Source organism: Drosophila sechellia, chromosome X, assembly GCF_004382195.2.
Source record: "Drosophila sechellia strain sech25 chromosome X, ASM438219v1, whole genome shotgun sequence".
NCBI lineage: Eukaryota > Metazoa > Arthropoda > Insecta > Diptera > Drosophilidae > Drosophila > Drosophila sechellia.
In genome coordinates, this window is record NC_045954.1 from 18,461,488 (window position 1) to 18,739,538 (window position 278,051).

General features: G+C 46.0%; 33 protein-coding genes, 3 long non-coding RNA genes and 1 other non-coding gene across 65 annotated transcripts; 16 read left to right on the forward strand and 21 right to left on the reverse strand.

Annotated features, from left to right (window-relative positions):
* Positions 1-2,343: 2,343 nt before the first annotated feature.
* LOC6614848 lies at positions 2,344-8,782 on the reverse strand. Of its 2 annotated transcripts, none has more exons than XM_032725920.1 (3): positions 3,790-4,190; positions 3,235-3,554; positions 2,344-3,164 (listed from the first exon to the last, which is right to left on the reverse strand). In XM_032725920.1, exons 1-3 carry the CDS (start codon positions 3,923-3,925, stop codon positions 2,718-2,720), a joined length of 903 nt encoding a protein of 300 aa, XP_032581811.1. In that variant the 5' UTR covers positions 3,926-4,190; the 3' UTR covers positions 2,344-2,717. The 2 variants fall into 2 exon arrangements, 1 of the variants encoding a protein (XP_032581811.1); XR_004362575.1 differs by lacking the exons at positions 2,344-3,164; positions 3,790-4,190 and adding exons at positions 7,474-7,518; positions 8,499-8,782 and having other exon boundaries at positions 3,467-3,554.
* Positions 8,783-10,304: 1,522 nt separating this feature from the next.
* LOC6614849 (pneumococcal serine-rich repeat protein) lies at positions 10,305-44,106 on the reverse strand. The gene is made up of 6 exons (XM_002039231.2): positions 43,653-44,106; positions 42,551-42,673; positions 17,972-18,098; positions 16,477-17,008; positions 14,720-16,095; positions 10,305-14,292 (listed from the first exon to the last, which is right to left on the reverse strand). Exons 3-5 carry the CDS (start codon positions 17,973-17,975, stop codon positions 14,781-14,783), a joined length of 1,851 nt encoding a protein of 616 aa, XP_002039267.1. The 5' UTR covers positions 17,976-18,098; positions 42,551-42,673; positions 43,653-44,106; the 3' UTR covers positions 10,305-14,292; positions 14,720-14,780.
* A 1,735-nt stretch (positions 44,107-45,841) lies between these two features.
* Positions 45,842-49,346, forward strand: LOC6614851 (allantoinase). The gene is made up of 4 exons (XM_002039233.2): positions 45,842-46,594; positions 46,660-47,150; positions 47,301-47,823; positions 48,619-49,346. The coding sequence occupies exons 1-4, from the start codon at positions 46,489-46,491 to the stop codon at positions 48,954-48,956; spliced, it is 1,458 nt and encodes a 485-aa protein (XP_002039269.1). The 5' UTR covers positions 45,842-46,488; the 3' UTR covers positions 48,957-49,346.
* Positions 49,347-52,706: 3,360 nt separating this feature from the next.
* LOC6614852 (cyclic AMP response element-binding protein B) lies at positions 52,707-62,734 on the forward strand. 6 transcript variants are annotated; one of them, XM_032726461.1, is made up of 6 exons: positions 52,707-52,826; positions 57,506-57,907; positions 58,504-58,689; positions 58,763-58,931; positions 60,692-60,829; positions 61,272-62,734. In XM_032726461.1, the coding sequence occupies exons 2-6, from the start codon at positions 57,608-57,610 to the stop codon at positions 61,478-61,480; spliced, it is 1,002 nt and encodes a 333-aa protein (XP_032582352.1). In that variant the 5' UTR covers positions 52,707-52,826; positions 57,506-57,607; the 3' UTR covers positions 61,481-62,734. The 6 variants fall into 6 exon arrangements, with proteins under 6 accessions (XP_032582352.1, XP_002039270.2, XP_032582348.1 ...); XM_002039234.2 differs by lacking the exon at positions 52,707-52,826 and adding an exon at positions 56,444-56,639 and having other exon boundaries at positions 58,504-58,677; XM_032726457.1 differs by lacking the exon at positions 52,707-52,826 and adding an exon at positions 56,445-56,639.
* Positions 62,735-63,431: 697 nt separating this feature from the next.
* On the reverse strand, positions 63,432-65,274 carry LOC6614853 (protein-serine O-palmitoleoyltransferase porcupine). The gene has a single exon (XM_002039235.2). The coding sequence runs from the start codon at positions 65,175-65,177 to the stop codon at positions 63,600-63,602; it is 1,578 nt and encodes a 525-aa protein (XP_002039271.1). The 5' UTR covers positions 65,178-65,274; the 3' UTR covers positions 63,432-63,599.
* A 236-nt stretch (positions 65,275-65,510) lies between these two features.
* LOC6614854 (nitric oxide synthase-interacting protein homolog) lies at positions 65,511-67,017 on the forward strand. The gene is made up of 3 exons (XM_002039236.2): positions 65,511-66,346; positions 66,406-66,514; positions 66,577-67,017. The coding sequence occupies exons 1-3, from the start codon at positions 65,604-65,606 to the stop codon at positions 66,646-66,648; spliced, it is 924 nt and encodes a 307-aa protein (XP_002039272.1). The 5' UTR covers positions 65,511-65,603; the 3' UTR covers positions 66,649-67,017.
* On the reverse strand, positions 66,980-70,699 carry LOC6614855 (coatomer subunit beta). The gene is made up of 6 exons (XM_002039237.2): positions 68,940-70,699; positions 68,036-68,691; positions 67,814-67,975; positions 67,470-67,743; positions 67,299-67,404; positions 66,980-67,207 (listed from the first exon to the last, which is right to left on the reverse strand). The coding sequence occupies exons 1-6, from the start codon at positions 70,568-70,570 to the stop codon at positions 67,142-67,144; spliced, it is 2,895 nt and encodes a 964-aa protein (XP_002039273.1). The 5' UTR covers positions 70,571-70,699; the 3' UTR covers positions 66,980-67,141.
* Positions 70,700-73,364: 2,665 nt separating this feature from the next.
* On the forward strand, positions 73,365-75,672 carry LOC6614856 (transferrin). Its single transcript, XM_002039238.2, has 5 exons — positions 73,365-73,491; positions 73,554-73,796; positions 73,906-75,001; positions 75,061-75,445; positions 75,508-75,672. Exons 1-5 carry the CDS (start codon positions 73,392-73,394, stop codon positions 75,607-75,609), a joined length of 1,926 nt encoding a protein of 641 aa, XP_002039274.1. The 5' UTR covers positions 73,365-73,391; the 3' UTR covers positions 75,610-75,672.
* A 194-nt stretch (positions 75,673-75,866) lies between these two features.
* On the reverse strand, positions 75,867-96,030 carry LOC6614857 (cytosolic purine 5'-nucleotidase). Of its 7 annotated transcripts, XM_032724224.1 has the most exons (10): positions 95,814-95,896; positions 95,018-95,091; positions 94,500-94,841; positions 93,807-93,895; positions 78,142-78,215; positions 77,857-78,070; positions 77,647-77,793; positions 77,358-77,478; positions 76,327-77,292; positions 75,867-76,261 (listed from the first exon to the last, which is right to left on the reverse strand). In XM_032724224.1, the coding sequence occupies exons 3-10, from the start codon at positions 94,584-94,586 to the stop codon at positions 76,124-76,126; spliced, it is 1,836 nt and encodes a 611-aa protein (XP_032580115.1). In that variant the 5' UTR covers positions 94,587-94,841; positions 95,018-95,091; positions 95,814-95,896; the 3' UTR covers positions 75,867-76,123. The 7 variants fall into 7 exon arrangements, with proteins under 7 accessions (XP_032580115.1, XP_032580112.1, XP_032580116.1 ...); XM_032724221.1 differs by lacking the exon at positions 94,500-94,841 and having other exon boundaries at positions 95,814-96,030; XM_032724225.1 differs by lacking the exon at positions 95,018-95,091 and having other exon boundaries at positions 95,814-95,921.
* Positions 79,757-86,995, reverse strand: LOC116801956. Its single transcript, XM_032724230.1, has one exon. It carries the CDS (start codon positions 85,336-85,338, stop codon positions 84,967-84,969), a length of 372 nt encoding a protein of 123 aa, XP_032580121.1. The 5' UTR covers positions 85,339-86,995; the 3' UTR covers positions 79,757-84,966.
* Positions 96,031-101,145: 5,115 nt separating the features above from the next.
* LOC116801955 lies at positions 101,146-102,593 on the forward strand. Its single transcript, XM_032724226.1, has 2 exons — positions 101,146-101,304; positions 101,375-102,593. Exons 1-2 carry the CDS (start codon positions 101,294-101,296, stop codon positions 102,549-102,551), a joined length of 1,188 nt encoding a protein of 395 aa, XP_032580117.1. The 5' UTR covers positions 101,146-101,293; the 3' UTR covers positions 102,552-102,593.
* Positions 102,594-107,572: 4,979 nt separating this feature from the next.
* On the forward strand, positions 107,573-112,568 carry LOC6614858 (cuticle protein 21.3). Of its 2 annotated transcripts, XM_032724228.1 has the most exons (5): positions 107,573-108,080; positions 109,071-109,338; positions 109,805-110,128; positions 111,850-111,955; positions 112,027-112,568. In XM_032724228.1, exons 1-5 carry the CDS (start codon positions 108,069-108,071, stop codon positions 112,094-112,096), a joined length of 780 nt encoding a protein of 259 aa, XP_032580119.1. In that variant the 5' UTR covers positions 107,573-108,068; the 3' UTR covers positions 112,097-112,568. The 2 variants fall into 2 exon arrangements, with proteins under 2 accessions (XP_032580119.1, XP_032580120.1); XM_032724229.1 differs by lacking the exon at positions 109,805-110,128.
* Positions 112,569-115,835: 3,267 nt separating this feature from the next.
* On the reverse strand, positions 115,836-120,634 carry LOC6614860 (neurogenic protein mastermind). 2 transcript variants are annotated; one of them, XM_032725911.1, is made up of 2 exons: positions 120,264-120,634; positions 115,836-116,883 (listed from the first exon to the last, which is right to left on the reverse strand). In XM_032725911.1, exons 1-2 carry the CDS (start codon positions 120,492-120,494, stop codon positions 115,984-115,986), a joined length of 1,131 nt encoding a protein of 376 aa, XP_032581802.1. In that variant the 5' UTR covers positions 120,495-120,634; the 3' UTR covers positions 115,836-115,983. The 2 variants fall into 2 exon arrangements, with proteins under 2 accessions (XP_032581802.1, XP_002039278.1); XM_002039242.2 differs by lacking the exon at positions 120,264-120,634 and adding an exon at positions 117,093-117,404.
* Positions 117,590-118,319, forward strand: LOC6614861. The gene has a single exon (XM_002039243.2). The coding sequence runs from the start codon at positions 117,590-117,592 to the stop codon at positions 118,235-118,237; it is 648 nt and encodes a 215-aa protein (XP_002039279.2). The 3' UTR covers positions 118,238-118,319.
* LOC6614862 lies at positions 118,931-119,328 on the forward strand. Its single transcript, XM_032725912.1, has one exon. It carries the CDS (start codon positions 118,966-118,968, stop codon positions 119,278-119,280), a length of 315 nt encoding a protein of 104 aa, XP_032581803.1. The 5' UTR covers positions 118,931-118,965; the 3' UTR covers positions 119,281-119,328.
* On the forward strand, positions 119,714-120,143 carry LOC116800184. Of its 2 annotated transcripts, none has more exons than XM_032725913.1 (2): positions 119,714-119,817; positions 119,876-120,143. In XM_032725913.1, the coding sequence occupies exons 1-2, from the start codon at positions 119,749-119,751 to the stop codon at positions 120,044-120,046; spliced, it is 240 nt and encodes a 79-aa protein (XP_032581804.1). In that variant the 5' UTR covers positions 119,714-119,748; the 3' UTR covers positions 120,047-120,143. The 2 variants fall into 2 exon arrangements, with proteins under 2 accessions (XP_032581804.1, XP_032581805.1); XM_032725914.1 differs by having other exon boundaries at positions 119,888-120,143.
* Positions 120,635-122,884: 2,250 nt separating the features above from the next.
* Positions 122,885-159,684, reverse strand: LOC6614864. Of its 2 annotated transcripts, XM_032725487.1 has the most exons (7): positions 159,378-159,684; positions 142,060-142,602; positions 138,388-138,567; positions 126,961-127,052; positions 126,773-126,898; positions 125,861-126,199; positions 124,011-125,748 (listed from the first exon to the last, which is right to left on the reverse strand). In XM_032725487.1, exons 2-7 carry the CDS (start codon positions 142,591-142,593, stop codon positions 124,011-124,013), a joined length of 3,009 nt encoding a protein of 1,002 aa, XP_032581378.1. In that variant the 5' UTR covers positions 142,594-142,602; positions 159,378-159,684. The 2 variants fall into 2 exon arrangements, with proteins under 2 accessions (XP_032581379.1, XP_032581378.1); XM_032725488.1 differs by lacking the exon at positions 159,378-159,684 and having other exon boundaries at positions 122,885-125,748; positions 142,060-142,593.
* LOC116802153 lies at positions 138,595-140,656 on the reverse strand. The gene is made up of 2 exons (XM_032725489.1): positions 140,419-140,656; positions 138,595-140,361 (listed from the first exon to the last, which is right to left on the reverse strand). The coding sequence occupies exons 1-2, from the start codon at positions 140,419-140,421 to the stop codon at positions 138,847-138,849; spliced, it is 1,518 nt and encodes a 505-aa protein (XP_032581380.1). The 5' UTR covers positions 140,422-140,656; the 3' UTR covers positions 138,595-138,846.
* Positions 159,685-160,201: 517 nt separating the features above from the next.
* LOC6614865 (serine protease Hayan) lies at positions 160,202-164,116 on the reverse strand. 5 transcript variants are annotated; one of them, XM_032725826.1, is made up of 8 exons: positions 163,761-164,111; positions 162,884-162,972; positions 162,638-162,818; positions 161,670-162,464; positions 161,474-161,541; positions 161,135-161,406; positions 160,885-161,071; positions 160,202-160,829 (listed from the first exon to the last, which is right to left on the reverse strand). In XM_032725826.1, exons 2-8 carry the CDS (start codon positions 162,963-162,965, stop codon positions 160,483-160,485), a joined length of 1,932 nt encoding a protein of 643 aa, XP_032581717.1. In that variant the 5' UTR covers positions 162,966-162,972; positions 163,761-164,111; the 3' UTR covers positions 160,202-160,482. The 5 variants fall into 5 exon arrangements, 4 of the variants coding, with proteins under 4 accessions (XP_032581717.1, XP_002039283.1, XP_032581718.1 ...); XM_002039247.2 differs by having other exon boundaries at positions 161,670-162,467; XM_032725827.1 differs by lacking the exon at positions 161,670-162,464 and having other exon boundaries at positions 163,761-164,107.
* Positions 164,117-164,833: 717 nt separating this feature from the next.
* On the reverse strand, positions 164,834-167,262 carry LOC6614866 (serine protease persephone). 4 transcript variants are annotated; one of them, XM_032725831.1, is made up of 8 exons: positions 166,860-167,262; positions 166,716-166,797; positions 166,420-166,504; positions 166,170-166,353; positions 165,984-166,111; positions 165,635-165,918; positions 165,393-165,576; positions 164,988-165,334 (listed from the first exon to the last, which is right to left on the reverse strand). In XM_032725831.1, exons 3-8 carry the CDS (start codon positions 166,493-166,495, stop codon positions 164,988-164,990), a joined length of 1,203 nt encoding a protein of 400 aa, XP_032581722.1. In that variant the 5' UTR covers positions 166,496-166,504; positions 166,716-166,797; positions 166,860-167,262. The 4 variants fall into 4 exon arrangements, with proteins under 4 accessions (XP_002039284.1, XP_032581722.1, XP_032581721.1 ...); XM_032725830.1 differs by lacking the exon at positions 166,716-166,797 and having other exon boundaries at positions 166,964-167,262; XM_032725832.1 differs by lacking the exon at positions 166,716-166,797.
* A 503-nt stretch (positions 167,263-167,765) lies between these two features.
* On the reverse strand, positions 167,766-169,968 carry LOC6614867. The gene is made up of 4 exons (XM_032725829.1): positions 169,763-169,968; positions 168,654-169,510; positions 168,426-168,597; positions 167,766-168,368 (listed from the first exon to the last, which is right to left on the reverse strand). Exons 1-4 carry the CDS (start codon positions 169,851-169,853, stop codon positions 168,028-168,030), a joined length of 1,461 nt encoding a protein of 486 aa, XP_032581720.1. The 5' UTR covers positions 169,854-169,968; the 3' UTR covers positions 167,766-168,027.
* Positions 169,969-171,897: 1,929 nt separating this feature from the next.
* Positions 171,898-173,171, reverse strand: LOC6614870. The gene is made up of 2 exons (XM_032725134.1): positions 173,139-173,171; positions 171,898-172,654 (listed from the first exon to the last, which is right to left on the reverse strand). The coding sequence occupies exons 1-2, from the start codon at positions 173,169-173,171 to the stop codon at positions 172,049-172,051; spliced, it is 639 nt and encodes a 212-aa protein (XP_032581025.1). The 3' UTR covers positions 171,898-172,048.
* Positions 173,172-174,049: 878 nt separating this feature from the next.
* Positions 174,050-174,828, reverse strand: LOC6614871. Its single transcript, XM_002039253.2, has 2 exons — positions 174,507-174,828; positions 174,050-174,433 (listed from the first exon to the last, which is right to left on the reverse strand). Exons 1-2 carry the CDS (start codon positions 174,739-174,741, stop codon positions 174,177-174,179), a joined length of 492 nt encoding a protein of 163 aa, XP_002039289.1. The 5' UTR covers positions 174,742-174,828; the 3' UTR covers positions 174,050-174,176.
* Positions 174,829-174,834: 6 nt separating this feature from the next.
* Positions 174,835-175,489, forward strand: LOC116802196. The gene is made up of 3 exons (XR_004362563.1): positions 174,835-175,012; positions 175,080-175,275; positions 175,340-175,489. It is a non-coding gene; the product is annotated as an uncharacterized LOC116802196 (long non-coding RNA).
* A 266-nt stretch (positions 175,490-175,755) lies between these two features.
* On the reverse strand, positions 175,756-180,396 carry LOC6614872 (N-acetylgalactosaminyltransferase 7). Its single transcript, XM_002039254.2, has 3 exons — positions 179,781-180,396; positions 178,472-178,948; positions 175,756-178,059 (listed from the first exon to the last, which is right to left on the reverse strand). The coding sequence occupies exons 1-3, from the start codon at positions 179,983-179,985 to the stop codon at positions 176,966-176,968; spliced, it is 1,776 nt and encodes a 591-aa protein (XP_002039290.1). The 5' UTR covers positions 179,986-180,396; the 3' UTR covers positions 175,756-176,965.
* A 197-nt stretch (positions 180,397-180,593) lies between these two features.
* LOC6614873 lies at positions 180,594-181,775 on the forward strand. Its single transcript, XM_002039255.2, has one exon. It carries the CDS (start codon positions 180,728-180,730, stop codon positions 181,454-181,456), a length of 729 nt encoding a protein of 242 aa, XP_002039291.1. The 5' UTR covers positions 180,594-180,727; the 3' UTR covers positions 181,457-181,775.
* A 79-nt stretch (positions 181,776-181,854) lies between these two features.
* On the reverse strand, positions 181,855-185,886 carry LOC6614874 (protein Wnt-5). Its single transcript, XM_032725825.1, has one exon. The coding sequence runs from the start codon at positions 185,342-185,344 to the stop codon at positions 182,336-182,338; it is 3,009 nt and encodes a 1,002-aa protein (XP_032581716.1). The 5' UTR covers positions 185,345-185,886; the 3' UTR covers positions 181,855-182,335.
* Positions 185,887-186,353: 467 nt separating this feature from the next.
* LOC6614876 (glutathione hydrolase 1 proenzyme) lies at positions 186,354-192,732 on the reverse strand. The gene is made up of 4 exons (XM_002039258.2): positions 192,456-192,732; positions 187,925-189,130; positions 186,883-187,123; positions 186,354-186,828 (listed from the first exon to the last, which is right to left on the reverse strand). Exons 1-4 carry the CDS (start codon positions 192,458-192,460, stop codon positions 186,541-186,543), a joined length of 1,740 nt encoding a protein of 579 aa, XP_002039294.1. The 5' UTR covers positions 192,461-192,732; the 3' UTR covers positions 186,354-186,540.
* A 122-nt stretch (positions 192,733-192,854) lies between these two features.
* Positions 192,855-193,690, forward strand: LOC116802195. Its single transcript, XR_004362562.1, has 3 exons — positions 192,855-193,135; positions 193,430-193,497; positions 193,600-193,690. It is a non-coding gene; the product is annotated as an uncharacterized LOC116802195 (long non-coding RNA).
* Positions 193,465-195,319, reverse strand: LOC6614877. The gene is made up of 2 exons (XM_002039259.2): positions 194,876-195,319; positions 193,465-194,359 (listed from the first exon to the last, which is right to left on the reverse strand). The coding sequence occupies exons 1-2, from the start codon at positions 195,234-195,236 to the stop codon at positions 193,725-193,727; spliced, it is 996 nt and encodes a 331-aa protein (XP_002039295.1). The 5' UTR covers positions 195,237-195,319; the 3' UTR covers positions 193,465-193,724.
* A 617-nt stretch (positions 195,320-195,936) lies between these two features.
* On the forward strand, positions 195,937-200,916 carry LOC6614878 (histidine--tRNA ligase, cytoplasmic). Of its 3 annotated transcripts, none has more exons than XM_032726741.1 (6): positions 195,937-196,197; positions 198,108-198,230; positions 198,302-198,517; positions 199,284-199,712; positions 199,778-200,398; positions 200,452-200,916. In XM_032726741.1, exons 1-6 carry the CDS (start codon positions 196,105-196,107, stop codon positions 200,659-200,661), a joined length of 1,692 nt encoding a protein of 563 aa, XP_032582632.1. In that variant the 5' UTR covers positions 195,937-196,104; the 3' UTR covers positions 200,662-200,916. The 3 variants fall into 3 exon arrangements, with proteins under 3 accessions (XP_032582632.1, XP_032582631.1, XP_032582630.1); XM_032726739.1 differs by having other exon boundaries at positions 196,110-196,197; positions 197,967-198,230; XM_032726740.1 differs by lacking the exon at positions 198,108-198,230 and having other exon boundaries at positions 195,939-196,197.
* A 587-nt stretch (positions 200,917-201,503) lies between these two features.
* On the reverse strand, positions 201,504-202,797 carry LOC6614880. The gene has a single exon (XM_002039262.2). The coding sequence runs from the start codon at positions 202,739-202,741 to the stop codon at positions 201,779-201,781; it is 963 nt and encodes a 320-aa protein (XP_002039298.1). The 5' UTR covers positions 202,742-202,797; the 3' UTR covers positions 201,504-201,778.
* A 1,124-nt stretch (positions 202,798-203,921) lies between these two features.
* Positions 203,922-207,019, reverse strand: LOC116802346. Of its 4 annotated transcripts, XR_004362703.1 has the most exons (4): positions 206,374-207,019; positions 205,081-205,336; positions 204,857-204,968; positions 203,922-204,798 (listed from the first exon to the last, which is right to left on the reverse strand). It is a non-coding gene; the product is annotated as an uncharacterized LOC116802346 (long non-coding RNA). The 4 variants fall into 4 exon arrangements; XR_004362702.1 differs by having other exon boundaries at positions 203,922-204,968; positions 205,081-205,330; XR_004362700.1 differs by having other exon boundaries at positions 203,922-204,968.
* Positions 207,020-207,074: 55 nt separating this feature from the next.
* LOC6614881 lies at positions 207,075-208,944 on the reverse strand. The gene has a single exon (XM_002039263.2). The coding sequence runs from the start codon at positions 208,533-208,535 to the stop codon at positions 207,216-207,218; it is 1,320 nt and encodes a 439-aa protein (XP_002039299.1). The 5' UTR covers positions 208,536-208,944; the 3' UTR covers positions 207,075-207,215.
* Positions 208,945-209,090: 146 nt separating this feature from the next.
* LOC6614882 lies at positions 209,091-210,037 on the forward strand. The gene has a single exon (XM_002039264.2). It carries the CDS (start codon positions 209,160-209,162, stop codon positions 209,682-209,684), a length of 525 nt encoding a protein of 174 aa, XP_002039300.1. The 5' UTR covers positions 209,091-209,159; the 3' UTR covers positions 209,685-210,037.
* Positions 210,038-244,515: 34,478 nt separating this feature from the next.
* Trnap-cgg lies at positions 244,516-244,587 on the forward strand. Its single transcript has one exon. It is a non-coding gene; the product is annotated as a tRNA-Pro (tRNA).
* A 262-nt stretch (positions 244,588-244,849) lies between these two features.
* On the forward strand, positions 244,850-250,870 carry LOC6614884. The gene is given in 4 exon segments (XM_002039265.2): positions 244,850-245,164; positions 245,244-245,680; positions 246,074-246,199; positions 249,113-250,870. Coding segments are annotated over 4 exon segments (1,479 nt in total). The 5' UTR covers positions 244,850-244,951; the 3' UTR covers positions 249,816-250,870.
* The last annotated feature ends 27,181 nt before the right edge of the window (positions 250,871-278,051 follow it).

Genomic DNA, 278,051 nt, shown 5'->3' on the forward strand with positions numbered 1-278,051 from the left:
GATTTGCTTGTCCGTTTATATCTTGTTTGTTTGTTTGCTTGCCTGTCTATTTTCCGCCGCTTATCCGATCCTCAATTGCCGTTGCAATTCGGATTCGCCATGGATTTCATCCGGCACCTTAGGCATTTATTGAGTATTCAGCATTCAGTCGGCTTTAACTCTTTGATGTTGATTATCGCCTCGAATTGGTTCATCGTTATGCCTTAATCATTGGTTAGTTGTTCAGTATAGGAATTGCAAATTTGTTTGTATTTAAGCTTACATTTTTCTATCCACCTATAAATAAATATATCTTACGTATATGAACTGGCCAGCTTAGAATTTAGAGAAAAATCTAATAAAAGTTGGCATTCTCTTTGAATTATACAAACATTTTTCTCATATTCCAATTTTGTTTAACGTGTGGCGTATTTAAATTGTCAATAAATTATTTGTGCATTATCACCTATTTAATATTCAATTTATTAAGTAAATGTGTCTTACACTACCGTTAAATATATCTATCTATATTACCTGTATTCCGAATACGTACAAATTAAACATGTTTTATAGTGCAGTTGCAAGAATGTACAATTTGCAACATTTTTCATTTTTCATTTTTCATTTCATCATTACCATACTTTCCTTTTTACACTTGAAAGAGTCAGATGTTGGTCCAATAAGCTCCTCTGCAGTCGTACATATTACACATGTCATCTAATCCTTTTACGCCCATCATATGCTCACAGGAAAATGTACCGTTTGTTAATTGATTTGCTGGAGTTGTGTGCGTGGGCGATGGCACGTAGGCCCATCGGTGAACCTGTGAGTGTGTGCCAGTGGCCCGCCGCTGATTGGTCCGCTGCCCCCTGAGCGTCACTCCGAAGACGAGCGGTTCCGAAGCGCTCTGGCCAATCGGCGAGCCGCCAAGAAGCTCCAAGCGAGCGGCGCGGAGAGCGCCGATTCGAGTGGAAGAGCAGAGCGCAACAGGTTGCCGCTCTCCACAGAGAACGAGTGAGAGAGAGGGAGAGGGCGAGGGCGAGAGACAGAGAGGGAGAGAGTGCGGCCAGCGACGAGAAGAGGAAGATGAAGAACAGGTTGTCGAGCGGAACATTGTGTGGACTTGGATTTTCATTCATAACCTCAGCTCGCTGCAGCAGAGCAAATGCTGCTGCTGCGGCGGCCTCTGCCGCTGACTCAATTCGCTGCGGCGGCATCTTACAGCTATCGGTTTTCGAGGCGACTGACGCCATTGCCACGCGAACGGCTCTGCGCAGCCCCAACCCAATCCCTAGCTGAATCCGAATATGAGTCCCCATCCCACGCACCACCATCTTTGATCGCTCCTGACCATCCGATCCGATTACCCCCAAAGAATCGGGAAGCCAGTCAAGTGGCAACGGTAAAATTGGTCCTTTGGTGCCCCCTCGAAGGCAACACAATACCCCAAACGATATATATACGTACGCATGCACTTAAAGGAAGAAATGATAGAACCCTTTTTCTTGGGGAAAATTCTCCCTTCCCCCTACTATGCAGCTTTTCGATTCTTTTATGCAGGAAGCAGAACTACCATGCAGGAACTACCACTACAGATAGGAATAATCATAAAACATTTCCGATAAGCCGCCACCGAGGAGATATCACACTTTCTTACCGTGTACAAACCGCTTTGTCACAGGCAGAGATCACACGACGATTGCCCGACTTTTTTGCCTAATGGTCCATGAGTCACAGCCAGGCGACGGACGGTACGGTACTTGGGGTTTTCTTAACAGCCGCGCTGTGGAAAACCTCGAACCGATATACACACATCTATCTATGTATCTATATATCTATCTATCGGAACGTGCCCCGGGCACGAGCTATAAACGACGATGGGGTGGGTCAGGGCAGGTGACTAGTCGGGCCGAAAACGGAATCTCGCGCATATTTCCCCAGTATTTCCGATTTGGGGGAGTGGTAATTCGGTTGCCAACTTCAAGCATTGGAGGTCATAAACCCGCGATTCCCTCAAAAAAAAGTGAAAAATCAAAAAACCTAATATATTAAGTGATAGTGATGCTAACTATGCAAAGAATTAATTAATTTTCTGAGCACAACCCTTTGCCATTTGAGAGTGCAAATTGCACTTTGAACTCTACCTTTGATTTGTTCCATTTCCACTTGTTCCAATTCATGGAAACATCTTAGAAGTATGAGCCATGCTTTTTTAATCGATGTTGTAGACCTTCGAAAGGTTGTCAGAATTCCCACCGTTGAGTAAGCCGCCAATTCGATGTAACTAGATTTGCATCGGAATGATGAAATATTTCGATAAGCTGGAACTGATACTGGTCCACCAGAAAAGAAAAGCACTTTGCGTATGCGCCTATCGGTATAATTTATTAATAGTCATTGTAATATTGTAAATATATAAATATAAAAAAATACACTTAAGTCATAGTTTTCATAAGTTATCGAGCCTGCGATGCGGTGAATGTGTTCAGTGAGTATGTACGAGTATGTATATAAATAGGATGCGAAGGCGATATAAATACGTATGGGGTCAATGGGGGTTTAATAAGTTATAATAAATAATAGGGTCTAAGGCAAATGAGGGTGTCTAGTAGACGAATACGGATCTGGATACTCGCGGGCATAGCCTATTAGCTTGAGATTGCAGTGGGTCATCGGAGGTGATTATTTTTGGTATGGCTTTTACCGCTCCTGTGGAGCGTCCAACTCTGTCCAGCGGATTACTGGTAGAGCTTGATCAGCTGCTCGTACTTGTGCTCGATGATGGTCAGTACCTTGATGGTCTCCACGGCGGCGCCGAGCGTCGGCCATATGTGATCGGCATTGTACTCGGTGTTCCTCGGATTGCAGGCATCGTTGAGGCCGGCGACCTTGAGAGCCTCGTGCATGTTGTGATGGAAGAAGTGCAGGAAGTTGTTGAAGAAGCAGTTCCAGGACTTGTGGTCGAACTCTATGGTCTCGTACAGATGCTCCAGGACCAGTAGTGACTCGATAATGGCCGGCATCTCCTCCTCCAGCGTCGTCACCTTGCCACTGTACACGAAGTCACCCAGCTCGTTCTGGAACTTGACTTCCTCGACCTCCGACTGGAGCGGATGCTTCAGTGCCAGGGAATGCAGCGAGTAGGCGTGAACGTCTTGGGACAGGCTGTGGCTCTGATTCCTCAGCTGTTTTTGAATGGAAAATGGGAAACTTAGTGCCTCTGCTGCCGCATGACCATCGTTCTAGCTAACTTACCCATTCTTTGGTCAGACAGACGACCGCCTCCCGCGTATTCTTGGCCACCTCGTGCGCCACTTGCAGGTGTTCGATGTTGGGAGTCATTTTCAGGTCCGTGCACTGCTCCCTGCCTTCAGTCTGATTGGTGAACAGGGGCACAATCTTCGTTTTTATTGACCTGGTGTGCTGGTGGTGGTGGTGTGGTCGTGGGTGATTGCGGTGCGGCAGTATCAGGCTCAATCCTCGAGCGCGACGCGGTGCGGCGGTTATCCCCGTTGGCCAACTGGTGGCGACTGTGAGAAGCAGCAGGATGCCCAGGAGCCAGCACTTGGAGGTAGCTGCAATGCGAGAAGATGGAAGATGGTCAGTAAATAGGATTCATACAAATAAGTTCAATAGGTCTCCCTAATCCTGATGCATGGGCCATGTTTGGACAATAAGATAATGATAATTGGAAGCTTTAATGCCCAAGATCCCTATCATTTGATGCACACTTTCCTGTTTGCCCAGCGATGACACAGTTATAGATACAAAGATAGATAGAGCGACATGATTCAGAGGCGCGAGACTTACAAATGCGACCGATGATGTTGGATTGCTGCTGGCAGGACGTTTCTGTCGCCGCCGGAGCCTTCTGCTCCTGCTGCTGCTGTAGTCGCTCACAGGATCGGATCTCAAAGGATTCACTGGCACTGCTGTTGGCGGTCATATTTTGATTTGATTTGTGATGTTAGGCACTCGCGGTTCAGAGAGTATCTTTTATTGGTTTTCGATATTTGGCCAAGATACAGATTGAAAGCGCGCTAAAGAGCTGGATAGCTGGAGAGCTGGGGCTGGCGTGTGGGCTCTGCGAGACCTTACGGTTAATGAGGAGTTGGGGCACACGCCGGCGATTTAAATACAAACCGGACCGCCATCCGGCGATATCAGTAGCCGAAGCCGCACGAGCGGCGCAGCGCGTGGCCGAGCTTACTTTTTTTACGCACACACACACACACACGCGCACGCGGGCGGCGGGTACTCACACTTTTTGTGCTCGTTGTAGCGACAAGTGAACAAAAACAACAGCAAGCAGCAACGGCAGCATCAGCGGCCGATGGTCGATGACGATAATGAAAAAAAACAACGGTTCGCAAAGGGAGTTCGAATTTTCGTTTTCTCGATTATCGGAGGTGGGGGTGAGTGGGTGGCTTGGCTTGGCTTGGCTTGGATGGGCTTCCTGACTCAGCCGGGGATTAGCTACTCCCTGGTCAGTAGTTCATGCCGATGTTGCAGCGCTGCACATGACGTTTTGTTTTCTTCCTGTCTTGCGGCAAGTGAATTGCCAGCCGACGTAATTTATGCACACACGCTTCATGGCCCAAAACGGATGTCACATTGCATTCTTGCACCCTACACCAAGTAATCGGGCTTCTTGGTTGCCAACTGGCTTTGGGCTGAACTTAGAATCGCCACATGAGAATCCTTATTTCAAATTGCCTGCCCGGAGGACGACGACTGCAAACATTTTAGTTTAGTTTTGTCTGTGAGTGGCTTTTAGTCACTGTTTGGCCGACACATGCCAATTGCTCTGTTTGTTAGCTGATTAATACTTATTTGATTGATTCTTGGAATTTGTTTGGCATATATATATATATATATATATATATATATTCAAATCCCAGTGTTCAAGCTAACAGAGTAACACTCAAAGCAAAAAGCTCAAAGCAATATTTTGACACCAAACACATTTTTAAATGGGAATTTCGCTGTTCTTGTACGAAATTTGATAAGCCTGATGCCTGAATACTGAGCTTTCCGGAAATTGTAATGGCTATATGTAAATTCAACTTTGGTCCCAAAGCCCATCGGGCTCAAAGAGTCAGGTATTAGCCAAAGTGGAAACGCGTTTACTTTGATAAATTTGCGAATATCTCGTGTCTCTTAGCTGCTGTGGCGGCGACGGCGTCACTTCGGATTCTTCAGATACTCGATTTACTGTATTTACTTTAGCTAACTGGCGATTTATGATGCGGGTGCCACTTGCCTGGCAAATGACGCGTCGTTCCGTAGGCATTTCCGATCGATTGCTTGGCACGTGCGCGTTTTGCATGCAACTGACTGGAAACAGCCACTTGGCCGCTGGCCGCTGGACTTGGCCAAGCGATCGAGCACTGGGTATAAGAGACACCGGCAGCCGGCAGACAGTGTGTCTGTCTCTTCTATGGCCAGTGCACAGTGCACTGAGTGCACTAACTCATAACCTAGCACAACATGACACACACACACACTTCGACAGGGCAGTTACTCATAAAGACGCACGCAGTTGGACCCACATTGGCCACAAAGCTCCTGGGAGTCGTATTCCCTTGTCGAGTTCTCTGCGTAGTATTTCATAAGTTGGGCAAATTTTTCGAATTTTGTTTTTACCCAATTGCTTTGGGCAGATCCATAATTGCAGCATTTCCGGAATTCGAGTTCCAAGGGTTTTCCAATGCTGTTTGCCCGCTGCCAGTCCAGAATTGCATTTGTTGGGCGGTGGGTAGGTGGGTAGGTGGGTGGGTGCCTTCTCCTTCTGATTCGATGTGTATGGATTTCCTCCTCCTCTTTATTTTCTTTTTTTTTTTTTGCGCCCAACCAGGCATTGTTGACCGTTAATTATCGCACTCGAGGAGGTGCTAACTCTGGCCACGCACTAATCTCGGCCTGAACTCGCTAAACCTGCAACGTCATCCGGTTTGAGGGAGATCCGCTATCTATCGCTCGTTCCTGTTTGCCATTCCCTTTTTAGAAATGACCATTCCATTGATGAGCTCTTCCAGAGTGACGTACGACAGTGCTCAGTACTCAGCGTAGTAAAAAGCTGCAAACATTCCCCACTTACAGCGACGGAAATATAGCTCAGACTTATCGCCGCAGCCAGCCACATATTTAAATATAGCAAATATACCAACAAGATTGCACACATCAGTAACAGCATGCATCTAATGCACACGAGACCGTCAAAGTTACCAGGCTATGTTAACATTAAACGGATACGGATGCAACTCGGATATGACCAATATATCAATCAGTTTCTAGATCTATGCAGGCTTTTTCAGATTGTATGGCATTGAAACTGAATATTTAATATTATCTTAAGTACCGGAAAATCATATATAAAAGGAGGTTGCATCCTCTGAGGGATCATTTCTGCCATCTCCCTTCTGCTGTTCTAATGTGCCACACTCAATGTGGTTGATGTGTGTGAAATACCAAGGTTAATCATTGGATTATTGGGATATTACCATTCGATTTGCATTGGTTTTATTATAATCCAGAATTCGCCGTTACTGATCTTTCTTGTTCTGTGCGCATCGACTTAAATACTTAATGTTTTATCGCTTGGAATGGAATTTAATTTACTCTATTCAAATAGAATTCCCCCTGTGCTAACTTCCACATAAATGGTGTATGGAAATACTCTGGTGGAAAGACCGCACCTCAGTTAAGATGTAAGTGAATCAGGGCGTTTAAAACTAAGTCCTCGATGGCACCCAATCCCAGTTGCCATCGGCTACCCTTGACCGAATAAAACGGTCGGTGACGTGAATGTAGAATCTAGAATCGCCATGAGGAAATACCCCAATTCGATGGCCGTCACCTGTCTGTCATCTGGGAGTGGGCCGAACTGACCACAGACACTCTGGCCGACTTGATCATACATATGGCTATAGCTGGATGGGTAAATCACCGAGCGACGTTGCTCCGTATTTGCGTTTGTGTTTAGAAGCTGCCCCGATCCGGCTCTCTCTCCCTTTCCAGCAACCCAGCTTTCCGGATTGCCGCGTCACCTCCCATTCAGGCCGGATCGGAGTGTCGACTAGCTCTCGGATCACGTATCTTGGAGGCATGGGCACAGACCGGCTGAGCGACCGAGTTTCCGACCACGTTACCAACCGAGAGAGGGGCGCACACTCACTTATTTGCCCAGCACATTATATTATGAATGGAGCGCTGTGGGAAGCACTTGGGCAGAGTCTTACCGCCTAGCAAAGGCAAAGGCAAATTCAAAGGCAAAGGCGGTACGAAAACAAGGGGCTCGGACAGGTGAGAGAAGTGTCTATTTTTGGCACTGGCCATCTTCCACAAGTCATCGAGGTGCGAGCTGTGACGCACTGGGGTTCCCTGAGCCAGGTTCCTGTTACCTTGTTTTGCACGCCATATTAAGTATACGTCATATTAAGTATACGCCGCGTTGGAACTTAAGTTTAACTACCAACTTAACTTAGAACTCACCTCAGTTTTGTCACGCGACGTGTTTTATTTCGGTGCGGTGATTAGCTGCAAAAATAAACAAATAGGGATATCATTAGTTCAAGGTCGAGCGTCGAGTGAACTGGGACCCTGAAAGTTGACCCTGAAAGTAGGCAGCGTTTGAATGGAAAGCTTTCACCCAAAGCTCTCGAAAAACGGAAAAATTTCCGCGGCCTGCTTTCTAGCGTCTTTACTAACAGTCGCGTCCCAGAAAGTGTCACCACTGAATCAGCTGAAAGGTCTTGAAGAATTTAGCCACAAAATGCTGCCATTTCACATTTCTGTCTCTGTCCCTTTCCTTTTCTCCGGCATTTTTCTGTTGGCTTGATTTATTTGTGGTACTTTGCTCAAAGTGACATGGCAACAAGCCCACTGATCTGAGGGGCATTCCGGATAGCGTTCATCTTTCTTTCGGTCGGATGGCGCAGTTAAGAACTATTTAACTTTATTTAATTAGTAGAAAGTTTACTATCCAAGGTATTAAAAATATTTTTCAATATTAAAAATATTAAAAAAAAAAATAATATAAAATCCCTATTTTTCAAACTATTCTTCATTTTCAACCGATCTTAAACAATTAAAAGTTTACAGGTAACGTTCTACTTATACTTTATAATTTCAAAAACCCTTGAGAACTTCTATTTTACGTGCATTTCTATTTTGATGATCTAGAAACGGGTATAAATTTCTGTTCAGTTCTGATTCACTATTTAAATATATTTATCAATAAAATATATTTTTCGCCATAATGTTTCCCCACGTTAATGTACATAAACAATTATAGGGACATGTCGCAATTTGTATATAAATCGCATGCAAAGAAAGCAATCAAGCTGCAATCCGAATCACGTTCGGCTGGCTAAATTAAACTAGAATGCCCCCCACAAACGCGCTCCTCTCTCTTTCGCTCCGATGTTTGCGGCTCTCTCTCCTCGTCTAACACCCGTGTACAGGTACAGTGACCGTCTGCGATCTTCGAAGCGGTCCCACTCGCATTGTTTACTCACCTTTTTGATGGCGGACAGCTGTGTTGACGGGCGTCACGCTATTAATGCTTTTGCCGCGGGCGGCCAGGTAAACCCACGTTAATTACGGGCCGCAAGAAATTCACGAAAAATCCCCGAACTTGCGTTGGATCTGTACACTTTTGAGCTACGCAACGCACATGTAAGGGGTTAATTAAAAAAAATAAACGGACGCAACAGAACCGGCGAGGTCGAATGATGAAAGTAAACTGAGCCAAATCGTACAGAATCGACAGCTGGAGGAGCTATTCGAAAAGCCAACGGTGGTCGCAGCAGAGATTAGATTATTAGACTAATGTAAGCGCATGTGCATCGCATCCCAAAAAGTTCGCTCTGCGCTCACATTCCATTGTTTTTGAAGTTCCCATGCATCACGTGGTTCTAATTGTACTAAAGTTCTAGTTACTTAGGGCATGCCAAGGGTCATGCTCTGTGCAAATGATATATTTATTGTTTTACAACGAATAGATTTCTCCATCTACACGCTTCAATCCAACTAGTGTACCAACTCGCTCGGGACGCGACTGTGACAGGGTGTGTGCCTGCGCTACTTGCCTGGTTTATAACTCGACTAACAAGCGCGTGGCTCGTGAATAAGCTACGTTTACCAAAACAGTTATTTCAATAAGCCTTGCTAGCAAAAAAAAAAAACACAATTATGGACAGAAGGCCAAGGACCAAAGACCAACAACCAGTAAACCACCTTATCGGCAGCACGAATGCTTCGAAATACCTTTTCGGTATGCACACTATGGGTAATTAGGCAAGTGGGAGGATGCGCCCCTGTGCATAATCTATTGCATGTCACCTATGGCAACAATGCGATGACAATGGAAGCTGTATAGCTGATCGGGCGGTAACAGTTGTGGCGGTGCCTTTGTTGCCCGCTTTGCATCCGCATACCTCATCCTGACTGCCCCCGCCCCTCCGCCATTGGGGCCAACGTATGCAGCTTTCGAATTTCACGCTTGACATGAGGACAACCTTGACTGGTAGACTTCTGCAGCTCACAGCCATTACCCACTAGCCACCAAATTACGCCCACCTCCCACCGAGAGTGTATACCTTCGATGTGGCAGCCTTGCAAAAGGGATTTACATTTGTCTTTAACTTGCCAAAGATTCCTTAGCCAGCAACTTTACTAAATCAAATTGAAATACTTACCATTGGAAATCAATGAAGCAACATTTAAGAATTGAATTAAAAATCAAAAATGGTTTTATAAAAAATTTGAAATTGGAAATTAAAATGTAATGACATCCAAAACAGCTGCAACCATTTGCAGGGTATTTCGCTGTTCAATGGTCCATCGTGCCGGATTGCCGGTCCACTTGGCTGTCGAGCAGAAGCAGAAGCTGATGTGAGCCCCGCTGGCTGTTTGGCCAGTCAAGCGTTGCATAAAGCGCATTAACATTTAATGCCTGTTGCCGGTCCTTCTTGGTCCTTCGCCCTATTCCGCCCACATTCCGTTCATAGCCACTTGGCGCACCTGGCCACGTAGATATCCATCCAGCGAGCCGAATTTGCGTTGCATACTTCGAGGCGCCGACCGAAACAGAACTGCGGTGGATTGGCCAAATGGATGTTTGATTTATGACCGACCGGCTGCCGCTGGGCGGGTCTTGGTGGATCGTTGGACTAGAGGATAGATATTGTGTTGAGTTGGTGGCTCGCCAGGTGGGTGCATTTGGCAGATTTGCCGCGATGCCCCGCAGGCGTCCATCAATCATGGCCTGAAACCTGTGGCAAGCCCATACCCATACAACCGAAATGAAAGCGCATGCAATCTGTACACATAAACTATTTATTTACGTATATATATATATATATATATATATATAAGTATATATATATATATGCCATATGTATATATAGATGTATATGGGTGTATATTTAGCTGTATATTGGGTATTGTATGTGTGGTAAAGTACACTCGCCTGGTGCACATTCTTCAACGTCCTCACATTTCCTCGGCTTCTCTTTGAAGTCCCGGCTTATAAAGAGCACGCATACATAAATATGTATGTATGTACATGGATGTACATATGTGCATAACCGACCGATTTATCGTTCCCTCAATCGCCATTTAATTAGCTGTATTGTTTTTTTTATTTTTGTTTTCTTTTACATTATGTGTCATCAATTGATTGTTTTACATTCGGTTGCATTTGGATTTTGGCTTTTACAAAAAAAAACTCCACTTGCCTCGCTATCTCCCCTTGCTAGCGTACGCATAATTATGTACAAACGTATTCCCAACGCTCCTTTCGTTATTTACACAGATATATATCTTAGCTATATATGCATGTCAGGTATTTCGTGCCATTCTGCCGCTGATCCGCCATCGCTCCTCCCCCTTGCCTCGTTACTCCCTAGATTATGCGTAGTTTTGCCCACTTTCCCCCTCCCCCTCCCCCCCTGGGTGCTGTGAACCCAGAAAAAGCCCGAAAAAAATAAAACGTACCGCCTAACATCGAAATCATAGATCGCTCGAATCGAAGTGCACACACATTGCATATATGTATCCGTATCGCTATCATCCCGAATACCGCACACCAAGAGAGTTGCGGGTATTGAATATAATAATTGCGTTGGGCGCCAGTTGCCAGTTAACACTACTAAAGTACTGTAGTCGGTGGTAACCGCTTGTTCGTATGTAGTCTTAGGTCTTACACACACACACACACACACACAAACAGACATGTGGATAAACATTAACAACAATTGAACAACGGTAATTACAATTGCACGACATCAACAACAAAGTCAACAACAAAGACAATGACATCCCGTGAAAATAATCAGTGGCGAATTAAGTTCCATCTGTGGGAAATTCAATAGTTTGCGATTTCGCGACTGATTATTCATGGGGTGTATTCCTCGGATGCATTATTATCATCTTGATAGGGTCACATACACATACGCATATGTTTGTAGTCATAAATCTATGCACATTCAATGCTAAATCAATCGAAAAAAATTGCATCCATATTAGTATTCGTGTATGTATGGTATTACACGTATTGTATATGCGGTACATACATATATGTAGTATATATATATATGTATATATACAACTATCAAAAATAGGACAAATAGAACTTGAGAGTTTCTTTGGCCTGTGTTACACGGCACCTGCCTGGAGCTGGTGCCTCTGCGTTCCATCCAGATCCTCCCCAGATCCTCCCCAGATCCTCCCCAGATCCTCGCCCTTCTAGTCCCCCGCCCGTTTTTTGTACACATTTATTGTTACATAGTGTAGATCGGTAATAGCAACGATATAGAACAACAGTTAGGATGATGAGCAAAACGTGGACAACTTTGGTTAGCTGCGACCAAGAAGGATCGCACTTGTAAATAGTTGAAATATATATATATGTACGGTATGTATATATTTATAGGTATTGTATATGCATATGCTTGTATAGATATAGATCAGTATCTAGGTAAATCTGCGGCTCTTAAGCACTATATAACACACTGAAAGTGAAAGTTAACTTTAGGTTACCTCCTTGAGACACGCACATGGAAATCGAAGTCTAAAACACATTTGTCGGGCACATTGAGATACAATTCTGGATAGATGGATAATATATACGAGTATTGTGTGTTTGTTATATTGAGTAGTTTCGTCACTACACTGCTGCAGTACAATCTCCTGACCTCCGCACCACCATCTGCCCGTCCGCATTAGTGCCACCTCTTGATCAAATTGACAAAGCCAAATGCCGCATATAGAAAGAAGCACACTTGATTGATTGCAATATTGACTGATTGTTTGTTGGTTTGTTTGTTTGCTTGCTTGTTTGTCCTACTCTACTCTATCTCTCCCGCTCTCTCTCTCCCTTTCTCTTTCTCTTTGGCTGTCTCTGTTTGCCAATACTGCAATTGCGAATTTCCAATTTGAATTTCTTCGTTAATTGATTTTCAAACTTCTTCATGGGAAACTTCCTCCCCCACTGGCACTTTTCAGCTTTTCTGCTGCCGCTGCCTGCGTATTATTTTACGTTTAACATTAAATATTCAACGCGAACATTAATTTATATTCGATTTTCAATTCAATTCAATTCAATTCAGCTCGACTCGATTTAGTTTGGCATTTGCTGTTTGTGTTGTGATTTGAGATTTTGCGATTTTGCGAATTGCGAATTGTGATTTCAGATTTTTGCCTCGAGTAAGCTCCGATTGTACATACAAATTACATTTATTGTGTGGTTTACATTGATTAAAACTCTTGAGTCTGTAGACATTTACTTCTTATTCACCGTAGATAAATATGTATATTCGTATATTGTAACGTGTTTATATGCACGTAGTCGTGCTGATTTCATTGTGTTCATATGTATTTATTGTGAAATGGTTGTGGCAACCGATGGAGCATCGTATTTTGCACTGATTCGCCCGATTGTTTGCTACACGATATACAAAGACCGATTTGTGCATCTGCCACGGTTGCCTCATAAATACATTCAATATGTCTGTGTATTCCTTCGATGTGCATGCATGAACATGCATGGCCACCAAAAAAAAAAAAAAAAAAAACTCTCAACATATGTATGTATGTAGACATGTATGCTACATGGTTCCATTGCCATATTGGCAATGCATCAACAAGTTCTCCTTTACTTCTTTATCCCGGGAATTACTCCCTCAGTGGGACCCGCTTAAATTGCTCTGCACGTAGAAAAATATGTGTATATTCTCTGCCCTCCGAACTCCCCGAGTTTTGTACTCCTTCTTCTCGTCCCCCTCTTCGATTACAAATGGTATGCAAATGTATGAGAATATATACATATATATATATATCTATGAGTGTATATATATGTATTTATCTTTTATCTGTATCTTTAGCTATAAGAGGTCTATCCCGTCGACCTTGTTGCTTAGGTAAAATGGGATGAGATGTTGTGTCCACCGATTCCTGATATCTGATTCCATTTCCCTGACTCCCCTGCAGCGTTGCCTTATACTCTATCGGTTATCGCTTAACTATCTGCCTATCGATCACTGCATATCGCTTATCGTTTCGTCTTCGCTTCATCTCACTTACCATTACCGTTATGCGTAAAGTTACTTGTACCGTTAAAAGTTGCTCTCTTGTACTCTTATTGTTCACCGTTAATCGGATTTCAGTGCTATCTGTTATCGGTGCTTCGATTGCGGTTCTGCGTTGTGGTTAGGGGTATTTTGAATATGGAATAGGGATATGTATGTCATTGCGCATTGCTGATAAGTTCTATTTTCTCCATTTGATCCTTCATGTTGTGCTCGTGTACTGTTTGTTGTACACGCAACCTGATTAACCGTCAGGTATCGATAGCTCCTGCAGTTGTATTGTTTCATTACCAGGTATACGATTTCCTTTGTAGTTCTTATATCTCATACAGTTACCATGTCCCGGTACCGACAGATCAATCTTACTGTCGCCCTTTGCATGCAATGTTCTCAGTGTTTGATTCAATGGACGTGTTTCGTGTGAAGTCTGTGCTGTCAATTATTATTATATTGTTTGTGAGTTATGTAAGTGCTGTGATTATATTATTGATTTCGGTGAATTATGTGCATGTCCTTTCGCCCGAAAGACAGACGTTGCTATGCTTTTAATCTGTCATTAAGCCTCTGCTGCTGTGTTATGTGATGAATTCAATGGTGATTACTGCTGCTGCGCTTATTGTTCACTCGTTTGTGTAAGCCTTCTACTTCAACTTCAACTTCGTTCGATTTATTTCGTTTTCGGTTTTTGATAAGGATTTTCGGATCTCAGAGGTGCAAGTAGCTGGATAAAAGTGCACACAGAACGTGATATAACAATGTTAGTATTAGGCTATTTGGATTTGCTGCGAACGAGGCATTCGAGGCATTTATTCATGGAACCCGAGATGGTTAGGTGGGTAACTCTGCGTTCTTAGAATAATCAATATACCATTCCAAGAAATTCATTAATTGGTTTAATAACAGCTAGCAAGACATGGTTGGTCAATTCTATATTTAAGTTTGTTATCTCGAAAAGCTCTAATTTGCCAGTAGTTTCGTTTCTTGGAATCGAATTGCATCACAAAAACTTGAATACAAAAGATATTTTGGGGGGTATATTGAATGCTCTAAGGAAACAGGAGGCATAGGGAGTAGTCATAGGCTGTGCTCTAACTTGTATGTTTTTTTTTTTTGAGTGCATAAAATAGTTCGAAGGATTCGCAACTTACCGGTGTGCTGCTCTAGCCGGGGACTCGGCCCAGTGCTTTACTTGCCTCTGCGCCCCCCGACCTATTTGACGAAGAGGTCCTTGAGCGTGGCGCAGAGCGAGGCGTCGCACGTGTCCTTGGAGTCGTCCTCGTCGGCCTTGCCGAACCAATTGAGCGTGGAGCGGACTGCCCGGCCGGCCTGCGATTGAGCAGAGCTGCTGGCGGAGGGTCGACTGCGCCGGGCGCCGTGGGCGGGACTGCCACTGGCGCTGCCCGAATCCTTGGACGCCTTGGGCGTGGCACCGCGAGCCGCTGCCGATGTGGAGGCACCGCCGCCGGACGACCCAGCTCCTGATCCGCCCATGCTGGCGTTGGAGCTCTTTCGCAGGAAACCCTCGATGGCCGTGCCCAGAATGGTGGCATCCACCGTCGCCTTGGTGGACTCCGCCCAGGTCTTCTGTTTGCTCCTTGGCTTCAATTTCGGCTTGCCAGAGTCACCGCCTAGCGGATCCTTTTTCTGCAGCCGCTCCAGCACATCCTTAGACAGCGCCACCGCCGAACTCTTGCTACGCACGCTCTTCTTGCGCGCCAACGGCGTGTGCCGCTTGGCAAACCAACCGGACAGCGTGGCCGATCCATTGTCCTGGACATCGCTCACCAGCTGCTTGGCGTTGTTCAGCAGGGACACATCGAAGCTGTTGGATCGCGTCGACCTACCGGCATTGGGATCGAGTAGGCCGCCAGTTGTTCCAGATCCTCCACCCCCTCCGCCTCCTCCTCCGCCCACCGCTAGTGATCCGCTGTGGGTTGTCGGTGTGGGCGTGGCGCTGGTGGCACGCCCACGAGCGGCCGCCTGAAAGGTCTGGCTGAGAAACGGGCTACTGGCCGTGGCCGTTGCCGAAGAACTAGCACTTGAGCTGCCATCCCGGCCTTCCGGTTCCGGCCGGTGCATATCCATGGCCGAGCTGGTCAACGAGCTAAATATGCCGCCGATGTCCGTACGACTGCCCAGTAGTCCAGTTCCACTGCCCGACTTCTTGCGACGCGTTGAGGCCCGAGTCGAGCTCTGCGACTGAGCCTGCTGCTGCTGCTGCTGCTGCTGCGACGGCGGCAGCTCGGAGGCGCGGCGAAAGGAGCTGGCCAATCCTGGCTGGGGGCATTCCGAGTAGCGACGGTTGGTGAATCGTCGGCCCGGCTGGCCGGAGCCGGCCTCGTCGACGGTCTGCACCTCGCACACCTTCTCGTTGGAGGATGTCCAGAGCTTCAAGCGGGCCTTGCGCGACTGCAAGTAGATGTCGTCCATGATGTCCAGCTGCAGATTGTGGATGCTGCCGATGGGGTCTGTCGATGGGGGTCCTGTGTTGCTCTCCCGGCGGGAATTCAGCACCCGACTGCTCCTGCGGTGATAATAACGAACAACAGATGGTCGATTGCTTAGTACTCTCGGATGAGTCGGAAGTGCATAACTCAAATTACCGTCGGCTCACGAAACGACTATGCAAATGCAAATTGAATTTCGAAAAGACTTCAAAGCGCTTCAATGCAGCTCAATTATAAGAGTGTCAACAAGTGTGCAACTACATGTGTATGTATATATTTTGAGTGCATTAAAGCTGTCTGTTTTTTATAGCATGCTTTTAGACATTTGTGTGGTTTCAAAAGCCGAGGGATTTGTGTTCAAGCCAACGAAACTAGTTTGACCCCAATCCTCTTGTGCAAACTTAGTTACAATTCAATATGAGTTATATATTGCGATTCGACTACCGAGTGCCACTTACCCATTGCTGTTGGGATACGCGGCCACGGATTCGCGGCGCGAGCGCCCAAAGAGTGTGGTGGGCACCTTCGAGATGGTCACCACCGAGTGGCGACGTCCGGTCGGCGCCGGAGCCTGCGACAGAGTGGCCAGAAAGGCGGCCTCCTTCGGTGTGGGACCCGATCCCTCGCCGCCTCGCTCCGAGAGCCGGCGCACCTGGCTGGCCGTGATGCCGTCGGTCACCTGCTGTGAGGGCAGCGAATGCTTTCTGGCCTCGCGTGGATCCCGCCATGGCGAGAGCAGATACGGATTCACGGGCGAGTCGATGTCCAGGCTGCCGCGATTTGAGACCGTCGGCTCAGAGCTGTCCTCCTGCTCCTCCGGCAGATTGGACTCCTCCACCACGATCAGCGGCTCCGGGGCACTGATGCCATGTGTTCCCGTCGCCTGTGGGCGTTGCGGATGCTGTGGGTGTGGCGGCGGACGGGGATGGCCCGGTCCAGTCGACTGGCCCGTAAAGCGGGCGAATGGTGAACCACGGAAGCGTAGCGCATCTACGGAACAGAGTAGTTAGTATTGCCTAACTTGCTAGTAAAATCAGGCAACTTAACTTTATTATTAAGGCAATATGGATTAAAAATGCAAAATTATGATGATCTGATCTACTTATGAAAATTTGAACTATTCTTCTCTATTCATTTAGGAAAAAGTTCCCTGTGAATATTATGAATATTTGAAATATTCTTCTCTATTCATTTTGGAAAAGTTACCTTAATGATGTTCACCGGATGGGTGTTTGATTTGTGGGGTCTTCAGGATTATTTAACAAATATTAAACTAAGCTCCTTACTTTTTTAAGCCGGAAAATCACATTATATAAAACTGTTGTAATGTGTGTTATGTTATGTGAAAATCGTTCGGAGACTAAATATAAATTATTCGGGATTCGTCGTAGTTGTTAAAACTGTTTGTTTCAGCTAAAATGTTTTCGAAATTAATCTCATTTTTAAACTATAAATAGTTTTATAAAACAAATGCTTTTCTGGGGATTCTATATTGTTCATATATATTTTAACTAGTTTTTGGAAAAACAATATAAGCCGAAATTATTGAGGACTCGTAGTAGTTAGTTAAACCTTTTTGTTCCAGCTTAAATTGCTTTCGAATCGAATCTATTTAAGTTTTATTAAAGATTGAACAGGACTCACAAATTTCAAGCACATATTGTTTTCTGAAACAAAGTATTTTCTGGGGATTTCATATTGTTAGTTTTTTGAATAAATAGAAAAGATTTGATCTATGGTTTCGGTTACCATACATCGACATAAGTGATTGCATCGATGTTTATGCAGCGTCCATATACTGTAAGGCCTGCACTTTGTGGCGCTATCTGGTTGCCACCAACGAATCCTGGCAATTGGTGCAACATCAGGTGCGAAATGCCTGTTCTGCGATAGCCCACGAGGTGTCCGGTTTGCTCGAGTGGTTCATTAGTGGCTCGTCTGGCTGTCACTTACCCATTTTGCACAATTGCTCAATTGCTCGCCAGTGGGGAATTCGCTACTGACTGTCTTCGGGGTCTGGACAGTCTGCTCCCGACTCTCCTCTCCGCTCCGGTGTTCTCTCTCCTTTGAAGTGTCCTTGCTGGAAAGAAGAGCAGGCCAGATAAAGCGACAAGAGAACACAATAGCAGCAACTGCCGCGGCATCAAGGCACATTTAGTTTACCTTTAGTGGTAAATGTTTAATGTTTAATAGGTTCAGCAAGTATAAACTTTAGTTTGGGGAAAAACCCCGCTGCTAGACAGCATTTTGAATTTGGTCAAAAGGTGAAAGCTGGCGGGTTGTGTTATAAGCAATGCGATATGCCAAAATCCCAAGGACTATGAACGCGCCAACTTAATTGCTTCATCTCCAACAGTCTGTGAATAAAATTGTGAGCACTTTTTCGCGTTGTGCACTCAAATTTCGATATCCGTGCACCGCATGTGTCCCTCTGAAATGGTGAAGCTCGTGAAGCCCCGAAACCCGGCTGTAATACAGCCGGTACAGCCAGCTCATGTGTGAATCCTTTACGTGTGCCCCCCTCGATCCACTCGGTGTGTCCGTGTGGCAGGTTAAATAAAGCCGGGGCAAGTTTCGCTCTTCCTGCTCATTATCCCCGGCTACAAATTGCAAATGGCAGCAAAATCATGCATCAAAGTAATTAAAGCCACTGTCCAGGGACTTTTCGCTTCGCTGGAGATGAGTCCCCATTCCCGTTTGCTGTTTGCTCCCCTCTTTTCCTGTTAGGGACAGCGACAGTCTGACAATCCGACATCCCGACAGCCCGACATCCCGGCCATAATAAGCATAAAATTATGCAAAAGTTGAAATGAAATTTCGCGATAACTCAGATGCCACAGGAGGAGTTTCTATTTCGCTCGATGGCTGTGCATCAGCGGGCTAATGGCGATGGAGTTAAAGCCGCAACCTCAACTTTTGCCAGGAGTAATAGGGAATCCAGCGACTAATGATGGCGTTGTGGTAGCGCCATCGTAAACGCGTCCACATGGATACGTAATAATGGCCATCGGATGGGATCAGTGGGCTATTTTTATTAGATCAACGCAACCAGTGGGCAACGGCTTTGATTTGATTTGATGCGATTCGATTTGATTTAGAGCACTTGCACAGTCACCAGACATCCTGTATCCTGTATCCAGCAGCCAGTATCCTCATCCGCCGACCGCTGCAACTTGGGCAACTCAAAGTCGCAAGCCGCAAATCACAGGTCCCCAAGTCCAAAGTCCCCAGTCGCAAGTCGCAAGTTCATTAAGCTTGTAAATTGGCAATCAACACCAAAGTTGCGGCTTTGTGTGGTAGCTAATTAGCCTGTCTATGCCACTGACAGAACTCTCGCGCGCTCCCCCTCTTTCTCTTTTCCTCGCTTCCTCTCACCCGATGTCCTGCGCTCCTTTCCCCGGCAATTATCCTTCCGGGAAATGCTTCACGCCTTCATTGTCCGCCCGCCGAGGTGACTGAAAAGCACCGAGCCAGTCCAACTAAATAAACGAGCACGTTACTAAACCAATGCTTGCACGTTAACATCGTCCGACGAACAAATAAACGCTTCTCTGCATTTAAATTAAGCCTAGTATTCGACTATCGGTGCCAACTGTTTTCAGGGATTTTCAATGGATGGAGCACAGGTCCGTCCACTGCATGTCCTGTGGTTTCGAAAGTAGGGAAAACCTTTCTGAGGTTAATTTTGTGCACCATGCAGTTAGTGTGTTGCCCCTTTGTTGCATGTCCTTTTTGGTCCTGCCTGGTGACCCCACCAACCGTCCATATTATGTATTGTGGCACCACCCATGCCCAACCCAATTGTGGCGTTAATAGGACCACGTGCTAAAGTGGCCCACAGTATGGTAACTATCAGAAATGTCACCAGTTAAGTACTCCTTTCATACGGACTATGTTCTTTTGAGGAATCAGGGCGGGTTCGGATTTGATCAAATTATCCGGGTCAAGCGCAAACATAATGGCTGTGATTGAGCATAATTTGGTGTGAAATTGATAACCGCATCGCCTTCTTATTCAATCTAGCTCAACGTTCATTAATTACATTCGGAATTTGTCAATGTTACTAATAGAGATTTATCCACCATATTTGATACACACGTGGTGCAATTTTTACATCGATTTAAGGAAAATAAAATGTCACTTCAATTGATTCTCAGGCACCGACTCGATTTCCCTTGGCCAGTGATGTGTGTATTTGGTTAGTTGATTTGAGTTGCCACACATTTTCAACGCCACTCGACCAGTCCACCCAATTTTGTGGGTGATTGATTGACTCGGGCACCGCCAGCCAGACAGTGGGACAGTGAGAGAGGGTCGGTCAGGAGGGGAACAGTCGGGGGACGCAGTCAGCCCAGATCGAGAGCAGAGACCGACCGATTGACAGATGGACGCACCGACAGTGTCCCACTGTCCACCACATCGGGGTCCCTGCTCGGGCGCCACGCTCAATTTCAGCTTAGCTTTGTTTAATGGACTTGCACAAAAAAGTTTACAAAGCACTTTAGCCTGGAACTGTTGGAGATGGGTAAAAAGGATATCAATCAGCATCGTCAGCACTCATACACGCCCAATGCAACACTGCATATTAATGGGCATTAACATTTAGCATTGAAGGGCACAACTCACTGGGGTCTTGTCCTGCAAATTGCTCCTAATTGTCCTGGGATATGTTTATCCTTGAGGTGCTGAAGGTAATTTACTCTTATTTTTATCGCCGCCACTTTACCTGCCTTCCGTTTTTTACCCTTAAGTTGGTTTTCGGGTCGGTTGAGAGGCATCGAGTGGTTGGGGCGTAAGTGCTCATACCAGGAACAGCCTTTGTAAGCCCTCTGATTTTCCATTTTCTGGAGAGACATTTTTAGATAGCCCCCACCCCACACATATCGGCTTTGACTGGGGTGGACATTTGAAAAGCCAAAGGTTAGGGGTTAAACCGCATATGGCCACTGGCAACGTCGCTTCCACGTTCACATTCACATTCAGCATCCAGCGTCCACATCACCATAAGTTCCAGATTCAGTGGCACATTCGTATTCGCATTCGCATCGAGATTCAAATGCTCGGGGAAAAATGTTTGTTCTCCGTGCGTGCAACTTTCACCATTTTTTCCCATCGAACTATCATCAAACTTAGGGTATATCAGATAGGTCATAAAGTTAAAAGTTGATAAGTACTATTTGCTCTTGACTAAGTCTAATCTTTTTAATAGACCTATAGGGTAGTCGAGCAGATAACCCACATATAACTGCTCATCAATATATTGTGGGAAAAGGGTATTCAATAGTACATCAGCATATGCGATGAGCTGCTGAAGTAGTCAAAGAACTCCTTGTGCAGGCTTATGTGGAGTGCGGATGCGATTCCGTAGAGGAACAGCATGATTGCGGCTTTCTTGGCTGACTTTGACATGCTGTCTTGCATCTAGCAGCAGTTGCACCTGGCAACGGAAGTGAGCACACCTGGTTACCCCACATCGTCTCATTCGAAAATACGTTGTGGTTGCAGCGGTGCCACTTTAACTTCGTACAGTATGTATGCTATCGGAATGCCTACCGAGATGCGGATGCGGATGCGGAAAGGTCAGTTGGACTGGACTGCGGTTTGGGGCAATTAGGTGGTCAGGGAAGTTGTAATGAATTGCGTCCATAAATTCAGGCATTTCATACGAAGCCTTTGACTTTGGTTTCGTTTATTCGTTAGGTTGCTCAACCACTTTTTGACCGGGACTTTCATCTTTTTAGGGTATGCATGGTGGTGAACAATGAGTCCATTTCCTATGTGCAATTTAAAATGTTCTCGAAACTCCCTAGCTTCCGCTTCCTTCCACTCTCCTCCTCTTCCTGCCCCTTCTGTTGCCTTTCGCTTGTGGATATCTGCTTGACAAGCTTGTTTATGACATGCAACAACGAAAATGAGGCCAGGATATAGAAGAGGCCATGGACAAGGACTCAACCTCAGAATCAGAATCAGAATGGGGATCGGTCATGGTCATGGTCATGGTCGTGCCCCCTTCCGCACTAAGGATATCGGACTCCCTGAGATGCGTTTGTGCAACGGTTCCTTGGAACTTCCGCTTTTGGTTTCGATTTTGTCGCCCCTTTGGGGCTTTGATAACATTGTTATCGCCACTCCCTTTGTGTGCACCATTTGTTGTGGTTTATTTTTATGTTTTTCTTTTTGTTATTCGGCAATTTACAACTAAAAAGTTGCAAGAGGATGTGTGTGTGTGTGTGCCTGTTGCATAATACATTAACGCGGCAAGCGGAAACGGAAATGTCACACATTTGCTGCCGCTGGCAACATTGTGGCAGCAGGCGAGCTGCGGGCCAGGAAGCGAAGCGAAAATAGCAATCAAAACTTAACTGAATTGCAGCACATGACGGCAGAGGAGGCACACCATCCCCATAACCCAGCCCCATCCCCATAACCCAGCCCCATCCCCATAACCCAGCCCCATTCCCAGCCTCATCCTCGTCCTTGTCGGCGTCCCAATGCCGACGCCTTCACCTACAAAGTTGGTTGAGCGAATTAAAACATAAATGCATTTGCTGCAGAGGCCAGCAGGGATCCAAGATGATTCCAAGTGGGCGGGCGTTTACTCCTAATCGAATCGAACCAAAGTGGACCAAGTGGAAATGCCAGAAAATTTGCGTTGCTCTGGAAAATGTGCAAAAAACAGTGGAGCAAAAAAAAACAAGAAATAAATGGCGAGGAGGCAAGAAAAAAGCGAGCTGTAAAACTGTAAACTGTTACGCCCACTGCCCATTACCGCCCCCTTTGTCTGTGTGTGGCTGTCAGCGTGTGTGTGTGTGTGTGTGTCGTCTTCCTCTTTTATGGAAGACCATACAAAGCGATTCCTGCCAGCCAGCTTTTCCTCCTCCTGCTCCTGCTCCTGCTCCAGCTCCAGCTCCTGTCTATCCCACTTGGTCCTCCTTGGCTGTTCGGCTCTGTCTGCTCTTGCTTTGAAATTGAATTCAATTGAATTCGCATGTTGCTCATTGAATTGCACAGATTATGGCTAAAATACAATTTTAATTTCACAGAAAAAAGTATTACGAAATGCTCGGTCGCTTTTTTGCTTTCACGCAGTCCCTCTTGCTCTTCCATTCACTTTTAATACCCTGTAGCTGTGTACTTTGTTTGCTTATCAGAGTAAAGCTGTGGCAAAATATAACTTTATGGATATTAACCACGTAATTACACAGAAACGCAAAGGAAATCCTAATATACTTTATTTGTATGCTTACACAACACCACATTTATGATATTTTCTAATATATTTACTTATTATTATCCCTCCCCTGTTTGACTTTTAAAATAACAGAAATCAAAAGAACTTAAAATCACTGCAAAAAAGTGTCTAAAAGTAAGCAATGAAATAAATCCGTACTTTCAGTTGGTATTTAAACTGCTGCATACTATAAACATTTCACAAACATGGATTTTGTGAAGACTGTTTTATTTAAACGTCAAGTTTTTTTTCACTTTTTGAAGTTCCGATGGGTACTGCCAACTTCGCATCCCGAGGCTGTGCCATCTTTCGTGCTGTTAATTAAATGTTGTCAGGTAATTAAAATGCAGCTGGAACGAACTGCTGGAGTGGCGGAGGAGTGTAAGCTGCTTACTGGCCTCCAACAAAGCCACCAACGATTCTGGAACTAAGCCGTATTTGGTACTCCCGGAACCGGTTGCTAAACTGGCAATGGGTTTAGGATTGCTGGTACTGGGATTGGGATTGAGGCACTGGGATTGGGATTGGGACTGGGGAACTGGGAGAATTGGACCTGGCTGCAAGGCGAATCCAAGGATCCTCGCTCGAGTTGCATCAAGGCATTGTGTTCCAAGCAAAGGGGAACTGCTGTGGGAACAAAGGCTCAAGGTAATATTTTCCCCGAGCTAATCCCAGAGAGCTTTGGCAGTTTGCTTTTGTTTTACAACGCACACAATGCACCTGGAGGATTGGGCTTGGAAAGTCGGATTTGACATCAAGTTTTTGATCGAATGGAATTTCGCATTTAATTGAATTTGGTTTCGATGCGACGACTGCCAGTTACTGCTATATGGCACATAGCTGGTAAGGTGTATATCTAACCACAACCACATGATTATCCGCAAAACCTCCACCACACGTCTGTGCCATTTGTCCAGTTTTTTTTCAATTTTTTTTTTTAACCAACCCCTCAAATTCCCCCCTTCGATGCGAAATATCAGCGAAATGTGCAAAACTAATTAGCTTAGATAACATGGCGTACAACAAAACATCGTGCCAGTGTCAAAAAAGAGCAAGCGAGACGCACAGCGCGGAGGGAAAGAGAGGTAGGTAGGAGTGGTGGCGAAAATGTTGCATAAAACTGGGCGCAAGCGAAAGTGCAGTGCAAACTTCTGACAAGTAAGAGAAAGTTATTGAGAACAGTACTTACTCCACAGCCAAGTAAGTTATGGCAACTGAGGAGTTATTTGTAATTTGCAAACTTTTGAAAATACAATTTATATTTGGAAATTCGAAAAGGAAAGAGTATCACACATCTGGCATCCCGGCTAAAAATAAGTGGCATCTTCCATCTGGCATCCCGGCTAAAAATAGGTGCTTGCATACTCTTAGGCACCTAGTGATATCTATAGAGCTCTTGCTTAGCAACTTTTTCACCACGAGATCCATAACCATAGTGATAAAGTAAGTGATATTCATCAAGTAGCGACGATTATCAGATATTTGGTACCCAGTATAAATAATTCGCGCTGCGAACACGAGAATCCTTATGTAAGGGCTGCCATTTGTTAATTCATTTTGCATATATCTATCTATATATATATGTACATGATTTTTTCAACTGGCACAGTGCGACAGCGTTGTACAAATGAAATGACACGAAACGCAATTACCCTGGAGGCGGAACAAAGGGCTGAGGACGCACACATACACGAGGGGAGATTAAATATTCATAGAATCATTGGGAAATAATCAGCAGAGCAACATGCATGATTTATCATTCATAATGCTCGGTCACTCCCCACAGCCATTAATTAATTGTTTATTTAACGGAGTTGGTGGTGACGCAATTAATGCATCTACATACATCCATACGATGCCATCACCTGGTACGCAACCGAATACGGATCCGGATGCGGATACAGATGCGGATACGGATACGGATGCGTATGCGTATGCGAACCACATGGCTTCCGGTTCGTCGGGGCGGCGGATGTGCGTGCTCCGCCGCGTCAGATTTAATTTGTTTATCTAATTAAAAATTTACTGGGAAAAGCCCCTTAATGCCGGAGCGGATTATCATCGCGCAGCTGCTTTGATCAAAGTTGAAAGCAGAGAACTGCATCCCGCCACTGGCACTCTACGTCCACCCGATAAACACTCGGTACTCTAGGCACCCCTGTCTTTTTTGACACCCTACTTACGGCAACACAAAATACTCGAGTGTTTTACAAACGTGGTGTTATTGTTACGAGTAAAAAAACCACCCGAGGCCTGCTGCACAATAACCGTTTGGGTGAGTGGACGCACAGTCAACGATCGGCCGCACGTCATTTTTTGTACGCGGGCTGCAGTTCTCTGGTCATTTTTTGTACGCCTAAAATTTGTATGGGTGGAAGCGTGACGGGTATAAGAAATGAAGGGTAAAAGGGAATACCCAAGAAAATTTTCGTGCTCATGTCTTTGCTCTTTGATGGACTCAATGTGTGCCACCCGTTTTTATTGCCTTGTAATTTTTCACACGTCGCTAGCTGAATACTCTAATGAAAAATATTCTTACATAAAGTCATTTTTGAAATGAATTTTGTGACTTTATGTACATAGATTCGGCTATTAGCATTATTACTATTACTATTATTTTTACTGTAATCTATATTTAAATTATTAATAATAATATTTATTATTATTATTATTAATTAATTAATTTTATTATTTATTATTAATAATTAAGTTATATATATATATATATTAATAATATATTATATAATAATATATAATATAATATATATAATTATAATAATATATAATAATAAGATGAAGGGCATATTATACAACGTATTTGACAAAGTCTAGAGCCACACCGAAAGAATAGTGTGTAAACGTATGAAGTGTAAAACGTATGGAGTTACGCATCTTGTCTTTGACTCGACTATCTACGAGACCACCCGAGTATTTTTGGAAACACCCGAGTATTTTTGGAAACACCCATGTGTTTAACGGTAATGTGACCGAGTGTGATCGGCACCCGCGACGCAGAGCACCGTATTGATTCGGGTGCGCGCACAACGGGGTGTCTTGTCTGCATGTTCAGATTTATACTGTGTGTTTGTAAGTACCCGCGATGTGCGTGGCGGGTAGCACCCGCACACAAAATTGTAGGGTGTGAGTCGAGTGGCAAAAAATGCCACCCTTGCAGTTCTCTGGTTGAAAGTTCCAGTGAAAACTTGAGACTCGCAGAGGCGGGCAATCAATACAATTATTTTTGTGCAAATACCCACATAAAATCGCATAATTAAGTCTCTGCTTGTCGTTTTGTGGCATCGGTACGTTTTTTCAGCTTTTAAAGTGGACCTTGTTAGCCTTAAATTCGATTCGATATGTTGTTTGCATCATCCCCCCCTAGAATGTTTCCACCATATTGTGCTGCAAAAGTAATATAATTAAATCCAGTTCAAAGGCCATGTACATATGTACATATCTGTATTTGTGGCTACGGCCTGCACTCCATCAAATTGAAATATTTAATATGGCAAACATGTATAATATTTGTATAATATTGACCCCTGTGTCGCATAAACTTTTTCTGTGTAAGCAAAACAAATAAATAATAATAGAAAACATCCTCTGTCCCCGAGCGAAGACATCCCTCTAAACCATTTTGCCCCTGACCAACTGAAGCGGCCACGAGGAGAAGGCCAAGCGGAGCAAGAGCGGAGGAAAGGCGGAGGAAAAGCGGAGCAAGAGCGGTGGCAAGGAGAAAGCGCTTTCCAGCACACTCTCAATTGTTTGTGGTGCGTAAACATAAATAAATTGTTGAATATTGCTTGACTTGGTCCTTGGAGAGGCTCCCTCCCACATCCCACTTGCCACTTGCCTCTTCCCACTCCCATTTCACCATGGCCATGGCCTTCACCGCTCAACCACCCCACACTACCCACCCCTCCCTATTCCCATACATCCTGCCACCGCCCCCGCTCCGCCCGCTCGACTCCTACTTGATGTGCTTTTAATGATTTATGGCAGAATGCAAAGAACTAAACGGAGTGGGGCAGAAACGCAGAAAAAATTCTAAAAAATCCAGCTACAAAGTGAAAGCAAAGTCTATACATTCTGTGGTTTTTCCACCATACTCAGCACCCCATCCCCATTACCATTACCATTTCCGTTTCCATTTTCCACCCAAACCCAGCCCCCTGAGACCGCAAGTTTACTCAATTTGATTTGCTGCCCTTGCCGGCCAACGCTCACGATTATTGTTATTAATTTTGCGAAAGAATTTGGGCTCTGCGGATTAATAAGAAATGAGAGGAGCCCAATCGATAGTTGGATGCTGGGCCAAAAAAGGCACAAAGTTTGGCCCAAAGGGACAGCCAAAAGATCGCTTTAATTTCACAGAGCATAAGCACTTCATTTTCCCGTGCAGAGTGATAAGTTTGGACCCACAAAAAAGAAAAAATGAAACAATATCCCGAAAAAAGCAATAACGACTAGACTTGTAAGTTGATTTTGTAGATTTAAGTTCTTAGTGCATAACATGAAGCTGGAAATGAAAATATTTCATTAAAATTAATATCCAGCACAAAACTTTGCTTTGCTAAAAAAACTTTACCAAATTAAATGTTTTAACGAGCTATTGCTATGTGATGTTGCTGTGCTATTATTTTAAGAACAACAAAATTCACACAAAATGTATTGTCTTTACGGAATATTTATTCTATCCGCTTTTCGGGATTTTCTTGTTTCAGGAAATATTTCTTTTTTTTTTTTTCTTTTTTTGCGAAAGCAAAAATTGTTGCGACAAAAGTTATGCCAACGAGAAATACTTTGCGAATGTTTGTTCGCCTGCATTTCGTAATTAAAACAAAAATGCGAAACGATTGTCGGACATTATAAAAGTGCCCCTACTTTCCACTTGCCACTGCCGCTCTCCACTCTCCACTTTCCACTGGACCCTCTGAACTGAACTGAAGTGAACTGGCACTGGCCCCAAGTGGACATAAATTCCACTTGAACTCATTCCTCGTCTCGCTTGCTTTCATTAGCTTGGAGCCTTGGGGCTGCCCAGAGGCATTCCCCATCCTGGTATCCTCCCTCCCCCATGCCACACCCCCCTTATGGAAGCCATCCCCCAGAGGAGGCACGCCCCTGGTGGCCCCCACTTGAAAAAAGTAAGGCGGGGGAGGGGGAGGAGTGTGCAGAAATGAAACATTATGATGACAGTCGCTCGTGTGTATACGCATGTGTGTGCAAAAATTGAAATTGAGAATGGCAAAATAATGAATTGTAAATTGCTTCGAACGCGCACATGTAAGTATATTAATTTATTTATTATGCTGCGCAATAAAATCAAATAAAATGGGTCTCCCCTCCCCGCATTTTCCATTCCCCCTCCTGGCACTCGGCGCAAAATTGAAAAACTAAAATCGATTTCCGCTTGACAAATAACTTAAGTGGCAGTTTATATGTACATACATGCACACACGAGTGGCGAGTGGGTAAAATCGAGCAGCGAGTTAAAAAAAAAAAATATATATATATATATGCAGTTATATAAAAAGAGAACGAGAGAAGCAAGAATATTCCACCCGATTAATTTTTGCGATCCATTAAAAAGATTTACTCAAATTGACAGAATCATCGTTGGGAGGCTGCCGAAAAGCCAGGAGCAGCAGGAGCAGCAGTAGCAAGTGAATGTCCTTGTGCGCACATAGCATGGCCCACGGCCTTCTGGGCGGAAAAGCCACCACCCACCCCCCAAAAAAAAAGGCGGCGAGTGTCTCAATTTGCATGCCATAAGCTTTGGGCGGCCATAAAAGGGGCGCCAGCTGGGCTAGTGGAGCTGTGGGGGGCGTGGCACGCTGGGGAATAGTGGGGGGTGGGGGCCACATTAAATGCATGTAATCATAAATTCACACTCATTAAGAGATTTGGCGAGCATTCAGCCAACAATGAAGAGCAACAGCGACAACGACGTTCCGAGTAATCGCAAATTGAATTTATCCGGAATGGAATCACAGCGATTTGCATACCCTGTTTACCCTGCCCGTCGCAAAGTGATGGGCACTCTCGACTAAGCAAATCGAATAATTCGATTTAACATATTCATTTATTATAGATACTTCTTTTATCATAGTTTTTTAACCTTAAAAATGCTTAAGTTTGCTAGAAGTAAAGCTTATACTTCACTTCTAAGACATTTCAAGAGCAGCACTGAAAGGTTATGCAACATTACAGGGTATCACTCACGGTCGACTTAACACTCAGACGGGCTTTGGACCATTTCTCTGTCCCTTTCTATTTTGGGGGTGTGTGGATTCGTTTTAAATTTTCCTGTGTGTGTGTGTGTGCCAAAAGCAGACCCACACGATATGTGGAAAGACCACAAAAGCTCCTCTCACACACACACACATGCACACAGGCGGACCGACACGTATGCTTTACCCTTTCATCGTACACCCTCTCCCACTTTCGACCACCCCACTTTACTCGCGCCGCATTTGTATAAAATGTAAATTAAGTTAATGGTAATAAAGTGTCTATTATGTAAGCAAAACTCACTCAGACACGCACACACACACATGCTCGCTTTCCCTGGCTCTGTCGCTCTCGCGCGCTCGCTCTTTCTCTCCATCTCTGTCTCATCGCCCACTATATCTGTCTCCATCTCTTTCCAACTGCATTGGTATAAGCGCAATGAAAATATTTTAAGTGATTTTGAATTAGAGCCACTCTAAAGTGAAAGCGTGGGCGAGTGGGAGCGAGACAAAGGAAATAGTAAAATAGTTATTGATAGTTAATTATGCACTTATCGATAAATGATAACGATTAGGCCGGGCATCGATGCAAATAAAGGGCGTGGAAAGTGGGCGTGTACGCAGGGCGTTTGAAGAGCACACAATTAACGTTTCATTTAAGCAATTGAATAACTGAGCCTTTGATTGGCGTGGCAACTTGAGCATCTGTTTGTTTGCCGACTTGTGGCCACCGGGAAAGCGATGGAAATGCTGTTTGGAAATGCGTTTGGAAAATAAGGGCTCTCTAGGCCGCAATCTTTAATTAATCAGACACTAGAGGCGTCCCAATGGCATCTCAAAGATCAGCTGACAAGGATTTCTGATGGCTCAAACAAGGAATTATGGCCACATTAAGCATGTAAAGCCGGTTAAGCCCAGGAAATAAAAATGACACTGATAACATCCACAAGAACAACGAATTAAATACACTTAAAGACCTAAAAGGGATGAGCCTAATTAAGACGACCTAAATTTGCAATGTACATAAGCAACTTATTTAGGGAAAATCATTGTGCTAAATGGATTCAGTAAATGTAGAATTTTCCTGAAGCAACAGCTTAAAGATGTATTAAAGGTGATTACAGTATACCGACCAAGAAAATAGTTGGCATAACCAAAGTTCTAATCGGCATTTGGGCCAACCTTGACAGGCGAATGGCCAAAAGCGCCAGCAGGATTTCGGCACAACTGACAGCCTGACAAATTGACAAACTAATGGGCGGGGCGGTTGATGATAATAGGGGGCAGGGAGAGGCATAACTTTTAAGCACCCCACAAAAACACGGCCATTACATGTGGCCACCATTGGCGAGGCGAGGCGAGGCCCGAAGCCATCAATAAAAGCACAGCACAACTGCCAGATGCCCAACTGGTACGCTTTAGGCCACATTAAAAAGCGTTGGTCGACATAAACTGGCCAAAAATCACACAATTAACCGTGCCAAGAGCTCCGCGCTTGGCCATTAAACGGCCATTAAGAGAAGTTTCTGTGGCAGCGAATGCCCGTCCGTCCGGATAGAAGTGGGTAGCAGGTGTGTATATACAAATGTATGTTAGGCTACGGGAAGGGGCAGATGAGGAGCAGAAGGATGCGGTGTCCTGGAGATGTAGATATGTATAAGGGTGATGACTGGTTGCCGACAGATAAGCCGCCTCGTGTCTAAGCCCTCGAAATAAATTGGGAAATTTAGTAGGGGTTAGGAAGGACTAAGGCGAAATGCTTATAATTTCGCCTGTTAAGCTTTCAGCTCCTCCACCACACGCACGCCCCACCACTAAAAGCGACCTTGATCTTGATGCCAATTTGATGTTTGGCATTGGTTGGAAAATGGCACAGAATGCTGCTGCAGCCGAGCCCTTGACCCAGATGCGTGAGGGTTGAAACAAGGACATCAGGGACCGTTGCAATGTCGATACGAAGCGCAAGAGCGAAAACGTTGCCAGTGCCATGTTTTTCAGCACTTTCGCTTTGCCGATTTTTCCCAGCTTCGCCGAGGATAATTACGTAAATCTTTGTAAGCTTATTAACACGCATACGCCCCGTGGCCCAGCGCATAAACACGCCCCTTTCGCAGGATGGCAGGATTGCAGGCTGAATGCCAAGGAGCACAGACAATCAGCTGCACAGGAATCCCCCATGGAGTGCAGTGCAATATTTTGCTGCCACTTGTTGGGCGCCAAGAGGCAAACAGAGCTGGCGGATGCCAACCCTTCGGTTCTCAAGTGACTTGCCAAGTCGCCAGGACCAAAGGACTAGGACACCAGGATACCGTGATATCAGGATGCCGGGACACAAACATAATTGGAAACGCCACCATCCCCTCACGTGTACAAATATTGATGGATAGTTGCACACCAGCATCACAACTGGAGGGCAAAACTCTCGTATAAGTCATCAACTTTCAGCGCCGATAAGTAGGCAATGTATTGTGCCAAGCGGAAGGCAAGGAAGCGTTCTAGGTGATGCACCAACTTGTTTTGCTCTCACACAGCCACTCGCCTCCATCTCCATCTCCATTTCCATATCCACACTGGCTCACACATCACGCATACGCTCCGGATGCCAGGTGAACCGAAAATAGTGCAAACAAATCGATACTTCAATCGCTGAAATCCTGAGCACGAGCGTACGACTCACAGCGAAGGATTCTTCGTGGGCATTAACCAAACGAAAATGTAAATAAAATGGAGCACTAAAAAGTGCAAAGGATGTTACTTAAAATTAATCTTATTACCAGATAATAGTGTTATTATAAGAGTTACTCGTCTGAAGGTGAAAAACATGCTACTTTAAGTCTACAGAACAGCTTATCTTTAAATGTATTCCGTACTAACAAAGTTTCTATCACCAAATGATTTATAAACATATGTAGATATTTGCAAACGAACATATTTTGTGAAACCTCCCATAAAGGATTAATATTTGATCGAAGTTTATAAAAATTCCGATATATAGCTGAATGATTTTTACTGCCAATCTATTCTGTGTGATTGCCTTTCAATTTCTTGTGGTCTAGTAGTTGCCATAAAATTTGAAATAATGTGCACGTTATAAAGAAATTTATACACCCATTTGGCCGAGATTAGGTGCTTGACTCTTTGAGCGCAGAGGAACTCCACATCAGATCGGCTGGCTGTCTGGCAAACTTTCCATTTCCCTACCGTTCAACATTCTCGCAATTTTCCATGCCGTTGCCCAGAGCTCTCGGCCGCGTCCTTCGACCTCCTTCACTCCTCTCCAGCTTATTGATATTGCAATTTAGCCAACATAAATTTGACAGACCAAACAAATCCCCCAAAATGGGGCGGGGCAGGAGGGGCAAGCGGCCTCTTCAAGTGCCACTTGTGCATGTGGCTGTGTATGTGTGTGTGTGTGTGTGGAGCGGCGGTTAACAAAAGGGAGACGGCCAACGAGTCGGCTACGTAATGCGCTGCTGGCCACCGCAGAAGCCAAAAACTGGGCTCGTCTTTGTGCTGCTCCTGCGGCTGTTTATCTTGCGTGTGTTTTGTTGATTTTACCGATTTCTCTCGCTTACCCACCGCCTACCCCCTCCCCCCTTTGTTAACATTTTTTTTTTATTTCAAGTTGACGGCCATGGAAAATTGTATTTCATTTTATTTCGTTTTTCGGTTTTTGCTCTTCGCTCTTTGGCGGCCAGGAACTTGAACTGAAACTGGGCGGAAAAAAAAGCGAGAATAAAAGTTAATTTTCGCTTGTCGCTCTAAGCCAATTAGTGCGGTTCCCCTTCCCCCCTCTGGAAAATATCCTCAACGAACCAGCAAATAAGGCCAAAAGCAATCCAAAAAAAAAAGGGAAAACAGCAACAACAAACTAATTGAGTAAACAAAGTTCGGCTAAAGTTGCCAGCATTTTTTTAACGTTACTTCTTTGCTGATTTCCAGATACAGTGCGTCTGCAGCCTCTGCCATTTCCATCGAGTGGGCTATTTTTAAACTTGTTTTATTGATCCCTTAAAATAATTGCAAGGGCAGACAACAACAGCCCAAACAAATCTGCTCAAAGAATTTTAGTTTAGTTTCGTGCCGGGGGGATGAGCTCGTTCCATCATCGTCGCTGCTCTCAGCAATATCATCATCGTGATTCTGGGTTCGGGGTTCTGGGTTCTGGGTTTTGGGTTCTGGGCCATAATAAAGCAACCGCAGCATCGAAGTCTGTTAGTCCGAAAAGCATTTGCAACCACCTTGGCCTCAGTCTCAGTTTCAACCTCAGGCATCCGTACCACCATCATCATAGCTTCATCATCAGCATCATCATTGCGATTATCATCATCGGGAATCAACGAGACGCGGCCGCCTCTTGAGTTGATTTAGTTTTCGGGCGGCTCTTTCGAGGGGCGGTAAACTTTTCAAAAATATTTGCCTTTACCATTTGCTTTGGGTCTACCCCGTACACCCCACCCACCGTAGCACGTTCCCCTGCTCCCAGGACTACCAAACTTTGCTTATAAATTTCGATGATTGCACGAGAGCGAGGCAAAGTGGAGAAGAACTGCCAAAGACATGCCCCCGAAAAACCCAATTCCCTTTAAAAGAAAAAAAAAATAAATAAAAAGGGGTAAGAGAATTTGAATTTGAAATGGTGACTTGAACTTGAATGGAAGCCTGGGCCAGTGGGACTGACAGTCTGATTGAGAATAGAGGTATTCGGTACTTTGTGCAGGCCCCCGAATTCCATTTATAGGGCCAATTCAGCAAATGCGGCTAAGGAAGCGAAATGAATAATGTGTAATTTTGCAGGGGAACCTTTAAGTGATTGCCTTAAGACAGCCTTAAGTATCTTTAAGCTTGTCTGCCTGGACTGACCAATTTATCAGCTTCAGTTTCAGTTAGTATACCCTTGAAATCCAAGATTCTAGCTCCTGGATCTTGCTACCTTAATATTTATATTTCATCTTAGCACTAAATTCTTTCCTTAGATCAGTGGATTTAACTTGATGTACCGCCCTGAAAATCTTCCGATAACTATGCTACTACATTTACATCCAACTTGCCTAACTTAAATATGCATACATCCTAATAGTGAGATAAAGTGGAATATAGTGAGCCGACTTAATCGATTCTTGTTCATGCCAAATTTCTCTATTACATTTCTGTGCAATTTCTCAAAAGATTTGTTTTAAAACTCACTTGCCATAAAGCGAATCCCGGCTGATACCATCAAATTTAGGATGCCTCGGCGTGTCCTTGCTCGTTCTTTTCGCCATGCCATTGTCCCGCACTATACCGTGTATCTTGTATCTTTTTCTGCGCGTTGTATGCAAACTTTTCAGATAACAGAAGTGTAAGAGGTTCATTTCAAGGGGTTAGAGCGGCGGCGGGCGGCGGGGGGCCAGCGAAATGGGGGTGAGTGTACCCCGGGAAACGTGGAATGTTACTTAAGTAGGAACGCCACTGAAGTCGCATCATGATAATGGAGAAGCCTGCCTCTTTTACACCACCCACCTGCCCCCCGTTTCGATATGCCGACCCGCCTTTCTCCGGAAAACCCCCCTGGAAAACTCACCCCTTGCGCCGCAATTTCCGTCTTCACTTGTGTTACACTTGCGTTCTTTTCTCTTACAATTTTTTTAAGCTTGCAGCTGACTGCTGTTGCTGCTTCTTCTTCTTTCAATCTTTACCACCCCCACCCCCCCACCCCCAAGCCCCAACCCAGCCCCTCCACTTCTTCTTCCTGCCTTCTTTGTATTGCTTACACACTCAGTTACAGTTAAGTTGAGTTTGGTTGAGTTTGTGTATCTGTTACGCGAGTTTCTATTTCTCATTGCCTGTGTATCTGTTCATCTAACTGTATGGGTAACTAGGTGTACGAGTTTGCGTGCGTGTGTGTGTGTGTGCGGAGCCAGCGACATTGCCAAAGTTATTTCATAAATTGTTGCCACAGCAGCAAACACGAGCACACAGCGAAAGAGACAGTGTTTTTGCGAGGGTCTACTCATTTTCCATTTTGCCCCTCATTTCTTTCTTTTTTGTTGCATGATAAAATGTGACTGGAGGGTAAAACACACAAAAAGGTGTGTGTGTGTGTGGGGGGGACGGGCTGAGGAAAAGCGGCGTCAGTTGCCTTGTTAAAAAGGCAGAACGAGACATTTTGGCATGCCCATTGTTGATTGAGCGGGGAGAAGCCAAAGAGAAAGTGGGCCAAGTTGGAGGGTAGAGAGAAAGTACCAACTGTTAGCACACGCAAAAGACGCAACAGGCCGCTGTCGTCCAAGGAAGCTGGCAAGCAGCAGCAGCAGCAAAAAAAGAAAATCGAAGCGAAGGAAAGGAAAAAAATCTCCACACAAAAGAGACAGACCAGAAAAAAGGGCCACAGGGCGGATGAGTGATGCGGATGGTATTTCTATGTGCAGATGTGTGTGTGTGTGCCTGTGTGAGTGTCCCTCTCATCGTCGCCATCGCAGCTTGTTGCTTTGCCAACTTTTCTGTGTCTGCTTCCACCTCCTCCACCCTTGCCACACCCCCCGTTTCCTTTTTTTTTTTGCGAAACTTTTTTCGACTTTGCTTCACTTTCGTATGACAGTTGGAACGAAGCGTTAGTTGATACACTGCTCGCAATGGAACGAAAAAAACAGGAGAAATGCAAATAAAAAAAATAAAGAAAAAATGTGGAAAAAAAATAAAACAACCGGAAAGACAAAGGAATTTTTGATGGATTGCCCAAATGGAGAATGACAGAGAATGGCACATGTGGAATGTAATTGCCAGAGTATCGGATTAACGTTGTGTGCGTGTGAGCGGCAGTATGTATATGTGTGTGTGTCAAGGTCACTGGCAACGAGTGTGTCCTTGTCTAACCTCAAGCGGCAAACTATCAGATGCTGCAGTTTCTCATTTAGCAACTCAACTCCCCCGCTTTTCCGCTTTTCCGCTTTTCACTTTCCGCATTTCCGCTTTCGGCCCTCGCTCAACTGTCCAATAACTGTCAGATTCTAGCTCAAATTAAACGGAAGGCGGTCGAGTTACGTGGCAAAGAGTGTTTGGGCAATTATCATACTTCAGTGGGGTAAAAATGCCGAATAAACTGCTGCATTTCGAAAGCGGCCAGAGAGCCTAGCGAAACTAAACTGACATGCAGTTTGTAAAATGCATTAAATATTCAACTGCGGTCCTTGTGTCACAACGAACAAGCTGATTTCGAGTGGTAGTTTTGCAACACTACAAGTTTCAACAGGCGCAGTGTGTAAACTGTTATCAAGGGTTTTTTCGTTCAAATTATTTTGATGATATACATATTAATTCCGAACTAGTTACGTTTAGTACGTAGAGTAGAGTAGATAACGTTGTCAAAGGCTCCTTTTTGTCACTTAAAAACGCGGCATTGACAAAAGTCATTAAATCATTTTTTAGACGTTTACATCACTTTAATTAGAGCTTAAGAGTAAGTCTGTTAATTAAAGTTCCCACTTGAAATATTTAGATGCATACTTTTAGACACTTTTGTTAGTAATTTGGTTCTTCGCAGATTTGTTCAATTTATTTAGCAGGTATCAGGCGTTCGAGCATTGCCACCTCTATGGCAATCGCGGCTTCTTGCATCAAAGTTGTGGCGCTACTCTTCTGCCACTTAATCGCATTAGGCTGCCTCAACTGGCCGTAAACTGTTTTTAAACGTGTGCATTGGACCATTAGTGCTGGGCGCGGCTATGTGCATGTGTGCGTAATTAGAAGGCGACAAATATGAGCGCTGCAGTTTTCCCGCATTTTCCACCGCCGCTCATCCACCGCGCCCTTGTGGGTAATTTGTGAATTTTCTTTTTTCTGCAAGTGCACGGCGACGGCGTCTTGTTGTCTGCCAGGCGAAAGGAAAAGGAACCAGAAGGAAAGCGAAGCCGAGTGCGCAACAAGTCGGAATGGCATGGAATGGAATGGAAATGAGTGGAGCCCCCGATGGCAATGTTGTGCGGGTGGGTCTGGGCAAATGGTGCAGACGGGGGAAATGGGGGGAAATGGGGGCGGGCTGCGATGGAGGAGCTTGGATGGCTGCCAACTGTGTGTGCTAATGTCCATGCGTATGTGGCCTTCGCTTAACGCGATTTCTTTTAATGCGGCAGCACCGCGTCCAATGACATCGAGGGTTGTCGCAGAAAATATTGTACGTAAGTGATTCATTTAATAAAAACGTCGCGCTAAGCTGTGCGATTTAGCGTATACGTAATGTTGAAAAGATTAGCGCGAAAATATTACTAATACGCAGTGTTGTCTTCTATTTTGCTTAGTAACTTAGTATCTTAACTTAAAAATTAAGGTAAGCTCCGATTATTAGAGTTACATTATGTTAGCCAACACTGCGTATGAGCAACACTGACTAAATACCAAGTGCACTTTGTATGCATGTTAGAGTATACACTTTAAAAGCCCTCCAGCTTTCAAAGAATATTATGTAATATGGATTCATTGAACCGCAGCACATAACAATTTGACCCTAAGTCAATGTACGTTTCGCTCGATAGACACGAAAAGCCATTTTGTATAATATTTTCCGTCTGTTTGAGGCACTTTCCCGGCACTTCTCTATCCATCCGCCAAAGGCAACCCCCCCTGTCTAACGTATTTTACGCATTTCAACATTTATGTGCAATTTTTATGCGCCACCTGCCAAGCCCTCGCCAGCACAGAAATAATTGCAACATATTAATAATGTCTGCGAGCAAAACCCCCTCTGCCGGCTCCACCCCCCTTTTATGGCTTTCAGTTTGATGCGAGAGCAGTTAATAGCCCAAACACAAAGCCAAAGGAAGTTGGCTGTGGATTGGGAGTGGGATTGGCAGCGAGGTTGGCGCAGGAAATTGCATGAAATTTAACAAATTTCTCTTGACTTCGCGGGAAGACAAGGATATCAACCCCCCCTCCCACTTCCAGCCTCCTCCTCCCTAAGCCCCGCCGCTGGCAACTTTAATATGAGCTTATTGGCTTTTGGTGGATGTCACCCAAAAAAAAAACACAGGAAAAAGCGGGGCACAACTCTTGGCTACAATTTTTGACGAGCTCAGCTATCTGTACACGCATGTGGCAGATGCTCCAGAGGAGCGCGGGCAGGGCAGTGGCGCCCCAATGGGGGGGATGGCCGGTACTGAAAACACGTAGCTGGGCCATCGTCGCCCGTCACGTTATACGTAACGTAATGAGATTTTGCGGCAGCTTTGTGCATTGCGGCAAACGCACCATGTTTCACTTTCGGGCCGATGCCATGTCCCTGCCCATGTCCATGTCCATGTCCTGGCACCTATCTTCTCGTTACATTCCCTTCTTACTATCCAGCTGGTTGTCGAAGGTGTTCAAAGGTCCTGTCAATATTCCCAATTATGGACCGACTTACGTGGGCATCACCATGCACTGCGTTTGCATGGCAATCGATGGGGCATAATAGCAATGCCAAATGGTACGAAACGTGTCCAAGCAGTTGCTAATGGGTGCTCCGATTAGACTCTTCCACGGAAAAACATTGCTCCATGCTCACCCGAAGCTATAGAAAAATTCACATGAATCCGTTAAACGGTCGTCTTTGCTGCCTCGAATTGGGTTTGAAAACGCAATAGCTGGTTTTTGAAACACACTAATTAAACATCTTAAACATGTATTATTTGTGACCTTGTCCCTTGTCCAACTTATTTACCAAAACACCAAGATAAGCCCAAAAGCGAAGCTCACAACAATATCATTTGCCGAATCACATCTCGCATCTGTGGATGATGTTTGTGTTGAAGCAACTCATTTGCCAAATGATATAAGCATTATTTTTCATCATCGCGCGTACATCCGCATGACATGACAATTACCGAACAAAATTCAAGCCACAATTAGGGTCGCCGAAAATGCATCTTCAACTGCGAGGCGTTCCATTTCCATTTGGCCGCCATCATAAATGCCGGGAAATTTACTTAACGCTAATGCGCTCAGCGCCCCTAAGTTAAAGCCTAATTACGTTAAAGCCAAGGGACGTCAACTAACGCAACTAAGGAGCTCAGTGGCAGACGGACAAGCGAGGCGGCGACAGAATCTCCTGGCCATCTTCAGCCAGACACCTTGTCCAACTACGCAGACCACCGACAGACATTCACACCCGGCCACGGAGGAGGAAGTGGTGGCAGTGGTGTCAGTGGTAGTGCTGTCACCAGGACTGAGGATTGAGGTTGCCAAGCTCTGGCAGTCCATAAATATCTATCTGTCGGCAAATCTTGGTCCGACTACAACTTGGCCAGCTGAACGCATCTGTTTATGCCGTGGCATGCCTGGCCTTGCTACCCTGGAGAAGGTATGATGGCTGCAGCGAAGCGCTTGGCAGCTAAACGAGTTTGAGATTTCAATCCACTCAAGTTTATGATCAGGAAGTTTTGAACTCTAAGAGCATTTTTTATTGATCTGCCATATGGAAAGCCAGATCTTTCAGGACTAAATACACTTTGTTTCGAAATACTTTAGCATGCTTTTAGGCAGCTCAATATATAACTTAAAGCACTCATACTAGGATATATACTATATAGTATATAGAGAAGTTCTAACGATCAATTTTCTACCAAATGGTGTTTCTAGAAAGTATGCTACAATATATTTTGAATGTTTTACTGCAATTGCCAAATGGTCATGGTTTTATAGCCCCTTTTGAATTGGTTTCAAGCCCACCGGAGGCAGTTGTGTCATCCTCCACAAATTCCATTTGCCTAATAGATTCCCTAGTTTAGTTAACCGAAACTTGTATTTTATGGGAATATTCTGCGCCCTCAAGGGTATTGGAGGCATTGTTACCCCGGCCATTCGAATCCGTTAGCCTTCGTTTTCATTTTCAGTTCGGTTGCTGTTTCGCCAGTTGTTGTTGGCCATTGTTTGCATTAGTTGCTTTTGGTGGTGCTGTTGTTGTTGTTGGTGGTGCGATGCCATCGGTGGTGCGATGCTGCTGTCGCCTTGGCATTGTTCTTGGATTGGCATTGTCATTGTCATCTGGGCGGCGTCCTTGTTGGTCCAGCACGTTAATTGTTTCACGTTCGGATTGGCCTCAACTCGGATTGGATTGGATTGGACGGAATGGGATGGGATGGGATGGCATGGGATGCCATGGGATGCCATGGTGTTGCAGAGGCGAGGAGACGACCAGGAACTCTATTAGTTTTAATTAAACAGCTGAGCGTCTTGGGCAACTAATTATAGTGAATGCCAGGGACGGCGAGCGAAAGGGATGCCCAGTCCGCTCTTTTAATCATTGTAATTAATGTGCGCTTGTTAATAACAATTAAGTGCGTTCTTTTTTTTTTTTTGTTCACCCACCGCCGCCTCGCTGCTTACCGCCAATTTTCAAGCCGATTTCCCGGCTATATACGTGTGTATATATCCCCTTTTTTTATGCCCAAGTCTTGGGACTTGAGCCCACGGCTTGGCTTTGGCTTTGTCTCGAGCATTGCCTGGCAACACAATTAAGCATTTAATCAATACAATTAAAGCCTTGGGCTCAAGCGAGCATCATTAAGCGAAAGGAGCCGAGCGGAGCGGAGCAACAAAAGCAAACGGTCATATAAAAATAAACATAAAACAAAACAACAATTCGAGCGGGCCCAAAAGAAAATAGAAAAGCAACAGCCCCAAAGATTGAACTCCGCAAGGATGCGATGGAGAGTCGACCCCAGGACACCCTAGTTGACCTGCCAACTTTAAACTGAGTTGACCCACTAGAAAAGCAAAACTTGGCAAAACTTTTGAAATGTACGTAATGTTTTTTTAAGTAATGTATTCAGATTCCAGACCATCTCGCAAATCGCATGGGCTGGAAAACTATTGATAGGTGTGCCCAAAAGTATGCTGCAATAGATACTAGATGGCATACTAACTATTTTTAAAGCATACTTTTAGACACCTTCAGGGAAACGCATAACAAGGATTTCGCGAAACCCTGAACCCTTCTTTTTCGAACTCTTAAAATTCTTAAATTTCCTGGTTTTCCTCTCACGCCTCAAGGATCCTTATGCATGGGTCTTTGGGCCATTCCACTGGACTGCCTGTCTTCCAGGTATTTCGAATGTCTATTTTCAGCTTTTGACTCCCCTTTCTGGGAGTCCCAATCAGGCAGCTCCTAATCTTACCAGTGCATTTCGTGCATCCACTGGGTTATTGACGACGCTGCGATCGATGCGTGGGTGTACGAGTGCATCGGTGTTTTGGATTATATTGCCAAGCGACCCCGAGAACGCGACCGAGAAGTGGGAGCACGGCAGATGGTGGAGCAGGAGCAGGAGGAGCAGGAGGTGGAGGGCAGTACGAAAGCTGGATTAAAACTTTTTCTAGGAACCAAATTTAATTCGCACACAAGGATGCCCGAGCGATGGATGGAGCTGGATGCGGGTATTCCGAGCCGGAGTCCGAGTCCCAGCTCCACCAGCACTGCCTTTATCCTTTGCCAACTAAATCCCCAGTGCGCGCGATGCCTTTTATGACTTGGTGCAAATGGGTGGCGGGCTGAAAATCGGCAAGGAAAAGCGGCAGAAAAAACAGTGCAAGTTTTTACGCAAATAAACGCACGTATTTCACAACTTTGCGCCACTTTCGTTTTCATTTCGGCATTTCGTCGTTTTTGTCTTTGTCCTTTTACCTTTTTTTTTTCTTTTGTTTTTTTTTTTTTTGTACCTTTTTTTACGATTTTATTCTTGTGGTGGGTGGGTGAAAAAGAAAAATGCCGAAAATTCGCTGCTAATGGAAAATAGTAATTACAATAATTTGCCCGCTCGTTTGCCTTTTCTTTGGCCCGCGGTCGCTCGCCTTTTTCATTCATTCGTTTTTTTTTTATTTTTTTTTTCTTGTCTCGGCTTTTCCTCTTTTGCATTATTCATTTGATAGCTGCAGGTGGCAACGGCCAACGGTAAAAATAATAACCAGCATTAAGCCGTCAAGTGGGTGGGCCAACCATGCCCGCCATCCAGCCACACAGGACACCACCCAGCAGAATCCCGCCCAGAATCGCGCTATCTGTTGCTCCGTGTGGGCGTGTGGAAATTAATAATAAATCAAAATTAAATGTTCGCTTACTTGACACTTTGGCTTCCTCCTCCGGGTTTTTCGTGGAACGCGTCCGCTCTTATTTTATTACTTTCCGCTGAGTTTTACGTTTTATTTATTTATTTTCGCTGCGCTTCGCTTTGCGTTCGATTGCTGGCACCGGAAAAAAAAGATTAAAAAAATTTTTCATTTGGTTTCAGAGGCAATTAATTTCGCCGAATCGAAGGGTAAAGTCAAATGGGGGGAGTGGGGTTGATGGAAATGGGTTTGAAGTCGCTTCCTCTATTTTCCACTGACTTGCAAATGCATTGTTCGGCTATTTATGGTTTTTGCTCTCATTTCAAAACTTCTTACACAACTAGAAACTATGCATTGCACAAATATGGCCGAAGTTTTCAATTCCGGGAAAGCGAGATGTTTGCTAAGATCTTTGCTTGGTAATTTTCGAAATTCGTATTAAGCCCGCATGTTTTTGTTCAAGCATTCAAGCATTACATTTCTGGGGCTTACGAGCTCGAAACTAATAATGCCCCAACAATATGCATTATGCCACCACACACACACACACACACAGTGGGAGTATCAAAGGCGGACTGGCATTAAGATGCCCCAACTCGATTATCGCCCCATTGCCTAACAATGGGCATCAATCAGGATCCGGTCGCTGGGGGCTTATATTCTTTTCAATTAACAGCCCCATTGGTTGGATGCGATGCATCCAGCCATCGCTCGTAAAAATTGACAAATTCCCCCACACACTCACACACACACACGTTCGCCGCCCCAATCGCCAATCGAATTTATGATTTTCCAGCACTTTGTTTTCCTTTTGCGCTGCCACTTTCAAAATAAAAAAAATATAAAAAATTCGATACATATATAAATAAATAAATTCGAAAAACCGGGGTAAACAGACTACATGACTTTTACACGATTTTAATGCGCTCTCGTCACCATCAAAAATGTAAATTCGGCAACAACTTTTAACAGCATTTTATGCTCACTTTCATGAACCGTAAAAAAAAGAAGTGCAGAACACAACAAACAAATTTGCCCAAATGTACTGCGGGGTGAGGGGTTTTGTGAGTGTGAAGGGCCCCCCCTTTGGTCAGTCTGTTCACTTTCGATTTACCGTTAATGCTGGAAATTCACTCGATTCGAAGTGATCGCAATCGCAATCGCAATCGGAATTGGTTATGTTTTCGACTGTCGTGTTTATAGCGACGGATTAGCGCCAGGTGCTTTTGGCCAGTTGATGATGGTCGTTGGTAGCTGCGCTCGAGCCGAGTTCAACTTGTTGTCGCGTTGCTGCCCAAAGAGCAGTGAATCCTGGCTCGCAGAGGCTGAGGACTCGCAGGACTCACAGGACTCGCAGGACACGACTCGATTCGATGCGAGGATGTGTGCGGCCAGCAGCAACGACGATGAGCACGAGAATGAACGCGACTCCGCCAGCCGAGCGGCGGCAGCGACGGCGGCCGACAGCAGCCGAGGCGACCCGAACGCACGAGTCCTTCCTCCCCAAACTTCGGCAGCACGCTGCAGGAGCGCCAGGAGGAGCGGCGGGGGGCAGGTGCGGTGCAGCCTCATCATCGCTCCGTTTGTGTGCGTGTTAAGTGTACGTGTGTATCTGCCAGCAGCGGCAGACGCAGCAGCAGCAACAGCGTCCGGCCAGCTGCACTGCAAGAAATCAGTGAAAGCAGTCTTGAAAAAATATAATTTATAAATAAATATTTTTTTGTTTGAAAATAGTATATAAGCAACAAATAATTTCGGCTTGCTTTCTTGTATAAAATCTTTTTTTTTGTTATACCCATTACTCGTGGAGTGAAAGGGTATACTACATTCGTTGATAAGTATGTAACAGGCAGAAGGAAGCGTTTCCGACCATATAAAGTATATATATTCTTGATCTTGTCCGTATGAACGCCTCTATATCAGGAACTTTAAAAGATAGTATGATTAGATTAGGCATGCAGTTTCTAGAGACATAAACGCAGCGCAAGTTTGTTTCCAAATTTTGCCACGCCCACTCTGACGCCGTCCAAAACTACCACCACACTTTTGAAATATGTTTTCATTTTTCTTCGTTTTATTGTTTTTCTAGCCAATTTCTATCGGTATATCACAAAAAGCACTTTGGCCACAAACCTTCTTACACATACAAAACGGTCATGCCCACACTTTTGAACAATTTTAAAAAAATATTCTCATTTTAATCCCTAATTTCATCGATGTTCCAGAAAAATTATGAAATTTCGTGTTTGCATTTCGACTAGCTGAGTAACGGGTATTTGATAGTCGGGAAACTCGACTATAACATTCACTCTTGTTTTTATCTTATTTTAAGTTATAAGTAACTTGACTTTTTGAATCACATGTCCAAAAGTATACTGTAAGAATAGAATAGAACCATTTCTCTTTAGAATTATGTATCCTTAATGTCCTCGGAATCCTTTGGTGAAAAAGATTATTCATATTCGGATTATGTTAACGAAAAAATGTAAGTTTATGCGACTTTTTAGGGAAAGCTAAATTTATCAAGGAATTAGACATTAGTTAAAACTAAATTGTGATAATTATTTAACAAACAACAATGAAATTTAATGCATTACAAATGACTTAAAACCGCATGCATTTTCGAAGTTTTAATCAATAATTTAACCACAAAAACCAAAGGATACAAACTTTCCGCAGAATGACAAGAAATGAAAGGCATATGTGGAAGGGTTTTTTTTATTAAATTTAAAGAATGAGATTATTGAAAAAAAATCTGTTTCTGAAAAATTTTTGGAATCTAAAAGTTGTAATTACATCTCGAAAACAGCTAAATATTGGAAGAGGCTTTGACAAACCCACAACAATAGCACAATTATCAATCCTTTGTGTAAATACCGAACGTGATTACCATATCTTAGCATTCCAATTAAACGGACAGTAAAAATTAGTCAGACTCCGTAATCTAATGAACTCTACTTTAAGTGGTTCATTCAATTACACAGGATTTTCTCCCCGTGCAGCAGCAACAACAAGTGGAGCTCTTTTATTTCGGCACTCGGCTCGTCCGCTGCATTCGTCTTTCCGCTCACTCGTTCGCTCCCTCTCCCTCTTACTCACACACACTCACGCGCACACAACGCACGCTGGCACACACAGACACGCAATCGGAGTCAGTTTGGCGTGTATGTATGCGTCTCGTTGCGCGAGTTTTTGGTTTCGGTTTCATTTTCGTCTGCTTGTTCGTTTTCGCTTTCGCTTGCGCCTTTTGTCTTGTTGCTGTTGGCTTTGCCGTAGTTCTTGCTGTTGCCTTTGCCTATTCGGTTTGCTAAGCTCCCACTGGGTGGCGCCACCAATTAAAATATTTTGCACAATTTAAACAAACACAAAATAAATCCGACAAGCTAAAAAAAAAAAATAATACACAAACGTTTGAAAGTTGTGCACAGCACTTTAATAAAGTTCGGCACACGTAACGCCCAGCAAAAAGAAAACACACGCACAGATCAAAAAATAAACACAGTGGGTGGATGGGCGCGTTTAGATTTTCATTAAGCAGATTTTGGCCTTTTCCGCTGTGGGTCAACAAAGTTTTTACGTTTTTGTTTTTCTTCTCTACCACCTTTCCACAGAATGCAAGTCCTAATTTACAAAAAAAAAAAATTAAATTAAAAATTCTAGAAAATTTTTATCTTAATAAACCATGGGTGTAGTGGCGCCACCTACATATATAGAATGTTATTTCAGCTTTCTGCTCACTTACTGCTTTATAATACCCCAAAAATAACATACATATATGTGTAATATATTAAGCGCACGTTCAGTCCGATATACCCAACTTCACGAACAGGGTATGCTTCGAAGAATTGCTCTCTTCCGCAGAAGGCGCTCCCATGATCTCCGAAAATAGACGAATATGTAGACTAGACCAACTGAAGAAGGAACTCGCTCAGTAGTCAGCTGCTTTTAGAATGGATCTGTTGTTTCTCAGCCGGCGAATTTTCCTGGGCGATGGCAGCGAGAATGCCCTGATCCATGGCGGCATCATCGTGGACACAGAGGGCATTATACGAAGGGGTAAACAGTAGTCTATGCTCCGTTTATAACACACCTGTATGACACCTAGATTACCCCATACTTAGTGCTACGTTCACCGCAGGAGGTCAACACCTATTTGTACAACACAGAATCCGAATCGGTTTACGATTTCGGGGACCTGGTACTGATGCCGGGTCTGATTGATCCCAATGTCCATATCAACGAGCCGGGTCGCAAGGACTGGGAGGGTTTCGCAACTGCCACCAAGGCGGCGGCCGCTGGTGGCTTCACCACAATCATCGACCGACCCACCAATGCCCAACCACCCACCGTTAGTGTCGCCCATCTCAAGGCCAAAACGTCGACGGCCCGTGGAAAGATCTACGTAGACGTGGGTTTTTGGGGCGGACTAGTGCCCGGAAACGGTGATCAGCTGGCTCCGCTTTTGGGTGCCGGTGTCATGGGTCTGCTGTGCACATTGTGCGATCCCGCGGCGCCCGTCTCTCAGGAATTTCCCGCCGTAAACGAATCTCAGCTGGAGGAGGCTCTTTCACAGTTGGACAAGGATCAGGCTGAAGGGGAAGCAGTCGTAGCGGTGAGTCGATGTTTTAAAGCGGATCACTAGTGTAGACTATAGATAACATCCAAGGCAATCATACTGCATCCATTTCTGCACAGGGTTTTCCCATTAAAGATTGAGAACCCAAAGATATGGCTTAATTGAGTACCTTTTCCATTGCGACAGGTGCACGCCGAGCTGCCGCTGACCACAGAAATCCATCCCGACGAGGAGGCGCCCAGGGAGTACGGCACTTTCCTGGTGACCCGCCCAGCCCAAATGGAGATCTCCGCGACGCAGTTGCTCTGCCGGCTGGCGGTTCGGCACCCGCGGCGCTGCATACACATCCTCAACTGCAGCAGCGGCGAGAGTCTGCCGCTGGTGGAGGAGTGTCGCCGGCAGGGCGGGAATCTAACGGTGGACACCTGTCCGCATTACCTGGCCCTGGCGGCCGAGGATGTGCCCGATTGCGGCACGGAGTTCAAGACCTGGCCACCGATTCGAGAGCGTCGCAATCAGGAGCGATTGTGGCAGGCTCTGAGGCTGGGCGGAGCCATCCGGATGATTGGCAGTGATCACTCGCCGGCGACGCCGGGCACACGCGCTCTCACCTGCGGAAGGGGGCGTGGCAACTTTCTGAAGGCGTGGCCGGGCATTAACTCGCTGCAACTCAGCCTGCCGGTTGTTTGGACAGCGGCCAATCGGCGAGGTAAGCAATCCAAGTCACATTAGTGCTAATTGAGGGAGAGTGAATGGCAAATATCAAGTATACGCCGCATGAGCCGAGGCATTACTCGATTTCTGAGAACTGACTACATTTGAAATGCACACAGGTGTGCGAGCTGGAAGTTACTGGAAGTTCCAGGAAGTTCTATTGCTGTTCTATTTGCTGTGCATACAATGCCAAATTTATTAGTGCATATTTTAATTGGTTTTAGAAGCAAATTAATTTTGTCACTTAGTTGTCTGCTAAAACCGTCAAAGTTGTGCACACAATCATAACTTGTTTATTACGCAATATGTCGTTTGGAGAAAGGGTTATTAATGTATTTTCTGGAAAGGGTATTGCCAGAGTTTGCACCACTTTCATCATAATAGGGATAGAAGGCTAGAAAAACTCAGACAACGTTTGTAATTTAATATATTTTAAATGGGCTTAGTCAACAAACGTAATAATTATTTCTAGTTTATTCGAAATAGGACTCCTGAAACCACAAAGTTCCGACACAATTAAAAGTTTTTAATCTGTTTTACATTTCATTCAGTGCCATTTTAATAAAACATACTTTTAATTAAATTGAAATATTCAGCTTACCATTATTACAATGAATATCCATTGCAAGTTTGGGATGCAATTAAAATATATCATTTACAGAGTAGTTTTCTAATAATTTATTTGAAATATTTATTTATTTCGAATATATACAATTACATGTAGATACATTGAAATTGTATTGATGGTACAGGATTTCACATTTGCGAACTCATCTCCTCTTTTCTCCAGGACCCTCCAACCTGACCATCGCGGACATCCATCGTCTGATGTGCCAGGAGCCGGCGAATCTGTGCGGCTTGTCCGCCTCCAAGGGCCGCATTGCCGAGGGCTACGATGCCGACTTCTGTGTGTGGAGTCCCGACGAGGAGTTCACCGTGGGCCCGGAGCTGCTCTACACGGCGACGAAGGCCACACCGTACGCGGGTCAAAGGTTGCGGGGCGTGGTGCATGCCACGGTGGTGCGGGGCCTGCATGTCTACCAGCAGTTCGAGGGCTTCGGCCAGCCCCTGGGCAAGGTGCTGCTCCGGAGGAGCACTCGAAAGCTGGTCAAGTTCGTGAGCATGTGAGGGATGAGATGGCAGGGTTGGCAGGGATTGGGATGAAGTTGACGGAAGTAGTTGGTGGATGGGAGGTAAACTTTGTTAATTAAAATCATTAAGCGATTGGGCTGTGTTCGTTGATATTCCGTCGTCACCTTCCTATCCTAAAGATACTCTATCCCCGGTGTATAGCTCTTTTCTGGCAAATTATTCAAAAATTAGCACTGCATCTTTGGATTGGGCTTCATTTCATCCGCCCACCATGCAATTAATTGAAGAGGTTTCACATTAGAATTTATAAATACCAATAATTGTGGGCTTAAAAACATAATAAGTGGCTAGCAAATCCCTTGAATTTTCATCTCGAAATAAGCGCCGACAATTTGCACAATAAATGTTATTCTAATAATAGCGAAATACCTCGTTTTTATGTCACAAACAAGGGCTTATCAGATTAAAATGAAAAGGTATCAACATGTTGACAATCTGTTGATATGTTCAGTGTCATTTTCCCGTTTTTCCCCCTTTTTTTCTTTAATATTTATATTTTTATTTGTGCGGCTTTTTGATAGTATTTAGAGTAACGAGCGTGGCACCAGGCCTTTTGTGGACTCAGCTCTGAAAGTTGGCTTCCCATTTCTGGTTCCCCACTTCGTTAATGTTTCCTACTGCGGCTCCAAGGATCGGAGGGTGCAGACAGGACGAGTGGGTGGGCCAGGACGTGCAACAAGTTGTCGCGTGGCAACGCCGCGTAAACATGACACCAGTCGACCTCACGGAAACCCATCACCGAGCCATCCCATCCCATTGCATGTGTGCCCGCCGCGCGTTTTTCCAACGCTTCTCCCTCGCTTTTCCCCGCTTTTCCAGGCATGCGGATGACAGCTTAAGTTTGCTTGCCAGGCGTCAACTCAATTTTTGCACTACACTCGCGTGTGTTCACATGTATTTGCGTGTTCGTGTGTGTGGGCGGGCGTGTGGTGGTGGGTGGGCGTGTTTACCTAAGCAGTTGGGCGGAGCGGGCGGCGGGTTTATGCCGTGATTTAGTTGAACTAGAAGATCCGACTTTAGTCAGCCAAGAAGATGCACCTGAAAATGTAAAAAAAAAGCTCAAAAGTATGCAACAAAAGTGGAATCTTGAGCAAATTGGCTTACAATTTGCAGATATAGTGGCATACTTTCCGACAGCTTTGCAGATTTATAACCTCAAATGTATATATTATTACATTCAACGAATTTTCATGTTAAATAATAATTAATACTTGATTATTTTCTACATATAAATGAGCACATATTTAAACTTTTCTTTGCTCTACGTCCGTTTTGGGATTTATTAAAAAGCCTTTGTAGGTCAAAGCGAATGCTAGCTTGGGCGCCAAAAGCCGGTTTCAAAGCCCTTAAATACTCAAATGAAGGTGATTTTCCCAGTATTTGAACAGGGCTATTTTCCGGCATACTTTTTTTTCTCTGTTTGGGGGCGAAACAAAAGCTGGGGGGGGGGGGCGAGAGCGAGACAGAATGCGGCAGGCGGACAAAGACAGAGCGATCGTCTTCAGGGCTGTCAATCAACGCGGACATGGCGACCCACGCATAAACCGCTTTGTCTGAGCTTTCCCCCGGGAAATGGTAATGGAAATGGCATGGGAATGCGAAAGGGACAGGGATGGGGCAAGATGAGGGGCGGGGTCAGGGGCAGGGGCAGGGGCAGGGAGAAGACAGCGGCGGAGGCTTGGCCCGTAAATACACCTTCAGCTTCTTGACGTTGTTGTGTCTGGTGACGATTCGATTTTCCGCTTTTCTTTATTTTTCTTTTTTTTTCCTAGCCACAAGTCCCTTTTTTCCTGCCACAAGTCCCCCGCATGTGGATTTCGCCTGTCACTGGCAGGCAACGTGGCGTATACTCGATATGGTCTGCTACCACGTAACGCATACGCCATGTGAGCCACACGCGACAACGAAAACTTTCGCCCCGTCAAGCCTGCACAAGGGGGCGGGGCACTTTGGGATGGGTTATACATGCATATGTATGTACATATGTACACAGATACCGTGTGATAGAAATTTGGCTTGGGGGTGGGGGGTTAGCGAAAAAGGTAAACATTACGCATTCGCAACGTTGGCAATGTGAAATGTTATCCCCGTTTGCCCGAAGCGATGGCCCAAAAAAGCGGTTTAGGTATTTGGGGGCGAAGGTAAAATCATTCGGAGGCGTGACTTGACCCCAACAACCGAGGATAAAATCTGGGATTCTGGAATATGCTTAAGTTTTGCACGCGCCCATGCACACAAGTGGCGGAAAATAACAGCACTGATGGGGTTTCCCCTTAATTACAATCGAAACTCTTCAAAATAAATTGGTTTAATGTTGGTTGGCAGTAAATCATTTCGATTTACATATTTGACAGTGTATTTTACGTTGTATATTATGCGTAAGTGTGTTAGTTGTTAGGCAACTTACAAAATACAGGCCAAATGATATCTCATGAAACATCAGTGATTATAAAACAGAGAAAATGAAATTATTAAAATTTAAGTGGCAAGCTGTTATTTGAGTTAAAATAATCAAATATCCATATATTCATTTATTTATGATCTTACATTATGTCGCAAATAAGCAGCACACATAAATGCAATTATAAGACATTTAATGTATTGATTTGCACATGAAGCTGAAAAAGGCAATTATACTGTTATAACGGAGAATTTTGGGCAGCGGCTGAGTGATAAAGATGGCGATACCAGATAGCACAATCATCTACTGTCATTCCTCCCTGCTTGCCATTCTAACGCTCTCTCAGCAAAAGAATAGTCATGGAAACCGGCACCGAAAAGTATGCAGCACTCGCTGCGCCTGCGAGCGACAGAGAGGGCGAGAGGCGCCACTGCGTGTGCGCAAACGAGTCGGCAAGCAAGCTTTGCTACGCCATAACTGTGCGCTAAGGCGATAACGTCAGCAGCTATCTCGCTCTCGCTTAAGCTATTTAAAAATATTTATGCATGCACTGGTTGTGTGCGTGCGTGTAGGGTGAAGGTGAGTAAAAACAACGACGTCGACTTTGACGTGGCGCAGTGCTCTCTTTGTTGTTGCTGCACAAGAAGCTATTCCAACAGAGTAACAGCAATTACGAAACAATTGTGTGGGTGCGTGAGAGGGAGAGGGAGAGGGAAAGGGCGAGCGGTAAGCCAAAGCAAGGCAACAAGAGGGGAGCGGATAGGGAGAGGAGAGGCGAAGCTCCAAATCATATGCTCGCTCAGCTGGGGCAGCTCTGCCGGCGTCGCCGTTGGTTAGTCAGTCATCATCAGTGCTTTTTAGAGCTACGTAGAGAACAGACGGCCTTCCCAAACACACACAACACACACACAAGCGTGCACACACATGCACAGAGGCGGCAAAATAGAAAAGGGGAAAACAAAGGCGGCAACAAGAACAACAAAGGTGACGATTCAAAAGCGGCAAATTTTGAGCGCCAAAACCCGAAAGATATTCCGCAAAGACCCACATAGGTTTTTTTTCAGTGCTTCAGTGTTTATAATTATAGCTTTTCTGTACAATTTTGAGAGTGTGTGTGTGTGCGAGCGTGTAATCAAATACAAATCAGTAAAATAACAAAAATCTTGACGTAATCGCTGAAATGCAAAGCAAACGACACGAAAACGAGCAACAATAACAAAAAGCCATTTGAATTCCTTCTGTGACGGTTTTCGGTTTTTAATTTTTGCAGCTTACGGTCAACGAAAAGAGACGGAGCGAAAACACACTCGTGTGTGGTGTTGTAGTTATTGTACTCACTCTTTTTTTTGTCGTGTAGTGCCTATGTTTGCCGTTATGCAAAGATTTCATTGTTATTAGTCAGCAAACGTCAACAGGCAGCAACAACAAAGCAACAACCAAAACGGGTAAGCGATAAACACAAATACAGTCAGACCTGGCTAGCACGAATTGTTCACTCATCATTCCATTGCCATATATATATCTCGATCTTTTATGCCTTCGTTTTCCAAAAAATTTCATAATAATCTGTATGCAATGTTTTCATTAACGTTTCTTGGAAAATCATTCTACAAAATCATATGCACTAAATAAAATTATATTGCAAGTTAAATGCTTTCCTCTGATATTTTTTAGTTGCAAGTTGTACTAGTTATGGAAGTACCACTGTGTGCTGAGGGAATGCGAAAGAGCTGGCTAGTGAGAGAGAGAGAACGCGAGCAAGGGGGGGTGGTAGTGGGAGTGCACAAACACTTTCGAGTGTTGATCCTCAGTGGGTGAGAGAGGAAGGGAAAGGGAGAGAGCATGTTTGGTTGCGGATAACAGCAAGGAGTAATGCAAAATGGACAAAAAATAAGTGGAAAAGGGAGAGAGAGGCGCGGATTATGCTTATCAATGAAATGTTGATGAAAAGAAAAGGGCTGATAAAACAAAACGTTTGCACACACCAAAAAAACATGGAAATATTGAAGTTATCATATTCATACGTTTAACATTGAAAATAATCCAATTGTTGAAATAGCAAATAGCAAAACATTTGAATATCCTGTTCTGCGTTGGGAATTTTGACTTCTTGTTTCAACTGAATTTTAGTTCATGAGATATAAATGCTTATTATTTTATCCAAATTTTTTTTGTGCAGCCCTATTACGCTGACACTGCTATAAAAATCGCTCAGTTATCGGGGCAATCGTAAATAACCGCTGACTAATATGGGGGAATCACTCGGAAAAAGGAGAGGGAAAAATCCGGATAGCGACGTGTTGCTGAACGGCCCTTTCCACGAATTCCTCCTAATCTTGCACACTTAGAGAGCTCAACTGGTTGGGGCCGTCGTGCATAATTATCCGGCAACTACGCCGACATGATAACACAAGCTTCCATTCCAGCTGATAGCGCGCACTGAAAGAAAAACTAGCTGGGTTTTTATTGAATGAATGAAAATACAATTAAGGGGTTAAAACATCAGATTAGCAAAATTGGCTCACGGTGTAACTGGTAGTGCGGTAGCTGGTTAGATGGGGCTCTATCAAAATTTTAGAGTTCCATGATAATCCCGGCGTAATGCCCCCCATTCTTCCCCTGTCTCTGTCGCCCACGCAGACAACACCTGTCGCCCATGGCGCTGTCTCGCTCTTCTCGTCCGCTTTCTTCTGCTCGCTTCTTCTTGTTCTTGGCTTGTTCATGACAAGCAATAACTGTTGTGGCTCTTTTCTTCGCCTTTTTTTTCGTATTGCACATTCATTTAAGTTTTAATTAATTCAGCCAAGCAAACAGCGTTAGAAAGAACGAGGTGCCGCAGGGCGAAGTGGGGCGTGTTGGGGGAGGGGGGTGTCTTAAAGGCGACAGAGATTCACCAACACGTTCGCAGAAGACAAGCCAGCACAAACACAAATACAGACGCAGATTCACATTCACATTCAGATTCAGATTCAAACACCAGCGCAGTGGAAACGAGTAAAAATAAATAATGCTGACGTCAATTTTGCGTACGCCAATACACAGTGCAAAAACAGGGGGCGGAGGGTGAATGGGGCGGCAAACGGGGTGCGGCCAGAGCAAATCGAATGCCAAAAGCAAAATGCAAAATGCAAACTGATTGGAATTGATTGAAATGCAACAGCAACAACGCTGAGCTTTCTGCTAATGTCGAAAAGCAACAACTATTTGAAACGAAATAACACCGCAGCTTAAGTACCCTCATCCTTTGAAGGATAATAGTTTCGACAATCATTACCGCGTTACAAGCAAAGCAAACGCGTAACAGCCAACATGTCGTATGAGCGATATTAATATGTTTATACTACAGACTTTATTAGCTTCACAAAAGAAGGTCTTTTTATTGGCTTATCAGTTTCTTCGAAATTCTATTCTAACTTTTTATGGGGGAATTTTTTAAAAGTTTTTTTTTTTATCGTTTCTTGTTTAATTTTGTGATTTTATCTCAAAAGCAAGAAAAAGCGGTTTGCCAAATATAAATATTTAAGCAACTATAAATCCAAGATAAAGTTAATAGAAACGACATTTTTTATTTCATTAATCATAGTTGTGCAAATTGCGCTTTATTTGGTTATTATTATTAATTATATAAAGTAATAACTTAGAAACCAATTTTCATTGATGTAACTTAAAATTAACAGCTTTGATTGTGTTGTTTATAGTTTGAATTTATATATGAAACTTTAAATTTATGTTTAAATAATTTTGATACATTTCAAATTAATTTGAATGGAAATCGATCTTCATTTCTTTCTGTGCAGGCGTTTCGGTTTGGTATGCAAGTCCGTTTGAACAGCCAAATCACAAGCCGCATATTTCAGCCAATTCATGGTCGGGCTCTCAACGGCTATTGTGCTGACCGCAGGTGTACTCAGTACATATGTATACGTACATATCTATGTATATATTCAGATATATATTAGAAGTGTAATATGGGAGCCGTATTTGCAATTCCTTTCTGCGGCCACCGGGCAAACTTCATTAGCCAGTGATGTCAGCCGGGCGCGGAGGTAATGCGGATTTGGACAGTGAGTCAGTCCACGAGGTCGGTGGTTCAGACAGTCCGGCGTTTGGGGTCCACAATCGTTAGGGGGGAGGGGGGAGGTGGGTGGCGAAGGGGTTTGGGGGCGTTTGAGGGTTCGTGCGACGTCGTAATTAATGGCAATTATTATGTCACTCAAAGGGAAGTCGATTGAAAAAGCAGCCTAAATAATGCAAATGGAATTGGAAATTATAATTCAGAGGGAAAGTAAACGGGGGCACAGTCATTGCACTAATTAACTATTTATTGTGAGCCGTTGCAGGGTTCTGTTTTTTAAGGCTTTAGGGTTTTTACGACTCAAACTTTCCGCCAAGTTTTCGCGCGATGACGTCATGGCCAGCTCATGTAGCCAATAGTTATTCGGCTGTAAAGTAATTAGCCGCGAACATCATTTAGGCTAATTGTTTTTTGCACTTATGTGAACAGGCTGTTTTTAGTGTTAGCGAAATAAAAAAAGAGCAACAATTTTCTTCTATGACCAAAGTTTCTAGTTTTTAGGCGCGCTAAAATCCGCGGTTCTATAAACTATTATGAAAAAGTAGTTATTTTGCGATTGCTAATTGTTTGTTTTTCGTGCTAGTTGTTGAACACCTCTTAGTGTTGAATTAATGGAATAACAATATAATTAGTGATTCATTAAACGGCAAACAATGGATTTAATTTCGGTTGCAAATGGAACATTTAGATATGAAGTTAAAGTAATTCATGTGCTTGTATATTTAGATATAAAACCGAGGAAAATTGATTTACACCCTTTTTCTAAGTATTAAAAACTTAAAAAAAAAACCCATAACTGAAGTTTTAAAAGTTTGCGCAGTTTTAGCCAAGCTCCGCAACACGAAGTTAGCCAAGTTTTCAACCAATTTGGTAGTGTGGTCACACTTTTTCGAACAGTTTTCTGTGAAACGACCGATGTGTGACATCGATATCAAGCAAAACATCGAAACACAGAGCCCCAAAACATCGCTGCTGGATGCATCGATGTTATTTTACATCACTAGGCGAGCGAGCCAGCAATAAGCGAACGATTTTTGCGCAAAAACGGTCTTTATCAATAAATCGCTGCGCACGATCGCTTTGGCCGCGGAAAACGCGTACATTCTCGTTCGAAAGCCGCCAAGCCAGCGACTTTGCCGCCCAAAAAGAAACGCGTTTCGGTGCTGCAAATAGAAAAAAGAACGTAAGCAACGATAACAACAGGCAGCGAGAGCGAGCGAGAACGGGAGAGAGAGAGAGAGAGCGAGAGAGTGTTGTGTGTGTGCGTGCTGCCAACTTGTCGCACCAATTCGCTGCTGTGCTTAAGTCTGCGTGTGTGTTCTGTGGGGTTCTCCCAAAAAGAGCAAACAAATACGAAACCTTTGCGCGATGCCCCATTCGAAACGTATCTGAAGTTTTAGGGTTCGAACTTCGATTCGCTTACTCTGCTGTTTTGTACATAAATATTTATTTGGCTGGCCACCGCGACTTTTCAACAAGTTGCCAGCGCAGCGTGCAACGCGCGTACACACACACACACACACGCGCGCAGAAAGGAGTGAGTGAGAGAGTGGCGGAAAGAGAGCGAGCAACGGCAACAACAACAAAAGCCTCTCAGCAGCAACGTTTTTAGTGATGTCATCAGAAAGTAAGTTGATTTTTTCGCTGTGTGCTGTGTGTTTTTCTGTTTTTTTTTGTTGCCTCTTGGCACACACACAAACACACACGCACACAAGCGCGCGCAACGTTGTCATGACGTCATTCAACCGAAATACTCACGACACGGTGTTGTTATTGTTGCTCTTGTTGTTGTTTTCCTTTGGGGGAACTTGAGTTCCATCAGTCAGCAATCGGCAGCACAGCCACAATATAATCATCGTCATCACAACGCACACTCGTCATCGGCCCAAAACAAAAACGAGCCCATGCCAATCCCGCCCAGAAACAGAAACTGAAACTTAAACTGAAACGGATTCCAATCTGAATCGGTATCAGAATCTGGATGACAAATTGATGAAGCGTAAAACTGACAGCGTAATCCAAAAGCAATCCAATCCAATCCCATTGTAGAAACGTCTTCAAGCTGGCCAAATTGAAGCGGAAACGGTAGCCAAACTGAAGCACTTGTCGGAGAGCGTCTCGGTGCTGCTGAAGATCGCCAGGATCGGCAACATGGACAACAGCATCGTCGAGGAGAACGGCAACTCGTCGGCGGCATCGGGCTCCAATGACGTGGTCGATGTCGTTGCCCAACAGGCGGCGGCAGCGGTGGGCGGCGGTGGTGGAGGCGGCGGAGGAGGAGGAGGCGGCGGTAACCTCCAGCAGCAACAGAACCCACAAAGTACAACGGCCAGCGGTCCAACGGGTGCGACGAACAACGCCCAGGGAGGCGGAGTGTCCTCCGTGCTGACCACCACCGCCAACTGCAACATACAATACCCCATCCAGGCGCTGGCGCAGCACGGACTGCAGGTGAGCATTCGGGGAGCAGGTGCACGGTGTCAACTGTCGAGTGTCAGGTGTCACGGATCCCAGCCCGAAGTGGCTACCAAGGATTTCAGTGCAGAAGCACTTCAAAGCCTCCTTTGGTATGGGAACTAAGTGTAGATAGGTATAGATAATACCGTGAAGAAGGCAGTTTAATGTTCTTTAACTATTATCAAACTATAAGTACAATACTGTTTGTTATAAAGTAGTACAGATTACGCATTCATCATTTTCCAATCATTTCAATACAGTTCTGTTTCCACATCCCTAAAATCGATTTCGTTTACCAATGTACATATGTATTAAATTAAATGGTTCATGACTATATAAACTACATACTACATATATTAACTTCATGATAGTTAAGCTTACTGAAAAAATATCGCCATATAGATGTTGTTAGGATGTCGACTATACTTACACATTCATAGGACTTTTAATTATATTCATTAGAATATCGAGAACTTGCGATGTTTGTTAGTTACACTATACAGCCTACAAAACTCGCGAAGCCAGTCCCGTAGAGGGCAATAAACCTGACCAGCGAGCGTTTCTAACGTTGTGACCTTCTATACCCCCAGGTGCAGTCCGTGATACAGGCCAATCCCTCGGGAGTCATACAGACAGCAGCTGGAACCCAGCAGCAGCAGCAGCAACAGGCGCTGGGCGCCGCCACAGCGATGCAGAAGGTGGTCTACGTGGCCAAGCCCCCGAATTCGACGGTCATCCACACGACACCTGGCAATGCAGTGCAAGTGCGTAACAAAGTGCGTAGAACGGGGAGCATGGAGCACCCGCCGAACCGAACTCTACTAATGAACTCGATCACCTCGCACACAGATCCCTCCAACCTTTCCGTGTAAGATCAAGCCCGAACCGAACACGCAGCACCCGGAGGACAGCGACGAGAGTCTGTCGGACGACGATTCCCAGCACCACCGCAGTGAGCTGACGCGACGGCCGTCGTATAATAAGATCTTCACCGAGATCAGCGGTCCGGACATGAGCGGTAAATCCGGGGGACGATCTCTCCACCAGTCACACACCCACTCGAACACATCTCTGTCGCTCTTTAAACCACCACATCGCCTAACAATCCAATGCATCGTCGAGCTGATCGCCCCTCATCGTTCATTCCACGATGCACTTGCGCCTGGCAATCTTTCGACCATTCCCCCCAGCAACTCCCATAACGCTGCGGAATCGGTCAGTCCATTAGACACCATTCATTCTCAATGTTTGTAACCCCATGATCACCTTTCCCGTTCATCTTGTACAGTAGCGGTTGGCTAAGTAACACTGTTAACACTCGTTGTAGTGCGCTTTAGCAAATGATCCAAATCAAAATCATTAGATGAGAGGAATGTACTGTAATATTATACTCGTGCCACAAAAAGTGCATTAGATAGTCCAAGTTGCTCATTGGATCCTTATGAAATCGATATTGTAAACATACCGAAGGTAAACATTTGCAACATTCATTAGGTTGCTATTGCTTATAAGGCAATACAAGGTTCTCATAGTGCAATAAGATTCCCTAGCCAAGCTGAAAAGTAACGAAAATAAGCTGTAGACAGAATAAAAAATCATTAAATATACATATCCGAAGCTCTTCATTGTTTATAGCTACTTGAAACTATCCTAACAATTTCAACCAGAACAGAATTGAGGCTAGCATATTTCCTTGAGCCTTGCATATGTTACACAGTTTCTTAAAAATATATGGAAACAGACGAAAGAGTTAGAAACTAATGGAACATTGAGTGTTTTTGTTTGGATCTCAACTGTATTTGTACATACAACGTATAGATTGTGAAGGACTGCCAGCCTTGTGTCCTTTGTACACCATTAGGAATGCCATTTAGGGCAGCCGTACAAGCGGGAACCCCGCCCCCTTTCCACCACCCTCATTATCATTTAGTTGATGTTGTTGTTGGTGTTGCTTTAACGAAGTGAAAATAACGAAAGAAAAACAAAAGGCCGGGAAACTTGGCCCGAGAATGGGCAGAAAAAGAGGACGTGTTGTAGAGATTCCACGGTTTTCCCAAATTCTCTCCTGTAAATAAACCTCTCACTCGCACACACACACTCGCGCACTCTTTCACCAACTCGCACACACATGTACATAGACAGGGAGGGAAGACAGCAAGTATAATGATTAATATTTACAATAATTTAAGCATTTGAACTATTGCTGCTGTCTTCTTCCCCACCTTTCTCTATCTCTCTCTCTATCGCCCTCCCCTCTCTCTCTTTCGCTGCCTCTCTGTCGTTGTTGTTGCTGTAATCGCTGTTGTTGTTGTTGTTGTTGTTGCCGTTGTTACACACACAACCCATTATGCCAAATATTAAATAGTATTGAAGAAGTACAAGCAAACGTCTCACCTAACAGTACTTTAACCGTTAATCAAAAGCTTTTCTCCACTCTCTTTGACTAACCAATCTACCTATCTCGCTCGCTCGCCGTTCTCGCTCGCACACACCACTCAAGTTCATAAACCAATCAACAAAAAAAAAACCAATCCGAATTTTCAAAATCTTCCAATTGAAAACTCAAAAATGGAAAATATGTTTTCTTATAATTTTTTATTTTTGTTTTTTTTTTCATTGTTTTCTTTTCGAACGCCTTCCTCCACCCAATCCACAAAAAAAAAACGATATATAAAATTCAATAATGTCCTGAACAACAACTGCAACAACAACAACAACAAACGACAATCAAAACCCCAAACCGAATTCGAATCGGAATCGAATCGAACCCCATCCCAGGCGCATCGCTTCCCATGTCCGAAGGCGTGCTTAATTCCCAGCTGGCGGGGACCGGAGCGGGGGGCAATGCGGCGAACAGCTCCCTGATGCAGTTGGATCCCACGTACTACCTGTCCAATCGGATGTCCTACAACACTAGTAATAGCCTCGCTCCAAAAACTAGCTTTTACTTGCGACTTGGCAGGACACTCGTAAATCGAACTGGAATCGAGGGTCTAACAACTTGAAGTTATCGAGTTATCGAGCTGAATGTGGGCGATGAATCAGCGTCCATGGAACTGCTTCATCGCCTACCTGCAGCATATGAACTCAAATGCTTGTAATTGATCACTTTGATATTGATCCATCCATGCTGGCATTATTTTCGTTTATATTCAAATTGTTTAGTTGAACATGATGATATGTGTTCAATCATTTTTGCATGCAATTTGTGTTGACATCGAAGTGAAACCAAATACAAACCATCATCCGACTATGAAATCCAGTTCAGTTCGAGTTACAGAGAGTTCCGCTTTGGGAGACGTGCACACATTGCTGACTGACTGATCATCCAATCCTTGAATCCTTTTTTCATTTGCAGACAACAGCGGGATAGCGGAGGATCAAACCCGTAAGCGCGAGATCCGGCTGCAGAAGAACAGGGAGGCGGCGCGGGAGTGCCGGCGCAAGAAGAAGGAGTACATCAAGTGCCTGGAGAATCGAGTGGCGGTGCTAGAGAACCAAAACAAAGCGCTCATCGAGGAGCTGAAGTCGCTCAAGGAGCTCTACTGTCAGACCAAGAACGATTGAATGTGGGCGGGGCTCTGGCGCCGCCTGCGCCTCCGCCTCCAGTTACGGCTACGGTTACGGATACGGCAACGGATACGGTTTCGGTTACGGTTACGGCGACCACTGCGCTCCGCTCCGCTCCGTTCTGTTTCGTTCTGTTGTGGACAACGATGGTGGATCGATCCTCGCCGCTGGCCGGCGGCCGCATATCATGATATCTATACGCATGGGATGCTGCATGTGGTAGCGTGTACATTAAGTGTGGGAATCGTGTTGTTGTTGTTGTTGGGATGCAGGCGGACCGAACCGAACCGGGCCGGACCTAACCGAACCGAACCGGATGGAATGGAAAGAGGGTCTATCTGCCGGACACACAATGTAATTATGATTGTAATTTAAAGATGTAATATTACGTTTATGATTTAGTTTACGCCCTAGTTTACTCGCTAACTTAACGATACTGCAGTTTACCTACGAACCTGTGTTTCCGTAACCTAAGACCTTTCACCACACCCCGCATGCTCACCGACCTATTGTAATTAAATCTTTTGTTTTACCTAATTCGTAATCGATGCAGGACGTGCGTGTCTAGCGAAAGTGTTTTTCCTTAGCGAATTGTTGTTGTGCCCATAGGTCAGGATATAGTCAACCAGCAGGCCCAATCCCCCCGAGCCGCAGACCCGCAGGGATGTGCAGATAGGAGGTATCGTATCCTTCCCAGATGGGTTTTCTGAGCCTCCCCACTTAAAATTGTTCAAAAGTCGCTAGTTTCACTTGATTTTCATATGTGTGTGCGTGTGTTTAGTATGTATATATGCGTGTGTGCCGGCCAATTGTATCTGTAGGATAAGTCTTAGATCGAATGGATTGTCTGGGATTTGGGCATGGAGTTAAATATTCAAACACTTTGTTACGTAATTTTAAACGAACCCTCTCTGTTCCCAAAGAACCTGGTTAAGCACACACAATTCTGCACACTACCGTGAATCCAGCTCGGGAATCGGAAAGGAGCGATCTTGGCCGGAACACACGCGTGGCTACAGATTTATATGTCTATATGCATATATATAGATGGCAAACACTCTCGTTATCTCTTGTGATCGACTCAGTTGTTGTTATGAAATGGTAGAAAACAGACGAAGGGACGGACAAATACGATAAATTAATGATGAATTCGGGGACAGAAGATCGAACTTTTTTATCTAGCGTAACGCAACGGAAACAATGTCAAAATGAAGCACCGGAAACGGAAATAAAACCATAAGAAACCCTGTACGTATATCGCTCTATTTTTGATGTCCGAATCCAAATTTCCGCAAAAGAGGAAAGCAGAGTAAACAAATAGAAAACTAAAAACCGAAACAGAAGCAAAATTAAAAAAAAGAAAGGCAAGTTTGGAGGAGATCAGCTCTTTTTGGCCAAGTCAGAGAAGGGGGAACGCTGAAAAAAAGGGCAAATTAAACCAACAAAAGTTGCATTCAACAAAGTAAATAAATATTTTTATTGTCATTGCATAATTCTTAAGCTAGTACTTTTAATAACTAAATCGTAAGCGCGGAAAAACAAAGTAAATGAAAACACAAATGATAGGCCACAGCCCGATACAAAAGAAAAAAGAAAAGGATTCATAATAAATCGCGTGCCGAAACTAAAAGGATGGCAAATACAAACGCAGGTGGAACGCAAGCGAAAAATCTGTAGAAATTACAATATTGTTATAAATATATTTGTCTCAATGAGAAAACAAACAAACGAAAACAACCAACAAACAAACAAACAAAAGCAAAACAAACCAACAACAAAGAAAATATACATTAAAAAATCAATAAAAAATATTTGAACAAATTCGTACGCATTTTCATGAGGAGGATGTTGGTTTTGGGGATCGGAAAATGGTTTGTTCCAGTTGCCCAGGAGTGTTATCCCTTCAGCTGGAAGTTGAGAGGAACCCAAATTGAAGCGCGTCACAGCGTCCGTTTCACAGAATGCTTTAATATTAAGTACTCACACAGCACACAGACTACAAGATACGAATATAGATACAAGATAAAAAAAGAACAAGCGGATGCGCTTGGGATTACAATTATAAATACGTGTAGATCAGTCATAGCGAGTATTTGCCGGCAGGATCCTGCGGAGTCTACGAGATGAACAGGTAAAGGACGAAGGTGCCCAAGCCGATGTAGTGGCTGAGATAGCCAGCCTGCTGCCAGTGCCACAGAAAGGAGTCGCCATCCTCGCCGACCTCCAGGCCATCGCCCAGCAGCACGACGCCCAGATAGGCCAGGTGGAAGATGGCCAGCGCCGTGAATGACAGATTGGTCAGCCTCACCAGCCAGTAGGACAGGGAGTTCAATCGTCGTTTGCTGGGGCAGTGGCTATACCAACATCGCTCCTTGCCCGGACACAGATTGGCAGTGACGCAGGCGTTCAGGAGGCTGGCGAGCTGCCGCCTGAGCAGCGATTCACCCTCGGCCAGGAGCGCCAGCGAGATGAGCACCAGGTAGATGCGCAGATCCATGGCGTGCAGCAGGCTGGACACCAGATAGGTGCAGAGCACGGCCAGCAGGGTGCGTCCCCTCGAGCTGGACGCGGTGGGCTTGCAGGGCGCGTAGATGTACCGCTTGAGCCACTCGTGCATGGGAATGTTCCAGCTCCGGACCAATGAGCTGATCGAGCGCGGCCACTCGATGCGCCAGGGCTGCGAGATCAGCGGACCCAGCATGTCCGACTCCTTGGTGGCACCGTCCAGTCGTTGGTCGGAGGCCACCAGCAGCGCCTGCGCCATGATGCCCACAAAGTAGTGGCTGCTGCGCACACTCAGTGCGTCCCAGTACATGACCAGGAAGTGCGAGCTGTCCCCGAAGAAGTCACTCAGCGCCGGAGCCAGGCAATTGGACACGGTCACGGCCAGCACGCAGAACAGCACGTTGGGCAAGAGGCGACGCAGGCTGACCAGCCAGCTGTTCCGGGGCACCAGACAGTCCATGTAGCAGCCGAAGCTCACCCAGGGCCCCAAGGCGCAGGTGGCCGGACTGTAGATGTAGCCCAGGTAGGCAAACGGACCCGGTATCCTCGCCTGCAGCTGCCCACTGGCGGTCAGGTCGAAGCCCAGCGAGATGAGCTTCATATTGACCACCATCTGGATGCCGCGCAGCTGTGGCCAATCACTGCGCCGCCGCCAAATGAGCAGCTCGTACAGGAACTGGCTGCCCACGGTTAGCACGGCCAGAACTTGAGCTCCTCTTCGTCCCAGCCGCAGCAGCTGGAGCAGCAGGTAGCCCACGGCGGCCAGCAGGAGCAGTAGAAGCAGTCGGTAGCCCACAGTTAACTGCAGTGTAATCAAGCCGCAGGCGAAGTGGATCAAGTGCAGCGGTGCCAGGCTGGTGAGGCGTCTCCGCTGCGAGTAGAGGAGGCACAGCAGGCGGCACAGGAGGCAAAGGAGCAGCATGGGCGCCACATACTGCATGACCTGCAGCGCAGATGGCTGCACGCAACTCTGCAGACTTTCGAGGAGTCGCCCGGCCAGCTCCAGGACTCCGTGTCCATCTACCACCAGCTCCTCCATCTCATCCTCCCCGCCGAAATAGTAGTCATCCTCGCTGTTCGGCTGCCCAAACCTGTGGTCCAAGCTGCCGGCCGTCTCCACGTCGTCATACTCCTCCTCCTCGTCCAGATCAATGTAGTCCGATTCCTCCTCGAAGTACTGGTAGTCCATCGCCGGCCGCCCTAAGCCAATCCAATACAATCCGGGGGAATCAAGGAAAAACCCGGAAATCCGAGGACTTGGAATTATTTGCAAAGAATATACCGCGCAATATACCGAAAATACCAAATCGATGGCTTTAAATCTTTAGCTAGTTTATAGCTAGGCTGAAAATACCAGTAGCTTAAACAGTTTTAAAAATAATAATAAAAAACAAATTAATTTAATGTGTAAATATACTTGTTTTGTGCACCTAGTGATGAAACAGTTCTGCAATCGTTGTTATTATCGGCTGTTGAATTGACAGATTTCAAAGGACTTTCATTGCGTCTCAGTTTATTTAGCGATCAAGATACGGTCACACTTGAGGCAGTAAATAAACAATTTTAAGCAGTTTATTTACATTTTTCGCAGCCGAATCCAGGAAACTCCCTTGAAATGACTCGCCACGCACGTAACTGCACGGCCGGAGCCGTGTACACCTACAACGAGAAGAAACGTGACGCGGCGGAGTCCGGCTACGGCACAAATGCCCAGCGCCTGGGCAAGGATTCGGTGAAATCCTTCGACTGCTGCTCCCTGACGCTGCAGCCATGTCGCAGGCCAGTGATCACCAAGGATGGCTACCTGTTCGACAAGGAGGCCATCCTGCAGTACATAGTGACCAAGAAGAACGAGTACAGCCGCCGGCTGAAGGAGTACGAGCGTCTGCGGCGCGCGGAGGAGGATAAACTGAGCCAGGAGGCCAACAGCAAACAGCAGGCGCGCATGGAGCGCTTCGTCAATGCCGAGAAGCCAGCGATGACGCCCGCCCACTCCTCGGCCGCTGCCAGCGAGAAGCCGTCGACCTCTTCTGCCGCTGCTGGCGCTTCATCTGCATCCTCGTCCGAATCCTCGATTTCCAATATGACCAACGGACACGAAAAGAAGCTGCCTAGCTTTTGGCTGCCCTCCGAGTGCCCCAATGCTGGGTTGGCCAAGGCCCAGAAGCCCGACGCCACCATCTACTGCCCGGTGTCGCAGAAACCGCTGCGCGTCAAGGATCTGATTGATGTGAAGTTCACGCTGCTCAAGGACGGCGACACGAAGCGCTCGCTGATTGCCAAGGAGGCGCGCTACATGTGCCCCATTACCCACGACGCGCTCAGCAACGCGGTGCCCTGCGCTGTGCTGCGTCCCACGTGAGTGCTCGCTGGGATTTCGTCTTGAAAACCCTTTAATACTTACCTCTTCACTACAGTGGCGATGTGGTGACCATGGAGTGCGTGGAGCGGCTGATCAGAAAGGACATGATCCATCCGCTCACGGATCGCAAGCTGAAGGAAAAGGACATCATTCCCCTGCAGCGAGTAAGTGCATCGCGCACTGCACAACTTTCCTGCATTGCTACTATTTCTCGACTATTTCACAGGGCGGCACTGGCTACGCAACGACGAACGACAACCTCCAGGCCAAGGAAAAACGGCCCATGCTCCAGGCCTAAGACGAATTTACCCAGCCGGCAGCTACTTAGGAGCACTTCAATAGAAATGTAATCATTTTAGCCCTAGCTAGGTTAAACAATCAATTATTTCCTCAGATTTTAAAACAATTGTTTATCATAACTTATACAAGACTTGGCCATTTTATCTGTTCCAATTCTACATTTTCGTTTATTGCAAGAGGAAGTACAAACACACTTATTGTTAAATAGGAAAAACAAAATGAATTCACTGATAATCGTACCATGCAACCAATACTGATTATTCCGAATTGAAGGATTCCGCATTTGGATTCCTAAACAAATAGCCACGTCAAATGAAACCACTGTCATCTTGGGGTTAAGGTATAATATTATATTCTTTATGTATAATTGTAACGTGTAATGTAATTTGAAGAAGCTGCAGCTGGCGGAATGCGGGCGGGAGGTCGAGTACGTTCGTCTAGATACGTCGCTCCTGCTGGTGGCTGGTCGTCCACGTCCAGTTCCACGTCCACTAGGCCGCCTGCACCGACTGCTTCTGCGAGGAGCTGATCTTGTCGCCCAGACTCAAGGCCATGCCCTGTGTGAAAGACGAAAGGTGGAACCCGGATTAGAAAGTTTCTCATGACCACGTGCAGATGTGCGGAGGATGGTTTGTGCTCGACTCTCACCTGACTCTTGGCGCGAATGCGTATGTGTCCCGTCACCTTCGAATCAGGATCATCCACGGGCTTCTCGATACTCAGATTGGCCAAGGCATTCTCTCCGAAAATGGACCTGCAAATTGAGCGATTGAGAGAGGAATGTGATGGCTACTCCCTAGTGGACAGCTGGACACTCACTTGGCGTACATGTTGGCGGCCATGAAGCCGCACTGGCCGGACAGCGCCTTCTCCGGCGTGAGGCACTTCATGTTGGTGCTCTTCAGCAGGTGCTTGAGATATTCGTGCAGGTCGGTGAAGCTGGTGTTGACGGTGACCTTGTTCTCCCACTCGAAGTCCTGCCACATTTGGCGGAACTCAGTGTCCGTGCAGCTGGCCGGAATGATGTAGTCCATGATGTCGATGTGAATGGTATTGAGCACCACCACATTTGTGTTCAGGGCGGTTTCGTAAACTGTTGGTTGGTAAAGCGCCATAAGTTTGCGATTGCACTTTAACAGCGAAATCATCAATTAGCTACTCACCAATATTGCCGAAGATGATGCCGTTCTCTGTGGAGGAGACCTTTACGTTGGCCTTGATATTGCAGAAGTCGTGCGGAGCCAGGACCACTGGATGCGGGCGCTCCACCAGCTTAAGATCGCCCAACGTGGCCAACTCCAGTGTGCAGTTCTGTAGCGTGTCGTCTGAAAGTGATTTTTATGGAATGAAAGCGATGAACTTTCGCCTGGAAATGCACTACTCACTGGTCTGGTTGACGATCAGCACGTCCAGGACAATGTCGTACTGGTTGACATTGACGTAGGCCTCCGCATAGACGGGATCCGAGAAGCCAGTCAGCTGAGTGACCTTGTTGAGCTTGCTGTTCGGCGAGGCCACGTCGCTCAGCTGGGCGTTCTTGCTGCCCGCCAGCGCCTGGTTCAGACTGGATTCGAACACGTTCTCGCCCAGCTGATTGTCGCGTCCATTCGAGAGCTGTGCGAAGAGCACCGGATCGTCGGGCTGCACCTTGGCGGTGGCCTTCTGCTTCTCCTTCAGCATGCGCTGGTCCTCGTCGTGCTGCGCATCCAGCATCTTGCCCAGAGCCTCGCGGCAGTACAGTGTGAAGACGGAGATAGCCTCCGGCGTGCGTTCGCTCAGCGTGCGCAGGCAGACGAAGATGCGATCGGTGTCGTCGTTGGTTATGGGCTTGCTGGGGAAACCGGACTTGCCCAGGTGCAGTATCGAGCTCATGATCAGCATCACCTGCGTGGTCAGACGATTCTGGGCACGCGCCTCCGTCTCCAGCTCCGCGTAGCGCAGTGCCAGCTTGGTCAACGTGGCGGATAGAGCGCCGCCGATGAAGAAGTCGCCGTCCATCAAGTACTGACGCAATGGCGGACGTTTCTCCGCCTTGGCCACCCTGCAGAAAGCATGAACCAGCGTTAGAAACTTAAATAAACATTGTCAAGAATCAGAGCTGCAACAAACTATTTTGTAGGTGCTACGTATGACGATGACTCATCAGCAAACAATGGATAATGGGCATGTCTGAGCGAACAATATAGTGAATAGTTCGGCAGAGCTGGAGGCATTTTTATCAGTGCAAGCTGATGCAAGGCCTCAAGCTGAATTGGTGGCATTGTACACGTACACGTAGCCATTACTTACGGGGCCAGACTGTAGGCACTCTGGGTGGCATAGGTTCCATCGGAGGTGACCTTGTTGCTGGCGTTTCCGGAGCCAGAGCCCTCTGCGGCGGATCCAGCTGCGTTGCCGCCTGCGGATCCCTGCTGCTGCTTCTGCTCCTCGGTCTGATCGCCGGCCAAGCGGCGCTGCTCCGCCTCCACCATGGGCACTTCGCCCAGCGTCTGCTGGATGACGGCAATCACCTCGAGGATTTGCGAGCCCTCCACGTATTCACCCAAAATCCAAACGGCGGCGCGATGAATCTTGGAGGACTTAATCTGCGGGAAGGCCTCAATCAAATGCTCAATGATGAGGGCGCGCAGGGCGGGGAACTTTTGGATGGCCTCGCGTATGAAGATGAGCACATCGGCGGCGGCAAGTTCGTTGGTATCCGAGAGGAATTCAACCAGTACGGGTATAACATTGGCGGCCACGTCGGGAAACTTGATGGAGCAGGTGTGCAGGGTGCGGACGAGCAACTGCCTGTACTTGCCAGTGTCCTCGTGCTCCACATTGTGCGTCTTGGACACTTCCTTCTTGAGGACCAGCACCATTTCGCCAATATTGCGCGAATAGACCAAGTCCAGGGCCAGCGCGAGTGTTTTCCTGCGCACCTCGATGTCTGGAGCGGCCAGGACGCGTAGAACGTCCATTACCAGGTCCTGCATCACCTTCTCCATGCCCTCGTGCTCCTTCATGGCCACCAGGCGATCAAGCACGATCAGCTTGACGTTGTTGTCGCTCTCCTTGACCACCAGTTCGATGTAGCAACTGGCCGCCGCCTTGATGGCCGTCGGCGCCAGCGAGAGCGTAATCAATGTGCCAGCGGACTCGTATCGCACCGCATTCGAGCTGGAGTTCAGCAGGTTGTAGATGCAGCGTATGAAACGCGACCGCTCGGCGGGATTGGCATGGCACACCTTGTAGATCAGCTCCACGATGACCAGCTGCAGTATGTCGCCGAATGTGTGCACCTGATCGATGCAGCTGGCCAGATAGTTGAGCGCCCGCTCCTGGTCCGCATGCAGCAGCATGAGGAAGGCGTTGCGCTTGCAGCTCATGTCCTGCTGCGTGTCCAGGAAGCTGGCAATCAGTTCCGGCCCGTCGGGCACCAGCCAATCGAAGTTCTTGTAGATGGTGAAGATGGCCAGCACGGCATTTCGTCGCACATACGAATGCCGGTGATCCAGGCACGCCCGTATGGCCGGCATCAGTGGCTCCAGTAGCTCCGGCTCCTTCAGCTTGCAGAGGAAGCGCAGCGTCGAGCCGCGCAGAAACTCATTGGGATGCTGCAGGTCCTTCCTGTACGCATCGCACACCAGGATCATCTCCTGCAGCAGCTTCCCATCCGCCGACGTCTTCGGCACAATCTCCCAGAAGATGAGCAGCAGCTTCTTGATCGTGTGGTTCTGCACCGGCAGGACGAAGCGTATGATGGTCATGATCAGGCCCGGATACCGCTCCCCGTTCAGCAGCAGCTTGATCACCCGCTTCAGCGTCTCGATCTTCACGTTCGTGTCGCCCTTTTCGAGATCCCGCTTCAGCTGCATCTCGTTGGTCACCTCCAGGTCCGGCGAGTTGATTATCGTGTAGCACGGCACTTGCGACGTCATCGTGGCTGCCTTTTCGTTCGCCTATTTATCCCGATAATGCCAATTGACTAACTTATTTCCTAATTTCCCAATTCTGTTTTTTGGTCTTTCCGACGTGTCACAATGCTTTCGGGTGTGACCGTGCGCGGCGGCGAGTGGAAATGCCACGCGAGTGCAGCCAGGGCTGCGCAGTGCTCTAGCGAGGACGCACACCGCCTGCCAGCAACCGCCTCGGCTAACAGCGGGCTGTTGGGCGCACTTGGCGCGCTTTTCAAACGTTTGCCTTGGCTGTTAAATATCATTTTTGTCATTTTTTAGTTTAAGAAAGTACATTAAAATGCACAAATAGCAGATGCACTTAAGCTCCACAAAGGTATAGCTAGAAATTTACTTGAACTTACGTGCATTGCACTGCTTGCGTCTACAGAGCGAGTGCTGTAAAGTTACAGTGGCTTTTAGCGCCTTTCCTTTAGTTTGAAATTCTATGTTACTTTTAAGAAATGCATTCCAAAAATTAAAAAAAAAACACATACTTAAGATCTCTTTTAATTTAGAAAAATGTGCATTCTTAAAAGTTTTATATATAAACTATTGTACATTAAGCTAAAGCTAATGAGTTTTTCATTTTATACATTACATATGCAACAAAATATTTACTTTTAAATTAGTAAGGTATCACTGTTGCAAAAATGCATTTAATTAGCAATTTCTTCTTAAAATAAGTGAGTAGCAGTGCTTCATTTTTATCGCATACTTTTCCCCTGATGAATGCGTTTTCCGTGTGGTTAAATAAGACAACGAACCATTTGCGCTGAAAACAACACACTGTGCAATTTTGTGCTGGGCGTGGCTCCATTACCTATTACCTGTCTGCAGATAGCCTCCGTGCCATAGGACTGCTGATAAGAGGCCACCTCGGGCTTTTCGAAAAAACCCCCAACCCATTGCGATCCGGGTAGATTCCCGGCCGCTCCGGGGCTCTTGACCTTGACCAGTGCCAAGTGTGTTTGCATCTGCGGCACTGCCAAGCAATCTAATTCGGTTTCTGGTCGATTCCACTGGAAAGATCCCCGCCCACGCCCATGTCCCACGGCAGTTGCCATTGTGATCTCGTTTTGCACTTCATCATTCAATTGCCGCCCCCGCGACTCATTGCCCAGCCACGCCCCTTCCTCGAAGGAGGCACGGCCTGCATTTTAAGCAGGTCGTCGTCAATTCTCTGCTGGATCTGGACAGTTCCACAGCTCCTCTCCGTGCTCTTGCTGCAACAAGCCGGTGCAGGTGACTAGCTAGGTGATCTGATCCCATCGCATCCCGCCCGTGGAACAGGTTCTGTGCCGGGCCTGAATAAAGAAATGCCCTGATAGCGGGGCAAAATTAAAGTAAATAAAACTAGAGACGAATGCGAATGCGAACGATATGCGAATGGCGCATGCTCTCACTTTTTGCAGCAGCTTAAATGAGCTCCAAGTTTGTCTACTCTAAGTTTATCCCATAATTTTTTTTAGGAATATAAACCAATTTCGCACAGCATATAGAGAAATAAATCTAGTTTTTGCTGATAGACGAGCTTGTGATTATATAAACGTAGTGCAATCATTTAAATTATCATAATAAATACTTGCACTTTTCAAATTGACCGACTCAAGATCGTAGTTATGCGTCCAATTAAAAATTCAAAAATGTCCCCTCGGAGAGTATAAATAAAAGACAATTACTCTTAATTTGTTTACTTCCAAGAAGAGTGAATTTAAAGTAGCCAAATCGTTAGATGAATGCAAATCAAAAGCGCGCACAGTTTGCGAAAGTGAAAAATGGGCTGGCAAGAACTGAACTAAAGTAAGTGACTAAAGTAAGTATGCACCTGGGACTAAGGGCTCGAATCGCATGATTTACAAACGATCCGTGGATTGGGAATGGATGGGAATGGTGGCCCAACCGGTTGCTGCAACTACAAGCGACTGGAGGGGATTGTGCCCGTTTATTTGGCAGGGTAGTGAGTTTCTTAGAAATTGAAGGCCCCAGTGCATTTATATAACTCAATGGGTACCCACACCAAGTGCCAGTCGGTGCGGTGTCATCGGATTAGTCAGGCATATAGTATATGGCTCGATCGATTAGGGGATCAAGTGCCAAGGCAATTAACTGAAGAGCCAGGCCGTTTCTATCTCGATTCTAGCTGTGTGTGCTTTTTGGCAATCGCAATCAGACAGTCAAATAGGCTATTTTCAAAACCTATTCACTGCAGTTTTTCCAGCTTAAATGTTCGTAAAGAATGTGCTTAAGAAATTAGAGTGTGTGGCTAAATAAATTCTGTCAAGAGAAAGCGCTGGCTCAATGGCTCAATGGCCATTGTTTGATTATTGGCCAGATCCAAAACTAATTACCAAACACACAAATGCTTCAGGCTAAATTCTGATTTTGATCGATTGCATATAATAGAAATATACTGACTCGAAGACAAAAGTCGAACTTAAGGTAGATCATGGATTGAGTAGCATACTAATTGCATTCGCATTTAATGGCCCAGCCAGCCATATATCAGTGTCGCAAACTCGTTTGTATATAGAGTATAGGCCTGGATTGCCGCCCACTCACGCCTTTCCTCGGGGAAAAAACCGGTCGCCTGGACTGTCTTTCTTTATTGCTATTATTGCTATTATTATTATTATTATTATTATTGTGCCTCCTTGTCGCCGCGCAAATAGAAGCGAAAGAGAACAAACACGAGTGCAAAAAAAAAGAGCACGAAAGCCGGGGAAAGAAGCAGCACATCTGGGTGGCTATAAAAGCCACCAGCCGGCTCCGGATTCTCCACAGTCGAGCTTCAACTGTTTCTGAGATGATGTCGCCGCGCAAGACCCACACCTGGCTGCCACTGGCGGTGTCCGCCCTGCTGCTGTTCCTCGGACCGCAGTCCTCCCTGGCGGAAGAACCCATTTGTATGTGCATCCCGGAGTTGCCAGTTGAATGCATCTAACCAGTTGAATCCATTTCATACCAGATCGCCTGTGTGTGCCGAAGATCTATTTGGCCGAGTGCCAGCAGCTGCTGGCCGATCCCTCGGAGGCGGGCATCCGCATGGAGTGCGTGGCTGGACGGGATCGTGTGGACTGCCTGGAGCTGATCGAGCAGCGCAAGGCCGATGTGCTGGCCACCGAGCCGGAGGACATGTACATCGCCTACCATCGCAAGAACGAGGACTATCGCGTGATCTCCGAGATCCGAACGCAGCAGGACAAAGATGGTAAGTGGTGAGAAGGGATCGAAGGACCAAATAGTCACTATTTCTTTTTTTTACGATATGTTCCCAATCTTTTCATTACTCATAAATCTCCTACTTGATTTGTCGACAGCCGCCTTCCGTTACGAGGGCATTATCCTGGTGAAGAAGGACTCCCCCATTCGCACTCTGCAGCAGCTGCGTGGCGCCAAGTCCTGCCACACTGGCTTCGGCCGCAACGTCGGCTACAAGATCCCCATCACCAAGCTGAAGAACACGCACGTCCTGAAGGTGTCCGCCGATCCGCAGATCTCCGCCACGGAGCGCGAACTGAAGTCGCTGTCCGAGTTCTTCACGCAGTCGTGCCTGGTGGGCACCTACTCCACGCACCCGGACACGGATCGCCTGCTGAAGAAGAAGTACGCCAATCTGTGCGCCCTGTGCGAGAAGCCGGAGCAGTGCAACTATCCGGACAAGTTCAGTGGCTATGACGGCGCCATACGCTGCCTGGACAAGGGTCAGGGCGAGGTGGCCTTCTCCAAGGTGCAGTACATCAAGAAGTACTTTGGTCTGCCGGGAGCCGGACCAGATGCGCCGCCGGCGGAGGGCAATCCGGAGAATTTCGAGTACCTGTGCGAGGATGGCACCCGGCGCCCGGTCACCGGACCCGCATGCTCCTGGGCTCAACGCCCCTGGAGCGGTTACATCTCCAACGAGCAGGCCGTCCACAACTCAGAGCAGCTGCATCAACTGCAGTCGCGTCTGGAGCGCTTCTTCGCCAATGGACTGCAGGCACAGAACAAGGACGCCGCCGCCCATCTGCTCATCCAGCCGAATGCCGTGTACCACAGCAAGGATGCCGCCATCGATCCCAAGGTATATTTGGAGCGTGCCGGCTACAAGGATGTGATCGAGCGTGATGGCAGTGCCATCAGGAAGATCCGCTTGTGCGCGCAGAATGACGACGAGTTCGCCAAGTGCCAGGCGCTGCACCAGGCTGCCTACGCCCGCGACGCCCGTCCGGAACTCGAGTGCGTTCAGTCCACCGATTGCGTGGTGGCTCTGACCAAGAAGGAGGCGGATTTGACCATTGTTCGCGCAGCTGGCTATGCGGATGCCCGCAGCAACCAGCTGCAGCCAATCGTCTACGAGCAGAGGGCTCAGGATGATGTCCTGGTGGCGGTCGCAGCACCCGGCATTAGCCGGGAGGCTCTCCAGAAGGCCAGCATGTAAGTGGAATCCCTCAATCATCCATAGCACAATAAATTATACCATCATTACCACGCAGCAAATTCAATGAGGATTGCGGACGATCCCGTGCTGCTGCCGCCCTGTTGAACAAGCGACGTGGCCTGGACGCCTGTCGTGTCTCGTCCAGCGGCGATGGAGAGGTGCAGATCGTGCCCGCCTCCGAGCTGGAGAAGCACAAGGACGCCCAGCTGGTGTGCGCCAGCCTGCAGCGACGACCGGTCACCGACTTCCGTGACTGCAACGTGGACGTGCAGCTGCCCCGGGCCATCTTCATCCCATCGGACACCACCAGCGTGGAGCAGGAGACAGTGAAGCACCTGTTCTCCCTGATCTCGGACAAGTTCGGTGCCCGCGGCAAGCTGGTGGATGTTTTCGCTCTGTTCGGCGAGTTCCAGAAGGGCAAGAAGAATGTGTATTTCAACGTAAGTGATCCTATTTCCTTATTTAAGCTTCGGCGTTTAAAAAAAAACAACTTTCTCTGCAGGACAAGGCCGTTCAGCTCACCACGGAGCTCAAAAACGAAATCCAGAACGAGCAGATCTACGCAGATCTCCAGTGCAATGCTAACAAGATTGCCAAGAAGTGATCACATTTTATACTACAGCCCAGTGTCTGTATCAATAAAATTTAACTCGAATATTAATAGAAATCACGTTTTAATGCCTACTAAAGGGAACATCTAATAAGATAGTTTGGTACGGTTAAATAGGGCTAACTAGTTTCCAAATACAAAGCTAAAAAATTTCGAACATCAAAAGGATTACTTGTAGAGGATAAGATACTTAAAAAGTTTCCCAGCTAATTGGCTCTTCACACCTCTCATGAATTATTCAAAACGAAATGTTCTCATTCAATTACAGCAATTTATGGTTTTAATTTAAAAAAAAGACACATTATATGTATGGAACCAGCTAATGTAGAATATATAATATATATCGTATATGGTATATAGTTTCACATATCTGTGCTCGGGTAAAATCGCCAGGGAAAATCGTACGTTTCACAATTGCTTCGACCATGGTGTGGATTTCGTTTGAGTTTGAGAATAAAATTCGTTGATCCAAACATTCCTGCTGGGGGGAGGGCGGCTGGGGCATCATCTAGTCTTCGGAGGCATCGCGCACGGCCTCTGTGGAAGACTCGGCACCACTGGGTGTCTCCTCCTCCTCGGAATAGTCCTCGTCGTGGGTGTGGGTCACCACGGTGGGCGTCGACGGACGAGTGTGCACAATGGAGCTCTGGAACAAGGAAGGATTCGATTAAGCACGGTCTAGATTAGAACTTTAGTTTGGCAAGGACTTACTGCGCGATGCAAGTCCTTGGAGTCCTTAACGTGCTCGGCGGTGCCTGCCAAAATGCGAGCCGACTCATCCGGCGAGGCAGCCACCGATGCGGCTCCCGTGGCCGCGGGAACAGGGCCCAGCGGCGGAGGCGGCTGATGGGCCTGATCGTGGGCCACCGTCGACTCATGGGGCAGAAGCATGGCCGGAGCTCGGAACATATACGAGAATGGATAGTAAATGAGGTTGAGCAGGGTGGCCGCATAGACGTCGGCATACCGCACAACCTGGCTGGAGAAGAAGGTCTGGCGCGAGCCGGAGCGGAAGAGTGAGCCCATCATGCCGTAGGACATGTCCATCTTGTGTGTCACGTCCCGGATGCAGGTGCGCAGCTGCGAAATGTCCGGCTTGACCTTGGCACTCGAGTCGAGATCCCTGTACAGGTCGCCCAGCTTGATGTCCAGGTTCTGTAGCTCCGCAAACAGCTGGCACTCATCCGTCCAAACGTGCAGCTCCCTCACCAACTCGGGCACAATTAGGAAGGTGCGCCAGCCGCGGATCTTCTTCGATTTGAGAATATCGCCAAAGATGTGATCGCCCACATAGAGCACGTCCTTGCCCTTGGCATTGATGAACTTGGTGAAGAGCTCGCAGGAGCCACCGGAATAAACCTGACCCGGCTGCAGGGGTCCAACGTGGGTGCCGATCTTCAGGCTTCCGGTCTTCGTGTCCACCTGCCGCAGCACGGTGCCCTCGTCGAAGAAGAGCGGCTTGCGCGCATCCACCACGATCACATCGAAGTAGGTCTTCCAGTCGCGGTGCGGCTCATCCGGAGTGGCGCCATGGGGGAAATCAAACAGGTAGGTCATGATCTCGTTGGTGTACGTATAGTCGCTGTTGGTCAGCATAAACAGCTTGGCGCCCGACTCGCGGATGCGCGAAAGGACCGTGGGCAAACGCTCGTCCTTCTTCACATAGTGAGCCATATTCTAGTGGATAGAGTATATTGGTATTAAGTACGATCTTTACACGATGAACTAGTAAGTAAACTCACCTGAGTGGTGCGACGCTTCAGATCGCCATCGGAATGCACCCAGTCGACGGCACGTCGCACATCCTGGAAAATCGACTTGTAGGTAAAAAGTAAATCGCCAGCTTTGATGCCGCGCTCAACGCTGTTGGGTGAAAAGAATGAATAGGAGAAAGTAGAGAAAGGGGAATAGAGCAGCAGCGGGGCAGTAGACCAGAAGTCACAGATACAGATCTCTTTCCAAACAAATGCAAGATCAAAAGGTTTATAAAGCTAGGGAGCAAGATTTTCCATTCAAACGATTCCAACTTACCGCACAAAGTCGCTGCTGTTGGTTAGGAAGTCGACGAGACAGGCAAGAAGATAGGTTTCCGGAAGATTGAAGAGAGTATTCAGGACATAGACACGCGACTCGTCCAGTTTCAAGAACTTGTTGGGATACAACTCGTACACCTGGTGACTAAAACACAATGGGATTCAGGTCAGTGGGGTTCAGAGGTAAGTTTAAAGTCACTCCACTCACTGCTTGATGAACTCGAAGCCATGAACGCAGACCAGGATGTTGCCGTAGGCATCCACTTTCAGCAGATTCCCGTAGAGAGTGTCGAACCACAGGCCGCGAACTGGGAAGGTGGGATCGTACTCGAACTGCAGGATCTCCTTGGGGTAGCCCATGAAGACCAGGCGCTCCTTGACCAGGTTGAAGCCCAGCTGCTCATACTGCGGTGACTTGTACTCTGTTCGGAATAGAGATGGTCAACATTATACGGATATGTGGTATATGGATGTGTTAGTATCGGTGCCCCACCTGCCAAGGTGTAGTCCATATCGAAGCCATAGTACTTGATATTCTCCAAATGCAGCGATCTGTTCACAAACACTCTGTAAATAAAAGAAACAACAAAATATTTGCATTATTATGTTGCATACCTTCGGGCTTAAACGGAAAAGTTACCACTACTACACAATTTTTATCTAAACATTATACATTATTCATATTAATTTTCCCAATAATTATTACTATTATAGATAAAGTTATTCTTCAAATAATATGAATATTGTATTTGGTCTTTCCTTTTATTTTCAATGCCAATTATCACCTGCTGAGTTTATATCAATGTTTATTACACATAATATATCATTATGTACCCCCATCACACGTTTTCCACATTTTGCGACACTATTCTAGAATGTTTTCAGTCTAGAAAACTAATCGATTTGGCTGATCATTCGATCGGTAAAGTGAGTCAATGGGTTATCAAACTGGCGGTGAATCGCGAATGGAGAATGGCGTGAAAAACTAGCATCAGTTTGCCTCGAGTGCGAAAACTGGCGCATGGAAATGGCGTGAAAATCGTTTGACATTCAAATTTCAACTTTGTCGTGGCTCTTTGATGGCGGCGTGGCGTGGGGCCCTCCGGCTTTTCCATTTTCCGCCAGCTGAAGGCGTTGCTCGGTCTCAATTCGCCGCGGCTTCGACTGCGGTCAGCAATTAGTGTTGAAAACTTGTTGTGGGCGGCTCGGGCTGACACGCCCCTTTTGCCTTCGACAGACTGTGACTGCGATGTGTGTGTGTGTGTGTGTGGGTGGGTGCCACGCCCCTTTGTGGGAAAAACTCATTAGCGGGATGAGCGTGGACAAAATGTTTTGAGAGATAGCCTCATTTTTGGGGTTTTCCATTTTCATTTTTGGAGCAGAGTTGGGTAACGCGATGTATTCGATTTATCATGGTTGCAAAACTATGCACTTTCCATGCTCCCATCTCTGTTGTTCCCCGCTGAACACTATATATTTTGAATACTTTTTAATGTCTGTCCGATCAATAATTCGATTAATCATGGCTGGATGGGATTATGCCAACACCCCCGCTCCCCCGCAAAAAGAGCATTTCAGTTTCGGTTTTTTGGCCTAATTCGCAGTGTCTCTTCTTTTTACGAAGGGGATGTGGGGCGGCGGGGTGGGTAGAGTTTTTTATATGTGCTGGGTGTCCATGCTGTGCGTTTATTTATTCTGCTGTCCCTTTTTGGCAATCCTGGTCCACTTGAACATTTGCCAAATAAGCGAAAAAGTTGCATCCGCTCCGGGGCTCCGTGTCCTGCGGCATGCTTCACATCCTCCGCCTCATCCTCAGCCTCTGCTGACCAATTTCCCTTGCTTTTGGCCAACTTTGTTGGTTCATCTTGGTCGTGGTTGCTGGCATGACCCTTTTGTTGCTTTTGTCAACCCAAATTCGAACAGAATGCATAAATCTGAGACAAAACACACGCCGCAAAAGGCCACCGAATTTCGCAGCAATAATTAAATTTCCCATTTTCCAGCTCAAAAGGCAGATTTGCCAATTTTCCAGCCAAGAATTTTGCTGACTCTTAGTCGACGAAGGCTTAAAGATGATACGCCAGACTTAAAACTTGTATTTTTAACACTTGCGAGAGGAATGCCTAAAGGCTAAATTAGTTTATTTCAGTAATATAGGCTTAATAATGATTGTAAAAAGCATATTCGGCATTATTCAAAGAGTGTTTTCGAAGGTATTTAAATTTGCAACCGGCAACCATTACGAATTCGAGGTCAAAAGGCGCAGATTTGCCGATTGCATCAAATGTTTCCGCAAAACAAATAATAAATAAAAAATAAAAAAACAGAGAGCAGACTAAACGGATTAATGTGAGATCGTTGGTGGTAAAAATAGGCCAATATGTGCATAAATGAAATTTTTGCTAATCCGGCGACTGTATGGGTTAATTGTCACTGCCAGAGGATTGCGCGTCAATTAAATTGCGACCGCGGATTCCGCGCATCTAAAAATACGCAGCCAGTGCCTGGGAAATAGTGAAATAGTTAGATTGAGTGCCCAGATTATTGATTGTGATGACAGAGAAACTTGCGTGGCTGCCATCATCATTCGCCTTTTGGGTATACGCGGCGTATGAGCAATGTTTGCGAGAAAAGTCGCATACGAGTGCGTGTCGACACATACTTATGTACGGTTGCCTAGGCGGCTGTGGAATGGATATTTGCCTTCCATTTGCATTGATAACAAACAGCGAAACTCTGTTTTGCAATTTCAGAGCTCTCAATTCCATTGGCGGAATGCTCAAGTGCGTCAACGAACTGATTGCCAGTGTTTTGTTTACACCGCCTGGCGATGCGATCAACGTTTTCCAACGACGAAAGGTCATCGGTACACATTAGCATCTCTCGCACTCAAAGTGCACATTGAATACTAGGTGTTTTTTTTTGTTTTTAGCTGATTATATTTTTATTATAAACGGTCCATTCACACTGGCCGGAATTGGGGCGCTTACATTGTACCTATGCTGGCAAATAGCAAAACATGAATGGTGGCCCTCGGAGGAGAATAACATTGTTTAATCACTTGTTTGTTTTTCGAGAAATACGCAAATTGTACTGGTAATATTGGTAATAATAAGTTTATAATATAATTTAACCACAAGAGTAGAATCAGCACATTAAATACATATATCCGATTTGATTTGCAACGAGCTCTGAAAGTTTTATAGCAATCGATACGTTTTATGATTCTTGGCTAACTTGGCTTCAAGGATTTCCGATTTGCAAAAACAGGATCATAATGGCCAAAGTTGGAAAGGTGGCAGAAAATGCTCGACTAGGACCTCCTCATCATTTGAAACCCCAAGAACACTAGATCTTTCCATTTTCGTAAATTGCACAAAAGCATTGTGAGCTCCAAATCCGAAAATTCTGGGCAACATCATAACTTTATGGATAAGAAGTCCTGTTGGGATCCTAGTACTTCGTCGTTAAAAATCATCAGATTGAGCGACAAACGATCGTAAAAGAGTGGTACTCTTATATGTGAATAGCCCGTGAATTGCACAAATCAATTGGGTATTTCAAAATTTAACATTAGAGTACACACTTGATTGAAAAGTAGTTTCAACATATTATTAAGACTATCTAATTATGTTGGAGCCAAATAATTCGTCTTAGATCTCAAATTCGTAAAGTAATTCTTGAAAACTTATAGAATAGAATACTTTTTTGACAGCCTGCTTAATTCTTAAAGCATAAGGAAATTTACAAAAGAACCACGGATTTCCTAGAATATATACCAATATTTTCACAAATTCGCATCTATTTTCTTAATTTTCCTAATTAATGTCTGATTCGGCATAATTTCCGGCATTACAATAACTATTGAGAAATTAAATAGTCTACGATTTGCATTAGTTCTTTGCAACGAGTGGCCACTGTGCTCAAGTTGCTGTAAGACTTACGCATGATGTGGCTGCTGCAGTGGCCACCACAAGGCCGCCTTCGAGGTGGCTGCAGTTGCTCCGTCTCCTGGCGGCATCTTAGTGACCGTGACAGCTGTCTGGGACATGCCACTGTTACTGCCACTGCCACTGCCACTTGCAGCCGGGGAATCCCCAATTCGGGAGCAGCCAGTGGCATTCAAAGTTCCAGCACAGTTGCCGTTGCCCAAGTTGTTATTATTATGCATTGTTAACTTGTTTACGCTCCCGGACAGCAAAATGAAAATGGGTAAAGTGCTAAGAGTGGTCGATGGTCGGTGGAAATTGCTTTGCTCAAGTGCGAATTTCCCTCTTATTCTTCTGCTGGCTGTCGAAAATGGGAATTTATGGCCGAATGCTTATCGCTGTACTAGTTTCGCCGTTTGTCGTTTCCCCTCCAAAGGATTGGCCCTGCCAGTTGGTCTGGATTGCCCGTCAAGGATTGTCAAGTGGAGCTGTCCACGTCCTTGCTGCATCAACAGCAGCGGAAGGAGCAGCAGCAGAAGGTTTATTATGCCATGTGCTGCTGCTGTTGATTAGATTTAGCTGATTCTTTTGCCCCGCCACTTCGTCCCAGGGAGCACATAATGGCCATAACTCAACTAGAACACCCCCACCTCACCCAATTGGCCATGGCCAAATTGCATTCGCTTGTAAAATCAAAATTCATATCATGGCAATGCAAGTTTATCAATTTGGTTGCCATTTCCCATACCGCGCTCCATCGACTGACCATTATTCCCCCGTTTTTGATATACTTTATATGTATGTATGTGTTTGTGACCGCTTGTTTGGACACGTGCAACGTTGCGTATGCGTCACGCTACGTAATCCCCATAGTAAAACTGTTGCAGTTCTATTTTAGAACATCATCAGCAAATGGCACCTAGCCCTCCATCGTCATCATCATCATCATCACCGTCACCATCACCATTGGCATCGTTGTTTTCCCCACTGAAGCTGGCTATCGAGACACTTCAGCTCCAGCTGCTGACGTACTGCAGCTGCCACGTGCCACTGCCCCTTTTGGAGGCGAAACAAAACCCGAGTCAGGGGCACAATAACTGACCAAATCGGCTGTGGGGCACAACACAGGCGCCAGGCGACGGACGACGGACGACAACAATTGGCAGCCAATCATCGGCAGGTGGGGTTACAGGGTCAGGTCAGCAGCGGCAGCAGCAGGAGCATTCTGCTCTATTCCATTCCATTATATTATATTTCATTCTATACGTTCAGTTAACGCCTGGGCAAACAGGCCATCGGTAATGATAAACCTATCACTAACCATTGCGCAAAAGCGCTAATAACGACTCTCAACGACTTCTGATGGTTGAAATTGAAGTAGCTTCTATTTGAGTTATTTTAAAAAGTAAGCAAATAATTTAATTATATTTAGACCAGGCATGAAGAAGGAATGAAGAGCTCTTATCCCGAGTGTATAAAGTGTTTAAAGTTGCAAAGATAATATGCTGACTTCCGTGCTTAAAGGCAATCTTTTCCCAAATACAAGTTACTTTAATTGCATTTTTTTTTTTCAAGTAATCCCTGGGCTATCAATCAGTGCCAAGAAGCCCTGATTGTTGATGCTAAGCTCTTGCCATCGCCGGGCTCTCAATTGATAAGTGAGGGCTCTTTAAATTCAATTATAAGCATATCGACAATTTATGTTACAAGGCCAAAGGTAAGCCCCCTCTCCATTTCCTAAATACCACACACACACTCGCACACAAACAAACATCGGAAAACTCAATTCAGCCACAAGGTCGTGTCAGAATCTTATAGGCGTCCTTTGGTGTTTCGGCTCCAATTAAAATCAAAATGCCAAACAAAAACAACCGAGGTGTGGCTACAAGGCTCATGAGAAGCTGGATAGGAGGAGCAGGATAAGCTGGAGAAGCTGGAGGAGCTGGAGGGGCACTATCCAGTATCGCATCATCAAAGCCCCCGACCAACGAGCAGCGGTCACCTACGTGGTCCAGGGCGGCGCAATTGGGCGATAATTGACTTAATAAGCATAACCACAAAACCAAATAGCCAGTGCCCAACACGCACAAACACATTTGTGGACATAAGAGCTGCACATGTGTTGCTGAAACACTGGGCTGCACAGGAAATGGAAATTGGCGGGGCAAGCCAACAGAAATACCTCTCTAAGTTATACGACACTTATTGGGTCCACTTACATATGCCACAATAACACACGCAGGTCTGTGGCAAGTGAGCGGATTGAATTGATATTCTTTAGAAAGCAAAGTTTACATTCAATACATTCCAAGCTGCATAAATGGTTTCAAATATCTTCTCGCATTTCAGTTGTTAAAATATAGCACATACATATATCAACTATATGAACCTATCATCGGTAAGTAGTCCTAAGTCTTTCGAAGGAAACTCTGCTTAATAATATTAATATAGAACACAGCTGAGCTCTCCGAACCAGCAGGTCATAGTTTTGCTGACCAGTGTAGCCTGTCCGGAGCACTGTGACAAAGCAATTCGCATTTCACTTCCGACACGAGTTTACGTCTAATTAAGACTTTAATTGCCAGCCACACACACAAGCACACTTGCAGACATCCAAAAAACAAAAAGAAATAGTCGCTGGGGAGTTGGTGAGCGGATTAGGAGCAGGGAGATCTTGGCACAGACGCACTATAATCGAATCCTGGCCACTAAAAGCGGAGAAAATCGCCCGGACTGCGCTCGAGGCGAAAACGAACTGAGCCCCCCCAAAAAGAGCGTAATCCAAACAAGCCGCCGTAGTCGAGAGTCGAGTTCTACGCCGGACACCGGCATGGGCACCATCCACTTGGAAGCGGACCCATCGTAGTGCTGCGTGGCACATCAATTCGATGGTGCTTGCTCTTCCATTCACTAGTTCTCTACTTTTATTTTTTTGCTTTTTTTTTTTTTGCAACGAAGGCGACTCTGCGGCAAACACTTTCAATTTCATTGTCAGGGGGCTTCATCGCGTGCGACCTTGGCAGACCGCTGAAGGGTTCCGATGAATGGTGGTGGGGATGGATGGATGGATGGGGCTTGAATGGATGGTCGCCGAAATTGATTGAGGGCGGCTTAGCATGTGAATACGGCGGACTTAATTAGGCAGCAAGGGCTGAGCAATGGGCCCGCATCCACGCCAGCGATGCTGTGGCGTTCAATTTGATCTAAACGAACTTAATCAAATTGCATTGTGCTGAGGTTAATCACATTTCCGCTAACCCCCCTCCCTCTCACCCCTTGGAAACAACATGAAAGAACAGCCGATAGATTGAGAATCCCGCTATTTATTTTTGGCCTCGTTTCAAGGTAACTGGGAGTTCAGTTCGCGAGTTCCGGTGGAGCACCGACCCCTACACTTCGGTGGGTTCGTCGGAGACATCGATATCGGACCAACCCTGAATGCCCTCAAACATATCAGTCTCGATATCCTCGTATGGCATGTCCATCGGAACCACGAGGTGGAAGGGATTGCGTCTGCATTGGGACCCCACCACTATGGAGTTCACTACGTTGAAGTGGTGCAGCAGACCCATCAGCTTGTTGCACGCATTCTTCATCGCGATCCTCACGGGATCAAATGGCTCCGTACTGGGCTCCTTAGCAATGGGACGGAAGGCGGGCTTGTACTTATAGTGGCGCACCAATAGGACAGGTCCCCTCCGAGGCAGTTGGCACAGCGGAAACTGCCTGGATGGGCGCTTCTTGAATGGGATCACAAACATCAATTGCGTCTAGTCGATCCGTTCCGTTCGAGTTGCTTATAATTGTCAAAAAAAAAAGGATAGTGTGACCAAGTGGAATAACTGGTTCTGATTCTAAAGGGTTACCACAGGGCCACTAGGATCCAGTGTGGAGTAAGCCATGAAAACTATATTGTCACAGTTACGAAAATGTAATATTGGCTATGCACCCAAAGAAGTCTTCAAAATCCATTTCGAAACGATATGTTATATATAGCAGGTTGAATGAAATGTACCACATAAATAGCGAGTTGAATACTTTATATATATTTTAAAGGACTTTCGGTTGAAAGGCGCGATTCCCAGAATGACCAGCGTACACAGTGCAACAGTTGCGCACAACAATGTGACCCTCTCTTGAAAATTGAAGCTAAAGCTGTAAGCCGACAACTTAAAGCCTTTCGAGTTAGCAGTCACCGCAATCCCGGTCAAGACACGCGTTTGGAACATTGTTGAATGCCAAGTCGCTGTCAACTGTTGGAGAACTATTTGCACCGGCAGACGGAGAAGGAGCTGAAGAGTTCCAGCTCCTGTTTCTGCTTCTCCCGCAGAGGATCCTTTCACACGTTCCGCACGCGTTGCCTCCGCTTAGTCGAAGGAGCAAAATGTCATTTGCATTTTAATGCCAAGGCGAATCAAGGCCATCGAGTGCACAGGGCCACGCCCACTAATCATCCGCTGTCAGTTTGCATAAAAGTCATAAACAAAAGTCGCGACATAATCGAGAACGAAATGCCAAATTAAATTCTACATTGACCACAAAATGGGTGTACTATACAATTGTATCTGTAATGCCCGGCCAAAAACACAAAATACACGGATACATACATGTATCTATGCATTTCAAAGCTGATATATTCGTGTGCTGGTGCAAATATGGGAGTATTTTCCAATTTGCAAATGTGACATTTTCCGCAAATTTTGTTTATTTTCTGGCATTTCCCATTAATCAAATAATTTAGCCTGCGTCCAATCAAAACATAATCAGCTACGGTGGGCGAAGGGGCGTGGCCCGGAACGACCTTGACTTTGATTTTGATTTTGTGTGGGCGGCGGTAAACGGAAAACAGTGTGTCATTTGTACAAATAAAGTTAAGTACAGATGTGTTTTAAGCACAAGTAAAAGGGAAAGCTTATGAGCTAGCAAAGTTATTATTATATTTAACACAATGCATTTCCCTTATTTGCCAGCAACGCAATTGAAGTCTCTAAACGTCTACATTCTTGAAGCTCTTTGTGCGCACCGATTGAATTTATTCTTTATTCTTTGTGCTGGGAATATGTATTCTTTATTTACTATTGCTATTCAATTCATATTTGTTCAACGCCAGAAATAAGCTGCGTAAAAGGGTTTTAAAAAATGTTCGCTTTTTATATGCCCACTTAAAATTACATTCTAAAATTGGCGAATTAAAACTAGAAATTAAACCAACGCAGATTTGCGATGAGCATTTATAATCCAACCATGGCACACAATGTGTTTTTGCAGTTTCCCATTCGGCTTATTAAAATGTAGTAAAAACAATGATTAAATGTATTCCTCGGACAGCAAAATTTCTTATTATTAACACACCCTTTTCGCAGCAAGTGCAGAGCACTTATATGTATAAAAATATGTGCATAAATTAGCAATTGAAATGATAATAATAATGGGTTTGGCCAAAAAGTTGCGACAATTAAAAGGGGGAAAATTGGAAAAGCCAGTGGCATCTGTGTGTGTATTTGCTCGTTTTAAAATAAATTTAGCATGTGAATTTCAATGAAATGCAAATTGCATTAAAGTTTTTCCTGCTGTGGCTGCTGCAGTGGCTCCTCTTTCTCGTCCTCTTCCTCCTCCAGTTCCATGGCCATGCCGCGCCCCCCTTCCTCTGCCCACTCTCGCTCTCGTCCTCCGCCTGTCGTGAATGTTCGCGGCGTTTCCGTTTCCGGCTACGCAATAAAAGTTCCCAGCTACGTGACCTCCGCGGAGGCGAACGGAGCAGGAGCGCGAGCAGGAGCAGCGGGTGGACGGGCACGAGGAGAGCAGGTCATGTCTGATTTAAGACAATCATGGGAAGCTGGCTAAAGGTGAAGTTGGCCGAGAGACAGGTAGAAAGAACGAGCGCAGTGGGGCGATGGCGGGGCAGTGGGGTAGCGGGTAACATTGTTTGCATTCGAAAGCGCCAAAGGGAGCATGGGCTAAGAGCCGTGGGGCAGAGGTGGCAGGTCACGTAGCTGCAGCGGAATTAAGCCCCAGCCACCGGCCAAGGGTTAAGCGCAGTGATGGCGGCGCCTCGAGAAACATTTTGCCAAACGAGCTGTGCGCAACATAAATATGCCAATTTAGCCCCAAACGATGATGATTGAGGCATCAGCAACGAGCCCAGGCCAACTGCTGCTCTGATTGCAGGCGGAGATTAGCCTGGCGGCGACTCATTAAGTCAACTGGCTAAGCGTTGACAGCAGAAATTTGCATTAATTGACACACAAGCGAGGAAATCAAATAAACCGAAATTAAATGATCGAATGTTGGGCCGGCAACGAAACGAAATGGGCGGTGGGAAAGCGGCAGCAATTAGGCAGCCTGCCAATTAAATGGGGGGGGAAAATGTAGAACAGCGCTGCTGTGGCATGGTCAAGGGCGCATGTTCATAACTGTAAACAGCAGTTGGGCTTATCACATAGCCACCGCAGGGATTGGCCACACATCGCCATCTCCATCTCCGCTTGACCCCAAGAAGACCTCTCGAATTTACAGCGATAAGAGCACGCATCGTATCTGAGTTGAAAGCTCGGAAAATCAGACAAAGGTTTGCCATATTTTTTTTGCACTAAATTGGCATGCTAATAAATACGCCAGGTGATATAATACATACATGTGTACATATATCACTACTAATCCAGAGTCCGCGTGAGTCACAGTGAGAAGAAGATAAGGCGGCATGTTTCCATCAAGATTACAGGGTATCTAGCGTGTTGCTATACTATACATATATATTCAGTTCATTCATCTTGAGAACTAATTCAGGAGTCAACGCACTGGCGCAATGAAGCTAATGCTCATTCCAGAAACATCCGAACTGAGTGATTCACTCTGGAACATACGTTTTCAATGAGGTTTAGCATAATGTTCTTATTAAGCCTACATGGTAGCATAGCGTAGTAATCAGCATAGATAAACAAAGGAACCATTATTATGATAGCGAACAAAGGGCAGAATGTTGAAAGAATAAAATCAATTTACAATCTACGCCAGCGTAAGTACATATCGCAAACATTGTTTGAATTTTGATTATAAAATAATAAAAAGCCTGATTACCAATCGATCCAGAACCTACCGAAATATCTCTAGAAGAGATAAGTTGGTTAATCTGGGGTTTGGGATCAAAGACCAGTACGAATTGAGTTATTTGAATTGATCATATATCATTACTACTTATATCGCTCCATTTGAGCTTAACACTCTGAATTCCCAAACTTTTCCTTTGATATCAAGAAACTTGAACAAAGAAGAGAGTATGACGGTATAAATAGATAGCAATAGTTGACTCATGTTAAGTGCTTGCGTTGCAATAATATATTCAGAGAATCTAGACGTTGCATCCAGTCAATATTGATTCCAATTCCTTTGGAAATTGGAACTATGTTATTCCTTTGGAAACTGGAACTAAACTCTCTGAATTCCTAAACTTTTCCTTTGATATCAAGAAACTTCAACGAAGGAAAGATTACAAAGGTATATAGAGTTGCAATAATATATTCAGGGAATCTAGACGTTACATCCAGTCAACATTGATTCCAATTCCTTTGGAAATTGGAACTATGTTATTCTTTTGGAAACTGGAACTAAACACTCTGAATTCATAAACTTTTGCTTTGATATCAAGAAACTTCAACGAAGGAAAGATTACAAAGGTATATAGAGTTGCCATAATATATTCATAGAATCTAGACGTTGCATCCAGTCAATATTGATTCCAATTCCTTTGGAAATTGGAACTATGTTATTCCTTTGGAAACTGGAACTAAACTCTCTGAATTCCTAAACTTTTCCTTTGATATCAAGAAACTTCAACGAAGGAAAGATTACAAAGGTATATAGAGTTGCCATAATATATTCATAGAATCTAGACGTTGCATCCAGTCAATATTGATTCCAATTCCTTTGGAAATTGGAACTATGTTATTCTTTTGGAAACTGGAACTAAACACTCTGAATTCCTAAACTTTTGCTTTGATATCAAGAAACTTCAACGAAGGAAAGATTACAAAGGTATAAATATACAGCGCTAGTTGACGCATTTCCTTGTAAACATGAAATTGGTTACACGAACTTGAGTTGCAAGAAAAAATTCTGGAAATCTAGACGGTTACATCCAGTCAATATTGATTCCAATTTCTTTGGAAACTGAATCACATTTTCCAGTGCTCCATGAAAGATTAGCGGTCATTTTTTGGGACTCAATAAAATCGTGTTTCCCGGCGATCTGCTCACCTGTGACCAAGTTCTCGCTTGTGACCATGGTAGCCGGCGGTTCCATCTGCGCCCACTGCCAGTCCATTGAGCACCGACAGATCCATGTCGGTTTCGCCGATCGTCTGCGTGCGTTTCCGTTCCTTTTCCGGCTTGGCGATGATCGTGGAGCTGGTGCTGGAATGTTTCTGCAGCGGCTTCTGCTGCTGTGGCTGTGGCTGTTGCTGCTGCTGTGGCTGTGGCTGTTGCTGCTGCTTTAGCTTTGTCTGTGGCATCTTGGCGCTGCCGCGGATTACAAGGCCACAAATGCTGCGCCGCGTCGCTGCTGCTGATTAAGCTCTTTCGCCCAGTGGACGTGGATCGTCGGTGGGCGCGCGGGGTGGTTGTGGAGGCTACCAGCAGCGCGATAAGTATCTTATCAGCTGTTATTTTGGCGGACGACGACGTCACCAAGATCCGTAGTTGGAATGGATTTGACTGATCGATCGTTTGAAAAACTCGTAGGGTGTAAAAAACAAAACAAAAAAAAAAATAACTGACAATTAGGGATTTTGTATCTACGAATCCTATTCGGATGCGAAATTCGGATTTTCCACTTGGATGGCAAAATAAAATTCCGAACGATTTCGGTCAACGTTCGAATTTCAACTGAAAGTGCAATGTGGAAATGGAGGAAGGAAGCGGCGGCAGAGCCAAAAGAGAGCGCCGAAGAGCGAGAGAGAGGGGGTCGAGCCCCAACTCTCTCCATTTTCAATACTGAAGGCAGAGCGTCGGCGTCGAAAGCTCTGCTCTCCCTCTTTCTCTCTCTGTGTCTAGCTATCCCCCACACCCTCATCGCTCCAAACAAACACTCACTCACTTTTGTTGTTGCTGCTTTAGACGGTGTCAACGTAGACCGTTCAATTGTTGTTTTGATGCCTTTTATGCAATAAATACAAAATGTTTTCTACTTTGTTTTGCTACCCATCACTCAGCGAGGAAATGATCGATCGTGCGATCACTCACACAGCAAGCGAGCTAGTTCTTTATATGATTTCTATGACTTTCTCGTGTTTAGTCAGCGTTTTAATGACTTCATTGCACTTTTTTGTGATCATATGAAACGCAATCTTCGTTTGCTCAGCTTTCTTTTCTCAGTTCATAACTAAGATGTACATACATACATATGAGCAAATTAGGCCAAAAAGTACAAATTTGCTTTTAATGCATTACTACAGTTTTCGAGAATTTGATCCAATCTGCATTATACATAAGCGTAGAGCTAAAAATATTGTTCATGTTCAGTAAATAATGATGTTAAAATTCAATGTTTATAATACATTCTGCATTCCAATGACGTCTAGATCGAGAGGCACGTACGGTCACCAAAGTGATCGCGATTCCTGCTCAGTGTGCAGGGTGTCGACGCTTCGACACACCCACTTTCCACCGCCAGCTCTGCGGTTTATCTGCACGCGCTGCTTGCTCAGTCGAAAATAGCTTCTATGGCCAAACAAGCACGAATAAGCCAAACCAAACCACTAACAATGACTACACCCACTTGTGCGCATGGAAATTTTAGTGTGTCAGTCTTGGATTGGAAATGCTTGGAAAGCGGCAAAGAAATGAAATTATGCACACAAAACTTAGCCACACACGCACACAGCTGAGGTGGAGCAAATAATAGCTCTGCAACTATTTCCATATCTTCCCGGCGAAAACAAGTGGCTTACACGGAGAGAAAAAGTACTAGATTAGCTGTAGTACATTCGCAAATCAATATGTTATAAATGATTCAATTCAACTACAGTCTTTCAAAGCTTCTGCCCAGTTTAAGATATTAAAAAAAACGGTGAATAAAAACAATAGCTAGTCGGAATGGATTTGTATGTAAAAGTTTAAGTGTTTGGATATACAAATGTGCCCGCATCTGTATTAAATGCCACACTCTTCCTATTTATGGCAACACACCCACGTCCCCAGCAGGCAACTAGTTCAATTGAGTTAAAAAGTTGGAGAGAAAAGCCTCAAGTATATCAAAATTCGATTACTATAATAAACGTAAGCTGTAAATGTTGTTCCACTTGGCATTAGCATGTAATATTATTGGTATGTTATCATTAAAGTAATACTTTTCATATACTAAGCACGTTTTTTTCTCAGTGCACCTTCTAATGCGTGGGGGTTCGCGACTTGGCTAAGTGGAATTTTTTGTGCGTTATTTTGACTTTTCGCTAAGATTCCACTGGGCGACACAGCAACAGATACAGATAGATTCGATCGCACGCTCTCGATTTAGCAGCCCCATTGACAGCCCATAAGTTCATTCGATTTTCTATTAGCACATACATATGTACATACATACGTACATATATGCAAATCCCTGTGACACCTCCGAATGGCAGCAGCATAAACAGCAAGACATTGCGATACAAAAACCCACCAGATACATTCGCAGCGATATGTGCGCATTAATTGTGGGACCAATTATAATGTTGATGGGCGAGGCACGGTTTTCATGAATATTTCATCTGGCATTTGCATATTCATTGCCATAAACCATAAACCATAAACCATACACCACGCACCATATTCCATAATTCCATAATTCCATAACATATAGCGCATATTTCATCTTCCATTTAAGGCGACTTTGAACGCGGATCGCTATCGATAAGCCCAGCTGTCATACATGTAGATAGGAGTACTACATAAATAGACCTTTCTCCCACTGCCCACTCGCTTGACAGCTTTTCAAGGCGTCTCGGCCGAATACAGAGTTACAAATTCTTGAAAATTATTGTTTGCACTTTGCATCGTGTCAATGTCAACACAAACACATGTGTACACACATAGATACAAACATACAGACATTCGCACAGAGATAAACGCACAGTGCAGTTGCAGCTGACACTCGAGTGGCTCCGAGTGCCCACTCACTTGCATCTACTTGCATTCACGCCTAACAAGCAATTCAGACAGCCCCGCCGCCCCCGGCCCCCACCACCCCTTTGAGCGGGCCAACCCCCTTCCCCCGCCGGCGCCACTAAAACCGTGGGCAGCGTCACAAAATATTGTAATCAGCAAAAAAGGAAAAACAAAAATGGCAAAAGAGACGTCTGGCGTGAGTAGAATAACAACACGAAGACACGTATACCCTACAATCGCCCATTTCATAGGCGAATTCTTAAAAGGATTCCTTTACAAGTGAAAACCTTACAAGATAATATCATATGGTATCATATATATATAATAGATAATATAATTTTATCTATGATTTGTTAGATTTGTAAACTAACAATGTGCATTTTTAAGTAACTGTCCATTTGTGTTCCCAACTCAGCTTAAAAATACATTAAATTAAATAGTGGAATTAGGCTAAGTTAGATATCTGTGAATTGGTTCCCAACTTTATTGCTCATACGCCACGTTGCCGTACATCGTTTCAAAGGCGCACATCCAATTTGCGATATTTTTAGTGCTTTACAGCAGGGCAGCCTGGCCCTATATACCCTGCATACCTAATTGGACTAATGAGGGCGGCACTATCAACGTCAGGTTGTCAAGCGAATGTCCCCGATTCGTGTGGATTAACTAGCTGGTCGCTGTTTTGCGCTTGTTGTTGTTTTGGCTGCGAGATAAGACGATAAGGCAGTGGAAAAGCGTTCGCACTTGGCATTGACCGTGGTTTATGTTGAGAAATCTCTCTTTGGTAAAAACATAGCTTACACTGGGCAAAATCGATTTAAGAAATATTCATATCATATCAAATCATTTTGACAAGTCACTATAAAAACATAGATAGACATAGACCTTGCAAAATTCGCTTCTTTTCAACTTGAACAATGAATATTTACAGCTTAAACAACATTTTTTGCCTGCTTTGGATTTGCTATCCACGGCGTTGTTTATTGGTTTTCTATGCCGTTATTGTTCCTTCGGACTAGGCTTTCCCAGGTTTTCCCATTAAAATTGACCTACTTTTCGGTAACTTGGCAACTCTTTTTGGGCAACTCACCTGTGGGCCGCATGGCGGTAATACTTTTTGGGCAGGGCCGATGTCGAACAGGGTCCTGGGGTATTGGGTGCAGAATCACTCATCTCGCACTGGAAGTAGTCGAAAAGCGGAAAATTAATGAGAGTAGGCTGATCGCTTTACTACCACATAAACACACACGCACATACGCACACGCTGCAAATTTTAAAGTAGGAAAATTGAAGTAGAGAAATGGGTATGAGGCTGAAAATTGAGAACGCAGGCAGTGCAGGCAAAGCAATCAAAGTGCTAAGGACAAAAACAATAATATATATGAATGCAAAGGAAAGAGTGCTGAATACTGAAGCGGGGTGGCAACTCTGGCCAACCCTCTTTGACTGACGCAATTGGCACAAGTTTAATGAGTTTTGCTGCAACTGATTGATATGCTGCTGTCTAGCTACATCTTCACCTCCTGCTTTTCCTACACTGAGATAGAAAAAGTGTACAAAAATAATGTTTAAACTATATATGCACATTGTTTTACATTTACATTTTGCATTATGTCCAAGGCTTAAATAAAGAGTAAATATGTACATATATATAAAAATACTACACAAACACTTCGGATATTTTGTCATTTTTACATTTGAAAACTTTTTGCTTAAAAACTTGTATATAGTTTTCTAGCACAGGAGTGTGCTTTCTTCCGCCGCTTTCGCTCAGTGTACTTACTTGGTAGGGCGGCAGGTCGCAAAAGTCCCTCTCGAAGGACTTGAGCGGATCCTGCGGCTTTGCATCTTCGCTGGGCGTGGCCTGCATTCTGCCTAAACTGGCATAGGAGCAACTTAGCCTACGGTTGCCTTTGTTCCTCCTGCTCCGCTGGCAATTTGAGGCACCAATGTGGATGGGGCGTATCCTTGAAGGGGCGGCTTGGTTGCCCTGGCCCTGTTTGGGTATTTCGCCCGATTTCAGTGACAGTCGGCGAGAGTCGTTAACGATTGCCACTTGGGTGGTGTGATTTGAATATCTAAAGGTGTCTGTTGTTTCGGATCTGCTTGTTAATTGGCGGTGGTACTGCAAAGTGTTTGTTAAACGGCGTAAGTTTCTCATTGCCAACTTAAACAGCATGTGTGTGAGTGTGTGGGTGCGTGTGTGTGGGAACAAACTAAAAATGCATGTGTGTTTGTCAGCGTGGGAAGCAATCAAGCGATTTGGGATTTAAATCTATTGATATTGATGCAAATACATACCTGATACTTATTAAGTTGGATTAGTTGGATTGCATGAACATTAATCCGATCAATATAAAATAGTTTTTCTGGGTCTATTTTAAAGTAATAATAACTCTTTAGTGGTGCCACTACATAATAAAATCTGTACTATACTGAAAGCTGCATAGATTATAGGGGTTATTTTTTAGAGTGTAAATAAAAGAGTTGTTATGCAGTTTATCTTAGAATGTAAATAGCACTGCCTTGTTTTTAATCTCGGGCAACAAAGATGTTGTCTGGACTCATCTGATGAGCATGTGTCATGTTTTTGAATATTCCTCAATTAAGACACGATAATTGGGTTTTTATCTGAATAGTTAAGTTAAGATAATAACAGCACTCGTTGAGTTTTTTTTATGTTTACCCAGTGTTTATGTTTCTGAAGCTAGCAATTTGTGGGTGGGCCCGAAAGTAGGCTACGTATATTTTTCTCGCTCGGTTCTTGCACTTCCAATGGCAACCGCTGATTAAGCTAATTTATCGTGTTTTTCGCTGCGTAATTGCAGAAAACAAGTTTTTTGGCCCGTGTTGTTGTTGCTGTTGTGGACGTTTTTGTTGGCGCTGCAAGGTGCCGGCAAACAAAATCACATGACACCCCCGCCGAGTGCCACATATCGATCTATCAAAGGCCGGCAGATGGGCAAAGGGCAAAAGTAACACCGGCGGGGGGCTCTAAAAATATACAAATATGTATGCCCATGTCCATTGGACAGCGCGAATAACAACATGACTCAAAAAAAAACAACAAAATTGAGCAGCTTTTAGTGGGAGTTACCTCTTTGGCCCAGAAGTTTTGACGTTTGGATTTTAGCGTTTCGAGGTTTTGCTTTCCAGCCACTTGATTTTCCAATATTTTCCAGCTATTTTTGGACTCACGCACGAGGCCGCGATTTCATAACACACTGCGCACGGTTTTCAAAAGTTGTCCAATAATAAACACACTGCGCCACGGTTTTCAAAAGTTGTCCAAGATTTCCATCAAACCAATAATAAATGGGCGGCCTAGAAGAAGAAGACGTTTTACGATAACGATAACGATAATTTCCGATGTTTTTACATTTTCCTTATTTTCTCTCTGAGAAAATTAGTGCGAAACAGAAACAGCAAGAGAATGGAGAGTTGTTTGTAAACAATGGTGCCTGTGCTCGATGCTGGCAATGCTGCATTTGGCGCGCAATGCGGTAATTCAAAATATTTGTTTCGCAGTGAAACTCATTTTCAATTGTCTCCATATATGAGAAGCTTTTAACAATCTTCCTGTCCTATGTCATACACTTGGGTTCTATAGTTTAATTAACTCACGGTATTTATTTCCTTTTTCTTGATAATATGGTATAATTGTTCATAGTCTGAAAATAATACATAAAAGAATAAAATGCTACACATTTTTTCATTGCATGATTTAAAAATTGATTTTTTTTTTTAAATTTTAAAAGCGTTATGCGTAAATAACTTATATTTTATGAATTTACCTATCATTCACTATTTTTGTTCACTTGGGATACATTTTTTTATCGCATCTTTCTGTTTTTTAATGACAATCTTCTTGCAACTACTTTATATTATATACTTGAACCATTTAAATGTGATTTAAGAGTCTCTTTGATCGAATTTGTCACATGGAAAGAAGCAGCTTACACTATTACTTTTTATTGGTCCCCTTTAAGAGCTATCACGGACAGACTTTTCCGCCTTTGGCATTTATTTAATTACCCTTTTCGAATAAATTGTTATATGTTAATGGACGATTCCGAGCACAGCGAACTTCCTTAGTCTGCTCCTTTCAATCTTAGTTGCAACGCACTTCTCTGTTCCTCTAAATTTTCGCCCAGATTTATCCGTTTTTCTATATGTTTTTCTTTTCTCGCCCGGTTCTCACCTTTCCGCTCAAGTTCCGCCAATAAATTTGTGTGCTCCCAATGCCTTTAGTGCTTTACGGATTACCACACCTGCTGTGGATGCCACTACCACCACCACCACCCATCTCCATTCACCGCCACTGCCATTTCCGCGTCTTTGAAGCCGTGCACTTCCGCTGCTCCGGCTGCTGCAGTTGGTCAAGTGGGAAGTGGTATTCCCTACTTGGCCAATGGCCATTGACCATCATCATCATTACTATCATCGGCGGGTTACGCAACGCTCTTTATCAGCGAGTGCACAGGGAGAAAATAAATTCACCTGTAGTTTTATTTAGATTATCTTAGATTTATCTAACACTTATTGCGGTTAGCTCCGGGTGGATTTCTGATTCTCGTTATTATTTATTTTATTAAATTGAAAATGCAACTCCTTTAAACATGAATTTTTATAAACTTCAAAAATGGTATTAACAAAAAATGAGATACGTTTAAGTTCAAACCTGCATCAGATTGATAATGAGGAATTTAGGTTTGCAGCTGTGTCTTATCCTCCACTCATTTTCTCGCCGTGTAGCTTGCACATGGCACGTTGCACGCTGCACGTTGCACGTTGCCCGGCGGCCTGGCGGCCTTTCAATAAACCGGCCATAAAAATAAGGAGGTGCCGGGAGCGGTGCGATGCCGTTGGCTTTGTTTTCGCACTTAATGCCGCCGCCGCAGCGCGCTGAGCGTGACGGTAAATAAAGTGAAGTGGCCTGGAAGCGACGCACTGCAGCAGCAGCTCCACCGTCTCCACCAGCTCCTCCAGCACCACCACCACCTCCATCGCCAACCACTTTATAGCTGAGCCAAGCACTGGCCCTCTTGCCAAGTCCGAGTTGCCAAGTTTGCTGCTGGCCAGTTAGTTTTTCCTTTTTAGGCCTTCTCCAGTCGCGCGGGCAGGGGAAACCGGGCGAAATTAAGTGAATCGGAAATGCCCCTAAAAAGATCAGCGGATTAATGTATTATATGTATATATCAACACATTGTATTTGAACTGACTTGGAAAATGCATAGTTTCGAGCAATTGCAAATTATATGTATAAGCCAATATATATTTAGTACTTGTGGGTGTTAGGAACGAAACATAACTTGTAAAAATAATTGTAATTCATGTTAAATGTACTATTTTCCACTCTAATTTATAGCGGTTATTTATATGCTGTGTAAATTAAATGGTGTTATCGCCATTAAAAAAGTTTAGGATTACAAAAAGCGAAAAGGGATTAACATTTAAATTGGATTTAAGGGTCGTTTAACTGAATGTGTATCGATTTATATTTTGCCATTTTTGTAACTATTTAATTTCATTAAATCATAACTACGGCGACAACTGAAATTCTGGGCGGGATTGTGGAAAAAGAAGGGGATCGGCTCGACTGGAGGTCAGGTCGCCGCCTGCCAGCGCTTGTTTACGGATTTGTGGGCCAGAAGTGCTTAATTGCCCGAACCAGTTGACCATGCCCATGTGCAATGTGCAATGTGCAACGGACAGCAGCCAGCGGCCAGCTCCCCTCGAATGTGGCCAGTTGAATTTGGCCAAAATTGCCAACGGTCGTTGCAGCTTAATTGCTTTTTGTGCCTGTGCCGCCCTGCTGCACTGGAGTTTTGGCTTTAATGAGGCGACGACGCCGACGACTTTGGGTCTGTGGACCGCAGTGCGTATGCGTAATTAACACAGAAATCAAGCTCGCTGGCTTTGACTGACTCTACGCGCTGCTCTGCAGGTGGGATAACAAAACAATACACGGGAATAACAACAGTGCCCCACCTCACAGCACCCGAAATCGGATGGCCTCGAGGGATATTCATGTCGGTGGATACACCCAGATATGCGCACATATACCATCATCATACAGATACAAATAGAGATACTCATACAGATACAGATACAGAGGCAGCCACACACATGTGCGTTTTTGGGAGTGGGCTGGGGGTTGGGGAAAAGCAACAAGCAGATCGACCCCCGCCGTGCGAATAGCAATGAAAAGGCCGCTCTTTAACACCCGGATGGAGCGAAGTTTTTCAGGAATTTTTCCAATCAATTGATAATTAAAAGACACACACGGGCAGAGGATGGCACGGATGGAGTCATACTCACGGAATTTCATGAATTTTTTTCTCTGAGTGTGTTTGTTTTTATCTCACATGTGCTTGCACTTTCAATTAAAACCATTTCGGGCTTGATCAAATTTTATATGAATCTCGAACAGTTCATAACAGTGGAGAATTGTTCTATTTTTTGGACATTTTTTTTTTAAATTGATTTACTAGAATATTTGAGGTCGGGGTTCGTTGCGAACTGAAAGCTTGTCGGGTTAAAGGTGCTACAGGTAACCATTGCATACATAAGCAGCCCATCTGCCGCCGAACTTTAAGCGCAGCTCTACAGCGGAATGGAAATGGATTCATAAATTATACAACAAGAAGCTGTAGTACACATGAAATATGCGAATTAGGTTGTAGGGCTCCGAACTGCTGGTCGAAAGCCATAACTCAGCACAATTGGCCAGGAGCCGCCTTGGGTCTATCAGTGTCCATCAACCGGGTGGCAGACGAAGATGCCTCTCCCACCGCGCGTTGCCAAGGCCAACTGCATGTGGAGGGCTTCCTGGTCCAGTCCAAACTAATAAACCAACTCAATTAGGGGGCTGGCGAGGCCAAAAAAAATATAAACAAACAGTCGGCCCATTGCGAATAATGTGGATATACTCGATTGGAAATCCTGGCGACTGGAGGATGCTCAGTAGGCTGGAATTTGGAATATTGCCCAGGCGGCAAAATATGCATAGCTTAGTAGTTGGTATTTTAAACAATTTCTTACGGGCTCAAGCTCTTTTTGCTTTCAGTTTTAGCCAAGTGATCGAAACAAGCTAGACCTGTGCCTATTTTTCTACTACTTACTGATATATGCAGATTCCAAATTCCAGATTCCAGCCTATAAATACGCCACGAGATTGGCGGACCGTGCATTTGTGCGGCTGCTGATAGCGTCTGTGCCCCAAAAAATGTACCCAAACACATGCATATGTGTGTGTGTGTATGCAGATGTCAATAAAATAAACTAATTTAATTAAAAGGCCGTGGGCGGGGCGGGTTTGGGGAGTGTTGTAAGTGGCATGCAGCGTGGGGCGGCAAAAATCAGGTCACTAACCCAGCGATGATTGTCGGATAAGTTTGGCTGGGAACCAACGGGCCTGCCGGCGAACCCAACTGCATGTGGCAATTATTTATGCATTTATTATTTATTTATTAATATAAGCTGTCAGTCGAGGCACACTTGCGTTTTGCCTGCAAATATTAATGCGGACCGCATACACTATCACAGATTTCGTTTTGTGACTTCCCCAAATAAACTAATTGATTATTTAAGGCAAAATGCATTCAACTGCTGAAGTTAAAACACAAAGTAAAAACTAGCCAGCTCTTAATAGCATAGACTTTCTTGCGTCTAGCTCCATTGGAATTGCGTTTACGCAGCGTTGCTTAAGCGAATGCATAATTGCAGCACTTAGATGCAATTTGCGGTGGTTGTACCCGTTACTCGTAGATTAAAAGGGTATACTAGGTTCGTTGAAAAGTATGTAACAGGCAGAAGGAAGCTTTTCCGACTTAACCAGGATCAATAGCCGAGAGAGAGATTAGCATACAGATTCTAGAGACCATATTGCCACGCCCACTCTACGCCCCACAAGCCGCCCAAAACTGCCACGCCCACACTTTTGAAAAATGTTTTGATATTTGTTATGTTTTTATTAGCCCTGTAAATTGTAACGCCCACACTTTTGAAAAGTGTTTTTATTTTTCTTCGCTTTATTGTTTGCCTTGCCAATTTCTATCGAAAATACTTTGGCCACGCACTCCTTACTCCTACAAAACACCCAAAACGTTCGAGACGTGAACTTTTGAACAATTTGAAACAATTTTTTCTCATTTTATTCCCTACAATATCTAGCGAACGCACGTCCACTAGCTAGCTGAGTAACGGGTATCTGATAGTCGGGCAAGTCGACTATCGCATTCTATCTTGTTTTTAATTGCTGGCGGTTTCCTAAATCGATGTCAGCCGCTAGAAAATGTTTTAGTGCCAGGTCCCCAGGGCAGAAAATACAATATCCCTGGAAAATATATACGTGATTGTCTAATTTATCGTTATACATAAAATATACCAAAAAAGAGTTGAAGTTATACAAAAGGGCGACAGCTCTATCATTTTACGTCAAGTCATTTGGTACGAAGTGAAAATTTGCTTAGGACTAATTTTTTTTCAGATTTCACAGCATTAATATTAATTTTCAAGCATTAATAATATCTGGAAAAGACCGAAATATTATTCAAGAATCCATAATCCAGAACAATGAACTTCAGGTAAAGAAAACGCCGTAAGTCTGTAGCTTTCTCCAAGCAGCTCACAAACACATTTCTTGTCCTTTGTCAGCGTAATTAGCGGTTTAGACTTGTTTTGGTTGGATGTACTAAAGCAATTGGATCTGAAGTCTCGCATTAGCTTTGCAGCCAGATGCGATATGTTTGAGAACATATACGCCATGAGTTCTAACCTACGCCTGAGCCGCGTAGTGGATTTGGAAGAAATGCTTGAGTTCTCATTGGTTGAAACCAGACTATTTGTGGACCTTTCGGGATCTGAAATTGAGATTATACGCGGAGGCCCACAGACCGCAATGTTTCCACATTTCGAGTATTTCATGCAACTGATGTCGATCAAGCGGATGAAGGTGAATGAGATTGCCCTCGAGGGATTCCAATTCACGCGATACAAATGGTGCACCGCTCCCGGAACTAGCTTCAGCAGCTTGTCCAATCTTGTCATGCGTCGTTGTGGGCTCACAGATGAGAACCTCGAGGGCTTGGAGATCTTGACTCAACTGGAGACACTGGATCTGGGATACAACGATCAATTGACTGGAAGCTGTTTGATGAGTCTTCCAACTTCATTGTTGTCTCTTAACATAACCGGCTGCCAGAGCTTGTGCCCGAACCAACTAATACACCTGAGCTTTATGCCAAGACTTCGCGAGCTGCGTGCCTCGGACCTGATGACCGGTGGGCACTGGAATATCTATCGGGATCTGGTGCTGGCTTGTCCCTTGCTGGTGGAGGTCGAGATGTCGATGTGCTCCGTGAAACGCGATGAGAATAGGCTGGGTGGGCTGCGCAATCTGGAGTCGTTGGTCATTAAAGCCCACCCCGTAGAGACAACTCAATGTATGCTCAGCTGCTCGATGCTGAAGGGCCTAATGGGTGTGCCTTTGCTGCGGAAGCTGATGTTTCCAGATGCACCGAGTGGCTTTGTTAACGCCAATGCCCTGCCGATTCTATCGAGTTTCAGGCAGCTGCGTGTTCTGATGATACACAATCAACCTTACTGCGCCAAAGACTTCACTAGATTGAAGAATCTAAAGTCTCTGGAGACGCTGGACCTCAGCAATTCACCCAATATCACTAATGAAATTGTAGCCGACCTGGTCGTAGCACTTCCCAACCTTAGAGTGTTAACAGTCCAAATGTGTCCTCTACTCACACATCATGTATACGGTGATCTTGCTGCACAGTTGGCCAGTCTTGGTCGAAGCATGGTCGAGATGCAGATATAAACTGACTAGAGAGCCCAAATGCATAATTCGGCATCCATATTAAATAAATTTGTACTTATGATTGTAATAATCATTTAAAATATGTGTCCTAGTTTTTTTTTACCCGAATTTATTATCACTTGGCCATTCCTCGAAGTAATCTCGTTAGCCGACAATGAATGAAAATAAATATGAAACTAAGTGAAAATCAACTTGAAAATCAACGAAAGAATGTGCCATTATTGTTTTTTGTTTTTTATTTTTTTTTTGCCCCCATTTCGTTTAGGTGCTTTGAATATTCTCATTACTGGCGATGTAATAATAACAGTGAGGGAAAGCCTGAAAATAATAAATGCGCAGATTGCACAACAAATTAACGCGGGGGGCACGTGGGCGTGGCATGTCGGGGGCACCGCCCACTTGTCAAGAGTTTTCAATATCGCAGCTCTGGCATCGAAGCAAAGAAAAAATAAAATATATAAAAAAAATAACACAAAATGGGGAGAAAAAATGAAAAAATAATTCTCTGAAAATATGAAAATAGATGAAGACAGCAAGACAACAAAGGCGCACGAACCCAGTGCACAAAGGCGGCTCGAATCTGGCCAAAAAGATGTGGCCACATGGAGGTGTGGCCGGCCGGCCGCCTTTTTGCCTATTGATTTCGTAATTGAAGGTTAAATTTTAATGCTCTCGACTAAGCAACTGTGTGCGTATCACGTACACACAATTGTTGGCAGTTAATAGCGCGTGGTATCAGGACATTGCTCCAGTTTCGGTTCGCTGCAGCCACGCCCTCGTTGGAATGGCGTGCGCCATCTGGCGGACTTCTGGACGCACCAGGTGGGTGGCGGGCACTACGAGGGTGGTGCGATAAGATAGCCATTAAGATGTGGCACCACAATTACCAATGGCTGCTATTTGAGACACCGCAATTCGGAGCTGCAGTTACGCGATTAAAGCGTTTGAGGGTAAAACTATTACATATTGTTAAATTTTATTGTGCATACTGCGCATACCAGAGCTATCGACAGCTTATGGGTCTTATTTTATGTACATCACTCACTTTGAATCGTAATTCGAGAACGCTAGAGTCGAGTTCCTAAACTATCTGACAACCGTGTTTCAGCGGGTGTGAGTGCCAGAAAGATACAGATGTAGATCACAGTACCCCCGGACCGCTAGACGGACAAACGGACAAACGGACGGACAGACTGACAAACGGACATGGGTAGATCGACTCGGCTAGTGAACCTAATCCAGAAATGATATACTTCATATGTTTTTCGCTTTACAAGTAACGGGTATAACACCCACTTCAAGTCAAACAAATTTAGTATGAATAAAACATAGGCATAGTACAATCCCCTCATGAGCTGAATCTCAAAGTCAAAGTTATTAGGCTTACAATAACTTTCGCCCAAGCGGGGAAAGGATAGAAATCCCAGTTAAAGCCAGCATTTTCATGCACAGTAACTTCAGGTTAGGTTGTACACCATATTCCAATGATGGCGAGTCGGTCTTATAGGTGGTCAACCTAATCATGCCCAGCCATCCTGCTCGTCTATCGCCATTGACATCGATGCCAAGCTGACGCGGCGCTGTCAGGTCATGTCGGTCATTAATCTTCGCCTCTGGAAATTCCACGCTAAAGGCCAACAAAGGCGGGCATGGAAAACGGCATGTGTGATAATGGTCGAGTGTGTGCGGCCAAGTATTTAGGCAAATGTCGCCAGCTCAAACCACTAAAAACTGAGCCGCACAGCACCAAATGGACAACGGACAACGGACAATGGACATGGAAACAATGACAGCGATGGGCGACGGCGGTTTCAAGAGCAGTTCGGTGAAAACAGCAGTTAGGGGAATGCCAACTGCAACGGCTGTCTGTCATTGCCCATGGCGTTGAAACCCTGTAATTCTCTTGCTGGTCAACTAAAAGGATACAAGATACGGTGATTGCAGATATTAGGATCTTTAAAAACTTCTTGTGTGTGATAATTATTAACTTGGCCATAGTATTTATGTTTTAGTTTTTAATGTATATTCAATCCTGCTACAATTAACATATACATTTCTATTTTAAACTTGCTACTTGGTAGACAATCAATAAACTTTTTTTTTTAGTGATTGGGGTTTAGTAGGCATAAGCCATGAGTCATAGGCTTTGAGTCGCAAAGGATATCAGCATTTCGTCAGGAACCGATCCGTGGGCCTGTCCAATTTCTCCCGTGGCTTTGTTTTGGCTCATTGTGTGCGCCTTTGTGACCCACATAGACGTGAAATGTTGCGCCCGACTGGACACCACAATGCGGCGGGTTGAGTGGGCTGAGTGGGCTGAGTGGGTGGTGGGTCGGGTGGTTTGGGCAGCTTGGGTGCTGGTGGCTCGCTGTGAAAAGGACATTGAGATGGCTATGGCTCGCTGCACTTGGCTGGGCCCGACTGCTTGTCCCTGTATTGGCATTGCAATTATACAAATTAATGTCGGAGACAAAAAGCTCGCAGATTGCGTCGCCCGCAGCGCTGGCATTGTGTATTTATCGCGCGACGGTTTTCACGGAGGGACGAATGATGGGCGGTAATTGAAACATCACGCCATTACACAATGGCCCAAGGACGGACAGAAAGGGGGTGGCTCATCGACAATGACAATCGATGATTGCCACTGCATCGGGAATTGACTTCGCCTCGCACTTTCACACTGAGCCAAACCGAGGCGCTCGCAATGCGAGTGCATGAATGTTGTTAATTTATGGAGTGAGCCGGCGGTCTCCATTACGACCTTGATTGCAGGTGTAATTGCAGTGCGATATCAAGCAAGAAAAGCTTCGAGAATTGCATGTATAAATTATCTTCGTAGACTGCCATCGATTTAATTTTACGTGCAATAAAAACCAGTGGGTTACTAGTTAAGTTAGGTTAGATGTTATTACGTTATAATAGAAATGTATTCCCTTTTCATGGTACAATATCATGTTTATACAACTTAAATGTTGAATATAGAACATAAACTTGTTGGAATTGTCTGCTTTGTTTACAGATAGATAGTAACTGGTGACCCCGATTGACTTGTTGCATCTTAACACTTATCGTATAGGTCAGCCAAATTTAAAAACGAGTGGGTTTTGGCAAAAAATTAAATTGGGTAAGAAAGTGCCTTTTCCAAGAGTAAAAAAATGTAGAAAAGATTTCATGTTCTGAAGTAAGTTTTGGTGACCCCGATTCTCTGCTTTTCTTTTAGTTGGCATATCTTTGTAGAAGTAGTACTCAATAATTGTGAGCTAAATATATATGTATTTATATTTCTGTCTGTGTACTTCCTCACGACTTCTGCGCCATTCTGTCCTACTGTGTGCTTGGCCAGAATTGGCAATGCCAAAACAAGTGGCGCCATCTCCAGCTTGATAATGCTTTTACTGACCACCGCCTTCTACCCCAAGGACCGCGCGTCTGTGCGTCCATGCATTTGTTCTGAAGGTTGCCTGCGCTTTTACCCCCGATTCTGTTTCAGATTCAGATTCTGATTTCGGGAGCCCGACTTGCTCGCCTTGGCGGAGGTTTCTCCGGTTGACAGTTGGAAAATGCTAGCAATTTCCCAGCGCAGAGTCGCCTTGGTTGCGAAACCTCTGTGTGTATTTGCTCCCAGGCGAACAGCCAGCTGTGGCCCATTACATAACACTCCCTGGCCCGCTCCACATGTCCACCACACCCAGAGAAACAAAGGTTTGGCATATCTATCACATTGGCATTAATATTATTTATTTGCCTCATTCGTAAGTATTTAATAGATACAAATGGCAACAAAACAGGGTGATATCAATTTTTTCGATAGTTCTATTTAAAATACCCCCTAAAAAGTTTGCAAATATTATTTTAAGTTACACATGACATTTGTTTATTCGTACTAATTGATGTTAATTAATAATAACACCCGAATTTTTCCAGTGTCTAAATCTGTCCCTCGTCACGACAACGCACAAAGTGCGCATAAATTGCTAGCGAGCAACAAAAAACGGCTAACCAGCAACAAAATGGCTTAGATCAGAAAACACAAATCAAAAACTAGCAAAAAGGCCTCCCAGGCCAAAAATCGGGCCCACTGCCCGATTTTGTGCCTTTCGAAAAGCTGCCAGGTCCTCAGGCCCCACTTCAAGCCCAGAGCTCACCGCTCACAACTCTGAGCCCCCAGTGGCAATCTCCAACTCTTGGGCTGGAGGTGGAGCTGGGGGCTCCCACTCTCGACTAATGCCCCCCATACCATCCCATCCTATTCGATCCGATCCAGTGCAGCAGTCCAATCCGATCTGGCTGCCCAATTTCCGCGCCCATTTGGCGGCGGCTGCGTGAGAACTAGCAAAAAATAACCAATGGTAACTGAGAGTTGGTGGTGTGGTATTCGGTCGCGGTTATACCCATTAGATGTTCTCAGGCATTAATTAATTTATTGCAATTACTAGTTCATAGTATAATAATTGCAAGAAAGATAACTTCTTGCGATCTGTAATAGTGTCCACTTGTGTAGGGGATACTTTTATTTAATTTGAAATATGTACGTAACAAATATTAGTAATATTAATAGTATAATAGTAATAGTAATAATATTAGTAAGATTCACATGATTTTGCAACTTTGAATTTATTTTCAGCATATAGTTAAACATCCAATTTGATTATGACTTATTATATCATATTATATATACAACAAACAATCAAACGAACAGTCAACCAAACAGTTCGTTAGTTAATTATAATTTCACAATTTCCCTGTTCATATACACAAATATATATATATATATATATATATATATATATATATATGCCCACTCAAAGTACCAAATGCGGGGTATGAAAAGTCTGTTAAAAATTGAACACAAAATATCCGCAGGCCGGGCACAAAAAACCCAAAAAATGTGCAACGCACCGGGTGTGGTGGTGGAAAATGAAAAATCGGGCGGTCCATTAATAAAGCACTTGACATGAGCCACGTGAGAGTGATATGATATGCTATGATATGATATGGTATAGGGTTGGGGGCCTGGAAGTGACCCAAAAACTCCAAAAATCGAAATGGAGTGGGTGAACGCAGTGGGGCTCATCTTGTCCGCTGGCATTTCCTTTTGCCGCATTCGGACAAGTGCGGACAAATTTCCAATTAAACAATCGATGCGATTAACACGAAAGGCGATCTCTGCCGCCAAAAAGAAGGCGTGGCCGATGGGGGAGGGCGGCGGCGGCGGTGGTGGCGGCATTTTTGCCTAGAGCGGCGCGCCTGCGCTCTGCCTGCTTTGCCAACTGATGAAAACCCGTTCTCATGGCTGCCGCCACTTTTTTGCTTTTTTCCACTGATTTTCCTCAACTTCGTTTTTTTTTAATTTTTTTTTTTTTTTTGCACCATATTTTGAGAGCAGACCGGCGGCAGCTGCGAACTGCAAACTGCAAACTGCGTATAAATAGGCCCAAAGAACTGCGAACCGAGACAGTTACCAATCGCAATCCAATCGAACTGAGTCGAATTTTTTTCAAGTGAATCACTTTAACAATGGCATTCAAGGTGCGTGAAAAGTTGTTGCACATCGCAGGCAAGCCGATTGACATGGAAAAGGAGCCGGTGGCACGGGGATCCGAGTTGCCTGCACTTGTTATCCTTTCACTCATCGCTCGACAGCCAACAAAAAAAGGCACATCCTTTTCCCAGTCTGCTTGGTTGCTCCTCAGCTGGTAGGATAACTAGCTGGCAGGATAACTGTCTGTCTGGCTGGCTGGCTGGCTGGTGGCTCCTGGCCAGGCCACAGCTCTCGACCTCATATGGCCAATAGAAAGTGGATTTCAATCTCGGCCCACTCGCATTTGAAAATCAATGTTGAAGGCAATGAAAACGAGAGCAAGACCAACACGCATGCTAATTGTGCGACTGTCGAGTGGCAGCTGATTATGAGGCCTCGATCTGGGTCAGTTTTGGCCAGAAATGGCCAGGAATGCTTCAGCAAGCAAAATAGGCCATGCAACATGAGGACGACTGAATGGGGCACTTGGTGCAAAAACGAGATATAACGCACCACTCGCACAACAAATAATTACAATTTCGGGTGTCAGCAACAAATTGTATTTGTATCTTGATTTTGTATCTAACAATCGGGTTGAGATGCAAAATTTGTAGTCCTTTCTTTTTTTTTAAATCAGCATTTCCTGGCGCCTTGTTAGAGCAACCAATTGATGGTAACCAGTGCTGCATTCAGATGCACAAGTTGAAATGCTTATTGTCTATTTTCGAAAATAGTTGCTCTCCAGCTAACGATTTATTTAACCTGGCTTGTATTGGACAGCTCTGTGTCTTTCGATTAAGCGATAGAAATCGCAGCAGCACCCTTTCAAGGCCATATTCCGCCATGGCACACCAACTATTCCAACTTTATCAACTTAATTAAAAGTTTGCTCGCCAGCAATTTCCTGCAGACGGTCGAACTGCGACAGAGCCAAACGACACTGATTTATACAATTGCGCATATTATATGTACATATCTCAAGTCTAACGCATTTCCAGGTTATCCTCTCCGTTGTCCTGGTGGCGCTTATCGCCTGCGTCCAGGCGAAGCCCGGCGGTCCGGCGGCCTATTCGATCAGCGCTCCCAGCGTCGACCACGCATCCGTGGGCAGCACCCAGGAGCATACGGTGAAGGGCCACTACGGCCAATCCTCCCAGTCGGACTACGCCAGCCAGGTCCAAACCGCCCACTCGCAGTCGCATGTCCAGCGGTCCAGCATCAGCAATGACGCCGGACTGGCGCCCGTCGCCGCCCACGGCTACGCAGGTGAGTCCCGGTCGCAGGATCTCCGATCCAAGCCAAGCCACCCAATCCACTCAATCCACCGATACCTCCAACGCCAAATGTACACCACTGCACCACCCAGCACACCACTCACACGCACCACTTTGCGTCCCCTTTGCACGTAGTCGCAGTGATGGCTCAGGTTTTTATAGGTTTCTAGGGAACTCTTTCATTTATCTGGAACACAACTTGATATTTGCGCACAAGAAACTTTTCAAAGACATCCTGTTTGAAACACTTTAAATTGCTCACAAACTAAATATCATACTTGAAACATCAAACATGCGAATTATACGAGTAGATGAGAAAAGTACCTCAATCATTCAAAAGTTTGTTGAATCATTTGCGAACTGATAGATACACGCAGCTAACACAGATACAAGCCGGCCATTACTGCTTAGTTGATTGTTAACACTTTTAACCCGAAAATGAAAATGCAAAACCCAAGCTGCTCCGGCCCACGCCATTGCTGCGCCGGCCTACTCCTTGGGCTACGCTGGGCACACGGCTCCCGCTCAGATTCAGGGCGTGGCCTACGGCGGACACTATGCGGCCAGCGCACCGGCCGTGCAGATCTCCGGACTGGGGCACTCGCTGGGACTGGGTCACTCGCTGGGACTGGGTCACTCGCTGGGACTGGGCGGATACGGTGGGTACGGATACGGAGGCTATGGCTCCTATAGCGCCGCTCCGGCCATCTCGCACGGATATCTGGCCCATGCCCCAGTCGCCGCCGCTCCAGTTGTGAAGTACGCCGCTGCTCCATCGTACGGTAGGTGACCAGGATATCCCAGGATATCGAGGATATCGAGTTCCGGCATCCAGGACTAACTAACGCTAACCCCATCCCCCAGCTCTAACTTCACTTTTCCGCACTTTCGCACGCTTTCGAATCCCCGAAAATCTGATTCCTCAGCGATTTCGCAACGAGTTTTTTTTTTCCAGTCTGAAAGCAGAAAAGGAACTTTATTGTGTTTTCGTCCCGGTGGCCAAGTGCACTTGGCAAAAACAAACTTTGGCCCGGGTGTTGGAGTGCACAACGCCAGTTTCGCTCCATCAGGCACGGAGGACTTTTCTGATATATGGGTGGTTAGTCTGGGCTCCAGAGTTAGTACGCAACCAGGTGGAGAGGGGGGGAAGGGGAGTCTCACATCTGGGAGATCGTTTTGATGCAGCAAGCTAAAAGGAAAACTTTAGGGAAAATTGTTTAAAGTTGGACCGTGAAAATGGCGGCAGGTGGCCAGCAAGACATCACAGAGATCACAGCGATAAGACACAAATGATTGCGGCTTGAAACAAAGAGCCCAGCTGAGGTTAAAGCCCTCAAAGATCATTGCTGTTTGCACGCTTCAAAGGATTGCCAATGCCTATGCCGGAGCCCTGGGCAATCGATACATCTAGGCTATCTGCCCGAGCAAACAAAGCAGCCAACAAAAGGGATAATCGGTTTGGGTCGGGCCGCAATCGATTTGTCTTGCTAGAAAACAGATACAAGTGTCCCGGTGGGTGTGGGTGTGGAAATTTGGCGGTGAGGCATGTAATCAATCATTCGCCGCCTATCTATTTCGAAGGCTTTAAAGCTTCGCTCTGGCAATGGTCGGCACAGCAAGGCGAAAACTGCGAAAACTGCATCCCAATGGCTCCCGGGGGATCCAGCTGGCCATGTCCAAGTCCAAGTCAGCGAGTCACCCAATCGCCCAATCACCGAATCGCCCAGTCACCCAGTTACACAGTCACCGTTCCCGTTCGGCTGGGTGTCACTTGATTGATGTTGGCTGACGCTTCCCGGGGCTTGTGGCCCCGTGCACGGCGAGAAAAGAGTGATTAGATGGCATATGTCTCTGATTTTAATATTTCGTGTTCTAGATGGCACAACGTGTCGTATACTTTATATTTGCCTTGTGCGCTGCAAACTCAATGCATGCAAGTTGCCCTCCACGGGCGCCAGTGGGTTCGCTCAAAAGGACAATGCACTGGCATTAAATGAATAAATGAATAGCATAACTCGGAAGGAAACGACTATTTTATGACGAATTTTAATTAAGTTCGAACCCAAGCCCAGAAGCTGCAAGTAGTTTTGAGAACAGAGACCCATTGTTCGGCACAGCCAAGAGTGATATAAAAAGATTCGGCAGCCCAACTCTCTAGGCATTGAATCCATCGTACGATGGATTTTGACCCTGTGCAGGAATCTTGTGCCACCGGCCTAGGGGGTGGTGGTGGTGGTCAGGCCATGTCAGGTGGTTGCCGTTGACAACCTTTAAGTGGCGCATTGGACGGGGAGCCCTGGGGCTGGCTGGTGTATTGTCCAAACAATGGACACGATGCTAATTTGGGGAAGCTCTATCTCGACCTCCACTGTGACTATCTCTCTTTCAGCTCGGCCATCTGTCTCTGTCTATAATTCTCATGTGTCTTGACTCGCTTTGTTTGTGTGCTTGTTTTTTATAATAAACCTAACGTTGTTGTGTGTGTGTGCCATCCCCCCCATAGCTCCCGGAATCATTGGACACGGCATTGGACTTGCCGCCCCCGCCTATGCTGCCCCCGCCTACGCTGCTCCTGCATACGCTACGCATCTGGCCGGGCCCGTGGTGAAGTGAGTATCCGGCTCGCAGGACCATATTAATAAGGTTGCCTCATAATCGCCACCATCACCCCCACTTTCAGGGCCGCCGTCGCCGCACCCGCCCTCGTCCACACATCGGTCTCCGGCCATGGTATTCACTATGGCTACTAGAGGATCCACCGCCCATCGTCATCGCCACCGCCACCGCCTCCGCCTCCGCACCGCCTCCACCCGCCCCCTCGCAGCCAGTGCACACTCGCACACAAATACACTTTCCTATCCGTCTGGCTAACTACACTAATAGGAACAATAATACCCAGAGCGTGTCGGTAGCTGTTCGCCTTAATTAAAACTCAATTTGTTAACTGCACCAAGAGCCTGGGACCCGTGAGCCATTTGACGGGTTAGGAGCCAACCAAGCACACCTGAACCCACCTGGGCCACCTGGGTGATAAAAGGGGCACGCAGCGCGGGATGCAGCGGTGCCGCACGCTCCGTTTTTATTATCGTTTTGTTAGCCTGGTCCCAGAGCTTAAACTTATCCACCCATTCCGCATTGTGAATGCTGAATGTGTTTTTTTTTATCGCGGTTGAATTTACGTTGTATTTAAACTTAATTTGTAAACTGAAACGAAATGCATGTGGAAATGTTGGAAAAAAACGAACTCGTTGTTATAACTGGCTGGCAATGAAGAAGGGTTGCGGGGAGTCTTTTGGGAATAGTTGTAGAAGGTCGGTCTGTGGCTCCATGATGATATATGATATATGATATGATGCGATGCGATGCAAGCACTGCAGTGCTCTTCTTTTTTTGGCCATGATGCGGACCAGAAGCAGGCTGAGATTTATTTGCCACGCACCAGTTGATCAGCATACTTTATGGCGCATAACAGGACACGCGTTTCATGAGCATAAGTCTGCCGGCTGGGAAGGCGACACTGGCCAGTCGATTCATCGCCATGAAACGCACTGTACCGCCGACCGACCATAAATATGATGCTGTATGTAGTCCGCCAAATACCAAGTGAAAGTGCAAAGGCCCAGAAAACCAATTTACGTCACATCGGGCATCGCGCACATGGCCCGAAATAGATGATAACCCGTTTATTTCGGTCATCGGTCCTCCAAAAATATGGCCTACACAGCAAATAAAGCCGGCAAAATTCGATGGCATTAAAAATGTCACTGAGTTCGCGGGAGAGTGAAAGTCAGAGTTTGCCAGCTAAGTCGCAACAACTTGAATGATGGGACGACAGCTTTAAGGGCCATCAACAAGGATAACTCTGAGCCGGGATAACTGCAGGAGCAACTGGAGGGCTGGGACATCCAATGGAAAATCTAGCATAAAAGGACACCTCCTTTCACGCACATTGTGTGCTAATTAAAGTGATTCACAGTTGCACAATTCCCTCTGCGCAAATAAAAAGGTATGTATATATTTTAGCTTTTCCACCCCCAGGGGCTCATATTAAATTTAAATACGTAGATATTTACTTAGCACCCAATTTGGCTTCGAGTAACTTGGTTTCATCTTTTGGCCAACTTAAGGTCATGGCTGTGGATAGAGTACATCTGTTGGCGATTATAAATTGTAATCGCTAGCATTCGACTCTCCCCCCGCCCAGTGGACAGTTGACGGGCACTTGGGACACCCAGTTGGCTAGCTCCTCATTATGCAGCTAATTAGGAAACCAAACCGAAGTGTCCCCATCTTTGCAGCCTGCTGCAGTCCTGCAGCTTTTCCAGCACAGGACAGTTGGCCACAGGTGGGCCAGGCTCCAGCGGCAAGGGAAATTCTGTGTTTGTCTTTGTATCTGAATGCAGTGCTTTGTTTTTCCAGCTCGTTCGGGGAAATGAACAGGATGCGGTCCTACGCACACAACTCACTCACACAACACACACATGGCACACACACACACAGATGCTACACTTTGGCAGGATACTCGCAGAATACACACGCACACGTGGGCTTATTTAGTAACTATATTTGCTTTGCGTCTCTAGTTCGGCTGGTTTTCCACTTCTTTTACCCATTTCACTTTTTGCTCCTGTCTCTGCTTTTGCTGTTTGCCGTTGCCCGTGTATTTGTGTGTATTTGCCTGGCCTACACTAAATTTGAATTTTCCATGCAAATAAGTCGATGGGGGTCCAAATGTATAGCCAAAAGAAGCGCCCCTTCCCCTCCTTTTTCGGGGTATTCCAATTAATATTCGGTCTACAAATTGAATTACTTCCCGTACGTGGCCATAATCAGTTGGCCAGCTCCTCAATATTTATTATATTTGCAGCATTTCCCGGCTACGCCTTATGGTGCCAACGTTTTGAAGTGGAAGTGGAAGGTGGCAGTGGTGCAAGTGGCTTAGTCAGCGGGTCGTCCGGCTGGTTCCATCTAATGCAATTGTCGTGTTTTGGCCACGGATTCTGGACGCCATATTCCGGTTCCGTTTTGCTCTTGGCTCGAGCTCCACTTACTGTTTACATTGGCGCGCAATGCACTGATGGCCTTGCCGGCAGGTGTCCTGCCAAGAACGAACCCCATCCAAGGACACGTTTTTGCACAGACCCCCCACCTTTCACCACTTTTTGTGGCCAAAGTAACCACTCCACTGGCAATCGTCACCTGTTGGGCACAGTGCCGGATTGCCTGGGGCCTGCTGCCATGCCAGGCAGATGGGGAATTGAGCGGCTGGAAAGTTGGGAAAGCGGCCCAAAATTGCATAACACCCTCTCAATTGTCGTGGCGCCGCAAACAAGTGCACCGCCCAGAATTATGTCTATATTGCCTGGGCGAGGCCACAGTTTGTGGGGTTAAAGGGAGCAAAGTCGAGTAAAATGGCACCTACATATCTAGATACACTTATACGGCTTTCAGGGGTATATATCCATTGGATATCGGGTTCCAATGAAAGGCGCAGCTGCATATTAAAATTTGCTAGGTGCACTTAAATACATTGAACATTTAAGTAGCTGAAATATCTTTGTATCTTGCATTTTTTACTTTTCTATATATATAAATATAATATACAATATAAGATTATAGCATAACTTGTATAATCTAATTTTGCCATGAATGAATGCTTTCCCCTTTGGATTCGTCTATCTATGGTTCCAAAACATAATATATATATGAACTCTTTAAAGCTTGGACTTAAAATGACTTATGGTCTAACCTTCTGTTTGGTTATTTTTAGTTACTCATATATAGATGTTAATCGACGCTTTCTCGCAGTGACGATATATTGAAATGGATGCACACGTGGCCACTCAAAGGATTCGGGTCTCATCATGTATGTTTGGACTGGGCTTCGCTGCAGCCAGTTGAGTACATCCCCCCCACCCATCCAGTGGCCTCGTTCCCATCAGCCTCATCCTCGTCCCAATTAGCCGCCGGTCAGCCAGGGCAATTGTTTCCGTTCATTGATGCACCACTCGGTGGTGCACGGGATGTCCATTCCTATGGATGTCTAATAATACGCCCACAATCGAAGCCCGTCGTGGTCGCGGCTGCGACTGGCTGCTCGGATAAATGGATCCGCCAGTGCCAGTACGACGGCATGGAGCTTTGGTCGGATTATTTTAACTCTATAAACAGATTCAATGGCAACAATTGTGTGCCAATGCGAAGGCGGTTTGTTGAAGATGAGCGGTGCCGATTAGGAATGACCCATCATTATGAATCGTGATGAATCTCAAAAGTGGGGCCAGTTAACTGGCCAGCTAGATTCCACGGAACACGTGCCGATGGGTTGTTGGTAATGAAATGCTGTTGGGATTAGGATCAGGATTAGGGCTAATTAATCAAACTCTTCTTCAGGCAAATCTAACCCTCGTAACTTGTTTAGTTTTGTTAGTAAGCCATACTCATACCCTTTAATCAGCCTAAAGTGCATCCACCCCTCAAAAACCATCAATTATCATCACTTACAAAATTTATTCTTGCTTGCCCTACACAATTCCTCTTATCAAATACCACGAAAATTTACGCAAAAAAAAGGTGTGTGAAAAAAAAAAATGAAAATACTAGTTTTTAAAGTCCTTGGGATAACAGCTCATCATCATTAGAAGCTGTAGTTGAGATTGCCGCTTGAGAAGCTCACATGAGAGACGTCCGGCGATTGCTGGTAGGTGGGGGATCCCAGCACGGAGGACATGGGAACGGCCATCCCATAGCTCTGGCGGGTGGTGGGCGCCAGCTGGCTGGTGGCGAACTGCTGGGCCACCGACTGCTGTTGGTCACGGAGCACGTCCTGCTGCTGCTGCTGCATGAAGCCCATGTGCTGCTGCGTGGAGTAGAAGTCTCCTCCCGCTCCCGCTCCCAGACCTCTGGTGCGCAAAGACGCTGATCCGATCACTCCTCCCGGGATGACTCCAACTGGACCTCCTCTTACTGGACCTCCGGGCACAATGGATCCGGATGCAAGGCGCTCGGGCTGCAGGCCATTGCTGCTGAACTGCGGCCGGCGGTAGGCGAAGCGTCCAGCTGCGCTCTGTGGTGCAATGCCTGCCGGAGCGCCTCCCACGTCGGCGGGGGCAGCTATCTGGGTTTGGGGTTGAATCTGGGCAGGTGATTGTAGGCCGCCGGATACATCGGGATAGTAGTGGTAGAGCTTCTGCAGCAGGTGCTGCTGCTGCTGCTCGAACTCGGCTCGTTGGCGCTGATAGTCGAGGAAGGCGGCGTGCATCTGGTCAGCATAGCTGGGCATGTTGACCACGCCCCCGCCAACGCCCAATCCTGGTCCGGATGCAGCTGCTACCTGCGGCGATGTGGCGGCCAGGAGTTGCTGCTGCTGCTGCGCCAGGAGCTGCTGTTGCTGCTGCAGCTGCTGTTGCTGCTGCTGCTGCAGCAGCGAGTTGGGCGTGGCCTTGAGCTTACCACCGACCCGGAGTCCTGGCTGCGAGTACACGGCAGGATACTGCTGTCCCGACGGCGAGAATCCACCAAATTGCGTGGGAGTTTGCTGCATAGGTTAGAGGAATAAGCGGGTGAGATTGGGAGCAAGACCAGGACAATGTTATCATGTTTTAAGACACTTGGTGGAATGATATTGAGATTAAGTGTCTAAGGTATGCAAATAGTAGTAGGCCGTTTTGGATGTGTAACTTTTGATTCTGTTTTGTAAAATATTCATGCAATTGAGCTTATGTATATAACGTTTTCTACACTCACGGATGAAAGGCCACGCCCGTGATTCTTGATTATTGAGTGCTGGGAACCCAGGCATCCCTTTCCCCACTGTCCATCCGCGTCAGCCAATCGACTGGCGTTGCCCCCACGAACTTTGCTGGATCTCATGATTCCCTGTTGTTCTGTTTGTCGCGACGTGAACTAAAAAGTTTTGACGAGAGGTTGTGTAGCTCGAGTGTGGATGGCCAAAAGTGATTTTCAAATTCAGATTTTGATACAATTTGTATACGAAGTCTGTAGCGGAAAAATAGTAAAACGAACCGATCTGAACCGACTAAGCGAGCAAGTGATACTGACTGGATATCCCAACCAGTCCGGTGACACCTGACAGCTGTCGTCGGGCCAATTCGAAAGCCTACTGTGATCTCTACGAGCCATCGGCCATGGTGTGGATTCAAATCGATTTCAATCGAAGGGAATCACGCGATTCGATGGCTTAAAAAGCGCGGATGCAGTGCCGCCGCCTCACAGTTAGAACGATGAATCGCCAACCGCTGGCACTTTTCCTGGTTATCGTGGGTCTGGCCATGATTGCGGCCAGGCCAGGTCCACAGAATCCGCTAGAGTCGCTGGGCATGGGCGCCATGACTCTGGCCGGAAATATAGCCGAGGCAGTTCAGAGTGGCGCCGCCATCTCACGCGACCTCAACATTGACAATCCCCTGATGTCCGTGCACTCGAAAACGGCCGTGGGCTATGGAGATGCCATACGTCCCATTGCCGCTGATTCATCCGAGGAGGATCGTCGTCGCAAGCGAAGGCGGCGAAGCCTGCGTCGCCTCAAACGCGCTCCTTGTTTCTGGAAAAAGGGTGCTGCCGCCACCACAATGGCGTCCGCCGACGATGACGTGGAGGCCAGACGGAGACGTGCTCAAAAGCGGGCCGCTAACAATGCCTCCCGATCCCGAGTGAGTCCCAAGTCCAGTGGCAAGAAGAAGAAGAAGTTGGTGCGACGGCGACGTCAGGAGGAGACGGGCATGGAAGCGACACCGAATATGGGCGGAGCGGATCCCTTGGGCCTGGGCACCAGAATCAAGACCATGTGGCTCTCATTCGTGGACAACGTAACGGATGTGGTGCAGCAGATGCGCCAGAGGATCACCGAAACGGCCAACTCTACAGGGTAGAATTACCCAGCTCCCTGACCACCATCGAGTGTATTTTTTTTGTTTGTTTATAAGTGCAATAAAAGCAACTGGAAACCGGAAACTAAGTTGAGCGGCATGTTTTCTGAGTTGGCCAAAAACACCACGTCTTCATCCAATCATGTACTACATATTAAAGCCATTTTGATACCCTGTCATTTTATCAATCTGGTAGACAATTAAGGCCAATCACCCTCAGTACAAGGTGACCCCAAACAGCATCAGAGTCAAAAAACTTGCACTCCGACTTTAAAGTGGCATATTAAACATATCACCAAGGTGATCCAAAACTAGGTGACCCATAACTTGGAATCGGGTACCATTCTAAAGTGGCATACCTTTAAGAACTCAAACTTTTCTGTAGCTCTTTGAAAAGGTCACCGCTAACGAGTCACCCCAATCGATACAGATTCCTCAGGCAGAAGCAATAAAGCAAAAAGCGAACGATCATTTCAGAGCAATCCGATCGAAAGTGGTCCGAGGTGAAGGCCATTGGGGTCACCACAGCACCTCGGCTGAAGGCTGTCCAGATGTTAGATACGGAAACGAGCCGAGTCACGATGAGCCGACGGCCAGTGAGCACTTCCGGGCCAGATGAGATGCATCTCGACATGCATTTCGAACATTTCCGTGTCTGGTCGAAATCTGATTGGATTGAAGGGTTGGGTACAAAAGGCGCATTCAGGCGGCTGGGCACAACAGTTGGCGAAATGACTTCCGGACCCAGATTCTCTGCCCTACTAATCGTGGCCCTGGCCCTCGCCCTGGTGACCCACACTTGGGCCGACGAGTTCGACCTGGACTACTCCAACGAGTACGACGATGTGCGACCGCACTTGGTCTATCCGGACGATCCAAGGCTGGACAAGCGGATCGGCGATGCGGCGCGGGAGTTTGGACAAAATATAACCCAAGCCTGGAACGCGATGGTGAACTCGTTTAAGAACTACTTCGAGGACCTCAAGAACCTTTTCTCCGACACCACGGATCTCGATTCACCCAATGAAGTCTTTTCTAACCACTGAAATTGTCGTTTTTCATCGAGCAAATAAAGCGTAGCAAAGAATTTGAAACATTCATTTGATTTGGGAATATATTCCGTTGAAAGCCAACTTGATTGCTTTTGATTTACGTACATTTCCAAGCGGGCATTTATAATTAATTTTGGAATACTAAAAAATGACAATACCAAGTAGTAGGGTATACATCTGCGGATGATATCCAATTAGTTACTGAATAGTTCGGTTTAAAATGCTTTTCCACCCAACAATAATTAGCTTTTTTAATCTCTGGCCTAATTAGATCTGTAAGCTAATTGCCAATAACAACCTCGCATGCAAACTGAACCAGATGCTAGATGTGTCATCTAGATTGTGTAAACATAAAAACATATCTGTTTTTCGCGTAATTAACTAGAATAACTAGAAAGTGACAGCTTAAATAGCTGGCTTTCTTCTTGACAATCAGTTATTGGGAAGTGGAGCCATCACAGGATGACATCGCCTATTTTGATCCTGAGTCTAGGTCTGCTCCATTGGAGCATTTCCCTCGCCTGGTCACAGGTAAGATACTTCGATGTGGGAGGGATCCTAAGTCGATCTATCCTGTCCGTAATACCAGAATTTTCTGCAGGATATGCCTTCTGATGTGATGGAGGCCGTCGGTCAAGTCCAGGACATCATCGGAGGCAATATGCAAGGCCCACAAATTTCGGAGTATGGTGACGAGCCCTTCAATGGAACGCCCTTTCTAGCCGAACAAGCATCGAACATCCACAACTTTGGCGGATAAATCCAATTCCAATTCAAAGTACTACCTAATAGCTATGCCATGTGGCTAAACATTAAATTAAATTGAAGAGTGTGTCCGAAACTTTTCCCTGGTATAATTGGTTCCCAGTGTTTTCTTAAGCAATTTTGGACATTAAGCTTAAGTTCAACTTTAACTTTATGTGTTTTTCCCAGAGTTTCAATAGTAGATTCACCCCCCATTGCCGTGATGTACTCACCAACTGCTCCTGCTCCTGCTGCTCCTGCTGCTCCTGCTGCAGCTGCGGCTGCTCCACCTGCTGGTTCTTGGGCGCTCCTCCGTAGTACCGGGTGAAGGTCTGCTGCACTCCGGGCGTCTTCAGGCTGTAGGAGTTCGTGTTAGCATCCGTGTGGATGGAGACCTGTGCCCGGCACACCTCCTGCTGACCGGCAAGCACCAAGGCCGCCATCGTCAAGGCCACTGCGAACATGATTTACGTGGTGAGGCTAATGGATGGCTGATGGCCTGGTATTGGAACTCGACTCCGTCTCCCGTTGATTTGGCAGTAAGTCCGAGCAACCGTGCAATCGGTCTCTGGATCGTTATCAGTTGAGCGGACGCGACTCGCGAACGTCGATGGTTGACTGTGCAACGCCCGCCGACTGTCCACCGATTTTATACCGCCTTCGATTGGGGAATGTCCAAGCTTGGCTCTCTGCCTCTGCCTCTGCCTACTGCCGCCCCTTTCAGTTTTTGGCCCAAAAACAGCGTACAAGCATACATATTTTGGCCATAAGGTTTAGCCCAAAAGATGTTGTACTCTTTAGGTTTTAAAGGTGTCATATATTTGAACCAAATTGAAGATAATAATAGTCTCACTTTTTGATTTCTGAAGCACCTCAAAATGCATATTTTGATAAAATATTTCATGAAGTTCAATTCTCAATAATAAGTTCAATAATCATCTATTAGATTATTATTTTGGTTTTTTCTGTGCAGTTGGAAAGTAGCTCCTATTCGAAATCGCTGCCTGAAACCCAAGATATCTAATGCAATCCAATTAGGTTTTTTCTTTTTTTTTTTTGACAAAGCTGCCCTTCCTATCGTTTGTTATAATTTTCCATAATTTCAAATTGAATTTGGATATATATTTTATTTTAATTTTCCCCCGCGTTGTTTTGTTTCACATTTCGCGTGGATAACTTTCTTTAAACTTTGGTGTCCGCCTGCGGAATATGGAATAAGCAATAACAATGGTGTTGGGGAGGGGAGTGTAGGGGTGGGTGGACATGTAGATGGCAATTCCAATTCCAATTCAAATTGAATATGCTCTTTGGCACTTACATAACAATCCGCCCCCGCTGGGCGAACGGCAAACTAAACATAAACACCGGCATAAAACGTTGTTTATAGGAACGTGCCCGGAATGCCCGATGTGTCCCAAAAGCGAAACTCGCAAATGCCGACTACACGGCGCGAAAATGGGTGTGCCATGAGCACATCTTTCTCTAATCACAGAGCCTGGTGAGAAGTGAGAAGAGTAGGGGGCTTTTGTCGCGGTGTGCGGATGGCATAAAACCACCAAGATACGGAAGCGGGGTTAAGGCCAGAGTAAAAAGCGAAAAATCGGCTCAATTGGAATGCAGTTTTGATGGCCCAAAGAGATCTGGCCCGTTGGCTGGGCAACGATTATGAAAGCAGCTAAGACCTGGTGGTTAGTGCGTAATGGTCACTTAAGCGCGCTTACCTGCCACCGTTGCGTATACGTGATACGTGATCGTCATAAATTAATTTGCGCATTTCATTACGCGGCGTGTAATTGAAAGCGCATTTCACACGATTGAAAGTTGTCTGTCTGTCCGTCCGTCTGTCTGTCTGTGTGTTTGTGTGCCTGCTGACCCGCATTACCCCAATAAAGTGACCCAAACCGAGTTCCTAACTTAATGTGCCCCGGGGTAATGGCCATAACTTCTCCTTTCGGCCCGGCTGCATTCCTTGGGGCTCGTCCTATCTATCCATGTAGTCATACTTTCCGTTTCCGGCCGGGCGTGTTTTCTCCATTAAAGTTGACTTTTCCGAATGAAATGCTTGTCGTGTTACGATTACCCCACCATAAGCCATCAAAATAAACAGCGCAAATTATGCAAAAAAGAAGGAGACCCAAAAGCAGATGAACACAAATGGAGACAAACTGGTAAAAGTGGAAATGAATGTGGCAGTGGCAGTGGAAGTGGAGCTCGCAAGTCAAGTAAATCCAGCCAGCTGCTAAATAACGCCACTTAATCATTTTACTGGGTCAGGTCACGGGTGGACGACGCAGCAGCCGAAACCGTATCCGAGAAACCGGAGCAGGAGTCGCATCCGCAGGCTGAGTCAGTGGCCCCGCGTTGAACTTTTGAACTCGCGCACTGACCCTATTCCGGACCCGTGCCCATTCCCTCCCATTCCAGTTCACATTCCTCTCGGGGCATCCATTTGCTCCCCGCAGGCGCGTATTATTTTTCGGTGCCCGGCCCTGCATTTCCACGGATTTTATTGAGGTGCGCGCCACGCCGGGACCCAGAATCCCCAAAAAGCACGGAGAAAAACAAAATAATAAACCGCTTTGCAGGTCAAAAGGTTATTTACACTGATCCCATAAGTGTAATGCATCAATGCTGTCAGTTAGTTATTCAGTTTCCCACTACATCACCAAACCAAAGAAATCAATGCATAATGAATCCATAATTTTATTTTTATTATAAGACCAAAAGTTCTAAGGCATCCTATTGCGTTTCTCGCAGTGTAGACTTACCTATTGGCCCCGGGAATTGAGCCGAAACGGGCTTTGATGGCTTACACTGATGGACAACTCCCAAATAAAACGCTGTCAATGAAAGATTTGCTTTTGTGTGTTCAACTCACATAAAATTTGTTTTTATTAGTTTTTTTTGCTCACACCCAGGCAGCACCACCGTACCGCCAACCGAACCACCACAACAATGAAAAAATGAACTTATCGCTAGACACACGAACGGACACTTGCACACTTAGGGGTATGTATGTATGTATGTATGTATGTATGTATATATATGGGGCTATATAAATCTAGGCAGGATCGGGATCTGCATCGGGATGAGAGGAGTTCGTATCCATCAAATTGAATCTGTATCTGGATGCCCGCTGGAATGCTGGAACAAATACTTTGTGTGTGTGTGTGTGGTGGAGCAATTCTTTGGGGCTCAGAAGAATTGCATAGTCTTACAACTATAACTTGTATGGTTTAATCGGATTTTGTATTTTGTAATTCGTAGTTCGTAGTTAGACTTTGATTTAACATTCAATAAACTTTTCATTTGATTTCGTAATATTCAATATGTCTTAGCATATGTCTAGTGTATATATCGTATATATCCATATATGTATGTATGTAGCTTGGGAAAGTTTAAAAACACAGGCACATCCCTGCCACGCCCTTCCCCCTCCCCTTCCCCTCCCCATTGAAGTTAGCAACATTTAAAAGACATATATATAAATGTGTACGTTTTGTGGGAGTGCTTCCCATTTCCGTTTCTTGGCACAGTTTTCCCCTATTCCCTTCCATCCTTCTCACCAATCTCTCTGATCTCTAAGCTGCGATCCGTGATCTGTAATCCTAATCCCGCCGATCGCAGAAATCAACAAACATTATTAGTCAACAACCAGTTGGGCGAAGTATTCCAATAACTCGGTCTATATATTTAGTTTATCTTATGCATTTAGGTGTAAATGTATCTGTATCTCCATTAGTCTGGAGATCCGCCCACAAAATTATGACTTCTCCACGCTGAGCAACTGCGTCTGCTAAAAAAAATGTGAGCCCATCCACACACATACCCTACACATAAAAAAAAAAATACAGCTTCTGCAAATTCTCCTACTTAAACACGTAGCTCCCGTAGCTGCACAACTCCTGGCAAATCCGTAACCGTAAAGCTTTTCGTTTCCCTCTCGCTACTGCCTCCTAAAATCTCTGCCCAAACCCTTCTTACAGCTCCGCAAAGATGTTCTCCCTGAAATCGAGCTCCGGATGCGCCGAATGCGAGGAGGAGCCGTGCCCGTAGTCGTAGTCCCGCGACGAGGACTTCATCGAGCTGCGTCCGGACACCCCGGATCCGGAGCTGAAGCTGGCGTTGCGCGGACTGCTGCGTCGCATCCGGCCCTCGATCACGGCCATCTTGTTCAGCGGTTGCGTGGGATCCAGCTCGCAGAAGGCGCCGGCAATCAGATCCGTGCCGTTTAGCGAATTGAAGCTGTCCCGCTTGGAGCCGCGTCCTCCGGCCACGCCTCCAACGCCCCCGCCGCCATGCTGGCCATGATGATGACCGTGATGATGGTGCCCCGAACTGGAGCCGGAACTCTTGCGGCTCAGCCGATTGCGACTGTACTGGTACTGATAGGCGGGAACTGCAGCGGTGGCCACCGGCGCAGCGCCACTCGCATTGGGTGGCAGGTTCTGGGAGCCGCCTGGCGTGTAGCTGTCATAGAAGTCCGGTGGCACCACCTCCTCCTCCACCTCCTCCAGGTGGTGCGGCAGCACCTCGTCGTGGCCAACGGACACCCCTGCGCCGCTGGTCTCCAAGGTGGAGCACAGGCTGTACTCCGTGGAGAGCGAGCGGGACTGCGAGAGACTGCTCAGCGGATCACTGCCGGGCATGACCAGCGCCAATCCCGCTCCGGTTCCGGCTCCGGCTCCAGCTGCCTCGCCGCGCTTTCCTTTCGGCGAACGCTGTGCGTATAGCTTCTCGATGTCCGGCAGCTGGCGGCGCACCTTCTCCCGCTCCCGTTCACGCTGCAGCATCTCTTGGATGTCCATGCTCCGCTCCCGCTCCAGCTGGTCCATGATCTCCAGGTCGCGCTCCAGAGTGCTCGACGAGCAGGTGCTGCTGCACTCGCTGAATGAAACGTCCTTGTGGCGCAGGACACCGCCGCCCGATCCTGGCCAGCGTTGCGGCAGCACCATCATGCTGCTGACCACGGAGCTCTCCTCGCCGTCGCCATAGTTGCTGGTGCTGCTGTCGTCTGGGATTAGAACGCCGCTCAGGCCATTTCCGTTTCCAGTTCCGCCGGCAGTTACGCTTCCGCTGCCGTTGCAGAACGTCGAGGCGGTCACGTTGGACAGACAGTCGGCGGTTAGCTTGCTGCCGCCATGCCGCTGGCCGGGATTGGTGCGACTTCGACTGCTGCTGCTGTTGTTGTTGTTATTGTTGTTGCCGCCCGGCTGTTTGCGATGGCTGGGATGAGCAGCATGGTGACTGGTGGCGCCATGACCGACGCCATCCGAGATGATGTTGATCTTGACGTCGTGCTTCTTGCCGCGCACATCTTTGCCCAGATTGTTGACCACACCGGCATCTCCGGCACCGCGTCCGCCCGCCCTCTGCCGTTCCCGCTCCCTATCTCTGTCCCTATCACGCTCCCTATCCCTGTCCCTTTCCCTGTCCTTGCCCTGGCGATATGGTGCTCCTGTGTAGCGATCTCCGCCAGCCGACGAGCCGTGTCCTGGCAGACGCACCTCGCGCTCGTGCCGCAACTTTGACGAATGCTTGTGCGGCTCAGCAGCGTGGTGAACACTGGTCGTGTTCGAGGCCTCGTCCTTCTCGATGGAATCCTCGCGGGAACTGCCCCCCACACCGGATCCTCCGCCAGCATCGCTGCGACGCTGGGACTTCTGCTTGCGCTTCGAGGATAGCCGGAAATAGCCCCTCAGACGCTCCTGTTCATCTCTGCGGGATGTATGAAAAGAGCAAACAAGGTCGGATAATGAAGGAAATGAGTCGTCTCCAAGTGCTTGGATTATGCGTAAGGTGTTCAGCTCATCTGGCTCATCTGGCTCACCTGGGCAATATCTGCGAGGCGTAGATGCAGGGAAAGATGACCGTGGGCAGAAAGGCCACCCACACGAACATCAGGTAGGTGAAGTCGAAGTGCTTGGCATTCTCGTAGGTCTCCTCCAGCGATAGCCTGGCGAAGCGCAGTATCATCAGTGGGCACATGCACACCACCTGGGTGGCGGCCATGCTACCAAAGTTGCGCTGCTTCCGCTTCTCGCGATGCACGTCCAGTTCGGCGCTGTACAAGTCGTAGGAGCGTGCGGAGCTGCCGCCTCCATTGCTCAATCCCGCCACGCCCCCGCCGCTCAGGTGGCGCGGCTCCACCGAGGATGTGGAGGAGTTCCTACAGCGGGGGAAAACGATTTCAATCAGTAATGCGATTATATTATCAGTCAGTCAATGATGCAATTGGATCATTTATGGATCCATGTGTTCGTTAATAATCATTTTCATAGAATGTTGTTAGCTAGTGCCAGTTCCTGTTCGGAAATCCCATTACATTTATACACGTGCACTAGAAAAAGAAGCCAGTAAATTATGGCACTTATACCAAGTCCTTTGGCTCGCCAATTAATGTAATGAATGGAGGAGCCAAGAGACGGCTCCATCTTCAACCCCTTTAAGTATACAATAATAGCAATGGGGTGAGCAGAAAAAGTGGCTCAAGAAATTGGAACTCGTTAGGGAAGAGTCGCCAGGAGGACGATGGTGATGGTGATGGCGATGGCGCTGGCGCTGGCAATCGCTCATTAGCGCTGGCCAAGGGATTGCCACACGGGCTGAGTGATTGCGAATCGGGTTACGCGGACAGGCAGCGCACTGATTGGTAAATCACCGAATTAATCAGCCCAATTAGCAGGCAGATAGCCGGCCTAATATTTCAGCTTAATCACGACGGCCAGCGACGAGTGCTCACCTCTGGCGCATCCGCAGATCCGCGCGGTGCTCGTACATCATGACGGCGAAGGGTCCGTCGGGTGGACGCAGCTCCTGGGAGGTGCGTATGTACAGGTAGGACAGCAGGATGGCCGGGCCGCAGTACCTGTAAATCGAGACGGGGGTCAGAGGTTGCTCCTTCGAGAGGCACTCCACATTGGCACTCACATCAGCAGGAAGAGTCCGCGCGTGTACTCCTGCATGTCGTCCATCAGGTTGACCACGCACAAGCCGATCCCCGACAGCTGCGGCATGTAGTCCTGCAAGGGGGAATATGCAAAATGTAGTATATCTTTCAAATTGTTATGGACTTGGAGATATAATCACGGAATGTTAGCTCTAAATGGAATATTTAGCATGGATAACCTGCCATTTTGTCCTGATTTTCAGTTTGCTGTCCTACTTATCATCGAAGCACCGAAATCAGTAGCATAATAATAATGCCATTTCACTCCACTTCAAGTAGCTTGTAAATAATTGATTGCTTTTGACTTTCCGTCTTTGAAGTGGCCGTTTAACCATCGTTTCACATTTAAAAATCGGGTCATTGACTGGCATTTAGAAACGATTGGAAGTGGGCCATGCGGACAAACTATTTTCATTGATTTTATAATTACAGATTCGTTTTTCAGGGGGAGGGGCGAATGGCGGGAAGTTCTTTGATGTCTGGTGCTCTACTATCGATTGCCATGCGAAAAGCTTTAATTGAATCAACTTGTCTCCCAATTTAGCGCCATAGGGCATCTGGAGTACGGTGCGGTATCTGTAACACAGTTGACTTTCGCGACCTGACAGAGCGACCTCGACCTCGACCGTGACCCTGACCCACCCGAGCAGGTGGGTTCACCACCACGCCATGCCCACCTTGCCCGACATCCCGGAGAGAATGCCATTCCTTCCACGAAAGACCCGAGATTACATCGTAATTGTAATTACATATGAATTCGCGCGTAGCGAGAAACTTTTTCGGATGGCGAAGGAAATTAAACAAAGGGCGGAAATGAATTTATGGCCGCATCCAAGTTATTTTCTCATTAAATTGCTCCGCAGGATGGCAGTTGCGTATCTGAGGTGTAATCGGAGGATTGCGGGAATGGGGCACTAAGACATACCCGCCTGAGTGGGCTTAAATCCAGAGCGAACGAAGGCAAATCGGCGATTTGGAGGGGGCCCAGTAGCTTCATCAATCATGCGAAATCATCGGTCAGGTCAACTGGCCAGGTGCGATGATCCAAAGAGCTGCTGCCCACGGCAGGAAGAGTTATTATGTGGCGCAGAATTATTCCGCCAGACGAGAGCAGAACTCTGGCCAAAGTTTCCTCATTTTCCCTCGCCTTTTTTATATGTATAAAAAAGTATGTATGTGTAGGTGGGGATGGATGGGATGGTGGCACACATATGGAGGGGCAATCGCAAATGATTTTGTATGAATAACTATTAAAAAGTTTGCGATTCCCTCAACGGCAGGTCCACAAATTCCACCCACCTCCCCTCGAAGGCGGTTAAAACTTGGCCCCAACTTTTAAATCAAATCTCAAACTACCGAATGGCGCGGGGCAGAGCAAAAGATTGGAATGGAGCTGTGTGGAGCGGAGGAGCCTGCCGGGTATCCTTGGCGTGAGCGAAAAGTTTTCCATTCGCCGAGTGCCCGAAATTGTAATGAAACCTTTTCAACCAAATCGCAGTGCGCCGCGCCCGCTCCACTTCTGGCCCACAGTCATTTGGGTAATGAACTGTTAGCGCTGTACAATCTGGCCAACAAATCTGTTTTGAATACTTTGCCCACTGCGCACAGTCAAATGCAAATAAACGACAACAGTCACCAAGGGGGCGGGGAAATCAAACGAAGTGCTTGCTACACTCGAAAAAAGCTGCAGTCCACGGAAGACAGATATGCCAACCTAAATCAGCATTTGGCTAAATGCAACCTTATGGCAATTTTTTACTTACCACATAATATTTTGAATATTTTTCTTAAGATACTATAACCTTTTTTGCAAGCCCCCAAAAATGCAGATTTATGGCTATATTAATTACGAAATGCTAATTTGGCCAACTGGAAAAGAAATCGTGTCAATATTTTTCCGTTATGCTAATTGCCAAGGGGAAACTTTTAAACGAGTTGCAAGTTGGCGCTATCGTTTTTCTCCCTGTGCAACGACGTGGCCAACCGCTGTTAGGTGGCAAAGGGGGGCGGGGATGGGTAGAGCGGATGCTGCACGCAATTTAACGAGTCCTGGGGGCGTCTTGCGAAGGATTCCCGGCATGGGTATGTGGCCTTGACGGTTGACGGTTCCCCGATGCCGATGCCGAATGGCGAATGCCAAATACTGGGAGATGTGGACTCCTGGCGCCTTTTTTTATGCTCATCATCTCCTGCCTGCCTGGCTGGCTGGCAGTAACGGTTTCCGCTTTATGGGACTGGCTAAGGAAGTCAAAGGATCTCCGCTTCTAAAGGATCCTCCGCAGTTATGATTACCTCTGGCATCGAGTCGACGGCTAATGCAATTGATTTGATTCGTGCTGGGCACAAATCAATTTAAGCGCTGACCGTAAACACTTTATGGCTGGTAGATGTCGATGTGGGACTCCATTACATCCCATCCCAGCTCCAGAAACATCCAACAAGTGGCCAGCCCATTAAATTGGCTCGCATTATTGGGGCTTTTTCGCCCCCGCATAAAGATATTTACAGTTTGGCGCGCGTTTGCCAAATAATTTATCGACTGTAGACGAACGAGCCTGGCGATGGCAATGATGGCAATTGAAGTGGGTATGGGAGTGGGTATTTGGATTCCCGGTAACCAGGAGCGGGGCCGCCACAGGCAAGCACATTAATAACAATTTATTTCCGTGCTGCCAGCAGGCAGGCCACATTCCGCATACGGAGTCCTGGCCCCGCCTCCAAAAGCAAATTGCAATCGTCGAGGAGGAGGCGGACTGTAGAAGTATTATCATTTCCACTGTCGCAATTTTGACTTTGACGAATTGCCCCTGCAGAAGCCGAGGGAATGGGTCTTGGTTTTGGCACTCCGGTCTGGTTATTGGATGATGCTTGGGCAAGAGCTGGAAATGAAAAGCATTTAATAATAATTTACAGGCGAGGCAAGCGAAAAAGTTGCTCCGAAATAGAGATGGATATTGATCTGGAAGTTGAGGCGGTGGGCAGGACAACAGAGCAAACGCAGATGGAACTATTCGTAGCCTTGGAGCTTCACTTCTTCCCTTCGATTTCACCTGTTGGCCAGGATGTTCTCCGCTTTTCGCTGGGTGTGGAGCGTTTCTCTTTGAAATTTGATGTTCCTGGCTTTCAGAGTGGTAACAATGTGAAAAAAGTCGGCGAGGCTCTTATTGTCAGTCTCAGATGTTTGGCAATATTTAAATATATATTTATCAAAGCGATAATTGAAACGAAACATTGCCGCGTATGTACGTCTTAATTAAAAGGAAAATAATTGGGGAGGAGGAAAAGCGTGAGGAAATTGAGTTTGTCGAAGGAGGCGGGAACGAGAAAGGTTACCAATAATCGGAGGAGTCTCAAATTATACGAAAATTGCTCCTAATGGATGGCGGAAAAGTCGAAGCAGCAGGAGCGGAAGAAACAATGCATAATTAAAAACAGAATTTCGTAATTTAAATAATAAGAAAACAATGAGCAGACACAAAACGCTGTCGGGATGGGCTGGCAGGATTATAATGTAAACAGCGGAGCAGAACCCAAAGGTTAGGCCATCGAAATAAAGCCGGGCAAAGGACACGAGCTCCTTTTTTCTTGACTAACAGCCTGGGCAGCCTGGCGAACTGGGCGAACTGGGTGAGCTGGGATACACAAAACAAGCGGCAAATGCGGGGGCTCCGAAAAAGACACTGCCGGACTTAATGGCCGTAAAATGCTGGCCAAGCGGCCAGACGAGGTCACAGCAAAGCACACACACTGGGTCCTGGCCACGCCGCATCCTGGCTGACTAAAAGCCCCAGCCGGGATCACGACCCCGGATGCGGACACGGCCACGGACACGGACATGGACAAGGATCTGGCCAAGGGCCGAGCATGTGTTGCGCTCTGCGGGCTTACGATAATAACACAATTATGTACTTACGTAATTAAAGTCGTAAAGTGCACAAAAACACACAGAAACAAGCGCTTACACACACACCCATACACCCACATACAAGACAGGACTAAAAGGACACGGCGAGCAGAAGTTTCACATGCACAGTGATAATATTTCCTTTCGCATTTGTAGTTGCTAGCCACATTAGTAAAGCCAAAATTAGAAGTCATAGCAAATGCTTTAGGAATCCTTCATATGACAGTTATCTTATCTACATATTTCTGATTTCTCTCTGAGAACTTGGCTTACATTTCCCAAGTATCTTAAGCTGAATTACAATTATTCTAGGAAATTGACTTAGCTTCGAAAGCAGTTAATTCCGCGTTGCTTATTTAACTTGGGATTATATACCAATTTCGATTTATTTACGCTTTATCTATCTACATATTTCAACCACGTTTTAAATTAGTATAAGATAGTATGGCAAGTTGCTATCATTTTTTTCAGTGCACAATATGGGCTGTAGGCAGAGGTACAGATTTGGTTTTGATTTCCCCCAACCAGCGCAGTTCCTTCGTTTTAATATTTTCACTTATTTTAAGTGACAGAGGAAAATGCAAACGAAGTGGAAAGCGCGAAAAAAGTCATTACAGCGTGAGATGATGATAGCGGTGATGATAGGATGGGGAAAAACCGCTGTCCGATCGGTGGAATCCACACAGATTGGCCAAAAAGATTGCGTCGAGATAGGGAAAGGTGGGAAAATCAGTGGGTGAGTGGCCCACTTGCCTTCCATTTTCTTATGCGTGCTTACACGCACTTACTTTTCCATTCTCAAAGTTTTCCTCGACTGCTCCAGCTTGCATTTGATGTTATTAATATTTTATGCTTATGCGCATAACAACAATGCCTCACTGACTGGCTGGCAACAGCAAATATATCCACTTTGTGTAAATATATGTATAATACACTCACTCGCATTGTATGTTGCCAATTGCCAAAAAAAAAAAGAAATAAACACACACATAGACTCCTAAATTTGCCACGTCGAGTGCGCTCGGCACTTGAAACTTTTGTTGCCTTTGTTGAATTCTAATTTCGATATTCGCTGCCACTGATGATGAGTCTCTGCCCCAAATAACACCCAATCCTTGCAACACCAGACGGACCGTAGAAACGTTCGGGCCCACCGCGGCTCGTTTGGCCAAGTGATTTAGGACCCTAAGCTGCTTACCGCACAATAACACAGTGGCATCAACAAGGACGCCCCCGGTCCATTGAAAAGCCTCCTCCAGCAGCGGGGGCGATCCAAAGAATACGGAATACGGAATACAGGAAGCGACAACCCGACCGACCGATTGATGCGACCGCACAACAATTTGAAGATCCAAAGCGGAGCTTTAAAGTGCGCACTTGCCAACGGAGCTGGCATCAGCCCATCCACATCACCAGGCGCACCACCCAAGCACTCAGCCAACCACCCACCCAACCACCCATCCATCCATTCAGTTACCCGCACACCCACACACATGCACACAGGCAGAGAGCGCATAAATATTATAACGAAATTAGAGCTGCCATTTCTCGGCCTCAGGCAGCCAGAAATTTGACATCCTCCAGTGGTTGGGTGCTGCCAGGGTGGCTCAAAAAGTTCCAGGTATCTCCAGGTTAGTATCCTTATCTAACTCATAGTTATCAGCTATTAAGATTTTAGTCCGCTGTAGTGGTGCTATTTTTGCAACCAAATGTTATGTGCCTTTGAATGGCTGAGAAGTGTATTAGCTACCCTCGCTGGACTCCATTTTGATGACTGCTGTCTGCTCGGCGTCGCTGTCTTTTCGCTGAATTTGTTGATATTGTTATTTTACAATATGTAAAACGTTTACCAGGAATTCGCTGGAGCATAGGAACCACCGACCTGGCTGAACTCTCGAGGGGAGGCGGGTGTTTTGGGTATTCCAGGGGCGAAAGGTGGGGCGGCTGGCTGGCTGAAAGGCTGCTTTCACCACCTCCCTGCATTGGGGTATTTGTCAAAGTCGTTTGCCATTTGCTAACCCCTTCAATTCCCCATCGCTCCTCCTAGAAGTGCCGAAACCCCAAGTAGCACCCCCTGATTCTTGCCACCTGCCCTGCCCCACATTATCAATGGCATTAGTTGCCACGCCAGCTGTTGCTGCTTGGCGGGGAAATCGCTGGAAGAATGGGTGGGTGATAAAAATTGATTGCCTTGCGGGCGATTGCAAGGCGCATAAAGCAAAACAAAAAGGAGGAGGAAGAGTCCTGGCTCCTAATCCTGGCTGCCCATTGCCACGCAATTTGCAGCAGCCACCGGCGGAGTCGCCGATGGGCAACATCATTGCTGGCCATTAAAATTCCGTTAAACGAAACAAAACTGAAAATGCGAAGTGCATATCGCACGATTCGCCAATAAGGATTTTATGCGCCACCATGTAAGGAGAAGTGGCCAGTGGGCGGTGGTGAAAGTGGGTGGAGTAGGTGGTGAAAGTGGGAGGTGTAGGTGGTGCACCACCCTCCTGCTGTGTTTACTGTATGTTTGGCTTCGCTTTCAGTGTGAATTGCTGTGGAAATGAATTTACGTCTGCCTGCTTAATAATTGAAAATGCCAATCAACAAAGCAGCAAGGGGATTGGATGGTGGGGTTCCCCGGAAGCACTGCACCCATTAGGACCCCTCTCAAGGACCAGCAGGAATATCTCAAGAAACAACGAAACTACATGGAGCAAGTGAAAAACAACAAATTGTATGATTTGAAAAAACTTGCACTAGAAAATGATGTGAAATGTGCAGTAAGCCAAATTAGATAGCCATTTTTGGCTAAAGCAACAAGTTAATGCATTTTCTTGTTCCTTAATTCCAGCTTCTGGTTAGCTAAAAAAAAGTCGATGACCTTGCTAAACTGTCGTTCGTTTCTCGCTAAAAAAGTCTTGGTTGTAAACAACAATTTAAAACTGAATAACAAATTCAAGAATTTTGCTGTCCCTCAAACGGAATAACAAAACGTATTTACTTAGAAATTATGAATTGCTGACCATTCCAAGTTTACTCACACTTCTTCTCTGTAATCTAATGTCCAGGATTGCAAGGCATCCAGTGGAGTCCACGAAACTTGTGCCCCATTGGTCTGTAATCTGTGAACTGCAAGTCGAGTGCAAAATTCACGGAACCAAACACTTTGTCCATATTTGCGGTCTGTGTCGTGTCCTTAAAGGTCGCCGCCACAGGACCTGTGCAAAACGATGGCTTGATGGATGGATGTGGGTTGTGTCAAAGTTTTGCATTTCCAATATGCTGGATAAGCTGTGGAATGATCCACTGGCAGATGCAGCAGACGAAGCCATCCTTATTCCTTACTCACATTCGCACCCTCGGACACATCAACTAATTTGGCCCGACGACAATGGGGCAATTTGCATTGCTGCTTGTGACCTGTCGGCAAAGGGCAATTTAATAAGCCCCATGGAAAAGGGATGGACGAACGAAGATGGAGATCCCGATCCCAACGCCTGCTAAGAAAGTTACAGTAATAATGCGCCATAATGACGAAGATGAGAACGAACGGGGCTCTGGCGAAGGAGTCCCAGTCGCATGGACCAGGACCAGGACCAAGCAGGCCAAGGGGCCATTTGATTTCCGCTTTAAGCGGACGTCTCATTTGAGCTCCATCTCAGCCGCATTTTCTCGCAGTGTGGGCGAGTGTGCATGTGTAATTTTTACAAATTGCTACAACGAGCCCCAAGCCCAAGCAAATGGGGCCAGTTGATTGTATTTAAAGTTTCTTTTCTCTCTGCACCAGCTAGAATGGCAAAAAGTAGCTGGGTTGGCGGACGAACCAGTCGAGTTACCAACTTCTGGGTGCCCTTTGCTGCCCCAGGACGTGATATGCCAGCCAGGAGTCTTCGAAATCGGTTAAATGTAGCTCATGTACAAAATATTTCTTTGTCCGCACAAGTCAAATAAAAGCACTCATATAGAACACCAAGTTTGCGAAGACTAAGTCCAGTAACTTATAACGCTGATTTGGATATATATTTTCATCTGAAATCCGACAATTAGACATTATTATTTACCTCATTTCTAATTGTTAAGTTTTACTCTCATACATACACTACGAACACTAGCAAATAGTTTTGGAAAGTGCCTTGCGAGTGAGGAATGTCTTTGATCTCAACAATCCCATAATCGTTCCCCTTGCTTGAGGGAATCTATTGAGGTTGTGACATCCCAATCGCTCCTAGCTGCCACTGGTGCTGGTGCTGGTACTGCTCCTAGCCCAATTCCGTCCGAATCCCGACCATCCCGCCCGTCTGCCTTTTGTAGACTTGATAATGTTTACTTTAGCCGCTTCTATTGCGCAGTGACTTGAATTTTTCTGCCCCCTCCCCTGGACCCTTTGGCGTAATTTCGTTTTCGTTTTCGTTTTGCAGGCGCATATCCGGCCAAGTTCTGTTGGTAACACGGAGTGGGGGACCAGGAGGTTGGGCCAGCGCAGAGCTGGAGGGGATTAGGAGACGCCGCGTGCCAAAGTCAACGCCGGAAACCGGATATCCGCAACGAGGCAGCAACGGGATGGGAATGGCAATGGGTAGGGTGTATGGGGTATGGGGTAGGGGGATTTGGGGATGAGGAGCAACAACTGAACAGTAAACATAAATAAACTGTAGCCGCAGAACGGGGCAAATAGGAGCGAAAGGACGAAACAAAGGCGTGTTCTTTGCATACACAACGATTTAAGCTAGTTCAAGAGGAGGGGACTCAACTCAGCCGAACTTCTGGCCACTCAACTTTCGCCCCCTCAGAGCTGTTCGAAAATATTACCAACGCTACGAAAAACACAAACTTAAAGTGTAACAACTCCAAAACTGCAGCGAAACCATGCCATAAACGTTGTCCCCAGAGATACTCTGTTTGCAATCCAAGCCACTTAACTTTCCGTTCGCCATATAAATTGAACACTGTTTACAGTGCTTTAAAGTCGCGTATTTATTTTATATAGTGGTGGATATAAAACAGGTCCTAAAATCGGCTTAAGTATTACAAATTGATGCCACATCATTAATGCATGCCGCCATTTCAGTTGCTATTTGCATTTCATAGTTAAAAGTCCTTCGAAATTAATCCCTTTCAGCAGACAAAAAGTGCGCCACAACAAATAGGCCACAAACTTTGCATATTTAAAATGCTTAATTTAGCATTGAATTCATTGAAAGATAGATATTAATTTTGAGCAGATTAATCATCAAGTTGTTCTCGGCTCATTGGGTTAGAAAACGCGACGTCAGGTGGCATACATCACTTCCCGTTGCAGAGATTATGAAATGTGGACTAGACTCGCAAAATCTATTCCTGCAGGACACGATGGGCGACAGGACCTGCAACTTGATGGAGGTAAAGAAAGGTAAAGGGATGCCAGCGTTTGTGTATTTCTGTTTTTTTCCACCACACCGATTTGCTTGGGGACAACTTAAAAAATCAATTTGGAGCCGCACAAAGGGAAGCCGCTGCCAGGAGGTGGCAAGGTGGAACCTGCCACCAGAATCGAGGGGCATGCGTAGAAATATGGAAAATTTCAATTTGCTTGGTATGGAGAAAAGTTTCTGACACTTTTCCAGGCCAAACACGAAAACAAACCGAAAACTTTTCGCCGGCCAGTTATGAAATCGCTTATTACCCGCCTGCACCGCCTGCAGAATCGAAAATCGGAAAATCGTAAAATCGTAAAATCACAAAATCGCTGGCAAACTGGCCAGAAAACTGCGTCCAAACCGAAACTGAACTCATCTGAACCTGGACGGCGGAGCAATTCACTTTAGTGTTTGACTTTTGGCTGCTGCAAACGGATTGGGGCTCCAATTTTTCGGACTGCAAGCTATGGCAAACCTTTTCTTATTAAACGCAGGAACAACGATCTCCGGAGTGGAGGAAGTCCTCCACTGGAGCAGCGCCGTTTGCCAAATTGTGAATTGGCAATCAGAGTCCACATGGAATTGTTTATACACCTATATATTTTTGGGCCAGACAAGGACCTGCTGTGTGTGAGTGTGTGTCTCGCCCTAATAGAATGCTAAAATATTCATAAATTGCCGCAAGGAGCAGGGGCGGCGTTCAGGGGGGGGGGGGGGGGGGGGGGGGGCGTGTCAGCGGAGACAGACAATCGGGCGGCCAACCCCCTTCGAGATAATAAGCCCGCGCCCCACTTCGCCCGGGAGTGGACCTAGTTGCCGTGGAGAGGAGCCATCAAATTATACGCAAATATTGAATTAATGAAATTATTGACAGGCGACTGGGCCTGCAGCAGGATATGCTGGCATAGTACATGGGTATATTCATGATTCTCTCGGGGATTGCCACTTGTTGCCGCACTCGCAGTGACAGGTTTTGTGGTCAGTGAATTGCCAAATAAATTACACAAATTGCCACCAGAAAAAGGTTCAATCAACTTGGCAATGTGTGCCGCATCCAGAAGGCCAAAAGTGGCTTTAGTGGCAGTTACCATTTGGAGAAACGATCGGCCTAATGGAACGGATTCACACCAATAAATAAGCACCATAATATTAATTCATGGCACACGAGAATAATGGTAATCCCTGGCACAGTTCAGCTTTTATGAGTCGTAGGAAGGTAATGTCTAATCTCTTAGTCCATATAGAATCACAAGTATTTTCACAATTTACAATTGGTTCAATTGCATAAGTTACAAAGCAGCAGGAACCCATAGATAAAGTATGGGTAATACAACAAATTGACATTAAATTACACAAGTTACGGCAAATTGCCAGCTTAATTCAATTGCAGTCCAACGTCTAAAGTGTGTCCCCTGAAGCATAAAACTATCAGAAAACAAGACTTTTGATGCCTGATTTCAGATGGTGACATTCCTTGGCTCACTTGTGGAAAATTCAGATCACAAAATATGCGAACTGAAGGGTCTGAAAAGTGGGGAAACGCCCATGTATATGCAGTGATGATTTGAAACAGTGCCAGCCCAGAGGAGCTAAGGTGGTGCCCACGGATCCCATGGACCAATGAACCAATGATCCCCCACCCACAGACCCACAGACAAACCCACACCAACGACATGGCGGGGGAGTGTAACAGAAAGTTGCTACACTTTATGGGCCATAAATATTTATGTCTCTTGTTGCTGTTGCGGCTGAACTTGGGCGGCACTGGAAGTCGATGTAGCCAAATTTGTTGGCAACAAAATGCAGGCACGAAGTCCGTTGACAGGCGATGTTAACGGACTCGAATTGGTATCCACATTTTTCGGCCAGCAGATACCCTGGCAAACTGCCCAGAAACAGCCAGTCAGACAGTCAGGTGAGTCCTCGATTCCCGGGAACCTGTCACTTGATGCTCGGCTAGCGGGTCATGTTGCTCACGGAATGGCATGCGGAGGATGCCAGGACGCTTTTCCGGTCTAGTGCGCTTCGCTTTGATCAGCCCTGGCAACCAGGAGCCCTGCTCGCTGATTTTTAATAATGTAACAAGTGCTCGATGGGAGGAGCGTGTTCATACTCACCCCCAGCTCCACGTAGATGGTGTAGATGGGGTAGGGCAGGGCAATCACCATTCCGGTTAGCCAGGTGGCGCAGCAGCAGACGAATCCTGGCAGGCGCCCCTTCAGCGGATCGTTCAGCCAGCGCATCCGGTCCCAGGCGATCAGTATGTGGGAGATCATGGCCACGTGCAGCGGTATGTCCTGGAAGAGTGGTTAAAAAGTAACATGAGATACATCAACGCATTGCGCATCTAAATACGATACATGTTTCCATTAATACTTAAAAAATCGTTTGTGTAGGAAAAAGTTCTCATATTTATTCAAGTGCTTTGAAATACAAAAAATGAAAATATACAATGATATCAAAAGGGACTTGTTTACAAGGTTTCACTGTAGGTCCGTCAATTGTACCATTCGTTTGGTTATCCAAGTCATAGATTCTTAAGACATCGAATATAATTATTAGTATTTTTGATTATTTTAGACTGAAATGTAGTCGTCGTCGGTATCAATTTCTTCAGCCCCATCATAAGATTCCTCTTCCTCGCTCATTTCCTCGTCCATTTTCTGGATCTCCGCCTCGATCTCCTCCTGGATCTCCTTCTTGATCTTCTCCTTGACCACCTCGTCGATCTCCCTCTTAATATTCTTCTCGACCACCTCGTCGACCACCTTCTTGGTCTCGATTATTTGCTTGACCTCATCCCTGATAACATCCTTGACTATCTTCTTGAACGTTGGCAAGGGACATGCCTCATGCAAGGACACCGCATATTTATTATCGATTCCAAAGGACGCCAGTTCATTGCCTGGCTGCTCCGTTGGCGGCCCCCACTTCTGATTCAGATAGTCGAAGATACGATCTTCCATTCCATCGGTCGTGTCTATATCATTCATAAAGGTTGCCATTTCTTCACTGCTGAATATGTATCCCGCAGGGGGAAAAGTGGCGTGTACCTGATCCTGAATGTCATGGTTTTCATTATTCTGTCCGCCAACACTAGGCGGTGTATTCTGAAAGGCCGTGTTTTCTGGAGGCTGCTGAGTAGCTTTTGACTCATTGTCCAGCATGTCGAATTCTGGAGAAGGCTCAGGGTCCTCTGGCGGCTCCGTCTTAATGCCCACGACTTCGAAGACATCTTCTGGAGAGGGCTCGGGGTCCTTTGGCGGCTTCGTCTTAATGCCCAGGACTTTGAAGACATCTTCGAAGGTGACGCCGTCGCGTATGACTCCCACAGGAGTCGTGACATCGTTCCTCATAAGCTGCGCGCAAATCGCCTCAATTGCCAGCAAACGTTCTTGAGACGGAGAACGGACTATGGCCGGAAGTTCCTCCATTGGTTCCTGTGTGGCTGGAAGGGCGTATTGATGATCTAAGGATATTGCACGGTTAGGAGTCTCCTTCTCATGCATGTTGGTCCCGTCGATGCCGCATTGGTCCCGGGCTGAACCTCTTTTACCACACGAAAGGTCAAGAGGTTCTAATTGGTTGAGGCTATCGTCACCATCATTCGGATGCTGACAAGTCGTGGGTATCGACCCCAGTGGGTTTTCCGGGAGGAGAGGCTCCTTGGTGTAAGTCATGGTGCAATTAAAATTATAACGCCACTGTTGTTGATTTGCGTCATGTTTCAGCCAGGAATATTGAGAGCCCACAACCGTCTCTTGACCCTGGTTTAAATTTGTCGGGCTCTTCTCCTTGGGATCATGGTGTCCTCCAATGAAGCTAGACTTGTGGACACTTTCATGCGCCGGCTTCTGCGGACATTTCAGCAGCCAACTGGCGTGGCAGTTCTCCTTGTTGGTTTCTTTGAAGCTGCCTTTCATTATCGAATCCTCCCCAACGTGGTGGCTCCTTGCTGAAATTTCCACATTCTGAAGCTGGGAAAAAGGCGGTACTTTGGGAATGGCACAAAGCTGTCGCTGTTTAAGGTTTGATTTTTGTATTTTTAGACTATAGATGGGCACTGGGTCGCCGACCTTCAAATTCTGCGACTGTAAAATATCAACGATAGATAAGAGAAACCAATGGGTTTCAGTTTTATTGCTTACCATTTTTGCAGTCGCTTCTTTTAGTTTGGCAAAATTCCGGTAGCTAATATTCTGAAATTATTTTCTAGAACAACCTGCGAGCATGCGCACGTGCCTAACAAGAAGATGGCGAAAGAAGAATAGGGCGAAAAAAACCAAAAATGGCTGCAAATCAGAGTGGCCAAAAATCCATGAAAGCACGGTCACACTCGCGCCTTAAACTTCTTTTATAACACTGAACTTATCTGTTTATATTTTAAACTTGAAGAAATGAGATAGGTAAGTAAATTGATTTTAGGTAGTAGTTATACATTTTTGAATCGATTTAAAGCCTACAGCTTGATAAGATGATTGCATTTTTGAAAATCATAACCTGGAATACCCTATTAGGGGTAGCCCTGAAGAAAGCTGCACTGCAGTCTGGCAACACCTAGCAAATGTTCACACATTCAAACAATGTAAACAATTAGTTATTTTTAAAAGGAATTAGTATATATGTATTGGTATATAGTAGTATGCTTCCAGTGAAAGGTAACATTAAGTTTTATTCGTCTTTATTCATTACTTATGGTAACCGAAAACAATACTTATTAGAGGACTTTAAGGAGCAGATTTAACGCTACTTGTCGGTTATGCAGCAGCTCAGTGCGCATCCTGCTCAATCCCAGCCACCCATTAATCATTCCATTTGGCGGATGGGGAGGAGGAGCAGGCAGGAAAAGTACCAGAAACAGGAGCAGGAACTGGAGCTGGAACAGGAACAGGAATTCACCCACATGTGTACGAACACGCGACTATATGCAGTGACAGATGTGTGTTTGTGTGCTCCCGCTATTTGTCGCCCTTTGTGATAGCAATCAAATCGAATCATATCCCCTTCCGTCTATCGACTTCCCACACCCACACCGAATCCCAATCCCACACCCATTCCCTGGCCGTTTTGCCCCGTAATAGAATCTCCTGCTGCAGCGTCAAGGTTGTAAATGTAATCATTTGTCTGCTCCACGGACTTCGGACCTAATCGAATTGCCAGGCGGCTTGTCTCCCCAAAAGTAAGCATCCTCATAGCCATCTTTGGCCAGGACTACTCACGCAGGTCCTATTCGCTTATGGTCGCATTTGTTTTCGCCACACAAAAGCGGAACAAAGTGACAGACGGAGGCGAATCAAATCGAATGAAAGTATACGATTCTATTTGCTTGTGATTTCTGACTCCACCTAAGGGCCATCCTCCTCCGCCTCCTGGGCATGTGTCAATCACACGGTGGCTTTCATAATGAGGTGGAGCAGCCCCAGCCAGCCGAAGATTTTGCGGCCTGGCAGGGGGATGTTGTGCGAAGGGACACCACCCCAAGCATTGCTCAATCGACTGCGACCGGATGCCATCCTCTCAGCAGCACACAGCCCTCAGCCCTCAGCCAAATGGGATAAATATAGCTCTGAGCTGTAGTTAACTCTGATTGCAATGGGATACCACTAAATCTGGCTGGGGCTGAATCCAATGGCTTGGCTGAAAGTGCCCGAAAGACGTGGCCACATTTAAGGAACCAAATACAGTGGTTCGTAGAATGAAAGCCTTTTCAAAAAGCATCAAATATGATGGTAAGTTGCTTACTTTATAATGTATATAATGTTATAACTAACGTTTCGATGTTCACTCACCTGCAGCATGGGCAGAAAGAAGCATAAAAACTGGCCAAAGATCCAGTTCTGGATGAGCATGACCATCAGCGAGACGGGCAGGACGAGGGCGCACTGGACGAAGTGGCAAAGGGCCAGATTGATGATGAACGCGTGGGTCACATCCTTGTAGAGCCGGTGGTACATGATGTACACCACGATGATCACATTGAGCACCACGCCCAGTAGGGCGAGAGCTGCGTACTGGATGAGGAACAGCCAGTAGACCGACTTGATGCTGGACTTCAGGATGGGACCATTGAGTCGCTCCATGTCAACCGTGCCATTGGAATGCCAGTCGAGGAAGTGCGAGAGTGCCGTCACATATTTGTCGGGCACATCCTTCATTTTCTCGCCCCCGCCGCCTGCATCTCCTCCGGATCCACCGCCACCATATCCTCCCACTCCTCCGCCGCCGCCTCCGCCTCCTCCTCCGCCTGCTGCTCCTCCGCTGCTCGCCGCCAACTGGTAGGCATCCGATACTCCGACCAAGCGAAGTTGCTCAGCTGGCGACATCCTCACCACCTGCAATGGGAAATCAAGAAGAGATTGTTCAATCAATTATGAGCGCTGGATTCTTGAGATATTACTGTAGAGGTATCTACAGTAGGAAATCTTTCAGTGATTGCAGTCAGTAAGATTTGAAAGCTTCGGGGAAAACAAAAGCTAAACTAATCGATTGTTTATGGGTAAACCAATCTGTACGCCTAGCGAAAAACACATAAATTAACTAAGTAGATCTATCTCAAAACTGAAGAGTCTGATGGTCTATGATTTGACGATCTGAAGTTGTAAAACCTTTGCGCTACTGCAGACATGAGATACATATAATGCGTATACTTAACAATTTGCTAAAATCAACACCTTCTACCAACATATGTGACTTTGGGGCATACCATCGAGACCTTGGGCTCTTTGTCCGATTTCAATTGGTATGTGACATTCATGCCGCCTGCGAGGCGCTCACTCAATTCATTCACTCATTCATTCGTCGTTTCATTGTTCGTCCATTGTTTTGTTTCTTGTCATTGCGTTTGTTGTAGTTACGTTTAGTTTTCCCGCTCCGTTGTTATGTTTGCGTTTCCTTTGTTTCAGCATTTGCAACGGAAATTTCCGATGGGAAGGGGAAGAGCCAGGGGAAACGCCATGGAAAAGCAGCGTACGGACGGGAAAAAACGATATGGAAATTGAAAATCTGTATGCAACGCCTGTCCCGATTTCGTCCTTCAGCCTGCGGTCGCAGCTTAACTACCCCGCAACCACACGTCCTCTCACAGGTGGAAAAATCAACAACAAGAGCGACTACGGATTACTCTCAGTGGCATATGTACGTGGGAAATGGATGTATCTTCCTACTCGGTAACCAAAGCTTGCACCACTAAAATGTATCTGAGAGTTATATTTGTTTATTTTTAATAGGTTTCGATGAGATACTGCAAAACTGTTTTTTTTTTAGCCAGATTAATTCCAATAGCAAATGGCTTAGTTGTTAATACCTCTTACCAAATAAGACTTGTGGCACTTAGAACTATCTGGGAAAAGCCAGCAATTCTGCTAATCTGGCTTAAGCATAAATTCTTGCTATCTTGAAGCTTTGTTCAAAAATGTAATGTTCTTTTCTTTGCCAAAATATATGTCCCTCCCAAATGGCTCTACCATATGTCATCAAGACCAGATTTTAAGTGGATGCTTTCCAAAAGCTTGCATATAATAATCCAAAGAAAAGCGAACGAAAATGAAAGTTTATGATGATGTTTTATAGGACTAAGATGAGCAAGGTATGATCTTATGTATAAGTATTTACAAGCAAAATGCTTGCAACCAGGAGTCCCACTTTTGGATGAAGCTTCCAATTTATGTATCATTGTGATGGAATTTCCCTGTAGCCACGACTTTCAACCTGTCGTCCCCGCTTTTCGCCCTGTGCACTGTGGGCGTGCCACGCCCCCTTCTTGGCACAGGTCTGGAATTTCAATCTAGACAGAAGGCAAGGCAAAGCTGGCAAAGGACATGCACGAAAACAAGGAGTAGAGTTGTGTGTGGCACGTAGCCACACACAGACACACATATGTATGTATGTATGTATGTGTGCGGCTGCGTGTGTGTTGACCGTATGGCCGCAGTGGCAGCCACAGACAACCATGCCACGCCCACTCCAGACTGAGCCGCCCCCAGGGTGCCCAGCATTGCCAGCCTGCCGAAGCTTACCAGTTCCTGTTCCGGGGAATCCCTGGCCATTTCCGCCCCTTCCCTCTCCACTTTCAATTTGAGGAGCAACTTCCGTTCAATTTATTGTTGCTAATTTTTCTTCACTTGGCTGAAAAATATTTTCGTTACTGCGAAAAAGAAACGGAACAAAAACAGGGTGCCTGGGGCATGGGACCATGCAACATGAAAACAGTCGAATTAAATTGCCTTAAATGAAATGTTGATTGCAAAGCTTATGGCCGTTTATTTTATTTTTTTTTTTTTGTTTTTGGGGGACATACGTAGCATTTGTTGAGGCCCCACTGTAAAATCAGCCTGTGGCGCATCGTCCTTGTATTTCCTTTTGCACTCGCAATGTAATTTCCGAGGAAATACTTAAGAACCGCATTTAAATTGGAAAGCTGAAAGGGGGGGACCCACGCATTAAAAACGTTTGCGATGCCAAGATATTTTGCCATTTCATACAAATTTTCATTGGCAGCTGAGATGAGGAGGCAGCAGATATCAAAAAGTATCTAGGATTTCTATGTTAGTTGAAGATAGATATGGGAGTTCTGAGGTACAAGAATACAGTTACCACCTGTTCACGCCAGAAGGGCGCAAACAGTTGAGCGGCAGTGTAAGCGGCCAATGCTTGTACTCGAAGCTCCTCCACGGCTCGCAAGCACCGCTGCTCGCGCTCTCCTTCTCTCCTCTCGCTCTCCTCCCTTCCCGCAAGGTATTCACCACTCCGCGGTCCCGCGGTATTACCACTGTTAGTGTTAAGGTAGTCTTAAGTTACAAGTGCGCGAATAAAGTACGGAATTTTCGTGAAGTCGATCCCGAGTGTTTCATTTCAGGGAGAATCAGCAGCAGTCCCAGCCACCACAACCACAGCAATTTTTCCGCCCACTATATTTCACCACCTAACTTAAAATCAATTCGCAATTCCAATGAATTTAAACCCATTTACGAGTAAAGTCAAGACCCATGATTGCAGTTTAAGTTGGGTTTTGGAAAGCAAAACACCCTGTTCGCAATGCAGTTGCAATCTCGACTTGGTTTGATGACCCACCCGTGCTGTGGGGCAACAACAGGAACAACAGCAGGCCGAGGTTGCCGGGCCTAATTTTGTTTGAACATGCCATTTGGCAGATACACCCCGTGCCCACTGCCACATCCACAGACATTAGTAGTTTCTTGCCCTCGGACAACTTCATCTATCTATATGCTACTCACATGTGCGGCCCCGTTCGAGACCTATTCCCGCCCCTTTTGGTGGGGAAAACACCAGTGTCTGGCAGTGTGGAGTCTATTATGGGCAGCTCCTTGGAGAATCCTGTGCGGAGCAGGGAGGGCAGCTTACTGCTCCTTTGGGAACGCCAATTGCATGGCGCTGCATTGGTGCATTGCTGCATTGCTGCAGTTGCTGCAGTGTGTTCCATTCGAATCGTTTGTTTATCCATTCTGACCCGAATACGTCGCACTGTGCCGTCCGTGTGGGATTTCAATTAGCAGTCGAGCGTCCTTCTTTCTGCCAGTGTAGCCCGTTCTGGGATTAGCATTATCCATTTGTCAATTAGTCAAGTTGTGCCGCATGCGGCAAGTAATAATTTCATTTTCCTCGACTGCTCGCAGATCGCTTGGCGCATTTGATGTGGCTACGATACCAACAACCGGCAACCGAGGACGACGCCCACGCCCACGCCCGCTCCATGGCCAGACGCCCCTTTTGGTAACATGGTTATACCCAATGCGTCAATTAGCCTAAAATGTTGATAGACAACGCGTTGCGGCTTGTGGCTGCGCCCCCGGCTTCTCTGGAATCCATTTCGGGATTTGGATTCGACATTCTGGCTGTGGTTGCATTGTCGACAAGTCGAGGGGTTAAACAAGTGAACTTTTGCTTTCATATCAGCCCACCAGAGCAGCAGCCCACCACCCACCACCCAGCGCATTAGATGAGTCAATAGAGCAAAAGTTTCCTGGGTGAATTGCCCGGGGACCAGGGGCAGCTGGTGATGCACTGCATCAATCACATTTCCGGTTGGTTCAGCACAGCGATTTACTTGGTCATTAGGCGACAGCGAGAGAGAGAGAGAGAGAGAGAGTTCTGCAAGACTGCGGGGGTTTTGTATTATTACATTTACAAATTTATCCTCCTTAATCTTGAGAATCCCCAGAGGTTCAACTACCGGGTGATTTATAAACCCGAAGCTTTGCAGCTCACCGATGAACTATAATTGGAAAGCCATTTTGTGGTGCTTCTTCGCAGGAATCTATGCCAATAAGTACTGATTTTAAGATGATGACGATGTTCGCTGGTTCCTTTGGGATGGAAAAGCTGGGAAAATCGTTAGTTTCGCACTTTAAATGAAAGCAAAGGCCCTTGTTTATTTACCCTGCGGATAGCACATTTATTTATAGCAACTAGTGCTAGTTAATCTCGACGACCATGGCCATTTATGGTTCAGCGAATGTTAGTCGTCCGAGTAATTAATACTGATTTCCCCAACGCTTCTTCGCCGTTTAACAAGTGACAGGCAACAACTTCACTTGGCTGCGTGTGTCTCAAGGTCCTGCCCACCACCACCGACCACCAACCCCCACCCCCCTTTTCATCCCGCCTATTTATCGCTTTTGTTCAACACCGATGCGGCGTCGTCTTGCCGAAACTTTCCTAATTAAGCAACGCCAAATTAAATGCTTGGCTCAAGTGCTCCGCACCGTGTACACACGAAATGTGTGTGTTTGCCGAGCAATAGTCCTCGTTTTGACCACCGGAAGGCAGGAAAGTGGAGTCACCAGCCGTGAAATACAATTGAGCAAAATCGATCTAGCATGCAAATCCCAGCCAGCTTGCTACGATTCGATTTAATTAAAGTGCAATCCATTCAAAACCATAGCTTTTCGCCATCTTTGCATTTGTATCTGTATCTGTAGCTGTAGCTGTAGCTGTATTTGTAGCTGTCTGCGTGTTTGTCACGCTGTATTTACATATGAATTATATCTGATATATATTTCCCTGGCCTTGGCATATCCATGTAACAGCTCCGTACTGGCCTGCCATCCAATTAGTGCGAATCAAATGCTTGCGAGGGCGGATTGTAAGCTTGCTAATCACTTTTGGGCATAATCATAAGACATCTATGTATCTTAAAGTTGCCAGCTGAGAATGAAAACGCGAACTTATGCTTCACCCGAATCACACATTATATTTTCCTACTTCTTAAAGCCTCTTTTTAATATGAAAAAAGAACACTTACTTTTAGGCAACTTGCTTATAACTTATATCAAACCTTATAACTTATATTCCCCTAATAGAGCATCGAACTTTTGAAGCGCCCCTCCGCTATGTTTAGCTATGTTATAATAGATATTATTATCTATGTCAAAGTAAAGCCAGGTCATACCATTTGATGCCAAACCAAAACGCTTTGCATATATCCCAGACATGTATAGCTATTTCAACGAGCAATAAACATCGAGCCCATCCGAATCTATTATGTAAAAATTTCCAAATTGTTTGCTTAATCATGGAAGTTCTTGAACTTGCCGCTCAGTGTGTAGTATCCCCTGTTCTAGTTAACACTCAGTTTATCAACCGTCAACCGTTTTTATGCATTTTAAATAATGCTTCCGGACGGGAAATGGAAACAGGAAATGGGAAATGCGCCATTGTCGCTCGTCCGTCATTTGAAACTCAATTAATTTTGTACACCGACCGACTGCCTTATCGTCCACCACTCGCACCTGAAAAGTATGCTATACATCAAGCGAGTTAATCGCTCATCAGCACGCAACGAGCAAGTGTATTTAATTAGCAAACAAATGATTTTGATAGCCGGCCACGCCCCAACGCCCCCCAGCACGCCCACTGGGCCATAAAATCAACGAGAGAGAAAGCCAAATTATTTGCCCATAAAAATTTGTCATGTAGAACGAGCAGCGAGTGGCGGCGAATTGAATGGCGGATATATGCGGCATTAGCGCAGTACACTGCGCGAAAAGGTAGGGATTTTGACATCCCTTTGGAAATTCAGTTCATAAGCGAACTTAAGCTACTGCCAAAGAATTGGGCTTTAGTTATGCATTGTAACTTTATACACTGATATATAAACAAACCAAATATGTTGTATTTATAGTTATAATAAGAGAGCATTTTTTCTCAGTGCATTCCCAGTAATGTGCTGGCCCGCTCCTCAGCGAATGTCTTGTAATGCGTCTTAGGCTGGGTGCGTCCATAAATTAGCAGTGGGGCGACATCAGAGCTCCCAACTCTTGAAAACTTTTATCTGGCTTTTTACAGTCCCCATTCCCATTCCCTTTCCCATTCCCCATTCCCATTGGCATCCGCATCCGCATCCCGGCGAGGAGGCAGCAGTTGGAGGAGCTCTTTTGGCCAACTGGTGCGATGCGGCATTGACTGATTATAGCTGCCAGCAGGCAAATAAACACACAAAAAGGTAAGGTAACAATGGCATGGCTGGCATGGAATGGAATTGGCTGGAGTGCCTTTTGCTGGGGTACATGGAAATTGATAAGCCAGTTGCTGCTACTTTGTAAACAGCAACACCCACACACACGACCAGCAAACATTGGGTGCGTGTGTATTTGTGCATTTTATGTTTATTGTTTTCGCTCACTTTAACCAAGCCAAAAACACACAGATACACACAGATACACACAGATAGCCCGCCTTCCAACGGCTGTTGAATACCCTGGAATATCCAAGCCCTTGTGTGTAGACATGTGTCCACACAGCACCTACGAAATTTGAACGATCACTCAATCGAAAATATTGCATATCTATGGCAACTGGCGAAAGTCAACTTATATTCAGCCATATTATTTTAGTGACTGCATTGCAAATTCGCACCGAGCTCCAGCTCCAGCTCCAGCTGGTATTGGTATCCTGCTATCCTGCTGTCCTCCGGCTTATGGCCATAAAAAGAAAATGTGTACATACATATATCTACTATGCATGACACAATGTCCGATGGCCAGGGACTTAGCATGCGGCTTGTTCCAGGACTCCTTGGCCAGGTCGTTTCGTCCTTTTGCTATCTGCCTAACCTCTAACCGAATCGATTGTGGGGTCAATCGGTCGTCCTGGTCGGGAGCTGCGTGTTGCCACATTCAGGAGCCATGTGTTGGCCCGGCTGCAGTTTGTGGTGCTGATTCCATATTAATGGCATTTCTAATGGCCAACGGAGCGGAGGCCCAGATACCAGATACTGGATACCAGATATCAAATATAACCAGATAGATTCCGCCAATAATTGCGCAATTATTTAATTTGTGCGCTGCGCGTAACCAATCGGAAATCGAAAGTATACCCCGATCGGATTCTTTCGGGCAAACCTAATTATTTTAATAGCGCCAATCAAGCCAATTTTCACAGGGCACAGTCCAAATGGAAGTGGAACGGGAATGGGCATGGCAATGGCAATGGAGAATGAAAGTGGAGCTGGAGCTGGAGCTGGGTGGGGTTGTCATCAGTTGAGCAACAGTTTCGACCGACGTGCAAATAATTGCACACTTCTTTGCATGTCAGACGGGGGCGGATGATTCAATGATTCGCTCATGGCGCATCGTCCAGTTATGGCACTCACAGTAATTGCTCCCCATTCCCACTTGCTTCTGCTCCTGCTCCCGCTCCTGCTCCCGCTCCTCCAGGACGAACCTCGCCGGGGACAAACTCTAAACGGAAATTGATTTCGCAAGCCTTTGGCTAATCAGCCTCGCCAGTTCGCCGTCACAACTTGCAACTTCTCAAGCGTTTCGAACATCGATTTTTTACGCCTTCCACTGCTTCATTCCAACGATGGAGCCACGATGGAGCTACAGTGGAGCCCAAGAAGGATGCGCTGTTAATGAAATCCGCAGACGAGGGTATCTAAGGATGCGGAAGGAGTAAAGAGTGAAGATCGTTGGGCAAACGAAACTTCATAAAACATGTTGGTATCTGGACAACTTTTAGGCAGTAGGTAAATATCCTTAGGTTGCTTAGTACTAGTAAGTAAACTAAGTATTTAAATATATATTGACAGATCGCTGGAGCTCAAAATAGTTGCAAAAGAGCACCCAAAAAATGGGAAACGTTAAATAGTTTTGCAATCCGAATCCGTCAAGTTACACAGGTTTGTGGATTGGATGGACATACCCACTCCTAGGGAATCCACACTTCGTCCTTATCTTGGCGATGATTCCAGGGCGTCGTTTCTTTTATTTGATTTTGCTACTTGCTGCCATCGCTTGAACAAGACAAGGCAACTATAAAAGCGCAAGTCGCTGGAGGACGAGAACGAGGATGTGGACTACGACCTGGGGCGCGGAGGATAAAGGAGGACGAGGCTCATGGATCGCTGGCCACATGGACTGGAAGGGGAGATGGGCTTGCCGCTTTAGCGCTGCGGGTCGGAAGAAATTGACAAGTTTCTACTTGAGTGTGCAGTCAAAGAGCATTGGCTGAGCTCTCTGTGCCAGTGCTTTTTTTTTGTCGAGTGTGTCTGTGTGCCCACCCACGGACTGCCACGCCCCCTTTGGGGGCCTGCATGCCGCCCTCGGTCATTGACTTGCCATTCGGTGCTGCAATGTGCAACGCCGCAACCCGCACCTCGTTTCGCCACCGGCAATTGTCAATAGCAACAAAATTTCAAAGCGACTTGAACGTTAGACGAGCATTTCGAGAACAGAAGTTCCTGGAAAGCAGACAGGAATAGAAGTGGCCAGGGGCGGAAGGGGCTGGTTGCTAGCAAGCCACGCGGGCAAACCGGCGAGTGGGGCGCATTGATTTTGGTCAATGGCCTGTGGCGTCTCAACCTAAACAATTATGTACAGCCAAACGAGTTGGTCTATTCCACATACAGTTGCGGTCAACAGGGACTAGATGTCAGCCAAAGGTCGTAATTACGGGCAGACAGTGCTATTCATATGACCGCCAGTGTCCAACCCGATATACATAAGATATAAGTATGTATATATGTTAAAAAATCTATATTTGCACTCGAACCGTAATCAAATCGAAGCGGCCCGCCCCTCGCAACTTGCGACTTTTGTTGTCTGTCAAAATGTTTAACGGTGCGTATGATTAATTTTGATGGGACTAGGGACAACATTTTTTTTTCCTCCACCAAGGAATTCAATAATACGAAAAGAAAGAAGGAAAGGCCAGATTTAAGGCAAGTGGTGCTGCGAAAAGTTTACTAATTGCAAATTAGTGCAAACATTCTAAAATGAAATTGCGGCAATTCTCAGGTCTTGAGCGAACCCATCAAAGGGATGGGCAGGTTTTTGTGCTTCAGGACCCACAAAACCAACCCCCCTCCCCCCTGTTGATTGCTAATTGCGCCCCCAAAAGTATCGATTTTTGCGGTATGTTTCAATGATGTAGCTCCCATAGCCATAATCGCTGCAGGGCAAGGATATTCCCGCCGAGGGAGCCAAAGTTGCACTGCGGTTTCCACGTGAAATGGGAATTGAGGTTTGCGATGAGGTTGAGGCTGAGGCTGAGGTACGGACTTTGTGGTCATGCCGACTTTGATGGCACCACCGGGCTACAGCGCTCCAAAGCGCAGCCACATGGATCTGGAGCTGCCAGTGACTCTTGACCTCGCCTTGACTTGGTTTTGTCCAATCCTTGAACCTCTACGTTGGGCAATGCAAAAACACATAAAAAAAACATACAAAAATGAAAAAAAAAACAGAGAAAATAACAAGAGAGAGAGTGAATAAAATGGGAGCAGAGTCAGACATTGTTTACGCGTTGGGGCAAATACTTTTTACACAGACGGTGGCACACACAGTGCCGCACAAAAGATTTCGCCGAGAGCAGCAGTTCGCATTTGCATTTGCATTTCGGGGCCGAAGGATAAAAGGTGCTTTTCCGCCAGGTGAAAGCCCATTGTGGCTGCTGCAATTTAATTCTAACGCTTTCAACAATTTTCGAGATTAAAAAGTGGCGGCATCTGTATTAAATTCACGCTGAAAATAATTGCTCGGCGCCGCATTGTGGTTTCACCCGGTATTTGGGTAGTTATCCTCCGTATGGCTGGATGTTTGGTTGGTTGGATGGACGATGGTGTCGGCACAACACTTTGAGAATAGCTGACGGCAGCTCTGCATAATTGAACAACCCTTTTGGGGCCCCCTGCCCTTAACATTCGCAGCATGCGTGCCCCGACTATTGATGAAGTTCAGCAGGCCGCGCAATCGAAGGCAGACGGCGCGTGCGGCCAACTTTTCTGGCTTCCTTGGCCTCCAAAGCCCCCCACAGCCACTACCACCACTCCCCTCGAAGTTGTGGTCCAATCTTACACCTGCTCAGGCGTTCAGGATTCGGGAATGGGTCTTCGCGGTCACGGTGGGAAGCTCTAAACGGTTGACAAAAGGCTTCGCTCGGGTTTCGAAATGGCAAAGCAACAGTAGCAGATGGCGGCCACACGGAAAACAAATTTGTAACATCACGTATACGCCCGGTTAGCCAGACGAACGGAATTCACTTGAGCAATGCAAGCATTTAGTTAATTTCAACTGTTTTAAACTCAAATCGAAGTGAGCACTTATCATAAATTCAAGCCAGTGGTTATGAATATGTATGAATTCTAATAAAACGGAAAAGTAATGAAAATATCAAGTATACGCACGGTTGGGCAAACGAGTTTGATTGGACTCGGCGAACTCAGCATTCATATCAGTTGAAATTTTAAATTTTAAACGACTTAAGATGCTTTAAGAGCATATCTAAAATATTAGGAAATCGTTTCATAAACTGTTACAATAGTTATAATATTAATATTGGGAATTCTAAAATCAACCAAGAAAAGAAACTACAACTAAATATTCCGCACAAAGTAAGCGTGTTCATATTAAGTATACGCCATGTTATCCAATCTACATGAAGCTACATGAAGCTTTCGCTTCATGTAATTGCTGAAACCAAACATTAGTGGCAATTGACATTAACCTTTCGAGCTTCTTTGGTGACTAGCTCAAATTCCAAAAATAAATCCGTTCAACTCGCAATGGAAGTGAAAATGCTTCGCCTAATTTGAATTCGCTGGCGGTAAATTAATCAGCTGCTAAAGCCAAATTCTTGGAATATTTCTGGCTACAGAGTATTTATTTCAATTAGAATTTAATAGGCTTTATTCACGCTGACCAACTTCTTGTTTCTTGCGGTGCAGGGATGGGCTGGAGGCGCAGGTTGATTAGATTTGAGCCGGGACAAGTCAAGCCACGTCGCGTTTAAGCCCATCAAATGCCGCCGGGCCCGGTTCGTTTTTCATGTTTTTTTTTTTTTCTCTTGAACGTTATGCCGCCGCCCGTCGCCCGCCCTCGTTATTCATTAAGTTTAATGAGTTCATTTGACTTGGAGCTGGGTGGCGCTGTCGATTTGCGGGCGGGCAATTTTAAAAGGCTTGAAACCGTGGCAAGGTTGCTAGTTGCCAGTTGCCAGCCTAATTGACAGCCAGTCGTCGCAGTTTTGGGACCCAGATGAAAGGCATCTGTGTCACTTCCTAAAAAGTGGAGCACGGGCACCACCAAATGGGAAGCTGGGAAGTTGGAGGGGATGGCTTTTAAAGCCCTGGGCGACACACTTCGCCGGCAGCAGCTAATTGAATTGTATCGCTAATTTCGGGCCTATTAGCCTGACGTTTTAGCTCCACGATGGCCAGCACTCAACACGCTAAAGAGCGAAAGTTGGTCATTAAAATATGAATTCATAACGCATCATTTAGGAAAATACAGCAACCGTGAAAAGGAAAGCAAAGCTGGCTAAAACAAATTAAAGGGAAGACGAGAAAAGGTTTATTTTGCTGCTCTTAATAAAGCACAACGAATTCTTTAAATTTAATGCAAATGCCGCCGTTTCTCGAACGACGACAAATTAACAAAGTCAGCGTCCTAATAAGGGGATTATGGTCCGTGTTATGGCCATTAGCTGCAATTCCAGGCCAGGCTTCTGTTTTTTTTTTTTTGCGCCAAATCCCCAACGTTTTATGTCGAATTTTGTAATTTGCTGGCGGAATGCGGAGCGTAAAGTAAAACATTCAAGGGTGCAAGGATTTATAGCACATCCCAAGTTCATTTATTCCGCAAAACACCTATTCACTCTATACTCTCTTTTTTTTAAAACATGTTTTATATATAAATGGTAGAAAAAATAAGTTTTGTTCGATTGATTTATTTGAAAAAACACAATTTGTTGCATACTTGTCAGACTTTTCAGCACATTGATGAGTGAATCCAAATGCCCCAGTGGCTTCCAATCGAAATGGGCCTTAGCTCTAATCTGATTTATGATTATGAGTGCTCTGGTTTCGAAATTGTATATTTTTGCAAAACAGATTTCCGGAAAAGCATTTCCACTGGGGCAGCCCATTATTTTGCCACACACTTTCGGGCGAATCACTCGGGCGTACTCCGGCATTAAACATTGCAATGTTAAGTGCCGTCGCCGCCAGAGTTGCCACAGTTGCCAACAAAAAATACAATAAACAAGGGAAAAAATAAACATCCTGCCCCACGCCACTGCCATTCAGTTGTTAAGAGCCGAGCGTGACAACATTTTTAATTACATGCCACACAGGCAGCCGAAAACAGCAACAGACATTCAAATATCAAGTACGACAACAAAGCTGGAAAATAATTTACGCATTTTACACGCACCCCCAATTCAACTTTGTGTGCGAGTGTGTGTTTCAATGTATTTTTTTCCTTGGCGTTTTCATTAACGAAATCCATACGGCAGTTGAGGACGTGGCAATGGAGGCAGGGGCGTCGAGGTTTAACGATTCCTCGAGGGGCAGGGACAGTGGCAGCCTTAACAAGTGCAACACAGAGCACGCGCCGCTGTTTGCCGAAAACCAAATGGGAATGGAAGCACGGGAACACCGACTACACGGAGAGAAAAAAGGGTATCTATTCGCATCCGAAACTGGATAGTCGAGCCATTTAAAGAATTTCTTCTCCAATAAGAATGCTTTTAAATGCGATTTTAAAGAGAACATTATTATTTTTTTCTGAATTTAAAAATATTGATACAATCAGAATTAAATTTTTGTACTGCTTAAAAAAATTAAATATTTGAGGAAGGGAAATCAGTAATACTATTGTATGGGACATAATAACGATTTTTACCTACTTACAACAATACGTTTTTTACATATTTCAATATTTATTGACAACTAATATTACAAATTATGATATTCATTAAGAAAGGATTCTAAGTGATAGATCCTTTGGATGGACAAAGATTAAAGAGCTATCCGCATCTTTTGTTCATTAAAAGAATTTAAGTTATTTATCACTCCGAAAGAAACCAAAAAGTCTTAAGACATAGAATACGTATTGTTTGGAAAAATATTCTTGCATACTTTTGAGCATCTTTGACTCGCTGATTTTATGGCATTCCCGTTCATCCATAGCTTTTATTATCCTGCGAGGCTCGATTTTCTCACCGTGCGTTTGCAGAGACAGTAGGCATATGGAAATTGGGTTTGGGTGAGTGCGAGTGGGGTTGGGAAACGGTAAACGGTAAATGGGAAATGGGAAATGGGAAATGGCAGCACACACGTGCTAAGACCGAGTCAAGGGGAATCGATTAAATTTCTTTTAATGCCCAGCCATAAATTTCCCTTTCGAGCTTTCCTTTGCCATTGTCAACGACCTTTCAGCGAGCTCAAGAAGCGCCAGAAACGCCAGAAAAGAGTAGCACGTCGGCAGCGCAAAGAGCAACAGAAACTGGAATACAAACAGAAAGCGTAACAGAAACAGAGCCCCATAAACCCCATTACCCCACCCACTTTGCCAAAAAAAAAAAAAAAAAAAAAGATAAAATAAAGTAAGAATAAAGCAAAAATTATGTCTAACGTCACATTGCCGCGTTCAGCTGATTCTTTATCAGCGTTAAGTGGTGCCCTGCCCAGGCTCCATCTGCCCCATCCCCCGTCTGATTATGTATGCCATTTGTAGGGCCAAATGGCAGGACGAAAAGTTACTCCAAGCCCAAGGAATCCTTTCGCGCAGGCAACCCACATCAATTCCATATGCGACTCTTTGAGAGATAAGCCCATTCGGGTTAATTAAACTTTGGTGGCCTTAAAAATGTTCGATTAAGATACATGTAAGTCCTGCTATCAAACAATAGATTTCATTGAATTTAAAGTAAGCCCAGCTCTACCGGTGACAATTTAAACCTAAAGAGCTTATAGGTGATTCACTGGGAAATAGTAATCCAGTGATAAACCGATTAGTCTGAGCTAAAGCAGCTACACGAGTAGTCATAGCTCAATAAACCCGAGTTCCAAGAAGAGATTAAGCGATGCCTTCAAGCGAGCTTAGCTCCATAATCTCGCAGGTGAAGGTCGTGATGTCTTGCAGGGTATGCGCCAATTCGACCCATTCCGCTAACGATAACGCTTCGCTGGCGAAATGAGAGATTTGCGAGGAGATTTACGCGAAACACCAAAATGAACTTTTGTGTGTAAATTTATGTGCAGCTGACGGCTCCTCCTCCAGCTTACGAGATGGGAATCCGGAAGCGGTCCAGGACCAAGCAGCTAAGTAACTAAAGCCATTAGCTGCTTAGTTTTGGGGCTCTCGAGTGGAAATGTCCGCCCCGTCGAGCATTTCCAGCTATCTGCGCATTTTTTATTGCTGCATTCCTTGGGACAACATCAAAACAGCGCCAGAAATCATCGCTTAGGTCAGCTTTTCTTTAGCCCACTGAATGCTACAAGGATGCTACAAGGATGCTACCAGAATGCTACCAGAATGCCAGGACATCCCGACAGTCCGATACTGATTTTTGCACCGCCAAGCAATTCGCTGCTGAAATCAGGGACAAAGTCGCAGAAAGTTTGGGAATGTGGAGCAGGCTCAAGAGTTGGCCAAGAGTCCACTTCCCATCCACTGTGGCACCCAGAAATTGTGATTACATTTGCCACATGAATATTCAATGAAATCGTCTGGCAATAAACCCGCCATATTTTCCAAAGCTCAAAAAATGAGCCTTCAAATGGCTTTGGAACAAAGCAGCCGATCGATAACTTTACGCCACACCTGATGATGGGAAATTGGATGAATAGGATGTGCCACTTGTGGATCTGGAACTGCTATCTGGGTAACCACAGTGTCTGCTCACCAGGAGTTCATTCATTAAAGTCAACCGGAGCATCGCTTGGCCAGTGGGTGTATGTTGGTTTCTTGGTCAGTGTATAAATAGGCCTTGGTCAGGCTGGAGTGCGAATTTATTTGGCCACAATACACACACACACACCCACACAAAGAGTAGGAGAGGCAAATAAGCGGCCAATAAAAATATTATTAATACGCCAACGATAACAAGACACACGGGCTTCACGGAGGAAAACGTCATTGGTGGCTGCTAACCAGCTTATTATTACTATTCCATTCTGATATCACTTATCAAAGTGGGAGCCTTTTAACGCATTACTGATGTGTCCGGCATTCGGCCAAATGAGCCATCATTTATTTCTCTCCGTGTGGCCCTATCGCCACATCGTTGTTGTGGCCCCATCATTCAGGCTGATGGAAATGGAAATGGCCTGGGAAATGGGGAAGTGGGGCGACGGCGAAGGGAAATTAGCAGCAGCGCGCACATCAGCCATCAAGAGCAGTTGGGTGTGTTTTAGCCATAAATTTATTAACTTAGTGTCACATTTATAGCCACTCGGCTAACCGCCAGCACCGCACAGAGAGCCACAGCCAACAAGAACAAGGACCCGCCGGACATGAGGACATAAGGACTCCAGGACGAGGATGCAGAGGATGCAATGACGACAGGCGAGGAATTTAAACAAAAAAAAAAATAAAAATATCCACTCGAATATTCGCTGACCGATTCGAAGCTGTGGCAGTGGAAGCATTTTCCTGGGATGGATGGTCAAGTGCGAAATTCCCACGGGGGAATCCAATTTACTCTAGGGGTCTGCGCATAAATCCTCAACTTCTTAAATAACATTTTGATGGGATGGATCGGCTTTAAAAGGCATTCATAATTGTTAATTATGAGTGGCGGAGTGTGTGTCACTCGGAAATTGAATTAAATTAAATTAAATTAAATACCAGGCGATCAATCATTTTGGCTTTCGCCATAACATGCGTAATTTTAAACAATCAATAATAGTGATTGTAATTCAAGAATTAGCATCATAGTTTCGCTTTAATAGTTAATGGCGCATTAAGGCCCATTAAATTATTCCATATTTATTAGAACAGGCTTCATTTACTCATTGGCTTAAAAGCAATGGAATTTCCATTTAATATGCATCTAATTTCATTATAGGCTACAAACAAATTGTGTTTTTAAAAGCCAACTCTTCACTCTTTAAACTTTATGTTGCATGTAGTTTGGCATTTTTAGCTGCATTGTTCAAAATGAAATATAAGAAGATTTAATTCCATCAGTTGAGATAGATGAAAAATCAGGAGATTTTATATTTCTCTTAAGTTAAGGTTTCATTGCTAGGAATTATAGTTAAATAAATATTTCATTATTTCCAAGTGATAGATAGTTTTCAATTTAAAAAAGATATTAAGATTTCACAATTTTCTTATTCTGAAAAAAACCTATTGCCAACTTAAAGTAAGGTTTCTTTTTCAGATTCAGATAGTTTCTCGATTCTGAGTAGCACTATTTGCCGTTCTTTCACCTCACTAAGCGATTTGCGCCCATGCCCGAGAATGCTAAAGGTAATTCCGAAATCCCGGCGAGAATGCCAGGACTTGGCTCATTTGTCAAGTTGGCTTAGCCAGACTTAGCCGATTTGCTGGGCGCGGGCGGTGGCAGGAATCGGAATACGGAATACGGCATACGGAGTACACGGAATCATTAGTCCCGGTGCCGTGTCACCTGTTGTGTGGTCCGCGGGCGCCTACGCCCCAGTCGTGGCTGAGTTCGAACGGATCAGGAAACGTTATCGCCGTGCACGAATGGAAACAGATGTGCCGCCGGAATCAATTTCCCACCGTGTAAGTACACGCCACCCAAATAGATAGGGGCTATATGGTGGGTGGACTAAGTGTGCGATAAACACAGTGTCACTGGCCAGCAGATAAGCACAAGCACACAAAGATCGACTTACATTTACGGTTGCAACTGTTCGGTGGAAGTTTCGACTTTTGGGGTCAGGTCGCCGTCGGACTCATGAATTCGTTCGGTGGTCACTCAAAAAAAAAGATGTAACAAAAATAAAAGTAAATAAACAAACACGACGCGACCCCGGGACTTGTTTAGTTCAGTTTAGTTCACTTCGGTTCGGTTCACTTCAAACGCATAACGGTAATCGTGTTCAAATTCCAACGGATTCGAGACTTTATGTGTGTTAGGAATGCACCTTCACCGCTGAGCAGGCAAACCGACAGCTTCGCAGTCTCGCGACCAACTGAAGCCCGAGGAGTCCTGGCAGCGCCATTTAAGCAGCTCCCACTTTTTCTGCCCGCAGGAGTGCTGCCTTGCGGGGAGGGCGGGGGGTGGTGTGCTGCGAGCGGACGGGGCCAGTGGGTCGGTGGGTGGTGGGTGGTTGGCAGTAAGCCGGCAGCACTTTGTAACGGCGGCGAACAGCTGACTGCGAAAGCTCAGTAAGCAGCTTTTGTCGCAACTTTCGAACGCCACACCTGGCAATGCCGCGCGCAGCGAGCTTTTGCGCTCTCAGTTCTGTTTACGTACGAGCGTGTGAAGCGCAGACAGCGATAGCTTGACAGCTGCACCGAAACCAGAGCTGCTGCAAAACGTCAGTAGGTATAGAAATTAGCACTCATGATACCTCTTAGTTGCCTTGGAAATTCGAATTTTTATTTTCTACTCTGTGTTTTCAAAAAGTAGATTCTGGTCACTAGAAGTACCTACCGTTTTGAAATCTCACATACTTAAAACATTAACTTGAATATTATATTTAGAAACACAAGCTTGCTAATAAACGTTTTTTTTTAATATAATGAAAGGGTTTGAATCCTATAAAATATTGTTACTCAAAATTAAAAAAAATTGCCACTTATTAAGGAACCCAATGAACAACCCTCTTGTCTATTTTTAATGACACTCACTGAATTGTGTCTAACTTTGTTTCAAGACAAAATACCTTTCTCAAACACTTTTAATGGGAACCACTCCAAGCCCTGAGATTGCGCAAAACCAAGAGCCACCATCCGATCCGTTCAAACTAAATTTATTGCAGATCAAATGACGCCTCAGAAACGATTCGCCGGCCACACGATACCCTCGATATAGTCTAGGAATGAGGAGACGCGTGTGTAGAGGCCCGGGGTCTTGGTGGCGCAGCCGAAGCCCGAGGAGATTACGCCCACGATCGAATAGATGCCGTCGACGTCGTCGATCTCCAGGATGAGCGGGCCACCGGAGTCGCCCTGACAGGCGTCCTTCTTCTGATTCTTGTCCGCCGCGCACAGCTGTGAGGCGATCACGCCTCTCCTCAACGTCCGGTTGGCACTCGGCTGCTCTGCAAAGGATGCATTGCACTCGTCCGCCGGCACCAGATCCAGAGCCGCCCGCAGCAGGATCTTTGATACGGCGCGATCTGCAAGGACACAATTGGCTGACAATCCACTGCAGTTTACGGACACACAACTTACTGGTCACATTCATTACACCCCAACCGGCGACGAAGTATTTGTAGTTCGCGGGCGGATCAGTGCGATCCGTGTAGAGACAGGCGGGACGGATGACATCGGACTCCTTGGCATCCTCGGCCAGCTGCAGGATGGCGATGTCGTAGTACTTGCTACTGCCGGAATAGTTCGGATGAATCTGAACGTCAATCTGCCAGTGGAATTGGTGAGTTCTACTGGTTATCTGGCACATTTGACACATGGCGATACTAACCACATTGATGTCCTGGTAGCCCGGCTCGGGATTTTCTATGTTCAGTGCACCCAGACGAACGAAACTTGGCGTGCTATCGTCACTATTGACGCAGTGAGCCGCTGTGAGGACGAACCGACTGGCGATGAGCGATCCACCACATCGGAACGTCGCGCTCCCGAAGGAGTTGTACGCAATGGCCGCCATGTGGGGATAGACGCCCTTGTCCACCCGTTCGCCGTCCAGGATGTGCACCGTCAGGGGCTTTCCACCGGATCGAATCTTCTCACACGCTGTCATCAGATCATTAGAAATTTAATATATATATTCATATAAATTCCCAAGAAATTTGCGACTCACCTGCCACCGCTGGTCGCTCCTTCTCGGGAAGATCGACGCGGCCTGGATTGGGATTGAGCGTCGTTGGCCTGCGAAAGACAAGTTATATCAGCGATTAAAACTGGGCTCACAATGGCTTCCACCTGAGACAGAGACTGCATGCGGCTCCCTGGCTGAGGCCAACTGATGTCCATGCCAAAAGAATGCTCAGACAAACCGCGGCTCGGCTGGATTGAAGATGCTGGGAGCTGGATCCGCGTCTAGGTTATTGCTGACATCGTTCCACGGTTCCGGCTGGGGATCCTTGTCTCTGTCCTGGCCCCGAAATCGGTATGGTTCAAAGGGATCGATCAATTGCGTGGGTGTGGGTGTCGGCGTGGTCTGCAATACCATGGGCACTTCCCGGGCAGGCTCAATCTGCATTCCCTGCTGCCGCAGCCGATCGTTGACCAAATGTATGAGGTTGTTATTGTTGTTTAATGTGGGGTTGGGATTGGGATTGAAATTGGAATTATGCGGCCTTTGAGGTCGTGATCGGGGCGTGGTCAGTGGACGGTTTATAATCCGTGGCTCACGGCCCCATTCTGGTTCCATAAAAGATCTCTGGGTGCTTGTAATGGGATGCGTCTTCGGAGGAGCTATGCCCCAAGCTCCAACGCTTTGGATAGGCAACTTCATGGGTTCGGGTGTGGGCAACTTCATGGGTTCGTGTGTCGGCAACTTCATGGACTCGTGAGTGGGCATCTTCATGGACTCGTGAGTGGGCGTCTTCATCGACTCCTGAGTGGGCGTCTTCAAGGAATCGTGGGTTTTCTGCGGCTTTACGGGGGTGCTGAGCAGCTTGTTGAAGTCAAAGAAGTTCTGATTCTCGTCCAGCCGACTTTCCCGCTCCCTTTTCCCCTCGGTGGTCGTCGGAGGCAGTGGCTCCGGTTCTGGTAGTGGTTCCCACTTGGGTTCGGGTAACCTGCTGCGCTCGGAGCTCGTGGCATGGAATTGGACCTCGTGAACTCGACTACTGTGGGAGTGAGAGGTGTTAGTCTGGCGTTGGACGCCGGAAACCGGAGCATGCAACATCGGTGGGCACAAAGCGCAGGCGGGACACACACACACACACATATGGTACACAAAGAGGAGGACAAAGAACAGGAAAATAGAGCACAGAGGCCCGGAAAGGGGCACGCTTACTCAGTGGCACAGCAGGCGACGGTGGGGCAGCAGATGATCTCCTCGCGGGCGCCAAAACCACAACTCGGCACCTGGCTGGTGGACAGCGTGCCCGACTTCAAGTATCCTCTGATGTTCTCGCAGGCTGAGGAGGAGCGGCAGATTCCCGGTATGTCCGCCCTCACCTGGCAGGGATCGCCCTCTGCAACGAGAAATGCGGCCAGCTGGCGAGGATCTAGTGTACGAGCCCGAAGACATCCTACATACCATCCCCAACCGTTAGATACGCGGAGGTAGTCAGCACCAGGAGACCCAGAAGGAAGTACCTTCTCGCCGAGATTATCGCCATCGGTCAGCTGAAATTCCCAGAAGCATTAGTGAATCCCATTCTACTAGGTGACGCTTATCAGCCTTATCAAAGCCGAAATTGGAAAACATTTTCACAACAGGGGATGCCCACGTCGAGATGGTAGGGGAAAAACAAGCGAGATCTGTTTCTTTCAATCGACTGTCAGCTGATTAAACCGATCCACATCCACTGCCATTGACCCATTTACGATTTTTGTTTTTATGATGGGAGCACACAAAAGCATTCTCCATGTGAACTGCTCGGCTGTAAGCCAGACTTGATTGATTTTATTTGTTGATGGAAAGTTTGTGTTTGCCGATTACGACGAACATTTCACCAGCAGCGCCGCCAGGTGAGATCAGATGATTCATGGGCGGCATGCCGTTGGGATTTTACCACCGGCCAAAGACGTCTGACTGCCAACTGATATCGCAGCTCCGTCGGTAATTACCGATAGGAAAGGAACACCTGACAATTATGCTTCCCATAATTGAGAACTCGTCAATGTGTCTGGAGCTCATCTGATCTTCATCATCTCATCTTCATATCCGAATGATAATGGGTTGCAGCAATGCAAAGTGTCATGACATCACCTGTTATCGGCCCAAATGAAATTGTATTGAATAGGTATGTGATTGCTAATCAGCTTCCGGCCTTCCGCAGTAATTGCCCATTGTAAACACGACGAAATCAAAAGTAGAACATGCAATACACAGCCCCACGTCCACACATCCCCACATCCCGCCACCCCACTGTCCATTGTCCACTGTTCACTGTACGCCTTATCGAACCCACCTTTGACACGACCTTTTTTCGGTCCCTGATAAGGGAGTAGTGTTCGTCGACGTATCGATGTCGTTTATTGAGTGCGTCGAGCACTGTGGTGACTATGGCAATCGGGCACCGCACAATACAATACAATTTAATTCAATACCGCATAAACGAAAAAAAAAAAACAAAACAAAATCCAAGGGAATTACGAAAAAATCAACAAAAAAAAAATTAAGAAAATAAAGAAAAAACACCGCAAAAAGCACACCAGCAGAGCCAATAAAGCTGAAAACCGGTGGCTATCACAAATCGCGGCGGTATGGAATCTGCTGGCTTTTTTCCCGGCTCTGACCGCTCAGCAACGCATCGCCCAAGCAACTGAAGCCAAGCTTCTGAGCCCCAGCTGGAGCTGGAGCTGGAACCGCTGAGGCCCATTTAGACGGCGACCAAGAAGCGCCGGACCCGGCAGCTGATAGCACCCAGAGCCGATCCTCTCCCGCTGAGCGGCGAACCGGTTTTCCCTTCCACCACTTCGCAGAATCGCAGAACGATCCGAAGCGATCAGAAGCCAGAGCACACAAAGCACAAAGGCAGCTTGTAATTAGCGAGTGGGAACCCAGCAGGCGAGCGGTGTGGACTAAAGGATACCGCGTAAGCTCTATGCTGCGCTTGGTGACCCAGATATTTACTCCTTTATAAGTCGAGTATTTTAGCCAGAGAATCATCTTTAAAAACTTGTCATAGTTATAGTTTCCATTCGTAATCATGTTTTTTTCCTATAATTCCTCCCTAAATATAGTGGTGACCCAAAAATTACGTCTTGCCTAGGTTTCATTTACCGTGGTGACCCAAGAAGTCCTTTTCAATCTATGTTTATGAAACTTACGCTTACAAATTAAATTTTTTATGACAAACCTTTCTCAAATAAGTGCATACTCTTTGTCTTTTCCCTTTTTTTTTGTACAGTGCAGCAATTCAATGAAAGTGGTAACCCAGAAATCCCTCTAAAATTAAACAGAAACAGATCCTGAGGTCCGAAAAATCACTTCACAGAGTTCTGGAAACCGAACTGCCAGAAATAATATTGCACCGATGGATTCTATCTTAAAACGTATCTAATTTATTGGTATTAAATGGATTGGATCGCGGAGCTCATAGAGATCACAGATGAGTGTATGCCAATTGCGGTGGATCGGGCAGTCCTGATCCCAAATTGAAAAAATAATATGCAAAAAAAAAAACTTCCTAACTTTACACCCGATTGTCCGGCCAGACGATGCCCTCGATAAAGTCCAGATAGGAGGAGACACGCGTATAGAGTCCCGGGGTGACGGTGGCGCATCCGAATCCCGACGAGATGACGCCCATTATGGTGTACATGCCGTCCTCCACGTTGAGCTCGTGGATCAGCGGCCCACCGGAGTCGCCCTTGCATGCGTCGGCGATGAGCTTTTGATCAATGGCGCACAGCAACGAATCGACCACGCCCTGCTTGAGCAGCCGTATGGAACCGGGCTGCTCCGCATAGGATATGTTGCACTGGTCCAGAGGCACCAGCTCCAGACCAGCCCGCAGCAGGATCTTTGATCGCGCCCGAGCTGCGAATGGTTAGCCATTAGTGGAAGTGTAAGACATGGAACTTACTGTGCTACCCACTGGTTACATTGAGGACGCCCCAACCGGCGACAAAGAACTTGGAGTTCGATGGAGGATCGGCGGCATCCGTGTGAAGACAAGCGGGCCGGATGTTATCCGTCTCGACGACGTCACGTTCCAGTTCCAAGATGGCGATATCGTTGTATTTATTGCCCACATATTGTGGGTGGATCTTAACGTTTCGCTGGGAGATGGTATCGATCAGAATGGCTATAACTCAATGCATAGACACAGTTACTTACTACGACGATATCCTGGTAGGATTGGTCCGGATTTTCAATGTTCACAGCTCCCAAGCGGACAAAGGCCGGCGTATTGGCGTCGGTGTTGACACAATGGGCGGCGGTCAGGACGAAGCGACTGGCGATTAGCGATCCGCCGCATCGGAAATCGGTGCCAAAGGTGATGTAACCAATGGCCGCCATGTGGGGATATACACCCGGATCAACCGGATAGCCACCCACGATGTGTATGACCAATTGGTTGCCGCTCCTCTGCTGTTTTCGCTCGCGAATCTTCTTACAGGCTGCATCGTGGGATAGGAAATAAGTAGAGGAACTCTAGGAGTGATCTGATCAAGTGAGTACGCACCTGCCACTGCCGGACGATCACCGCTTTCGGACATCGACACATCGACACGGCCACTGGTTAAGATCGTCCTGCCCATTGGTGGAGATCTTGTGCTTGTGGTGGAACTTGTGGAAGCGCTTGTTATGGTACTGGAAAGACAAACAATCCATTTCTATGTGATCCCACTGAAAGCCAGTCGGGCATTACCTATTGTCACAGCACGGCTTGGTGGGACAGCAGAAGATCTCACCCCAAGCGCCGAGGCCACAGCTGGGCACATCATTGAGCGTCAGGACTCCCGACTTGATGTAGTCATCGATCAGGGGCTCACAATCGGCGGAGGCTCTGCAGATTCCGGGCATGGTATCCGTCACCTTGCAGGCCCGACCCACTGGAACAAACGCAAGACTCGAGTTGGGTAACTACTTGACCTGAACTGGCGGAGATCGGAACTCACCTGTGGCGGCTGCTTCCACGGAGGAGCTGCTGATGAGCACAAAAGTGCCGAGGAGCAGGGACCAGTCCAAAGGCATCTTACTTCGCTGCAATGAATAGACTATGTAAATGAATGAGCTTCGCCATGATTTTCCGATTACAATAAACCAGCCATTGACCCAACTTATTGAGTTCTGATGCTAGACCAAGTATAGGAGGGCCAAGTGGGTGAGGAAAACTCAAGGTTATCTTCTTGAAGACAGTATTTCACCATCCAACGGAAAACATAACATGGACAGGTTGGATCGGTTGATTCACCTTTTTTTGGCGCCTGTAATCTCTGTTCTGTCACTCAGTACGAGGGGTATTTATAGCTGATATCGTAAACCTCCTAAACTATCTGAGTTGGGGATTTGTTTCTGATAAGGGCAGAATGCTGTTGATTTGGATAGAGCCGCTTACGCTTATTGATTGTGAGTGCTGAACTAGCGCTTGCAGTAATTCAGCTAATCACATGTATGATTGTACGACTGATGCTCATGGCGCGAACCTTCCACGGAACCCACCTTCGACACGACCTTTTGCCACACTTTGATAAGGGAATACGTCGCTGTTTCGATGTTCTTCGAGTGCACCGATCACTCCGAGTATGGCAATCAGAAGCACAGCAAAAAGCACAAGGAATACAATCAATAAATCAAGCGAAACGCGAGGAACCCAGCAAAACACAACTGCACACGACGTAAACTCAATGGAGCTCTAAAACCGGTGGCTATGGCGGAGAGAATCAGACCGATATGGGCACAGACGCGGCGGATTGGAACGGTCCGGCTGGGACGACGGTTCTGACCGCTCAGTAAAGCATCTCCAGTGCAACTGAATCCCAATCTGGGACAAGTCCAATCTACACACTAGGCGGCAACAGATAGCTCATGATCGCCACGCTCTCCAACCGGTTTTCATCTCTGAAAGATTCTTGAATCTTGAAGCCACAACCGATCCGAAATAATCGGAAAACCCGAGCAATGCTTTTATGAATAATTAAACATAAATAAATATAAGAGGAGATCGTTTTTCAGTGGAATTAGTAATGAGTTTCTTATGTTGAATTGTCCAACCTGTAATGACACAGTTCTTCCTTTGAATTTGTAGGATCAGTACTAGGAACAGTACTAAAGATGGGGGTTTAAGGTAAAACTGATTCGAAACGAGGCCTTCAACAATTGCCAGTATTTGATTTATGCGAACAAATAGCGAATAAAGTCATCATGTGTGCAAATACTTGCAAATTTATGCAATAACGTAACGTAAGAATCGATAAATTGCAGGCGCTGCTTACTCTATTAACTTTTGAATGAACAGAGAGAATTGTAATAAATATATACAATTTATTTAAATTGTTTCCTATATTAATTTACTTACTACAATGAGGTTTTAGGTAGATGTTTACTGGTATATTCTTAGGCATAAAAGTACAGTCAAATCGTGTTCAGTGTGACCATGCTGCTCCAATTATTTCACAAGCTGATGCTTGTGAAATCAGTTCCACTTCTGCGTTCTTCTAATCCAATTTATACTTGATTTTATACATTACATATTTGCATAGATTGTTCTAACTTAACCTGGATGACTACTTCTGCTCCTGCTCCACAAACCGCCTGAACGGCGGACTCAGCAGACCCGTGAAGTACATGGTCCGTGCCTCGCATTCCGCCCCCGTGGGCGTGGCAACCCCAATGACGCAGCGCCCTCCGCCCGGTCGCACCAGATGGAGTACACTGCCCACGGAAGCCGGACAGGCGGCACAGGTGCTGCTGTTGGAGAACCGCTGCAGCTCCCTTTCGCCGTCCATCGGCTCCACGCAAAGATGTGAGCTGCCCAGATCCTGAACTCCGCCATAGTTGGGCAGATCCCCGCAGGCCCATGTAGGTCGCAGTCGCATGGGCATCTCAAACAGCGGACAGTCAGTGTCTGAAAGAGCGTTGTTCGGTCAGTTAGAACTCTTTGGATGAGTACGGTATAGCTCACCTACACCCTTGCCCCAACCCACGGCCACTAGGCTGCCGCTCCGCTGCAGCCTGGTCAGCTCGAACTGGGTGCAAATGGGAGCCACGCTCACATTGGCGGAGGTCTGGCTGCCCAGACGCAGTGGGTCCTGCAGTCGTATGAGTGACAGATCCTTTTGAAATTGAACCAGGCGCTAAAATATATGACTTTTTAGATTTGAAGTACATGGGCAAGGACTGATGGACTCACCACTATATCCGCCAGATAGTCCTCGTCGGCGTCAACGTCTCGCAGATCAGCCACTCCGAAAACAGCATGACTTGGTCGCTCGCAGCCGGCGGCGCTGACCAGGAGCTGGGGCGTCAGGACCAGGGCGGCACAGTGATGCAGGTGGCCATCGAAGGCGGCATTCGGATGGGCCAGCGAGGCCAGGTGGCGGTAGTGGGGCAGTAGCCTATCCGCCCGTGCAATGGCGGCCAGCTCAAGCGGATCCTCGGCAGCGTTGCCCTCCGACGAATCACCCTGGATACCCAGGCGCAAGCCCGTGTGTACGCGTGGCTGCAGCGGCAGGTTGAGCGGACAGCAGATGATCTCCTCGTGCGTTCCCTCGCGGCACGTTGTGAAGTCCTCGTCCCTGAGACGACCCTGCGACAGAAGTGGCTCCACACTGGGGCAGGCGGATACGGCACGACACTGGCCCTCGTACAGGGGAGCCGTGCAGTCGGCGCCATCGGAGGTGTCCCTGAAGGTGATGCTCTCCCTCGTTGGCCGGTGGGTGGGTCCTAAGGATCGCTGGACGTACTCTCGATCCGTCTTGAATATGCTCAGCCAAGGTTCTGGCGCAGGAGTTGTGGTAGTGGTAGTAGATGTTGTGCTGGTCGTAGTAGTAGTTGTAGTTGTGCTAGTGGCCGCCGTTGGATCTAACCGCACCTCGCTCTGGGCATCCTCGACGGGACAGCAGATCTTCTCGCTGCGCGTGGTGAAGCCACAGTTCATCACCGCCTTCAATGTGAGTCGTCCTGTTTTGAGATGCGACATCAGAGTCTCACAATCCTCCAGCGCTTGGCAGCGACTGCGGTAGTTGACCGTGGGACAGGGATCACCCACTGCAACCAGGGAACAATCATTTGTAATCAATAATTAAAATATTGTAAAGTCAATGGCTATGACTGACAACCAATCACCAAATAACGATCAAATAATAATGAGTTGCGAATACTGAGCATCCACTTATGAAAGACTACGTGTACATATTATAAAGTGTACATTGTTAAATAAACATGTACATTGACTTCAGCTCGTGGAGCGAGCCAGGAAATGTAATTATTTGGTCTGGTCTAAAAAGATAGCTTACGCACCCTCCAGACTGAAGTAGCCCCGACAGAAGCCCAGACAGAGGCTCGCGAAGATCAGGGCGGATATGAAGCCCGTTGGCCCTCGACGTAACATTGCTCGACTCTCGATTGCTTTCGATGCTAATGTTGGTTGTTATTATTATTTAACTATCGTCGTTTCTGCTGCTTCAAACTGGCTGGCGGAGACTGACCGATCGACGACGCGGCTGGCAATCGACTGGCGATCAACTGGCAGCTGGAGCAAGCTCGACTCTCGGGAGCAATATGAGCTGTGGTTCTCCCTGCGACTGGTTCAACGATCGGCGGATATCACGGTGAGCTCGCTGAGCGCAAGAAATGAGTGAGTGAGTAAGCTGGGAGCGGAGCGAGGTTGACCCAACATGATTGATTCACAGGCCGTGTGGATGGGAGAAACCCCCAAGAGAGTAGCACCCCCCTGGTAAGGAACGACCGCAGGGAATAGGGGGTGCACCAAGTGTCGATGATGCCAGTGTTACCTAAGGTACCAGTGACTAAGCTAATCACTACCTCGAAGAACCACCCATTTGGCATAGCCGGCTCCATCCCCCCGAGAAACGTCCTGTTATCGATCATGCACATTTATTTAATGACTTTAATGCCGTTGATGAAGTCCAGCACGTTTCCGTTGACCAGACTGGTGTAGTACAGATCCGCGTTTCCGGACTTAAAGCACTTGCCGCCCGTGGGCGTGGCGATTCCGGCCACACAAGCACTTCCATCGGCCTGGACGGCATGGAGGACACTGGCTCCGGCACGCAGGCAACGGAAACAGGATCCCGATCTCGTTGCGGCCGGCATGTGGATGGGGTGCTAAAGGGTCTCAAGAAGACCTCCTGTTCGAACCACTCACAGTTGGGACATCCGGGTAGTGTGGGTCTACTCACCATTCCTTTGGGCAAAGCCCACAGCCATCAGCTTTCGGGAGCTGTCCAAATCCTGGTGGCCACAGATCTTGGCCATGGCCTCACTACTGTAATTGCGGGTTAGCCGAAACAGGACAAGATCGCTGTTATAATTAAAGCTCCCCTGAAGGTGGAGTCTGGTAACTGATCCGGCTATGAACTACTCGTAATAAAACCTACGTTGATGACCAGCTCCTCCTTGAAGGGAGCCACAAGACCCAGGCGGACACGGTTTGGCATTTGGATGACGTCTTCCAAGCCGGCGCAATAGGCCGAGGTCAGCACAAAGTTCTCTTTGGCGACCAGAGCGGCACATCGGTACAAATACGAGTCCAGGGTGACGGGATTTAGATAGCGCAGCGATGCCATGTGGGGATACGTCTTTTGGGGATCTGGCTGTGGATCGGAATCTGCTGCGGAGTGAGTAAGTGCCTGTGTCTTGTTGGAGAATGGATCCTGAGGCGGATGGTTGGGGCAGCAGACGAGCTCCTCGGCCACATTGCAGTGCACCACACTGCCATGCGTCAGCGTCTTTCGGAGACCATGGCTCTCGATCATCGCGGAGCAGTTCCTCTTGCAGCTGCTCTCCGGATAGTTGGGCATTTCGGGACAGGCATTCCCCTCTGGTTTCACATGACCATCAAGTTAGATCTCTTGAATAGTGACTGCAATACACACCCACCGTTTAGGGAAAACTCCAGCTTGGCAGCCCATATTCGAATTCCGCCAAGTGCCGTGAGCAGAACCAGGAATCTCCACATCATGGTGCAGCTTCTCCCAGAGTTCGCACGAAACTGAGCGCTAAATCGTTGAGATTCTCAACTTGGGAGCTCTGTATATGAATCACTCCGCTTCGCCAACGTCTTTGTTTTGATTCTGGCCCTATCTGCGCTTCTGCGGACCATTACTCTGAAATCCCTGAGCAACAATGGGGAAACAATCGAGGACACAGAGCCCATCTCACTCAAGATTGAATATTTCCCTCCTTTGGCAAGTAGCAAACTTTAAAAACCGGCTAACCGCTGGGAGTTCAGCTCAACTCGCATAAATTTATACATTATATATACTCATATCAACCCAGTGTGTGGAGAAACCACCTTTTCAGTGGCTTCATAGGATTGGAGCTGAAAAGAATCGCTTTTGATAGGGCGCCAAGCAACTAGGAACACTTTATTTCTGCAATGGTACTGATGAGTAAAAGGATTTGCACAGGAGTCTGTTTGGAATTTGGTACTTTAATGCACGTCTAAGACTAATAATACTCTCGGCAGGAAGGGCAGGGACAGGGGCAGGGTCTGGAGTTCATGATCACAGTTGGGTTCCAAGCGAATCGTTAATTGTAGCTGAAAGTTCTGGGCGAGCAGTCCTAGTACCCGTAGATGAACGTCTCGTAGACAAAGCTGCGCGTCTGATTGGAGGTCAGCAGGATCTCCACGTTGGTCTGACCGATGCCACCCTTGGTCAGATAACCACCGGCATCGTCCGCCGCCATGTCCACATACACCTCGATGCTGGTCAGCGTGACTCCTGTGCTGGCTCCGGCCGGATAGCTCATGAGCACCTCCACGTCCTTGGCACTGGGAAAGTTTTCGTCATCGTAGTGGTTCACGATGAGTCGGTCACCCGATGCCCGCTCTCCCGCGGTGAAGACAATGTTGCCCTTCGAGTGCTTCACCTTGTTCATCTCGGTTAGCTGTGTGTCCGGATTGAGGGTGGTGTAGCGTGTTTCGTCGGTTACGGGTGTGATGTCCGTATAGTAGAGATCGCTGGCTCGGGCGTGTGGCTGTCCGGACACCGATGCCATGATGCCCAGCACCAGGCAGAGCACTAGGAACATCTTTGATAACAGATCACCAGAAAAAAAAGTAAAAGAAATACGAAATAATCGGAAGAATTGGGGGTGTGGACTCCTTTTCTGATGCACTATTCGAACGCTTTTTGGATTTTGGCTGGTGCTGGCGACCGCCTCCGGCTTTTATACGTGCCTCCTTATCGGCGGTCACTACGTCGATAAGACGGCCCGACAACTGAACGATAAGCCCCGGGAATTGGCTGTGGCAATTTCGGCAAACGCCTTTATAAAACCACACCGACTAATTGGCCATAATGCTGCGATCAGTTCCTATAAATAGGCCACTCCAGCTTACCCCGCTGGGCAATGGATTGAATTGGATTGGATTGAATGGGATTGATATGATGGGATTCGATGGGAACACTTGTTGCCTGATTGGACGATACTGACTGCGTACAAGAAGCATTAACTTAATGTGCTATCGTGGTTCAATCTATTAGTAAGCGGCTAGATAGTATGTTGTTCATTTTTTATGACAACCCACCCAATAATAAAACCGCATTACTATTACCTCCAAGCAATAGGAAGCACAACTTCTGGATAAAGGAAATGTTTCCTCCGCCGATGAATGACGATCTGTGATGGCGCGTGTTTGTTTGTTTACTTGCGCCACGACAATCTTAGCCTTGATATGCATAATGGCGCACAATGGAAAACAATCTAATAAACAAATAAGCGTATCTACAAAGTCAATTGACTGTCTACGCAACATGGCCATAGATACTATATATACCACATCGTTTCTTGACTGACGTACTTACCACCAGAGAAAGTCCCCCCAATAGTTGAATGAAGACGGATACTAAGATACTCAGATACTGAGATACTCAGCTACATGGTAAATACCCAATTGAATCGCAAAGTTGTGGGAGTTTGGCCATTGTTCGATCTCATCCAAAGCGTGATTCATTCGCACGGGAATTCCTTCTAAAATCCAACCAGCTAGGGGGAAAGTTCAATAACGTCAGTAGAAAAGAACTTCGTGCGTCCCACTCTTTCGCAGACAAATCCCTGGATGATTTACCGCCTTGGTTTCACCTTCCATGACGAACGGCGTCCCAATCGGAATCCGCAGCGGATTCAGGTGAGTGTCTGTCCCAGATTTATGGCAATGGCTATCATCGGTTTCGAGTGGAAGGCGCGTGAGCAACGAACCATTTGAAATTGATCAAGATTACCGCATACCCTGGGGATGGTGATATATGATCTCTACCATTGCCGACTTTTCAGTTTTGCAATAGGGACATTCGGTCTTACACAGTGAAAAACGTACATGTATATCTTTGGATCTACACAATCTTCGTTAAAAATGAAATCTTTTAATTAGGCAAACAGATCCAAATTCGATTTATCATATAACTCAATTTACAGAGTGACTGATAGTACAAACATGTATGATTATAATTGCATTTACTCAAGCTTTTATGGTTATTAAAATGGATTTGTTGTGCTATAACGATTTTTGATTAGTCATGACAGCATATAAACTATATCCCATTAATAAAAAGAAATTAATTACGTAAATCTAGGTAATCGCAGATGCTGCAACCAATTTAGTCTGCCTGTGTACATATGTATTTAAAATTGGAGTCACATTTAAAAACAAAAAAATATTAAGCTAGCGAGGAACTAATGCAAATGCCTAGTTGATTCCGTAGTAGAGAGCCTGGTATGAGAAGTTCTTGGTGTTCCTGGCCTCCAGCACGATGGAGATCAAGCTCTGGCCGATGCCTCCGGCGACCACGTAGGCAGTGCCCTCGCTGCTGTCCTGGGTGCACAGCAGATCCACGTAGGACACGATGGCACCCTTGCCGTTCTCCGGATAGGTGAGCTGCAGGCTCACATCCTGCGCCCGTGGGAACTCGTAGGTGTTGGCTGTCTGGGCCACCAGTTCGTCGCCTGAAAGTATGCCAGATTGCGGGATCAGTGATTGGTGGTCAAACGGAGGAGGGTATGCTTTAAGGTAACTTACTGGGAATGCGGGCTCCCATGTTGTAGCGCACGGTCTGGCTTCCAGCACGGGCCTTGCCCGGCACGATCTCCTTCTCCATCTGCTGGATCTGCAGACCCGGGTACTGGGCGGCAAAGACATGGATATCATCCACCACTTGGATGCCGGTGGTATCCACACGTATTGTTCCAGCCGCTCCACTGGACACAAGGCAGCCCAGCAGGGCGGACAACAGGATGAGGCTAAGCTTGGACATCTTGGGCGTTGAATTAAAAATTCGAAGTGTAGGAAGTGTGTGGACTAAGTGTCTCCAGTCACGGCGCGTTGAAGTCACGGAATGATGGCCAAGGTCTGGAAAGCACCTATTTATACCGCCCACTGTTTTGCTTTGAATCATATTAGGTACCCCCTTATCAGGCCCATTGCCAATTTGAAGTGGCAAGTGACAATTTCTAATCCAATGCCGGAAAAAGAGTCACACCGACGCTGGAACTGCTCTACTCCTCGCTCAGGAGTGAAGCTACAAGGTTGTATTGAATAATGGCTTAGAGAATAAATAAACGAATTAATGGGCATTTTTTTTTTTATATCTAGCACCTTACAGTGCACCGACCCCACGAAAGTGTAACAATAATAATGGCGATAAGGAAGCTTCCCACTTCACTCAATTAAATTGAACAATTTCGGTATTATTGCGCTCGGATCCAATCATCCCCCTTCCGCCCCGCCGGCAGCTGCGATAAGACCACGACTCCCACTTTGGGAGTACGGCCTGGCCTATCCGGTGATGGTAAACAAACAATCTTTTTTTTCCAGGGCCCTGAACTAACTCTAGCCGCAATCTATTGCCCCAGGATTGACACCTGCCGGCGTCTACCTGTTGGACTCTCCCCTCCCCTCCTCGCTCTTTTGGACTTCCCTCCTCGCGATGGGGAAAGAACTTCCCGGAATCTTATCGCCAGTGGACTTCCCTGGAAGTGGGGCGTCGAGTACCTTCGAGACGAATCGACCCATCATCACCAATTGTAGATTCGATTTAACAATAAGTTATGAATCATCTGCTTAAATTTGGATTTAATCGCCATTCTATGCGTACACTTAAAGAATTGGAGGGGCATTAATGAAGCACCTAGTAGTTTCTAAAACTTTCGAAAAAGCGGGATTGTTCTGTACAATTAAATTTCAAATTGTGAGCACATCTTAATATGCTAACTTTATTAGGTATATTACTTATGGATCGACCCTTCCCACAACATTAAACATTCAACAGTTCGGTTTACATGGTAAAGTGTTTAGAAAACGTTTTTATTTCTATGCTATTATTCAGACTTATCGATAACTCTAAAGTTACACATGAATGTAAAATATTGTTTTCAAAAATCAAACTCCCGAAGCACTTGCAACGATCAATTACGATTACGACTACCTGGTACAGAGAGCTTTACGAAAATCGAGAGTTAAAAAAAAATAGGATTAGTAGTAATAGAGCCGAGCTTCGCTGCAGACTCGATTGGTTCGGTTCGGATTGGATTGTATTGGATTAGAATAGATTATAATGGATTATAATTAGATTGGATTGGAATGTGGCAGCGTTGAAACTAAGCTAGGGTTAGTTGGACTTGCAGGAGTACAGACTAAGGTTAGTACATTCATTTTAGTTGGCAATCATAAAGCAAAACAATCTGCGGGCCTGTCATCTCGTCCCGTTCCCGTTTCATAAATCCTCTATTGCACTCACTCGCCCTCCCGCCTTCGCGCTATCTCGCTCTTATTCGCTTCCGCTCTATGCCCATCGCATTCTCTCACTCATACGCAAGGACACACACGAGGTCGGCACGGAAATCGCCCAGGCTTGGATCCTCCCAAGTATCAATTGAATATCTATTGTACGAGATTCGCCAATCGGAATGGGAATGGGCTAATATCAGCTAATTGTGATGATTTTCGTTCGTTCTACACTAAGTGCATTTTGTGGAGTTTGATCTTTCGAGACAAAAGTGGAAAACAGTTTCCAAGTACCACTACTACTAACACACACGATTTTGAAAATTGCACTCACTTCATGCACTACAAATATGGTCTAAAAGCAATTGTTCTAATGCTTACATGGAAATAGTTCGCGATTCCTTACGACATTGTTTTACAAAATCGAAATTCCTAAGCTTTAATAATTTAATAATATCCTTGTAGATTTTATACGCCGAGCATTGAATGCCCTTGTCTGAATCCTGGTTGCCCGGGCGATTTCCAAGTGCCGACAGTGCATATGTACATACAGTGCGCGTCATAAATGCAGATGTGTGTGATATCTTGTGTTTTTCGTGTGTATATACTTGTATGCGTTACAAAACCAACAACAATTCCATTTCTCATTTTCACTAAATTGCTTTTGTCTAAAATATCGCCCCGTTGCCCCGGCTGAAACCCTTGTGATCCATTCCTTGATCCTCCTCCTGCTGCTCCTCCCAAACATGCTGGACTTACCAGCGCGGGTGTATCTCCTTGAACCACCACTGCTGGTAGCTATCGTTGACGTCGCAGTGACCCAATGACAATTGCTGCGTGGCCGGATGTAGGGCCATGCACTTCTTGTGGACGCGGTGCATCAGGTGCTTCGTGTGCTCGTTGTACTGCCAGGGACCGTCGACTGTCCCCAGGCGACACACGGCCAGCTTGATGCCCTGCCGATCCGCCTCCACGCAGCGCTCGCCGACGCCCAACTGGCCAGCGGCATTGAGCCGGACCAGTTGATTGTTTCCTCCTCCATGGCAGTACGTGAGGCCCATGATGGCGGGCGGCTGGTGGCCCATGGAGTCCAGGCATCCGTCGGAGGCCACCGAGCGCAGCTCGCCCCAGTGCAGGTTAGCCGGCAGACCCGGGAACTTGTCGTACACGTCGTAGGCGATGTGGTCCATGAACCACTGGAAGCTCTTGCAGTTCAGCCGCTTCTTCAGCGCCAGTTGCTCGCTAATGTCGCCCATGTCCAGGTAGCGGGCCAGCGGCTCGCGCGTATAGAAGTACTCCTTGTGCGTGTCGTCGAACCACGTCTCGATGACGCGCTTGTAGTTGATCGTGATTAGTGGACCCTTCTTCTTGCTAGCCAGCTTGCCGAAATTGTAGGGCATGAAGCCGCGATAGACGTGGCCCACGCGAGAGCAGGGCACCCACTCGATGCTGCCGCCACACTGCCAGATCTTGAAGCTCAATTCGAAGTTCTCGCCGCCCCAGACCAGCAGACCCGGATCGTAGGCGCCCAGCTCCAGGAAGTACTCCCTATTGATGGCGAACAGGCCGCCGGCGTGCGTGGGACTGCGATAGGGTTCCGAGTTGTGCGCACGGCGGCGCTGCTCGCGACGGGGCACCTCGTTCTCCTTGTACAGCATGCCCCATTCGAAGATGCCGCGGAAGTGGTTGTCCGTGCCATAAACCGGCCGGTACTCAAAGTTCTTGTGGTCAATGCCATCGATAATGGGCACTGTCATCACAGTGCGATCGCGGTAGATGGGCGCCAGCAGGGGCGGCAGCCAGTTGGTGTTTACCTCGCAATGGGCATCCAAGAAGACGATCACCTCACCTGCGGGATGCAAGGCAGTTTAGTGTTTGTGTGGATATTTATAAGGATGTGGGTTAATATGATGATTCAAAGGATGATGATTCAAAATAGGTGCTTCACTGTAATTTGTATGCATATTGTTTATGCTAAAAGGCTTGTCTGTTTCGAAGATAATCCGCTTCAATTGCAATGATAGACAATTCTATTATGCTGAGATAATGTAAAATAAATTTAATGAGTCTGCAGATTAAATGATTATCATTGCCACAAAGCGGAACGTGAAGTTATCTTCAATTCAAATTCCAAATAGCTGGCGTTCAGCGTAAGATAAAAAAATAACTATTTTTTCATACAACAAGTTCTTTGAACTATGCGATAAGCCGTCATGAGTTATGCAAGAACATATTACCTTATGCATAAAGGAGATACGCACCTGTAGCCTCCATGGCTCCCCTGGATCTCGTCCGGATGAGACCCTCGCGCTGCTTGTTCCTGATGACTTTGACCAGCCCCTTGAACTGCAGCACATACTCGTCCAGCTGGCTGCGCAGGTTCTCCTTGTCGGAGAAGTCGTCCACCAGGATGATCTCGTGCAGCATGTGCGTGGGCGAACGGTCGATGACCGAGTGCACAGTGCGCATCAGCACCGAGAAGCCCTCGTTGTGGAAGACAATGATGACGCTCGTGCGCGGCAGATCGAAGGGATAGTCCCAGTGGCGGCACTCCTCGAGTCGCGTGTCCCGCACCGATCGGTGCATCGATATCTCGTCGGAGCAGGCGATGTTCATGCCGTACTCCATCTCGGAGGCGTCCGACATGTGCTTCTTGTCCGGCGACAGGCTGTGGGCCTCGCCATTCTCGCCGGGCCCGCTACGTGGCTTCACATCTTTCGGCTCAAAGTTGCCAAGGCCTGAAAAACGCAAAAACAAATTGTGAGTGTGGCGCGTCCAAATTGGCTATGCAAGCTTACAGCAATTGTTTAAATATTGGCCCAGCCACCCACTGTATGCGCTTGCAGGAGGTGTGGGCTATAATTTCAGACTTGTGCATATAGGCGGAGTCTTACAGCCCAATAATATGCCATCATCTAACCAGCTTATGTCTTGTATGGAATATTCTACCACTGGAATGATACTGATATACTAACGGTTGGCTTTAAATGATTAGCATTTGATACAAAAGACTCAAGATACACTAGTTTTGGAGGCTGCGTAGTAAGAATGAATTTGTGAGGTTCTTTTCTCACTCTATCCGAATTTGATAGTTGGTTAGGGCCATTACAAAGCCGGTTTTGGAGAATGTATAATAGAATGCGATAAATATCTTAAATGGGCTCGTAAGTTAGTCTGGGAATTGATTGTATGATAGTTTGGAAAAGGTTATCCTTTTACCTCCAACCATACTTTACTCACGCTAGACGTGGTAATAAAGCCTTCTTTGAATACTATATAGTATACATGGCAAGTAATTAATTGGTTAAAACGAGCTAAAGCCGGTTTAAGTGATATATAGCAAAGATTACTGAATTCTTTAGCTGGGTTTGCAGTAAGCAAACAACTTGGTCTTTTCAATGGTAACTACTCTATATCCTTAGTCCGGATGATAGTCCTCCAGAATAAAATGGTATAATACGTGAGTGTGAAATCTTAATGGCTAGGCTCACGTTATGGGTGGCACTATCCTATTCTTTATCCTGGTCATGGCTGATATTGACTGCTATCCTCGATCCTTTAGCCACTTACCATCGACCAGCTTGGGCACCTCCCTGGGCCTGCCCTCCAATCGCTGGTGGGCGAACTTGGGTCCGCCGAAGCGCGTGTGATACGCCTCCTGGACGCGCTTGTGGTGATCGCTCCAGTTGGCCAGCAGATACAGTAGCGGCAGCAGCACCAGCAGGCACAATGCCAGCCGGCAGATCCGACCGCTGCGGATGGTGCTCACGCGCATCGCTCCCGATTTCCGATTCCGATGCCCAGTGCCAGATTCCAGTTACAAAGTTCCAAATCTGTTGACGTGTCTAGGTGGCCAGAAAGAAGAAGCACGGCGCGGGAGACGTGAAGCGGTAAGCGGGGAGCGAGGAAAGGTGGCCAGAAAGCAGAAAGAGAACAAAAGAACCACTTTCGGTTCGGATTCGAGATGCCGCTGAATGATCAAAGGCGCCCCGCCGATAATGACAATTACAAGTGCTGGGGCGAGAAGCTAACTGGAGTGCACCAGCTCGTCCGCCTGAGTGATGCTTTAACTCGGTACGGAGCAACTTGCCGGCGAAAAAGCGCCGCTGGCTTTGAGCAATTGCGAGTGCAGGTGCACGAATATTCGCGGTGCAAACGTAAACAAAAAATGGTAGAAAACGATGTTCAACTGGTAAGAACGCGTTATGCCGTTTTTCTATCACCGCGCAGACGTTAGGGCTAAATTAGGCACCAGCAGCGATAGGCGACTGGGCGATAACACAGGGTGGTGAAAATGGATTTTTTTATGTATGTGCGCAATATAAGTGTAAATGCTAACTGAAAGTTATAACGAAACGCTTGCTGCTGTTGTTTAGCTATTTGATTTGCCCTAGTTCCATTTAGTATTAAATATGTTTCAGCGCTGCGCAATTCGACATAGCTGGCTGTCATCGATAACGGCCACAATCGATAACGCCTTTGTTTACTCCAGGGCGCAAATTTGTAAATTTAACTAAATGGGCTCACGTCAACTCCACTTCGCCGTTTTTGGCTCCTGCGGCTTTGAGGCGGACACTCTGGTGGAGATCTCCGGCCCCGGGAACAGTGGCAAAAGCCTGGTGCTCCAACAGTTGGTGGCCCACTGTCTGGCGCCCTACAAATTCGGTGGTCGCCAGTGGAGCGTCCTGCTGATCAATCTAAGTCACAAGATCAACCGCGAATCTCTGGCCAAGAGCATTAGGATGGAGCTGAAGGCGTACTCTGTCGGCGAAGTGGTTGCTGCGAAATGCCCCACGGAGGAGCAGCTGGCCGAGATTGCGGGCGAGTGCATGAGTCGCGTGCGATTCCTCAACTGTTTCGCGAACGATGATGTTTCCACGTCGCTAATCGACGCCCGCTACGCGATCATCAATGATCCTGGCATACAACTGGTTGCCATGGACACACTCAGCGAATTCTACTGGCTAGACGAGCCTAAGATTACCAAGAGAATGTCCATGTATCGCCACTATCGATTGCTCCAGGCGCGCCTGGAGAAGTTCTGCAAGGACGCCATCGTGTGCGGCATCTACACGGTGGAGTCTGCCTTCCTGGAGAATCGCTTTGGCGAAAACCTGCCCGAGGCTGGCATAAAGTACCATGTCAGGATGCAGAAGATTCAAAACCAGATACTCTTGAATGGACTGCCTCTGTCGTTTAGCAATGGAATTCATTTAAATACAAATACTAGCAAGGAAATTACTTAGGCATTATTGACTCAGCACAGAGTTAAAAGACTTAATTAAATTATTATTATTAATTAAATTATTAAAATGATGTTAGGAACTGATAGAAGTAAATGATTGTATATAGAGCGTACAAGTTGATTAATAGGTTAAGAAAATTGTACATAGGTTAACAATTTAACTTTAAAAAAAGATTCCTTTTAGAGATTAGTAATTGAATTTGGAATTACTTCTGAGTGAGAAAGTAGTCTGTGCAACTAATTAAGGTAACAAAAGGTATAACTTCTATATTATCTAGATAGTTATTCAAATATACATTAAAAAAGGTCAATCTCCGTGATATCTTCCTAGTTTTCACGCTCGAAAAAAGGGAATATAGCCCATATAGACCTAGAAGGAAACTCTTGAGAGAAGGTCGCTTTTATGACTTATTCCATTCAGTAATATATTTAATATTATATATCAGTAATATTATCTTAATTAAAAAAAATACAACAGTTCTTTAAAATTGTGTTGAAACCTTCACTATGTTCTTTTTTGTTTTTGAAGAAGGCCAACCCTACCAGAATTATACTTAAAACTAATGATTTCTAAAAGCTATACATAAGTAAGGTGGTTTTGTTTAGCAGTTTTTTTTTCGTTTTATGTTTTTATCGTTTTCTTAGCATTTTAAGAAGAAGCAATATGGTATGGTTTGCAATTAAAATGGGGAGGGGCTTTTAAATGTTATCCGCCGATTGATTTTGGTAGTGCTTAAAAGCCGGTAAATTAGTAGAAATTATTATTAAATACAATCATTAATTTAAATGTAATTTCAATAAATAATTATCTGTTTAAATACGATTATTTTCCTTCATGGCTTAGTCACAAACATTAAGACATTCGAATTCAATCAACGCTCTATTTACATGTGTGCTCCTCGAGTACCTTCGTACAAACTTCACATTTAACCTGGCAACACCAGTGAAATTTGCAGTTGCAGCGTTCGTTAACTATAATGTTCTTCGTATTATAGCCCCGGCCGCAGCAGAGGATGGCACAGCTCTCCAGTCCCGACGAGTTTTTGTGGCACACACGTCCGTGCGTTCCCGGCCAATGCAGCGCGTAGCTATTGCGGCACCAGTCGGGACTTTCGTCGAGGTAAATAAGATCGTGAGCGGTCGGCACCTTGAATTGCAAGTCCTTGATCTGGAGGCGGCCACGCTTGTTGATCTTCACCTTTGTGGCGCCCTCGTACTTCTCGCGCAGATAGTCGCCAATCTCCCGGATGGAGGACAATTGCTGCCAGCAGGTGATCAGGCTGCAGGAGCCGGAGACGCCGTGGCACTTGCACGTTATCCTGGCCTTCTTGATCACCGCCCGACGTCCGGCCTCGTTGTTGTGCAAGTTCATCAGGCTTCTGGCCTTGGCAGTGGCCGTGCTGCGCGGCAGGATGCCGCCATCCTTGTAGCTCTCCTTGATGCCGTTCCTCGGATAGGCGGGTGCATCGGCGGCGGCCCTCTGGTTTTTCCGCTTCTTCTTGCGCGGCTGCTGCTCGCCCTTGAAGAACTTGGTGTTGACAATCTCCTGCTTGATCTTCTCCTGCAGCTTAATCATCTCCTCCTCGTCTATCTTGGATGTGAGTATCTCCTTGGTGATGCGCTGCTCCAGTTCCAATAGGTGCTGATCAAAGTTCTCATTGAGTATGTGACTGTTTTCAGCCTCAGTGCTTTTTCTAACGTTTCTCACTACCAAACTTGTATCGTTTTTAGCATCTACGTTTTTGTTGCGTTTAATACCTATGTTAAAAGCATTCGTGTCATCGGAATGCATGCGGTTCTTGTTGATCTCCTCGCGTTTTCTCTTAACGCCACGCGTCTCGCGATTGGTTTCCTTCTCCCGCGAATCGATGAAGTCCGTGGCGAACTTGTAGGCGAACTCCAGGTTGTCGCCACAGCCGCCCCACTTCCAGTCGTCGTGGAGCTGCTTGGGCCGACTGCCGCGGGAGCAGCTGCAGGAGGCCAGTTGGCCATCCCGGCAGGCGCGAGCTATGAAGCTGGTCACCGTGGCCGCGGCCAGGGCGTGGATGAAGGCCATTTCGGGAGCGGCCAGGCTGGTCATGGGACCAAATACGGTCTCGTCGTTCGTTGTGCTGCAGTTCCAGCGGCGATTCTTGAACTGGAACTGGCACTCCTGGATGGCGGCACGGGCACCACGGCTTATGGCCGGCATCACGCTGGTGTGCTTAACACATTGCTTCTTTTGGCTGTTGCTTAGGCCTATTGCGCTATAGCAGTTATTGGGATTAAGATCGATTGTCTCCGAGTATGCGTCTGCAGTTGGAGTCGTGTCATTGTGATGACCGTTCGCGGAGCCAGCGCCTCCGTGCTCCTCCATGTTCTTGATAAGGAATTCCCTATCGCTGGCGACATCTGCCGATGTCATCACAACGTCGTGCTTAAAATAATCCGTGACGGATGTGTTGTTCTCCATGGATACCTTAATATAGTCTGGCATGATTTTCCTACTACTACTACTACTACTACTACTAATGCTGGGCTGCGAGCGTTCGACTCGCGAAAGCAACTCCCCATCCGATCCCTCGGAGGATACTTTGAAGGAGTCTGGAATCTCGATTGATACGGCAAATCTCTTCGTATTGTTAATCGTCTGTATGATGGGCTCGAATCGGGGCTGCATGAACTGCGACTGGCCGCGGAACCACTCGTCCCGCTCCCGCTGCCGCTGCTGCTCCTCCCGCCGCCGTTGACGTATGCACTTCGGGGACTCGGGATTACGCAGGCAAGGTGGTCGCTTTGTTGTGCGCACAGGCGATCCCGCCTTGGGCTGGTTTATCGATGGACTGCGATCCGCTTCGATTGAGGTCTCCGTGGAGAGTGTCTCGTTGAGCAGAATCACCTGGGGCTCGCTGGGATTCTTCTGGCCATGGCTGCTACCGCCGGCCGCTGGATGGGAGTCGGTATCTGTTGGTTTAAGAAGGGATTGATTATTCGCTAGTTCCTCGTTCTGATAGTAGCCACCAATCGGATGCTCTCCGGGATTGTAAGCTGCTCCTCCTACGCCGCCGCCGCCATCGGGCACGGGCACCTTGGGTGTTGGTGGGGCTATGGGCGCGGAATACTGATGAATCGGCCGCTGGGGCCGCTTGGGATTGGGGGGCGAACCGCCAGCTCCCGATGTCTTGGCCTTGTCCTTTTGCAGGCTCGGGAATTTGACGAATTTCGACTCGAAGTTCGAATTGGTCTTGGTCATGTTGTGCAAGAAGAGTATGTGCTTCTTCAGGTCATCGATGTTGGACGTGGGATCCCCCTCGACCTGGGCCAGAGGTGAGGGCACAATGGTCGAGATGGCTTTAGCGTTCGGCTGCGAAGCGGAGGGACTCGGTGTGGTGGCCGACCAGCGTGGATCGGGCGATATATTCTTGAGCGCCATCGGCACTATGAACTTGCGATCCTCGTCGGTGAGGCTGGCTGGCAGGCCATTCTCGTCGGTATCCTCGTCGAGCAGGATTATCTGCTTCTGATCCATCTCCTCCTGTATCGGGTGAATGGGGCGAGATGTAATGTTGTTCGGTCTATCGAATACCAGTCTCTTGGTGAGATCGGCCTTGACGAAGCCAGTCTCCGAGTCCCGCAGGTCCACTGGCTTTATGAACGTGCCGAGCTTGCGTAGGCCCTCTTGGTGCATATTGGCCTGCTCGTCCTTGGTCATGTTCAGTGGTATGCTGGAGTTGGCCAGCTGCTCCACCTGGTTGCCAAACTCGATGAAGGGGGACTTGAGGCCGAGGTATATCCATGTCGGCACTCCTTGCAACCCAACTGTGGCATATGCCCCTCTCGCGGTTAAGTGCAACATACACACTGCACGCAAGAGCCACAATAGAAAGTGCCTTTTTCTGTAGCAACTCATTATCGCTATGAGTATGTGTATTCCTATTCCTGTTCCTCTTACTATTACTATTACAGTATCACTAGTACTGTTACTAGTACTATTGTTACTCCTATTATTATTCCTTCTCGTTCGTTTCAGTGCGATTCCATTCAAGACGATTCAGTTCGATTCAACTCGATTCGATTGAATTCGATTCGATTCGATTCGGTTCGGTTCAGCTGATGCGATGTGATTTTGTGATTTGATTGGATTTCATTTGATTCGACTCGACTTGATTTGATGTTAAACGAAATGAAGGAATGAAAAATGTTTTTCGATAACACTAGAAAATCGATTGGCTGCTGGCTGAATTTCCTTGAGTCCACGAATCTGCCGTAAATATTGTGATTAGCTGCTCGCTATAGGCTGCCAGTTCATGCGCTCGCTGAGAATTTGTAAAATAACAAAATGAGAACTGGATTTGTGCATAGTATGTATGTATACAATCAACCACAACCGCATCATGCACGAACGAAACTCGCGACGAAGTAATCCACCCTCAACGACAAATTGTAAACAACTGAAGAACTCGTTCGGTTCGGCATTTAAGTCTTTCGTGGTAACAAACGCAGTCGAAAATGAAAATGTTGCCCAGCCAGCAGACCCACCACCACCACCATACACATTTTCACTTCACCCCGCCGCATGTTGTGCAACATGTTGCAGACGACGCAACGCGACGCACAGCGACGAACGATTCCCCATCGACGAACTCGTGTCCTTATTTTTTTTTTGGAAAATCCGGCCTCCATTCGCGCGGAAATTCGAGGTACATTGTAACCACTTTTCACGCCCACTTTTCTTTGAATTTCTGCTTACTAGGTACAAGCTGGAGAGAGCAGTATTCCAGGAAGCAACTTCACACGTACCTACGGTACAATTTAGTCTTGACCATCCACGGCTTAGTACCCAGCCCCAACAAAAACTGGCACATTCAAAGAAATGTTAATTTGTGTACACTAATCCACCTCGAATAATAGATACCTAGTTTACTCCGGAAAAAGGATAACAAAAAATCCGTTTATTTGGATATATCGGGCACTCACAGCCTGGTGGTTATGTACATAAAAAAGGAATTTTCGAAACTCTCTATTCGAAATACTGGTAAACATTACTCGCAGCCCTCGGCTCATGCGACTTACGGACTAGGTTAAATAAATAAAATCACACGCATCCTAATGCTGCATCTTGTTGGTCTTGGCCAGAGTGAGGGAGCTGCCGATGCGACGGCGATCGAAGAAGGGCTCCGGCTGCTCCAGCGCCCCAATGGCGGTCACTGCTGCGAAGCTGGAGCCGGCGGGCTCCTCGTACATCTCGTGGCCCACCTGCTTGAGGTAGTCGGTAACGCTGCTGTCCACCTCGTGCTCGTAGCTCACGCGCATGGGAACCAACTGGTGGTGCAGTCGGCCATTGTTCACGGCCGCGGTGAGGCTCTCCTTGCGTAGCAGGTACTTCATGATCACCTGATGGACAAGAATCTCAATTATAATTAAGGGGGATCAACGCCAAGTGCTTACAGCTGCCACGCTGCTGGTGATGCGAGTGCCACCTGCCGCTCCGACCAGCAGACGTACATTGCCATCCTGGTCGACAATAATGCACGGACTCATCGAGGACATGGGACGCTTGCCGGGATAAATGTAGTTGGCCGGCGAGGCGGGCACGCCGAAGCCATTAATCACGCCCGGCGTGGAGAAGTCGTCCATCTCGTCGTTCAGGATGATTCCCGTCTGGGTGGAAGCCACCTTGGAGCCGAAACTGGAAAGGGTTTATATGTGAGTATAGGTACTATATAGTTTAAAGTTGAAAAAGTTAATAGTGCGAATTCTTGGGCCGCACTTTCCTAGACCTTAGTGCGGGCTCGAACCCGACCTTTAAATATTGGTATATGGGAAAACCGCTATTCTAAACCACTATTTAGACACAAATACAAAAGATTTTTCGGTGATAGCCCATTGTAAGCCTTTGTGTATAGACACTTTTTGGACCTCCTTACACCTTTACCTGCTTACTTTATCTGCAGCATTTGCAAGTCAATTAAAAACCCTGAACGATGGCCAGCTCGTTGAGATTGAACAACTTCGTAGCTAGCGACACAAATTGGTTTCTCCGCCAAGGTGAAAACCAAGAGTTTCTCCTGTTTTTCAAATGTGTGTGTTTGTCAATCGAACCTACAGCTTCGATTCAAAGGCATGGTGGAAAAGGCGAATGTTAATATATGTGTGTGCACCGCTCACATGCACTGTTTTGTTTTTGGGAGAGAACTCTCACCACTCTTGCTGTTGCTTCGCACATGTTGGGTATGGTGAAAAGTGTCATCTAGCTTCCAACATGGTTGCGCACAAGTTCGGTCTGACCAAGTGGTGTCTCTACACTGGGAAAAAATGTGCGAGCATTTTCCGGGTGCTTGCAATTAAAATAAATTTCAAAAGAATTGTTTTGAGTAGACATATCCTTAAACAGATTATTGAAATTCCATTAAGAATTCCATCAATTCCTAAATATCAACTTGAATTCCTATGGACTAAACACTAAATATGAAATTCTATGAACACTTACTAGTTATTGATGGTACTGGTGATGGACACGGCGTCTCCATTGGTGGCCAAGACATTCATGTGGGCGGTGCCATGGTCCTCCTCCACGGTGAAGTTGGCGCCATAATAGAGGTAGTCCTGCGAAGTGCTATTGTCGTGGATCAGCTTCCTGACGCTCTCCAGGAACTCCGGCTTGAGCATCTCCTCCAGGGTGGCATTGATGGACGCAGCGCTAACGGGATCGGCATACAGATCACCCAGATTGGTGCGCTGGCCGTAGGCGTGCTTGAAGGCCTCCACCGCGCGCTGCCAGTAGATCGGCTCGTCTTCCGTATAGAGATCGGCCATCAGGTTGAGGATGAAGGCCAGAACGGGTCCGCTGCTTGGCATGGGCGTGGAGTAGAGCGTGTACGTGCCACTCACATGGGCCGACACGTGTCCATCGCTCTCCCAGCGCACCGTGTAGTCGCGCAGGTCCTGCTCCGTGATGATGCCGCCCATCTTCTGGATGTCCTCGACGAACTTGCGACCCGTCTCGCCGCCATCGTAGAACTCCTTGGCTCCATTCTCGGCAATCCGCTGCAGCGTGTCGGCCAGCGCGGGGCGCTTCATGTAGTCGCCCTCCAAGTGGGGTTGACCAGTTGAGTTGAGGAACACGGCCGAGAGCCCGGGATCCGCCTTAATGTTCTCCAGCTTGGACTGGATGGCGGAGGCCAGATAGCGCGACACAACATGGCCCTCGCGGGCCAGCTTAATGGACGGCTCGAAGAGGCGTTTCCAGGGCAGGATGCCATAGCGACGATGCATCTCCCAGTAGCCAAGAATCTCGCCGGGCACCGCACCCGATTTGGCGCCCGTAATCAACGTCTCGCCCACGAACATGTCCTTGTGCGCGGCCGCCGGTGCCGATTCCCTGGCAATCACCGTCTCCACCTTGCGGCTACTCCGCGTGTATATGGTGGCCACGAAGCCACCGCCAATGCCCATGGAGTGCGGCAGCAGCAGGCCCTCGCACAGCAGCGTGGCAATGGCGGCATCCACGGCGGAACCGCCATCGGTCAGCATTTCACCGCCGACCGCAGCACATCCGATGCCATTGGACACCACGGCTCCGCTGATGTACAGCGCATCCCGATTCTTCAGACCGAAGACCAGGCCCAGCGTCAACGCCGTCACCATGAGGGCAACCAGCAGTAGCCATAGCAAGAGCTTCTTGCTCCACACAATCCTGCAAGTTGGGAATCTCATTAGAATCAGTCAATCAACAGATGCGATCGCGATCTCAAAACTGGCCCTCAAAACTGAAGAGCTCGAGGACCCGGTCGAGTGGAGCGGTGGAGCGGCGGTGTCGATTAGCTTTGATTTGGACGCCGCTATCGGAAATCAGCCAGTCCGCCGAGTCACTCGCGGGCAGGCCGGCTAGACACGGTGATACCTTACTTCTCGATTTACGAACTAGGTGAAGGCAAAGAAGCTCTTCGCGAACTGTTAGTAATTCTTAAAGTTGGAAGTTCTAGAGGCAAATCTTCTACTGAAACGAGATACATGCTACTAACATATCCACAAGATAAAACTAAAGTAGAGCTTAACTGGCTTATATGCCACTATTATATCTTGAATAATTCATAATATTTATATATTTAAGAATAAGTCATAAATATAAATAGGAGTCTAAACTAATGGCAATACTTGAATTATGTGAGTATGAAAGATCCAAGCAGAGATTATATAAGATTTATAATGGTCACGAAGGCCCGAAGTAAACAAAGTGTGAGATTAGAATAGAACGGTCTCCAGACCCCTTTTATCTGCCAACTTGATAGCCTGGATCGTAATCTCCTTGCATGGACACTAGGGCCCAGTTAAATCAAATTAGCCGAATCATTGCGATCGATCTATCTGGAAAGCAGGTGAATGAAATCAGCTATCTGCAGATTCAGTAGCTGCCCACTATAAAGGCTACCCACAATCTGTGGCCGGTGAGTGATTGCCCCGCTGGGTGGAGTGTCCCATGACAAAGGGATATTCGTAGCTCCGTGGCGCAGTCATGCCCACGTACCGGATGAGTCCGGACATATACCTTCCATCATCTGTCCGGGGCGAGGGTGACGACTTATCGGCAGTGGAAGTGGAGTGCCCAAGTCTTCGATAACGGGCCATAAAAATGCCAAACGGAGATCGTACAACTCAAGCGCTATTAACAGGCAATTTTCTATAATTAACGTAGATTTCTTCGGGGGGAAAGTAGCAAGTACTTCGATCGACGCCGAAAAATGCGTCCTCCGCATTCGCGATCCCAAATATTTCGCTCGATTATCGCGCTCCGTCTGCAAATTAAGATCCCCTCAAGGGCCATCGCTTGCAAATCCACGGCGAATTTATGCCGCGTCATCCGGTATGGTAAACCAACTGGATCTGCATATTATTATTATATGAGCGGTTATCGTTCGACGATAAGATTCGGTTTCATTCAGGCACTCTCGCTCCTTGTTACTTCACCTTTAATGGGTTTTAGTACCATCGGTAGCATTGTGCTGCCTCCAATTGATCGGCAAGTGAGCCGTCCGTCGCCGACAGGCGCCATTAGCTGGTCGGGATTATAGCCCCTTTATCCGCCTTTATCAGTAAGGGCTTTTGCGGAATTTCAAAGTCGAGAAACCGTTGGCCGTAAAAGTTTATGGAGATCTACGAATCTTTGAACCGATAGAGAAATAAAAATTCCGAAATATTCTCAAAACACTTGCGAGTGCACTCGATTCTGAAGCGATCTTTAAACAACTGATAAAAAGTGATCAAACTGTTTTTCACGGAACTCAAGTGCTGCTGTTGGTTATATGACAAAGTACCCATGCCACATACACACACATATATATATTACGGATGGCATCTTTTTTCGGAGATGAAAGCCTCCTGCTCCGATATCTAGTGATCTCCGGAATGCTGACATCGTTTAATTACCCAAGATCTCCGATCTGCGACATACAAACAGTTTCAGTTTCAATCAGAAAACAGCCAGCACATTTCCATTTATCAGTGCTTTATTCTTTTTTTGTTTTTTCTCCCCGGCGAATGTGCCCCGTCATCAAAATCGAATCGTGTCTGCCGCGGAGCTCGAAGATAAGTCAGTGACGTTGCCGGGAGGAACGAAAGTCATCCTTGGCCGATTGGCGGCAGGTGCGGATCGGATGGGTTCTACGGCGATACAGGCGATAGGCCAGTGCCGGATGAAGTGGAACTGGGAGTACGTATGTATACCTGGTCATTTACAGCGATAATTGCGCTGGGGTTTCTCACGAATTATGCAAAATACCGACAGGGGGGATTCCTCGGCTGGAAACCAGTTTCCACAGTCGTTTGCTAATCATTATATGTCCATAATAGTCGCATTTCAATGAATTCAATGACACTGCATTCGCAGGGGTCGCAGGACCCAAAAAAAAAAAAATTCACTGGCATGAGATATCCCAATCTAATCGCCCCGCATATCCATAAACTGCACCGGCTGTCAATGATCCCCGCTGAGAATGAAGGGGCCCGAAGAATTCGCGTGTTTCCTCTGCGGGCGCCATAAACTTCATCATGCCCATAATAACTGACCGTATCTGAGCCATATCTGAGCCGTGTACTATACTATATCTTATGGGGCGTCGTAAAGCGGGGCAATCAAGCGCTAAACCCGCTAATTGCCCACATTCGACAGTTTTGATAAACTGTCTTGGAACGAACGCGTTGCCTGGATATGACGCATTTCGGGTGTCCTGAGATTGGGCCCACAACAGAGGCGGTCACAAAACTAGCACCAGTTGTGTACAAATTACTTAACGATACTTGCAATTACACTGCAAATGGGCAGATTTGCTGATATATCTTATCTGACACGATCTGGGGTGTTGGCTTTCCCACCCAACGCTACTTGCGACATGCGGCTAAAATAATGGGGCAACTTAATTGCGGGCAGCAGAGATACAGATCTCGATCTCTCAACTTGCTTAACGCCAAATGTCTAATACCTAATACCTGAAGTGACTAAATGATTCGTTGTGCTTTTTTATACGTTTTGTGTTTAAACAAGTGCACAAATAATAATAATAATCGGTTTGGTGCCGATTTTGTGCTGGCAAAAACGTGTAAAACTTTAAAACTGGACTGACTGGCGGAATAAAAAGTTATTAAAAAAACAAAAAAAAAAAAAGCTCTACAAATAATAATTTCTCTATTAGGCCATTGCAAATTAAAGATTTGTGTCCAATTTGAAAACAGGTTGTTTTGGTTTCGCATCGAATTTGCACAGGTGACACTCGAATTTTCACAGTTTGCGAGTCGGCGAGTTAATTGTGATTTCACTGTCAAGGTCTGCCGAACTTTAGATATCGATACGGGCTTATTAAATTAGTGGTATACAGGGTATATACTCTTAACTCCTAGAGTTGGATATCGGAGATATCTAGAAAATGTGTGGGAACTCTGCTACTTTACATGCAAGATCCTGTTGGTTCGAGTTACAGAGTCACCACTGTACACCGATTGCATCTACCTTTCTTGTCCATTCTTACCTCATTGTCCTCGTTTTGCTATGGCGAATTTGGTATAATATCGGCGAGCTGAGCCGGAATAAATTGGTCGCCTTGGCCTCGAAACACACAGAGCGGCACAGAAACACAGAAAAACAAACAGTCGCGAAAGGCACGGAAAAAAATATATATGAACAACAGCGGATAGATGTGCTCTTCTATGTACTCCAAAGGCCTCCGACGACAGACAGTCCCAGCAAGATTCCGTTCGATTCCAGCAGCTCCCGCCTGCGACCACCAGCACCTGTTGCGATCGACTGATGGCTCCGATCCGCCCGAGTCGCCGCTCATCGCCTATCTTGTATTCCCTGCACACGACCCACTACCGCCAACGCCGCCGCAAGCGCGAAAGAGATAGCGCACAGAAACTTTGAGCTTGACCGCCAAAGCTCGGCACCGAACGGAACGGTAAACTTGTAAACGGTAAGGCAAGGCAAGGTAGCGCCGGTGACGCAACGGACGTGCGTGCAGTCAGCGTCTTTGAGCGAATGTATCGGTGCACAGCTATCGTATCGATTGCACGAGCTGGGTATCGAAAGGTTTCTGTAACACATCGATATCATTCGTTTAATAAGCTTTTGCGTTTTCACACTTTTTATGTTACGTGGAGATCTCGGGAACTACAAAAACTAGAATATTGATATAAAGAGTGTACATTCTTGGTAATCCGCCCACGCTTGCTTTTGAAATTTGAATATATATTAGTATCTGTATATCAATATTTTATTGATATGCCAAAAAATTGCCACTTACATATTAGATATTAGATAGTCGACAACAGAGGAAGCGATTTCTCATCGATTTTTCCGATTAATTTAAAAATATATCTATTTTAGTATGTTATTATGCTATTATCCGCCACAAGTATCTAAGAAATAACAACGCATTCAGTTTAGTTCACATATTTAATTATTTTCAATACACTTGCACCAACGTGCTGGGGACTCTCAATTTAGCTTTAGTTGACCGTCGTATGTGGAGTGTGACTATTCAACGCAAGTGTGTGCTTCGGTCATCAGAACAGGTGAGTCTCCCCCTAATCGTATCACTGTGCTCAATTCAATAGCCTTTCTAATAATTTTGCCTTCAATTCTACAAATTTTGATGATCGTGGTAAGCAAATCAGCCAGACAGTTGACTGGCATACGCTACACTTGACAATTTTCCTTCTTTTCTATGGATTCTCCTGGTGATCGGAAGCAAGCGTTGGTTCTGCATACAGTTTCTGGTGGAGATTGGCGATGAAGACGACTAGCGCCAGCGCTCGTGCACCGCCGACTCCCGCATGATAATCTTGTGGAGCTTCTCCTGCTGGGTCATCTGATCCTTCTGGTTGGTGGCGCTGTTTCCCTGCTGGTGAACCGGCTGCTGCGCCCGCTGGAAGTTGGGCAGCGGCGCCTTCTTCTCGTGCGCCAGCTCCGTGAAGGCCAGCTTGCGGCGCTGCTGCGGCGGTATCTTCTTGCAGTAGCTCAGCAGGTGGATGTGCAGCGTGCGCTCCAGGTCGAAGGAGCGGTCGCAGTACTTGCACAGATGGACGGTGGTCAGGGTGGTGCAGCTCTGCCGCGGTCGCCGTCCCCGGAAGCGCACCTTGAAGTCATCATCGTGGGTGTGCCGGTGGGCGCCCAGCAGCGACCGGATGTGGAACTTGGCCCCGCACACACCGCACGAGTAGCTGGGCAGCTGCTGGTCCGCGGCATATCTGCTCAGCGGCTTCAGCTGCAGTCGGTAAAAAGCTCCGCCCTGATACTCCACGCCATCCCCTTCAGCCTGGTCGAGCTTCGTCGCTCCGCTGGAGGCTTGCTGGGCGGCCATTATGGCTTCCATTTCCGCCGCCTCGGCCTCGTAGTTCCGGGGCGTAAGGCCATTGCGACGAGGAGATAGGAATACTGTTGGAGAATGGGGGAGTTAATTGGTTAAGTCCTGCTCTATATGAGATTTTCAATTAATAACACTTTTAATAATCTATATATCAGTTAAGTACCATTTACCAAATCCGTTGTTAGTAGCTTTTATAAGGCAAAAGATCATATAGAAAACAGGTGCCCAAATCGATGATATACGATAACTTACAGTGGTAGCCGTTGTTTTAAAATGAATTGCAATTGAAACTTATGTTTCGTGATTCTTATGAGTATAAAATATAATTAAAAAAAACTTAGTGTATACCAAATTTGGTGTCCCTATCTTAAATAAGCACCAAGATCATATAGGAAGAAGGGTCTTAAGTCGATGAAATATGTGTAACTTACAATTGTAACTGCTTTTTCAAGATGAAAATGAGTTCTATTAACCATTAATTTACTGTATACCCAATTTGGTGTCTCTAGTTTGAATAATTCCCAAGATCATATAGATAGGTGGTTCCCAAATCGATGTTATACTTGTATGTATTTGTAACTTACGATTGCAACTGCTGCGTCTTCTGTTTTCGTAGTTGTACGTCTTATCCAGCGGCGAACTCTCCTCCTCGTCGGGCTCTTCCTGGACTTGACCATGTACCAGATTCCTCTTGCTGCGCCTGCGACGCTGACCATTCATGCTCGACTGGAGCCTCCCTGATGCTCCACCTGCGCCCGCCGTGCTTCGCTTGGCCGCCCGAGTGGATGCACTGGCTCTGTTCGACTCGGACAGGTAGATCAGCTTGCGCTCCACCGCCCTGCGCGCGTTCTCCATCTGCGCCTCCACGAATTCCTGCGGCTGAGTCCTGGCGCATCCGCCCCGCTTGGCGCGCTTGACCTTGATGGGCTTATTCGGCTTGTTCATCTCGTGTGTGTGTGTGTGTGTGTTTGAGTATGTGTGCGTGTCTAATTAATTTCCAATGTTATTTGTTTAATTTCAGTTTGAAATCAGTCGGTGTCGAAGGAATACTGAATCTAAGGGTAACGCTTAAATATATAGCAATGAAACTAAGCAACTGGCCTGCTGGGCAGAGGAATTTTAAATGTTGAAGTGTAAAGCTTTATTCACTTCTATTTTGCATGACAAATTATTATTTTTTACGATTATTATTGTATTTTCAATTAAAAGCTTCTAAAATAATTCAACATTCGTTATTGATATATATATATATTGTGATATATTTTTGATATATATGATGATGGAATATCTAATGATTTTTAATAATTTAATAGATAAGGTAGTGTTGTAATGGAATTAACTTATTTGAACTTGGTTAAACCAAAAACAAACAAGATAAACTTTACTACTCATAAAGGGCATAAACATTTTTATAAATATAAATTATAATATAATAACTAATAATATAAAAACTTTATAATTGGGTTATAAATTGTAATACAGTAAATATTAATAACAGTAGCCAGCATTCGTGTGTAAATTGTTATTAATAAATTATAAATTATACACTTTACATGTCCGCCAGCCCATTTACCAACCATGGTTTGAGTCCGCACTGGCGCACGTTTTCCCACCACGCGACGACGAACGGCCACACTGACCACCGCGTGCGAATTTTTTTTTGGCCAGCAGCGCAGAAAAAGCAGCTGAAAGCTGGAAAAGACAGCATAAATCGCCGTGTCGATTCGAGACGATTGAAACGCCGCGCGCCCGCCTTTTGCAGTGGACTGTCAACCGTTTGCCGTTTTTCATTTTTGGCCACCGAGCACGGAATATGAGTGATACGCGTGAGCAGATTCTGGAGCAAATCAAAGTGCAAGGCGATCTCGTCCGTCAATTGAAAGCAGCGAAGGAGTCGAAGGAGAAGGTCAGTTTTTGGTCGTACTTCCAGTTGGAAACCGACTCACTCCCTCCGCCCAGCACTTCCATTTCCACCCACCCCTCATCCACAAGCATCGCGTCCGCCTTCCAGTGTCATCCCCCTTTGTGTGTGTACAATGGAATAAGTGCAATTGTTACTGTAATTCCCGGCCCTGCTTTCGTCATCAAATTCGAAATCCCACTCGCATACATATTTCATCAGATCGTCATGCAGTTGAGAATAAGGGAAATAACAAAAAACACACACACATGCTGCGCTGGCGTTTGGAGTTATTCGAACTCTTCGTTTTTGCAGTGTAATAATTAGATGAATGCAAAATCGGAAGAGCGGAGCAAAGGAAAAACGGCAAATTAAAGGAGCGCGCAGACTTTCACATTTACATTCGCATTCCCACATTCGTGCCACTCTGTTGTTATTGTTGTCTCGCTCTGGCCAATGGCAAATGCACGGCTTCTGTTTGCGTGTGGTTTAGTGTTGTGCACAGTGATGCCAAATTATCGTCCCCACTATTTGGCTGGAAAGTAGCTTAAATTGGCAGTGCTGTGACTAATTGAAGCAGTCGTTTATATTAATTTCTTGCTGATGTAAGTGTACTTATGCTTACTTCGACTGCATGCAGCACAATATTTGGCTTGATTTCCTGGAAACTGTGTTGAAAACAGTTGGAGACTTCTAGAAAACTCAATAAGACCTAAAAGTGCATTTTCCTGATGTTCTAGAAACTGTCCAATTAGAACAATTATTGTATTGGTATTACATAGTCCAATTGGGATACTTACAAAATCTTTCAGATAAGAGTAAAAACTTTTATGTTCAGTGCTCAAAAAAAGGATATATTAGATGTTTTGATGCACGTAATAATTAAATTCAATTAGCCAAATGAGACTAATAGCTGGATTTGCATCACCAGTGTGAGTGCTCTATGACCGACTGACTGACTGAAAAGAGAGCGACTGGTCAAACAGGAGGCATGTACAAAAGGCACATGGTGGTTATAGCGATTATATCAAAAACCAGCTAGACCACAATCAACCGATCCAAGACTTGACGACTGCAACATGTGATTTGGGCTATGAGGCATTTGCAACAACGCTTACCACCAACTGCACTTATTCCTATTGTTCAAATCTGTAGCCTTGTAAATATCTTAAAGATAGATTTATGTACTATTATTTTTAAGAACGATCTGTTTTTCCGTTTTTTTTTTTAAATGAATTTCCCTTATATATATCTTCATTTTGAAGTTTTGGCTTTCATTTCTAATAGTTAATAGTACAAACTAATTGTCAAACAGCTTAATTTATGTAATATAATAACAAATAAGCTAAAAGTGACCTATTTTTAAATATCACTAAAGTTGCTATTGTGTGTGGGTCCTCCGAGATCAGCTGACTAACGGTAATCTAGCTTGATCTTGTGTGTGTGTGTGTGTGTGGTGCGAGTGTGTGGTGTGAATGTCCTTGAACTGTTTGGCTTCCAGCTTCCATTATATCGCGTCACTTTCCTGTTTTTTCCGCTTCAAGTGTCATAAAAAAGTGTTTTTTAAATTGCAAAAACTTGTTTCCAAAAACGGGAGAAACAATAAAAAAAATCAGTGCTGACGGTCAATGGAACGCAATAATATATTATTATTATTTTTATTTATTGCTTCAGCTGCACACACACAAAAAACACCGACACACTTCATTTCTTCTCACCATACACTAAACTAGTTGTAAAATAAGCAAAACTTATTGTTGTTGTTGTTTAATTAGGTTTGAAAAGTTGCAAAAGAAAGTTGTTGCAAGTGAAAAACGAAAAAATTAGTAACTAAAAAAAAAAAGAAAAAACACATGTTGCGTTCAATTGGCCGCCAGTGGCGCTGTAGTGCTGCGTTTCAGTGTGCAACGTTCCAGACGGCGCCCTCTGGCGGCGGACGCGTCAGCTCGTCCGGCGCTCCAGCCCAACGACAACAACAACAACAGCCACAAAAACAACAACAAGCACAAGAACAACAACAACATGAGCAACTGCATCAGGTTAGCATCTAAGCAATCCCCACCATGTCCATGTCCCCCCTCTAAAGTGTTTCCCCGCCTCTCCATTGCAGATCGATGAGGAGGTCGCCCGCCTACTGGCCCTAAAGGCCACTCTCGGCGGAGATGCCGCGCCCACCAATCTGAAGTTCACGCTGAAGACGCCCAAAGGCACCCGGGACTATGGTCCTCAGCAGATGACCCTGCGCCAGGGCGTTCTGGACAAGATCGTCCAGGTGTTCAAGCGCCACGGCGGCGAAGCCATCGATACGCCCGTCTTTGAGCTGAAGGTGAGTTCATTGGAGTGGGATGATGTTCTTCAAGAAAAAGAGAGTTATTGGAGGATTATGTAAGGAGTTTTTGTTTAGGTGAACAACTAGAAGGGTATCCTGAAGCCATATTAGTTCTAAAAGCTTTAATTCTTTTTCATTATACATTTTAATGATCTATCGCATAGAAGAGCTCCATACTTATGAATTGACTAGCTTATATTTAAAATGTCTAACTAATTATGCTTTATGTTGGGTCTATTATTAATTTAAACTCAACATATCATGAAACACCCAATTTAAAAGAGAGATATTATATTATATTATAGTTGTTCTCAACAACTGTTCAGAGTAAAAATGCAGGATAATGGTGTCTACAATTCCCAATTAGTTTCTGGCAGGTTATTCGGTTGTTCTATATTATAATCTCAGAATGAACACAAACGACCTTGCTTCATTTTGTTATTAAAATTAAATTATTTATATTGATGGGGTCTTCAATGATTTATATATAGCATTATGATAGCACTGAGCTGCACTCAAAATAAGTGATAAAGCCGCAGGAGTCTTGAATATGCTAGCTTTGTTTCTAAATCTCTCTTATTGAATTGGAAACAAATGCTATAATGACTAAAGTAACATAATTCTAATGGTTCACCATCATTAATTTTGGTGTTAACGTTATTTAGGTATTTAAGCAGAAAGCACATCTAAAAATATTATGGTACACATATCTTGTAATGTGTCTGGATCTTCGACTCACTTTCCTTTTATCCATTCCCCACAGGAAGTGCTGACGGGCAAGTACGGCGAGGACTCAAAGCTGATCTACGACTTGAAGGACCAGGGCGGTGAGATCCTATCGATGAGGTATGACTTGACCGTGCCGCTGGCTCGTTACCTGGCGATGAACAAGATCTCGAGCATCAAGCGCTACCACATCGCCAAGGTCTACCGACGCGACAATCCGGCGATGACCAAGGGTCGCTATCGGGAGTTCTACCAGTGCGACTTCGACATTGCCGGCACCTACGATCCCATGCTGCCCGATGCCGAGTGCGTGAAGATTGTGTCGGAGATACTGGACACGCTTGACATTGGAGACTATGTGATAAAGCTAAATCACCGCCAGCTTTTGGACGGCATGTTCCAGGCGTGCGGAGTGCCGGCGGATAGCTTCCGCACTATCTGCTCTGCGGTGGATAAGTTGGACAAGGTGAGCACCATCGCTACTAACTGCAATTGTGGTCAATAATGTATGTAATGTATCTGTTATTCTAGTCGCCCTGGGCGGATGTGCGCAAGGAGATGGTGGACGAGAAGGGCTTGGACGAGGCCGCAGCGGATCGAATTGGCGAGTACGTGCGACTGAGCGGCGGTGCCGAGCTGGTGGAGCAGCTGCTGGCCGACGAGAAGCTCAAGGCTGTGCCAAATGCAGTGAAGGGTCTGGAAGGCATGAAGCAGCTCCTCAAGTACTGTTCCATATTCGGTCTGGATAAACGCGTTAGCTTCGATTTGAGTCTGGCCCGTGGCCTGGACTACTACACCGGTGTTATCTACGAAGGTGTGCTCAAGGGAGAGTCCGCCACCGTGGCATCTCCGGCAAAGACATCACAACAGAACGGAGAGCAGGCGAACGAGCCGGCCACCGTGGGATCCGTGGCTGGAGGCGGTCGCTACGACAACCTGGTGGGCATGTTCGATCCGCGCGGCAAGGCTGTGCCCTGCGTGGGCGTGTCCATTGGCGTGGAGCGCATCTTCTCGGTCCTGGAGGCGCGGGCGGCTGCGAGCGGTCTGAAGTTGCGCACCAGCGACGTGGAGGTTTACGTGGCCTCCGCTCACAAGGGTCTCCACGAGCAGCGTCTGAAGGTTCTGAACCTGCTGTGGGACGCGGGCGTAAAGGTATGTTTGAGTTGAATCCAGGAGACTGCATAATAATCGTAAAATCCTCTCAGGCGGAACACTCTTACAAGCTGAACCCTAAGCTGCTAGTACAGCTGCAGCACTGCGAGGAGCACCAGATTCCTCTGGTGGTGGTCCTCGGCGACGCAGAGCTAGCGCAGGGATTGGTCAAGCTGCGTGAGGTGACCACGCGCGAGGAGACCAACGTAAAGCTTAAGGATCTGGTCGCCGAGATCCGGCGACGGCAGCAGTCCTCCGCCTAGGCTCTTTTCACGACATTGATATCAGCGACACTTAAACGCTCCCGCTCCTAATTTATGAACCATCCAGCATCGAAGTATATAATTTTTTTTTCCTATTTGTACGTTTTGTATTCTTGGTGTCCTGGCCGGAGGCGCCGCGTGCTACTATGCTAAGATCTACAGTGTAACCATAGGAATAAGTGCGGACAACTTATACCAAAATGAACACTAAAAAGAAACAAATAAACGAAGAAGCGACTCGCATTTAAGCCGGAACCAATTGTTTTTCTCGGGTTACGGTATATTGTTTAATATCTGCAAGACTTTATCGTAAAAGTTTGTTATGTGTGGATCGTTTCGTTGCCTGAAAGTATGCTCCATATTCAAATACCCAACACACGCCATTTTTTATACTTTTAGGCATTTGCGTTATAAGTTTTGATCCCATTTTAAAAGTGGAATGCAGTCTACAAATCCTAAAATCTAATGAATGTCAACTATCTTGCAGATTCGCGACGTGGAGCAGCAGCCCAGTCAAGATCGGTGTCAGCATAGGGATCGGGAGGCGGAGGAGCAGCGCCGAGGAGCAGAGGGCGGTGCCGTCTGAAGCGGTGGCCAGCATGCCGGAGACGCTGCCCGCCACTGCGACGGTGACGGCGTCGAGCATCGACTGCACCGTGGCGGTGCTCAAGGTGCCCACGCCCACCCTACAGCTGCCGGAGGTGTGCAATCTGCAGAGCCTGGGGCTCATCATGGAGCCCAACAACATCAACATCGAGCTTAATCCCGCCGCCCTCGTCACGCCCGCCATGGAACCAGTGGGATTCAAGGTTAGTCAGTCGTCGATTAAAAAAACACAAAAGCAGTCTTATATTCCTTTACTTAAAATTTTGGCCAAGGATTTAACGCACATCAAATTAACACTGATGGCTCCTTCTCGGGGTTATCGGGTACATGGGTCAAGAGCAGCGCGATATCCTGGAGGTACTCAAAAGGTTTAAAGAGCGGCTGGTGTAGGGGCAGTAAAAGTTTGACGCATTCCCCAGCTGCTGCTCCGTTTCCGTCCTCGGCTCGGAGGTTTGGGGGGAAACTCCACTGCCGCACAGCCACCGCTGTCTCCATTTCGCGAATATAGCATCTACTGTGGCTCGTCTGCAATATCAGAAGGTTGCACCTCCTTATTCATTGCCCACTTGATTATGGTAACGATGTGGTCTGCTAGGACCGCTATGCACTCATCAGTGGCTGGTCCCAGAATAAAGGAAGCATAGTGTGCCCGGTCCATATAGAATCGAATTAACCAGCGACCTGGCTCCTCCCCCCTGTTCAAAAAGAATAGACGAACGATACGTATGCAGTAGCTCAAGAGATTCCATAATAATTCCCAGCAGTCAACAACGAAGGGGTTAGGTTCGTCATGCCGGCGGATCTGATTCCACCAATTATCCCAGGAATCGAACAGATGGATCACCTGTTCCGGAATATCGTTCTCCTCTGAGCTCAGCTCGGAACTCGCCTCCTGGAACGGCATCTGGTTCATCGCGGAGCTTGGCTCATCAAGATCCACCTGCTTCTCCTGCATCTGTGCATGGTGAGCATCTGTGTAACTCTGGATTTGCTTTTCTATCCAGAGGATGGAGGGATTGCTAAAGAAATTGGAGTTACTCTCCCCCGTCCAGTTGGACTGGTATTCATTCTCAAATAGCATATTGGGATCATAGGAGGCGTTGAGGCCGCCCCTGGCGCGTTGATCCAGATTGATGATACTCGTTGAGGATTTGGAATTTGTGCCCATCCCGAGGCCTTCTTCCTCCGATTTCCCCATTTTATCGACAGCACTCTCCAAGCCCAGCGGCTCCGTTATCTTGGGGAAATTCTCCTCACGGATTCTCACGACGCATTCGTTTGGCGACTCATTCCTTCCAAACAGATTCAGCAAACTCTTCTTCACGGTCCGGGGATGAAGCTCCTTGCAAGGATCGGAGGAGGCATACAGAACGTAGCGGCCCGCCGAGCTTCGGTTCAGATAACGATCCCGATACTCGGCGGACAGCTCGGTCACCAGCGATTGTAGGATGTGCGTGTTAAAGTACTTGGTCATCTTGTGATTCGAAGAAATTTATTTTTTTTTTTTTTTTTGTTTGATAAAATGTTAAATGTTATGCTTAAGGCCTGAAAGTGAAACTGTTTGGCAGGAATTTCTAAGCATATTTTGCACTGAGCGCAAAGCAGGCCTTGGAAAATGATTTTAAAACACAGAAGAACTGAAGAAAACCACCATGTGGGTGCTTAAGTAAAATATTAGCAAGTTAAAAAAATTGTTATTTATGTAAATAACAAGTTCTTACGTTATTTGCTTAAATAATAACTTTAGTATGTTCAAATTTAAACAAATAATCATGGCATCATAACATTTCAGAGTGCAAGAATACCATAAAAGTATTTGCTCCTACCATTAGCATCCACATTTTCGCACTGTGTACCGCATTTGGCATCTCTTAATTTAATTATGCAGAGCAGAGAAATGTCAAGCGGTTCGCGGCTGCTCATCGCCTCGTTTTTACACTCGAACTGAGTCCTGATTGAGGCTGTCCCCGCATTTCTCATGCTTCAGTGCGTCCAATTTGATGGCAAGGTGCCAGGGGTGGCTGTTTCATAGGGGGGGTTTCATTTCTGAGGAGGGCGGAAGCGGGAAGTGGGGTGGAATGGCCGCTCCTCATTCAAATGACCCAACGCAACGTAGCGGCGCACTGATTCTGACAGGCGCCGCCACAGAGATCTCCGCCAGCTAATACTGTTTTAATATGAAATTTCATTTCATTTCAACGATTGTCCAAAAATTTGTTGTTGCTCTCACTGCCATTGTTGTTGTTTTTGCTGCTGTCGGTGTCTCTGCTGCTGCCGTTGACATGTCACTGCGATGAAGTTGAAGGTTGCCAGGGGTCGCACAGTGTGCTGGAATGGCTCCATTATCGCCCGATGACCTTGCCCCCCTCACACATGGAAACCAAAATTTGCCATTTAATTTTATTTATAAAAAACGTAAAAATATTTAAACAAATTCAACAAACATTTCATATTTTGTTCAATTTATAATTGTATTTATCTATTATTTTTAGGATTATACGTGTACTAACATATACGTATGGTTTTACATATTCAATTTTTGTGTTTATTTCAGTTCTTATTAGTTATAATTATATATTTGTGTACATATTTTTGTATATATAATGTGTAATGTTTATTATATTTATTACTGTAATAAATCTATACATCTGAAATATTTTATTTAATAAACAAAATTAAGTGCACTAAAACCCTGTTGAAATTAAATGAATTTTTATTTTTCGAATAATACCCGCACAACTGATACACTCGGCTTTATCTACGTCTATCTTTAGCTATATCAATAGCAAATACATATTGTCCCACTGTGCAGCACGGTGGTGGGATTGCAGTGGACTGTGTTGGGCTAGGATTTCGAGGTCTGCCCTTGGTAGCTCGGCCCGAACCCCGTGTGCAGTGATTTGTTTTAGGGGACTGGGATTGGGATTGGGATTGGCATTGGGCATTGGGCACTGGGTTTCCGAGTGGAACTGGCAAGAGGGTGCACTTCAGAGGGCGACTGATATCATTCAATGCTTCTAATTTACGGATTAATGAAGGCGCAACTTTACATATGGAAATGCTAGCTGCACCGCGACGATCGTGGGAAGCGATTAGAGAGTGGTGCGGTGGCTTGGTGTGGTGTGGTATAATTGGGTTCGGTGGTGCGAGGGAAGGTCCCTTTTAAAGTCGCCCGTCGCATTGTCATTGATGGATTGGGTCATAAATTTGTGATTTGCTAAGCTCGACTGCCATTTTCCAGTCCAGTCGATCACGAAGTCAACTCGTATGAATATTTATGCTTGGTGGGTAATTTCCAATGTGTGTGGGAGTGTGAAAAGCACAGTACATATGTACATATATTTCCCTCGGTCAGTTTGAGGTCAAATATTAATGTATTAATGGATCAATGCCAGAATGGAACGATAAATTCAGCTCAGATTCGAGCTAAGGCTTATATCTTTAATATCCTGAGATCCTTGGGGAGTTCCTTTCTCAGTTGCCATGTAGATGGATACAATCCATCTGTCCGCTTCAGTTTTCCAGATCCAGCTCATAAAACATGAAACGGGCGTTAGTGGATATACTTGCTAAGGAATTCATTGGTCACCTTTTATTTTGGCCGTTCCCAGGTCCAATCATTATCCAAAGGATTGGCACTACAGGGTGTCTCGCTTGTCATACAGACATATATGTATATGCCCCTCGCATTCCAAAGTGTCCTGCGAACAAACACTAATAATATTAATAACGATTATCGCCCGATGGAAATGAATCTGGCTCGGCATCGGAATCGGATTCAGAGTCATAAATACACGACGCGCACTCACTCACCTCATTCATCCGTCCATTCATCGATAGTATCTCTGCTCCGGAGCGATCCGGGTGGGTCGGGGGCAGAATCCGGGCAGCGGAGCCACGCGACGGCAGTTGCTTATCGCGGGTGACCAGAGAATCGCCACGTGCGATTCCATTGCCAATTCCATTCATAGTTCGGCCAGCTCATGTGTGCCAGCAAACGGGTGATGGGTACGATGGCGGGCAAACAACTAGCACCGAAATAAGTACTATACCGCAAATACACCTGAAACTTTATACTTCAATACTCAATCTTCTTAATATAATATTAGAAACTTAACAAACTCAACAAAAATTTTTCAAATTGTCTAGCACTTCAGATAAAACGATGTACTTTTACATGTTAACAATTTCAAATCAAGATAGACCTCCCTAAGTCGAGTTCCTTGAGATCTAGTCATATGACATGGAATGCATATTTTTAAATGAATGATGACTGCACTTAAAGTCAGTTACCTTCCCAACGATTTTATGACAAGCCAATTAAGCTACTGAATTGATCAGCTGCTAGTCTGCTGCCCGCGGCTGTGCTGAACCACTAGCAACTGCTGCTTGGGCGGCGGGGGACTCGAACCAGGAACAAAGACAGCGACCGGGACCAGCAAATTTGCGTGCAATCGTTTGGCCTGCGTTTTTAATGACTTTTTCGACTCCAGCCGGGTTATGCCAACCCCGACCAACTGGCAACTGGCAACTGGTAACTGGCAATGCATTTAATTCGATTATGAGACGCCGACTTCCTTGGCATATAATCATTTCGGTGGTGGCTCGTCGAAAAGTAATTGAAACTCCGGCTGTAAGTGGAACGCAGCCAGGCGGTTGCCAGGCTGCCCCCATCCTCACGTGCGCCGGAGTACAACTAATGTGGGTGTTAACGGTGTGTTAAGTGATTCGCCATTTGTTGTAGGATCGAACCGAACAATCCCAATTCGATGGCGACGTCGACACCCGATAAGTATCGGATTCCTTGGGCACTGAACTGAGCTCGGAGCTCGGAGTTCCAAGTACTGGGTGCTGGGTACTGAGTACTTGGCACACACGTTTCACACATATTTCAAGCGCCTTTCACTGCGGATGGAACTTTTTATTTCCGGTTTAAAAACGGATGAAGGCACTGGCGCACAAATGTATCGACTTACAGTGCAATGTGCCTGCGATTGATTTGGAAATGCTTGAGGAACTTAAAAGTGTGATTTCTTTTTTAACCCCTAAGTTCTAAAATATATTCTGATATATCTGTAAGAAAATAAAATGCGTTATAATACTCACGGTTTCATGTTGAAAAACCCTCCTCATTCATATCGCTGTGTGTCCCACTCGTTAATGGGTTAATTTAAAGGTGCAATTTATCTCGATCCTGGAAAGTGTCGTCCCATGTCGCCACCACCCCGGTTTTCCCATTGTTTCCCTATTTTTGTGGCCCCTGTCCGGAGATCGGCTAATGAAAACTAAAAACTTCAATTACCAAAAGAGCCAAATAATGCGTTTTTAAACCCAAAAATGTACGAGCTAAGAGCGTCCAAGAAAATTGTGATAGATGAGGGTTTGGCAATGTTTTTTACGGGCCACTTGTTCGGGACCGCCCCCCCTTGGATGCCCTTCTTTAAACAAGGAGAGTGACCAAAAAGGCGCAACAGCGACCGAAAGAAAATGGCAATAAATCAGGGTAAATAATACACACAAGTACCAGAAGTCCCGGAAAAGGGGGCGGCACGAAAGGGTATTTCGCTCCGAATTTCCCAACGGGGTGATTATTTAAAATTGTGCAACGCATAAATAGAAGTCCAAGTTGGCAGGAGGCGGCAGATGTGGGACCCAGGTCCGAAATCTTCTGTTTATGCTCTTGTAATTGTGTTTTTAGCTTATTGCCTTTGCTCGGAATTTGTACCGCAGCAGGGATACTCACACACACACTACACACTCGGCCCAGTTCCATCGACATGGTCAACATCAGCTGGGGATCCAAGCCCATACCTTTTTAACTATGAAATACATTATAGGAGGTTTCGCAGAAATGTTCGTCTTTAATGCAATTCAAATGGAGTGTAAGAGATAAAAGACATGAACAAATCATGCCTCATATCTATGAAATAAATTCGGTCCTGTTGGTTTCAATTACACCAATTCGAAGAATAATCGTCAAACAAGCGGATCATATGGGACTCGTGAATACCTTTCATCAAATGAATCACATATACACCACTTGACATTATGTTGTGGATGCGGACTTTGATATACTTTCGTAGTACAGTGTTCTCCAGATGCTCCATGCCGTGTAGGATATTTATGTAAGGTGGTATATTTACGTAAGGCCTACGTGTTCCCAATATTTCAAATCTAAAGGCCAGATCGTGCTGAATTTTCTCAAACTCATAACAGAATGTCAGATTGTTCTTGCTTGTATACTCGGTGACGCCGAAGTCCACAAAGTAGATACGGTAACGGCCGCGAAATATGTCAACGATTTTGGCGCGATAATATCGGCCCTGATATGGGGCCAGAACCATGTCCCAGACGCGGAAATCACCTGTGCCCCTTTTCATAACACCCTTGCTCCACGTAGGCACTGCTGGATCATCAGCGAATCGGGCGTAGAACTCGGCATAGCTAACGATCCTGGTGACATGGACGCCTACAATGCTGTCCCGTTCGCGACCTTTGCGTTTATACCGTGCAACAAATTTGGCCACATCCCGAACGTTCGCATCCATGTTTCCGTGCCCATCGCCTCTAACCACAAGGGGCTGTGGTTGGTTGCGTGGAGTATTCCGGATGTCGTCCACCAACAGTTCGAGGCCATTACTGCCGAGGACGCGCAGTCTAACATTCTGGGTAATGAATACATCATTGACCAGGCGACATTTGATCGTTAGCGCCGGCAGCTTCTTAAGATTATCGGGCAGCGCGAAGATGCGCTCCATGCCGGACAAGTTGGTATATTTGGCATCGTCGATCATATAGGCACAGTAGCCCATGGGGTAATCGGGGGCGTTGATGGCGACGCGAGAGATGCGATTCTTGGCTTCGTCGTAGAATGCAAAGATTTCGCCATAGTTGGGCAGCTGCTCCAGTTCCTGCAGATGCACCTGCCCCTCGGCTAGACATTTCAACAGCTTGGAGCCCCGTCCATTGATGGCCACGTAAAAGACCGATAGGCTCTTGAGCAGCACGGTGCCGGTTAAAATGCGTCCTATAGGAATTTCCCCGATTTGGTCCATGATTTTGTAGAAGGTTCCCACAACGGACAGAAGGAGACCGCCAAGGGGAGGAAACAGGGGGCTCTTCCGCGGATTCAGTGCCAAATTGTTTAGCCTCTCCTTTGAGTTGACGCATTTGGAAACCGCCCGGATGGGCTGAAGCAGGCAGTTGGACATGGTTTGTGTTTCCACCGACTGTTGAGTTACCACCAGATTGGAAGTGCCTCCTTCCATATTATATTATTCCTTCCTTCAAAATCTGCTTAAAATTTCTGGGAGTAATTTTGGCAATTCTTGGCGTTGTCAAAAAGGACAGTATCAGGGTAGCACTTCTATGAGTTATCGTGCTTTCGATATCGATAGATCCAATTGGCTAAGCTAGCAACGTCTGTGTATTGAAACACCGATGTTCGAGTGATTTTGATTGAAAGCTTGTAGCAGGGCGTGAAAATAACACATATTTGATCATTTTATTTTTTTAAGACAATAAAACACAACTTGCGCTTATTCGCAAATTATATCAAAATTCTTGTTTGGAACTAGATGTACTTAATTTTGCGAAGTAAATAAAAATGTATAGTATTCACAATATACTTAATTTGCTGATTAAAAATGCTGATTATTCAATGGCACTACAAATAATTGCCAGTTCAGTAAGCTTCAATTTTATCAGCAATCGGCTTGTGTTTTGTTGCGCACTGTACTAAAAAGTAGGACCGTACTTAAGGATTTACCTGAAATGCAGCCACACAACATTTAGATTAGCTTTCTGGGTTCGAAACCAAATGAGAAGGGTGGAAGAGGGGTCAGCTGATTTCGACTAGATATCGATAGTGACGCCAAAGTCGAGCTGCCGAAATGTCGCAAGTTGGGCAATTGCATCCGAAATCTCCGCCAGCAACGGCTGGAGCAGGAGCAGGATCTCCCCAAGCAGCCGCTTCGGTGGCCGTGGCGGCCGATGCCAACGAAACGGAGCTCATGGTAAAGGTGATCATGGACATGGGTTATCCGGAGGGCGAGGCTCGCCTGGCGCTGGCCCAGAGCAACAACAACGTGCAGCGGGCGGTGCAGATCTTGGTGGAGGGAATGGATGACGGCGAGTCGCGCAAGAGGCGTGGCAATCGCATGCGATTAAGGCAACTGAGCAGCTCCCTCATGGGGAATCCACTTGCCACGGATGAAGCCATCGTCCAGATGATGCGGGATCAGAGGATCGCACAGGCGCTGGCCGAGTTGGTGAACGGCAGCAGTGTGCAGGCCATGGAACTGCTGCTGATCCAGGAAGAGGATGAGCCCGAGGACGAGATGTCGGAGGAGGAGCAGCTGGAAACCAGCCAGGAGCAGTCATCCTCATCTGCCGATGGCTCTTCGCCTAGCAACTGAAAGGGTTCGTTAGTACTGCTTGCATCTATTAGTTTAAGTTTTAGATATATGAGAATGTTAGTTTTCAAGTCTCCTGAAGTTAAAACAAGTTCTTTATAATTACGTTTTTAGTTTGCTATTATGTCTTAAATATTCCATTAACGTTATAGAAAGTGTATGTATGTTTATCAGAGTAATTAATATTGTTATTAATCCACCAACGAAGGTTTCCACGTTTAGGCGTTAAATGTTTATTTAATATTTGAAAAGTGTCATCAATTTAAAAGTATACTTATATTTAAGTTCAGTTTACAATTATGGAATTTCGTGAATATTTGCATTAAAGATATATCTAAGGTGTTAGTGAAGATGAATCCTTGTTGTTCCTTTTGGAAATCTTCTGATTGAAACTCCTAGTCAAATTTTTATATAATTAATAAGTAAACTTTGAACCGCTATAGTTTTTCTTTAAGGAACCTAACAGTTTGCAAAGTACCATTATTTTTTTTATTATTATTATTGTCAATTAACAGCAGTATGTGGAATCAGGGCAGTTCGAGGATGATGTTACCTGATGTGCTGGTCCCTGAAACGTTTGGGTTCACCCCCAGCCATCGGGAGACATTAAATGCACTAGGGCCACCCAGGCCAATTTCCCCCGAGCACTTTGTTGTTGTTTTGGCGGATGTGACTCCGGTCAAGGAGCGGAAGTAGCCAGAACTGAAAGCAATAGCAACAACAACCCTGCGGCAACAGCAATGCGCAGCTTGTCAACCCTTTTCGGCCCGATGATTAATGATCGCTCTTTTATTTTTTCAACTCCAGCGTTTTGTACTGATTTCAATTTACCGCCTTTGCTCACAGTTCTTTGGCGTAGATTGGAGTACATATAGTGCATCCCCCGGATCGTCGTGGGCAAGGGGAAGAGGGGTATTTCGCAGTTGAAAAATTCTAATTAATTTTGACTTGCAACCGTTGACACTGTCAGCCGCAGCCACGTAACCCACCCAGCGTTTATCGCGTTTGATCGGCGTTGCGGCGCACCGCAAACTACAGAAGGCGTCAACCCCTGGACGTCCGTCGTCCGATTCCTGAATACTCCGGTGCTCCGCTCCGGTGACTGCTGCTCCACACAGTCGGAACTCGAGGCGTAGGCGGCGCCGTCTCATTTATCAAGGGCAGCCAACTGTCGCCGCTCTTTTTGGGCTGTCTGGGGTTAAGATTGCGCGGGTTAAGTCAGATTGCAGATTGCACAGCGAAAAAGTATGGCAATATATTGAAAAGAAATCTGTGTTCTGTGTGCTTTTTTATATTAATGATGAACAATGCCAGTCAGAATAATGCTTAGTTAGGTAACTATTCGTATAGCTATTTATCTTGACACATAAGAAGCACTCAATGAGTTTGTACCCTTTGGGATATCAAAGATAGAACTCTGATGGTGCTCTTCGTCACTACGTGGATACTCTGGTAGTGCAATCATGTTAATGCTTTTAAGAGGAGGTTTTTTTCATGCTTTCACAAAGGATCTTTCATTTGATCCATTGTAACTCACATTCTCAGACATATGTATGTTGACCATTGACCTTTCATAGTGTGAACCCGATAAGGTAGCGTATTCCGAACCCTACGAGTATTTCAGCACGTTCGATAAGAACCGATTCGATCGGGGTTTTTCTACCCGTGCGTTTCGAGTTCGGTTCGGTTCGGTTTGGGTTCGCTGGACTTTAAAAGGCAATTGTCACGGCCCGTAAATTAGATGTGGAGAAATCCGTAATTCGATACTGCGATGACGTCGCTGACAATGGCATGCAATCAGGCCTGGTTGTCCGTCGACCATTACCTTTGCCGCTTGTTAACTTCGTTTGCATAAACAGTTTGGGAGGCGGGTCGGGGATAAAGGGGCGGGGCATTATCAATATGTTGACAACAAGCCAGCAATAATAATTGCAATAACAATTTGCCGCGAACCCAAGAAGCGTGCGAAATGTGCCAAAAGGCAGCGAAGGGATGGGTTTCGATCCGGTAATTGGCCACATACATAAAAGAAGGCAAAAACTGGTAGCAACGAGGCAAGACCTCGTTTATAAGTCGATGTTGCGTCGATCATATTTAAACGGATTGTTAAGGCAATTTCCAATGCAAATGAGCCCGCAAATGACGATGACAAACGAAGACGGCCTGGGAAGCCTACTTTCCGGCAATCGATAACCGCAACCGAGAGTCCTGCCACAGGATATATGGACACGGATATAGATACAGATACATATATAGAGATAGATATATATGCATGTGTATGTACATGCATAGATGCCCGTATGTATGCAAACCGAACCGCAGTTCAGATTGAAGTGCCAGCCCGGTTGGCTCACTTTTTATTTGCCCAAGCGCTTAATTGTGTAAAAAAGGACCGATGATAGTCCTGCGGCTGAAGGAGCAGCTGCCGAGGGCTGCCAATTAATAGATGGAAATGGATTTGCGTAAGAAATATGCGTTGCCGCTTCCACCCCCCGCTACCCACTCGCATTTCCATGGGCCAGCAATGGCGAGCGAGCGAACCAGAGACAATTAGGCAATTATTTGCGCAAAGGATCAAAACCAAAACAAAAAGCCCTGCCCTGCCACCCATTCACCATCCGTTCACTGCATCCATTCCACCACCCATCCACTCACCCCCTGGCTATCATCCGCATGCTTGTGGGAAAGCGCTCAATGGGTCCATGGGCTCGAAACTCGTGTGTTCCAAATTCAGAGGCCGACAAGGATGAGCAACGCCACCTGAGGTGACCAGGTTACTTTGGTTAGCCTTTTTAACTTGGGATCTTGGCTTATATCAGAGTTCTATAGATCGTTATTTAACTTCGTGATGGGTCAAACCAACTTTCTCGAGATAGGAAACCAGATAACACAGAAACAAGAAATAGATCAAATGCTCGAGTACGGCTTTGGTGACCCCGATCACTGACACATTGTTGTATTGTGCTATTCTGATTTCAATATTTCTAAAAATAGGACTTATGTTTTCCATCACAACCTAATAAAAGGTAAGTATTTAAAGAATGCAGTTAAAAGGACAAAATTATTTAACCAAGCTTCTGCTTTGGTGACCCCAAGCGATTGTGCTTTTCACAAAGAGACTTTTATAATTAGCATGACTAATGATCAAATGGCGTTTGATGGTTTGTGATATAAAAAATTACCAATGTTTATTAGCCTTTTTCAGCCACTTTGTCCACTTTCGGCCGGGGCACATCACTGGCGGGAGCAGAGCTTAGGTGGAATTTTTGGGGTGGGGCTGAAGTCGGGTTTCGTTTGGAGTTTTGCTTGGCCGTTGCTTTTAATTGAACATGAGCAATTAGCGTGCAATTTGTTTCGCTTGCGAATGTGAACCAACGGTAAATGGGGGCAGCTCCCTGCCGTCCTGCAAAAACCCACCCGCCACCCCTCTCACATGTGCCACGTGCTTTTTTTGTTGTGTGTATCTGTGTGTGTGTGTGTCTCTTGCCAAGAAACGCACTTGAGCAGAATTAATTTTAAATGCGGCTCTGCACGCGGCTAAGTGATTATGTCCTGGGCAGAAAGAGCGAAGCCATTCGAGCTGGAAGCTGGCCATTCAACCACCACCCACTCGCCACCCACCACCCACTGCCACCACCCCCGCTCCACTCTTCACTCGATTGCTCGCATGTTTAATTATAATTAAAAAGCACAGCACAGCATCTCCAGCAGCATCTCCCCCGCCAAGGGAGCATCCTTCAGGCTAACCTGATCCATAAACATTAAAATGGTTAATTGAGAGCTTAGTGCGTCCTTGCCACCCCGCTCCGCCCACTGCGGCTGCAGCATAATATTAATTATTTTAATTGAAATGTTCATTATTTTACATCTAATTTGGCGCTAGGTGCGTGTGCCACTCCCCCAATTCCATTCATTGAATTGAAATGACCCCCATCCCCACTGGTCATCGTTTCCACATGCTGGAAACCAGGCACAGTGGGGCCGCACAGTGGCCATCTCATCTCAATGCTCTTTTATTGGGAAGATTGAAACATCTTTTATATTTATGGCTAATAAGAAAGTATTTCAATATTTAGAGAAAAGTTTTTAAGTAAAAAATTAGAGTTATTGGGAGTTTTAAAGGTGTAATACATGGAAACAACATTGCTGGAATTCTATAAATCATACTTTATTATCTGATCGATCAGATTAGATACGGAAAATATCCAATTGATCAACTTACCCCACTCATTTCTATGCCTTCCGATTTGTCCCACTGTGCCTGTGTGCCATATTTAATTCTTTTTATTTTCGGCCTGCTTCTTTTGGGGTTGTTGCAGCAGTTTGGCGCGGGGTTTATTATAAATTTTTAATTGGCTTTTTATGTATGAATAATGCCTGCACCCCGGCACCCCTGCCCCTCGCCCCGCGGCCGCCCGTAGAGTTCAGAGTGGTGCCACCAGTAGAGACGCTCCTGATTCTCCCCGAGAGATGGGGTAGTTTGGCGGATCATTTATGCAGTTAATTCATTGTGCGGTTATTATTCTTCCTGCACGGCGAAAAAAAAACAAAAAAAAAAAACAGCTTGACATCGGGAAGATGATTTAATAAAACGATGTTCAATTGAGCTGACTTCCAAATTCTAGTTTTCATCACTTCCACTATTTCCATTGTGTATCAGGAAGTATTTATGCAATTGATGACATCAATTTATACATTTTTTAGAAGGTATCATTGTCATTTATTCATTTGATTCATTTCACCTAAAGTATCTTTGACTTAGAACTTTGTTTTGCTACCCTATCAGAACTTCTCTACAAAACACTATTCCAACCCAGTATATTTATTTCGGTGTGGGAATTAGTAACGGTACAAAAGGGTTGCATCGCGGTCTGGTGGGTGATACAATGTACAAATCGCCAGAATGGAGCCGAAATGGCTGAATGTCACAAGAAGGAAGAGGAAACTATCCGGCTTGCGGCAGCGAAGCTCCACCTACAAGGGGCACAGGTGCGCCTACGCAGGTGGGCCGCATGCTAATAACAGCGCCTTAACAGAGCAACCCTCGGCCGCACCTGTGTGATAGGCGGTCGGCGGCCAGGAGCGGCGTCCAATGGCAGCGCAGGGCCCCAAAAAGCAGCCCCAACGCCGGAGAGCGAGAGCGAGTGCGAGAGAGAGAGAGCGGAAACAACCCTCGCGATTCAAAATAAAAAGCCGGTTTCATTCGGATAGAAGGAAAAGCCAGGCGAGAGAGAGCTCGTGCTGTCGACGTCGACTTCGACTTCATTCATGCGGCATTCGAAAAATTAACGACATTCGAAAATTCAACTTCGGCGCTGGCGGTTGTGAGTGCGCGCGTGCGATAAACAGAAGAAGAAGAAGACGACGACGTAGCAAAACGCAAAAGTTAGCGAAATCATAACAAAGTCACGGAACACTGTTCATTTTTTTTCCTGTGTACATGCCACAAAAGGTACAAGAGAAGCAACAAGAGAAACAGCAGCAGCAACAACAACAACGGCAGCAGCAACAGCTAAACAAGTGCGAAATATGCAAATTTATGAGCTAACTAATTGAGTCGAGTGTGCGTGCGTGTGTGTGGTGCGTGTTCGTGTGCGTACGTGTGTGTGGCAGGTGTTTATCTATCTCTCCCTCTCTTTTCTATCGCTCTCGGTGATCTTGCACCCACACAAAATCAGGAATAACAAATAACAAATAACGAATAGCGGTAAACGTAAATACCAGTAGCCTGATCCCTCGGTCTCTGTCTTGCCCTCCCCCACACTCTCTATCTCCTTCTGACACGCGTGTGGCGAGATTTCGCATTCAATTAGCGCTAAAATTGAATAACATAAACAATAAGCAAAAACGCATTCCTCTCTCTGTGCAGCAACAACAATTGAATAATAACGACCGGACCGAACCGTACCGACCGCAAAAGCTAAATAAATAAATAAATAAATACACAACATACGCGATTACAACAGCAGCAGCAACAACAGCAAGAGCCTTGTGTTTCCTGCGAAAGAGCAAGAACAAATACTCGACAACAACAAACAGCAGGAACAACAACTCAATTTCTGCATATGTAAGTTGAAACTTTCTCGCTGGCGATCCTTTTAATTAGTTTACGTTAGTTTTCCGCCCAACACTTCTGCTTGTTTATTTTTGCCATTTGTTCTAATTAAGAACCAAAACGAACTGAAACGAACAGAAGAAGCTCTCCGTTCTCCACTCTCCACTCTCCACTCCCTACTCGCCGCCTTGCTAATTGCCTCCGTCTCGGATTACCCAGCAAAAACAACAACTAATTGCAGCGATCAGCAAGAACCCTGCATGCACACATACACACATGTACACATACACTTATGTACGAACACATATCGAAAAGGAAGCTGGAGAAGTTGAGGGAAAATAATCAGAAAAACCAACAAACGCGCAGAAAAAGATGCTAAAATAAGCCTCATTTTTTAGAAAGAAGAACGAAAAATAAATTCCAAGGGTTGAAACAACTTCTGTGCCTTAACTGTTAAATTTCAAAAGGAAGCAGTCTTAAAAAAATCTTATTGAACAGAACTGATCTTTAAGTTCAAGTAACATCTACGTAATCTATAACTAAAACTGCTAGTTTTATTGAATTTATAAAGATTTTAATTAGTGTCGAAGTTTGCCAAATGTCTTAACTGCATCTAAAAATAAGCATTGTTGCATCGAACAACAATAGCAATATTAGCAATAAATAAAATAATAAAATAGCAATATTAGTAATAAGCAGTTAAACTTTCATGACCAGAAAATTACCTAACTCAACTTCGCTATAAATCAAAAACGTTTTATTAACCATAAAAACTAGTCATTTACGTTGAAGTAAAGTTCTGTTAAGCTGTACCTTTTTTAAGGCAACTATTTGAAATGTTCACTTTTCGGCTTGAAAAATTGTGCTAAAAAACTGGCGTTAGTGTCGTTATATCAGTTATGATATATTTGGATATCATTAAGATTTGTTTGGGAACACAAATGAAGTTTATTTTATTTTTGTAAGCACTATGTTTTTTGTAGCGTTTCGTCACTAGTTTAAAGTATTTGATGTTTAATTTTGCCATTTGGCAATTATAAGGTTTTAAGCCCTACAAATAGACTTCATTAGACCCTATATCAAGTTTGTGATTCGAAGTTATGATCGCCGAAAGTCCCACAATCCTTTCTGATGTCTTATTGGCCCGCTCCTTACTGTTTCTCTTGAAACTACTGTGTTTGGACTCAGATCCCACTCATTTTCCCATCGTTGTGCTGGCTTACTATAGCTAGGCACTCCTTTGAAAGGCCTTGGATGTTACCATGGCCACCCGCCCGCCTCCAGCAGCCTCCCCTGATCCCAGTTGCACCGTCTAATTGGGAATTTCACACATTTGCATGCCTCCACCGCCCACTGGCTGTGGATTTTCTCTCTGGGTTTTCTCTGGCCCTTCATTATTTACTTTCCTGCCCGCGCGATGTTGTTGTCAGTCAGCCAGCCCATTAATGCCAAATGCGTGTCTGTCAAGTCAAGTCAAGTCGAGCCGAGTGGAGTGGAGTGGAGTAGAGTTGCCCCTTTCTTGCCACATCCATTTCCACCTCTGCAACTGGAACAGCAACTCCCGAGCCAGTGGAGGTGCAAAAAGTTGGCGGAATGGAGACTGGAGAAGTGCAGTGCAGAGCAGTCGCCGCTCACGTTGCATTAATTAACATTTAAACAATAATTAAATTATTCATACAAATGTGGCAAATGTAAGCGGCAGAAGAGCGGCAGACACACGGAGCAGTTCCCTTCATCTTCATCGCCATCGTCATTGGCCCATCTTTAATCTCCGAGTAGCTGCAGCAGGAGCCGGAGGAGCTAGAGGAGTAGCAGCAACAACAACAGCCTATTAGTAAGGCTTATTGCCTGTCTGGCTACCAGTACCACTGCCACTACCTCTCTTCAGCGATCTTATCTGCGGCAGGGCGCGCACGCGCACCTTCAGGCTCCATGATCCCAGGGGCGGGTGTAGCGGGAGTGGGAGGGGTAGCGGGAGCGGGAGGACCAGCACAGTAGCCGGGCCATGTTGATGATGATGATGACGGAGACGCACCTACATGCAACGCCCTCTCACGCTCCTCTTACCTCTTTCTTTCGATATCCCTCGAAAACACTGATCAGCAAATCAGCGAGGGACGAAAATTTGGGTTTAGCATACTTTCTAGGGCGTGGTCTGAACTCTAATACATTACATAACTGCCATTATGAATGTATCCGGTAAAACTTTTAGCGAGAATAATATAGATAAATATTTAAGAGTATTATGGGCTATGAACTCAGACTTATAGAACTTGAAAATATATGTGTATCAGCACTATAAAACCATATCACTTATAATAAATAGCTATGTCATGATAATATCCTTGCTAATATAAGGTTAATCCTTGTGGGTCCCAACTTGGTTTCGAAAACCTTGTCGGCTAGTGTAATTGCCACACATTGCGGTGGTGCCGCTTTAAGGCTAACAACTTGCTTAGTCCGTGGGTCTTTCGGTTCCAACCCCTCCTAGCAGATCCCTCCCCACCTGCTGATCTGCATCGTGCCGTGTTCCCTGACCATTCCGTGGTGTTCTGCCCCGCGGACCCCGCGTTCTGGTAATCCTTTAATTTATGACACTCTGGCACTCAACTAGAACGGACAGGGAACCGTGGGAGGTGCGGCGAGGGGCGGGGCAACATGACAACAATTTGCAAATATTTTATTAATAAATGGCATTGCATTCATTCGACCGCGGACCACATGCCGAACTCCAAGTCCAAGTGCCGCATTCGATCCGAAGTCCAACTTTAGGCTTAAGTCGCCGCAGCGGCCAAAACTTGTTGTAAAAATAAGGTAACAAAAAACAAAAGCTAAGCTAAAAAAAAAAAGAACTAAACTGAGGGGCTGAGACGTAGGCCAGTCTGCAATTGGTAGCATGCGACGCTGGACTGTTGCAGCTAAATTAAATTAAAATAAAAGTGCGCTAAGGTTGCGCCCAATGCAGCCACCAAGAGCTCTATACAGTGCTTTATGCCTGGTCAATAAAGTAGTCCCCCACTAAAGAGGTTTTTAGTTCTGACGGAAAAACATTCCGATCTATACGAATTGGTGACTCCGTTCTTTTGTCATACATTAATCCAAGCCAAATTGAAGGAAGGGTATTTCTTTTAATGACATATATTTAGAGTGAGCCATGAGTGAGTTGTGATTCTTGATAAGAGTAACTAAGAGTACTCAGAAGCAAGGAGATGGGTCTACCTTAGGCAGGTTCGACTGTAATCGGCGACCGAGGGAGACAGAACGCTCTGGGCCAGTTTTGTGGGCAGTTTGCGGACAGGCAAGCGAAGCCTGGCAAATTGAAATCGAAAAAGAAAACTCGTTAATTAAAAAGTTAACATGTGGACCGGGTTCGAGAATTAGAGATGGGTGCGTGAGCGGATTGTTTGCTGGTGATCGTGAGCCGGCAATTGCTCTTATGGAATGGAAAAAATGAAGGGGCAAGAAACCCGTTTATGTTGTTGGTATTATTTTTCTGGAGGAAGTGCGTCGCGCCGAAATGAAAAATGAAGTGCACACGCACCGTGTTTCTGGCCCCTTGCAAAGTGTTTGCATTATAATTGCCTTCCAAAAAAAAATCGGGGTAAACAAGGTAAAAATCAGGTGGAAAGAGCAGAGAATAAAAGCCAAGAATGCCATTCCTCGGTGACATAACGACCGATCTACTCTGCTCACTCCCACTCCTTGCAGCTCCCCACGGTCCTTGCTTCCATCTCTCTCACTCGCTCTGTGTCCCTACAGCCGTCCCTCTCACTTTGTGCGTTTCGTATTCCGCATTTCGTATTTTGTGGTCGTTTTCATTATAATTGGTTTGAAATTAATTTGCCAATTACACGATCTCACATTTAATTGGCTTTTAAGGGAAGCGCAAGAGGCGAAGGAGCTGAAAAGCGGCAGAAAAAGCGCAGTGCGTACTGCTCTACCTGTTCGTCCGTCTCTTTCTGGCCAGGAGGTCGCCGCTGGTTTTGATTCTTTTCTGGCTTTGCCCTTTTTTGTCCTCCGGGGGAAGGGGAAAGGGATAGAGGGGGGAGCTGCGGGCTGAGGAACACGGCAACCCGATGATGAGGACGATAATGATGGTGGTGGGGATCTTGGGGATCCGATCTTGCCCCTGCCCCACAAGCGATGTCGCTTTCGATTTGGGTAAATGAGGCAAGCAGTGCGTGCGACATTCACTTTATGTGCCGACAGCCGCCGACAAAGAACGACACCCCTGGTGCACTTCCCCTTACCCATCGCCGTCCCCATCCCCTTGTTCTTATCAATTTGCAATATTCATTTTTGCATAATACGCAAGCGGGGCATGCCATTATCCCGCATGATCCCCGCGAGATCTCCTTGATCCCCCGTGGGGAAGCTGGGCGACCAGAAGGGGCAGAGTCGCGTTAATTGGGTTGAACGTGCCGAAGTGGGAAAACCAGTTCTACACTCTCGGCCCGTTGCGGCCAAACAATTTTAACTAAAGCCTAAACACTTTTAGTTAAAATGCCAATTAAAATATTCTTTTTTCCCATTCTCTTGCCGCTCCCGTGCACCCGTGATCGATGGTTGCCCGACTCGGGGCGAAATAAATGCAGATGTCAATTAGAGGCTCATTAAAAAAAACGTCCACACAAAAGCGCAAACATCCAATCCGACCAACTCGAGCCCTTCTTTTTGTCTCCTTGGGGGAACTTGATTTCCTACATGAGCATCACTTGCACTTTTCTGGGGCTCGGGGGCTCACCTTTGTTGGCTATCCCCTATCCCCTATCCCCAACTCCCATAACCCCCCTTACCCACCCGGGGCCATCGGGATTCCTGCCACTTCGAGGCAGCAGACGAATGCATCACCAAGGCAGAGATCCGAGATCCCAGAGACCCAGCACAGCCCATCCCAGTTCATTTCAGCCCGAGGAGCAGTCGGAATCGGAGTCTGTCGCATTCCAGGCATAGTGGGTCGCATCCCTCGAGAAAGTCCTCTAACTAGGGCACAAGAACTATAGGTTCTCCTTGGTATTCAAAATTAAAATAAATGAACTACAAGCTGCTCTAAAAACGTTATATTTTATAGATTTATAATTTAAATGTATATAACTTTTTTATTTTAATTGTAAACTAGCGAGTATGTTAGAACCATTTCTATACCTCAATTAATTAACACTAGTCACTAATGTTAAGTTTTCTTAAAAGTGCGAGTATCATTCTTTATTCAGGGGAAAGTGTTCTAGTTTTTCCCATGGCTTCGTCCCACTGTGCTCGGTCCGTCTCCGTTTCTGGCCGCGCTGAGTGAAGGTGATTTAAAAATTTTGTCACATTTTCAGTACAAAGATTTTGGTATTTTTTAATGAGCTCTCGGGGATTCTCGGCTGGTCTCCGCACCACAGAACTAAGAGAACTGAGAGCTGAGAACTCAGAACTCAGAGCTGGGATGTGATGATCGTCAGGGCTTGGAGCTTGGACCTGGACGTGGACCTGAGCCAGAACCCCGTTCTGGATGTGGACATTTGTGACTTTTTTCGGTTCTTCAGCTCCGGCTTTTGTTCTTTTGCGTGCTCAGCTCCACGGAATGAAACGCAGCGAATCGAGTGGAGTGGAGACGAATCGCGTCGAATCGAATCGAATCGGTCCAAAAGTGCAAATTTCCGTCCACGATTTCCTCCCTCTTCTCATTTGTTCAGCCGACGAAGACGCCGCCGCCTGCTCATTTATATATTTTGTTTTATTTCGATTTGGTTTTGTTGTATTTAAATTGTTAATGTGCTGCTCCGCGGTTGTCTTTGGGGAATTAGCACGGCTTTTGTTCTTCTTATTGCAACTTGTTAAAATTCCGATCGGAGGACTGGAATGACGGGGCGGAGTTGGGATTGAAGCGAAGGCAATATGGCAATGGTGAAGGCCAGGATATGATATGTTCCATGTTCATAAATTCAACACATCGTGGATTCGAGTGGAGTGGAGTGGCATGGAATGGAATCGGTTGTGGGGGATTTTCCTTGGCCATCTTTGTCATTCCTGCAAAATGTCAGTGAGTTAATTAGGTATTATTTTAATGATGTGGCACGCAGAGCAATTTATTGTGTCAAGTTCAAGATGAACGAAGATGCTCGCTTAGGTAATGTGAGTGGAAAAATGAGCCTTTCCCACCGTGCAACCAGTTTATGGGCCCAGCAACAGCTTTTCAACTAGCATTTCAAGTCCTTGCAACTGCTTTCAACTCGCCACGCATGCGCAGAAAATTGCAGGCAGCAGACGCAAACGAACGAAAAGAGCGGCCAACGTAATTAATTAGCAAATGAAAAGCGTATGCAACAATAATTATAAGAGTGGAAAGGCAATTATGCAAAAAAATAACAACAAAGCAAGAAAGAAGCGAAAAAATGGGGGGAAATGGGCGAAAACGAGCAGCCAGCCACGCAATGCGGATGCAATTGGCTGTTATTTCTGCTGTTTGTGCCGCTCGTTTGCGGTTGCCGCTGCTGCAACTGCTGCTGCTGCAACGTGCAACGCATTAAATTAAGTTGCCAAAGCGCAAGAAAAAATGGAAATTACATGCACCGCAGCCACACACACAAACAAGCACACACGCTCATTAGAATTAATTGACTTTCCATAATTGAGAAAACAATGCGGTGGCGTTGACGACGTCGACAGTCGACTCTCAACAGTCGCTGCCCACCTGCCGATGCACTGGAAAAAATTAGTGCCCAAAAGACATTGCATTTTTCTAAATTTCTAACAATTATACGATAGCATCGTGTGAAAATTCTCAACAAGTTAAAGAAGAATCTTTTGAAGGTGTCTCTTTGGAAACCTATATTTTTTCACCTGTAAATGCATAATTTTCTATGGACAAACAATCAAATTATGAGTTTCTAACCAATTGGCAATTGAATCACACCAAGCAGCTGTAACCACAAAATATCTTATTCAATTGGAGTAGCAATTGATTGCTTTATTGATTGATTTTTTTCAAACACTTGATGAGAATATATGCTAAAGCATGCTTTTTTCAAAGCAAACTCACATCCAAGAAAGCATGCTTTTTTCAAAGCAAAGTCACATCTTTGGAATCCTATTCGCACATTTGTAAGGGTATTCACTCAGCCTTTCTATGTGTCGCCCATGCCGGCTGTTCCCGTCGCATTTTCCCTGATTATTATTAGGCGCATTAAGTGCGCTTAAAATGAAACGAAAATGCAAATAAATTGCATTTAATTTGCCACTCCAAACAGGGCAAGGGGCAGGGGGCAGCGCGGAGAGCTGTGCTGCCATTTTAATTGGTTTTTTACACGCATTAGCATAACAGCAAAGCAAAAGCAACATCATCAACATCGCCAGGGGAGCGAAGGGGAGCGCAGTCAACATCATCAAAAGATTCTCCCCCCCGAGTGGGTGGGCGGTCCATGTGTGTGTGTGTGTGTCTGTGTGTGTTTGTTTGTCGCTTGTTGTTCGTGGCTTGTTCGCGGTGTCTTGGCTACGGATTTCATTCGGCTTTTTCTGATTTTGATTTAGATTTAGTGAGAATGCTGTTATCCAAGCGCATAATTCAATTGAAAATTCGCTTAACGCAACAGTTGCAAGAAAGCAGCTAATGCAACGACAATTGGCACAAATCGCAGGATTTGATTGCGTTAATTAAGCATAAGCTACATTGTGATTAGTTGGACAAGGGGGCGTGGCAGCAAAGGGGGGCGCAACACGTCAGCGACTGTTTTAATTAGACCATTTCTACAGCACACCATAGTCAACAGCTAAGAAAATAAGTTAGTTTAGAATTATGCTCGTTCTGTTACTGTGTAACATTTCATATGGTACTAATTAGTTTTCTAAACACACTTCTAATTGGTGATTAAAAATATAATCTATTTTAATTGCTAATTGAGAAAGAACTGGCTGTTGTTCGAAATTAACAATCGAAATCCATCTTAGTTAACTAGTTAACAGCAGTGGATCGCGTAACAGCGATAAGAAACTACCCCTAACACAATTGCACCCTCTGTTAGCAGAGGCTACGGTTCGCTAACAGAGCCGTCGCTCTCTTGCACTTGCAACACCTTTGACCATAATTAGCTACATTTTAAATCACCGCGCTGATTGCAGTTGTCTCCTCCACAGGCCCACCCCCTTTGGGGTCAGGTCAATTGGCGATTGACGCCTTCCATTCAGGCGGGAAAATCGCTGATTTGCGAATTGCGATTATGCCGGAGCGCACCCCTTGTTGTGTTGGTGTTGTTGTTGTTGCTGTCGCTTTTTAATTGGCAAGAAATCGAAAATAAATGTAAATGTGCGGGCAGCACATGCAAATTGACATGATTTATATGGAATAAACAAACTATTAAATTGTGTGCACAACTAGCTAAATTTAAATACTAAATTGCCAGCCATCGCAGGGGAAGCGATCGAATCTCTCTGTTTGAATTTGATTGCAGCAGTGTCATGTTCTTGCCTCCTCGTCGCCGTTGTAGTCGATTCGCTAACATAGATTTACACTTAGCTTTGTTGCTGGCCACCGAAACTTGAAGCGGATTTGCTAGGCAAAAAGTGCTGGATAGCAGCTTCAGGTGCCCAGAAAATGTTTGTGCTACACAGTGTAGCAATAGTTATGCAACACTTGGCAATTTATTTTCTAAGTCCAATATATTTAAAACCAGAATCTAATTTGAATTTTATTTTTGGAACCTTAAAAATCATTAATAAATGTTACAAATAAATGAAGAGTTTAAACATAATTGGTAAAAGTGCCACGAAACCATATAGACTAGTTCGACTTATTTTAGGATCTAGAGACCTCATATGGGTGTTTTTCATTCGCTGTCCCACTGTGCCTAGCAAATGACTCGAAATATGAAAACAAGACTTTCATTAACACCGATCAAACAATGTTCAGCACTGCCTGGACTAACCCCGCCGCCCCCTTCTGCCCCATTACCCCCTGGCTAACACGATAATGATAATGATAATGATAATGACGATGACGGTGGGTCAGGCCGGCAATTATCGGTGGGGCTACGGCTACAACAGCAGCATCCAGAGACGGCGGAGAGTATGGGATTGGGAATGGGTAGGATAGGTAGAGACCAGCTGCCAATTAGTTGTGTGCGCCTTTTCTTTGTTTCTCCTCTTTAATTACTACAACTGCACCAGAAGCTCGACTTGGCTTAAAGCCGATAATTGCTGAATGAGCGAGTGAATGAATGCCAAGAACGGAAAGAGCCAACAATGCAGTGGAGCGTTTAGTGGCGTCATTAGCATTTATTGTGGCCAATATTTGTGCGTAGGGGAAGTCGTTATCCACCGCTCCCCTTTCCCACAGTCGAACTTGAGCTATTAACACTTGGTTTCCCGGGAGCTCCACAATGCCATATATCTCTGCTTTGGACCAAGTGCAACCTTGCTCGGTGCTGGAAATCTCTTTTTTTTTCTGTTTTTTTTTTTTTTTTTGTATCGCCTAGAAGGAAACCCACACTGGGAAGCGAGCGAAAAGAAAAAAATAACCGGGAAGGGGGCACTCAATGGAGAGGCGTGTATGTCTAAAAGTAGTCATCATTAAAATTCCTACAGTGACACAGCCGCAGAAGCAGAAAGAGACGAAGCATGGCGTAGCGAAAGAGACGGGTGCAAATCCCCAACTGGGCGGGCGAAGGAAAAAAGAAAAAAATAATCCAAAATAAATAAAATACAGAACACAATGGAGAAGGCAGGGGCGACCAGGCGCAGAAGAAGGACCAGATATCGCCATCTGAGCTTGTTTCAATTTTCGTTAATTATGTTATGAAAAAGTCAAACAAAAGAGCGGGACAGGTAGAGCGCGTCGGAGCGAGACAGCAGACAGAAGTGCAACTTGCAGTCCGAACGGCTTAATGAGCAGCGCAACACGGCGGTTGCCTCTTTTCCTTCAGCTGCTTTAGATTTATGGCCATGCCCCATGCCCCATGCTCCATCAACAAGAAAGGGGGCAGAAAGCCGAAAGAGCTGGCAATAAAAGGGGTGTGGGGAAACGAGGGGGAGGGAAGAAGAGAGCTAACACCGCGTGGGCGTCTTTCAGTTGCCAGCGTGCTTTGTCTTGGGCTAATTAGCATTGCAAGTGAAATAAATGCGAATGCTCAAGCGCAGCACACACACCCACTTATTCCGGAATTTATGTGGCTAACGAAACTCCAACGATCGCAGGCCATATTTTGGGGCATCCAAAACCTCGTGGCATCCTCCCCACCCATTCAATTTCCCTTTTCCTATGATTTAGTTCATAGTCATGTTGACAACTTTCGTCTCGTATCACATTTAGATAGCGTTGTGCTGCCTCGTAATCATGCCACACAATGCTTCGAGAGATATATGCATATATATACATTCAAAAGCGCCGAAGGACTTAAGACATCGGTGATAAGAGACGACCACCGTGCTGGCAAATCGCAGATGATCAGGTGTTGTTGCGCTGCCTCTTTCTTCGCACATTGCGCATACGCCTCGTTGTGCGGGGCGCGAATCGCGATCTTTTGTTGCTATTGCCCGGCACTCTTAATTAGTGGTGTTTATGTGTGCTCGTTGTTGTTTTACGAGCATCGTTTTTAAAATATATTTTAATTAAATTTGATGCAGTCGCCGACGCTGCTGCTACTGCTGCTGCTGCTGCTGGGCATCGTAGACTTTAATATATTTTTTAATTAATGCCTTTTTCTTGGCTGCTTTCTTTAGCGTTGCCTGTTTTCTCGCTCTTCCTCTTGACCCCATCCCCCTTCCACCGGAAAAGTGTTCACGCGACTGCGACTTCAACTGCAAAGGCAAATGCAACTGCATATGCAACTGCGAATGCAACTGCATCAACGGAATCGAGTGCATTAATTGTTAATTAATATTATATGCTGTGTGCTGTTAGTGCCAATGCAATTAAAGCGCAAAGCGGCGCACAATTAAATAAATGATTGAATTGCCTTTCGTTATTGTTTACTCAACTGGCATGCAATATTTATTTTGTATTTTTTTATTGACGCGATTCCATTTGCATTTCCAGCGGCTTTGATTCCCATTTGCTTTCTTTCTTTCCCCATCTGTTTAACCTCTCTCCTGCTACCACCCCCCCCCCCCCCCCCCTTCCCGCTAGGCGCCCGATTTAAATAGAATAACAAACTAATTAGTTGAGATTTCAATTTTCTTGACAATCACGATCCGCTGTTGTTGTGATTTATTCGTCGTTTTTATTTGCTTTGCATTGGTTTTATAATTAAAATTCCGCCGTCTGATTCGCCGCTTCTTCTTCTTCTGCTGCTGCTCCTGCTTCGCAATTGATTTATTAATAAACATTAAAAATTAAAAAGCACATATGAGCATAAAAAGGCGCTCGCTCAGTAATATGTAAATGTGGCCACTCGACTTGCATAATAACAGCGGGCAACAACAATACGTTTGATTATTAATTAACAACGATTTTTTTCTATCGTTAAATCCCAAATCGGTTGGAGCACAAGAGGGAATCTCTTTCACTATGAATTTGAAATAGAAGAATAAAGTATTCAAGTATTGTGCATAATGGACACCATAAGTTTAGCTAATCAACGCTTTGAAGTGAAGAGTATTAGAAGTAAAGAGTATTTTTTCATGACAGATAGCCATTTCAGTGGACTTCTTGAAGTGTAAGGGTATTAAGCACCTACCCCGCTCCCCTCGCGGCGGCGCAAATAATTGAGAAACCAATTAAAATGGCAATGCGAGCGATTTGAGGCAATGAACACGATTACGACGATGATGACGACGACGGCGCGCAAACGCAAAACGCCAAGCAATTAGGCTAGGAAACACACCGCATTGTGGGGTTGGCCAACACACACATGTACATACACACATGCATACGCACGTACATATGTACATATGTCAGCGGCATGCCAATTAGCCGGCAGCAAGGCAACTTTGTTTCAATTTTAGAATTTATTTCGGTCAACTGAACTTATTTTTAATTACACTCAAAGCACGCCTGATCTGCGCTACTTGCTTTAAAATTAATAAACCTGACTATTTTTAGTGCGGTGTGTGCGAGCGAATCCTCGCTGACTTTGAGATAATTGCCAAGAAGATTTTGTTTTTCTACATCTGATTGATCGATTGTGGCCCGAGTGAATGACTGACTGAATGAACGAGTGCTTGAGTGCCTCACTGACTGCTGGCGGTGGCGGTGGTGATGGTGGTGATGGTGGTGATGGCTGGGTGCCAAGGGTGATGATGAATGTGTCAAAGATGTGTTGGACAAGAGTTAACATTGCGTCAAACATTGCCCCCTTTCGAGCGGCGAAAAGCACATTTACATATATGTACCTCTAACGATAAGATACGAATCATTAGTAATACCTTTCTTGTTTTCCTTGTTTTCCAAGTAAGTGTCAACACCCACCCATTGCTCCAGCACACAAGATTCATGCGTAAGTAAGCAGTGTGCGAAGGGTCCAGCTGGACGCGTTGAGAAGCGCATAGAAGGGCGCTGAGTACGCTGACACTTTTTATGGCCGCCGTCTGCGGTGCGTCGTTTATGGCACCCGCAAAGCTCCGTCATAAAAGAAAAAAGCAGAGAAGAGTTTGGTAGTGGGAAAGCAAAGCGGCAGCACAACAACAATTAGAAGAACAACGCGAGCACATAAAATGTCAGCGGGAATGGGAATAGTGGCCAGCTAGCTCTTAATCAGGCCCAAAAGCAAATGAAGCAGCTGAAGGCTTGCGCATATTTTAAGGCCAATTAAGCCACAAATTATGAACGTTTTGTCGCCGCTGCCGCTGGCTGGCTTACTGGAGTCTTAACAGTTTGCCTACCAGTTCGGTTCGTGGCCGCATTGTTGTTGAGTTAATGCCACCTGTTCTGGCCAGTCATTACAGTGGGACAAATCAGCGGGCCTTTATGGCCACCAGCGCATATTCAGCCATAATGCCTAGACCCACCATCCATCCGTCAATCGGCGGCGGTAAGGAAGTGCCTCATTAGGGTGCCACTTCATAAACAACAGTTTAGGATCGGTTTTCCGGGACGTTGGCTTGGATGCACACAGTATGTACATACACACGAGTGTGTGTGTGTGTGAGGAGGAGTCGTCATGTTTGTTTAGTAGTTGGTCATTAATCTGGCATTCCCCTGGGATCCAGGGCTCTATCCCGCTCTGGTTTCGTGATTTTCCATGGGTTTATTAGATTTCCAGCATGAATAGCAGCCAATGCAAGTTTGTTTTTTTTTTTTTTGTTATGCCCAATGATAAGCGAGCGAAGTGGTTCTTTTTGTGCCTTTTGTTTAGTGAAATCATTGTGCCCGTTGCCTTTGCTTTGTTTTGTTTTGTTTTGGTTGGGTTTGGTTTTTGTGCCGTTCTGTTCTCTGGCCTGCTGATAATTTCAATTAAAATTAATTAAATGTATTGACCGAGCTCTAGCCACCAACCACCGCCCCTTGCCCCCCCTCCAATATTCCCCATTCCCCCCAGCGAAGCGGCAGGCCCATTAAATGCAACACTGACAAAATTAATTGCCACTTTTTCGCATTTGGCAGTGCAACAAACGAAAATGTCAAGCAGACGACGAAGGAAAATGGGAAAGCCAAAAACAAACGAAAAGAAAACATTGGTGGGAGCCCCGGAGGAGGGCGGGCGTTTGGTGGGCCGAGGGGCGTGGCAGCGGCTGCATTGCAAATTAGCTATTGCCGCTGCGACTGCTGTTGTTGTTGTTGTTGCCACGCCGCTGTCGTCAGCGGAAGTCGCTGCAAATTTGTGGAGGAAATGACTTTGAGAGGGAAGCAGTACAGCGAATTGGATTACCACCGAAAGAAAAAAAAAATGGAGAGAGAGCGCGAGGGGCAGATGATAGGAAGAACCCCCCTTGGAAGTCTGACCCACAATCCATCCAGTGGCTATGCAAATTGGGCTGCAAATCTCCGGGGTATCCAAGCCAGATGAGAGGACCAGTTGGGGCAATGGGACAAGCTGGCCGGAAGAGTATCCGCAATAATGGCAGCCTCATTAAGAGCAGTGATAATCACATTACACTAGCCAGTGTTGCAAAGCTAAATGTCCAATTAAGGCTGGACGTAATTGTGGAAAATGTCAGAAGCTATAAGCGATCAGGTTAACACAATGTTCAATCGCGCAACTGGGGGGCCAAGAATTCAATGGAACCTTTTGCTTATTGTAATCCGATGCCAGTTGATAACTGAAACCGGTGTTCTTATTCCAAACAATTCCAAATACCGAACCATATATAGCCAATTAAAAGTGCTAGTGTATGCATTAAATTTGATAGCACTCCAACAGTCGTCCCGCCCACTAAGTAAACTATGTAAATCCAACTAACAAATGACTTTTACATTTCACTCACAAATGTTTCAGCATGTGGCACGTTGCATGCTGAATGGTAAATGAGTGGCACAGAGGCAGAACAAACAGGATGAGGATGAGGATGAAGATGGGTATGGGTATGGGTAAGGGGATGAGGACGATACAGCACACACATAATATGTCTAAATCATGTTACAAAACAATTTAGCAAACAAACTGTCCAAAACATGACAACTTAAAGCGTCGCTTCAGACAGAAAAAGGGGGCAAGGAGTTTCACTCCGAGTTTGAGTTTCTGTTCGGCTTGGTTTGGTTTGGTTTGGTTTATGGGCGGCAGTGGGGAAGCAGCATTATGTTGCCACTGCTGTTTGCGCTTGACGTTGATGAGTCGCAACGTATTGTGAATGACATTCGAGCGCAGTACTTTGTGGGTTGGGGGTTGCGGCTAAACAGATCTCTGTGCTGACAAATTATGTTTGTTAATTTCTAGCCATGTGTGTGACGCTAAAAAACGGAGAGAAGAAATGAAAACTTTTGTAATTAAATCAGCACCCAACCCTTTTTCGAAGGGCTTAAAATAAAATTCAGGCCCAGGGGTGGGCCAACGTTTTCCCATTTTCACACACCCCTTTTTGTGGCTGTCATAAATTCAGCTGGCTTTGCTTTCAAGTCGCTGATGCCCGAAGGGTTGTAAGTTGCACGTTGCAAGTTGCTGCAAGTGTGGCAGCCAGGCAGGCAGGCAGGTAAGCTGCCCCGCCGCTGCCAACTGCAATTACAGAAGGCACAACCCTTTCCACGACCCAAACAAACCATATAAACCATAAACAGAAGCGGCGAGCGACACGCAACGCGATTATATATTACATATATACACGATTCTGGCGTACATAACTGCACATGATAATGTCATAAAATTAAATGGCCACACTTGTTGTTGCTGCCGCTTTAATTAGAGTTTTTCCAGACCCGGGCCCGCTTTCAGTACGGCCAAGGAAATTTGCTCGGCTCGCAAGGAGCTGCGTTGTTTGCTCCGCCGCAGCGGCTGCCTATAAATATTATAATTATCAAAAAGTGCAGCCAGCAGCTCTCCAGTGCGCCACCTTCCACCGGCGAACGGCGACGAGCAATCGTAATTGAGTTAATTAACACGCCACAAAACGCGGCAGGCGATGCGAGGGGGCATGGGGCATGCGGCAAGGGGAATGGGGGGCAAGCAGCAGGCATTTAATTGCTTGTACAAAATAATAACAGCAACAGCAACATGAAGAGCGGCAGCCACAGCAGCAGCAACATGTTGCCAGCGGCAGTCGTTGGTAGCAGTAGCAAAAAGCAATAGCAGACGATGTGGCAAGATGCAAGAGGAGCCCATAGAATGCTATAGGAGTGCACAAGCCTACAAAAAGAAGAACTGGCTGCAAAAAACTGGCTGACGGCAAAAACCACTTGAAATGGAGAATAAAGGGTGCTTTACTAAATGGCATTAAGTGGAATTAACTGGCAGCATTAAAATACTATAAAAAAGACGGATCTTAAGAAGCTCCAGATCAATGGTTTAAAGCCAAAGAAGTTAATCATAGCACACTGGAGGCACAATAAATAGTATAGATGTTAAATATGTTCAAGTAGATACTTCTGCCCATCAAAATTAGTTCAAATCTTTAGAAGAAGCAACTGGTTTTGGAGACGTGCTGCTCATTACATGTCACCTCTGACCTGTGCATCTACGTAACCCACTAAGCTAACTGCCCTCCAACTTCTCATTAGCAACCATTAGGCTGCATATTTGCCGGTTGAAGATATCCGAGCACACCCAGCCCAAGTTACCCAAGTGGACAAAATGACAAGGCTGCAGAAATGATGATGACTACCCGGCAACAGCGGCAGGAGGCACATCAGCAGCAGCAGCAGCAGGAGCAGGAGCAACAGCAAACACGATGACGATGAGATGGGTACGACGACGACATCATTAAAAGTCCAAAAGCAAAACAATTATGGAACTCATTGAAGCCAATTATTAGTAAAAACAGCAGCAACAAGTGGCCGAGCTGAGGGGCAGCCGAGTGGAGGATGGAAAGGATGAAAAAACCGAAAGTCTCCTTTAGTCTGGAGCCTCCAGTGGTGGTTGATGCTCGGTGGTGCAGTGCAGCTACAGTTCCAGCTACTGTGTGGTACAGTAGCAAAAACACAACAAAAGACATGTGGCAAAAAGGGCAAACAGGGCAAACAGTAGCCGCAGCACCAACAACAAACATTGTTAATGAAGCTGCCAAGGAATGCAGACTGCAGATGGATGATGAGCGGCTGGGGGGCAGGAGATCGTCGTCGATCGAGTGGATGGAGTAGAAGTAGCTGGAGATGGAGATGGAAGGCTCAAGAGGAGCAGCAACTTCACACATAAATGGGAGCAACATGTTGCCGGTTGTCAGGCGAGAGTTGCAAGTTGCACACGTTGCCGGTTGCTGGTTAGCTGACTTAGCCAGCCTTGAACTTCTGTGGCGGCCCTCGCCTAGCAACACGCTGCGTTGCCGAGTGCCGTTGCACGCGGCCACTTGCAACAATTAAGTTCCATAAACTGCACATAAAAGGCAACGAAGATGTCGCAGTTGGAGTCGCAGTCGGATATATCATGGCGCGATGCCAAGCGATGCGATGCCTCCTTAATAATGTCATAAAAATTAGAACGGCGTATTAATTGGCAGCGCTGCAGCGGCGCAGTCACCGGCTGCACTGGAAACAATTTAGCTGCAGTGCGGCATATTGGTGACCCAGAATTGCACATTTCTGATGATTTACTACAGCTAATTACAGGGGTTCTTAAGTATCTAATCTTGGAATTCATAATGTCATAATTTTTATTTCATTCATAATTTTCTTGCTAACCAAATTTTTTTGGTGACCCCGATTTTGATAAAAAAGTTGCCACATTAACCATTAAAAACTAGTGACCCTCTTTACCCATTACTGAAATCAATGTTTTCATATTATTTCATATAAATGCTGACCACATTTTCTCGCGGTGCATCCACATTTGCCGCTGACTGCGTGTGGGAGCGCAACATGTTGCTGCTGGCTTGCGGAATTTTTTTCCATTTTTTTTTTTGTTTGTTCCGTTTTTGTGTGCCTCTCGCGCGGTTCGACTGCAATTTTGCGCAAATAAAATAAATTGGCAGCCAATTAAGCGAACGCTGCTCTCACAGATCAGAACAAAAGCATAAAGGCAGCAAATTAAGCGCGAAGATGGATGCCGCAGAGAGAGAGAGCGAGAGGCAAGTTAATAGACAGAAAGAGAGGGAACGAGCGAGACTAGCGGAAGCTGCAAGCGGCGAAAATCCAATTTAATTAACGGATGAAACGGGAATCGCAACAACAGCTACTAATTAAGCCCATAAGCAACATGTTGCCGCAACATTGGGCATTTTCGATACCCTCAAGACCTGAAGGTCGAAATATAGATTTATCTATGTTACTATGCTCAGTATACCACTTATTCATGTGCAATAGCATGAATATATTTGAATATCTCTATTTAACACCCACAAATCCCTGAAATTGTGCCAAGAAATTTCAATACATGCAATGATGTAACATGATGTACGATTCTGCTATGTCATCGTTTCTTTCAAGATTTATACATTTCAACATTTCGCTTCTTAATCTTTGTGCTTGGAATAAGCGGTGTGTGTTTCCTGGTAGAGTGTTTCCGTCTTCGGTTCTGGCCGATTCTCCCAAACCCCGCCACTCGAACCATATGGCAGCCATTCATTCATTCGGTCGGTCGGTTAGTTAGTTAGCCAATTACATGACAAAATCTTATATGATCGTGCAAATTGTATTTTTATTGCCAATTATTTATTTATTTCGTTTGGCTTTTGTGTGTTCGGCCATTGAAAAGCCAAGTGAATGCCGACAGGCAGCTAAATGTTATGAGAGCCGCTTTTGTGATAACCGTCGATGCTGCAGCAGATTATAATGATGCTCAATCCGGCTGATGCTGATGACGATGATGATTAGGGGGGCAGGCATACTGGGTGTACGGAATTTTTGATATTTGATGATGGCAAGCCCATTGTATGACCTTCGAACAATGAAAACCATTTAAAATCACAGCACCGATCGCCGTTCTACTCGTTAGCTTAGTAGCGTAGAGCAAGCGATCAGTCGGCTATGCCTGATCCATGTTCTCCACAACATGTCGTGATATTTGAATGTTAATTTCAGAAATCATATTCAATTAATTGTCATTTTGTTGTCGTTTCAGCCGTTTTGCTGATTGCCTAACGATCTGCTGCGGCGCTGCTTGGCCAGCAAATCACGCTTGTTCATTCACTAATTATCGCCAAGCTACTACACACTTAATTTGTATTCAATGCAATTAAAGACGAAATCGCCCGACAAGTTCGATTTTTCCATTTTTTATTTGCCGCTGTCACTCAGAGATTTCGTTTGGATGTTTCGAAAATATGTGTGTTTATGCGGCTACTTGGGGATTGGGATTAAGGGTCAAAGTAAACGGAGCTCTGTTGCTGCTGGTGGCATATTTTTCATGCTCAAATAAATAATATTCAAATTTCGATTAAACGTCATTGCAAATAATTGCAAAATTAAATTAACAACAACGATGGCGGCACATAAAACACACAGACACAGCGGCAATTCGTGTGCATATGATAATTAAAAACAACAATAAAGCACGAGCAGAAAAAGCGAACACAAAAAATGCGGAAAAACACACATACGAAAATTTGAATAAAACGCGAAAAAAATGCAGAAATTAAAGTAGAAGGAGCAGACAAAAAAAAAAAAAAAACAATAACAGAAAGCCCGGCGTAAACACAGTCGGTTGCACTTGAGTAATTTCATATAAAACATAACCAAGCAGAATGGATTTTAATAAACCGACATAAACCCGCTCTCGCACACAATCCAGCGAATGCAAGTCACGGGCGCTATAAGGACAATTTCGAGGGGGATCGAATAGCCCAGTTGCCATGACGACTATGGAACACTTAACTTGATAGTTATTCATTTCAACATCAAGCATTTATCGAATTTATCGCAGTTCAATAGGTGTATGCATCGAAGTTATCGAAAGTATCGATTAATTGCAAAGATTCACTTATTCGTGGCGATAGATGACTTTCAGTCGCTATTCTTTGTCAAGATCAGGAATGAGAACCCCTTTTTTTGAGTGTCAACTACTGTTGGAACTTTCAGTCCCTTTCCAAGGACGCTCATGGTCAATTCCACACACACACACATACACTTACGCACCGGCACACACAGCCACCGGCATTCAGACACAGAGCGAAGTGGCTGACATTGGCGGCGTTGTTGTTTCTGCATTGCCATCAAGTAAATCAGTGTCCAATGTGTAAATAATTTCCATTCGAATGAGCAATTGTGCATTTTTAACCCATACAAACACACTCACGCACACATTGAAACATGCATGATGCACACGCACGTGGAGTTCCTGGATGCTGCGCTTTTCATTCGCAGACATCGACAGACATCGTCAGCGTTTAAAATCACATGAAATTTTATTAAAATGAAGTAAATACGGTGTAAACGTGCTGATAAAACGGTTCGTGCTCAGCTGTGTGGAAGGAGGTGGATTGGGAGGGGGGGATGGAGGAGAGCCTGGCGGTGGCCAAGGCGAAGCCACCGGCATCCGACCATACACTGAGCGAAAGCGATGCTCACATAAGCTTAAATTGGCAAAAAAAAAAAACATTTGAAGTTTCAAAGATTCAGTCAGTGCTAGTGTATCTTAAACATATATTATTATGGAGGAGGTTAGTGATATGAACTCAAAGATAGGGGTTCTATAAAGATACATTTAAGCCACATATGTGTGGGACCTTCTGCTTTCATTTCGCAGAACTGCGGTTATTGGGGTAGGGCTTTAGGCTATTACCAACTCAATAACCGTTGTGTTCTGACCATGATTCATGCATATTTTTTTTTTTTTTTGGCTGTTTCTTATCACTTTTAGGCTTGGTTGGCGTGGAGTGAGTAAATCGAGACCTTATGCGGGCTCCACGTTGGGCGGTGGGTGGTGTATGGTTGGTGTGTGATGATTGGCGTTTGCGAGGAGGCGCGCCACTGCAGAAAATCGCTTATGTAAATATGTCTTCTCCTGACCATCTCGCCCTGGCACGCCGGATGCATTGTTGTGGTCAATGGACTCTGCTCTGTTATTAATGACATTGCAGAATGCTGCGAGATGTTTGCCTGGAGAGTTGGAGTTGGAGCTGATGAGCACAAGGATGCCGAGGATGCCGTTGGGTCCTTTGCCTGCGCCAGTTAACCGTTGTTTAATGTGTATGTAATTTTCGATTCGATTCGATTCCATTCGCAAATGTAATTAACTGTAATGCTGTAATGCCAGCATTTGTGCGGCCCACTCCTTATCATTGTCTCGCTCTCTCTTTTCTGTTCGCTTTTCCGTGTATATCTGGTCAAGTGGAGTGGAAGCTCTTTATCTCCGTCTTCAAACAAGCAAATTAAATCATCAATTATTATCATCGCCCCGGCGTACACTTGTACAAGTGTTGATCAAACAACAATTGACACAGTTAACCAACAACAAAAGCGGCGAGCTTAATAAATATCCATCGGCTCTTACGGTCCGATTGATTGGCTCCGCTTTCCTCCGATTAATTAATGAGCATCGTGGTAGAGCATTGCGAAAAAGTTAATTAACAGAGCACTTGTAATGAGGAAGAGAGAGAGAGAGGTGAATACTTAGGTGTAGTATGCTCTCAAGGAATTTATGGAACATTTCTATACTAGAGCAACCTGAATGGGTAATTGACTAGAAAGGCTCAAACAGTGGATAAATTGCAAGCGATCACATTTAGTTTAGAGTTCTCGATATCGATAACTATCTAAAGGTATATTAACTACAAGTATGTGATCTGCTATCAGGTAGTATTACATTAAAACCCTGACTTATCAGCTTTCCCTTGGGGTCTAGAACTATAATATGTACATATCTCGCATCCGATTTGTGGACTTCTCGGTACATCTTCATTCACGCAGCTCTGGTAACGATCAAGAGTCGCATTCTTAAGACTGCAACTGAAGTCGAGCAAGCTGCAAGTAAAACAAATAGCTGCAACTGAACTTGGCTCGCTGATTTTGCGCTAATTAATGTGTTTTCCACAAAATTAGCAATTTGCGCGCAAATAGAAATTGCAGTGATCGGAATCGGAATCAGACTCCAAGTCTCGGATCGAATCGGATCGGATTGGAGCTTGGCTTCAAATTGCGAGGAGAAACGAGTTGTGTTGGTCACCAACTTTGAATGGCAAGCAGCTGCCGAAGGGGTTAAATAGGGGTAAGGGGTGGTAAGGTGAGGTGGGGGAACGGGAGTGCGGCCGGACGCACAATTAATTAAGTTGACGTTGACGTTGGCCGAGCTCTGCAGCTCTGAATGCAACTGAGGCATGTGAATAGTCACGGACACAGATGCAGAAATGCACAGAGAAAAAAGGATGCGACCATTTCAACAGTATGTTGAAAAAGAACTTCTTAAAGCAAAGGGTTCAGATGTCTAGATAGCTTTTTTCAAAATATATACCCTTCAAAACAGCGTATCAGTTATCATTTTCTATAAATCGATATTATCGATTTTGCCTATCGAGGCTTTTGCTGAATATCGATTGTAATAAAACGAATAAACTTAGATCACTTTTTCGTATCGTACTAAGTCGAAATAGATTTACAGCTCCCCATTTTCGCTCAGTGCCAGTGCCACATTCACAACCCCATTGCAATCGTCTAAGAATCAATGTAATTAGTGGCTGCACTCTGCGGACGGAGGAGCAGCAGGTGCTGATCGTGAGGAGCTGCCTTGAGGAGCATTTCCTTTTGGTATCATTTATGATTAGGTGGCATGCCGGCAGTTAACTCAGTCGAACGGTCTCCGAGTCGGAGTCGCCTCCTCTGTTCTCTGTTCTCAGTTCTCTGCCATCGTTGAATTACAACCGCCACGCATTTGGCCAACTGCAATTGCATCCGTTACCAACATGGCCAACTTAATTGAACGTAATTGCCAGCCACTTGAGAGACGGCCAGCGAGAGAGCCATCGCACCGCATCTCCGACTGGGACAGCTCCCCGGGCTCGGCGCGGAGTGTTAATGTCTAATTGAAACTGTCAGATGGGGATGTGAACCTGGGTTGGGGTTGGGGCTCGAAGCATGCAGCATGCAGCATGGGGCATGGCGCATGGAGCATGGGGCTTGGGTTACAGATCAAGATGCGCGCTGTCGAAAGGTGGGCCAAATGGGGTTCCTAGAAATTCACCCATGATTGAGTATCTATATTATTCCGAGTTCTACTAACCAATTCGGAATTCGCTACCTATGGAAGATTCAGCTTTGAACCTTGAATCCAAACATAGTTCGCTTTGCATCCAGCTTATTTGGCTAATCCTGCTTGCGAGGAACCACTTTTTAGTCGCCTACCGATTGAAATCCCAATCCGATGCACCTACCACTCCGGTACATACATACATCTATCTTGAGCAACTTCCTCCTAGCGGATTATCCGATGGCCATGGCATCTTTTCCCAGCTGGCATCCGTTCTCCCCAGCTTTTTTTGGAGCGCTGTGACCCGATCTGCTTAGCGGATGCTTTCACCTAATTAACGCCGCTTCATGGCAGCAGTTGCAGTTGCAACTGCCACTGCCACTGCAAACTGCCAACTGCATTTGGCATTGTGAGGCAATTAAGCTCTATTTGAAGTGGACTTTAACGACTGCACCCAGAGTTTAGTCGAGATGAGTTAAGTGGAGAGTGGCCAATGGAGTGGAGTGGAGTGGAGTGCTATTTAGTGCCATGGAGTGCAGTTCACATTGGAGAGACATCCGATCGCATGGGATCGGATGAGATGAGATGGGATCGGATCGGATCGGATATTAGCGCTGTGGGCTTTGCACATGAATTGTGCGTGTCGCCATCCTGCTCGTGGATTGGATGCTCCTCGGTCCATAAAAGCGCAATTTGTCGTAATTGTTTAAGCAGAAAGAAATAACAGCGAACGAACCAACGGCGACAACAAAACGACACAAGGCATAAAACAACTTAATAAAAATTCCACTGCTGTGTCGTACATCGTTGGCATTATCGCTCGAAATGGCGAAGGAGTGGGGGTTTAGCCGGGTTTTTGGCTTAGTTTCGCCACTCAAGACCCCACTCCCCATCCCCCCCCCCCCCAAAAAAAAAAAAACCCCATAAACAAGAAAAAACACCCAGTAACAAATCAAAATAAAACGCAGTGTGCTGCTGACGGGTGTGAAGGGTATGAAGGGTGCGATTCGCCGGGATAAATCTCACTTAGCAGTTCGGTGGGGATACATCCGTACATATGTACATATATATGCTCAGATATGTATGTGCGGCTGACGAAGAAGTGCCGACATCAAATGCGTACAAATAGATTAACAAATAACGCCAGCAATAACTACGTGTAGTACATCTGCTGGCCAACGCCTCCATATGTTGCCACACCACGATGAACAACAAATAACTGTTGCAAGAACAATAACACTCATATATACATATATATAACAACAATTGGCGAAGGAGCAGCAAGTCGCATAAATCAAACAACAATGCGGGTCGATGATTGCTGGGCTGCAGGGGGCTGGGTGGTTGGCTGCCTCGAAATGGGGGTAAATTGTTGTGGGGTGCAGAACGAAGAAGTGGCGGCGGCGATGGGGTCGATGGATGGTGGTGCATGTGGCGGCATTTGTTTTCGGATCGAAGGCACAACAATACATTGATGGGCCACTCGATGGCACACTTCCAAACGGATTCCAAATCCACAAAAACTCTAGTGCTCAGGCGACAAAAATGTGGTAGGTGCACTGGAAAAAGTCAGAGTTCATTTCGATATCTAAAGTTAACATCCTATCCACCAACATAGCCAATATCTAAAATTGGCTTTAAGTACGGGGATACGTGGTGTTTGTCGCCTGTTCAGCTTGGTTTTCGGTGTGTGCCAGGACATCGATGGCTTCAATGGCTGCCAATGACAGGACCAAGTGTCGCCCTAGATGCCCCTTCAGTGTCCTTGCCCCACCACCCCACTCCCCACCCACACCAATCGGAATCGGTGCGTGCATTTGATTTTGATTAGTATTTATGGCAGTTTGAGTACAGTAAATTCGAGCGGGAGCTCGCAATTACTCGCAATTGGAATTTAATTGTTGGCCGGCCACTTGAAGGCTCCTTTCACAATTTTCCACGGGCCGCAGCAGCAGAAGAACCCCTGAAAGTTTTCACCCAACGAGAGAAAATAATAAGTCCGGGAAGAAAAAACAATATAAATGGCATAAAACATGTCCCAACCGTTGCAGGACGTTTTTGCCTTGTTGCGCAACATGTTTCCATGCTCCCCATTCCCATTTCCCATCCCAATCCCATCCCCATCCACCTGGCTGGTTGGACTTTGTCCTGGAAATGAGGAGTTTCGTGCCTGGGCGTTTTGGTGACCATTTCACCGCACCATCCACCCGCGCACCGCGTCTTCGTTTGCATTTTTATGGCATAAAAATTAAAAATGAATTTTGATTGTTTTCTTGTTGTTCTTTTTTATTTTATTTTAATTTTCCTTCTCGTTATTTATACTTTTTTTGTTGTTGTTGTTTTGTGCGATGGTCGTGGCTTTGTTTTTAGTTTTCATGTCGCGTACTTGACGTTTTTCATTCCTTATTTTTCCTTGGGCTTTTTGTTTCAACCTCCGCCTTTGTTGCTGGTAATTTGTTCTTGTTGTGCATAAGTTTGCCTGGAAAGTGGGTGGTTTGGTGGCCAGGGGGTGGCAGTGGGGTGGACGTCCTGCGAAGCCTTGCATGGCGAAAGGACATTCCAAATGGAATTGGATGCTAGCGAGCGTGTATGTGAAAGTTTTTATTTATTTTTTTTTTTTTATTTAACGATAAAGTTTTTGCCAAATTTAAGAAAAAACCGCTTCAAAATATATGCACAATGAAGTAAATACTGTCTCAAGGCTTCACACTTCTGCTTAATCAATTATTATAAAAGGATCAAAGGATCCCTCATTACCCTTTGGCATTTTTATTCGCATAATTTCATTATAAATATTTTCCCAACTGCCGCTTCGCGATTTTCCAGCGCTGCGTATGCAAATTAAATTTACATTTATTTTTCGTGACTCGATGCAAATTTTCGCAATGCGAGACAGGTGGTGCGGATGTTTGGGGGGGTTGGGGGTGGTGTTGCAGGGGCGGCTGCCCGATTGGAGGGGGCGTGGTCCTGGCTGTCTCTACCGCTGCACGCTCAGCACGTTTATTCGCACTTAATTCGCACTTTTTGACACCTTTGTGACCGAACTGCCCCGCGAGTCGCCAAAGTCCGTAAAGTAAATATACGTGCAACAACCCCCCGAAAATGCCCCATTCCCCTGTCCACTCCCCTCACATGTCAGCGGCATAATGTGCATGGCTGCGGCGGAGCAGAGACGACGGCGCGAAAAATTATGCAAAATAAATTAATTACCAATTAAGGATGGGGATGATGCAGCGCACAGCTGTTGTTCGTTGGATTTCAGCCGCGTGATTTTCCATCTCCCCCCCGTTTTACCATTTCCCACTTTTCCAAGCCGACTCCACCCGCTTCCGCCCGCTGGTGCGTTTGTCACATGCCCCGCCACTAATTAGTGTCATTAAAAGCGCTCCACACGAGTGGAGAACCCTTAAGCGCAGGGCCAACCCCCGCCGTTGCAAGGTGCATTAAACGTGACACAAAATTGCAGCGGCCAAATAAATAAACCATAGAGAACATAACTGACCGCAGAAATCAGCTCGATTGCAAGAGGTTCGTTTGCCTTGAAGGTACAAAGAAAGAAAAGGGCTAAAACGAGCAAGGGGTCAATGGAAGGTGGGGAAGTGGTATCGGCCAAGCCAGTAAGCAAGCAAGTAACTTCCGTTAACTTGCGTGCAAACCCGTAATTTCCAGAGGAGCAAACCCCCTTGGCTTTGTGCCACGAATTGGGGTTAAAAAGGGTTTAACTTGCCACTAACTTGGGTCACATGCATATGCATAATTATAGACCACCTCGTCCGGAACGGAACGAACCCAGTCCGCTCGTCCGCAGTCCCCCCCATCCCTGTCCGCTTAGCAAACTAAACTGTGAAAACGCCAGCGGGTCTCCACAAGGAGGTGCCCCCGGGTATTAAACCACTGACCGGAATACGATGAACCGCCCACCAGCCCACCAGCTCACCAGCTCACCTGGCACGTGAAATTTGAATATTGATTGGCTTTAATGAGTGTCGTTGGTCGCGCAATTAGTTTGGTAAAGGCTTTTTCGGCGGAGGGGGGAGGAAGGGACTTAGGGGGGAGGAAGGGGCTTAGGGGAGCGGAAATGAGGGGTGCGCAGGGTGGTTCCACAGACGGAAGAATTCCGGATTTCCTCGACTGGGGCACTACGAAATCAGAAGTGCGTTTAATGAATAATGTGTAAAATAATAATTATAAGCGGATCTTTGTTTGAATGAAAAGAGCAACATTTAATACTCAAATAATAGAAGAAAACTCCGAACCTCTGGACAAACATGTGAGTTTTTTTTACTTCTTGGTGGAACTATTGCTCGAATCCCTTTACTTAACTCTTCCGAAGAATTGGCAAATCCTTAGTGGACCATTGTTAGGCACAAATCAGCGCTGGGTTTAAAGACTTCGATCGCGGTCTAACTAAACTAATTACATATCAGTCAGTCAGTGGGTGAGTCAATCAATCAATCAAACTGCCAGCAGCAGCAGCGAGATCATTTGCCAGTGGCCTATCTCTGCATCGTTCCAAAATTGGATGCAAATTGAAAAGCATTTTGTGGGAATGTAATGCATAAATTAATTGAGCGTCCACCGCACACAGAGAAAAAGCGGTGGGCGGTTGGCCAAAACTATGAAAATGTGGCGGGGGGAAAGGAAGTAGCGGTGGCCTGATAAAGCATTCATGCAGCCACGCCCACTTTGGCAGTGAGTGGGCGTCCGCGCTGGTGGCAATGCAATTGAAAATGAAAATCTAATATGGACGCGCGCTTTTCCGAGCAGCGTTTAGCATTCGATTTCATTTGTCTAAACTAAATAACAATGCAGTCTGCGCTGGCGGAGAGTGGGGCCACGTTGGCGTTGCATGTTGCAGCTGCCAAAATTGAGTTTTGATGCGTTGCATACCCCATACCCCAACCCATTTCCCATTTCCCGACCTGCACTCCTACGGTCCTCCAGTCCGGTCCTGTTATTGTTTGAAACGTCGCGTTAAATTTACATAAATTGATTTGATTGAATTTTTATGAGTCGGCGGCGCAGCAGTCCAGTGGCAGCCACCCAGGCTGCACCACTGGCACCAACCCATCTGGCATTCTGGAGTCCTCGTCGACTGGCCGGCGGGCATCAACTGCTGATGACTTTTCGACCCGCCCTCCGCCGACTCACTGGCGGTGGGGGGCACGTGGGGATTGGGGATCGGAGGCGACCGTCTAATTAAAGTCATTTCCAGCAGCTGCATAACCCCTACACCCACTACGCCCACTCCCTGGGCCGTGGTCAAGTCGAGGTCACAGTTGGCGCTACATGGCGCAGGGCTTAATGCGAGCCATTTGGCCCGGTTGTCCGGCGATGGGCAACGGACAGGGGACGACAACGGACACGGACGAGGGCAATCAGCGAAAAGAGAGGCGGCCAAAGGCAGAACCAGACACGGCACACATTGTGTGTCCAACTTCTGCGGCGGGCAAAGAATGATGCACTGTGAAAAATACAGGGCGCCAAGTGCTTAAAGTTCTCCTGAAACTTTTAAGAGATTCGCTGACAGGCAGATAAGCAAAACATTTGTATTAAGTTCCAAAGAAGCTTCTTACTATGTTCCAAGAACATAGGGACATTATTATCCTTCGATCCAAACTTACAAATAGCAATTCTTGTTTCTTAAAAAAAAAAATAATAAAAAGGCAATGATTCCCCACTTTGTTCAGTGTAGTTAGTGCATCGCGGCATCGGTGGCATTGCATATTTTTAGGGTTTCCCCGCTGCTTGCTGAAATTTGCACATTGCAACAAACTATTTAGCGGTGGCAAGGGATGGGGGGCGCCAATTTGTCATAAATCTCGTTATTTTAAATCGCCGCTTGGCATTCCACCACGAAATTGTGTATGGGTAAATGGGCCTTTTGTTTGTATTGATTTGTTGTTGGCTGCTCGCCTTGCTGGTTTCTGTTAACGTCAACGTTATCGGGCGACAACAGTTGGGAACATACTATGTTGGGGACTAGGAGCACCATTTAAAGCGAGTCGAAAAATATGAGATATTATCGTAATTTGCCAAACAAAGGTTTCAAGTTCCTTAAAATCGCTGGTTGAAATTTTTAGCAAGGGGATGAACGAAAGGAGAAAGTGCGGAAGACGATCGCTAACTTTTTATTGGGCGTGATTGGCAGAAGGTCTTTCAATGAGGCTCGTTGGTCTAGAGGTATGATTCTCGCTTCGGGTGCGAGAGGTCCCGGGTTCAATTCCCGGACGAGCCCAAGTGGAAGAGTAGTTTTTTTTTAAATATATATTTTTTTTGAAAATATGTTTAAAATGAATATTATTCCATTTCATTGTGGAAATTGCATTTTTGCATTTTGCATAGCTTGCGAATTATGTGCGAATCCAAAGCTCATTTACGTGTTCAGCCCAAAAGTATGCTGCATAATAGTGATCTTTTGTACACTGACGCCCCCGCAGAGGCGCGCATTTCACAACACTGTGCTACAGCTGCTAATTGCCGTTACATTTTGCCAGTGGCCGACACTTAAAGAAATGTACAATAAAGAAATGATTCTGATCTTGCGCGGATCATTTTTCTAAGAAAACTTTTGAAATCGGAGCAATCAGGAAAACATCGAAATGGAGTTCCTCTACAACGCTAGTGTGCACTGCGAAGATGAAGAACGCGTCAATTTCTACAACATGGACAAGTTCTTCGTGCCCCATGTGCAGGCGAGGGAGCTGGAGCAGCAGGCGATCATGCGGCAGTTCGTGCCGCACTACGCGTATCAGAGGCCGTGGGGATTTGCCCCTCACACTTACAGTTATTACCAGGGATTCGGTAGCCTTAATGTACACACACACACACACTCACAATACTCCGGCGGTGGAACCTTGAGTAATAACTATATCCTCTCCTGTCCCCTTGCAGATGATGACTATGGACATTACCAAAACCGAACCCGGTCTCGTCGGGCTTTCCTCCAACCAACAGCAGCAGCAGCAGTCGCAGCAAAGCAACGCCGGCATGAACAGCGGTGGCCAGAACAACGGGCCCAATCCCAATGGCAATGGGAACGTGGTCAATGTGGTCAACTCCGGCGGTGCCGGTGGCGGCAACAATGGCAACGGGAATGTCCAGAGCATCGCCGCCGCTGCCAACAATAATAACAATAACAACAACAACGGCAGCCAATTGTGCGCCGGCTGCGGCAAGCACATCCAGGATCGCTACCTCCTCCGCGCCCTGGACATGCTGTGGCACGAGGACTGCCTCAAGTGCGGCTGCTGCGACTGCCGCCTGGGCGAGGTGGGCTCCACGCTGTACACCAAGGGCAACCTGATGCTCTGCAAGCGGGACTACTTGAGGTATGCTTCGATTTAAGAAATACTAATTCCATTTCATAGTGTAGTATATACTTAGAAGTACTATAGACGATGGTATTCATTAGTCATGTGTTAAGCTAAAAATGATACCAATTCTTGAGAACTTAGCTCTATAATGCATATAGATTAAGTATGCATTCTATTCTGTGATTATTTTAGTTCTACAATACTTTAAATAGCTTTCTTGCTGAGTAATCAATATTTAAACAGTTCATTTTGTATGCTACCTAAAGCTTTTAGCGCATTAGCTAGCAAGTTTGTATATTCAATTTGCTAGCAAAGAGTATAGATGATTAGTTAAAGAAATCGGAACCATTATATAATGATATAAAAATCAACATGTTTACTAATCCCTTCATAACTTTTTCTCCGCAGATTGTTTGGCAACACGGGCTACTGCGCCGCCTGCAGCAAGGTGATTCCAGCCTTCGAGATGGTGATGCGTGCAAGGACCAATGTCTATCACTTGGAGTGCTTCGCTTGTCAGCAGTGTAACCACAGGTGAGCATCGAAGGGATCTGGCCAAACTGGCCCATCGCCTCATTGTGGGCAGCCCATCCATCATCCATCGTGTGGGAGGAGCGACTAAACGATTTCGCATGCATTTTTATGGGCAATTTGCACAGAGATTCGCATTGAAGGTGGCCGCATGAATCCCTTTTTAATCTTTGGCCCATCGGAGCGGGCCCAAAGTGGCACTTGAAGTTTTATTAACGTGCCGCCAGGCAGCAAATTGCCGTCGTTTACAAGCTAACGGCTAAACAAATGGGGTGAGAAGAAAAAGACCCTTTAGTGTCATACGTTTTCTATGAAAACCGCATAAATTTCACATTGAACGGAACGTACCGAACGAACCGAACCCTTTTGGGTGCCATCAAGTCATCGCCCAGCATTCCAAGGCCTCAAATATTTTATTGGACTTGGCCAATTCGTGAAATGTCACTCTGGAGAGCTTTAAACTGCAGCCCGATTGCCCGGTGGATGGGGTCGCGTCTCATTCTTCCATTTGGCCAGTTCGTTTCGTTTGGTTGGGCTTGGTTTGGTTTGGTTTCGTTTTCGTTTCGGGTTTCTGCATTAATAATGAGGGCGCACATATGCCTCCGTGGCTCCCGGTCCACCAGAAACCTCCGGCATAGTCGTCGATTGTGCAACGCAACAAGGGAGCGAACATTAAATATTAAAAGCGCCGCCACACGGTGCTGGCTGGTAAAAAATATTGAAATAAATGTTAAAACATATTGGCATATTGTGAGAATCGTCTCCACCCGTTTTGGCCACCGCTCCTTATCCGGGAATCTCCCCGCTTTTTGCGCTCCTGCTGGCCCTTTGTTTTCGCATTGCCGAGAATTGGCTTTAAAAATGCAACAGGAGCAACGAACCTGGAGGAGTTCACCCTTGCGCAGATGCCATTATGGCAAACTTTTGACTTCTATAATCCTACTTACGCTAGAATAATATAGAACTCTCTAAGCAGATATAGCTTAGTCTAATATCAAGGGATTGAGAGTATGATAGGCCTTGTTTTCCCATATTTCACCACGTTATACAAAAATGGGCAGTGGAGATGCATCCCCTCCTGCTGCTAATCAATTTTTCACGTAAATTAATTCAATTGCCGAAAAAATCCATTGAGGCGTGGCCACATGGCCAGCGGCTGCTCCTCTCCGCCTTGTTGGTTGGTCGGATGGCCACATTTAAAATGCGGGCTTTCATTTGGCAAACAAAAAGAGTTTTCCTGTTGAGTCCTGCCGCTGATTCCCGAGTCCTGAGTCCTGTTGCTGTTTGGGAAATGCTGCAAAATGCATTCGCAGTCGTCGGTGAGGTTTGCATAATTTCCTGTCGTCAGCACTGGACGACGACATCCTTGCTCTCCTGCGATTGGAGTCGCATCCAAGTCAAATCTTTCGCCCACGCGAATTTTTTACAATATTTTTTCCGATTTTATTTTGGTATGTACTTCCTGTTGACAATTTGCTGTTGGTTTCTTCTGATCGACGGGGAATGGAGCCGGAGGGGGAGGCGGACGAAATGCCCGGATGTGCGAGTCCCGCACAGAGGCACTCACTTATCAACATGTCCGTGTCCATTTCCATAGCCATCACCATTGCCATCGCCATCGCCATGTCACAGGTGCTCTCAATGCCAGGCCAGCGGCAAAAGAAGCAAAAGTTTCGACTTTGTTGACTCGTTTTCATGGACTTTTGTTGCCCTGTTTTGGTAGATAAACAAAGCGCTTTTTTGCCCGCTCCGGTCGGCCAGATTTCTGTGCCCTGCTCCCTGCCACGCCCACATGGGCCGTCAATCGATTTGGCCACGCAACCGAAACCAGCGGGCCAACAAAATGTTGACGTAAATCAAAAGCCAAATTTCATATCCGCTGTAAGTCTGCTGTAAGCTGATTTACCCAGACTCCTTGCCAAACCGGATGCAGTGTGTTCCCGTGCCATTCCTCCTCGGGGAATCAAACTTTAAACGTTTCTTTTTTGCATACGCCGGCGGAGGCGGAGGGCGTTAGAGTATTGCAGCAGGATAGCAGGATATGTGATGGAAAGGATGGATAAAGTTCGGGGCAACTTGCAAGTTCTACCAGATAAGAAAGTAGTAGTGGTATCCCTAAACGTGCACCTCTTGCCGTTTGTGTGCTAAGGAATAAGCACAATCATCCTGGGTCTTTCTCACTTTTCAATACCAGATCTAGATGGATTCAAAGGACATCCACTCGTCTGCTCAACGCGACTCCATCTCATCCCCAAGTGAATCGCATCCTTTTTTTGGCTTTTTTCGTTTGTAATGCGAGCTCCCTTTCGGTTTGCATCGAGTGTATCTGTTTGCTGTGGGCCGGAGTGGGCGTGGCATCCGCCTCCGCCATCCGTACAGGTGCTAACATAAATATTTTGACAAAGGGCTCCATCCCCAGGCGGCAGAGCTTGCCGGGAGCCAACTTTATTTGCAGTTGGCTGAATGTACTCTCGACTCCGTACTCAAACACAAGTGGAGCCAGCTCTCCAGGCTCCTCTGCTCCAGCCACCCTATGCTCCTGCCACACCAACTGTTGCTGACAGCGGAGCGACATTGCCTAGCGCTTATCTGACTTCCTTGTCCTTGTGCTAGTCCTGTTTCGGTCCCGTCCTGTCTGCCATTCGCTGAGTAGCTGTCCTTGTTCTTTGGAACCGTTTTGCTTTTGTTTTTAGACGACAGTTCCTGAGTTGCCGGGGTGTGGCAGCTACAGTCGCCATAACCGCTGTCAATTGTCATCGCTCATCGTCGTTGTCGTTGTCGTTGTCTTTGTCGTTGTGCCTTTGATTCCCCCCACCGATTTCTGGGGCTGCCTAAGCGTGTGGAAAAATCGTTTCCACTTCCTATGCGACTTGTTGTTCCGTAGTACTAACCGCTGCAGTTTTCCGGTTATTTCAGATTCTGCGTGGGCGACCGATTCTACCTGTGCGAGAACAAGATACTCTGCGAGTACGACTACGAGGAGCGCCTGGTCTTCGCCTCAATGGCCAATCATCCGATGCTCAAGCGACACGTCTCCTCCTTGGGCCAGGGCTCACCGACGGGAGCGGCCGGCGCGCAGAATACCGCTGGTGGATTGCTAGGCGGCGGTCCCGGTGGCGGCAATGTGAATGGTGTGGGCATGGTCAACGGACCGCGCACCCCTGGCGATCACAATAACAACAACAATGGCCCACAGACACCGACCGGCGGTGGCTCGCCGTTTGCCGCTGCCGCTGCTGCCGCCGCCGCCGCTGCCCATATGAAGAATCAACTGGGCGCGTCCAGCTAAAATAAAGCCCTGGGCATGAGCGCCGCTGGGACTGTTGTGCCGGGATCTGGAGTCGGCGCTGGGGTTGGAGTTGGAGCGGCGAGTCAGCAATTCTACTCGGGCTTCGGGCTGCAGCATCAGCACCAGCATCAGCAGCATCACCAACAGCAGCAGCAACAGCAACAGCTCATGGGATTGGGCCTAGGAATGGGCGGCGGTGGAGTTGGAGGAGTAGGAGGAGGAGGAGCAGGATCCGCCGGAGGACCAGGCGGAGGGGCAGGAGGCGGAGGCGTTGGCAGCATCGGAAGCGGCTGCAAGCGCTACCAAAGAAAGTTTTACAACCGCAACTGAGGAAATCGACGGGGGAGAAAACGCTAGCGGAAAGGATGCAGAAATCCAGAATCGATATTCAAATCTTCGTTTGCTTTGACTGAGTTCAAGTTTTATAGTTTTAAAGGCCTAGTTTAGCTAGCCTACAGAAAAGTACTTGCTGAATTTGCAGACATTTTTAGATCCTTACATTTAAGAGACAATATGTTTACTTAGTTGTATTCGAGAATAGCCCCCCATTCGTTTTTAAACTAATTTTAATTTCGTTTCCACTACATACTGTACATATTTTCCTTGTAAACTGTTGACGTATTAGCGGGATCATTTTTTTTTTTACATACTCCACCATATAGATATATTCGTATTTATCTATGCATATGCATAAATAATTTTATTTTCACGCTCGAAGCGTGCGGTGCCAAAAGAAATTCAAAGCAGTGCCAAAAAGTTAAAAAAATAAACGAAGGACTAAACTGATGAATGTGGAGTGAATCACAAGGGCGGCTGGAGGAGAATCGGATTTGTGGACCTGCGAAATCGAGAGAGCTAAACATCCCCACCGATCAATGTTCGATTTTCCATGTGTCCTTCGAATCCGGAGGAGCCGCAGGATCGTAGAGTAGAGTCAGATAATGAGAGATAGATGATGAGGAGCTAGAGGGCAATTGGCAAAAGTGAACTTTGATGTGTAAATATTGAGACATTCTGCACACGACTTAACCACACATGATTTTTGTTCTGATTCCATTTTAAGTCTGTTGGAGCAACGTTGTTGATTATTATTTAAGTTTAGTTTAGTGCGAGGCTAAAGAATGTTCTTTCCACGGCGAACGTTGTATAGAAGTAGCTGGAGCTGGATGATTTCTAGGTGGATTTTAGATGAGGTATGATGGCCAGATCCACGATGATCCAGCGTTAGATGTAAAGCGCCTAAGATAGGTCGATGTAAAGTTAAGGATTTGTGTGCGTGCGTGTGTATATCTATAACCAAGCGAACTAGTTACAATATGGGTGTATTTATTAATCCTTTTTTTTTTTGCAATCTAATGTAACACTAATCAATATGCGTAATTAGCGTTCGAAAGGAGCTAGCGAATATACTAAGTACGGGAGAAACCAAAGTGTGTGTATAAGCATCAGTTTATCTACGAGCGATAAACAATACTACCTATCTATCGAATTACCGAAACTATGTTAAATATCGTAATAATCTAATAATCGGAAATAAGTAAGAGCGATTATCCAATATTTTTTTGGTATTGTATTGTTAGAGAGCAGGCATAAAGTTAAATCAAAAATATCTAAAGTGTAAGATAAACCCGCTTAGACTTATATATACGTGCATATACATTACAAACACAACCCATAATCCGAGTTTTGGACAGCAATCAGTAATAATGAAAGCAGCCAGAACGATTGCAAGTGAAAGAAATCAAAACTAAAGAGAAAAGAGCGTAAAAACACTTGAAAAAAAAAAACTTAAAACAAATGCAAATGAAAAAACAAAAGGAAACAATAAATGTAATTAACAAACATTTGAAAAAATTAACCCGCAGTTGTGTTGTCATTCATTTCATCGCGGGCCAAGGGATTCCTACCATGGTATGGGATGGTATATGGTATGGTATGGGGTTTTTGGGATTTGGTCCTCCCCCTCCGTTTTGCCAATTGCAGTTTGTCGCTTGACATTTGTTGACTCTTTCGCTTTGACGGCCATTAATCACGGCATTGTTGCTGCCAATTTGAAATCCACAGCCCAGACAGCCAATCCGCACCAGAACGGAATGGTATGCCATAGTGTAGGGAGTGGAATGGCGGCCTGATAAATGATGCCTCATATTTTTGAGCCCCGGGCACCGTTCCGCAATTGAAATAATAAAAGCTACAGCCGGAGCTGTGGCAGAATCCCTCCAGCTACTTCTATAGCTACAGCCACATCCACAGCCACCACCCGAGCCATTGATTAATGAAACTTTAAAAGGGAACACGCGTCTTTTGTCTGCGACGACCGCAAAAACTTTGCCATGGAGATAGCGCATCTTTCAATATACGATGCAAAAGTTTGCCGTCTTATTGGATGCGGATTGGGATCCAAGGAGCCATCAGCCATCAGCCACCAGCCAGGACCAAGACGACGATGCCGATGCCGATGCCGCCGCCACAGGCCATAACAATAAAAGTCATTTATAGATTTCGATTTCGGGCACATGTGAGGAGGGCGCCCGATGGGGGACTCCCCCCACCCTGCCCCTAGGGGGCACCACTATACAAGGATATATAACTATAGTTTCGGGCTGCTTATCAGCACTTTTGGTCGCACGAGGACACGAGGGTGGGCTGAGAGGGTGGATGATTTTGGTTTCTTTTGTCTTTGGCTGGTGTCATAATCAGTATCAGTGTGCTTATGAAAATGTCCTTTGCTGCCCGAAATGCTTATCAGCACGGCCCGCCCATTTCCTTGTCGTCGCCATAAAAATCTATAAAAATAATGTTTCAATTCGGCATGGTTGGGGATCCTGGGGGCCGGGGCCAAAGCGATGCTGTCAATCAAGCGGGGTGAGCGGAATGTGTCCGAAAATATTATGATAAGCCTCCGTAAGAGAAATCGCTGGCATTGCGGAATGGATGGGAAAGGACCAAGCCACCACCGCTCATCAGGTTGATTAATTAAACGAGTTTGCGCCAAACTCTTTTCATGTTTTAATTACGCAAATACTCGGCATAATTTACCAGATGCTATGACAACAAGAGCGAAGAGCGAAAAATATGCATAAGAAACAATTTGTCTAAGCTGCGGTGCCCCGCCCCATTTCTCGGATCCACCCAATCCAATCCTACAATCCAAATTCCCCATCCTGCAGCCATTGTAATGCGACAACTGCCAGCGCCCGCCTTGTGTCAACTTCAAAGTGGAAATTCCAGAATTCACCTTGTTTGCATATTCCTCTCCTGATCCAGTTGCCGATTATGGTCCTGTTTCAGTTTCGGTTCCTGTTCCTGCTCCAGCTCCTGCTCCTGCCCCCCAACTCCTTCCCATCTGGGGATCGGGTTGCTTTGTGCAAATTAGTTCAGCGGCATGACCGCTTCACTCCGGCATCCAAGTGCAAGCAATTTTAGCCAAGGACTTACCTCGACTGGAATGGGGAGCAACATAGTTCTCGGAATTTAGGCATGTGTATGTTGGGATCAAGCTGGCTAAACGTTACATTTATCATATTTCCTTTGGTATAAAGCAGGTTAAATAATATGTGTATCCATGTTTGGTTAAATAAATAACAGAAAATGTAACCAGTAACTTTCAGAGGCAAATTCGATCGAATCGAATACTATAACTTGGTATAGTACCATTTGAAATTAAAGAAAATGTTCATAAATTATCTTATAGAATAAAGAAAATACTTTTATTTTACTATTTATTCCTATAGGATTAGTTTAGGACTATATTTCCCTACTGCTTTATATTTCTTGTGATTACTCAAGTGTTTGCTTTTAAAATTAAGCAGCTTACTATCATAAGTAATGTGATATTGTATTATGTTAAAGGTAGTAGTTCCTCCTTTATTAAGATGCAGTTTATAGAGTTGCCGGTCTCACAAGTGCCCTTGTGAAATATGAGTATTTGAGATTGGAATGGTGATGGGATAGTTTCCGCATGCCACTCCGTAGTTGACAATGCACTTGGGGCTTGCCATAAATATGCTTTGGCCCCCTGCTCTCGAAACTAGTGCCCGGGGCCAATCAACAGACGGCTGGACGCCCCAACCCACCGAGTGGCCAGCATCCATCCCCAAGCTACCGCTAGATGTCCTGACCCACATGTCAAGTGGGGGTTGCCCCCCGTGGCAAAGGGAATGGGTGGCTTGGAGTGGGCTGCGTGAGCGTGGGCGTGGGAGTGGCCAAATGCCAAATCAGCGTTGTCGTCGTCGTGTCCTTCGTCTTGAGCAGAGCGAAGAAGCGACGAGAGCCGAGGAGTGGGAAGCAGTCGCCGAAGGAGACAGTGCGGAGCGAGCGAGAGAGATGCGTGCGAAATGGCAACGCCCACTTGCTGAGGCCCCACCACCACTCCACAGCCACCCCCCACCCGACAGAGCCACCCCAACCGCCAGCAGCAGAGACGAGGGCGCCAAGAAAAAACCACTGTTAGCCGCTAACAGAGCTCTGTAAAGCGGCAGGAGGCGTCGCCTGCTAAAAAGGACTCTCAACGTGTATCCTTTCTGCCTGCGCTTTTTCCTCTCTTCCTCCTCCGGAGTCGAGCTCGCTATCTGATGCAGACAAACTACTGCTAGCTGCACTTCCTGGAGGACGGGGTGGATTCCAGTCACCCCGTTGCAACTATTCGTCTTGCTCACTGTCACCCCCAAAAGTTCCGAACTCCTCCATTTAGGCACATGGTTCCTCAACACGGAGCTGGTTGGGCTGCCGCCCCTCGAAATATTTATAACGTGCGGCTGTGTTCATGATTTAATTAAAAACTTTTCCTTGCATGCAGTAAAATGCACATTCGACGACTAAAAGGGCAACTCGATGGCCGTTAAAGGGTCGAAATCATATAGTTGCGGAACTTAAATGGTAGAGGAACTCGCTGGTTAAAGTGTGTAGTTCAAAGCAATGAACCCACAATTTATGCTTAATAGTTTAATTAACTCGTTTACAATCGATTCGAGTTCTATAGTATTGCTCATTATCATTATCAGCTTTCTTTTATACAAGGATATGCATTTGATGCAGAGAGTAACTTTGAGATTTAAAGCAACTCAAATAGGAATCGTTAACTGAGATTTAAAATAAGAATTGCTAAAAAACTTCTTTAGATAGGAATGGATTCAGCTTATGAATGCTATCACTTTTCCCCTGAATTTGAAAAATAAAAGAAACTTTTAGCCAAAAATTAAGCAGCTCTTAACATTTTAGCCACCTAAAACCAATCAATTACGAACTCTAGAGCAAGTGTTATAAGGTAAAACGATTCGTATATCGATCGCTATTTATTCGAATGTTTTTCAAAACCCCAGTATTTCATGTCTAACAATTTCAGAGTTTAAAAATAAATTAAAATACTGTAAGCCTTTGTGAGAACTGTTGTTACTCAACCAAGATGTTGTCTGATTTCCAGGCTGGAATAGCACGCCTAAAGTTTATTGTTCGTTTTCTTGGCTTAGTCCTGATTGCAGGCAATGAAAAGTTCTGAGATACATTCATCACTAGCCCAATTCCTTACACAGCCCACATAAATGGCTAGTTAATGATCTCAAAATGATGAATATGTGCATCCAGGGATTATCCGGCCGTGTGTTTGGGATCTTAATTGCCAGCTGGCTGCTCACTCAATTCTCGATTCCCAGCTCCCGGCTCCCGGTGGCTGGGGATAGTTGTAGTTCTTGGCTAAGACTAAGTCCTGCCGTAACTTTGACGGAGAAAATGGGACTGTTTGTGGATGGAGTGTGGGTATGGGATGTGGCGGCAAGCCAGGGCAATTTGTATGCAGGCGCCATAAATTAGTTAGGCCCAGGGATATACAGACAAGGCCAGACGCTTCACGTGCGCCACTCATTTGTCTCGCGTCAGAGCAGGTCCACTACTCCAGCTCCTGCTCCAAATCCTCCTCCAGCTCCTGCTCCTGCGGCTCGGGCTGCCCCTTTTGCTTTGTGCGGGCGCAGGAAACTTTTTAATCTCCTACGATTATTCTCGCATTTGCCATTTGCTTACACAAACACATGGTGGAGGAGGAGGAGGAGGTGGAGTGGAAGGAGGGTACTGTGTCTATGTTTGAGCTTATCAAATAATGGCAACATTTGCTGCGATTCCCCAAGCAGACCCCACTCCCAGCCGCTCGCAGTTCCACGTTCTAATCGCGGTTAATCTCAAAACAAACGTTTGCCAATTTATTTTCCACTTTAGCCGGGAACTTTCTTCTCGTGCCCATCAGTCCATCGTTGCCACCACCACCATCAGCACCACCACCACCAACTTGCAGCTCGAACTAATGACTTAATTTATCTGCCACAGGGCTTTCAGCGGGCGCCAAATTAAGTTGATTGTTTCTGTTTGCCCGAAAAGCGTTCAACGAACGCCAAATGAACTTGGACTCGTCGTGGGCCAGCCCGCATTTGCTTTTCAGGGTCGAATATTGGCCAGCTCCTTGCCCGATTGGATTTACTTTCGTCGACTGGCCGGGGGAATGACAAGCTCATCAGGGAAGCCGGGACATACGTACTATATATATAGAACTATGGGACTATGCCATGGGAATCGACTTTCTCCAGGCACAGACCAAGACTTTCTTCGAGGGTTGGCTTAATCGTTTTGCAATCTGTCGATGATTGCGTATAAATGTTATATCCAATTATGCCCTGTTGTTCCTCCAGCCTCCTTCCCGCCGGCCATCCCGCTTCTTTTGTTTTGCCCATAAACATGACAGATATTGGGAAATCTATCATTGTCATTATGCTTCGATTGTTGGCGAACATGAGCAGGAACATGGGGCAGGGACGTGTCATTAGCATGGGGCAATTTGTTAAGCTCCTGCGCCTTCTGCCACGCCTCCGAGCAGCGAACTGTCGCTGCCACATGAAACATGCCGCTGATTGTTGTAATTAATCGAATTAACAGCAGGCCAGTGCCCCAGCCTCCATCTCCTGGCCATCCTGCGCTGCATTGTCCAGCACGGCGGACCCTTCCCCGCCAGCTTCTGGCCTTTGTTTCGACTCGCCTCGCCTCGCTTTGAATGCGCAAGCGACGCCTGCATGTGACAGTGATTAGATGGAGTCCTTGCAAACCCTGCCCCCGCCCCTGCCCCTGCTCCATCGACGTGGCAGGCAATGAGCCGTTATGTATAATCAGGCGTACACGCACCCAACTCCATTCACTGGAACCGCTCACTCAACCCTAACCGCAACAATACGCAAGACTCACATCCTTTGATTTGCCCGTCGCATGGGGGGTTCCACGTTGGGCGCTATATATATGTACATATGTACACACATGCCATGCGCAGGGTATCTAAAGTTCGTAGGCCTCTAGCCGCTTATCTTATCTACGTATTTGCCGGCCATTGGCTACTTCGGCGGACATGAGAAGGTGTGGAGCCCTTTGAACTAGCTTCTGCAATTGATGTGGGTAATCCTGGCGGAAAGGGTAAGCGTATCCCCCTTTGGCTAATTAGTAACCCTTCACTATTCACGCGCCTAATAAGAGACTGATTATATCATTATAATAAGATTGGCTTCTATTTTCGACCCTTCTATTTGGTGGTGAGTGAACTAGTTTTGAATACTGGGTTACTATATTACAGTCGAACCTTGGCGAAGTTACTAATTGGAGTCCGAACTATATTTGCTTAAATAACGGATGATATTCCTTTCCAATCGTATTAACTTACCCCTTATTTATTTTTCAAATGTTAAAAGAATATATACACAATTCTAGCCAAAAATTATGAGAAATCCATTCCCATTCCCACTCATCAGTTGATTGTTCCGGCAACTTGGTTAGCTTCAACGGGATATGAAACACTAAGCACCACTTTCTGACATTGTGTTATAATGGAAATTATTGGTACATCTTGTAGTACCCTTCTCCGTGCTCCGTGCTCCATTCTGAAACATTCAGAGACCAGAAACAGCTGGCCGGAGTCGCGTTCGCGAAGTAATCCATTAAAAATTGCTCCAGCCATTATCAACAACTCGTATCTGGCAAATGTCCTGGCAGCTATCGAAATGGCAGAACTACGTGAGGAGTCGCGAGGATCCGAGGCCTGGCGAATGTAGCGCCTTTATTGCCTGTGAAATTAGTATTTATGAGTGGAGCGGAAGTCGACTCGCTGAATAGGCGTCCTGGGAAGCAGGCCGAGCGAGCTGGGCATGATATTAGAAATGATTAAGGCACCTGAAACATTTGCAATAAAATTGAATTATGACTTTTAATATTGGCAAAAAAAAAAAAGAAAGAAGCGAAAACAAACCAAACGAAACGAACTGAAAGGAGAAACAGGGAGAAGGTAAAGGGCGAGCCACCCCTGTGGAAATGTGAAAATTCGCAGGGCTCACGCCATTCGATCTGTTCCAGCCGAGAGTTGCGAAGCGGGGGAATTACCAATTACAATTTACTTTAATGGCCACTGCTAATGCCGCAACACTTCTCCGCCAGGACATTCCCAGCCGGGCCATGTGGCAATTAATTTGCATTCCCAAATTGCAAAATGGTCGCGTTCGCGGCCAAAGTGTATCCCAAAATCGAACAGATTGCAATAATTACAAGGACCTGCTGGGTAAAATGGACGAAGGACTTCCGTTTCAAGGCTTAGAGGAGTTAAGGAAAGGGTTGGCAATCAACTCCGGCGGCCATGCAGCCTGCATTCCTAATGAACTCGCGGCGGCGTCAAGGGGTTAAGGCACAAATTAATGAAAATAAATTGTTATTTGTGCCGGGCAACAACGGTTAAGTGTGCCAGCATGCTGCAAAAAATGTATAAAAATTCTATTCCCGAATTTTAAATAAATCAAACCGCAAGCCGATTAAACACGAGGGTGATGCGCTGGATGGCCAAGTAATTTCCATAATTAATTTCTTGGCGCTTTTTTTTCGCATTCGTCGCACTTTGCTCCTTTTTTTCCCCCATTTACTTGGCCATGGACCCATCATTAATAATCAATTTTTTTTTGGCTGCGGACAGAGGTGAATAGCTTGAAAGAGCCCGGAGTCACCACCAAAAGTGGCAGGTGAAGCGCCGCACAGGATGCACAAAGAGCAGGCAGAGTGGGGGAATATAAATAAATCCTTGCTGCCTGTACTAGATCATTCCTTATCGAAGGACATCAGTGGGCTGTTCGAAAAGTAAAAAATCTCTTCGCTGGACTTTTGGGGGGTCAGAGGGGCCCATTTGTTTTAACGCTCACTTGACGCGGCCGCAAAGAAATCAAGCTTTAATTAACCGCAATTATATGCGGAGTCGTGGCTCCAGCCTCGTCCTTGCTCGTCCTGTTTATCCCAGATTTTTTTGTTTTTTTTTGCCTTCGCTGGGGTTTTCTTTCTGCTGGGGGACACGGCAGTCAATAAAGCAAATGACCGGCGGCGGCTAAAAAATCAAGTCAAATTACGTGCTTATGAACGGGAAAATGTCGAAATGATTTACCGTGCATAATCGCCACGGATCCCGCCCAAGGACCCCATCTTGAAGGCGGAATTAAGAGTAGGTAAGCGGAAAAAGCTGGAAAAAAATTAAAATTTCATTTGGCCATTTGGTCTGGCGGGTTGGTTGGATAGCTGAACGGCTGGCTGGGTAGTTGGGCGGTTGGGCGGTTGGGTGGTGCACCCTCTTTTTCGGTTGCTTTTCCGCTTTTCCAGCCTTCCTGCCGCTTGTTTGCCTGCTTGGCTGTCTGTTTGTTTGCTTGGTTTCATTGTTGTTTGTTTGTTTGTTTACTCAATAAACCCCCGCCAGCAAACAGAACTTCTTGTCCTTTTTCCCGCTTTCTTGCCGCTGGTTTTTATTCATTGATGTACATTTAATTTATTGCCATTTACATTCGCTGACCCCGTAATTTATTTGGCGCTTAGGCGAAGGATCCCGATTCGGAATCACTCTCCGATTGCAGTGGCAACCCCTTGGCAAACAAGTCCACATCGCGGCAAGAGCTTAAGTCCTCCCACTGCTCCTTATTGCCATGATTAATGTGTCTATGCAGCTGTACATGTCCTTTACTCCTGCCGCTCTCATCAGGTGCATTTAATTGCGCGATTCGCGAGGCGGCCACTACTGCAAAACGCGAACGCGACTCCACTAATTGGCCCTAACACATGGCCATAAATTCATAAATTTTAAGTTGAATTGTCTCAGGCGGTCTCATTAATGCGACTTGGGCTCATTACAATAATTATGGCTAATTTATGAGCTCATTAATTAAGGCATGTGAGTGCGCGCGAGTGTGCGAGTGTGTGTGTGTGCCATTTAAAGGGTGCCAAATGACCGCAATGGCTTGAAGGATATGAAGGATATGCATGGCAGTGGAAATCCCTGCTCCAAATGGGGGATAGTTTCGGGCAACTCAAGTGCTATCTTTATGCGCACACAAATAGCCTTAGACAGACAGTCAGACACATGCATAAACAAGTCATTATTAAGTTAATTTCCGGTTAACTTAATGCCAACTTTCCGACTCCATCAGAATTTATCAAAATATGGAAATCACACACAAGCACACACACACAGTCACTCGTTCGAAGGACGAGGGTATCGAAAGGAGCGCAGGACGAGCGCTTAATTAGCTCAGGCGTGTGAATTGTTTAACATTTTTGGGACCACACGGACGTTGATGCTTTTTATGATTTTCACACTTTGCCGGGCGGGCGTACGAAATTTAATTACCAGACGATGTCGGCCCAAAAATGGGAAGTGGTTCATTTTGGCTTCGGTTTGGTTGGCTTTGTGCCGGGTCTCGAGCACTTGGCGTGCAAATTACGCATGTAAGAGCCCGGTTCCCAGCCACTTGATTGGCGCTTTCAAGGGTCACCACTCGTTCTCGCCCCGTTTCGCCACTTGAAGTTCCTGATGCTGTGCCCCTTTCCCATCCACCTCATCATCATCATGGTTGTCGTCCTGCAGCCTGCTACTGAATTACCCTCTGAAATTCCATCTGACTTTCTGCGTACCCCAGCCCAGAACCCACATTACCTTTTTCCGGGTCTCATCATCCTGTCAGTTGCAATGCGAATATTTTATATATGTATGTGTGTATGTGGTGGCCATAATGCGCATAGGAATACGAATAATATTCATACGCGACTGCCGCATTTGCGGCCGTCACATTAACAAAACTCATTACGGACCCACCAACAACCAATTCCAACAACCAACAACCAACACCAACACCAGCACCAGCACAATTCACCAATGTGGTTGGGTGGTGCGCGGAAATCAGGGGCTGCGGTTTTTACACCTTTCTGCGCCTTTGTCAACATTTTAATGACAGCAATTCAAACATGGCCCGAATCTTGCCGGGCTGCTGATTGTGCCCATGATACCTGGCCATTGTCTGGCTGGTGGTGTCAATGGTGCTGGTGGCTCCGCCTGCTCCTTTTGCTCCTTTTGGCACCACCCGCTGCGCGGTGTAATGTGTTTGCAGTTTGCGCCAGATAAGTGGCATATTTAATTCCTGACCCAAACTCAGCTTTTTATTGCTGCACATTTATATCTTATCTTTTTATGTTGCAAGTTTGTTTGTAAATGGGCAAATATATCCGGAGCGGCGAGTACAATGCTGTAAGGACCCTTTCTTTAAGCATACTCCAGTACCAATTTACGCCGTTCAAAGTGAAACATATTCTGTAAATAGGACTTACAACGCACAAGGTTACTACTAAAGTTTCAACTTACTGAATCTATATTTAAAAACTCATGTCAATCTGAGCATATTTTTAGCAAATGAGAATAACCCTTCTATCCAAAGATGTTTTAGTTTAGCCTGGTCCAATATAAAGAAGTCACGAGTTATGGAAGGACCTCTCTAAATATGACAGCTACAATACCACTTGAGACCTTTGTGTTCGCCATGGAGCATGAAGCATTAGATATTAGTTATATATGTACATACTCAAGAATCCGGAATCCAAAAATAGCAAGAAACCGGAATCCCGCACACGTAGAAGGTCCTGGAAAGCCGGTGAGTTTGTCGTTTAATTTAATTTCATATGCGTCACATTAGGAGAGCAGTTGCTTGACAACTCCCGGGGACTATCGCTGACAGTCGCCCCACATCCTGCCCCACATCCTGCCCCACATCCTGCCCCACATCCTTGCCCACATATGTGGGATACTCGTTGGATCCTTGCCGTTTGCCCGGTGACAACTTCATATGCGCCAGTGTGCGTGTCCGTTTGCGATGTCAGGAGGGGAATTTAAATAATGACAAACGATGCAGGCCAAGATGAGCCGCAAAGGCGCAAAAATGGTAGAATAGAAAAATGGACAAGTTGGAAAACATGGCTGGATTGCGAAGAATAAGGAGCGCGGCCAAACCGCAGGCGAGGAGATAAAAAACGGGCACAGCCGCCACTGGGGCTGTTGAAAATTCTAATGTTGCCACATTTGCATGCGTGAGGAGATCACGTAGCACGTGGCAGATTGCACTGGGCTTGAGGGACAGAGGCCAGGGGTAAAATATTCAGTTGCCACTGCCGTTCGCCCTTTGCCGTTTGCCTTTTGTTATTTTTCATATTATTGCGATTTAGTTTGCCGCTCATGTTTGTCTATTTTTTCTCAGTTCCGGCTCTCCAATTTTCGGAATTCCCTTTTGATTTATGGGCAAACGAGCACAGCCCCTTCTACCCACCCACCCACGCCACTTAGTTTTTAATAGAAAAATAAAAGCAAAATGAAATTTATGACGGAAGTGATAAGGATACGCACACCGAAGGACGGAACGAAGGACACACACGTACGCAGGCATATCAAGCATATCTCATGACTGCCGCAAAACTGGAAAAAGTTTAGCACGAAAATTCTATTTGCAGTTTCCGTTTCGTTTTCCTCGCTTTGGCCAGCCTTTGTTTTCTGTGGCCATTTGCTATGTTGCTATTTGCCATTTTCGAAGCAATTTGGAATATTTTTTTGGGCCAGCGGAAACGGAAGCGACCATTGTTGGACATGGACAAACACAAACACAAGCACAAGCACAAGCGCCAACACCAACACTGGCACTCAAACAGAAACGGAGACAGAAACTGAAGCTGAAACTGAAGCTGAATGGCACAAAGCAATCCTGAACAGGGAACAGGATTAATGCTAACAACAAATATAACTTTATTAAAAAATAAATGAAATTTGTTTGTTTGCCCTGCCCATTTGCTGGTATCAAAAGGATTTCGCATTGGGGCCGCAAAACAAAAGCCGAACTATGCAAGGAATGCCGAGAGGCTGCCTCTCCACACAAGGCCTATCATCCGGCCAAGCTGGCAGGACATGGCAGGACCTTCGGCCGGGCTCCGGATAGTTGAAATTGTTGCTCCTTATCCCGGAGGATGCCCGCTGGCTGCCTGGAGGCTGCCCCACTCGAGCCTGACCCAAAAAAAGCCGAAGCCCGAAGGCCCCCCCACACACACACACACTCGCATTCCGGCGAGATAAACGGACGCAGGACACAATCGGAAGCGGAAATGGCCAGCAATCTCGGACGGTGGCAGCCGGAGCTGCAGGATTGGCCCGAAAGGCGTAAGCGGAATTAATTGAATTGAATAATTACACGGAGACGGCAGAAGGTTAGGAAACTGAAGCTGGCTCTTGTTAGCAATATCAAAATGTTTTATCTCGACAATGGAATACTCTTCTGCTATAAGTTGTTCACCTAAAAAAAAGGAAGTGTTGAAAAATTGCAGAATTTAGTCATTAAAAGTGTCTCTACCGTTGATTTACAGTTTTATAGATAAATGGTTGGTTCTTCAAATGCATAAAAAGGTAGAGTATAGGTAAAATGAAAAAATGCGTCTGTTAAATATGAAAAATTATCCAAACCGGTAATATACCAAATATATATACTAAATTTTTAAAAATGTATGTCCTATGTTGGCTAAAAAAAGTAGATCTTCAGGAAGGACAGCCCCATACATATATTAACCCAAGTACTATTGTTATCATGGCTAATATCAAACTCCTAAGTTTGGTGAAAAGTTAGGGCATTGCCTGATGTCCTTCGCTGTGCAAACCTGCTCCGCCTGTTATTGTTGTTGTGTTAAATGGGTAATTTGTTGTGTGCATGTTGTTGTTAGTTACAGCTGCCACAAAATGTGTCCGCTCCCATTCCAACGCATCCCAATTGGAGTGGCCGGGGCGGGCGTAAAGGGTTACGGCAACTGTCCACCTCGGCTGTCAAGGACATTTGTCATAATTTACTTACACGTACGTACGCACATGCTTGTGTGTGTGTGTGCGTGTGAGTGTGTGTGGTGTTGGACTAAATGCATATGTATGTGTGGTGATTTGTGTTCATTGGCTTAAACGTCGTCATTGGTTATTAGTCGAAACACCTGTGGCACCTGATGGACACCCGGAATTGTCACTGCCACTCGCAATGCATTAATTAAGCCCTGCTGCATCAACGGCCATTCAAGTGCTTGCTGCAAGTGCGTGTCCTTTGGCATCCTTTGGGTTAGCCCGCAACACCGGCGAATGGAGTAGGCGAGTTGGTGGGGGCGAAGACAACCCTTTGAGCTAATTACACTGCCAATGTCGCACTCAAATCTCTGGCAAATCGCAATGAAAATAATAATGTACACAAATGCCAGCCAGAGGTGTTCCCTCAGCTGGCTGGCTGACATTTCCAGGCCCATTTATGCTGAACTCTTATTAATTCGATTTTTATCGTGCCCCTGGGAGCCATTGTGCGGCATTTCACGAATCTCGCCGGCATCTCGCCCTGCATATTTCCGTCAGGATGAAGCCTTTATCCTGCCTTCTGCCCCCCGCCTCCTGGCTCACCTAAGCGCGTAAATCTCGTGCGTCTTTATTTCTTCATTAATTTAAGCGGCTCCGCTCTTGAGCGCCGAGATTGCCGTCGGCAGATTATTCCTACTTTGCATACCCTACAATCGCGGGGTATATCAGCTATACATATGTATATATATCCGCACCTGGGCAGAGGTGAGAGGGTATCGCGGGTTCGCCTCGCTGCGCAGCGATTAAGGGTTGCGGGTTAACCCCTTACAGCTGTGGCAATTTAGACAGTCGTCCTGCCAGGAGCTCTGAGCCTTGGAAATCTAATTAAAACAACAACCACCGCATTTTTGTCTTTGCCGCGCGGCGTCTAAAGCTTTATAAATGTTTTGATTGCATTAAAGCGCTGCCAAGCGAGACAAGCTCAATGGGCGTAGGAGTGGCTCCAGGACTTGGAATGGAATTGGGTATGGAACTGGGTATGGAATTGGGAGTGGGATTGGGAATGGGAATGGGTTAGGCAGGCCCGAGTCCTGTGCTGTTTTTAATTGTTGGAAATCAGATAAGCCATAAATTCGATAGGGGCATCAAGTTCGGTTCATTGCATGTCCTTCAGCTGGATGATGGCTGCCTTCGGTGGGTGGCCACCAATCCCGGTCCAAGTCGGCGACTCACTCCATCGCCCTCAACAAGTTCATGAAAATGCCGTGTGTGTGCGTGTCTGTTTCGGTGCCTTAGTCCATTATTTCAGCTCGATTAAATCGTCTTACGGCTCAACGAGCTTTGTCTTAATATTATGTAGATGTCTAGATAGCCCTTCCAGTCTCCAGACTTCGGTCTGCGTCTACGGTCGGCAGGCTCCAGTCCATTGCGCCATAATCCGAGCACATCATAAGCACATCCTTATGCAAATCTCAGAGTGTGTGTGCGCTGTGTGTGATGCCTGCTTGATAAACAAAAAGTAATTTACTACCGATGGCCAAAGGACCTTTGGCAAAAGCCAGGCACCTGGCAGCGTCTTTCGAGCAACGTGTTGCGCCTTGCGAGGAGCAGCAAAGGCAAAGGACCAAGGCACAGCACAAGGACCACCCATCCAACCCACTCCAATCCAGGCCGGTTCGTCCACTTGTAGGCCTGCTGTCTGCGCCAGAAGCAATCCAGCAAGGCTTCGCCGGCCTGAAGACGAAGATGACGAGGCCCGGAGCCCCAATGTCCTGGAGCCCTGCAGTCCTGGCTCATCGTCGCCGTCACACATGTCGCCAAAGTGACAAACACTCCGCACCACTCCACTCCACTCCACTCGATCCAACTTTACTCCTCCGGTTTATCCTGCTGAGTGATGTGTTTATTTGCTTTGTGTGCCACATGCAGGGGAGTACAAGATTTGAGCAAACAAAACTTGCCAACTGACTTTCGTCCTTGCTTCCTTTTGTCCTTTTGTGTTCCCCCATTCTGGAGACATTGTGATTTGAAAATCACCCTCCCCCTTTTCGCTATCGCAAATAAAAATGCAACTTGTATAGTTTCCTGCCATTTTTCTCTCTCTTTCTCTCACTCACAATTCGCCTCCCTTTCTTTCTTTAGCTCTCGCTCTGTGGATCCTGCTCTCTCGCTCCTGCGCTATGTGCCTCTCGCTCTGGCCGTGGCTCCTCCCATTTGCGGAGGGATTTTTAATGTGCGTGGGCGTGGCCAGCTGGCGGTGCCGCCCCATAAACACTGGATATCGAATGACATTGGCCATGTACATGGATACATATATGTATATATACCGCACTATGTACACGCAGCCTCTGCATTTATTACATGGTCATAGAGTCCTGGTTCATTGCTCCCTATGTCGCTAATATCAACGTTTTGCTGGAAAAACACATTCTGTTTTTTCTCCATTAAGCTGCTAACTTTTATTTCATTCAAGCTACACTTTTTTAGCCAATGGGTACGATAAAATTGGACTTTAAAGTAGAAAATCCACAAATGTTTATTAATCTAATTTATTTATAAATGCCCTTAACGTTAACCCTAGAAAAACATTCATTTCATCCACATTTAACCATAATTGTCAATTGAAAGGATGTTTTTTTCTTTTTATAATAATATCCTGTTTGCAAGCTATAGTCAATTTTAAAGTTATTTTGGGATAAGATCAACTATACTTACACTTACTACTATAAAAAAAACTAGATCACCTGATGTCGTTATATCCGGTTCCTTGCAATTGGCCAATTTGTGGGCTAACTTTTTGCAAACTGTAGTTGAATGGATTGGATTCCGCTTTTCTGTTAACCTTTTGAAGATGCCGTCCAGTTTCGGGCCCTCTTAATGCATTTTCCGGCTGTGGAAAAGCAATCGAAGTAACTCAATTAAAGGCAAAGGCCTTGGGTTCCTGTGCTCACCCCCTGGCCATGCCATACCCACGGCCCAATCTTGTCCTGCAATTGCCTGTGCCTTTGCCCCACGCCAAAACCATTTGGTAATTGCATTCAATTTGGCATTCGTCATTGCGAAGTCAGCTCGTTGACTGTTTAACTTGTTAATTCCGTTGTTGTTCTTGGCAGCGTCTCAGGGCCAAGGAGCCGGATCTGGAGATGGAGTTCCAGATGGAGCCCCTGGAGCAGTTGGGGCAGCCCGCCTAATGAGTGGGTAAACAGAATTTTGTGGATTTTTCGGCAGCTCGGCGAACAACAATGAGTGGAAAATCCTTTGTCTGGCCGGGCTCCTCTGCCAGTTCATTTATAATTAAGTTGTCTAATTCATTTCGGCCTTTGTTTATGCCAGTTTCTTTATTTTTCCCGGTTTTTTTGTTTCTATCGTTCTGTCTTGGCACTTGTGTCGCCGCTTTTGTTGTTATTTTGATTACCACAAAATCCACTCGCGAGCGCAAACAGAAAAACAAACGATTTTTAATGATTCTTACGGCATTCGAGTGGCTTTTCATGCGCACTTCAGCCTCGCCAGGATTCGAGTTGCCTCGAGTGCCCCGTCTCCAAAATCCCACTCCAGATTCACGATTCCTGGCTCACCTCCAGCCCCACCACCAACTTCACCTCCAACTCCGGCAGGAAACGGAAATGGAAATGGAAACGGCAACGCCATCAACTTAATTTTATTCATGCGCACATTTCGCAAGTCAAAAGAATTTCCCAGCCGAGATAAAACAAAGGAATCGTCCATAAATGCGAGGGCAGGTCATAACACCTGATTTTGGGCATTCCCTCTGCATTTCCTCCCAGGAGGAATAATAAATCTATTTCCCACCCACAGGACAGCCATTCCATTTCCATTCGGTTTCCGCTTGTTTACTTCATAAATTCTCAATATCACGAACACACGAGATTGTCAGATTTATGGTTCAAAACATATTAAGCAGAATCTTTATCGTTTAATTATAAAAAGGTAATTTTGAATCTAAAAGTTAAGTTAAGTCTAAAGTTTAATCCTTTTCATTATACATATATCTTTGCTACCATTTGTATGCCCATCATAATTATTGATCTTCAAACACTTAAATATTTTTTAAAGTTTTTTCCTTTAATTTTTAAAATGTATGATATACATTTATGAAACTTTCCAATCCAAGAGATTCCACTCCGTACTTTCAATTTTCCGCATAACAATAGGAATGGGAAAAATGTGTCGCCTAATTTGCCATTAGCGGCTATAAAGTCGAATTATGAAGTCTATCTTTCTGTTCCAAGGTCTTTTATCTCCTCCAGGAGACCAGTATTCCAGGAGACGCGCAACTCTCCCCCCCCCCCCCCCCTAGCTGCTCCTTCTAATTCGCTTAATATGGCCAAATGGCACGTGGGATGCGTGGGCGTGTCGAACTGGATTTCTTTTCCTGTGCCGCCGCTTATCCTCGGGGCTCATAATAGCTTTTCATTATTGTTATTATGCCGCTCCACTCGTAAAAATCTCCGTTACAACATTAACAAATGCATAAACAAAGTGCGGGGAAGGATTCGGGATGCGGAATGGCGGAATATTCAAATGAAGTCGCGCGATAAGCCGCTCCAAATCGGCGAGGAAACAAAAGAAGAAGAGAAAGAAAAAAGCGTGGAGATGGGCGTCCTTGCTGAGGAATTTCCTTGGGTCCTTGGCCGGCGAAGTGCGTGTCCTGGGCCGCCTCTGGCCATGCCCATACCCAGACCAAGCCATCCCCCCAGCGAGTCCTTTGTAATGGGGTGTGATTTGTTCACTTTTCCCTGCTTTTGGCCGCGCAAAAAATATTTTCCTTTTCGCCCGCGTGTCTTTTTCTTTCACTTTTTCAGCGCCCCCAAACTCGTGCTAAGACATAAAATTCCATTTTACAAACTGTGAATCCTTCTTGATCACTTTAAGTGGTTCGCCAGAGAAGCGGGGACTCCCTTTTCTACCCCTCGTCCGCATCCTTGTCGTCCTGCCCCCGGACGGCAACCTCGTTGACGGCAATCATTGCAAGATACTTAAGCGGATTTGCATCTTTGTTTGCCGTGCCCCCCCCCCTTCCCCATCCCGCATCTCCTCCAGTCATTTCGCCTTGTTTGTTGTCATTGTCGCGGAATTTTTCGGTTGTGTCCCTGGTCTTCGTCCTGCCGCCAGGAACGTCTTCATCAAATCAGAGGAAGGTCCTGTTTGGGAAGTTCTGCGCCTGTCATTTTTATGCGAGTTCTTCAAAACTTTTTGTCCTGCCCATTCAAGTGGCTCAAATGGCGTTTACTTAACGTTCTGTCATCCTGCTCCTCTGGTTATTAGGTTAAGTGTCTGGTCCTGGCCTATCCCATCCTCTTTGTCTGCGGCAGTGTCTTTTCTCAGTCCACTGGACTGTTCCTGGACAGACCTGGACAAGAAGTACATTCGTCATCGCAAGAATCCTTTGCTGGACTCTTCAGTCTCAGCTAGTGCATTAGCCTAATGGTTTTTCTCACCGAGCAAAACCGGCTAACTAACCATCCCCATCTATGTACATAGCCATTCCCATTTCCATCCCCATCCCCATCCACATCGTCATCATCTTACGCAGCACATTTCATAATTCCCGCGCCATGATTAAGACTTGAGTTGCGAGTTTTTCTTGGCAAAAGTTTGCAGCTCCTGCTGCTGATGCAGTGGCTCCCCAGATGGCGATGGCGGAGTTAAGTAGCTCCTCGGTGGGTAAGTGTGAACTTTGTTGGCTGCCAGCTGGGAGCAGTTCATAAAAATGCGAGAAAAGTTACAGGCAGACCGGTCTGGTGCATCCTGCAATCGATTGTATAGTACTGCATAGTGTATATCCTTTATCTAAATGCATTCACAACGAATCGCTGCCAAATCGAAACTAATGAAGTGAAAACGGCACTAAAATGTCTTAATATGTTTTCTGGGCACACACACAGCACAAAAGGGGGAAATCAACCTGCAAAATGGCCAAGGATTTTGGCTGGCATTCAGGCAGAGGCACATAATATCCTTGTTGATTTCTTTTCAGGCGATTTACTGCCTACACACGTTGGCTTTGTGCTTGTGCGTCGCTTATCTCCGTTCGGGGATCGAAAACAGGAGCAGGAGCAGCAGTAGCAGCAGGATGAGGAGCACCAGCAGGAGCATTAGCAGCCCCACTCCCAGATCCAAACTCAGACCCTTGCCAGATCGATAAATTTTCCATTAAAGTTATTTTTAAATGCCGCAGCAAAACAACAAGACAACTCGGCAACAATAACCGGGGGAAAAGAACTGGAGGGCAGGACGTGTGGCAGCCTGTGCCAGGATAATGCACTCGTTATGCCCGATAAAGTTATAAACTCGCATGTGGGTGTGGTGCTGTGTTGTGCGGGGGTGGGAATTGATTTAGTGCCTGCCAAATTAAAACACATGCAAAAATATACACACACGCTGAGTGTGAGCAGTGTGAGCAGTGTGCTCAGTTAAAGCCCGGCTTGAGGTCCTGCCAGCAAGGACATAGCATCCAAACAGCCAGCCGCCACCCACTCGATTGCGGCTGCCGAATTCCTTTGGCCAAGGAGATTGGAGCTATCTGATTGAGTGCGAACAGCCAATGGCCCCCGAAATATCCTTGTGTTGTGTGCCTTCCCTGTGTGCTGGTGATGATCTAAAACGGAAATCCTGTGGGCAGATAACTGTCATGCATTAGGGCTGACTGCCTGGCAACCCCCAAGTTTGGCTCTGCTTTTTTACCGCCCGCCTGCTTTCGGTTTTGTCGGTTATTGAATTAGCCCAATAAACCAGAAAAACAAGACGAGCATACACATGCACAAACAATCGCACATGTGAATAACCCATAGTCCTCTATATCCTGCACATCCTTCGAATCCTTCACATCGCCGAAATGGGGCGTCGAAATAACAGAGGAGAAACCCGTTTCGGCACTCGAATTTCAGTGTCCACAAGGCTGCCAGGCAACTCATTAGAGCGTTTTGCTCCTCCGCCTCCTGGAGCACGGCGCTAATAGTCCACCACCCCACCACCCACCAGCCACCTTACATAATTGGAACACCTCCTGTGGGGGCGTGGGTGGTTGCGTTTTTGTCACCGCTTGTTACCATTCACCATTCCTCATAGCTTCATCACCTGTGCGCCAATTTGTTTGTTAGATCAAAGCACAGTACTAGGGTTTCCATTGTCAGCCAGCCAGTCAGCCAGGAGGAGATGGGGATCTCGAAACATAATTACACGGATGAGCACGGGAGCCCGGGAAATAGGAACTCAAACGGAATAGAAACACTGCGTGTTTTTTCACTTGTATGGTAATCACAAAAGAGGGAATAGAACCAAGTCAGCCAAAACTGGAGGTGTCTTCAATGAGTACTTCATTTTCATTTGGCTGCAAAGAGCATGTCATGTACAATATCATAGGTTTGAAAGTTATTTTATATATCTTTGGAAAACCATGTCATATAGGGCAACAATGTTCGTAGTATCTGTAAATAGTCCTGTTGATATCCGCGAAGCGTGCAACAAGTGCTCCTGCAGGACATCCCGAGCCCGAGCTTCATCCGTGCGTTGCGGAAACAATTTTTATTTTGCCAGACAATTTGCTTATTTTGTGATTTCCGGCCTGCGCTGCCTGCCCCTTGAAAAATATTTCCGGTTTCTGACTTCTTTTCAGCAGCTCTTTCTGCTTTCCATTTTGCTCCTTCCTTTGCTTACATACTTAAGACACTAAAACATAGAAAGGAGGCGGAAATGGAAATTATAAGTGACCGATGCTAGCAAATGGAGAAAGCTTTTTTTTCGCGACTGAGGCGTAGTGTACAACTTTATTTATAAGTAATACTTCAAATTGTAGCCAGTCAATGTCATTTAACAATAATAGCCTGCATATGAAATGCCCATGCAAATGTCAACGGAAAAGTGGGTGTGGCGCCCCCACTTTTCCGACCAGTTTTCCGCGGATGCCGATGGAGGTCCACGCGCATAAATTGCAAATGGCCAAATACCGTTAAATGGGCGCCGGCCACAACGGTTGCAACAGAGGATGCTCCACGTACAGATAATCCCGACTAGGCGAAAAGAGTTCCTGCACAAGGAATTACCATTTCAACCATGAATGAAAAATTCGAGACGGAAATCTTTGGAGACCACCTTCGATCAACGGTGGGGCTTAGGTAGATCCCGCCAAGAGCTCACCAGGGTATCCCTCGATTCGCATCCCTTTCCCAGCCGTGAGATCCCCGGTAGCTACCCGGCTTTCGCTGTTTCTTTTTTTACTTGTTGTTTACGACGGCGGCGTCTACTTTTATTGCCTCCCAGCCTTGCCAGAACCCAGCTCCGTGCTCCATGTTCCCTGTCCAGCAAGTGACCACTGTCACACATGGCCGGAAATCGGCTGCGACACACTGCATGTGGCCAAACATTTGCATAAACTGCCAGCCAAGAGCTGCCCATTCCCCACTCTCCACTGTCCATTGCCCATGGCGCGATTTTCGATTTTCGATTTTTCCCACTGATTTTGGCCATTTTTCAGTGTCCGCCGCTGGGTTTGCGCCTGTTTTTCATCCTGTCCCTTGGTATTTTTTTTCTTTTTTGCAGCGCGAGTACGTAGCTGCCTCTGCTGGCTGGGCATGTTGTTTATGTGTTTATAGATTAATCGCTTTTTGGTTAAATGACTTCGATAGTCGACAGGCAGGCGAGCCAGCAAAGGGCTGGCCATTTAAAGCGCGGTTCGAATTTTGTTGCAAATTGCTGGGGCACATTTCCATACCCCAAGTCCACACACACATGGTGGGAATTACTTTGCCCATAAGCTGCATACTAATTTGGGGCCAGTTCGTTATGGGCGCCAAAATGGGCCGTTAGGAGCTCGTCTAAGCCAAGTGGCCAGGTCATTTCAAACAAATCTTGCCCCCCCGGGGCAACCCCAATTATTTGCTCCCAGAATGCTATGTACAATAAAAAATTAATCACAAAACCGATGCCGAAGCTCATTACTAACTGGGGGTGGAGTAAGGCTGGCTAATGTGCTAATGTGCAATTTCGAAAGGTGCTTACGTTGTCAAGTAGTGTGAAGATGGACCCACTCGCACTCTGGCCAATTGGCCATTCCTGCCATCACTGCCATTCCTCCAATCTTCCATCCCACCCACCGCATGAATCACACGGGGAGTGGAGACAGCATATGGCGGGGATCGCAGCCTCCTTGAGGCGCGCAGCTCCAAGGACTCCCGCTGGGAGTCACTTGCTCGGCGAGGAAGGAACTGCAATTAATTCCCCAGCTTAGAATGAAATCTAATTGCTCGTTAGCGCACAGCCAGCAGTCCGATGTCCCTTTTTGTTTTTATATTTCGTTAACTGCTGATTACAGCAGTTGTGTGCGCCGGCACAGTTGTTGCTTTCCTGGGATCCTTTGGGCAACTCGAAAGGAGTGGGCACACATCTTCCTGCTGGCGTCTAAGATCTCTATCTTCGAGTGTAAGTTTTATTTTCTTAATTTTTTCTTTTTGGTTTTTCGTTTGCCTGTTGTTCTTTTGGGCCCTTTGGCCTTCGTCCTGCCGGAATGTTTCCCAGCTGGTTCATAAAAAGAAATTAACGGCTCTATTCACCCCCAGCTCCACCTGAGGCTGCGAATCGTTTAATGAGCTTGTAACCGTCGTGTCCCTGCCCTTTGGTCCTTCGAGCCGTGCTGACGACGCCAAAAAGTATGCAGCGGTATTTGCTTTTCCCGCCTTTGGACTCGGTTTCCTCTGCGTCATGCCATTGATTTAATGGCCTATCTGGAACTCACTAACAAAAAAGTGGATTCTGTTCGCTGAGGTCAATAGATGATAGTTATGCTAAGGATCAGACCGCTTATTTCATATTATTATCCTAGAAGCTAAGGAGTATGTTCTTTTATTATGTTTGTAATAAGTTGAGTATGCTATATACCTATCTAGCTACACATCGTTTTAGTTCATAGCCAGAAGTCAGCTTAGTGTTGCGAAAAATATACAAAATTAATTTGCGAAACGACTCCCTTAAAAGCAAAAGTGTGTGTCGAATCGCCGGAGGGCAAACTTTATTCCGAGTGCATAGTAATGCCGTTTATCGAGCACTCTTATTTATGCCGCAGAACTTTCGCCCCATCCGAGGGTCGTTTCAAATTAATTGACTTGTTTTCGCTCTGCTTTGGCCTGCTTAAATATTTAACTTTGGCCCGTTTGTGTGACTCGTTGCGTGGGCCAGAGCCTTTTGACCGCTTAGTTGGCCACTTGGGAGCACACAGGCGAGGCAACACGTACATATACATATATGTTACATACGTGTGTGTTTCACCTGGTCAGGACAAAAGTTTTGGCATTTCGGTATTTATGGCTCATGTGGCGCAGTTGCATAAATCACTGACAATGTAAACACACTGCCACATCCCCGTCCACTGACCATTTGGGTTAAATGGCCGAAAAGTGTTGACCACAATTAATGTTATGAGATAAGTTTATAAAAGCTCACGGCTCACTGCGCCCGAGGCATTTCAAGTTGGAATGGTACACTGCAAGACGGCTCACCAGGATATCAGTACTCCAGTATTCCAGGATAGCATAGAACCAGGATACCTGACCATCCACATCCATCCGCTGCAAGGCGGGCGGAAATTAGGTATCGTTTACATGCTCCTTTGTTGCCCGTCACTGGCTTTTATCGCCGCATCCATTATGCAGCCCCGGCCTCCAGTTTCCATTCCACTGGCCTGTAGATTTGTCAAAATGGCTCCTGGGATGGCCATTTTAAACCGGAAGTTGCCAAACATTTGCTCGCTATTGAATTTTTTCTCCTTTTCGCTGGCCCTCTGTTGACTGAGGAGTAATGTCAAAGTTGGAAATTAAAGGTGGTGGTTGGGGTGCCCGGAAAACCGGTACTTTAACGAGCTGCCGCTTTGGAAGAGCAAAGCCCAGAAATTCATATGGCGCACCAAAAATGCGCCAAGCATCCAGGAGGAGATGCTGACCCCCACACCATGGCGCCATTCTTTCTCGCATGGCGTTGGCAACTATGGAATATGGAACTGCGAATGGGGAACGGTGTACCGCCAAATGATGATGCCGTTGTGCAAATGTATCTCCATCTGTCTGCCCCGGCCAATTCCCCACTTCTCTATCGGTGTGTGACTAATATCATTCTGGCATGCCAAACGCATCCGAACACGCAAAGTATCGCAATATGGCATTGGCAAGCGCTCGAGGGGAAGGGCTGGATTGGAATGGCATAGAATGGAGCGGAGTGGAGTGGAGTGAGGTGGCGTACCAGACGAATGAAGACATTAGGCTGAAAAATTTACAGGAACGCATGACGAGGCAGCAAATGATACGCTTGCCACAGACAAACGCTCATTAGAGCGCAAACTATATATGTATGCCACGGAATAATGGCGGATGGTTCGGCTAGCGGGGATTGGCATATGGAATGTGGCCTCCCCAGGGGAGGAACTTGCCGCATTCTATTTACCTTTTGGCCGTGATATAGTGGCAATGGTAACAACTAACGCGCACGTAGGAAATTAATGTTTAAGCTTCACGCAAAGAGCCACCAGCGAAAGTTTGCGAGCAGCAGACAAACATTTGATTTAATTATGAGTGGCATTTATAGCTAAGAGCCCAGGCAACAGGATATATCAGGTAGCATTCGCACACACGGACGCACTGGCAGGTGTTAGTCTGTTGATAATGTAAGCGAAGCGGGCTGAAAAAGTTACCAGACCACCGACCGCCAAATGCCCTATTTCATACTCATACTTTAGAAAAGTACGAAGATGCCAGTTAGATGTGGTGACCCCAACTATATATTATCAGCTCGCTTAAGCCTAAATGCTTAACTATAGTACTTAAAACTCACAGTTAAGCATTTAATTAAATCAACTCATAAGTTTGTTAAGATACAATATTATGATGTACGGATTCTTCACTTAATAAATAATAATTTGTTGAATATTGTTGAAAATTGTTGAATGATGTGGTGACCCCGATTTTTTGAAATTGCATTCTGATTCAGAATGTATATGAATATTATATATGTATTATGTATCTGAATTTCAGATACTGAAGTTAGAACTTAACGGCTAAGCGAGTAGTTAGCAAGCCCTCGAGAAAGGGTATCTGAAGTGCAGTGTTCGTGTGTATGGCGCATACGTCTCCGGCGTATCCGTATCTTTATCTGCAGAGTTGTGCGTTCGCTTATGTGACTGCTTGTCAAACTGACACTGACAGTTTGCCTAAGTGGCAACTTAATTTCTTAATTGTCAACTCAAAACTTTTATCAGGCACCTGCCTGTAACTTATGCTCCGAGTTCCCAGTTCCCACTTACCAGTTCCCAGTTCGAAGTTCCCCGTTTCGTGGGCCAAGAAAACTATCCTAGTCTTGGCTTGCCGACCGGCTGCGGTTTGGCTTTGAGCGAGTTGCTCGAGTGGCGGAGATAGTGGAAAGCCGAGTTCATTTCCACCATTTTGACAGATAAGGTGATTGAGTGGGTGGGCGGGGCTCTTCTTGGGATTTTTTGTCCCAAAACTTACGACTTACGACTAGCTGACAAAGTGACACGCGATGGAGGAAGGTGCAAAGCGGAAAGTTTTTGAGCTAGTGCCATCTGAATAATTTAGGGGGCACTCTTTGGAGTCGTGTACATGTCCCCGGCTTTTGGACATGGTTCACTGCCCCATTCCATCCCATCCGATCCCATTCCATCCGCGGAGCGCTTCGTTAATGCCTGTATAATTTAACGCCACTTTAAATTTTAATTGTCTAAATGAAAATGTCGCTTGGTCTGGTCTCCGACACTGGCTGCCTTGTCATTTCCATAAAGTTTTCCACCAGCTTTGGCCCGATTTGCCGCACTGTGGAGTTTCCACGTTTTAATTGCAACCCCTCGACCGGAGCTTGCTGGCAACAATTTGTTACAAATAATTATCATAACCTGATTAACATGAGCTGCTCGCCGAGTGGGTGTAGGCGGTATCTTGGGTTGGGGCAGAGCTTCGTCCTGGCCAGGGTGGTTCGTCCTGCCCAGGCGGGTACATGCTACATGGGACGTACTTGGAAGGCCGAAGGCAAGGGGTTGAATGGGGTCGCTCGTCTTAATTTGTGAAAGTTTTAAAATGCCGTCGCTGTCTACTGTCTCTGATTTTTTATGCACGCTGGGAACAATCCCGGCACACACACATGGAGCAACTGCTCCGCTTTCCATCTTAATTATGCCAAGTGCCCGCCATAATCATCGCCGGTGTCGTCTCCTTGTCGCTTGTAATTCGTCTGCATAATTAGAATGGTAAGAATTATAAGAAAGTATTTGCATGTTACGCAAGTCGCGGAGTTCAGCAGTTCGACAGTTGCGTTCCGGCATAACCAAGTATTCCAACTTTAACATGCCAATCGCCGCATTGTCTGCATTGACTTTGGGTTAATTGCAACGTAACCAGAAGCACTCGCCTCTTTCCAGCCTGCCATTAATGATGGCCTCCTCCGACCAGCGACTTCCGTCGGCTGGTTTATCAATAACCATAATGCTCCGCTGTGATGGGCACATTTCTGGAGCTACTGAAGCTTGTGGAGCTTCTCTAACGAGCGCGTAAACGGCGCGTGCAATTTCCCAAAGCCATTAAAAAGCGAACTAGAAAGATATGACCTTATCAGCAGGAGGAGGTGGAGCGGGTGGGAGAGGGCTTGAGCTGCAAAGGAAAAAAATTGGCAACTCGAACATTAAGACGGCGCCAGGTCAGGAAGAAGGAGCGTGAAATTAAATTGAACAACTTCTGACAGCTAATCTGGAATCGAGACTGGAGACTCTACTGGATGCCATTTGCCGCTGATCTCTTACAAGCATTAAATTTTAATGGCGCACTCAAAAAGTCTGCCAGCAGTGGAGATTACTTCTTCCTGCAAGTTGGAGCAGGAGCGGGAGCAGGAGATGGGCTAACTAATGAAGCCAGCTGCTGGTGGTTGCAAAACCGCAGATGCAAATCAGAGCAAAACCGAAAAAGAGCAAAGATTGGAAGTGGCACCGAACTGGCGGATGGGCATGGAGGTCACTCCGTCTGAGGCAGATCGAACCCATGTCCAAACTAATCCGCTCTTAATTAAAGATTGCCACCACCAAAGTTTCGCCAGCTCACTCCCATTCATGCTCCTTCTCCGCATTCTCCATATTATGGCTCGTCCTGAGAAAATGTACTTAAAATTTTCCATATTAAGTCGTTGCAAGAGCGAAAACGTTGCCGCCGTTGGTCAGGCGAGGATGGGCCTGCTACCCATCTCCATTCTGGCCAGCCGTCGCTTAACCTCAAGGAATAAATCTTTGACAAAGCTGAGCCGCAAACTTGTTTGTCCAAGCAGTCGCAAAACAAGTTGTCCACCGGAGGAGCGAAGGTGTTGCTATAATGTTCCTTGAATATGTCTGGCCC

Bases quoted from the DNA above. Each gene is read 5' to 3' on its own strand.
- LOC6614848 (XM_032725920.1), bottom strand. From the start codon at position 3,925: ATGACCGCCAACAGCAGTGCCAGTGAATCCTTTGAGATCCGATCCTGT. The intron at 3,555-3,789 runs GTAAGTCTCGCG...CTCGCATTGCAG, and splicing joins CAACATCATCGGTCGCATTT to CTACCTCCAAGTGCTGGCTC. The intron at 3,165-3,234 runs GTAAGTTAGCTA...ATTCAAAAACAG, and splicing joins TCTGTCTGACCAAAGAATGG to CTGAGGAATCAGAGCCACAG.
- LOC6614849 (XM_002039231.2), bottom strand. The intron at 16,096-16,476 runs GTAAGTGGCACT...TTATCACCGCAG, and splicing joins GCGTATCCCAACAGCAATGG to GAGCAGTCGGGTGCTGAATT.
- LOC6614851 (XM_002039233.2), top strand. From the start codon at position 46,489: ATGGATCTGTTGTTTCTCAGCCGGCGAATTTTCCTGGGCGATGGCAGC. The intron at 47,151-47,300 runs GTGAGTCGATGT...CCATTGCGACAG, and splicing joins AAGGGGAAGCAGTCGTAGCG to GTGCACGCCGAGCTGCCGCT. The intron at 47,824-48,618 runs GTAAGCAATCCA...TCTTTTCTCCAG, and splicing joins GACAGCGGCCAATCGGCGAG to GACCCTCCAACCTGACCATC.
- LOC6614852 (XM_032726461.1), top strand. From the start codon at position 57,608: ATGGACAACAGCATCGTCGAGGAGAACGGCAACTCGTCGGCGGCATCG. The intron at 57,908-58,503 runs GTGAGCATTCGG...CTATACCCCCAG, and splicing joins TGGCGCAGCACGGACTGCAG to GTGCAGTCCGTGATACAGGC. The intron at 60,830-61,271 runs GTAATAGCCTCG...TTTCATTTGCAG, and splicing joins TCGGATGTCCTACAACACTA to ACAACAGCGGGATAGCGGAG.
- LOC6614853 (XM_002039235.2), bottom strand. From the start codon at position 65,177: ATGGACTACCAGTACTTCGAGGAGGAATCGGACTACATTGATCTGGAC.
- LOC6614854 (XM_002039236.2), top strand. From the start codon at position 65,604: ATGACTCGCCACGCACGTAACTGCACGGCCGGAGCCGTGTACACCTAC. The intron at 66,347-66,405 runs GTGAGTGCTCGC...TCTTCACTACAG, and splicing joins TGCGCTGTGCTGCGTCCCAC to TGGCGATGTGGTGACCATGG. The intron at 66,515-66,576 runs GTAAGTGCATCG...ACTATTTCACAG, and splicing joins ACATCATTCCCCTGCAGCGA to GGCGGCACTGGCTACGCAAC.
- LOC6614855 (XM_002039237.2), bottom strand. From the start codon at position 70,570: ATGACGTCGCAAGTGCCGTGCTACACGATAATCAACTCGCCGGACCTG. The intron at 68,692-68,939 runs GTAAGTAATGGC...TGCTTTCTGCAG, and splicing joins AGTGCCTACAGTCTGGCCCC to GGTGGCCAAGGCGGAGAAAC. The intron at 67,208-67,298 runs GTGAGAGTCGAG...TCTTTCACACAG, and splicing joins GCATTCGCGCCAAGAGTCAG to GGCATGGCCTTGAGTCTGGG.
- LOC6614856 (XM_002039238.2), top strand. From the start codon at position 73,392: ATGATGTCGCCGCGCAAGACCCACACCTGGCTGCCACTGGCGGTGTCC. The intron at 73,492-73,553 runs GTATGTGCATCC...ATTTCATACCAG, and splicing joins CCTGGCGGAAGAACCCATTT to ATCGCCTGTGTGTGCCGAAG. The intron at 75,002-75,060 runs GTAAGTGGAATC...ATTACCACGCAG, and splicing joins GCTCTCCAGAAGGCCAGCAT to CAAATTCAATGAGGATTGCG.
- LOC116801956 (XM_032724230.1), bottom strand. From the start codon at position 85,338: ATGTTTGTGATCCCATTCAAGAAGCGCCCATCCAGGCAGTTTCCGCTG.
- LOC6614857 (XM_032724219.1), bottom strand. From the start codon at position 94,877: ATGAGAAACTTACGCCGTTTAACAAACACTTTGCAGTACCACCGCCAA. The intron at 77,794-77,856 runs GTGAGTGGAGTG...ATTGTGTTTTAG, and splicing joins GGCTTCGAGTTCATCAAGCA to TCACCAGGTGTACGAGTTGT. The intron at 77,479-77,646 runs GTAAGTTGGAAT...TTCACCCAACAG, and splicing joins AACAGCAGCGACTTTGTGCG to CGTTGAGCGCGGCATCAAAG.
- LOC6614858 (XM_032724228.1), top strand. The intron at 109,339-109,804 runs GTGAGTCCCGGT...GCAAAACCCAAG, and splicing joins CGCCGCCCACGGCTACGCAG to CTGCTCCGGCCCACGCCATT. The intron at 110,129-111,849 runs GTAGGTGACCAG...TCCCCCCCATAG, and splicing joins CGCCGCTGCTCCATCGTACG to CTCCCGGAATCATTGGACAC.
- LOC6614861 (XM_002039243.2), top strand. From the start codon at position 117,590: ATGAATCGCCAACCGCTGGCACTTTTCCTGGTTATCGTGGGTCTGGCC.
- LOC6614862 (XM_032725912.1), top strand. From the start codon at position 118,966: ATGACTTCCGGACCCAGATTCTCTGCCCTACTAATCGTGGCCCTGGCC.
- LOC116800184 (XM_032725913.1), top strand. From the start codon at position 119,749: ATGACATCGCCTATTTTGATCCTGAGTCTAGGTCTGCTCCATTGGAGC. The intron at 119,818-119,875 runs GTAAGATACTTC...CCGTAATACCAG, and splicing joins TTTCCCTCGCCTGGTCACAG to AATTTTCTGCAGGATATGCC.
- LOC6614860 (XM_032725911.1), bottom strand. From the start codon at position 120,494: ATGTTCGCAGTGGCCTTGACGATGGCGGCCTTGGTGCTTGCCGGTCAG. The intron at 116,884-120,263 runs GTGAGTACATCA...TAACCTATGCAG, and splicing joins AGCAGGAGCAGGAGCAGTTG to CAAACTCCCACGCAATTTGG.
- LOC6614864 (XM_032725488.1), bottom strand. From the start codon at position 142,593: ATGTCGCCAGCTGAGCAACTTCGCTTGGTCGGAGTATCGGATGCCTAC. The intron at 138,568-142,059 runs GTGAGTGAACAT...CCACTCTTCCAG, and splicing joins TCTTTCTGCCCATGCTGCAG to GACATACCGCTGCACGTGGC. The intron at 126,200-126,772 runs GTGAGCACTCGT...CCCCCGCTGTAG, and splicing joins GATCTGCGGATGCGCCAGAG to GAACTCCTCCACATCCTCGG.
- LOC6614865 (XM_002039247.2), bottom strand. From the start codon at position 162,965: ATGGCGATAATCTCGGCGAGAAGGTACTTCCTTCTGGGTCTCCTGGTG. The intron at 162,468-162,637 runs GTAAGCGTGCCC...TCACTCCCACAG, and splicing joins GTCGCCTGCTGTGCCACTGA to TAGTCGAGTTCACGAGGTCC. The intron at 161,407-161,473 runs GTGAGTCGCAAA...ATCTGATGACAG, and splicing joins GGAGCGACCAGCGGTGGCAG to CGTGTGAGAAGATTCGATCC.
- LOC6614866 (XM_002039248.2), bottom strand. From the start codon at position 166,495: ATGCCTTTGGACTGGTCCCTGCTCCTCGGCACTTTTGTGCTCATCAGC. The intron at 165,919-165,983 runs GTGCGTACTCAC...CCCACGATGCAG, and splicing joins TGATCGTCCGGCAGTGGCAG to CCTGTAAGAAGATTCGCGAG. The intron at 165,335-165,392 runs GTGGGTAGCACA...AACCATTCGCAG, and splicing joins GGGCGTCCTCAATGTAACCA to CTCGGGCGCGATCAAAGATC.
- LOC6614867 (XM_032725829.1), bottom strand. From the start codon at position 169,853: ATGTTACGTCGAGGGCCAACGGGCTTCATATCCGCCCTGATCTTCGCG. The intron at 169,511-169,762 runs GTGCGTAAGCTA...CCCTGGTTGCAG, and splicing joins GGGCTACTTCAGTCTGGAGG to TGGGTGATCCCTGTCCCACG. The intron at 168,369-168,425 runs GTGAGCTATACC...ACGCTCTTTCAG, and splicing joins GGGTTGGGGCAAGGGTGTAG to ACACTGACTGTCCGCTGTTT.
- LOC6614870 (XM_032725134.1), bottom strand. From the start codon at position 173,171: ATGCATATCAAGGCTAAGATTGTCGTGGCGCAA. The intron at 172,655-173,138 runs GTAAACAAACAA...CACGTATAAAAG, and splicing joins CTAAGATTGTCGTGGCGCAA to CCGGAGGCGGTCGCCAGCAC.
- LOC6614871 (XM_002039253.2), bottom strand. From the start codon at position 174,741: ATGTCCAAGCTTAGCCTCATCCTGTTGTCCGCCCTGCTGGGCTGCCTT. The intron at 174,434-174,506 runs GTAAGTTACCTT...GCATACTTTCAG, and splicing joins CATGGGAGCCCGCATTCCCA to GCGACGAACTGGTGGCCCAG.
- LOC6614872 (XM_002039254.2), bottom strand. From the start codon at position 179,985: ATGCGCGTGAGCACCATCCGCAGCGGTCGGATCTGCCGGCTGGCATTG. The intron at 178,949-179,780 runs GTAAGTGGCTAA...TGCGTTTTTCAG, and splicing joins GGTGCCCAAGCTGGTCGATG to GCCTTGGCAACTTTGAGCCG. The intron at 178,060-178,471 runs GTGCGTATCTCC...TGCATCCCGCAG, and splicing joins GGGAGCCATGGAGGCTACAG to GTGAGGTGATCGTCTTCTTG.
- LOC6614873 (XM_002039255.2), top strand. From the start codon at position 180,728: ATGGGCTCACGTCAACTCCACTTCGCCGTTTTTGGCTCCTGCGGCTTT.
- LOC6614874 (XM_032725825.1), bottom strand. From the start codon at position 185,344: ATGAGTTGCTACAGAAAAAGGCACTTTCTATTGTGGCTCTTGCGTGCA.
- LOC6614876 (XM_002039258.2), bottom strand. The intron at 187,124-187,924 runs GTAAGTGTTCAT...AACCCTTTCCAG, and splicing joins ACCAGTACCATCAATAACTA to TTTCGGCTCCAAGGTGGCTT. The intron at 186,829-186,882 runs GTAAGCACTTGG...CTTGTCCATCAG, and splicing joins TCACCAGCAGCGTGGCAGCT to GTGATCATGAAGTACCTGCT.
- LOC6614877 (XM_002039259.2), bottom strand. From the start codon at position 195,236: ATGAACAAGCCGAATAAGCCCATCAAGGTCAAGCGCGCCAAGCGGGGC. The intron at 194,360-194,875 runs GTAAGTTACAAA...ATTCTCCAACAG, and splicing joins AAGACGCAGCAGTTGCAATC to TATTCCTATCTCCTCGTCGC.
- LOC6614878 (XM_032726741.1), top strand. From the start codon at position 196,105: ATGAGTGATACGCGTGAGCAGATTCTGGAGCAAATCAAAGTGCAAGGC. The intron at 198,518-199,283 runs GTGAGTTCATTG...CATTCCCCACAG, and splicing joins CGCCCGTCTTTGAGCTGAAG to GAAGTGCTGACGGGCAAGTA. The intron at 199,713-199,777 runs GTGAGCACCATC...CTGTTATTCTAG, and splicing joins CGGTGGATAAGTTGGACAAG to TCGCCCTGGGCGGATGTGCG.
- LOC6614880 (XM_002039262.2), bottom strand. From the start codon at position 202,741: ATGACCAAGTACTTTAACACGCACATCCTACAATCGCTGGTGACCGAG.
- LOC6614881 (XM_002039263.2), bottom strand. From the start codon at position 208,535: ATGGAAGGAGGCACTTCCAATCTGGTGGTAACTCAACAGTCGGTGGAA.
- LOC6614882 (XM_002039264.2), top strand. From the start codon at position 209,160: ATGTCGCAAGTTGGGCAATTGCATCCGAAATCTCCGCCAGCAACGGCT.